The 242,500-nt window shown below is 43.5% G+C and overlaps 4 protein-coding genes and 1 long non-coding RNA gene across 6 annotated transcripts in view; 2 read left to right on the plus strand and 3 right to left on the minus strand.

Annotated features, from left to right (window-relative positions):
- tnfrsf21 (tumor necrosis factor receptor superfamily, member 21) overlaps window positions 1-608 on the minus strand; it is a 36,815-nt gene extending 36,207 nt beyond the window's left edge. The window contains exon 1 of the mRNA XM_079339424.1: window positions 163-608. Within this exon, the coding sequence (XP_079195550.1) occupies window positions 163-189 (27 nt within the window). The 5' untranslated portion in view covers window positions 190-608. The remainder of the gene's footprint in view (window positions 1-162) is intronic.
- Window positions 609-10,624: 10,016 nt separating this feature from the next.
- cd2ap (CD2-associated protein) lies at window positions 10,625-50,206 on the plus strand. Of its 2 annotated transcripts, none has more exons than XM_079339450.1 (20): window positions 10,625-10,825; window positions 21,599-21,756; window positions 27,700-27,877; window positions 31,690-31,790; window positions 31,999-32,134; window positions 32,391-32,569; window positions 34,296-34,383; window positions 35,141-35,235; window positions 35,903-36,001; window positions 37,222-37,275; window positions 37,775-37,811; window positions 39,296-39,358; window positions 39,461-39,611; window positions 39,819-39,928; window positions 41,636-41,751; window positions 43,603-43,686; window positions 46,140-46,336; window positions 46,721-46,784; window positions 48,186-49,390; window positions 49,427-50,206. In XM_079339450.1, the coding sequence occupies exons 1-19, from the start codon at window positions 10,822-10,824 to the stop codon at window positions 48,225-48,227; spliced, it is 1,956 nt and encodes a 651-aa protein (XP_079195576.1). In that variant the 5' UTR covers window positions 10,625-10,821; the 3' UTR covers window positions 48,228-49,390; window positions 49,427-50,206. The 2 variants fall into 2 exon arrangements, with proteins under 2 accessions (XP_079195576.1, XP_079195577.1); XM_079339451.1 differs by having other exon boundaries at window positions 32,391-32,563.
- Window positions 50,207-76,093: 25,887 nt separating this feature from the next.
- On the plus strand, window positions 76,094-180,668 carry opn5 (opsin 5). Its single transcript, XM_079339655.1, has 7 exons — window positions 76,094-76,323; window positions 110,382-110,527; window positions 150,206-150,325; window positions 169,279-169,449; window positions 170,747-171,081; window positions 171,196-171,440; window positions 179,839-180,668. The coding sequence occupies exons 2-7, from the start codon at window positions 110,404-110,406 to the stop codon at window positions 179,906-179,908; spliced, it is 1,065 nt and encodes a 354-aa protein (XP_079195781.1). The 5' UTR covers window positions 76,094-76,323; window positions 110,382-110,403; the 3' UTR covers window positions 179,909-180,668.
- LOC306838847 lies at window positions 87,354-88,209 on the minus strand. Its single transcript, XR_013781128.1, has 2 exons — window positions 88,139-88,209; window positions 87,354-87,593 (listed from the first exon to the last, which is right to left on the minus strand). It is a non-coding gene; the product is annotated as an uncharacterized lncRNA (long non-coding RNA).
- A 34,205-nt stretch (window positions 180,669-214,873) lies between the features above and the next one.
- Window positions 214,874-242,500, minus strand: part of ptchd4 (patched domain containing 4) — a 34,363-nt gene continuing 6,736 nt past the window's right edge. The window contains exons 2-3 of the mRNA XM_079339306.1: window positions 237,165-237,660; window positions 214,874-217,930 (exon numbers count right to left, since the gene is read on the minus strand). Of these exons, the coding sequence (XP_079195432.1) occupies window positions 216,249-217,930; window positions 237,165-237,660 (2,178 nt within the window). The 3' untranslated portion in view covers window positions 214,874-216,248. The remainder of the gene's footprint in view (window positions 217,931-237,164; window positions 237,661-242,500) is intronic.

Here is a 242,500-nt window from a genome sequence, read left to right on the forward strand (position 1 = left end):
GCTCTGGAGTTTAGTTAACAGTAAAAGTTGTGTAAGTTAGACTATATTGGATACTTGATTAGAAGTTCAGCCTTGGACGAAAAAAACAGACACTGTCCCTTTAAATTGAGTATGTGAGGAGACATAAAGCATAAAGAATAAAAAGAGGCTCAAACGACTCACCACTGCAGAGACACACAGAGCAGGCATGGTCCTGATCTAGAACCCGCAGATAAGGGTCAAGCAAACGTCCTTGAGCAAGTTGTTTCCTGGGGAGACACTTTTCATCTGGAGATGTGTCTAATCATCATCACCAGTATCCTCGTCATTTTCCCGGAGAGAAACTGAGCCGCCAGCGACACTCTCAACTGCAGTGTTTTGTAGTCCGTGTCTCTAGTTGGAACGGACTCCGATGGTGCGGGTTCAGGGCTTGGTTCCGAATGAAGGCTCTGGTAATTTCCATAGCGATGATGGATGAGTGATACGCCGGGATCAACGCCTCGCCCAGTCCTGGATCGCCCTGTGCAGTGCGGCTCTCCCACAGCGCTGCAGAGAGCCTCAGACACTGTCGCGGTGACGCGCAGACGGAGGGGCGGGGCCTAGCGGCGAGCCGCAGCCAATGGGAGCTCTTATATAGTCCCGCACGTGTTGAACCGAGCCCTGTTTGTGTGGTGATAGGGGAAGCACACGCAGGTGTGCCCGATGCCCCACGTCCAGCCTCCAGGCTGACTGACCCCTGGGGACTGAGTCAGTGTGAGACTCTGAGACTCTACAGGGGAAATACATTACGGGACTATGACGTCACACAGTGCCAGTAAAGAAGATGTGCAGCTTTGGACAAAAACAACCCCAATAGCCCTTGTCGGCTATTTGTAGTTATTTCATTGCAGTCTTAAAGGTTACATTTTAGCAAACTAAAATGATGAAAATAACATTCTTAAAAAACTTAGATTTAATAGAAAATGTATGAATTAATAGAGTAGGACTGGGATTAAATAAGTTTATACTTCTTCCCCCTCCATGTCTCTGTGTACACTACATTTAGAAAGTATTTGAGAGCTTGTTTTGTATGATCTCATTCGTTTTTCGTCCATATTACTTTTTTTTACATTTCGCTGTCTTCTGTCTTTTTTCTTATCTTTTAATTGCTACATTTTCGAAATAAAATAAAATCACTAAAAAACTTTTTTGTGTTTTTCAGTTTACGTATGCAAGCATTTTCTCTTCATGTAGTTTCATTGAAATTGATGGGAACAGTGAGATAAACCAAAGCAATACCATTTTTTCTTAAATGTTAAAGAGGACATATTATTTTAACATTTTCAAGCAGTCCTCTGTGCTCTAAATGAAACATCTGTGCCGTGCTTTGGTCCAAATATAAAATGAATCAAGCAGCAGAGGAGGTTTGTGACACTGTATAACGCTCCGTTTTGGTGTGTGCGACTCTTCAAATACAATGAGTCCCTCTTATATGTTCCTGGTAGACATCACTCTTTCACTAGTGGGAATAAAAATAGAGTTAATGGGTGGAGATACCCACGGAGAACAAGATCCACTCGGACCTGATGTCTCCAGCCTCCCCGGGGTCTGTGAGAAGCTCTCCTGGAGGTGGGAGTTGAAGACCTCACTAACAGGGTTCTGTCAGACGTTCTCAGTAGACGCCTGCCGAGTCTGACCGGCTTCCTCCCCTGCCAGCGCCTCCAACTCACCACCAGGTGGTGATCAGTTGACAGCTCAGCCCCTCTCTTCACCCGAGTGTCCGAGACACACGGCCGGAGGTCAAATGACACGACCACAAAGTCTCTCATCAACCTCCGGCCTCGGGAGTCCTGGTGCCACATGCACTTATGGACATCCCTGTGCTCGAACATGGACAAACTGTGACTGGCACAGAAGTCCAATAACAGAACACCACTCGGGTTGCCGAGGCCCCCGCCATCGACTGCTGCCCAATCCACACTGCACCCGACCCTTACGGTCTCCTCTGTGGGTGGTGGGCCCACAGGAGGACAGGCCTGCGTCGGCCATTTGGGCTGAGCCAGACCGAGTCCCATGGGCAAAAGCCAGTCCACCAGTCGCACTCTTACAGGCCCCAAACCCCAGGCCTGTCTCCAAGGTGGGGCCCCTGCTGCACCTTATGGGGCCAGTTTTTCTGGATGTCTTTATCATGTTTCTTTGAACTGCTTTTGGTCTCACCCATCACCCAGGACCTGTTTATTAATTTATTTAAAAAATAATAAAGCAACTTGGATAGAACGTATTTACAAAAGGACATGTGTATTAATCCAAGTGTAACATCACCTGTAATATCTGGACTGATCAAACCAGCCAGCGATTACAGGGCTTGGTGTGTTTGTTTGATCAGGGCTCAATGTCCCCATAATCACTGACGGGTTGGTGGTTGTCTTCATCAACTTGTCCACAGGCATCTTCGCCTGCCTCTTCTTCACTCAGCGTCACCTGTTTCCATCTCAAAATCACTTTCTCCTGTTTGGATGGCAGCAATCACATCCTTCACACAAACCCTCCGACCTCTGTTTGCTGGTGGCATTCTGAAATGGAAACAGTAATAAGTATATAAATATATACAGTATGAATAAATATGTATAAATAAACATATGCATTTTTTATTGTAAAATGCATATATTATATATTATTATATATTATGTATTATATTGGCTTAGCTTATTATCATACTGACAGGAATACATGCACCCCCACAGGCAGGTAAGCCAGTGTGACCAGCATCACTTAAGTCACACAATGCTGTCTGGCTATAAGGGCCAGACAGCATTATAATACTAAAAGGGAAACACCCAAGTGTCCCAAAACACTCCAGGTAAAAACAGTTTCTGTCAGACCCAGAGAACAGTTCACTGTATTTCTTAGACTAAGATACAGAAAGAGTTAAAGGCATTTTATCTTATAAATCCAGTCCAATAAAACAAAGAGATGTTGCTTGAGGAAGATTTGGAGGTTGTGTGAGTTGGTGGGTATGTATAGGGCGAGACACATTTACTACACAAAAACATTGTGCGGCTGAACAACAGGAGCCATTGACTATGTAAATGTGGACTTTTTAAAAAAGGTCATGCAAACTTTGGAAAAGCTAGGGGGTTTTTCTTGACCATAACATGTTGCTCTTCCCGACATGATTCATGGCAGACAGTGTGTGAATATGTTGTTTTTGGGGCAGTATAATGTCAACTCATTTAGCTGTATTTAGGGCCCGGAGCACTGACCAGTGTGAAGGACCCTATTGAAACCCAAATGATTATTTTTCTTCATCTCTTTTCTATATGTTGAATTCAATCTTATCCATCACTGCACCAGTCACAGACACTTTTCACCAGCCTGCTTTCTCTTTAGGATGATATCAAAACAAAATGTGGGCTGTCTGCTGTGTCAGTGGAGCAAACATGGAGGCTTGAGCCAGCTGCTCAGTCGCCTGTTCCTAGCTATAGACTTTTCATTTATCCAGGCAGGCCTTTAGTATACAGTCAGCATAAATGAGCTGGGATGCTCCCATCATACCTTAGTGTAAAGAAAAGCAGCCAATAAAAGACCGGAGCACCATCTGTCCAGCACGTGGATCTGAGGTCAGTGGACAAAGTAAGCAGCCCAGGAGAGAGAGGGGGAAGAGATAAAGGGATGAAACGTGCCTCTGGCCTCTGCTGGCGATGAAAGAACTAAGTAGGTCAATGACAGGAGAGGAAAAACCACGCAAAGTTCATACTTAAAGCAATCCTCTTTGATATTTGACAACGGAAGATGCCAGTGAAATGGCAAGAGAATGGAATAGTGGTTCCAGAAAGCAAGTTTGCAGAGGCTACACTGCAGCAGTATCTTGAGCAGCAATACTGCTCACTCATGCTGCAGAGACGAGCGGATGTTCAGCCTGCTTGGCCACACATCCTCAGACTGCAGCTACTGGGTGAAGCTGCCTTTATATAGAACTCAAGTAGACGATAGCTGCATACTGTGTGTGTGTGTGTGTGTGTGTGTGTGTGTGTGTGTGAGCGTGTGTGTGTATGTGTGTGCGTATGTGTGCGTGTGTGTGAGCATTTGTGTGTGCACGTGTGTGTGCGTGTGTGTGAGCGTGTGTGTGTGTGTGTGTGAGCATGTGTGTGTGAGTGTGTGTGTGCGTGCGTGTGCGATTGAGCGTGTGTGTGTGTGAGCGTGTGTGTTTGTGCGTGCGTGTGCGATTGAGCGTGTGTGTGTGTGTGAGCGTGTGTTTGTGCGTGTGTGTGTGTGAGCGTGTGTGTGTGAGCGTGTGTGTGTAAGCGTGTGTGTGTGTGTGTGTGAGCGTGAGTGTGTGTGTGTAAGCGTGTGTGTGTGTGTGTGTGAGTGTGTGTGTGTGTGAGTGTGTGTGTGTAAGCGTGTGTGTGAGCGTGTGTGTGTAAGCGTGTGTGTGAGCGTGAGTGTGTAAGCGTGTGTGTGAGCGTGTGTGTGTAAGCATGTGTGTGAGCGTGTGTGTGTGTAAGCGTGTGTGTGAGCGTGTGTGTGTAAGCGTGTGTGTGAGCGTGTGTGTGTGTGTGTGTGTGTGTGTGTGTGTGTGTGTAAGCGTGTGTGTGAGCGTGTGTGTGTAAGCGTGTGTGTGAGCGTGTGTGTGTAAGCGTGTGTGTGAGCGTGTGTGTGTGTAAGCGTGTGTGTGAGCGTGTGTGTGTAAGCGTGTGTGTGAGCGTGTGTGTGTGTGTGTTACATGCACACAGATCTGTTAGTGTGTTTGTGTTGAGAAAGATGGATGACCCTGATTATTTAAAGAAAACAAAAACATATAGACGGCCTATTAAAAGCTGTCAGTCTATTTACAGGAAGAATTTTAATTCACATCATTTGTTCTGTTTCTTTATTACATTCACAACTGTTCTCTCTCCCTGCTCTTATTTAACAGACCTTTGTATATTTCTGTATTTGTAGCCAATATATTGAATGCATTAAGTAATCAACCTCAGTCAAATGGAAGAGCTGGAGAATATCAAAGTAAAGGATCAAACTGTAAGACAGACAGACAGACAGACAGACAGAGAGACAGACAGACAGACAGACAGACAGACAGACAGACAGACAGACAGACAGACAGACAGACAGACAGACAGACAGACAGACAGACAGACAGACAGAGAGACAGATAGACAGATAGACAGATAGATAGATAGATAGATAGATAGATAGATAGATAGATAGATAGATAGATAGATAGATAGATAGATAGATAGATAGATAGATAGATAGATAGATAATGCCTATTCTGGTTTGTAATGGAAGAGTTTAAAGTGTGGAGTGTGTGAAGGATCTGACTTCATCTTCCCCAGCTGCTTGGATAGAAATAAAAGCTTTACTGGTCCCCTCAGACGATCCACTCTGTTTCATGTAACCAAAGCAGAAATCCTCAAAACAAGCATGTTGGCATTTTATTTTGGTGGATTTGATGACTTGAGACAACTACTGACAGACGTGGGTTATTTCATTTTTTAACTGAAAGAAGTATAAAATGACCACGAGTTGGTAACAATGATATCACATTGCTTTGGTATTTTTAGTGCAACAAGCTGATGCAACTGTTTGATTTAACCAATAAAAACAAAGTATTTGTAAGAATACTTCAACAGAGAAAGTCACTAAGATGACCCTGACCTCTACTGGACAATATTTGTAATTGCAACTTAAATCATACACCAGACTACTCATCACTTATAATGTCCCAAAAGTTTATTTTTTGTTTCTCTCATAATAGTCATGCATAGTGACTTCTGAACCCAGAGTGGACTTTATCAGCACCCCTGTTCACAACATAATGCAAAATGCTGAGGTTGGAGTCAAACCCACAACCCCTGTGACCAGAGGACAGCCTCCAGACATGGAGCACGCAGCCAGAGACGGGACTGATTCAATATTATGTCCTTATTGGTTACGATATTGAAGTAATTTATGTATCCAGTATCAGACTGACGGTGCTGAATAACGTCAGACTAAAAACATTCTCACCTCACTTTGAAGACGTTCAGATTAAACTGTAAGAAGGGTCACAAACCGTCTCCATGGCGATGTTCAGACGAGATGAAACTGACTGAGCCGTCTATATGATCGAAAGCACAACTCTGACACCTCCGTTTAACAGATTTCATTTAGAAACTAGACAATCCAATGCTGCGTTGACTCTGAGTCGCCTCACACATAACACCAACAACAATAAGACTATGTGTGGATTTTAAAGATGACATAGAGGGCACAGTCCTAACTGGTGATGTCAGACAGGCCGGGGAGGGGCTGAATACTCTAAAGGGGAGATCCAGTAAAAAGGATGACTCCCCTGTAATATTTAATCTGCTGATGACCTGAAGGATTTTGACAGATTTGACAAAGCAGATGTAAAAACCTTCTTTTGGAGACCTGAGCCCAAAGCAACAGTCTCAATCATTAGACCTGTGAGAGAGTAACAAAGGACTTATGGCCTATTGCTTTAACTTCTATACTATATAAAACTATGGAGCGGATTGTTGTTGGTGCTGTGCTGACTTTACTTTACACAGTAACAAAAGATTTCATGAACCCTAAAGAGTATGTCAGGGTCTTATTTGTGGACTTTAGTTTGGCCTTCAACACAGTGAAGACCAATGTTCTCCTTTAAAGGCTCATTGATCTAAATATCAACACAGGACGAGTTCTCTGGATCAGAGATGTTCTCTCCTGTTGTCCACAGAGGGTTCGTGTGAGGAGCAGCATGTCACATGTACTCACTGAGCGCTGCTCTGTCCCATGCATTATTTCCTCTATTTACTAATGAATTTAAGATCAATGACAAACATTTCTACTTGTTTAAATACGCAGATAATAGCGCAGATCTGCACTAAACAGGATCTAAAAATTGAGTCAGTTTCACTTGACGGCCAACTTGTTGAAACTGTGGAAATCTTCAAAGACCTTGGCACCAGCTGAGTATATGTTTAAGATGTGTCCACAGTGACCTTATTTCTTAACTAGAGCTGGTGTACACATCTATGGTTGAGTGTGTCTTAACTTTCCATCTTCCTCCTGGTACTGTCACTTGAGCTGTAGATTCAAAGGGCCTGTATGTAACTTTGTCCCGTGTTTAAATCATCAATAATCCATCAATAAGAGAGCGGATAACTGATGTTAAAAAGGAGACTGTCTATCTGTGCTGCCTGTAGAACTTCTTATTTCAGATCCTGATGCTTGTTGATGGCTCTTCTTCTACGTGTGTTCTTGACGTCCTCCTCACACAGCTCGACTTACCAGGAGCAACAGTTGTGCCTGACTGGATGGAGAAGGAAACTAAGATGGACTCTGGTCATAAAAATAACACAACACAGACTCCTTCGCAGACGCCACGTAAACACAAGAAACCAAAAAAAAGAAGCCTGTCGAGCCAATTAGACTCCGAGCGACCAGAGTGACCACAGGAGAGCTTTTCATTCATGGAGGAAGCTTCAGTTTGATTGAGGGAGAAAAGCTGACCCAGAGGTGGCTTCACTTCCAAACAAAAGGTCAAATCATTCCTCTAGACCCTCGAGGAGTTATCTTCACATGGTCTAGAGCAGGTGTCTCCAACCTTTCTTCATCCAAGAGCTACTTTGAAAAAATGGAAGTGGCCAAGGGCTCCTTGCATCACATGACTTCCATTTATTCACACAGCACACATCAGCTGAAGTAAGCCAGGCCTACTGTTTGTACACGTGTGACATTGCAATAAGCCAATGCTTATCAATAATCTTCAATTCACATCAAGGTCCAAGAAAAAAAAAACATGGATAATTTTGTGCAACACAGTGAGCTATGTTACTGAAAATTCACATCGAGGTCGAAGAAAACACAGCTCCTTTACAGGTGTTTTTATGAGCCATAGTTTAGGGTTAATAATACATTCTATTTATTTTTATTTATTTATGAGTGCCTTTCAAAAAAGCCAAGGACACCTTACAAGCAGGTTAGGGTTTCATGTTGAATGTGCTCAGAATATTTTCATGGTCAGATGATAAAATGATTTAGTTTAGAAGTGAAATGTCTTCGTCATCTATGATTTAGCTCTTTCCATAAAACCATACCAACCATCGAAGAATAATGTTTATGCTTGGAATGATTCAAGAAAGGCAACGAGCTATGAGTGTGCTACAAACTTTATTTGTATATGGAAATGACCATTGTTGTGGTTTCAGCTGATTTCCACTGCCTGTTATTCAAACTGGGCAACACTGAAATATGCTCTGAGTGTGTGTGTGCGTGTGTGTGTGCAGGCACGGCGCTCATGTGGTCAAACACATTTGCATAGAATTTGTGTTTATGTGTCTTTTGTAAAGCTGTTGACACACTGCTTTAATGGATCCTGTCAGGATGAATGTCCCTTCAACTACTTCCTTTTGAACCGTTCATTCTGTCAGAGATAAGCTGGGGAGTCGACACTGAGCTCCATGTCTGCTGCACAGGACAGAACTGATTTGATGGACTATCTCAGGAGACACATGTTCATCAAGTAAAGGATAAATGACTTGAGCTTGTTTATTTCTTTTCTAGTCTTCTGATCAGTCGAAGCAGTCTTACACTGCATGTCACACCCACACACTGACGGTCGAGGTGGCTGTGCAAAGTGACCATCAGAAGTCATTAATCCCATTCACACACATGCACAAGCTGCCGCAGAAGCAGCAGGAGAAACTTTGGACATGAGGCTGCAGGAGCTGCCCACAACTTCAAGAGATGGGGGGGGGGATCTTGAAAAGATGCATGAAAGACTTCATATTGACAGTTCTTCATGTTGAACACGTCGATATAGCATGAAGGACACCTGACACCAATGTGTATGGCACATCCCAATCCCTGTGTGTCAGAGTCATTGAGGACATAGACACTCTGTTTGGACATGTTCAAAGTTTCCCACGCTCTCGTCTGTGTGATTGTTTCATGTACATGTTTAATTTCCTTCCCCACAAAGGGGAAGGTGTGGTTAGCATGTTTCAAATAGCATAGTATCACTCAGCAGATGGGAAAGATCCTTTTGTGCCTTTAGATGCCAAACAAAGTCGTGACATTAAAAACAATTGAAACTACAAACACAGGGTATACAAAAGAAGACTGGAGGGGGGAAGAGACAACATGCTCAGATAGTTCCCTCTCTATAATACATACACAATGTCAGTCAATGGGGCAGCAGTTGCTGAGTTTGTAGGGACCAAGTCTCGATGATATGGAAGTTGTCTTGTAGCTGGAGAGGGGCCAGAGCACTTCCCGAGTAGCCTACTGCCGAGGTACCCTTGAGCAAGGCACTGAACCCCCAACTGCTTTGATGCGCTCCTACGTAGCAGTGCAAAGCTGCCCCACTCTGTCATCTCTCCTATAATGCATGTCCACAGGTCCTGTTTGTGCATGTGTGTGATTCAGGCCTGTGTGGGAGTGTAAAACCTGAATTTCCCTTAAATTGATAAAGTATAAAAATAAATCGATGGTTGGGTGAGAAGCTCTAAGTGGTTGTGAATGTGTCTGGAGATGTACTTTGACATATGTTTATATAGATGGTAGAACCTGATGCTCAGCTGTTTTTCTTATCCCCTTTGAATGAGTTATTATTAAGTTTTGGAATTTTCATTGTTTTTATTTATGTAATTTTTTTGAATTTAGTTTAAATGTGTTTTCCATTCATCTTAGTTATTTAAGTTTTTGTGAAGTGAAAGTCATGTGAAACTGAAAAAAAAAAAAAACTCCTAAAATGTTTTATAACAAACTGGAAAGTTTTAAATTCTACAGTGAGCAAGGTCATCTTAATTAAGTTCCTCAGACAAAAAGTAAAGATAGACTGAGCCACTCAGTCTTAGTTATTGTTAGTTAGTTATCTTAGTTATTTAAGTTTTTGTGAAGTGAAAGTCATGTGAAACTGAAAAAATCAGTGAGCAAGGTCATGTTAATGAAGTTCCTCAGACAAAAAGTAAGAATAGACTGAGCCACTCAGTGTGTTCGTTTCTCAGATGAGGACATTTCAACAATCATCTTATTTCATTTTAGTGAGTTTTGTAAACACACACAATGCAGTTTTAGTAAGTTAAACACAGTGTACACCAGAATCCCCCTCAAGTATTAACATTATTATTAATATTGAGTTCTTCATGTGAAACTGTTTTGCTAATGCCTCATTTTGTTTTAGTTTAAGAATGTATTTACAAGTTATACTGATTCTCTGGTTTTGTTTATATGCTTATTATTGATATTTTTTAAACTGTATGTTAATGGACATAAAGTGCTTACATGTAGTTAATATGTTACTAACTTGTAGTTTAAACATCACCAGGTGAGCAGGGGCAGTCATAACACCGTTTAATATAAAAGGTGCATTTATTTAAAATGTCCCTCTGCGTTAAGAGTCCTTAACACAATAAATAAATAAACAAATAAATAAAGCACTGCAGAAACTACTACAAATAGCACGTGTGTGTGCGCGCGCGCGCGTACTGTAGCTGCTGAGTGGGCTGATTTTTACAGGACTGATCAAGATACCGTTAAACATTCCTCTCGCGGGACTTTTCCTCCTGAAACATCGCGAAGTTTCCTGATATGTTGCAGCCTGTCTCGGTGGCAGCAGGCAGCCGTGAAAGGTGGAGACTCTCAGTGAACTTCCTGCATCATATCCTTGAAACAGCACCGAGCGGGGCAGCTGCTGCGGGGGCACACACGGATGGATGTACCGCTCTCTCGGCTTGTTTTTTCGCCTCTGAATCGACAGAACCGGTCGGTGGTTGGTTAAACTCGTCTACCTGGCTCGGAGCTAGCTCGCAGTGAGGCTGCAGGAGAGGAGAGAGACCAACATTTAAAAGCGAGTGTACAGACTGGACAGGAATGGGTGAGTTTTCCATGATGTGGCGCCTGTGAATGTGCGCACCCTCTGTGTAAACTGCTCCTTTATTTCCACTGAACATGGACGGGAAGTTTATCATAGGAACGACGTGGAATGAGTCCTGTCGTCCGTGGTAGTCCAAAGGGAGTGGAAGTTAGCAGGGCAGGAAGCTAGCTGGTTAGCCTAGCCCGCTGGATAAGTCCTGTTTGGATGTGTGTGCATGTAAACAGCCTCCTCCTCTCAGGTGCTGTCAACAAGGCCTCTGTCTGTCTGTCTCCTGGAGGAGCTCTACAGTCCTGCTTCCTTCTGCTCTTCACAAGTCCATCCCACAGACAGGAAACTCCTCACATCAGGGTTTTTTTTCTTCTTATTCTAGTCGAGGTTGGTTTCGCCTGTGTGAAGTGTGTTTAAGGCCTGTATCAATAAATACAGAGAGTCCTCCTGGGCCTGACAACTAATTATAGTTTTCCTCCAAATAATCCTAAAATCTTTTTAAAATGAAGTTTGAAACTGTAAACATTGTATTTCATGATGCGTTAGTTGAAGACGGTGATGTTGATCATGTAGAGGAAACACTGTGATCAGTGTGTTTATTTCTAAACCTGGATCATCATGTCTGAAGATGAGCAGCCTGAGGTGTGTGTGCTCAGGGACTTGTTTAAGACTTGTGTGCTATGCAGTAAAACAGGTTTGAAGCTCGGCCCTGCTTAGCAAGCAATGCTGCTGTGCATGAACCCTGCAGCTTCCACTTACTGTAACAAGGACTACAGTGATAGAACAATGTGAGACAACTTCTTATAATGTAAGAAGAATGATCTAAAGCATTAAACAGTACTTCTGTCAAAGTTGAAGAAGAGCTCTGTTTCTTCTGGACTTTGACATCTGAAAACCTCTCCAGGAAAAAACCCCAAAACTTCCAGAGTGTCTTCTTTCAACGTGCCGTATATGATAGGAGTCTTCCTATAGCTTTCCTCAGGCAGCTCGTTGTTGAGGAGGATATCTGTCAGATGTGTTTAAACATGTCCAAGGTGTGTGTGTGGTATGTGGTATGTGGTATGGGATTCGTGAGTGTGTGTGTGTTTTTTACATATCTGAGGCGACACACAGCCGACCTGGGCGACTGACTTGTAATGACGTGTTTTGAAGCTGAACAGAGTTTTGAATGCGGTCTCTTTGCTAGGGTTTGTTTTCCAGCAGCTACTCGTGAGTCTTTACGTTTGAGCGGGTCTTTCCTTGACTTTTGACAAGTGTAGGACAGACGAGAAGGACTGACGGGGAGGAAGCAGGAAAGGGAGCTGTGTAGGGGATGGACAGTCTCCATAGCCGTAGGCCTCGAGGACATTCCAGTTACTGTTTTATTTCTCTGGCCAACTTCCGTGAAGGACTTCATAGACGCACCTAAACAAAGGCTGGACATGTGCCAGAATGTGTGATTGAACGTTAACCTCTCCGGCCTGAACCAATATTTACCAGTATGTGGCTCCTGTTGATGTCCCACCCTGCTGTTAGCTTCCTTTATGCTGGACTCAGTGGATCACCCTCATTAAAGGAGAAGTCCTTTACCTCCTGTCTACATGATGAGCTCCCCACTAAAGCCCCGTTTCCACTCAGCAGTCCGGTGCGGATCGGTACAGTTTGGTACGCTTTGGTTCGATGAAGCCCGATCGCGTCTGTGTTTCCACAGCCACCCGTGTCCTATTTGGTAGGCTGCGTGTAAGCCAGATGACGATAGCCGCTATGTTAATATCATCATATGATAGCAGCTAACTGCTAACAGCTAGCCGCTAACTAATAAATTCAACAGAGGAGAAAAACACTCCACAAACAAACCAACGATGAAGACATCCAGCAGTTTATCTCCTCTGTCACTGTCATGTGACTCTTTATTACAAGAACTCATCCAGCTTTGTCTCAGAGAAGGCTGTGAGCGGCGAGGACAAATACAGACGTAAACAATCAGCTGTGTATTACAGTCAACGGTTTAAACACGGCGGAGTTTTGTTTACCGACGTAACAAGAAGTGAGGATTCTTTCAACCAATCAACGGGACGGTACAGATCGGTTATTTGGGAATCTTTCCCGGGATTAATCTATGGAAACGCTGCAAACTGCGTGCCGACCCGACCCGAGCCGGACCGCTCTGTGGAAACGGGGCTTATTTAACACTGTTGTTCCAGTGATGCTGCCTTTCTGTTGGGACACACTGAGACTTCAATCATTAACGTGTACGTTTGTAATAAATGTCATGACAGCAGGAGTCAACCGCTCGGCTTTCTTCCTCTAAGTCTTCTCTGTCATCTGTGAGTGCATGTACTGTTCTCACCATGACGCACGCACACGCACACACACACACACACACACACACACACACACACACACACACACACACACACACACACACACACACACACACACACACACACACACACACACACACACACACACACACACACACACACACACACACACACACACACACACACACACACACGGGCTGCTGTCTGGTCCCCTCTGTGCGGGCAGCAGCTTTGATCAGGTCTTCCTCAGTGAGAGGCAGCGTGTGGGGTTTGACCTCAGTGTGTGTCTTCAGCTTCAGCGCTCTGTGTCTATGAAGCGTGCAGGAGGACATCCTGTCCAGACTCGGTCTCCGTGACAATAAACTCTGTTTTTAATGGCGGTCAGACGGATGCTTGTGAACATGTGGGTCAGTGCTGGGTCTCCATCACACGCCGGTTGTCGGCGTTTAGCCGTGCTGCTAGCATCTTTTTCTGTGTTGGTCTTTCTTCATGAGGTACTGTAGCAGGTTCTGCTCCTCTCTGACTCCTCACTCTCACCTCCACGTCACATGACCAGAGTGTCAGCACAGGCCCCCCCCCCTTTAGATGACTGTTTCAGCTCCTGCTTCAGAGTAGTCTGCTTGACGGACTGACGGGATGTAAAGATGAATCATGAGGCTGTTTAAAAGAAGAAGGTGTCACATCCACACTTTAAACAATGACTGACAGTGACAGTTTGGAATCAGCACCAAGCACCAGATGAGACCTTCTGTTTGCTGAGTTCATTCAGAGCGCTCATTGAGTAAGGAGTACATGAAATGTGCACAGATGTTTCAGGATCAACAGATAAAACTGGAATCTGCAGTTTGTACTTTTCTCCTGGTTTGAAGCGTTTGACTCCGGGGAGGAGCGTCACAGTGCGGGTAAGTCTAGGACTGTCTCGTTGATTCAGGGACGACTTGTGAAGTTGGATAATCTGTTAATCCTTAATGATATGAGTTTAGTTCAGTAAGGACAGAAAGTTAGACTCCTCAAATCTTCATGAACGTCTCTCACTCAGCCAGCCTCCTTCATTGAAGCCAGCTCTCTGCTAGTGTTGCTCTCCTGTGGCAGGTTTTAGCTCAGCCTGTAGCTGTGTGTGCTGCCATGTAAGCGAGTACAGCAGACGAAGGTGTGGACTACAACATGAGTGGCCAGGGAAGTGAAAAGAGGAAGAAAGTGGAGGCGTCGTATGAGGAAAGGAAAGAGACGCTTCAAAGACGCTCATGCTGACGTTAAACATGGACGGGGCGCCACCGCACACAGAAACACTGATGGATACTGGCTCAGTAATAATAACAGTGTGGAGCTGTGCTGTCTGTGTTGAGGCGCTGCAGGCAGCTTGAATGATCATGATGGACACCTGTGCAGGTGTGAGTGGCTGCAGGGCGCGGCTCTCTGTTATCAGCCTGCTGTGGCTGCAGAAAGGTGACCTCTCACTCAGACAGGAATGTGTGTGTGTGTGTGTGACAGACCAGCACACTGAGCTTAGAAAGACACCCCCCTTCCTTCCTTCCTTCCTCCCTCCCTCCCTCTCTCTGCTTTACCTCTATCCCCTTCTCCTGTAAGATCCCGGCTGATAAGCACAATGCTTGAAAATCAGTTTTTTCAGAGTTTTGAGGACTTCCCTCCCAGTCAAGACCTTTTTCACATCTCCTGATGTTTTTACTTTCCTTCCTCCAAATGACCACAAACTCTGACATCACCATATGACATGCTTACTTGTTTTTGACTAACTAGGACGAGGTGATTCATTTCACTCAGTATCCATAATTATCACCATAAATGTCAAATCATTTCTTTCAAGTACATTTCTCTCTCTCTCTCTCTCTCTCTGTCTCTCTCTCTCTCTCTCTCTCTCTCCCCAAAACAAACAGGAGATATTCTCTCTGCTGTACACACATACACACATGCGTGGTGTGCCCATTTCAACTTTTAGTCAGCACACAGCTGATGGGTGATCCATACGGAGAGGGAGCACAGTGAGGGGGGTGTGGCTTTAGAGGGAGCACAGTGAGGGGGGCGTGGCTTTAGAGGGAGCACAGTGAGGGGGGCGTGGCTTTAGAGGGAGCACAGGGAGCAGGGGGCGTGGCTTTAGAGGGAGCACGGGGAGGGGGCGTGGCTTTAGAGGGAGCACAGGGAGGAGGGCGCGTGGCTTTAGAGGGAGCACGGGGAGGAGGGCGCGTGGCTTTAGAGGGAGCAGGGGGCGTGGCTTTAGAGGGAGCACAGGGAGGGGGCGTGGCTTTAGAGGGAGCACAGGGAGGAGGGCGCGTGGCTTTAGAGGGAGCACAGGGAGGGGGCGTGGCTTTAGAGGGAGCACAGGGAGGAGGGCGCGTGGCTTTAGAGGGAGCACAGGGAGGGGGCGTGGCTTTAGAGGGAGCACAGGGAGGAGGGCGCGTGGCTTTAGAGGGAGCACAGGGAGGGGGCGTGGCTTTAGAGGGAGCACAGAGAGGAGGGCGCGTGGCTTTAGAGGGAGCACAGGGAGGGGGCGTGGCTTTAGAGGGAGCACAGGGAGGGCGCGTGGCTTTAGAGGGAGCACAGGGAGGGGGCGTGGCTTTAGAGGGAGCACAGGGAGGAGGGCGCGTGGCTTTAGAGGGAGCACAGGGAGGAGGGGGCGTGGCTTTAGAGGGAGCACAGGGAGGAGGGCGCGTGGCTTTAGAGGGAGCACAGGGAGGAGGGGGCGTGGCTTTAGAGGGAGCACAGGGAGGAGGGGGCGTGGCTTTAGAGGGAGCACAGGGAGGAGGGGGCGTGGCTTTAGAGGGAGCACAGAGAGGAGGGCGCGTGGCTTTAGAGGGAGCACAGGGAGGAGGGGGCGTGGCTTTAGAGGGAGCACAGGGAGGAGGGGGCGTGGCTTTAGAGGGAGCACAGGGAGGAGGGGGCGTGGCTTTAGAGGGAGCACAGGGCGTGGCTTTAGAGGGAGCACAGGGAGGGGGCGTGGCTTTAGAGGGAGCACAGAGAAGAGGGGGCGGGGCTTTAGAGGGAGCACAGAGAGGGGGCGTGGCTTTAGAGGGAGCACAGGGAGGCTGCTACTTTTTTAAAATCCTGCTGGCTTTCTAAAATGACCCACCCTGCCTGTAAAGACCATGTGTCATAACAATCAACTCTTCTTTCAGTTACTGATCATTTAGACGTAACTCGATCACATCATCTATTTTACTTCAAAATGTGTTCAAACAGGAGCCTTTTTTTGTCATCATTGTCTGCATAAATTCAGTCACGTAGATCTGCAAACTATTATTTATCACTTCACTCCTGCAAAAAGTTGCATAACTTTATAATTGTCAACAACCGATGATCTATAATCCCAAACAATCAGCAGAGAGCGAGGAGAGTAACCATGGGTCACTACAGGGAGATTTAGCTGCTTTTCTACCCCCTCTCTCGTACGGCAGAACAACTCTGTCAGCTTGGTTGTAAAGCTGCGTGGTCCGGGTGCTGTGATGATGTGCTGGGACTGTAGTGGAATAAAAGGAGAAGGTGTGATAGATTTCACATGATGCTGCTGGACTGTTTCAATTTCAATCTTTCAATTTTCAACTTCATTTGTGAGGGACCGTGTGCAATAAAGACACAAATGTAACCATGTGATGCGTTGCACCAGAGTTAGCCTGAGGCAGTCCCTTTGGCAGCCGACAAGCTGTCAAATCTGCTTCCTTTGTTCCCATGGCAACAAGCTCATTAGACTCGACAGTGTTCTTTTCTTACTTTGTTGAAGAGGTGCCGACACCTGCTCACCATACTCAGTGCAATCAAATAGTTTCTGCTGATTTCTCTCTCTCTCTGTATTGTGATATTGCTAAACGGGCTCACCCAAGCTGCTCGCCACCTTCTGTTATTTTTACCGCTCGCACGTTGACTCTTCACATTTTCTCTCTTCTCCAGCGTTAGCTGCAAAGTTAGCTGTAGCTGTTTCACGCCGCTAGCTTCAACAAACTCTGTGAACTGGAATATCTCCACACCGTCTAGCTGCTTCACTTAATAGTGACGCACGGCAGATAAAGTCTATGATGATGATGATGATAATGTGTGTAACACAGTGTTTAACAGTGTGAGGGCTCAGGTGAGCCCTGCTGTGTGAGCAGGACTCAAAGGCTCCTTATCTGTATGCTGGGATCAAACCTCAGCTGTGACTCATCATTTCAAGAGTAGACGGTAACTTTGTAACCAGTCAGTCCTGCTGCTCCAGAAACTTCTCTCACTCTTTGTTGTTATCACACCTGACATGTTAGCATCATGCGTGTGCACAGGTCAGCCTCTCTGTGTAAAGGCTCTTTTCCATTGAATACTGAATTCTCCTTTTTTTTTTTATTTATCTCAGGTTTATTCAAATCCCCCCCCCCCCCCCCCCTGAACTTTGTCCTGTGGTGGATGACCTCTGACCTTTGTGAAGTGATGCGTGTGTGTTGGGATGGATGTGAGCATGATGAGGACACATGAAGAGAGGAGTGTGTGTGGCTCTCAGCCTGCTCACAGAATGAACACAGCTCTCATGACTTTTTGATTGAACATTAACCCGCACTGTGGCGCTCTGAGATTTACTCGCCAAACGGAAAATCTCCTCGTGTTGCACAGAGCTGTAAAGTCCTCGCACACACTCTCTCTCTGTCTCGTGCACGCAGTGAAAACCACAGGTGTAAATCTAGTTGAGTTCCTGGAGGTAACCAGGCCGGGGTATTTCCCACAACCTGACGATCTGATAGGTCAGATGCAGGTGAGTGATTTTTTTAGTTTGCGTCATCAAAACTACAAGTATAAAACGCATGTAATATAGTCTGACACACACACACACACACACACACGTCCTCTCACAGTCTCTGTAGTGTCAGTGTGTGAGCGTCTCCACTCAGACTCAGGTACAGAGCACGCTGAGTCTGACACACACACACACACACACACACACACACACGTCTAATAATCAACAGGCTGATTATATACTCAACAAAAATATAAACGCAACACTTTTGTTTTTGCTCCCATTTGTCATGAGATGGACTCAAAGATCTAAAATTCATTCCAGATACACAATATTACCATTTCTCTCAAACATTGTTCACAAATCTGTCTAAATGTGTGATAGTGAGCACTTTTGCTTTGCTGAGACAATCCATCCCACCTCACAGGTGTGCCACATCAAGATGCTCATCAGACACCATGATTAGTGCACAGGTGTACCTTAGACTGTCCACAATAAAAGGCCACTCTGAAATGTGCAGTTTTGTCTCACAGCAAAATGCCACAGATGGCGCAAGCATTGAGGGAGCGTGCAATTGGCATGCTGACAGCAGGAATGTCAACCAGATCTGTTGCTCGGGCATTGAATGTTCATTTCTCCACCATAAGCCGTCTCCAAAGGCGTTTCAGAGAATATGGCAGTACATCCAACCGGCCTCACAACCGCAGACCACGTGTAACCACACCAGCCCAGGACCTCCACATCCAGCAGGTTCACCTCCAAGATCGTCTGAGACCAGCTACTCAGACAGCTGCTGAAACAATTGGTTTGCATAACCAAAGAATTTCTGCACAAACTGTCAGAAACCGTCTCAGGGAAGCTCAACTGCATGCTCGTCGTCCTCATCGGGGTCTTAACCTGACTCCAGATCGTCGCCGTAACAGACTTGAGTGGGCAAATGCTCACATTCGATGGCGTCTGGCACGTTGGAGAGGTGTTCTCTTCACGGATGAATCTCGGTTTACATTGTTCAGGGCAGATGGCAGACAGCGTGTGTGGCGTCGTGTGGGTGAGCGCTTTGCTGATGTCAATGTTGTGGATCGAGTGGCCCATGGTGGTGGTGGGGTTATGGTATGGGCAGGCATCTGTTATGGACGAAGAACACAGGTGCATTTTATTGATGGCATTTTGAATGCACAGAGATACCGTGATGAGATCCTGAGGCCCATTGTTGTGCCATACATCCATGAACATCACCTCATGTTTCAGCAAGATAATGCACGGCCCCATGTTGCAAGGATCTGTACACAATTCTTGGAAGCTGAAAATGTCCCAGTTCTTGCATGGCCAGCATACTCACCGGACATGTCACCCATTGAGCATGTTTGGGATGTGCTTGACCGGCGTATACGACAGCGCGTACCAGTTCCCACTAATATCCAGCAACTTCGCACAGCCATTGAAGAGGAGTGGACCAACATTCCACAGGCCACAATTGACAATCTGATAAACTCTATGCGAAGAAGATGTGTTGCACTGCATGAGGCAAATGGTGGTCACACCAGATACTGACTGGTTCTGAGTCCCCAGACCCTCAATAAAGCAAAAACTGCACATTTCAGGGTGGCCTTTTATTGTGGACAGTCTAAGGTACACCTATGCACTAATCATGGTGTCTGATGAGCATCTTGATGTGGCACACCTGTGAGGTGGGATGGATTATCTCAGCAAAGCAAAAGTGCTCACTATCACACATTTAGACAGATTTGTGAACAATGTTTGAGAGAAATGGTAATATTGTGTATCTGGAATGAATTTTAGATCTTTGAGTCCATCTCATGACAAATGGGAGCAAAAACAAAAGTGTTGCGTTTATATTTTTGTTGAGTGTATGAAGAGTCTCATGTTGTCATGTAAATCATCATTTATTATTCTCTAATGGATTTTAGTTTTTAGTCTGTAATGTTAATGCAGTGGGGGAACAAGCAAATATATATTTTACATTTCTCATTTCCTGCTCTGACAGAATGATTGATTCTGTGATTGATTCAACAGAACATAATGCTTTCTCAGTTAAATGTACTGTAACACAAAAACACTATTTGTTATTTCAGCCATTAAAACATGTTTGGTCTGTATGTTTCATCTACCTGCCACCTTGACCAGTGAATCCAAAGGTCAGTTTGGGACCCTGTCAGTAATATGGTGAGTGTCAGCAGCTGTAGAGCACAGGTGGTTGGTTGTTACAAGCAGGCGTTACCATGGTAACTGCAAAGACCACAAGCAGGTTTGTAGGGACGACCCGAGACGAGTTAAACCTTAATGAAGCAAAAGTATGATTTATTCGATTACTCGATTCGGTCGGGATATTCGATAGAATACTCGATTACTAAAATATTCCTCCCTGTAGTGTGTGTGTGTGTGTGTGTGTGTGTGTGTGTGTGTGTGTGTGTGTGTGTGTGTGTGTGTGTGTGTGTGTGTGTGTGTGTGTGTGTGTGTGTGTGTGTGTGTGTGTGTGTGTGTGTGTGTGTGTGTGTGTGTGTGTGTGTGTGTGTGTGTGTGTGTGTGTGTGTGTGTGTGTGTGTGTGTGTGTGATAATGTGGTTTGACTTGACTCTGAGAAGAATGACATGTGTAAACTACTGAAGCAGTGTAGACAGTGAAGGAAGGAGCTCCACAGTGTGACTCAGTGATCAGCTGTCTGAAGCCTTCATGAGTCTTTCTAAAGTTCCTCTCATCTTCTGAGGCTCATGAAGCTGACGCTGTGTAGCCAGCCTAGCTGTTGTTGCTAACTTCCTGTCATATCTTCATGCTCATTGGTCGTGTTTGACCTCGTGTTTAGGACTCTTGGACGACTCGTGTCCAGCTCCAGACTGTCAGCTGTTTGTAAAAATACGACATGTTTCATTCATCTTTGCTTTTAGTTCAGCTCACGGAGTTTCTAACCATCTTTGTTTTGGAACGTGCATCATGTACTTCGCCTCTTTTGCCCCCTACTGGCTGTAATAGGAACTGCATCATGGGAAATGAGTCTTTCTGCATTGCTTTGCGGCTGTATTGACCACGTGATGATATACTGCCACGTGGAGCACAGACTGAGGTAACCGTGTAATATGAAGGCAGTTGATGCTGGAGCGGGACGTTAACCAGAGATCTCCTCTACTCTCAAGATAAATATTTATAAATAAGCTCGGGTTCGACCAACATGAGGTATTTGGGGCCAATAGTGATACTAGGGGGAGAAAAGATCTGATATCAATCTGTCGGCTGATCCATAGATAGATATAGAATGACATTCTGGAAGTTAGACTTGTGGAAAAGACGTTTAAGACGAGGTGGTCGGTCAGCGTGAGAGGAAGTGTCCGCATCGCTGCTCCACGCCCTGCAGAGAGCCAGGACGCTGGTTGGATATCATGGCACCCTCTACTGGTGAGAGTGTGACACAGTGGAAGTCGAATGACATGCTGTTTGACGGGTGAATTAGTGGAGATGCAAAGAGCGACAGATAATGTGAGCGGGCCGATGAATCAGACGCTCAAACAAAAGACAAGAATCTGCAGCCTCTTCACAAGTCAAGGATCTGATTTCTGTCTGAGCTCAGTTACTGCTGCACACTGTTTGAACTCACTCGGTCTCCTGTTCAATCTGTGTCATTGTTTGTTTCTCTCACTCCTTCATTTCTTTCCCTCGTCTCTCCTGATTTGTCTTCAGCCTGTCTTTGCTCCTTGCTGTTTGCCTGTGTCTCCCCTGATGTTCTCCTTCTTTCTCTCTTCTCCCGTCCGGGCCCGAGCAGAGGTTGTGGTGGAGTTTGAGTACGAAGCGCTCCATGAGGACGAGCTGACTCTGCGACCCGGGGACATCATCAAGAACGTGCGATATGTGGAGGAGGACGGATGGATGGAGGGAGAGCTCAGTGGGAGGCGGGGCCTCTTCCCTGACAACTTTGTCAAGGTGAGAGGACAAACTTTTACCTTCTTTGTCAAGGAAAGGAGAGCGAGACTAAGCAATCCCACTATTCTCTAAACCAGTGCTTCCCAAAGTGGGGGGGGGGGGGGGCACGGGAGAAATGAATAATTGAATCAATAGATTATTAACATGGACAAGTTTTTGACGGCGCTCCCACAGAAAGCGTTATGGATGAAGACAGTAGCAAAACAAAGCCAACTATTCCTTCCACGGCAAAGAAAATAAAATATGGTGAAACATTTCTGGCCTCAGGCTTCAGCTGTACTACGCTGCGTAATGAGGAGAGGCCGCAGTGTGCTGTCTGTGCTAGCTTCTGACAGCTTGAAGCCGTACAAGCTAAGACGCCACTTGGAGACAGACGGAGCACAAAGACAAGCCAGTTCAACAAATTGTTCAAACGCTCAACTCGCCTCTTATAAAGTTGCCTACCGACTAGCACAGTGTGAAACACCACACACAATAGCACAGGAATGAATTCTTCCCTGTGCTGTGGACATGGGTTCAACTATGTTGGATGACTCTGCAGACAGGAAACTAAGGGCAACTCCTCTGTCCAACAACAGCAGACATGTCAAAGGACATAGAGGTGCAGCTCAATGATGAGGTGCCACGGACTGCAACAAAGACTGTTTATTGATAACTTATGTCAGATGCATCGATGGACATGATATGAGGGAGGAATGGCTTGTCTGCAAACAAATGACTGGCAGAGCCACAGCAGAAGAACTGATTGAGTCTTACATGAAAGAGGCCAGTCTGCAAAGGGAGGACTGTGTGGATCTGCACGGATGGAGCGCAGGCTGTTGCTTGGAAACGGGGAGGGCTGCAAGCACTCTTCAATGTGCATGATACACCGCAAAGCTCTGGTATCTAAGGAGCTGAGCCCCGAGCTGAACGATGTTACTGTCAGCACCATTGCCACCGCCAATGACATAAAAACACGTCCTCTCAAAGCCCGGATTGTTTCGGCACTGTGCGAGGAAAGGGGCTCCGACCACACAGCTGTTGTGTTTCACAGATGCTGTCACGTGGGAAGGTGCTGTCCGGGGTCTTTGAACTACGAGAGGAAATCTGCATCTTTTTGAAGGAAGAGGGCAGAGATCCTGCCCACAATTTTGAGTGTAGCAACTTCCTCATGAAACTTGCTGACCTCAGTGACATGTTTCTGAAACTCAATGAAGTGAATTTACAATTGCAGGGAAAAAATAGACCGAGATAAAATCCCATCATTCATCAGAAAAGTTTCCAGAGAGTGAAAGGTGGAAATAACCTGCAGAACACAGTGGCCCCATGCATGGAAGCACACATCTCTGCCCTTCAAAATCATTTCCAGTGATACTTCCTGATGCAGGATTCCAAAGAACATGAGTGGATCCGTGACCCATTCAGTGCACCACTGTTCAGAGGAAGAACAGTTCATTGATGTCACCTCTGATTCAACATTGAGGCAGCAGTTTCAGTCAAAGACACTGGTTGCATTTTGGATTGGAGTGGAGAAAGATTACCCACTGGTAGGTGGCCATACTTCTTCCTTGTGTCACATCCTACCTATGTGAGTCTTTCTTCAGTGGCCTCAATCAAAACAAAATACAGATCAAAGCTGGACATTGAAAATGACCTCAGTGGCAATCTCAAAATTGCAACCCAGATTTGAGGAGCTCTGCAGCAGGCCCAATTTTTGCAGAGGCAATTTTTGAAAAACTAAAGTTTTATTTTATAGCAGTTTTTAAAAATGTTTTCAAAAGACTTTGTATAATTTACAATGTGTGCAGTAGCCTATGCAATAAACAAAATGTGTATATACATGTCTGTTTTTTGGGGGGAAAGGAGTTTTTTTTTTTGCTTGCCCTCTCTTATCAACTCCAACCTTGACTGCTCTACCTCCAATTTCATCCTAGAGCAACACCAACAGTTCCTTCTGCTGTTTAAAAGTTAGGCCTGCAGTCTGGTGCTTCTTTCAACAGCCCTGATCAATCAAAGCCAACAACACAGTTTTACAAAGATCCTTAAGATTCTTTCCAGAAACAACAATACCATAATGGTCAGCTATCTCCAATACCCGTTCCTTCTTACAGACATTTACAAATGTCACTGTGTGCCCTGAAAAACTCAAAAAGAAAAAGCCATGATCACAGAGCCAACACAGACCAGAGCTGCTTTTATATGCACTTGGGCATGCTTTGCCCTCGACAGAAAATTCCCCCTATCTGCCTAACAGAAAACTATCTGCAGCTCAACCCTAGTCTTCATGTGGTACTGATGGTAGGTACTTATGGACGACAACTCGGGAAAGCAGCCATTGATAGGGCGACATGAAAAAAAACACTCACAAAACAGTGTGTCAGCAGTACCAGTGACTTCCTGAATGGTAAAAAAAAACTCCCCTCTAGATCAACAAACAAAATGGCTTCCACTGAGCACATGGTGCATCTCCAAACAAAAAAAAAACAAAAACACACAACCAAACACCGATCTGGCAACAAAGCACAGAAAAGCAAGCTAAACCAACTGATCAAAACACCAACAAATAAAGTTTACCCAAGGCTATCAAACCACAACAAGAGATGGGAGACACACGAGAGTTAAAGTATAAATCATTCTTTTGTTAACCAAAAATAACCAAATCAAATTAAATGAACTCTTTATTTTCAAATGAAGACCAAAGTCTCAAACACCAAACTGCAGGGTACCTGTGGAGCAGAACAGGCAGAGCAGGTAGAACAGCAGGTGTGCTGAGGTTACTCCAATTAGTGTTCCAACCAGATCACATGGCTGAACACACCTTCAAGACAATCACTACAGAAGTCTCTGTCCTTCAGTTTGCTCGATCATCAGGAGCCCCTGTTCTGCTGCTGGCTGAAGTAAGACAACATGCGTGCATGCTAACAAACAGGGGCGGATCCAGACTGTTATGATCCGTGGTGGTATGAAGCTGTTGTGCATACAGAAAAGGGATCATTGACTCTCTGTCCTCACTTAGCATTTCTACTACTAACATGAAAGTATCTTAAATATGCTGCGTGTCCGCTCTGCTCCGCTACGGCTCCGTGCGCCCTCGTCCGTCAACCCCGCCCCTTTATGTCAGACCTGTGTTAAGAGAAGAAGGAATTCCTGCTTTTTACAGATTCACTCACCACAGGTCGTGATAACACAATGTGCATGATATGAAACCATTTGAAACACAAAAACAGGCAGTCATTGTTCTAAACCTTCAAAACAGAGTCATTTAATTATTCTTCTATTGATTTTTACATCAATCATAGACATTACACATTACACATGTTCATTAGCCATATTAGTACACAAGCATCCAACATAAGGCAGAAAAGAAAGTAGTGCCATGTGCATGAAGGGGAACAAATGCACGAGGGTCAGTTTAATTTGCGCTCAGCAGATTGGTACAATAATCCAGGAAGGCCATGTCTCACAGTACTGTTTTGGAGATCCCTCGTACTCCTCTAGTTTTATTGTGTCGTTACATCTCTGACCCTCCGAGCGTGTGAGGGTGGAGCAACACAGAGTCTTTTATCTTGAAAATAAACTGGATGTTTCAATGTTGTTTTGGTGTCTGACTTCCTCTCCTGCTCGATCATTTCTGTGCTACATTCATGCACATCCCAATTTCAAGGACAGCTTACTTTCACCTTGGTAATATCTCTAAGATCAGACAGATCCTGTCACAAAACCATGCAGAAAAACTGGCTCATGCATTTGTTACCTCCAGGTTGGATTACTGTAATTCTATTTTAGCAGGGTGCTATGGTAAATCTCTAAAGACCCTTCAACTCGTCCAAAACGCTGCAGCTCGTGTTCTGACTAGAACGAGGAAAAGGGACCACATTACTCCTGTATTGGCTTCTCTCCATTGGCTCCCTATAAAATCTAGAATAGAATTTAAAATCCTTCTGCTCACCTACAAAGCTCTAAACGGTCAGGCACCATCTTATCTTAAAGAGTTAATTGTACCGTACTATCTGACAAGAACATTACGTTCCCAGAATGCAGGCCTGCTTGTGGTGCCTATAGTCTCTAAAAGTACTACGGGAGGTAGAGCCTGCAGTTATCAGACCTGCTGGTACCTACAGTCTCTAAATGTACTACAGGAGGTAGAGTCTGCAGTTATCAGACCTGCTGGTACCTACAGTCTCTAAATGTACTACAGGAGGTAGAGTCTGCAGTTATCAGGCTCTTCTGGAATCGTCTACCAGTCGGGGTCCGGGAGGCAGACACACTAGACTTAAAACCTTTCTTTTTGATAAATCTTATAGTTAGGGCTGGCTTGGGTATGGACTCACAGCTCATAGTTATGCTGCTATAGGCCTAGATGACCGGGGGAACTGGCACCTTGAACTCCCCCCCCCCCCCCCCCCCCCCCAATTGTGTCATCTCCACCATCCCACTTCAAGCCCAGCTCAGTTTAGCAGATGGCTGTTCATCATGATCCGGGTCTGCTGAAGATTTCTGCCTGTTAAAGGGAAGTTTGTTCTTCTATGACGGATTAAGCTGGGCTCTTGTAATATAGCAATATATCAGTAAGGTCCTTTACCTGCGGTTTGTAAACATAATGATGAGCATGTTTGTAAAGTGTAAACAGATAACACCGGTTATGAATTGACGCTATACAAATAAAGATGGATTGATTGATTGATAAATGAATCACAGTGGTTGACTATTGGCTCTCCCGTTTGTCCCAGTCTATAATCTTCCGTAGTGAGATAGGTAATCTGCTAAGCAGCCTGGCCCAGTCACTGGGCTTTGACAGTTAATCCTTTAAGGAGCCTGCTGGTCTTTGTTTGTGAAAGCGTTAGTGTCTTTTGAGGTGTAGTCTTCGTCCCCTCTCCTGCTGTTGGGGGACATGAAGTCATTGTTAGTTTGAATGAATCCTTGTGTTTGTTGCACATACTGGATCACTTCAAGGTCCCTCCCTGTCATATCAGGAGCTTTTCATTTCTGTGTGAGTCTCTGGGTGACGCAGACTGTAAAAGCCAAACTGTTGGGGCTTGATGCACACTAAGTCCCGTCCTTAACAGTTACTGAAGCCATGCAAATCATAATTATGAATTTAAGCTCATTGTGTGCTCACCAAGTTTAAAAGTTTGTTGAATGATCCTAATACAACCTCTTCATCAGTGTTCATCATTTAAACCTGCACTGTTAAGGCCCTGACACACCAAGCAGACGGCAAAGAAATGGTGGTGACGAAGGCCGAAGGAGGCGTCTTGATTAAAAAGTTGCACATGAACACACCGCAAAGAATACAGCTGACCGCTAACCACCTGGTACGGTCTGACAATATGTGATATTAATAATATATAATATAATAATTAATAATATTCCAAAAAGTGCGTCAGGTGTCATAATCCAGGTAGATTTTGTGTGGTGAGTATATTTCAGAGAGCTATCTGCCACAGGGTAGGTAACTATCTCTATTCTCTATCCTATTCATCTCTATTCTCTCTATCTCTACTCTACTCATCTCTATTCTCTCTATCTCTACTCTATTATCTCTATTCTCTCTATCTCTAACCTATTCATCTCTATTCTCTCTATCTCTACCCTATTCATCTCTATCCTCTCTGAGTATGCTGGAAACTCTTGCAGTACTGGTTTGATGTCTTACCTCTTGGTATCTCTCCCTCTTTCCGTCATGTTGTTGTGTTTGGTTGTGGACTTGTGAATGCACTGTGAGAAAGTGCTGGAAGTGAACCCTCTCATGCTGGCTGCTGGCTCCTGTTGGTCGCTGTCTTAAAGTTGATGGTGAGGGTGGAGCAGCCACCATGTTAATGACATTAGGTGGGTGTCTGTAGTGTTTAGACAGACGGGTCGACATCATAACACGTGACTCTGGAAACAGCTGTGTGTCATGGTCTGATAATGTGACATTAGAAAAATGACTATAAACACTGTGTACTTTTTCTATCTTTTTAGGAGTTGAAGAAGGAATCAAAAGAGGTCAAAGAATCAAAGACTGAGCCAAAAGAGGAGACCTCTCAACCCAAGAGAAGAGAGAAGAGTGCTGGAAATGTGGCCAACCTGGTCCAGAGGATGAGCACTATTGGCATCCCGACAGGTGGCTTTCAGCCTCAGCCACCAGCAACTGCAAAGAGTAAGCTGCTTCAGCTCACCTTGAAGTGAGCGTCTGTCTGCTCGCTGTACAGACCAGGCGGCTTTGTAGCAACACTCGCGCTTAGTGGCAAACAAACCCCAGTTTTTTTCATTCTGGTCTTCAGAGTAATTTGCAAGTGGGTGACCTCATTGATTGACAGACGGTCACCATGGTTACTGATTCTCACCTGCCTGCAGCACATAGGAGAGAGAGCTGCTGACTGACATGACTTAAAGAGCATATTGCAGGTTAAAGACAAAACTTAACTAATCATAGGAAAATACGTTAACAATACTGTTTTTAAAGAAATTCTGAAATTAATAACCCACAGGGTCTCCTGGAGACGTTTTAGTACGTTTTCGCACGTCTTTGCTTTTTACTTCCGCATTCGGCTGTGACGTAACATAAGGGAGTCCCGCTGAATCCCCGTCTGTTTAACATAGAAAATCATGGATCCGAGTGTCACTCCCGTCAATAAAGAGGAAGAAGACATGTATTCCTTTACATATAATGGTCCACTGGTTTATTATTCTGAACCTGTTAAATGTGATAGAGAGCAGAAACAGGCAGGATTAAAGGAATAACGGCCTCAGGAGAGAAGTGAAGCTGTGGTGTGAGGAGAGACCCGGAGCAGGCGTCCTGCTGAGTGACAGGTGTCAGCTCGCCATATATGGGCGAGTGCTGTGTTCACATCAGCATATGTAAAGTTTGTAATCACATTCAATCAATTAAAAAACTATTTGTAGAAGGTGCAAGTGACGATCATTCACCTTTACATTGTATGGGAGCTGCTTGTAAAAACGGCAAATCTGTACAACGTATTACGGTGCCGCGCTGTGCGCGCGCGAGAGAGAGAGCGAGAGAGAGAGAGAGAGAGAGACAGACAGACAGACATAGAACCCGATTACACGGCCTGTGCAAATGCAGCACCATGTCTTAATTGTTTATTCCTCATGCAGCCCAGTGCTCACGTTGTTATAGAAAATACAGTGTATGGTGCAGGATCACGGCGCACGTAATCCACACAAACATGCACAACAGCGCACACACTCCACAGTTTAATGCGTGCACATATATTAGGCTACTACAAAAAGTTTAAAGTTTTAATTGGATAGAGGACCGACGTAAAGCTTGTGTTTCTGTTTGTTTCCAAACCGCGCGTTCCGTCTTTTCCCACTGCGCACACACAAACACACACACACACACACACACACACACACACACACACACACTCCACAGTTTAATGCGTGCACATATATTAGGCTACTACAAAAAGTTTAAAGTTTTAATGGGATAAAGGACCGACAGAAGTAAAGGTTGTGTTTCGTTTCGTTTCCAAACTGCGCGTTCCGTCTTTCCCCACTGCGCACACACACACACACACACACACACACACACACACACACACACACACACACACACACACACGCGCGCTCTCTTGTAACAGAGTTGGATTTATAATAAATAGTATGACTACATATATTAAAACAGACTGTCCGGTGTCTATTACGCTCACACTAGAGAATATAACAGAGGATTCCAGCAGATCAAATCATTAAACGCTTTCTGTCTGCGTATATAATATTTGATGTTAAACAGCCAGAGATTTAAATCATTAATAAGGAAACGCTTTTGTGTCTGATGCCGAAATATTCAATGTGTCTGTTCGATCGTTTCTGAGGTTGTGGGAATAATTCACCAAAAAACACTTTGAATAATCAGCCACTTACACTGTGCACCTGAATGTGCACCGCGCAAATTACAAACTATTGCAGGGAGGCATCCTGTCTATTCTCACTCACTACCACGTATCATCACACCTCTTTAATCATGTTTTAGCCTGTTTTTTGTGCTTTAATTCTTTTGTGCTGCCTTCTAAATGTTTGTTTGTAAAGTGTTTCATGCTCTCCGTGCAAGACAAGTTCCCCCAGGGGCAATAAAGGCTTCATTCATTCATTCATACACAGACGCATGAAGCCGATCAAAGCAGAGTCAGAGAACGGGAGTCCCTTATGTTACGTCATATGACGCGTTGTTGAAAAAAAAGCACGTTCTAAACGGCTATGCTAAAACAGCCACTTTCTCCTCTAAATTAGAGCACTTATGTGTTGTAGAACATATTAAAAAAATAACCTACTTATTTTACAGCCATTAACAGACTATATAAAATATTAATTACATTTTTTTTTTAACCTGCAATATGCTCTTTAAAACAGCATGAGTGGAAATCAATGTGTAGTAAGGCTGAACGATGTATCGTTTTGTGATCGAAATCGCGATTTCAAAAAACGCGATCACGTGATCGCCAAAGCTGCGTTTTTTTTTTGGCAGTGCTTCTCCCGACTGACCCAGGAGCTGTTGTGTCAATTTACACACGCCGTCTATTCTGTCCCTGCGTGTGTGCGTGACTTCTTTAGCCTGATACACAGCTCGACAGATAGCTAACAGTTTTCCTCCAATAAAGAAGCTGAAGTTTCTTTGTCCAGTCTTTAATAAAGGAAGCTGTAAAACTAAACAGACACCAAAACATTAGTTATTCATCTCATAATATGCCAAACAACCGAAAAGTCAGCTAGCTTGATGCTAACGTCTATGAGAATTTGAATAGGAATGCTAGCGGTTAGCATCGCGAATGTATCCATTTTTATCTCACGTTATAACCTTATTAAACATACTCAAAATAAACAATGCAAGACCTGAACATGAAATGTCGCTCACAGGCAAATGTTTCAGCCGTATAGATAGAAGAAAATATGGAGACATTGTTGGCTTCTCTTGTTGCATAACTTCTGTGAACTAAGTCACCTACGGCAACCCCAAAGGCCCAAAATATACCAACACTTATGACCAGATTTCTGTCAAACTGACACTAAAAACAAGAACATCACACCGTCTGTGTGTTTCTTCTTAATAAATAAATCTGAAATCAATTCTTAACTTTAGTTTTCATTCTATTAATTTAGAGTTCTGGCATTTAAAGTTATAACTGGTATGATGTCATTTCCTGTCATGTTTGTAAATGTTACTGTACATTGAGAACATTGCACAAGCTTGATTTGAAGAAAATCGTGATAAAAAAATCGAAATCGCAATTTTTGCCAGAAAAATCGCAATTCAATCTTTTCCTAAAATTGTTCAGCCTTAACAACAGCTAACAGAACAGTTTCTCACGCCGTATGGGTTTGAAAAATATCAAAAGAGTTGCATATGACCAGGGTGGACTTGTTTTTATGGACTCTTAAGTGTCCTTTTCACTGCTGTGGACCCACTGTCTGTGTCGAGCATAAACTGCAGTATTAATCCTGTTCTACCATCTCTCTGCGTTGGCAGATCGTCAACACGTTCAAATCCTTCACCGTCTCAGATTCATGTCGCACAGCTGTCATTAGTGGATGGGTCACAGGTCCAGCCATTATCATTTCTGCTTATCCACTTCGGGGTCATGGAGCTGCTGGAGCCTGACATAGACAATGAAGCTGAGCAGCTTGTACATACAGAACTCTGCGGGGAGTCGAACCAGGAACCTCCTCGCTAAGCACTACACCACCCTGCAGCCCTAAAAGACACATTTGATTATTGAATTAAACTGATGAAAAAGCTGCATAATGACACCATGTTTCAGAAAGGACACATGATAGAAATAGGGAGCAGTAGAGCGCGGTTACAGGCTGAAGGTTGTTTGGCGTGGTTCACTTCCTCTCACTCACGCTGCACAAACAGCTGACAGACGGCTTGTTATTGTGTCACATAAAGAGCAGGAGTCCACAGGGGCTTTGTTGATTCACTGGCTTTTTGTGAACTCACCTGTGCAGAGCCCAAGAAGAGGCAGTGCAAGGTGCTGTTTGACTACCAGCCTCAGAACGAAGACGAGCTGGAGCTGAAGGCCGGAGACGTGGTGGACATCATTGAAGAGGTATTTGAATGTCGGATGAAGGTTGGATTTGAATGCTTCACTTTGTTTTGTACTCTCAGTCAAGTTGGCGTTGTAAGGGGAGGACTTTGTGTTGTTTAATAAATGTAGAACGTTGGTATTTGTATCATGAGTGGAGTTTGGGTGGAAACGTTGAGCCTGTGGACACACAGAGACAGAAGAAAGAGTGAGTGTGTGCTTCTCTGTGCAGGTTGAAGAGGGCTGGTGGAATGGAAACTTGAACGGCAAGTCAGGACTGTTTCCCTCCAACTTTGTCAAAGAGCTGGACACTGCTGGAGAGGAGGCAGAGAGCAATGACAGCGGAGCAGCAGCAGCAGAGGAGACGGGTGAGACAAAAGGCCTTACTCATGTGAAGTGAGAGGGAAGCTGTCAGGTAGCTTTAAAACACGAGCAGCCTCAGGTGCGTGTGTGTAAGAATCTGTGTCTGAATCAATACATCTTTGAAATGAGACGTTCAGGGACTTGAAAATGTTGGTGTTCATTGGTGCATCAAACCAGAGTTCAGATGTGTGACAGCTCGTTCCATTGCTGCCTCAGCAACAGAACATTGATTCATTGGTTTTTTTTGTATCTCCTCCAAAGATGGAAATGGAATGGAAAGCGTCAGCACTCCCACATCGCCACAGCCCACTCCAGGAAACGGAGTTATTGCTCAGCCCAAGAAGATCCGAGGCATCGGCTTCGGAGATATTTTCAGAGAAGGCTCGGTGAAACTAAAAACCCGGCTGTCAAGTCCTGAATCAGAGGAGAGGAAGGTGAGAGTAAGTGTTAGGACAAGTGCTTGTTGATGTTGTAAATAATGAAAGGATATAGTCCTGACATATGTCCATGCAAACAACAGCAGCTGTTTTAAAAAGTGAAAGAGAGTATTTCAATTCAACATCGGGATGACTCCACATCACAACTACAGAAAGAACGTGGAACTTGAAGCAGACATATTGGCTTCCTCCTGTGTAGCTCAAATACGAGGGAGCAAAATGATGCATTGCACCCTAAGGTCAGTGTAGGGAGCAGACTCACGGCGGCGCTTCTTTACTCTTAGATTTCGTGGGTTGAGTCGTCTCTCAACCGGAAGGTTAAGGGTTCGATCCCAGCTCCCGCAGCGACATGTCAAACCTCGACTTGCTCCCTCAGCTTTGTCGGCGAAGTCTTCTGTCAAAGACGAGACAGTCTGACACAGATCCAGGAGATCTTTTTACCTGTAACATGCTTGTCAGAGCTTTGAGTAATATTGAACTGACTGAAGGTGTGTGCTGTTACTCCTCTGCTGAAGTATGAACGTTTCCCTCCCAGCATGGTGGGAAAAAAAGAGAAATATTGTAAAGCAGTTGGTGTGAAGCACGTGACTGAATCCTCCTGCAGGTTTCATGCTGCACACATTCCTGCTTTAGTGAAGTGTGATCTTTAGCAGCAGGCAGGTTTTACTCTCTCAAAGACAAACTAAAGATGCACTAACTAACAGGAGCTTGTTCAACTCTTCTCTCTCCTCTTCACCACTAACACAGCTTGTGTCACTTCCCTCCTCTCTTCACATCCTAGCACATGTTGCATGCCCTCTCACTCTCCACTTCACATGCAGGGCTGTATCCACCTGGAGCAGCCCTCGTCGCCCCCCTGCTGCTCTGCGTGACATCCTTCTATGAGCAGAGGGATCCAAACCCTCCCCTGCTAGTTCATCTTTAACATCATTGGTCTGGGGTGTGTCCTTTGGGGCCGCTGTGGCTCAGTGGGTATCGTCGTCGTCGTCGTCGTCTCTCAATCAGAGGGTCGAGGGTTCATCCCTCGGCTCCTGCGAGCAACATGTCCGACGTGTCCTTGGGCAAGATACTATACACCCCCCCAACCAGCCGAGGAGCACTGCCTCCCTCACTCTTAGTGTGAACACCTGATTAATAAAGTAAATCTTGTTCTTTGGATTTTGAATGTGATACTAAGCGTACATTTCTCTCTCTTTTTGACATAGTCTCATGCTGCACTCTCATACCGTGCTGAAGCATGTTTCTGCCACCCTCCTGTTCCCTCGCTGCTCCAGGACAAAGCGGGCCTGAGCACGGTTACCTCGTCATTAGAACACATGCATGGCTTTACGTGATCATAAAGCGCGCTGAGTTTACAAACCACACGGAGAGCAGGAGAGCTGCTTACTGTGATGTCAGTCAGATACAGACAGACCCACTGTGCTCCACGCGGCGTGTCCCCGTGCCTGAACTGCACCAGGCCGACGCACACCTGTCAATCACTCGCACTAGTCAACCGAACTGCACTTGAAGGGTGAAGCGTGCCTGGCGCCCCCCCCCCACTACAACAACTTGTAAAGCTCTCCATCCTGTATAGGCCTCAACGATGACCTTTAATAACCTTCCAGGATCACTTAAAGACGGACTCATGATCTAATTGGTTGGAAACAGCAGCTGTCATCGATGGGGAGTCGTGTACATAAAGCCACATTTCCACTCATGTCCATCTGTATGGTTTGCTTCATTGTAGCCAACCCCATCATTACCATCTGCTGCAAAGCCTGCCCATCCCAACACGAGCGACGTGCAGAGAGTAGACGCAGACAACAAAGCCAAAGGTAAAAACTTCCAAACAACTCAAAGACTTGCTCTGACATCACTGATTAGTCAACAGTAATAGTAGTTTTTCAGCTGTACTGTCCTATTAGACAAACCAGAGGTAATATTCAAATTCAATCAAAGCTTTCGCTGTGTTGACTGAACATTTATTTCTGCCTTGGAGTGAAGTGTAGGACTGTAAACCTTCTGAAGGTCTCGTCTCAGAATTGAAAAGGCATTTTTACACGGTCCTGTCTCGGTCTTGAACTGGGGGGGACTCTGGATTTGACATGAAGACCACCACTGATAGACTTGTTTCTCATGTCATTACACCAAGGAAAGGTCTCTTCCTAAAAGAACAAATAACCTCACTTCATGTATGGTTTGGTCACACCTGCAGCCTTCCTGCTCTTATGTTCTCTGTTAGAGACACCAAGACACAAGACCAGGATTTCTCAGTCTTGGTCTTGTCTGGGTCAAAGAGCACTCTGGGCTCGGTTAGTCTGGTCTTGACTACAACACTACCGAGAAGGTCAATTCTAGTTGTCTCATGCCGCTTCGTGCTGGAGCGAATATTCCAGTCTAATGTTGATCAGATAACTCGAGATAGGAACATCTCTTAACTTATGCCTGTCCTATTACACAATGCAACACTATTACATGTTAGCGTTATTAATAAAGGTTTCTTTCATGCCTTTCAACGTTACACTGTTGACATGCACGTCTGCTTGTCACGCTCATCTTTTCTGTTTGCCTCTCATCATTTCTGTTCTGCAGCGAAAGAGTGCTGTAAGGTCACGTTTGCTTTCGACTCTACAAACGAGGATGAGCTGAGCATCAAAGAGGGAGAGGTCATCCACATCCTAAGCAAGGTACGTTTCAGTGCTCTCGCCCTCAACATTTGGAGTGCCAGCGTGTCCTAACAGCATCGACAAACACTTGATTCTCTTCCTACGAGAGGGACCTGAGTGTGACAGGGCTCTACAGTGGAGTGATGGCTTCTTCAAGTTTGTGTGCATACACACAAGGGGATCATAATTAGCCTAGCATAATGTCCCCACTTCTCTGACCTCGTTCTAACATGGAAGTGTCTTCAACATGTTCGGACCTTATAAACCAAACACGTTGCTCACGAGGATCAAACCAACACAAGTCTGATATGCTGTTTAAAAAAGCAGACATGCCGATCCATCAGTCATTATATCGACCTCTTCTTTCCCACCTGTTCTGGAAGGCTGATGTTTCTCAGTGTTTTTTTTTGTTTTTTTTTCATCGCAGAGCGAGTGTGTGATTTTTAAAGCGTGAGAAGGTTGGTTGTATCCAGAGAAACAGACACTGCTGCCTCTGATGCCAGGCAGGAGCTGTGAACACCGTGACTCAGCACACAGCCTGCCTTTTTTTAGCAGTCCACCACCATCTAGTGGACACTGTTAAGAAGTGCTTCACGCACCTCCTCTGTTCTCCCTGAATCAGCTTCCTGCTGGGAGCATATTAGATGAACATATTCACAAATGAACGACTCCTTTCTTTTTGTAACAGGACACGGGAGAGCCTGGTTGGTGGCGAGGGGAAATCGACGGCAGAGAAGGCGTCTTCCCTGACAACTTTGTTGTCCTGCTGTCTGAAGCAGAGAAAGAGGTGAGTTGAAGACTTGGCACAGTCCGAACGCTGCAGTGTCTCACTTCTGAGGATTTCAAACAAGCAGTTTATCCATGACCCACCATACACCTTACTCAGGTGTGGCTCAGCAATGAGCAGTTTAAGGACAAACATTTAGTTTTCTTCTTGTTCAAAGGCAGGTTTGGTTCTCCACATCCACAAGTGTTTTTTAAGTCCTGACAGACATCAATAACGTTGCTCTGGACCGAAGAAAAACTGTGTCTGTTAAAAGGCTGTAAAAAACTTCAACCAATGTCTGCAGGAGTCTGTCTGGCCCGACCGTTTAGTGCTTACTTACCGCTGAATGACACAATGAATCTACACAATGTAAGAGATGAGCTGAGGTCTTTTGGAGCCACAGCGCTCGGGGCGTGGATTTGGAGGGAGCACTGAGAGGAGGGGGTGTGGCTTTAGAGGGAGCACAGAGAGGAGGGGGCGTGGCTTTGGAGGGAACACTGAGAGGAGGGGGCGTGGCTTTGGAGGGAGCACAGAGAGGAGGCGTGGCTTTAGAGGGAGCACAGAGAGGAGGGACGTGGCTTTAGAGGGAGCACAGGGAGGAGGGACATGGCTTTGGAGGGAGCACAGAGAGGAGGGGGTGTGTCTTTAGAGGGAGCACAGAGAGGAGGGGGTGTGTCTTTAGAGGGTGCACAGAGAGGAGGGGCGTGGCTTTAGAGGGAGCACAGAGAGGAGGGACATGGCTTTGGAGGGAGCACAGAGAGGAGGGGGTGTGTCTTTAGGGGGAGCACAGAGAGGAGGGGGTGTGTCTTTAGAGGGTGCACAGAGAGGAGGGACATGGCTTTGGAGGGAGCACTGAGAGGAGGGGGTGTGGCTTTAGAGGGAGCACAGAGAGGAGGGGGCGTGGCTTTAGAGGGAGCACAGAGAGGAGGGGGTGTGTCTTTAGGGGGTGCACAGAGAGGAGGGGGCGTGGCTTTATGGAAGCACAGAAAGGAGGGATGTGGCTTTGGAGGGAGCACTGAGAGGAGGGGTGTGGCTTTAGAGGGAGCACAGGGAGTAGGGGGCGTGGCTTTAGAGGGAGCACAGAGAGGAGGGGGCGTGGCTTTAGAGGGAGCACAGAGAAGAGGGGCGTGGCTTTAGAGGGAGCACTGAGGGAATGCTACTTTCAACATCATGCTAGTTTTCCATAATGACCAGTCCTGCCTTTATATCTTTGATTCTCTGTTTTTATCTTCATATTTTAGAGTGTAACGTCCAGAGGGTCGCTGAAATCTTCACCTAAGCAGGAGTCAGAAGAGGTAAAGCACTCTGGTTTCATGTCATGTTTTCAAAAGAGGTGGAAAATGTTTATTGTCCCAGAGGAGGGTTAGATTTGTGTCAGAGGTCATACAGACGTCCTAAAAACAGTACATAGACATAAATACATACTATGTAAAACATAACTGTCATGGGCATCCTGACAACGGATGTCAGTGAGACACAAAGACAAACAGTATATAGTGAAAGTATACAGGCAACAAGGCCAGCAGCTCCTTTAAAACCCAACTGAGGGACAAAGGAGCTGAGCTGTCTGTTACATCAGAGCCTCCTCTAAACTCTGCATGCAGACGGTGCAGAGGGTCTTCCTGGGTGGCCTTTGTCTTCTGATTGGCTCTCACTTGAGTTGAATGTTGGATTTTATCTGACTCGACTTGTTGAGCTCGATCATTGATGTGAAGATTGTGAAACACATCATCGTCCACTTTGATGTCACTGACCTGTTTTTTTTTTTACCTCCACCTTTTTCCTTCCTGTCAGAAACCCAAGAAGCCACCTCCACCTTCAAAAAGCATAGGTAAGGAACACACCACCTCATTAAGAGCTAACACCTCAGAGGAAAGGGTGAGAACTCTGTTGAGACCTTTTGATCATGCAAGAAAGGAAAAAGAAAAGAACATGGGTCTCATGTGTTTTATTAAAATAGAAACAACTTTAAGTTTCATTAATGCTCAAACACGTTATACTGTGTGCGCATGCGCAGCTGCGGTAAAACACTTTAATTAAATGACATCAGCAGCACATAGCCCGTTGGTATGCAACTGCTACTATTCACACTGCCCAATAAAGTCACTTATATGTGTGAGCACTGTACATCAATGTGTCGGTGTTAGCTGGCCGAGAGTAGCTTGTTAGCCTGTAGCTCGCGAGACGCGATCGCTCGGCGACGCGGAAGCTGTGTAGCATTAGGCTATCATTGTTAGCCACTGGCGGGAGTCTGGTTGTCTGCTGGTTTCTGGTGGCGGTTTGGTGATTCATGGTGTAGTGCCGCCTCGTTATGTTGCGTTTGTGCGTGTGTAAATCATTTGGGAGAGGCACGGGTTCTGTGACAGCGTCCATAACAACGGCGTCCATAGCAACCAGTGACATTAGAGTCACTGTGCGCATGCTCCTCCAGCGCTAGGAATTCTGGGTAATGCAGTACATATTGTTTATTACATTTTTGATGTCTTTACAGGCTTCTTTGATTTCATTATTATATTCTATTATTTGAATAATATTTTTGAATAATATTTTGTTATTTGTTAGTTGTATTTCAGGTTTATGACCTGTGGTTATTTAATTTAAAATAAAATTAAGGACAAAACGCGAGATATGACATTGTGTGCCTGATGAGCCTTTTCGGAGGGCTAAAAATGAAGAAGTCTGAACAAACACTATATTAAAAACAAGCTGTTCATCCTGCTTCCAAATGGCAGAGAGGCATTTCTGGTTGGTTTGAAACATAGCAACAGATTGTTTAATGAAGCATTCCTCTGTTTCCAGTCCCTTTTTGGAGAGCGAGGGTTAGTCAGGATTGAGTTAATCATACAGACTGACTGAAGTCCTGAAGAGTAAATCACTAACAGAAATGCCACCTGGACAAACGTCAGAGAGGAAACAAAGAAGTGTACGACAATGATGAATCCATCATAGACAGAGTCCACCAGACTCCCGGGTGGTGCTGGCTTCAAAGAAGAATAATAATAAAGATGCTGTGTGCTGGCTTCTGTTGGTAGAGCAGGCTACACATCTATAGAGGCCATCGTCCTCCACTTATCTGGCGTAGGTTCGAGTCCCAGCCTCAATCCTTCCATGTTTGTCTGTCCCGCTCTCCCTTCTGCTTAAGAAGAGTTCAAAAAGTTCCATTATATGGATAAACTTTCCATCACTTTGATGAACCTGACACCATGAATGCAGAACGGTGCTGTTCAGCTTTGAATGCAAACAGAACTACTGCCTCGTGAGTCTTTGTTTAGTTAGTCCGACAGACAACATGAGTATATTTCCTTCTCTTTCCAGCTCCTAAGCCGGAGGTGCCAAGTGCCGACAGGAAACCTCATCACCTCAGGTCAGAGGACAAAGGTAAGATCATATTTAAACCACCCTAAATACCACTAACCATTTGAGGTGGGTGTGACACAAAGGCTGGTTTATATTTTCAACTCTCTTCTCTCTCTGCTCCAGCCGACAGGCCAACAATAGATCATAAGCCATCCAAGCCTGCAGCACCTGTGGTTCCACCCAAGAAGCCAGTCCCCCCTCCTGGCAAAGGCAGACCAGGAAGCCTTCCACCAAAAAGGCCTGACAAGCCTCTGACCCCCTCGCCAAGTCTCAAGTCAGTCTCTTTTTGTTTCTTCATCCTTAACGTGTGCATGTTTTATTCTTCCACAGACACATTTTAAATGGTTAAAGGGAGTGTGAGAATAGCAGACAGTAATGAGTGAAGTCTTTGTAGTGCACACGTCGGAGACGTACACCTGCGTCCTGTTGTTTCTTTCTGTTATGTTCAACATGTCTTTTCCATTTTCCTTTAAATCTGCAGGCACAATGGAGAGGTGCCTTCTACACGACCAAAGTCTGACTTTGAGCCAGTGCTGGCCACCAAACCAAAACCATTGTCTGGAGAATGGGGGGAGAAGGCTACAGTTATGGGTATGTATGTTTCATAGAAGAACATGGTTGAAATGAAAAGGTCTGTCCTCTCTCTCATGAACCATGTCCGCTGTCGCATGTCGATTTAGCTTTCCACGCGTTAAACACAGTGAAAGCAACTTGTAAAACACTTCAAAGTGAAACTTACTTAGTTTCGTGGTGTCTGCTCTCGGGCTGTTCGTGAAGTGAGTTGTTTCTCAGCTGAAAGGTTGAGGGTTCGATCCTGAGCTTCTACAGCAACATGTTGTCGACGGCCCCTGGACTCTAACCCAGGGGCCGTGTGTGTGTGTGTGTGTGTGTGTGTGTGTGTGTGTGTGTGTGTGTGTGTGTGTGTGTGTGTGTGTGTGTGTGTGTGTGTGTGTGTGTGTGTGTGTGTGTGTGTGTGTGTGTGTGTGTGTGTGTGTGTGTGTGTGTGTGTGTGTGTGTGTGTGTGTGTGTGTGTGTGTGTGTGTGTGTGTGTGTGTGTGTGTGTGTGTGTGTGACCTGAGGTGTCAAAGAGCTTTGAGTCATCAGAAGACGAGAACAGAAGTAAACAAGCTCGACTCTATTGACCATTTATTACTCAGTTTCAAAATCAAAACAGAAGCTCTTAAATTCACTCTGTGATCATCAGTGAAATGCTGCGTTTGTGATGTCAGTTAGTGTTTTCACAATCGCGCTGGAAGCGTGCTGATAGGAGGAGCTGCATGTGTGAACGCAAACAGAAGGGAATTCTTCATTGGGACCTCCCTCTGAGTTTCTGCTGTCAGACCCCTCCTGTTTTTTACCTCCAGCCAATGAGAGGAGCGAGGGACTGCTGCACCATGCACGGAGTCTAAACACGTGACCACGACCATCTCTGTGTTCTCTGTTCTTCTGCACCCTTTAGTTCACGTGATTCTGTTGAACCACCTGCAGCTTTGACATAAAGACAAATATTCTCATGATAACATCGCACAGTGGACTCGTTGGGGGGGGGGATTAATAAAGTGATTAGTGAAGCATGTGAGAACATATCAGGAGCCAGAGAGTAAACGTGTTCTTCAAAGTGTTTGAGGGATCCGGCAGAATGAACCTGTTTGTCTTCCAATAGAGAGCACTCTGTGTAGGATGGATTTCCTGGAAAGGTGATAAAGAGCTGCTAAAACGTCACGCGGCCGTCTGGCACCAGTTTTCACCGAACATCAAAATTCAATCTGTCCTGCAATCAATGGCTCTGTGAGTGCAGAGACCTGGACACTGCAGCTTCCGGAAAGAACTTTTTCTTCACTCTTGGAAGTCTTAAACAAACATGACGTGACCTCCTGAAAGTTGTCTTTAATATAGACATTGTTTAAAACTCCAAAGTTCAGATGAAAAGCTGCCCTCGGTCTACTTGGTGTTTTCACATACAGAAATGATTTATTTTCCGGAGGAGTCGTATATGTGAACATAAACGGCTGAATTATTCGTTTGGATCTCCGTGCGCGTCATTAAACGGCTGCATGCTACTTCTGCGTCTTTTTTCACCTTTTACGTTATCGAGATACTTTCAGGAGAACACGTGTAAAAAAGCTTCGGTTTTAACAAGGCGAACATTTTAAGAGTTTTGTGTTTTGTTTTTTTTTTAGTTTTTTTTTTAGTTGCGTTGCATTGTGTTTCAAAGGAATGAAATGATATGAATTATTGTGTCAGCCAAAGTTTGACCTTCACGGTAAAGTTAACCCTTTCCTCCCATTCTCCCCACAGACCTGATGAGTTTTGATGACTTGTCGTCTACCTCGGAGAAGCTCTCTCACCCCACTGCTAACAGACCAAAGATGCCTGGCAGGAGGCTGCCTGCCCAGTTTGGAGGAGGACATTTGGTGAGTTTGTGGAGGGACGCTGAAGACACTTGTCTCTGATCAGCAGAGAAGAAATGCTTGTGCTTTGTTAAACTGTTATGGCAACTGCACATTTCAGCTTTTAGCTGGTTCTCCAAATAAAAAAAGCAGAACCAGCTGATTTAGACGATGGACTTTGAGAAATTTGCACCAAAAAGATCTGTGTGAAACAGGGAGACAGAGTCAAACAGAGACAGAGACAAATAGAAACAAAAAGAGACAGAGACAGACAGAGACAAACAGAGACAGAGCCAAATACAGACAAAAAGAGACAAATAGAGACGAACAGAGACGGAGACAAATAGAGACAGAGCCAAATACAGACAAAAAGAGACAAATAGAGACAAACAGAGACAGAGACAAATAGAGACAGGGACAGACAGAGAGAGAGAGACAGAGAAATATGCGGGGGACTCCTGTTGTTAAGAAAATAGAAACTTGATTTCCATCCCAATCATAGCACTAATGGGTCCAGGTAACTAAACATAGCACTAATGGGTCCAGGTAACTAATCATAGCACTAATGGGTCCAGGTAACTAAACATAGCACTAATGGGTCCAGGTAACTAAACATAGCACTAATGGGTCCAGGTAACTAAACATAGCACTAATGGGTCCAGGTAACTAAACATAGCACTAATGGGTCCAGGTAACTAAACATAGCACTAATGGGTCCAGGTAACTAAACATAGCACTAATGGGTCCAGGTAACTAATCATAGCACTAATGGGTCCAGGTAACTAAACATAGCACTAATGGGTCCAGGTAACTAATCATAGCACTAATGGGTCCAGGTAACTAATCATAGCACTAATGGGTCCAGGTAACTAATCATAGCACTAATGGGTCCAGGTAACTAATCATAGCACTAATGGGTCCAGGTAACTAATCATAGCACTAATGGGTCCAGGTAACTAAACATAGCACTAATGGGTCCAGGTAACTAATCATAGCACTAATGGGTCCAGGTAACTAATCATAGCACTAATGGGTCCAGGTAACTAATCATAGCACTAATGGGTCCAGGTAACTAAACATAGCACTAATGGGTCCAGGTAACTAATCATAGCACTAATGGGTCCAGGTAACTAAACATAGCACTAATGGGTCCAGGTAACTAATCATAGCACTAATGGGTCCAGGTAACTAAACATAGCACTAATGGGTCCAGGTAACTAATCATAGCACTAATGGGTCCAGGTAACTAATCATAGCACTAATGGGTCCAGGTAACTAATCATAGCACTAATGGGTCCAGGTAACTAAACATAGCACTAATGGGTCCAGGTATATTTTCTGAGCCCTGATGATCTAAATGAAGAAAGGTGGTGCTTTGATTCTGCAGGGCTCTCTTCACCCTGACCGCTCCAATCCCTCTCCTGTCTCTGTGACTGCTCACTCCATCTCTTAAAGCACTTAGCACTCTGTGAGCCGTCACCTCCCTTCACTCACTCACACCCTGTCAACTGTCCTCTGGTGTGAGGACGCAGCAGCTTTCTCATGTCCTTTTCTAACCTAAGTGCAAGTTTTATTGAAACATGGATCCACAATTTGCACTTTGACAGCCACTTCCTCGTCTCCATGGGAGACACTTCCACTTACCAGTAATTATTCCACCCAGGGACTTCCTCTGCTTCTGTCACTTTCTAGTGCAATCATCTGTGTCCGCATGTCAGCCTCTTGGTACTTTTCCAAATGTGTATTTAATTAACGCTCAGGTGAGGTTGAGTGTAGACCTGGATGTTTGGCACGTAGTAGTGCTGGACACCAAATAAGAATACTGATAACACTGGTCCCTTAAATCAAGGTGTTAATCAAAGTCTTGTCTTGCAGCCCAACAAGGACGTGAACATGGAGAAGTCTTTGAGGATGGACGAAGAGGATGCAGCCAAACCAAAGCTTACAGAAACCAGAAAGGTAAAGAGAAGAGTTAGAGAAGAGGCAGGATGAGCTTTTCACTGTGTCACTGGCCTTGGAACATACACTGTCAGTACATATGGCATTGTTGAATAACATCATGACTGCAGTTAGAAAGAGGAGCGTGTGTCTCTAAATTGTTTCCATTATATTCAAAAGACACCTCTACCTGTCTCCTTCAGTTTCCCAGTGACTGACGATGTGTCAAAGAGCAATGAGCAGCAGGAACAAAGTGTGTGCTCATACGTATCCCCTGTTTGACTGAATCTTTGGGACAGACTTGTTCCCGTGTCTGAATCCTCTCTCCATCTGTTTATCCGTGTGTGAGCAAGTCACTGATGTCAGCTGTAGTGCTGCCTGCTGTTCTCTTTTCACTTGTTGTTTTAATGAATTGCTTTCGATGCTGTCTCGTATGGATTGGTCATGGTAAGTAGCTGTTCCACTGGGGGCACGCAGCATCAGACCACCCTGTGTGTTTGTTCTAATGAAACACACCCTACACATGTACAGACGAGGAGGAGGAAGAAAGCCCTGCGGCACACACAGACATGAAATTGCTGGACATGGCCTACAATTGGTTTTATCTTTTCAAAATGAGATTCTGACCCTTGTAATATGTCTACCAGAGAAGGTTAAGAGCGAGAGCTGAGCAGAGTATTTGAGCCCTGCAGGGGACCAACACACACATCACATTCCTTGTTCAACCTGAAAGAGATTCAAATGATTGCCCCAGATTAGAGGAGCTGGAGAAGACGTGCATATTCAAAGAAAGGTGAAAGCAAAGCGTCTGATAAATCCACCTCCTGTCTCAGTTTTAAGGAGAGGTCTGCAAAGTTTCCTGGAAATTTCCGGAAACTTTTAGGTAAGCTTGAAAAAACCTTTCATGGGAGTTTATGAAATTAAGGGTCTTTTTTTTTTTTGTAACTGTATCATATCTATGCATGTGCACAGTGCATGTAGGGGGTGTGGCCTCAACAGCTGTGGGCAGTGTGCTCTGTGCATGTGTCAAGTGGACTTGCATGAAATCTGGTAGTTTTAATCAAGATTATGCAGAAACACACGACGATATTAAAGTTCCCTCAACAGTTTATTCCCCTTAATTCTCATGGACAGTTTCCAACTTTGAAAATTCACAGAATGTGTGCTTTCTTGTAATGTGGAGCTAAAGGGAGCTTGTTGGAGTGCAGGTCTTTGTTTGGTTAGTTTCACACATGAAGCGTGACATAAAGGCCACACGCCTTTAAAGCCAACGTGTCACCATGTTGTACTTTAAGTTTCACACTCAGTCTGGAACGTCGTGGAGGGCAGTAAACCCGTTTCAATACTGGCACCAGTTTTGCCATTTGCCCCACATGGATGTTTACTGTAATCAGCAGTGGAAACACACACACACACACACACACACACACTCCTGACGTGTTTTGTGGTTGAAAGAAGTGTGTAACAATCCTTCACAATAAAAGCCTCTTGTAATGATGCTGTCGAATGTATTTCACTGTAAAGAGTGGTGTCAGGACGCCACACATCAGTCAGAGGGGTCATGGCTGGTGTCGCAGGCTTGAGTGAGGAGGAGAAGGTTTGTTCAAGTGCATCGAGGTGTGTATTCCACTGAGCGATCCCTGTTAACCATTACTGCAGAAAGCAAAACAATCGAGTGAACTGAATCTGTGCTCATGCTGTCCGACCCGACAGTAACATGAAGTCATGTGACCTGATCTGACAGCATGGAAAGGTGTCTCGTGTGGTCAGAAGGGCCTCAGCTGTGTCTGACAGAAGAAGCCATGGGCCATGAAGAGCTAACAGAACATTGTTGTTGAAGGCTATCAGTCAGAAGAAGGAACCAAAGAATGACCTGAAATACAGTGAAGACAAGTGGAGCAAGCTTCGTCACCCTGAAGCATCCAGCATACGTCCAGCGTGTCAAAGCTGAACTGAACCGTCACCATACCTTTGAAGACAGCACAGTTTCAGAGGAAGGCCGAGCATTCAACCATGAATCAAATCCTGGAAGGATTCTCTACATGAGAGCTGAATAGTGAAACTAGCGAGTAGCTCAGATAAAACAGCTTTATTGTACCACGTCAGTGTGATGGGGCTCCAGTTCTAGGTCACGTTAATTATTATTTTTATATCACAGACACCTCACCTTAAATGTTTCCAGTTTTTACTCAACAGCAAAGAAGAATGCTTTCCAATGATGAATGTAGTCACAAAGTGAATGAAATAAAAGCTTTTAATTTAAGCTATCAGATGTTTATCAGTGAAAGCCCCCCCCCCCCTAAAGAAAGCTCAATGATCAGACAAACGTGCATGTTGTTTCTAATCAGCATCATTTATCCTGCAGACAGAGAAAAACATGCGGCACTTTGACTCCTCACAGAGAGACTTTAACAGCTGTGAAGTGGAGGAGGTCAGCATGTTTTACAAAGCTCTCCCTCTCTCTGTCTCCACAGCCTTCCCAGACACCCCTGCACAGTAAGAGCAGCGTGGAGCCCAGGGCCAGTCCTGCAGCGGGGCCCAGCTCGGACGGCGCTCCGCAGGGCAGCAGGGCCCAGCTGGATCCAGACTCCTCCCACTGCCAGCTGGAAGACCTGCAGAGCCAGATGAGGGAGCTGCTCATGACTGTGGACCTGCTCAAGGCCCAGCATATGTAAGGAAGCTCATCACGTGTTAGCATGCTTTAAACGTCTTACTCAAAGAATGCACTGCACTTCTTGAACTCAGAATCTGACAGAAGGTCCAAAGCTTCTTATGAGCCGAAGACGTGGAGAGTTCATGTGTTTGTACGTTTGTATAGATGCTGTGGGGCTGTTCATCAGTGTGTGTGTGTGTGTGTGTGTGTGTGTGTGTGTGTGTGTGTGTGTGTGTGTGTGTGTGTGTGTGTGTGTGTGTGTGTGTGTGTGTGTGTGTGTGTGTGTGTGTGTGTGTGTGTGTGTGTGTGTGTGTGTGTGTGTGTGTGTGTGTGTGTGTGTGTGTGTGTGTGTGTGTGTGTGTGTGTGTGTGTGTGTGTGTGTGTGTGTGTGTGTCTCTCCAGGAAAGAGATAACGGAGCTACGAGGGGAGCTGGACGAGGAGAAGCTAAAGCGCATGGCCCTGCAGGTAACATTGATCCCGTACATGCTGAGCTGTCGACAGTCATCCTCTTCATGTGGTTGGCTAAATTCACAACAACACTTGAATACACAATTTACACAATGCACAACATCCTCCTCCAACAGTGAGCTGTAGCATTGAAAGGATTCAAAAACACCAGATGACCTGGGGATTTATTTGCACATGTCATTGGTTAGTGAAGTTTAAGTGAACACAGCTTGTGACGGTTATTCGGAGTCCTGACCCTGTATGGCTGAGTCTCTAACCAGCACAGAACAGATCCTGGACTATGTGTCCCCCATGCTGCAGAGCAGCAGCACAGCAGATCAGAGCCTGCACATGTGAGGGCCCTTTATTATGGAGCGCTCGCTGTGGGCAGCCCCCTCACTCTGAGACCTCTCCATTAATGCATGTCACTAGAACCCTGTTTGTGCATGAGTGTGTATCTCGGCCTATGTGTGTGTTAGACAGAGTGTAAACCGAATTTCCCCTCGTGGGATTAATAAAGTATAAATTATTATTATTATTATTATTAGAACTTCCCGGCTCCTGAGTAAGCATCAGACTCTAAAAAGATATTTCATTGTGTCAGAAAGTTGACATTTCTTGGCTTTCATCTCCTGATCTGATGCAGGGTTTGACAGGATGGAAGAGTCAAGAATCGACTCTCCAAATGAACCAATCAGATTCATGTCAACAAAACTGCAAAAACTCTCATTTTCTCCTGCTTTGATCTCAGTATGAAATAGTCAGTCATAAAGCACTAAATCTCATATTCACTCTCTGATGAGAACAAAGATCCCAGCTCTAATAGTTGAGCACATTCACAGTGGAGAGATGTCAGACAGATACAAGGACAAAAAGGTGGTTCATTAATGAGGTCACAGATAAATGAATGGTGATTGATTAGAGGTCATATCAAACTCTTTTCTTTCATACATGGACTCACTGCAGTGGTTTCCCTACATGAGACACAGCAGAGGTCAGAGACACGGCAGAGGTCAGACACACGGCAGAGGTCAGACGCACAGCAGAGGTCAGACACACAGCAGAGGTCAGACACAGCAGCATTCAGCTGAACATTGTGGAGGTCCTAGGATGTTTCCCCTAAAGTGCTTAACAGTGAGGTTTCCATAGCAACATAACCCACAGTGTGAAAAGTGATTGGATGTAGTGTCTATCAAACATTTATCAAATGTTTGTATGAGCACTTAAAGCGCTGTTCTGTTAATGCTAAGGTTAACTTTGAAGAATGCTGGCCTTGTGGACGATCAGTGTTATGGATTTCTTCTGCACACTGGTTTATATTCTGCACGTCTGAAGGGTCGTCAGCTCAGATAATGTCGGCTGAAACATGGACCCACTCTGCCTGCTGCATTTTAAGAGATGCTTTTTGTGTCTTCGCAGATGGAGATAGAAAAACTAAAGAGGACCGTGCACTCAACGTGAGGCTCGCACACCAATCAGCAGCAAGCCTGGAGGTCAGCTGACCCATCAATCAGCCAGAGAGCAGGAAGGGGGTGCAGACGGAAAAGTGAATGGGTGGAGAGAAGGTGGCCAATGGGATGAACCACCTCAAGCACAATCCTTTTCAGTCATCTTCAAACTCTCCTCATATTTGTAAAATTTACATTTTGCACATATCATTTTTTTCAAGCTCGATGTAATTTAGTCACAGTTGTTTATGTTTCTCTTTAGTTGATTTTGCCAACACTCAAAAAAAAATGGAGGCCTTACTTCAAAGTGTGGTGCTGGACTGTGGCCCAGCTGCCGCCCCTTCACTCAGGCCTTCACTGAAGCCTGTACTACTGACTTTGGATCAAGCAGGGGACATTCACTCTGTCTTCATTTACATGATGCACAAATCTTTGATTTATTTTTTAAATTGAGAAATCATTTAATTTCATTTAACATCTTTTAAAAAATGTTCTTTTTGTGTGTGCTCTGCAGCTGCAGCAGCTTTTCTTTGTCTTCTCTATGGTTTCTTGCATTCCTATCCAGGGTAACACTACTGTGCCTGTTATAATCCTCGTGATAGAAGCTGTTTGTAATGGGAGATTACATATACCGTGATGGTGTCTGGAAATGCGGCAGCATGATGTTGTATATCTATATTTTTTAAGTCTACTGACATGCCTAGTCAAATACTAAACAGAGGGCCTCTTGGAGGCCGCTATATTCTATTTTGACAAAGTGTTTTACTCGCTGGGAAATGAAGCTCGATTTTTAATCTTCAGGTAATGCAGATGGAGTCCACATGCAGAAAACTGAGAGACGGAATAAGATCAAGGTTGCTGACCAACACATGGCTTGTTTAACTTGCTATGATCATCTCTGCAACCTGACTCTGCTTCTCTTGTTTCAGTCTTCATACCTATCTGAGCCCTTCCTACCTCTCCTCTCCTCTTTGATTTCAAATGTCTTATCTGATCTGCAGGGGGCCCGTGTAGTGAGTGCTCTGTGTTTGTCTTTGTGCTCTGATTCACTCCTGGAGCTAACTGATGAAATGAACTCCCAGTCCCCCCCCCCCCCCCCGTCCAGTTGTGCTCACAGTCAAGGTTGTTGAATGTGGGACAGTCCTGCGCTCTGTGTCATGAGTGGAGTCTGTAACTGTTAGCATTCATTGTTTTTGAAATGTATACGAGCAGGTTTATGTTGTCATTGGCCAGTGAAGCTGCTCCCAACACTGTGCAGGTTAATCTGCATGTCACCCTTTCCTCCAGTCCACTTTGTGTGTACGTCACTCTTCACCTGTACCTCATTCAAACTGTGTGAGTGACTCAAGAAAAGCATCAGCATCTTAAACACTGCAGCGTCACAAAGCTTGACACTAAAGATCAATGCTAACACTTTATGTTTCTGATCGGCCTCCCAGCATGCTCGGCATTTTATTGTTTGTCCAATGTACAAGTGTCCCGTGCCATTAGGAAAGCACATTAGCTGTTAGCTCAGCGTAAGCCTTACAGAGCTGTGTTTGGACCCCCCCTGGAGGTGATGGAAGCTCACACCGCGGGCCTCCAAAGGAGCTTGATGGGGCTTGCCTTACCGTTTCTCAGATGCATGTTGTTAATGAGCCCTTGTAATCCCCGGGTGGAGGGATTGGTCGTGCAGCCGGGGGAGCTTCAGGGATGCAGAGGCAGGGTGGAGGATCAGCTGGCCCCGAGCTCCGAGTGTACCGTGTGCTTCCTCGTACTTCAGAGAAACCAGTACAGTAAGATGTGTAACCTCTGTACGTTTCCAAGTTCTGAAACCGTGTAACATCTACTGCTGTGCGTTAGAACAAAACCTGCAGCAGTTTAGTCATCTCTTCCTACATATCTCACACCTGTCTTAAGTCTCAAGGAGTGTGTCTTTGATTTGAAATGGTCCTCAGGCTTCGTTGCATGTGCTCGACACGTGCATGCCTGTGTGTGTGTGTGTGTGTGTGTGTGTGTGTGTGTGTGTGTGTGTGTGTGTGTGTGTGTGTGTGTGTGTGTGTGTGTGTGTGTGTGTGTGTGTGTGTGTGTGTGTGTGTGTGTGTGTGTGTGTGTGTGTGTGTGTGTGTGTGTGTGTGTGTGTGTGTGTGTGTGTGTGTGAGAGAAAATGCTTTGGTGGCAAACGTTGAACTGAGTGTTGATGGGGATCATTCCTGGACTGCAGAGTTCATCCGGTCAGTGTGACCTTGACAGCTCATGGCGCTCATGCAATATTTTTGTAACTTCCTTTTTAGCGCAGCAGCTGGGAAACAGCTGGGCGATGATGTAATCACAGAGTGGGAGAGAGGGTCCCGGGGGTTTGGGTGACAGCTATTTATGTAATACCTGTAACATGGCTTTACTTCCATATTTTGTACATTCCAGAGTTTGGCACCAAGAAAACAATCTGTGCACATTTATAACAATTTTGTTTACAAGAGCTGTATCCTTGCATGAGCTGAGAATCTTCTAAAAAAAAAATAAATAAATAAATAAATATCTTTATCCAGTGTCAAAGACTCTGTTTGTTTTCTGCTGCTTTTCATGCATTCTTCGACTGAACGAGTGGAAATCTGGAGGTCAGCCTCTGCTGTTTTCTGTCACATTAGCTCTTGGAGACTTCTTCTATCATGTGGCTGGTTTGTATCCGCCCTGCATTATACTGAGCTCGCTGTTATAAAGCAGGAGGTAAAGCAGAAAGCAAAGCTCGATTAACTGGTCCATGTTTCAGTCCTTCAGGACGTGGACAGAAGATGGGTGAAGCAGGCGATTTCAAAGAGCTTGTGTCCGCAGGGCGGCTGTGCTCCAACATGAAAGAGAGCTCAGAGTGGAGCTGCTGCTGCTGCTCTTTACATGAACACACGGGGGGGGGGGGGCATGTGTGATTAGGAATATAACTGAGAGGAGACTGCAAGTATGATCCAGAAAGTCATGGAGAGATTATTTCAGATGTCACTGTGGAAAAGGATGTTTACATCACATCCACTGTCTCTCTTTGAGATCTTCATCTCCTTACATAGTGAGATCACATGGGACTTTACAGAACACCATTTAGCCCATGTCTTTACACGTCCCAGCACTGGAGGCTGCATGCAGAACTGCACATCACGGCCTCCTTTTCTATCAGCTTCTTTAACGGTATTTCAAAAGGAGGGGGGCTTCAGGTCAAAGGTCATGGTTAGATTCAACCTGAAAGCATTCATTCGTGGGAGATGGTGATAATGACCCATGTCTGGATCAGCGTTCTCACTGAAGGTCAGATCACAGCCAACGTGGGGAAGTCTGGATCAAAGTGAAGCAGAGGAGGTTCCAGCACGTGTTCCTCAGAAGAAATGAAAAAGCTGGTGAGTGGTTTAATTCTCCACTTCTGCTTCAAACGGCTGCATGTAAAAGGATAAAGGCGTTTACTCTCACACGCGTTCAGTCGACATTTCATTTTCTTTTATCTGCTGCAGGATTATCTAAGCTTTTCATGAACCTGCTCCTTTCTTTATTATGCAGCCTTTATAGCTGGAGACTTTCTGTGGGCACAGTCAGGTCAAGTACAGCTGAGTTGATGTATATTATAAACCAACACAGAAAGAAAGAGCAGCTATAATTAACCATGTATTAGATCATGAATACAGCAGTGAAGTATTGAAAGTGAAGACAAGTCTGGGGAGGGCTCTAATTTTCACAACATTTCAAAAACACTGTTTTTTTTAATAGATTATTATGGGACTGCTGTGGCTCAATTGATAGAGTCGGTCATCTCCTAACATGAAGGTGTGGGAATGTGTATCTGTGACCTGAGGAGTCAGAAGACCAGAAGAGAACGATACAAGCTCAAGTCCATTTATCTTTCGTTTTTTACTTTGGACTTGGACAGACAGCTGAAGACAGACAGATGGATCCTGATTCCTCCGCCTGGGAAGAACACTCAGTTAAACATACACTAAATGTTGTTTTTAAATTAGTATTGACCTTTTTCTGATTCTTGATTTACAGAAAATAAATAAAAGTTGAATATTCTGCAGAGTTCTTTTATGCAGAAACAGAAACTTATAATCTCCCTGTCCTCTGTTTCACATATCATGTTTGTGTTTTTTTTCCAGGGACGGGAAGAAACTTTTTCTGCTTATTTTTGGAAAAAAGGTTTGTAATGGCACACGCATCGTCGTCTTCCTCACTGATTGGGTTATGTTCTGTCTCTTGTTTTCTAATCATTCTGAAAAATCCAGTTTTTGCTATTAAATTCAAAGAAACTGCAGTAAAAATAAATGAAATATGTTTCATTTGTATTCAAGGACAAACATTAAAAAGTCTATTTCAATGAAGAGGCGGTTTCTGATGATGTGTTTTCATATATATATATATATATATATATATATATATATATATATATATATATATATATATTTATCTGTAAACTTGCGAAGTATCACCGACAATTAGGTAACAATCACAACGTTTGGGACTTGACAAAGATTCAGAGGGACTGAGAAAGTCCGACATGAAGAAAAAAGTGCAAGAATGTCTTTCACATTATTTTCACATTTCAGTGCATTTAAACAACAAGGTCATCATTTCACCGTCGATCAGAGAGTTCATGTTGAGGCTTTTCTTTTCCTGTACAGTTTTATGATGGCTCTCTGATTTCTCCACCTGAGCTTCAAAAAAAATCACACAATCTGAGATTTATTTCAGTGCTTGATGAGATTGTTTTTTTTTTTAACTCTAAACGGAGAAGAAGTTGAGATTCTGTGCGCCTCTCTTTCCTGGAGGAGCAGCTCAGATCTCCATGTTGTTGGAGAAAGCAGTGAAACATTAGATTTCCCACTGGGCTGTCATATTGTGATGAGACTTCCAACAGAACTGTTTTCTATTTTAACATCATAGATCTATGAAATCCTATCCGATGTTCCGGACAAAGAGCAGAAGCTCATCGATGAGAATCACAGCACTCAACCCTGCTGGCCCGTGTTTCAGGCCACAGCACATCGGTACCCAGCGATCATCAGACTCCTGCTGAGTGCTGCCCATCTCAAGATGGAATTATCAACCTTTTCAGCCCCACTGGTAATTCCAGAAGCTCAGCATGCAGCCTGCCGCGAGCTGTCCATCTCTCAGTCATTATTACACTTTGATGCACTCATTATTCAATGTCCTTTTAAAGTCCACAGCAGTAACAGATAACATGCAAGAAATTACATCACATACAACCTGCAGGAACAAACAGGGAGAATCTCATTGGACAGAAAATGTTATTTCAATCTATTTAAATCAACATGAATCTATTCTGGTAAGCTAAATGACTCAGCATTTTCTGCAAGTCTTGGTCTTGTATTTTTTATTACTATAAATATATTATTATTATTATTTATTACTATTACTTTATTTATCGATTAGAAATTTGTTTTCTATTTTTGCTTCACTCATTTTGCCTTTTGCTTTTGGAGGAATTTCAAATGTAAACTGAAGTTATTAATTTCCATGATAGTGTAAAGTTTATCTTGGTTTGTTACTTGTGGTGGCCAGAGGACGACACAGTTCCTCTTCACAATCAATGTTTGTGCCTCTGTAGCTTTGTCGGTTACTTTGACAAAGATTGGCTCACATAAGTGTTTCTGTGTGAGATCGACAAAGCCGGGCTTCACATGTGGCTCAGTATGTGACCTCGATCCCGAGCCCCAGAAACATGTCCCATGTGTCACCCTCCTCGTCTGTGGAGTCTGAATGTGTCTGAATGGATGAGTTAATACTGATGGACTCTTTACTCTGCAGCAGCCTCTACCATCAGTGTGTGAATGTGTATGAATGGATGAGTTCATACTGATGGACTCTTTACTCTGCAGCCTCTACCATCAGTGTGTGAATGTGTGTGAATGGATGAGTTCATACTGATGGACTCTTTACTCTGCAGCAGCCTCTACCATCAGTGTGTGAATGTGTGTGAATGGATGAGTTCATACTGATGGACTCTTTACTCTGCAGCAGCCTCTACCATCAGTGTGTGAATGTGTATGAATGCCCTGCAGAGTCAAAGTGCTTCGGGTAGTCGGGAAACTCGATAATAAACATTTACTTTATATGACATACTGTAGTATTGGTTATGAATGAATGTTAACAGTGCTCTCTCTTAACACAATATCAGTCAAAAACATAGTTTTTCCTCACTTTGTTCCAGCTCTCTTCCCCTTTAACACCAACACCTCAGTGAACACACTGCTTCACCGCCTCTCTGTTTCTTCCTCACTGAACATTTATTTGCTCTGTTGATTTGCCATCACAATATTTCTCCTAAAGTTTCCCAAAAAAGAGCATGTCGATGTCTTTAATCACTGACCTACTGTCATAACAGCTGGTGAGCCTGGTGCAGAGGAATCTCATTTTGTAAGAGGTACAGATCAGGGTGAACACAGGAGAGGTGTGCATGGAACAATCAGCTTCAGAAAGACACACTGATTTAACAAAGAACATCAGAAAGCAATTGTTTTTATTGCCAAGTACATTGACATATATGAGGAATTTGTCTTGGTGTATTGGTACAAGAAACAAACAAGGCTGAAATAAAATAACAAGTTAGCTGACAGCTGAGGGGAAGAATCTTCCCGTGGTGTGAGGTTTAAGTCCTGATGGAGCGCAGCCTCTTACCAGAGAGGAGACTCAAACAGTCCATGTGCAGAGTCTAAACTGAAAGGTCCTTCAAGTACAACTTAAAGTTTATTATTTGCCACTTCAATAATTAATTTGTTAGGAATTTGTCTTGGTGTGCTCACGCATACCACACTATTAATACATACTGTAGACAACACACAACACGATACGTTAAGATGTGTGTGAACGGGTTGTGTGAGCAGTCTCAGGCACATAGTGCAAATGACGAATGGAGTAGTAGGACAGTCACAAGTACAACAGGAGTCCACCGCTGTCATGGCGGCTTGTCACCTTCCATCTTTTCTCTGGATGGGTCTGTAGAGAGCGACGCTGACATCCTGAAATGCAACTGGAAGTAACTGGGATAATTCTGCAGCTCGCCATCAACACAAAGAACCTCCTTCACTGAAAGGTCAAACTCTTCTTTTCATGTGCACAGACCCCCTTATTATTCTTTTTTAAGGAGTGAAAGAAGCAGAACTAACACATCAGACACAGTGTGCAAAAAAAAAACAAAAAGAAACCTCAGTTTGCAAAGGCCTTCAGAGTATGTTGGCAGCTTCTTCTTTGGTCTTTGATTTTTGAAAGCAGAAATCTGGATCTCAAACACAGTGGTTAAAATGAATGACACTTTAGTTACAATGAACATTTATAGCTGTTGCACTTTTTAAAGTGTGAACAGTAATTGCTCTGACTTCTTGTATGCATCAGTGTCATACCGAGGCTCTGTTCTGCCCTTACATGTTAACATAACCTTCGAGGTTTGATTCCAAACATGAGTATAATGTTTCATTTACATTGTCATTTGTCACAGGCTCTTGGACAGTGACAAACACAAGGGTATACCGGTTAGTTTCATTAGTCTTCACAGCAATCAGGCAGTAAATGTCTGCATGAACAATATTTAACAGTCAGCTGTGTACGGTGTGGGTGTGTGGTAATAGGTGTAATAGCAAGTACCAACAATCACTGCAGAGGGGCGTCACAACATTGCAGCAGTTTGTTTTGGTTTATTGCTGGTGCTCAAGGGCGACATCTACTGGATAAGTCATACTTTCCTCCTTCTTCAGAAAAAACATCCAAATAGACCTCTGCAGACTATAAGACAACCTGTGATGCAATGCTTTGACAAAATGATTGCTTAACACAATATATGTCATCTCATTATCCTGAGTTCTGACAGTGCCTGAAGGACATCTGAAACCATAAACATGTTGTTACATTCAACAGGCCTTTTCATGTATTTACATCTTTCATTTCCAACCTTCATTTCTTCTCAAACCTCACTGAGGCTTCATTCATTTCCAATGCAGTCCAGATTACAAGCACAGTAAAAACAATCCATCATCTGTGGCCAGCTACTTTGACCCTCGGCTGTGTAGAGCTAATGACACATGGTAGAGATATGGATTATGTTAGACTTGGTATATCCGCTTGTCTCCGGTGTTGATTCTGTCTCTCTGCTCCAACCTTTTCATCTACATCCTGCATCTTTCAGGATGCAGATCAGTGAAGATGCAGCTCTCCAGCCTTCAAAAGCATCGTCTTCCAACAGCGTACACGTGTTAATGTGCCATGTCATGTAAAAAGACCTTTCAGAGCACAATAGTGACACATGGAAGCTAATCTGTCCTGGGACGTGGTGTGTCAGGTCTGAGTCCCTCTCCAGGATGCTTGAACCGTTCGAGTGATATTGTGAGCACTAACATGGTATCTAGATTATCATGTGAGTGCAGCAGCCCTTGCCTTATCCCATGATCACGAGCTGCTTGTGAAAAGGATGTTCTTATCAAAGTTACTGATCAGGTGGAAAAAGCTTCCTATCATCCGTCTCCAAGAATTCCCCTCCTGCAGAGTGTTTAAGTCAACAACATACCTTCTCCACTTGACCTGCTCTTTATACATGAGCGCACAAATATCTGTGTTTGAGCACAAGGTTTGACTCATTCAAGACCCAAGGTCAAATCATTGTGCTTCGTCTGCAACCTGCAACTCTCATACACTGAACTTTACACCTGACTAGTTTCATCCACACAATGAAAAGTCCATGTCTTATCCAACCACTGGGTAGGATAAGATGAATTAACGGAAGCTGTGGCTCAGTTGGTAGAGTCGGTCGTCTCTTAACTGAAAGGTTGGTGGTTCGATCCCCAGCTCCGTTTAGCATTTATCAGTACTGTCAAGGTCCCTCATCCTGTCAGTCACCACATCAGCCCATGACAAAGACACATCAGGTAACAATCCCGGGCCATAGCGAGCTGACCGACAGTCACGTCTGCTTCCTGTGCACAGCAAGACGCCATCAGAGATGTTCAAATGTCTCATCATATCCAGAGGAAGCTCCACATGCACAGAAGACAAAGAGATTCCTGAGGTCCAGGGCAAATGGCTCCATGATTGTCACCCACATTCCCCTCTCTCTCAATAAATTCCCCCCACCACCCCGTCTGTGTCTGACCCAATCCACTTTAAGCAGGAGGGAAACAGCTCTGTCATGAAGAATTGCTCGGCCCGTGTAGTCCTCACTGTGTCGTAAACAGTGCTGCTCTCACTCTGTACTTATGAAGGGTTGGCATGTTGAAGAACTGAAAAACACGTTATTTTACTCCTTGTTTACAAAGACCGTTCAGATAAAATGAAGAAGTACCGTCTGTGCAGCATGTCCCTCAACATGGTAGCAATGTGCTGACCCAGTCTGGAAATGGGTCTGGTACCTGGGGAGGTACCTGTTCACTTTATGTGGGAGCTGCTGCCTTGCTGTTATTTAGCCAATATGATCATCATGATTATTGTTTAAATGTTATGAAATGTGGAATCAGAGCCAGTGTGATTTCATCCACTTCATTTGGGGCGACTTTAACTAAACAATGAAGCTTTAGATTTCACAGTGCATGAGGCTTTAAAAACACCAACCTAGATGTCAGGAAGTCTGGTCACCAGGGTGAGCTGCTGATGTCAATAAGCTAATCCTGTGCAGACACACATGTTTTTGTCTCTTAAAATAAAAACATGAAAAGACTCGATGTGTCTGAATTAGGAGGCTGGGGATCACCCTGTCCGTGAGCCGGCCCCGTCCCTCAGCCGGCCCCGTCCTGAACCGGACCCTCCCATCAGCCAGCCCCGCCCGTGAGCAGGGCCCGTCCCTCAGCCGGCCCCGTCCTGAACCGGACCCTCCCATCAGCCAGCCCCGCCCGTGAGCAGGGCCCGTTCCTCACCCGGCCCCGCCCGTGAGCCGGGCTCGTCAGTCAGCCGCTGTGTTTTGATCGATCAGATCAGTGGGAACTTTATGATTTTTGACAAGGGTGTAAAATGTAGAAATGTAAAAGGCCACTGCAGTCAGAGCCAACCCTCCATCCATCCTTTTTCTTCTTCTTATCCCAGGTTGGGTTTTGCTGGCAGCATGTGCAGTAAGTCAACACAGATGTACTTTACCCAGCATTGTTTCCAGGTGTTTCCAGTAAACATCATCCCCTCAGCGAGCTCTGGGTTGACTCAGAGGTCGTCTCCTCGCTCGTCCAGGAGGCCTCCTAATCAGATGTCCAAACCACCTCAACTGGCTCCTTTTGATGTGAAGGAGTAGCAGCTCTACTCCGAGCTCCCCCTGAATGTCTGAGCTCCTCATCCTGAGGAAAGTCATTACGACCCTATCATCACATCTTAATGTACTTTTTTATCAGGGGAGGGAGCTTGTGGAGTTTGGATGCTGGTTGGGAGGAGAAGTGACTGATGAATGAGATACAGAGATGCTGGTGTTGGACAGTCACAGGTTTCTTACTTCATGAACACATAAAATACAAAGAATGCTCCTGTACTGTCTAGTTTTCATGACTGTAAATGTTTATCACCATCTGGAGGATTACAAGTTTTCATGACTTTCTTATTGGCTTGTTACAAGCAACACCAATGTGCTCATCATAACAAGTTTGGAGACAATTTTCCAACCCTGATGGAGCGTTTAGACCTGGTCATTTCCTGCTTTTTGGTTGGAGGTGAAAATGAGAAGGACTCAGGATAAGTCAGGGGATTCTTGGTGCGTGTGTTTCTCCACTACCTGTGAGGTTCTGCTCTCTGTGAGATTCATATCAAGGTTGGGTGGATTTTGAATGAGAGCTTGATCGGACATTTATTTTGGTCTTAACAAGAAGCAGTTCTGTCCCACAGTTCACGGAGCTGTTGAATGAACGCGCAGGCTCTGAGACGACCCACAGCTGAAGCTCATTAAAGGTGTTAAAGCGAGTGAGCTGGAGTGACTAAAGCGTGCAAAAAGGGACCCTGATGTAGAATAAAACCAAATGCTTCCATGCATGATGCTTCAGGTCTGTTGCAAATTCACCTGAGAAAATGAGACTTCTGTGAGCTGCTGCCTCCAAGAATTGGCACAGACACATTGATGTGACTAAAAAAATAAAAACCTGTTTACAAATGTTTTAGATTTTATAATTAATTATTTTATGATCCCCATCTTTCTTATTCCGTCTTGTATTTGCATAGTATCACTTGGTGAGGCTCAGTGGCTGTAAATTAGCCACAGCTAGAAACCTGTATGAGTGGAATCTACTAAATATTTTACACATGAAGCAGTGGTCATTGCTCCTGTAAAATGAAAATATTATGGCTTGGTACATTTTTAACGCCACTCACTATGTGAAGGCGTGTGGAGACAGTGAAAGTGAAATCTGTGTGAGTGGGTGTGTATGTGTGCAAGCCTGCTCACGACTGTTGATTTGTTTTTAACTCTCGTCATCACCTTACAAAAAATTACAAAAACAACTCATGCTAACTGAACAGCCTGTTGACATACAGCCTGCAAACATTACAGGCTGCTTACACGACGGCCTTTAACGGTTGTGTTTTCATCTGTCAGTGACACGTGTCAATTTGTGCAATCAGTTTTTGTTCTCCGTTTGCTTTCCCTGTCATTGAAGTCAAAAGTAAAACTTCCACATCACTGATTTTAAAGATGGCGGTGTTCCTTCATACTGCGGCCTCTCCTTGCTGCTCGCCATGTTAAGGCAATATGTGTAATCTGATGCCAGTGTTGCATAGTGACTGGATATTAACTCGACAAAGGGGGTTCCTCAGGCACACTGAAACAGAGCCAGTTCGAAGCTTGCACAACAGTGAGAACACAGGGTTGAAGATTGTATTTAGAATAGTTGCATTCCTGCCGTCTAGACTGTCCATAGACCTTCACTGCACAGAAAGGCAAAACAACACGCACAGTTTTGTTTCATTCTGCCTGCAGGAAAGCACATGTCACATGTCCGCTTCTGCCCTTCTCTGTGTAGCTGTTGACCCACTTTGAAACTAAGGACAATGTCCCAATTGTCTTTTCATTTAGTGAAATGAACGAGGAGACAAACATTCGAGGAAGCTTCGCCATGTCTACTACCAGGCTCAGGAAACCTCCTTCCTCCTTCTTCCTGACTTTATCAGCCAAGGCCTCAATAATGATTATCTTCTTCACAACTTATCAGGAAGTTCAGTGAAACATCCTCAGAATCCGCTTTGTTTCTGAGTGGCCACCTCTGCTGACATGGACCAACTTGACATACGAACAACCACTAACGGCTAACTATTGCTGACTTCTACACTCACTGAAGCGCCATCATTTATGTTCTGCGCCACACCAAGCTGACCGGTGTTTCGGCGTCACATGACCAATGGAGCGTAAGATGATTGGCTGGACGTTGGATGACTTGATACAGGGATCGATTGCTTCTCCTTGGTTGCTCGGATGTTGACTCTGAAAATCTTAACACAAAATTTTTTTAAACATCCAATATTTGTTTTTTTCATTAAAGGGATACTTCACCCATTTACATGAAGCTGTGTATCATTAGAAACATGGTAGTAGTGTTGAATGGTCGTGAGTCCAGCCCTCATTTTGTCCTGAGACGAGAAAAATGTGTTTTTCTTTGCTTGAAAGTTTTCTTCATGTGATGCAAAAAGTGTCATATTGCATCACATGAAGAAAACTTCCAGGCAAAGAAAAACATATTTTTCTAGTATTTTCTAGTATTTTCATTAATGGAAAACCCCTTACTTTGCTAGCTTTAGTGGATTCAGGCGCTGATTCCAACTTGATAATGAGTTAGTGAGTCAAGCTCAAATCCAGGTTCGACCCATTTCACAGCCTCTGTTAGTTGACGCTTTAAACGGCCAACGTCTCGCTCGTGTCGAAACTGAAACTGAAGCTTTATCGTTACTCCGAGATGGGAATCACCGTGAACAATTGGTATTTCATGTCATGCCTTCTTCCCATGCACCCATTGTTTTAGGTCTCCCATGGCTTCAACTCCACAATCCCCTCATTGATTCGGCAGCAGGAAAAGTAATTAGTTGGAGCAATTTCTGTCACGCCAACTGTCTTACTTCGGCGTCCCCTTCGTGTAAATCACCCTCGCGCCCACTCCCTGCTAAACCGCCCAACGTTTCTTCAGTCCCTTCAGTTTACCACGACCTCCGGGAAGTTTTCAGTAAAGAGAGAGCACTCTCTCTTCCACCTCACAGACCGCCTGGCTCCCCATTACCAACTAGTCACCTTTTTAACTTGTCTGCCCCTGAACGAGAAGCCATGGAGATATACATTACGGAGTCTCTTAATTCAGGCATTATTCCTCCTTCGTCGTCTCCACTAGATGCAGGGTTTTTCTTTGTCGGCAAAAAAGATAAATCCCTACGACCTCGCATCGACTATAGGGGTCTCAATCACATCACGATAAAGAACAACTATCCTTTACCCCTCATCAGCTCTGCTTTTGAACCCCTTCATGGGGCCACCATCTTCACGAAACTCGATCTCCGCAACGCCTATCACCTCGTACGCATCAGAGACGGGGATGAATGGAAAACGGCATTCAACACTCCTCTAGGCCACTTCGAGTATTTGGTCATGCCTTTCGGACTTACCAATGCCCCTGCAGTTTTCCAGGCACTTGTCGATGACATTCTTTTTCTCAAGAATATTTTTATTGAGTTTTTTCCACATTTCCACAAAGGGAGTACAACTATTCAGAGGTAGACAGCGGGTGTGTGTGAACTGTAAATCAGTAGAAATATACAGGTACACTTTTATCATTTGTCCTGTACATGTAGATACAAATGTACAGAGAGGATCCACATAGTTCGCATCACACATCTACAGTTACTGGTCATGTTATGATTTGGGTTGTTTTGGTGTTGTCCACGTGTGTTGTTAGTTTTCCCTGTCTGTCATCTCCTCCTGTGTGCTCCCTTTCCCCCTTGATTGTGAATGGTTTCAGGTGCGGCTCATCTCATCAGCTCATCAGCTCCTGTTCTTAAACCGGCTCTCTGCATGCAGCCGGCACCAGATTATTGTCAACTCACCGTGGTATCGTATTGTTTAAATCAGGCTCTCTAGTATTTTGATGTTCTCTGTGATCTCCTCGTGCTTACCCTCTTCGTGTTTTCTCCTCGTCAGCTCCCCGTCCAGACTTACCTGCCCTCTCGTGTCCTGTCGTCTCCTCGTTGTCACTTTGGATTCACCTCACCCGTGCTGGAATTGTTTTTTTGGATCGTCACCTGGATTGTTGTCTGCACTACTCACCACGGAGCTTGGACTCTCGCTCATTGTTCTCACTAGTGTCACTACCCCTTGTTATAATAAATTATTGTTGTTACTCTGTTCCCTGGTTGTGCATTTGGGTCTTATTCTGGATCGTAACAGGTCACTTTCTGTACCCCCACACATCCTCAATCTGTAGAAATAAGGCGTAAACAATTTTGAAAAAGAGCAAAGAAAGACACAAAACAAAACAAAACAAAACAAAAACAAAAAAAACACAGCACACTGTCTCTTGCCTGGAGCGAGTCGGAAAGTTACAGAGCTAGAAGCCAGGTTATTTGAATGTTAAAAGATAAACAAGTCTGCTTTTATTGTAAGATAACCAAGATCTGGGACAATTAAGTTTACTGATGATTCCTAAAGTATTCCAGAAAAGGCCCCCACAGCTTTTCAAACTTAATAGTTGAGTTGCAGACTGAATAGCGAATCTTTTCGAGCTTTAGACAGGCCATAAGGTCTCTAAGCCACTGGGTGTGGGTGGGCGGAGCAGCATCCCTCCACCTCAGTAAAATGGCCCGCCTGGCCAAAAGTGACGCAAATGAGATTGTGCGGCGCTTACTGGGAGTGAGATGGTTGTCATCGTCTCCTGTGGTGCCAAAAATAGCCAGCAGAGGATTAGGTTCCAAATTCAGATGAAGGACTGAAGACAATGTTTGAAAGACTTCTCTCCAGTATTTTTCCAGACTGGGACACGACCAGAACATGTGGAAAAGAGAAGCCTCAGCAGTCCTACATTTATCACAACAGGGATCAACATCTGGATAGTAGCGAGATGATTTAGCTTTTGATATGTGGGCCCTATGCACTACTTTGAACTGTAGCAGGCTATGACGAGCACAGAGGGAAGTTGAATTGACCAGTTTAAAAATTGAACTCCAAGTGTCATCCGAAATAGACAGGTTTAGCTCCTGTTCCCAGGAAGATTTGATTTTGTCAAGGGGGGCCTGTTTAATAGCTGCCAGTCTGTCATATATTATCGATATTAGCCCTTTTCGTGAGGGATGCAGGTTGAGGAGAGCATCAACATCAGTTGTCTCAGGGAAGTTTGGTAATTGTCAATGACATTCTAAGAGACTTGTTGAACCATTTGGTCTTTGTGTATTTGGACGATATTTTAATTTTTTCACGGACACTGGAGGAACATATTGTTCATGTTCGCAAAGTGCTGCAAAGACTCTTGGAGAACAGACTGTTTGTAAAAGCGGAAAAATGTGAATTTCATTCTCCATCTGTGTCATTTTTGGGATACATTTTAGAGAGCGGCCAGGTGAGGACCGATCCTGCTAAAATCAAGGCGGTGATGGACTGGGACACTCCTACTTCTCGCAAACAGCTGCAACGATTCCGAGGATTTGCAAACTTCTGCCGCGGTTCATAAGGAACTACAGTCAGGTGGTAGCTTCATTAACCAAACTCACTTCTCTCAATGTTCCTTTCATTTGGTCCTCTGCAGCTGAGGATGCTTTTCGGAATCTCAAGGGAAGGTTCTCATCAGCACCCATCCTTGTTCAACCTGACCCTAAGAGACAATTTATCGTGGAGGTCGACGCATTGGACATTGGCGTGGGTGCAGTTTTGTCTCAACAAGCACAAAAATCTATCTTACATTCAGACTGCCAAACGACTCAACTCACGACAAGCCCGTTGGGCCTTGTTTTTTTTGTTTTTTTACCAGGTTTCAGTTCTCAGTTACCTACAGACCAGGGAGTAAATATGTGAAACCTGATGCTTTGTCCAGACAATTTTCAAAAGACAATGAGACCCTGAATCATCCTGACACCATCTTACCTTCTTCGTGCCTGGTTGCTTCGGTCACATGGGAGATTGTGTCGGTGGTGAGGGATGCTCAGAGGTCACACCCTGATCCCGGTGGGGGTCCCCTTAACTGCTTGTTTGTACCTGAGTCTGTCCATTCCCAGGTTATCCAGTGGGGTCACTCATCTAAAATTGCTTGTCATCCTGGGCTGGGTCGGACTCTGGACCTTATTAAAAGACACTTCTGGTGGCCAACTATGAGCTCAGATGTAAAGGAGTTTGTGTTAGCCTGCTCCGTTTGCTCCCGGAATAAGGCTTCTCATCGACCCCCGATAGGTCTCCTCCATCCACTCCCAGTGCCTGGCCGTCCTTGGTCTCACATCGCTCTCGACTTCGTCACAGGGTTACCCTCCTCTGAAGGTAACACGGTAGTTCTCACCATTGTTGATCGCTTTTCTAAGTCTGCCCATTTTGTTGCTCTGCCCAAACTACCCTTTGCCACACAAACTGCTGACCTGCTGACTAGTCACGTATTCAGACTGCATGGGATTCCTGTGGGCATTGTTTCAGACCGTGGACATCAATTCACTTCACAGGTTTGTAAAGCTTTTTGTCAGGCGCTGGGAGGGATGGTCAGCCTCTCTTCAGGTTACCACCCCCAAGCCAATGGCCAAACGGAAAGGGCCAACCAGGATGTGGAGGCCTCTCTCTTATGCGTGTGTGCACAGAATCCTACCACCTGGAGTTAACGTCTGGCATGGGTGGAGTATGCCCATAACTCTCTCATGTCCTCAGCCACAGGTATGGCACCTTTTCAATGTGCTTTGGGATATTTACCTCCTCTGTTCCCCACCCAGGAACAAGACATTGCTGTTCCCTCAGTGCAAAATCATCTGCGACGGATCCGCAGAGTTTGGAGGGAGGCTCGGGCGGCTCTGCTGAGGTCTAGGGAGCGTAATCAGAGACTGGCAGACTGCCGCAGGATCCCTGCTCGCACATACACTCCCGGACAGAAGGTTTGGTTAAACTCTAAGGACATTCTCCTCAGTGTGGCTTCCAAGAAGCTGGCTCCCCGTTTTATTGGTCCTTATGAAATTGTTGAAATCCTTAACCCCTCTGCTGTCCGTCTCAGACTTCCTTCTGCCCTCAAGATCCACCCCACTTTCCATGTGTCACAACTCAAACTGGTGGTCACCAGTGAGTTGAGCCCTCCGGCCGTCGCCCCTCCACCCCCCCCAACTCATCGACGTCCATACAGCCTTTGATGTGAACCGGATTATAGACGTTCGTCGCAGGGGCCGTGGATTTCAGTTTTTGGTAGACTGGGTGGGTTACGGTCCGGAGGAACGTAGTTGGATCTCCAGAAAACTCATATTGACCAAATCTCTCATCAGGGATGTGTTGGTTTCACCCTTACACATGTCCTCACTTATATCCTGTTGATTTAATGAACATCTCCAGATGTAGATGTAAGTCGGGGGAGAGGCTTAATGATCGCTTTGCTTTCAATTAACTGTTTTGATCACCAGCCAACATGGCTAGTAGATTTTCAAAGTTACATTTTTATACAGTGATGCATTCATTTGAAAATGTATAGACTTCTGTTCTTGAGTTGTTGTTGACAGACAGTCACCATGGTTACTGACTCTCCCTTGCCTGCTGCACATTGAACAAGATAAGAAAGAGCAGCTGATTGAAAACACTTCAAGTGGCTTGCAAAAGAAGCAATGAAGCTGCGGCTGGCAGAGCTCTTCACCTCCCTCCGTTTCATCACGAAGCTTTGGCCTATAGTGGAATTCTTGTTTCAGTTATCACGACGGGTGGAGATGGACTTCTTTCTGCGCACTAATAACTCGGAAGTTTCGTTTTTAGCAAAGGAGCAAAAGGGGAAGCGCGTCTGTGGCAGCATGCCGAGTGATATGCCTGGAAATGTGGCTGTGGAACAAAACGGGACGGATATCTGTTATATCAGGCTAAATGGCTTGTAACTCAACCCGCCAAAGCACAATTTTCAATCAGGTGTTAATTTCAAGCCCTGGACTAAGGTGGGAACACTGCCCTCTGTTGGTAAATTGAGGTAGAGTTTCCCCCCTTTGTAAGGCCAGGGGAGGACAGTTAGTGCTCCTTGGCCTACATCCTGGTCGATGGCAGGTGTGACTGCTTGGTGTGGGCAGCTATGGGAGATTTGTTGAGAAACAGTGACTGTGTGCTTTAGTTTGAGACCTAATGTTCACTGAGATGAGCTGTGTCCTGTTTATCCTGACTGATGTGGCCTGTAGCCTCACGTTAAAGAGGAACTCTGCACACAACTGTTTTTGTAGGATTAATTGTAGGTATATCACAAACATGATTTCATTCTTATTCGGAAATTCAGCCTTTGAGTCCCTCTGTTTAAGCCAGTGTAGTCGGCCTGCTGATCTTCCAGGAGTCCCCTGTAATCAGGGCCTTTTTTCTGTCCATGGTATTTTATCTAAAATTTATATTAATGATGTTTACCAGGATTTCCTCATTGTAGAAAATTTGGTGCAAAACTGCTGCTTTGCCTGAATCTTCTCTACATGTCGTCTGACTGAGATTGTTTGTTAACCTGTTTCTGAAAGAGGGTTTAACAAACTCCCTCAGGTGAGAAACTCTCTGTTTGTGGTTCCAGATCAGCTGATTTGAGTTTGTTAACTCATCGCTGCACAGCAGGAGCAACACAGAAGCACATAATGTGTTTGCAACCAAGATACATAGTCTAGTTAAGGAGTTTATTAGAAAGTTCAAAAGAACAAAACAATGAACTCCATTGGCTCAAGCCTGAAATATTTAACCTGATGAAGACAAGAGATCTGCATTGAAAACATCATTGAAGACTAAATTAAATAGTGTTAGTCTTAGGTTCACCATCCATCCATCTATTTCCTGCCTCTTAAGCAGAGACACCCAGACTTCCCTCACCCCAGACACCTCCTCCAGCTCTTCCGGTGGGACCCCGAGGCATTCCCAAGCCAGCTGAGAGACATAGTCTCTCCAGCGTGTCCTCGGTCTACCCCGAGGCCTCCTCCCAGAGGGACATGCCCGGAACACCTCCCTAGGGAGGCGTCCAGGGGGCATCCAGACCAGATGACCGAGTCACCTCAACTGACTCCTCTTGATGTGAAGGAGTAACGGCTCTACTCCGAGCTCCTCCCTGGTGACCGAGCTCCTCACCCTATCTCTAAGGGTGCGCCCAGCCACCCTACGGAGGAAGCCCATTTCAGCCGCTTGTATCTGGGATCTCGTTCTTTCGGTCATTCCGCAGTCGACAGCGGTGACCTCGGCGACCTGATTCCCTGGCACAGTCTTAGGTTCACTTTACTCCATAAAAAAGTAATCAAAGTGATTAGAAAGGCTTAAGCCAATTTTGTTTCATAACAATTCTCAATGAGGCAAAGGGTAACACAACGTTAGTAATGTAGTTAGAGCTGAACTCAGATGGAAAATTAATGCAAGATCCAGCAACAAGTAGCCTTTAATGAATATTTGATCAATTCTGTAGCTGAAATCACACACAATTGTCCTCAAACAACTAAATAAAACAAAGTAGATGCAAGCAATCTTTCTTTTAGCATTCCCCCTATCTCTGAACTTCAAACTCAAACATTATTAATTTTCTTGAAACTGAATACGATTGAGTCTGATGACCCTCATATGTAACACAATGTAACTACTGCCTAATCAGTATTTTAACTGGATTTCCAAGGTTGCTGAAAAGTGGGTATCAGAGCAGCTTGTTTTTGTTTTTATTTTTTAGTACTGGACCATTTACCCATCACTTCATGCAGTTTGGCTTCAGGGCCCATCACTCTGCAGAAACAGCTAACTGTGACACGAGGACAGGCAAATGCAGACCCAGGAGGAGAGTTCAATAAGCAGTCCTTTAATGTAGCAGGTTCAGCACACTCTAATCAGATATGCAAACATATCCAGACGAGCAGGCGAAGGTCGGTAACAAAGATCAGGAACAAAGAAAAAGCGAGGTACAGGAGGGGAACACTACAAACTGGCAACATGAGGGAGGAAACACAGGGCTTAAATAGCACAGACAATCAGGGAGCAACGAGACACAGGTGTGGGTAATCAGGGGCGGAGCTTGACACACAAGGTGGAGACAAGAGGAGGCTCTGAAGCACAGATACAAGGGTCAGTAACACATAAAGAAAACATAAACCAGAACACATGAAAACAGAAAACATGACCTTTAACCAGGCTGACTCCTGAGAGCTTTAGACAACCTGACTGAGCTCTGCTTTGAACCTCTAATGGTTTCAGTCATATTTAACTGTTAGACGTCAATATGTTTCTGTAATCAACCAACCTTCATCTTAATCTACACACTGGGGTATGCTATGGAAAATTTTACTGCGCTATTTTACTTCCCAGTGTACACATGTCTCATATAATCTGTCATATAAAATGTGCACATGCACAGTATATAAGGATGTTTTGTCTTCCACCTCCTTCTTCAGCCTGGACAGATGTGGGAAGAGTCACCCAGGCTCTTTCTCACACGAGGGGGTAGACTGTGCCCTGCCAGGTGGGCAGAGCCTCTATGAGGCGTGATGGGAGAGTGTTCTGAAATTCAGACTGTCACTGAGTCTTTCACTGAAAAGTGTTCATGTTTGCCTTTTCTTCGAACGCTGATTCTGCCTTCGAATAAATGTTCATGGAGACCAGATCGATCTTGAGGTTCTTTACTGAATAGTTCTTCTCGCTCTTTATTCTCACTCTTTGGTTATAGAAAAATTCCACAACAGGTACCACAGGGATCCATACTTGGCCCGCTTTGTTTAGTTTATATATTAATGATCTGCCCTTGGTTTGCCAGATATCAAAACACAAATGTATGCGGATGACACTGTCGTATATGTGCCTGCAAAGACAAAACATCTGGCTGTTTCCAAACTCACCACAGCCGTGGATCAGAAAACCAACTGGCTAAAACATTCCTGCCTCCAACTTCATGTCAATAAAACTGTAGGAACGTTTTTCACAAAAGGAAAATGTAGCACTGTTTCAAATATAACTATTTGTGGTCAAAACACAAGTACTGTGCCACACTTTAAGTATCTGGACGTCATTATTGATTTATATTTATATTCATAACCCAACCTAACATCAGCAGTCAGATCACTAGAAGCACCACACGAGGTGACCTTCTCATACGCTCAACTATCGTTTTCTGTTAGAGCAATACAAAACTGGAATTCACTGCCCACCACTATGAAAGACGTACAGATACACACCTTCACAGCACAGCGTAAAACATGTTTTTCTGACAACTATAACTGCACACATGTATCTCTGTCAGATGTGACATGGTCATCTCTGCTGCCTGCCTCCATGTTCTGTCTTATATATACTTTAAATGGGGCTTCTCTGATTGCTTTATTCTCTCCCATGTCTCCCCTGTCTATTGCATTGCACAGTGTTTACATCTGTAAATACAGATGTAATATCATTTATTGTATTTTGATTGTTAATTATGAATTTCAGGTCGCAGACTTACATCTGGCTTCAGCAGGAAATTAGCCACAACGACTAAAGCTGCTGCTTTTATTGTGAAAGGGGACTGTCTACGAAATAATAAACACTTAAAAAAAAGCAAGTTCAACAGGTGACAAAAAAAATTCTCATACTTTAACCGTCTCCAAATATAACCCATCGTCATGAAGACATCCGGCGAATATGAACAGCTTTTCATGAGGAAGAAAAAGTAACACTGCTGCAGCGCAGAGAGAGGTGTGTGGGAGAAAACAGCTGCTCCCCACAGCGCATAACAAAGTCTATTCATTTAACAATTAATCAGAATTACAATATCACAACTCCACACTGGTGGAATGGTATTAAACCTCGAATGTATTTTCATTGAGATGTTATCCATTAGAAGAAGCTCATAATAAAACGTGAAGATGAGCGAACATGGCTCATAATGTTTTATTCATGTTTGACATATTAAACAAAGTAAAGTTCCTTCAGGGTCTCTTTCAGCGTGCATTATCTTTATCCCCGACATAAGGCTGCTGTCACACTCACCGACTGAACCACAGAAGGAGGAAATGAAACGGAGACGGGGAGAAACTCTGGGTTCATTGAAGAAAACCTGCTCCTGACCAGGTGAGGTTCACCGACTCCGTTACCATAGTAACTGACTCAGAGATGAAGGCTCGAGTTACTCCTCTTCCTCGGGTTTGAGTGACTTCCCAGAAGAAGACCCAGAGTTTCCCTCTTTCTGAAACAGGCCCTGGACTTAGCCATAGTTTTGTGTACCGGTGGATAAATTACTGTGTAACAACCCATATTTAATCCCATGATTTTTTTCTTTTTTATTTGACATTTATTTAACCAGGTTGGTCCCCTTGAGATAAAAAACCTCCATTCAAAGGGAGACCTTGAATGTTTGTGAACCTCATTGCTTGTCTTGCAGTGTGAATTGCTGTGAATTTGCAGTGTTAGTGATCACAGTGATCTCATGTGGTGGTATTTAGTAGGACCTGTGATAGTGTCTCCCTGCTATAAGTTCCCAGTCTAGTTATAGTTGATTATTGAAATCGGTAGCTATAATTTTAAGATATTTATTATTGTGAAACTAAAAAAAACTCAGCATCAAGTTCATCATGTTTAAATAACGAGGATTGGTGAAGTGGACACACGTCTCCTGCTGTCCTTGAACCTTTACATTTTTGTGTCAACACAATCTTTTGGAGAGTTTTGATCCCAGCGCTTTGTGAGCAGTTAGAGAGCGGAGAAAAATACTTTTCTGTCTGATCTTTCTGCGCAAAGGTGAAAACATTTAAGCACTGAAAGATGTTTTCCAATTAATTTTTTGTATCCATCCCATTCAGCTCTGTTCACTGCAGGGCTGACAAACACCTCCCCATCTCAGCGCACTCTCTCAGGTTGCACACTCAGCATCTCTCTTTGTTGCTCTGCAAAAAGTTTGTCAATGGAAGTAAGTGAAGGAGATGAAGGGTGATTATAGGATTCTGTTAGGTGCCGGTGTGTGTGTGTGTGTGTGTGTGTGTGTGTGTGTGTGTGTGTGTGTGTGTGTGTGGATTGTGATGGTGTCTCTCTGCAGGTCGGTGCTCTCTGTACTATGAGTGATGATTGAGCCTGATGTAGATGTGAAAAGCAGGAGAGAATAGTTAATAGTGTCTTTAATTAGGGTGTTGTTTCTGTGTTTTATTTTCATTATTTATATAAATTGATTATATTTATTTTGGATTCTCTTGTGTGTTTTGAAATAAGCTGGTTTTCAGTCCAGTTGTGTGTCCACTTAAAGTTGTGGACAAATAGTTTCAGAGTTTCCTTTTTATTATCATTGCAGGTTTTCAGTTGTTATTGTTAGTCCCCTCGTCCCCCAGCCATCTGAGGGAACCGAACACTTCTGATAATAAAGATGAATGCTTTGACTTGTTGCCTCTGAAATCAGCAGACGCAGCAGCTGAGATCTTTACCGTGCACTAAAGACACACAGGTGACATTCAGCACCTTTACGTCACCCTGACAGAGTTTAGAACTAAAAGGTCAAATGATTCAGTTCATTAGCATTCTCCACCTCTGCATTCAAACAGGAATAGAGTTGATAGTAGTCCAAAACTACAATGATCTGAAAGGAGGGAAGAACAGCAATGAGAGAAGTCACAGTTCGATCAAAAAGCTTAGAATGAAATGATTTGATCAGCTGGACTTTGAGGGTGAAATAAAAGGTTCATCTTCAAAGTGCTGAACAAGAACACAATATAAAAGATAAAGGAAGAAATTTGAATTTGCTGCAAGCCCTCAGTTGTCTGTGTGATCAAACAGCGGCTAGCTCTTAAGGAAGGAGATAGAAAACATGTCCAATTTAAATAGAAATAAGAAAGATTCTCGATTGAAGCACAGAGTCATGTGATGGGCGCTCAGAGACGCTCAGGAGGCGGACCGTGGGCTGCAGCTTCAGATGGAAGGAAGAAAGGTGAAGGAGAAAAAACGGTTTGAAAAGCTAAAGTGGGACTTTCAACAGAAGTGAAAACATCTGTCTGTGAATGCTGTGCATGCAGAGGTAGAGTACATACAAAAACCCTCTACAAGAATTCATGACAACCACTCTGAGGGTCTGCCTGCTGCAGTGCTCGATACAGTACATGCATACAAAGTGTTCTCTCTCATGCATGGAAATATTAGTGTACCCTAAGGGAGACAATGGGCCGTTTCTGTGCAAACACTGAGTCAGTTTATTCTGAAACGTGGGAAACTCTGGGTCTTCTGTTTCAGCAGGGGAGGACACTCAAACTCCAGAAAGAGGACTAACTCAGACCTCTGCTTAATCTCTGACTCCGTTACTATGGTAACACACTCCGTTACTATGGTAACGGAGTGTGTGAACCTCACCTGGTCAGGAGCAGGTTTTCTTTAATGAACCCCGAGTTTCTCCCCGTCTCCTCTTTCACAGTCAGAAATGTTGTTTCATTTCCTCTTCTGTCATTCAGCCCGTCTGAACACAAACCCAGGTCGCCTTCTACAGCATGTAAATGAACTATTCTGTCGCCTTGGACACACTGTTAAAAAGATGAGACTGAATGAAGTTCACTTTGTTTAACATGTCAAATCTGATTGAATGAGGCTACCACCATGAGCTGAGTTTGTTCTGATGTTTCATTTTGAGCTGCTTTAAAGACGCCTTTCTTCTGCTGAATAGCCTCTTAATAAATGACCTTTGAGTTTTGATACCATTCCACCAGTTTGGACCTGTACAGGCTCAGTCTGACTAAATATATATCAAATGAAACAGACTTCAGTACGCACTGACACGAGCACCTCTCTCTTTAGCGCTGCAGCAGTTTGACTTTTTTCCCTTATAAAAACATGTCTGTCCGCTTGAAGGTAGGTTATATCAATCTATCAATCAATCAATATTCTGTTGAATCTGGAGAGGGTTAAAGTACTGTTGTGTTGAACTTACTTTCTTTTAAGTTTATTATTTCGTGGACAATCCCCTTTCACAATAAAAGGAGCAGCTTCAGCCTGTTAGGATGGTGAGGGTAAATCATCTCAGAGCTCAGAGTTAGATTCAGAGTTTGTTCTGGGTCTGAACATGGAAGCAGGATTTCAGGTTATCGAGGTCCCTCCTGGCTTAACTCGGTGTTTTCTATCCATCGAAGGTCGTTCACTCCTTACCTGGGCATATCGCCACGGTAACCTATGCTGCACATTGTGATAGGTTAAATGAAGTGAACTCCGCCCTTTAATGTGACTGCACTCTTTCTGGGTTGATAAGCAGCTTCACAGGACTGTCGGGCCAGGGGCCTGTACTATGACCTGAGGGTCTCTTTCGGTTATCCTTACGAAGGCCGCTGTCAACCTGAGAGGTAAAGTCAGATCAAACTATGTTAACAAAATAAACAAGTTCAAGACAAACAGGCTCCAAAGACTAAAGTTACACAGCTGCAGCAACGAATGCAGGAAGGACAAAAAGGAAAATCGACGAGTATTGAGGTGAAATGTGCAGCTTATTTGTTCCATCGTTCATTTAACTCCTGTTTCTTCTCTGAACTGAATGTGTTGCTCTGACTCTTTAAAGTGGAGAGGAGAACAGTTTGAGAAGTTTTACAAACAGAGCAGCATGGAGACATTAAACAGAAGAAGATTTTCATATCGTACATCTTAAGAGAAACAACTCTCTTTTTCAGTCTCTGTTGAAGGATGTTAGTAAAAACGATAGCCCAATATGAACTCCCGTAGGACACATGAAGTGTCCTCCCTCCTCTCCATCAGCTCCAGGAGCTCCATCTAAAGATCTGATTGGTCAGTGGGCGGAGCTTTTCACAGTTTGATCTCTTCTCTCCAACAGAACCTGGTCCGGAGCAGGTTCCTATCCTACTCTTCTTTCTGCATCTTGTCCCATCTCCACCATCCCACTTCAAGCCCAGCTCAGTTTAGCAGATGGCTGTTCATCATGATCCGGGTCTGCTGAAGATTTCTGCCTGTTAAAGGGAAGTTTGTTCTTCTATGACGGATAAGTAAGGTCCTTTACCTGCTGTTTGTAAACATAACAATGAGCATGTTTACCTGCTCTTTCGTTAATGTTAACAGACAAACAGTAAGGTCCTTTACCTGCTGTTTGTAAAGTGTAAACAGATAACACCTGTTATGAATTGACGCTATACAACATCGATTGATTTACATGATCATGATGCTAAATTTACAGGACAGGCAGACTAAAAAAAAAAAAAAAAAAAAGGACGTCTCCTTAAAGTCCTCGTGTGTTAACTTGACCGTGCTAGAGTCCACCTCTTACAACCGTGCCATGGCCAAGGACGTGAATAGACTGGATGTTGTGAGTGAAGCGTGCATGGAACAGCTGTGTAACATTAAAGTATTTTATACACTGAACTTAAGTATCAAAAGTGTTAGATCATATTACTCTTCAGTATTGAAAATCAAAGCACTCATAGATCATATTCAGCTGGAAGTAGTTTGACTTTTCTGATGAAGCCATCAAACCTTCTGTAAACTCATCATCTGAAATCTCATCAATCTCTGCTTCAAGCAACAGCTGCTTGCACTGACAGCGTGTGGTCAAGTCTGACACATAACAACCCACATACAACAGGAAACAGCAAAGTAAGGTTGGCTTCTCACTGCAAGCTTTTTCCTTACTCACAAGTATACACATTGATTTTCTGGGAGCACTCCTCTGATTCGCCTCGAGGTTGTGATGATTTCAGATGAGCTCTATTGTTAAAGAACACATTGACACTGAAGAGTACACGTGTACTTAAATCACCACTATTGTAAAAACAGAATTCAAATTGACCCTTGAACCTTTCTAAAAGCCTCCCCTACATGCTGTAAGCTTTACATTCTTGAAAGCTTTAGTTAGGAGTACAGCATGTAAAATGAACAAATCGTGATGAAAGGGTCGTTTTCTGGTCCTGCTGATATTCACTTTACAGTATTAAGCCCCAGTTACAGGGTGGAGGACCTTTTTTTCTTTAGTTTTGTTTTACTGTTCATTAAACTATATCAGTACACCAAATGTGGGGCCTGGGGAAACATCAATCAATTATTGATCGTATAGCCCCAATCTATAACAAGTCTTATCTCAAGAAGCTTTATCGAAGAGCAGATGGGGTAATATTAGGAAGCATTCCTCGCGTTCCTGCGGTCCGCAGAGGTGGAGGTCAGAGCACATCGTGCATGAACGAGGACAACATGCTGTGATTTCAAAATAAACAGAAGGTAATGTAAGGGTTAATTCCTGAGAGCTCTATAAAGCACACTTCTGAACACCATTACAGCCACTTTACCGAGGACTTTGGCAGCGAGGTATAATGTTCACATTAGTAGATACTTTAAATGTTGCCTCTGCGTTCATCTTATCATAAATGAGAAAATACACTATGAGTACAGCTGCTGCAACTCTTCATGTGTTCAGTTTCCAACAAACAAGCAGAGAAACGCTGACATATACACATATACATTTTTTTATTCTTTATTTTATGGGCATAGTTTCGTTAATGTATTTCTTTATATCTTTATTTCATCCGTTGACTTTTTTGGTGTTAGGCTGAAGCCCATCATTTCTCCTCTCTGATGAACGCATTAAAAGCTGCTTTCATTGGCTTCATTTGTGCCGTTTTTTCCCCACAATAGGCACAAAGTGAAGTGTGACAGCGTGAGAAAAATCATTAAAATCATCGACTCCCAAAGACCTTGGCTTGCACAAGGTCTGAAATGCATCGATAACAGACCTCCTGCAGGAGTGTTGATATTTTCCAATCATGGTCACGACAGCAGCTGAGCACATTCAAGACTCACGGTGAAGAGGAGGAGGATGAGAGGGTTTTATTTTGAAAGACTTGAACGGGAAGTTGTGACTCCTGTTGCTTCGCTGGATCTCCGCTGACTGAAGACATGAGAGAGAAGGTGATGAAGTGGCTGTGATTGATTAGACAGCGCTGACGGCTGTGAGGAGACAAGTTGAAGCGCGCGCGCGCTGTCTCTGTTCATGAGCTCGAGCTCCGCGGACTCTCACGAGCGCTCTCATCAGTTTCCTTGTGGACAGTATAAACTCCGCTCGGGATGATTGACGACCGGTGAAGAAAAGGTGAGCACTGAACAGAAAACCTTCACTTCAAGCTCACGGAGGTGATTTGGCTTGTGTGTGTAGATTTGATAAAGACCTCAGCCTTCCTCACATGGATCCGTGTGCCTCCACTGAGGACTCGCACGGTTTCATTCTCACTTTTAAATCCAGTTGTTGATTATTATTCACCTCAGCTCACAGAAAGCGTCTTTAACTAAAGCTGGCTCTCCTTTCTTAATAATCCCCTCTGAGTTGTTTTGTCGTCCAGTGGCTGAAAGAAGGATGAAGAGACGATGTGATGAAGCAGTAACTTGGATGTCTAACTTCTTCAGCAGCAGCCAGTGAGGTTGGCTATTTTTGCTGTTCGTCTGTGGAAATGTTTTTATTATTCTGTTAATTTTCTAATCGACTTATATTTTCCTCTGATAATGCTCTTCTTAACTTCGTGCTTTTTGTGGTCATATTGTCTCCTGCTCCTATTAAAAGACAGTAGAAATGTTACGTACATATTGTTATACCACAGGCACGTGTATGATGAAGTGAAACACTGACATGACCACAAACAATCCTCCGTGTTTTAATGGTCACACATGAGAAGATAAATATATTAACATGAAGACGTGTTTTTCATCAAATCAGTGGGAGGTCATGAATAGATCCATTATTTCCATACAGGAAAATGTTTTCACAAACAAACTGCAAGAGTGTAAAATATATCCAAATATAAGTTATAGATAAAAGTATGAAGATCATGTGCAAAGAGATGGACTTGAGCCAAATAAAGACAGAGAGAGAGTAAGACTGGTCGAAGCAGGCTATGATTTAAAGTGTGACGTCAGCTCTGACTTTGAGATGATTTAATGACAAACATGCTGACACTAACAAGGGTTTAGTCCCCAGAGGAGCGAGGTGAGCGGTGCAGGTCTCCGTGTTGATGCTTTATTGAGGTGTAGTTTGATTCACAGGATGGACAAAGGTTTGAAGGTTCGGCGACAGCTGTGAAATCTGATGACTGCAGGAAGAAGAAACCTTCTGTTTAAGTTTCTTTTAGTAAGTCACATGTTGTTCTTCAGGTGTCACTGATGTCACTGTGAGGTCGAGCTGCAGGGAGCTTTACCGGGAGCTTTACTGGGAGCTTTACTGGGAGCTTTACTGGGAGCCGGTCATCTCTGATTAATCCTCAAAAACAGAAAATGATACCTTCAGTTTCTGATTCTGGTGATTCATAATGTGGACTCTGTGTTTCCTCCACATCAGGAGTTTCCTCATGCGTGGAGAGACAGAATGCTTTGTTTACTGCTCACTGTGAGCTGCCAGGCAGGTCTGAGGCTCCACCATGCGTCCATAGTTCAGTTCACGTCTGAAGCCGACCTGTGGATCTTTTACCTCGTTAATGCAGAACTGCTTCCCGAGTTTTCAGCTGTTTGAAGATCAGCAGCACGTGTTAGCGTAAACATGATCTAGAACTTATTAATAACAAATACCAACCCTGAGGTGAAAAAGTCATCAAGTTAGTGAAATACAAGAGATTTATAATGTTGCTCTAAAGACGTTATATTATCTACTTTTGCTCTTTGATGAAATGGTCAAACTCAGGAGAGAGTGCTCGAAGCCAGAACAAAGAAAAGAGCGGTTCTGAAGGTTTCTGAATGGAATGAAGATTAGAGCTTATTGGACCGGGACAATGCACTGAAGCTGCTCACTGATTGAACAAAAGTCATTATAAAGTGTGATTTAGTCCAGGTTATCTGTGCATGGCTCAAACTTTACGCAGTGTGTTTGACAAAGGTAGTGCTGATGAGTTGATTCCTTCCTCAGTGTGTTTTATACCACTGACACGTCTAAACTACTTTATCAGAGTTTAAACACACAGAAGAAAAGCAGAAAAGAGACGAGCTTTAATTTAAGCCCTGTGTTTTAAAGATGATAAAAACAACTTGTAAAATCAAAAGGTCACAGAGCAGGGTTGGAAACCTCTGAAATGTCTCCTGTCAAATATTTGTTGGCCTTTTAAAAGGCTGGTGCGTAAGGAGTTGTTTGTTATGGCTGCTTTTACACACGTAAACGGTCTGTCAGAGCGTCTCAGCATCATCTAGTGTTAAAAAGATCCAAACGAAGAAATGTGCACAAAAACATCATCCTGTTTACACATCTACTGAATGGAAAAAAGAAGCTTCAGTGTTCTTGTTCTGCTTGTTTGGTGTTAAAAGCAGCAGACAGAGAGACTGAGACACGTCGTTCTGATCATGTGTGACGCAGTGGGGGAAGGGAAAAGTGATCAACAAAAAGACGCTCTGTAATGATTGGATTCCTTCCACAGAGCAGGAGTGTGTTTGGAGCACTGCCACATGAAAACCACTTTATTCCAACTTTAAAAACTCACAGAAGAAATGTTTATGTTGTTTTGATTGAAGCGCAGCGTGGAACCAAAGACGAGCTTTCATTCAGGCGCTGTGTTTTGGATCATTCAGCGTGGTGCACAGAAAATCTTCACCCTAAAGAAATATTGTGTTTTTGTTGTCACACTGCAGGCTGCTAGGCTAACTGCACCAGCATCGCCTCGCTCATACATACACGAGCGAGCGCCTTCATTGACCGCAAAATTCACATCGTCGAGAGCAGTTATTTTAGCTTTTCAACAGAAGTGAAGCCCTCTCTGGGTCAGCTTTCATCCTGTAAACTGACTGAAGCCCCCTCCATGATTGAAAAGCTCTCCTGTGTTCACTCGAGAACAGAAATAATAACAATACATTTTATTTTTTTACCGTACCCGACCAGTACCAGTAGCAATTTGTCAGCCATTAAAAATCAGGCAGAGATAAAAACCTGAGCATAAAACAGGATCTAAAAGCAGTGGTTATAGGGACCGGGTTGCTGGATCCCGGTCGCTCCGAGGTGTTTCGTGCTGGTTTGTGGGGTGAGCAGCTCTTGAAGGTAAGGAGGGGCATCGTGCATTGATGAGTGAGAAGTATGGAATGACGTGATGTGAGGGTGAAGAGGGTACGGCCGAGGACTGAGCCTTGGGGGGCTCCACAGCTGACAGGGTGTGTGCTGGACTACGTGTCTGCACTTTCAATGTATTCAGTCTTTGCAGATAGGTCGGACTCAAACCAGCTTAGTGCGGTGTCAGGGAGTCCCATGGTACTGTGGAGTGGGTTCAGGAGGATGTAGTGGTCGATGGTATTGAAGGCTGCAGTCAGACTGAAGAGGATAAGCAGTGATTGAGAGCCGACATCAGCTGCCATCAACAGACCATTTGTGAGCCGAGCCAGGCCTGTGTCAGTGCTGTGAGCAGAAACCAGAGCAGGATTTGTCTGAGAGCTCATTAAGTTGAATGTGCTCGTGGAGCTGGGCGGAAACTGCTTCTTCCAGAACCTATGAAAGGTTGGAAATTGGCCTGCAGTTGGTGAATACTTCTGGGTCCAGGTTGGGTATTTTCAGCCGGGGTCTGATGACTGCAGTTTTTAATGGAGGTGTTACATGGGAGTAGGGAGTGGTTCATGACTGTGGTGATTAGGGGACTGTTTGATTTCACCAGGCCTGCGTGGTAAAGGGTGGTGGCTTTCATTGTGCGAGTGATGCTCTCAGTGTTTGTTGTTGTTTGATTCTGGGGGATCATGGGCGGAGGGCTGACAGTGAGGACTGTGAGAGAGCGAGGAGATGAAGGTGATGAAGTTATTGCAGTGCTCCTCTGTAGTGTTGGTGTGAGGAGATGGGTAATGGTGGAGAACTGTGACCTTCATCTCTGACTGTAGAGACAGAAAACACTGGGCTCACAGAGGAGAGCTGAGTGGAAGGGTTTGAGTGATGAGGAGGAAAAAAGATGCTCTATGATTAAACCCCACATGTTCAGATAGCAGATAGCACCAATACACATGTACAGCTAGTGGAGGATTAATTTTATGAGGGGTGTTGATACAGACTATTTCTCACAGAGGGAGAGACGTGCTCGACTGACACTAAAGTATGAAGTGCATCTGTTTCCTGTTTGCAGTGATCACTTCTCAATGCTCCTCCTGGTGGTTAGATGAAGATAAGGGGCGTGACAAGTCCGCCCGCGCTGACTACATTATTAACTATGTCACCGTGGGGGATCTCATTAGGGTCCTTGCAAGGACCCTGTGGGGTTCGGTCTTGGTCCCACCACAGAAAAGGGAAGCCTTTTTATTGGCTTCATCTGCATGTCGCTTTGCTAATCTTCTGACTTTTACATCCCAGGTCACACCTACACATTTAAACTCTGCTGCGTAGTGAGAAAATCAGAAGTAACTAATCGCATTCATACACATTTAAAGAGGGCTGAAACATAAGACATGTTGCTGCTGGAGCTGTGGAACAAAGCCCTGACCTTCCAGTTGACAGACGCCATGTCCCGTCCTCTTCCATGTCCACAGGAGTCACGACCGCCGAGGTTTTCATGGCCCTACCACCTTATTAAAAATAAAGTGCACGTCTGTCTGAAACACAAAGTTGTCAGATTGTCTTAAACTGTGTTACATACAATCTAAATCCCTTTGTCACCATGCATATGCAGGGTGGATTTATGAAAGGGCAGGCAGGGCGACGCAGCAGATCAGCACCCAACAGCACTTTTACTGCATCCTGGGTTAGAGAGTCACACCAGCCATATATCAACCTCCAGAACGAAAGGGCAGACAACATGTGAACAGCTGAACGCAGAATAGTGAAAGCTTCAGTGCACTCAGTGCAGAAAGCTCTCACCCTCCTGGACTTCTGTACTTTGAACTTTAAGTAGTGGCGAGTATGAAAGAAAGGTCAGGGTGAGGCTTTAAAGTGTGCGATACCAAAAGTAAAAAAAGATCAAATGTTATTTGGTTCATCTGCAGAAAATTGAAGGTAATGTATGTGTGAAGCTCTGGTGGATTTGATGAGCAATCAAGGACAAAGTGGGCGTCCTCTTCTCACTGAGGACTTTGATCCGTCTGCTTATATGTGTAGTGAGATGTACTTTGGCACATTTAAAAGAATGATCACAGAGGATGAGTTGAATATGATTCAAAGCTTTATTTACGAGAGGAGAATTTCCCGAAAAATGACTTCATAACAAAATTAGAAGTTTCTGGGAAAATAATCATGTGCTGGTCAGGTTAGATGCAAAAGCATGAAAAGTCGAATTTGTTTAAAGTTCGGAGACAGCGAAGACAACCATGTGAGGAGTACTTGTTTCTGAACAGAGACTGCACTGTCTAGGATGAATACCCAATATTGGAAGGATCCCACGACTTAAGGCCCAAAAAGTACGAGCACCCATGGACCAGATGTTTTGCAGGTCGAGCTGAGACGGGCTTAGATCCTTATCTGTTCTCATGCTAATCCATGTGAATGCTTATTTGAACTTTCATGTTGGAATTCTCCAAAACGTTTTTGTAGTTATTTGAATAGTACCCGTAATGAAATGTGTGTTTTGAACCGTTCATTTAAACATTGTGTTTGGTTGATTGTTTCTTTGTTGTAGCTTAGACTGTTGGAAAGTTCATGGTGCCACATTTGTAAATGCATGTTCCTTATAAACACTTCAACAGTAAACTTAATTTCAGCTTTAACTGATGCAGGGTGTTAACCCCCCCCCCCCCCCCTCCTCCTCCTCAGCGGGTGAGTCCATCCTGTCTGCACAGGACGATCGGGGAATGGATCCCCAGCTCCTGCAGCTACAGGCTGCTTTGTGCTCAGGGAAGACACTTCACCCCAGGTTGTTCCTGCTGCTTTATCTGAGACTTAAACATGGTTAGAAATGTCATATAAATGGATTGCCTCTTTCCAGAGAAGCCTCTACTATCAGGGTGGGAATGTGTAGCTTTGACCCGTAAAAGTGTTTTGAGGACTAATAACATTTACTGCTCCTGCTGTCTGTGTGTGCGTCCTGCGTCTTTGGGCAGGTTTGTGAGCCTGACGTTGCTGCTGGCTGTTTCATGCACGAGTGTGAATTTGTTTTGTAAAATCTCCAGAAGCTTCAGACATCTGTGAATGACTGTGTTTGTGTTCACGTGGTGAATGACATGCTATAAAGTGCTGTGAGTGTTTGGAAGATGGTAAGTACAGTGTGGTATTAACCAACTCAACTTACCTCAACACAACTATTAGCCCTTTAGGAAAACAAACTTGGGCTCAGTCCCATTTCACTGCTACCACCATACGCTTTGCTCATTTACATGGAAGGTGTCCTGATTCATGTTGTTGCTGTCATACAGTGATGCACACCTGCATAGCCACTTCTCCTCTTTGAGATCTGCAATGCAAAAGAATCTTCTTTGAGCACGTTTGCTCCTCGCCTCATCAACAAGCAATCTGATGATGACAGCATTCAAAAAAACTAAAAAAAAATAAATCTAATTTCATTTCAATTCTTTTATACATACAAAGAGACAGACTTAGATTTCTTCTCACGGATGAATCAGGCACAGAGAAAAACATTGAAGTCAGTAAAATCTATACCTGTTGTGACCTCTTCCATTCCACAGATGGAAAGTCGTGTCGGGATCATCCTGAACATGAGAGGATATTCGCTTCATGCACAGATTTATTGGCACTGTTGCAGCTATGAAATCTTCCTGGACTGTACTGCTGGCTGTAGGAGCATTATTGAATCAGAAAAAACATCTCTATTTAAGGCTGCCTGGTGGTGCAGTGGTTAGCGCTGTTGCCTCACAATAAGAAGGGTCCTTGTTTGAATCCATGGTGCATGTGGGGATTCTCTCCTGTACTCCGGCTGTCTTGCAGTCTGAAGACAAGCTTGTTAGCTTAATTGGTGACTCTAAGTTTTCCGTGTGTGTGTATGTGTGTTAGCCCTTTGATTGACCAGTTCAGTCCAGGGTTAAACCCCGCCTCCAGCTCCCCTGACCCCCGAACCTGAAATGTGCTAAAGATAATGGATGGATATCTTTATTCTGTATTTAGTTACACAGAGGAGATGTACCACAAATTTATACGTAGAGAGTGTTGACTTGAATCACGTTGACATTATTAGCAGACATCAACGTCAAACTCTTGGAAATACCAACATTTTTTGAAAGACGGACCTGTACGTATTAGTGCATCACTTTCACAACATGTTAGCAGAGAACAGCGACACACAAGGACTATCTAATACATTCTTTTATTGTCCACTAAAGATTGGCACAGGAATGAGTCCTAAAACCAGGAAGTGAGTTAGCATTTTAGCGCCATGGGTTCTAACCTCTAAAAGTCTAAATTTGTATTTTGAATGTGTTTGTGTTTAGACTGAAATAAGGTCTGTGGTTAACACAAGCTGAAGAGATGTTGATGTTTTGTTAGACGAGAAAAACTACGTTAGCTAAGACCCCACTTGTAAAATTTAAAGTTTTTACGCAAACTTAAGACGACAGTTGCTAACGAGTAGCTAACTGAAACTACAGTGGTTGTCATGGAGACATTAAACGTCATCACGCCTCTCTCACTAATCCTCCTTACAGCCTCTTGTCATGTTTTTCAGTATTCTTGTAAATATTAGGTTTACGAGCAACTGATTAAGCTAACGTTTAGCTAGCTTGTCAAAACCGCTGATTAGATCGATGAAGCATAACGGTCGTGGTGTCAAAATTAACTGACCGTGGTGTAGTTAGCTTGTAGCATAACGTTAGCTTTTTACTTCTCTTGGCTGCATTAACTCTTCAAACTTCATATAAATGATGTTCATCTGTAAAGATTATCCAGCTGAACTAAACAGCTACACATCAGAAACGTGTGTTTGACAGAGATTATTTTCTGCAATGATCCAAAATCCAATGCAAAAATCCTATAGGAGAATTCTTGTTCGAACCCATGGAGAACGTACTTCAGGGTTAGCCTACAATAACCCTTCATCACTTTTCCAGTCTATAGGGAGACCCTGTAAGAAGAGTATTTTTATTATTCTATATAGGGTGTACTCACACAGTCTGTAGCTTGTTAATACCAGTTATTGTGAGAGTTCAGCCTCTCTGTCGCTCTGCTTTACTAAAACACAAAAAAAGATCTTTAACAAACATTTATATTTATATCATCCATATCAGCTGAATCATGAAATGATGACCATCATTCATAAATTCAAAACACATTTTATATAAAACAAGAAGAAAATAATCAGCCATTATTTACCACTCAATCTATAGATGCCATCACTGGCTGCAGCTACATGTGCAGAAAGTCTTCAGTCTGATTAAAATCCTTCTGATTTCACTGTTTACATGGAGGCTAAATAACATGATCAGATTATGCTGTGCGTGTTCATGCATCAGCATTTAATCAGAATAAAACCCTTGTGACGTGTGCAGACTGGTCCTTCCTGTCGTATCTACTGGAAACATCAGACGAAGGAGTGACATCATCATTTCCAGCAGCATTGTTTAACTTTTTAACTTGTTATAGTTCATGTTCTCAAGGTCTAAACATGATCGTTAGATTATGGAATTAAACATTCTCACATTAATGATCAACTGTAAACATACATTAAATGAGTTGCTGCTTCTTTAAAATCAGGCTGTATTAGTTAATCTCAGTTCTGAGTTCACTTTTATTAACGCTGCATTATCCTTTGTCTCAGCTGACGGTAAAAATGTTGTATTTTAGGCAGAATCAGTTTTAATGCAAGTGCGACAACGTCTCGACATGATATATGAAGGAACAGTTTACAATGAATCCAAAGTGGATATTTTTTTTTTTTTACCGCAATGTAATATTTGTAGAAAATAAGGTTGTATGAAATCATATGAAAGGCTTTAATACGATACATTAAATATAAAACACAAATATGATCCAGATGAGACAGGTGAGAGAGAGTCGTCCTCATGGATCAAGAGTGGAGACTAAACTTTTAAATGACTCAGAGATCATTGATGATGTTGTGCTCTGATCACAGACTGTAAGCAGACTGATGGAAACACGTCCCTTTACTGGGGCAGACCATAGACTGTAAAAATAATGGACGGGACAAGGTCCCCTGTGAAGTGAAGCTTTTTTTTTTAGATCGCCCCCTACTGACTGGCTGCAGTATAGGTCTTAAACCCCGCCTCCTCAATGATAACAGACGGGACTTGGGTCAAACTGTTAAGTTAAAATACTCGTCACATAATTTTTTTCCAGACCTAAACTCTGCTGTGATCATTAGATATTATCACCCTACATGGTGTTCAAGTGCTCATTTTTCTGTGAAGTTTGTTTTAAATAAGTTATTTGAGGTTAAAAAACGGGATTTTACGTCATACATGGCGATGATTGACAGCCGTGGATCTTGCGTAGCGCTCTTGGTAAATAAGCAGTTACGTCGTGAAGTGAAGCCGGGACGACATGGAGCTTTTCTGTTCAGTTTTTTCGTCTTTTTTGAGCTGGTGAAAGCTGTTTTTTCTGCAGTAAACTAATGTCACGGACCTGTGGACTCTAAGGGAGCTTTGCAGTTTTTACAGTAAGTAATAAAGTTTGATTTATGTGTCATTGCTTAAAGCGCTATCGAGCGAGCTAACATATTAGCAGTCTAAGCTAGGTTACTTGTCAGGCATGATTTATGTTTTTATTTTACTTTTTAATATGAGCAAACCTAATAACTGACATGCTGTGTTTCTTGATATTGTTATATCGTTGTTGTGAGTGAAATTGTATTTAAAACCAAAACATCTTAATTAAAATCAGCTCATAGATGGCGTTCATTGACTGTACAGTTATGTTTCAGTAAATAATAAATAGGTCTGGTAAGGTTTTTAAAAAAGTATCAAGGACAAAAACAAAGCTAAATACTATAAATCTGTCCTGTATAATTACTGATGTGTACATGTTTACAGTCTGTGTAAAGAGTGTGTTATACAGAGATTAACATGTCACCATGCAGGCTGATATTTATAATACTGTATAATGAGGTAGAATATTTCTCTAGATATCAGGATAAAACTAAAGTAAGCTCTGATTTAATATAACTTCTGTCTGATTTAAGAGACTGACAGAAACGTGAACACAAACAATCAGCGGTGGTGTAATATAATATTAACCAAGCATCATACTGCTTAAATCTGTCAAATATTCAGCATGAGCTTACACACACATTACCAATCCAATAATCACAAATTGATCATGTTGTACATTTAATGACGCTTATTAATAAATTGTGTTACAACTTGACAAAACCTGACACAGACTACAAAACCGGCTGCTTGTGATGGTGGTTAGGAGGAGACAGACAGGCTCAATAAAAGAAGGCATAAAGATCACGTTTCTCACAAAATTATATATTAATGTTTTTTATTTTGCATATATAATCATTAATGAAGATTTTATGTCTTTTAATAGGTATTTCCCTGTTTTCACCAACATATTATACATTAAACTGAGGATTTCCTTTTTCTCATGTTGTCTCTGTCTCTCTCTCTCTCTCTCTCTCTCTCTTCCAGCTCGTCCTCGGAGGATTGCAGGACCTGACCACTGCTTCTCTTACCAGGGCGTTTGGTCTGATCTTACACTGGACGGCGGTCTGATGTGAAACAGTGGGCCGAGTGTCGCGCCTGAGCCACAGAGGACGCAGCTCGCACATCCTGAGCAATGTTTGACTATTCATTCAAAAGATGAACGGAAGAAAAGAGAGACTGTTTTTCTTATAAGCCACATTTTCTTTTTGTTATTTTTAGATTAATCTTCCATAACTTTAAAATACTGTGCATTCATTTGCCTCTTTCAAACCTGTATAACCCACAAAAACCTTAAATACTACATTCATCTAACTGAACAATCAAGTGAAAGAAAGTATCTTAAAATACCACACTATGTTTTTAAGCACAATCTGTATTTGTTCAAGTTACAAGACTAGTGTTACATTTCATGTGATTGAATAAAATATAATAATGTAATTGTTTTCTCAGTCGTGTCTGTATCATACCACTCTACTGTCTTTATGTGCATGCTGTCTTTAACACTAACCTGCATTAAATGTTAAATACTCGAGTGTTGAAGTACTTTTAAAGCTATTTGTTTCCCAGCTGTGACTTCTGTCATGACCCTACAAGAACATGAGACATTCTATGTTTTTACAGCTTAAAACAGGAGAGAAAAGGTTTAAATCAATAAACACTTTATTTTATTTATAACACATAGTCTGAACGGTGGTTCAGTTATAAAAGTGAGGAGGTTACTGGTTTGAATCCCTGTCTGACAGGAGTCTCTCTGTGAGGAGTTTGCATGCTCTCTTCCTTCCACAGTCCAAAGGTGTTCACCGAGAGGAGAACAAAGTAAGGGAGACCATCAGGTGAGCTGGCAGGGGTGTCTGTATCAGCCATCTTTCTTCTTCCTTGTGTCTAAAAAAACAATGAGATAAACATGTTAGACAAGGAAAAGAACCAGAGAAAAGGTCCATACAAACAGAAACCTTCATGAAACAGATTCATTTACCAACTCCACAGTTATGCACAGAAACACATATACTCTGTAAATGTACATAGACCTGAAGTAACTACTGACAGCAGATATAACTTTAGTACTATGTGCACCACTACTTTCTATCATATAACATATTTTCACCAGCATGTTAGATCTGTACACAGCTTATGTTGCTAACTTAGCTAAAAATAGTTTTAGTTCGTTTTTTCCAAAAATAAAAGGTTTAATAACCCACAGAGTTAAAGAAGATAGATAGACAGATAGACAGATAGATAGATAGATAGATAGATAGATAGATGGATCCTGAGGGAAATTCAAGGCATCCAGTAGCAATAAACAAGACATACAGGACACGAAAAAACGTTTAAATTCAATAATTAATATAAAAAGTGTGATTTTCTTAGTTTCTGAATGAACTACGTTTAGATATTTGATTTGAAATATATGGTGGTTTTGTACTCACCTCTATGGTCGGTAGATGAATTTCTCTCCGTAAAGATTCTTAAGTTCTTGGCGTAGTTGGGCTGCGTAAGCTATCAGAGCGGTACGCAAAGTGGGCGGGGCGTGTTGCCAGGGCTCCTCGCGCCGGACCCTACTGCGCAGACTCTGGTTGCAAAATTCCAAGATGACAGCGCCCATGAGGGCCGTAAAAAAGCTTCACGAACGTAGAACGGAAACAGCTACAGTCCACACCCACTGGGGCAGACATGCGCAGTCTGCCACCATCAGATCCAGTGTGTACATGGATCCTGATCCCGACAACCATCGGCATAAACCACCCCTCTCCATCAGAATGACATTTCTTTCGGAATGAGCCCGATCGGATCAGTCTGTTCTGATTGACATGTTTTTCAGGCTTTTATTCCGATTATTTGTGTCCATGTAAGCGTAGCCAGTGTCTGAACGTGTCGGTGTGACCTGCGTAGTAGTCAGAGGAGTAGAAAAGAAATAATCAACTCAAGTCCATTCACCATTTACCATTACTTCTGCCACATCCTGGGCCTGGAGTTTATCTTCATGTTGTGCAGTTCTTCGCCATCAACAGTTTATTTGTTGCTTCATTCGAGAGCCACAAGCCGTTACCTTTATTCTGCTTTATCAATCTCTTCAAGGTGCATGTGATGGTTGAAAGGTCTGTGATGGATCTCTCATTTCAAGCTGTTTTTGTCCCTCCTTTACTAATGCAGCCTGGCTATGTCTCCTCCTCCCTTGTTGGAGTTTTCTTCTTATTTACATCCAAATTGATTTTTTTTAAATCACATGATGTGTTCTTGGGTTTTTTTTTAGCGCCATGAGATTGGATGAGCGTTGATTTGATGTCTATGAATTGCTTTGATGCATACCAGGGTATCTCTGGTGTGAGGTCAACAATATAAATCTCCCCACATTGTCAAAATGAAAGATGAATGCTGCTGCTTGGTCCTCCTTCAGTCTTGGTCTTTGAATCAAGCGTGGAGGTAAAGTGGAAGAGGTCTTGGAGATACAGTCTGTCTAGAGACATCACAATCCTGTCTGAAGCTCATCTGGGAAATTACCATCACGCTGGAAATGCTTCTACAGTTTGTAATGGATTGTGGAAATAACAGAGACAGTGTTTTTTTTTTTTCATCACTCAGAGGTGCAGAGAGGAGATCAATTTGAAGACCTCTGTCATCAGTGTCACGTCATCCTTTGTCAGGCTGATCATCATTTCTCCCCTTTGTCGTCGTCGACAGCCGGCTGTTCATCAAGAGTACTTTTTCATCTCGTGGATGCATCATGGACAAGTCTTACATGTGTCTAACGTATGAGGGATAGAATGAAAATAAAAAATATTAAATGACTGTGTTGGTCACCTTCATAAATAAACACATATAACATTGCATCTTAAATGGATCCGATTTTACTGATGCAGCTCTTTAAAAGTTGATCCATTAAATGTGTATTAATGGAAATCTGTTCATGTTTTCATCACTAGTACATACAATGAGAAATGATGTGTACTGGTTGTCTTGAATTTAAAAGTGATGTCTTTAGGCTTGATACAGAACTCTCCGAATGAGGAAAACAACTCTTGGTCTTGAAAAAAGTTATTTGTTTAAAAATAAGTCTTAAAAGTTAAATAGACAAGGTGGACTGCTTTGGTGGAGTCATCTCTCAACCCGATGGGTGGCAGGTTCTCCTGCAGCTACAGTACATGTTTGTTGTGTCCCTGGGTAAGACCCTTAAGCCCAAGCTAAGTGTCCAGCAGCTGTGTGTTCATGTGTTTGGATGGATTGCTCTTGTTTTCAGGAGGGTTTAATTAGGTGAAAGAAGCATTAAATCATCTTCACTGCTTGATCGCACACTGATGAGACGTTTTGTCTCGCACGCACATTTTTGAATTGAATAGAAAAGTAAAGGCATCAGACTTGGTGTCCAAGGTGTTAGGGCGTAATGTTTTTTTTTTTTCTGGATTACAGATTAATAATCCTCACTGTGAAAAAGCCTGATATGTGTTCAGTCAATCATCAATCAATCTATTTATTAATCAATCTAATATTTGTACAGCGCCAATTCGTAACAAAGGTTGCCTTGAGGCACGTTTACAAAAGAGAAGGTAAGAGATCATACTCTTTGTTAAATGAAAGCCCAACGTTAATCCATCATGAGCACTAAGCAGCATTTAGTGAAGATACAGAGGAGAGGAAAACATCCTGTAAGAGGCAGAAAGCTGGAGCAGAACCAGAATCATGTTGAACAGGCGTTATCAGCGTTATATAAGGGAAACAAACTTCTTCTTTTTTTCTCACGTGTGCACCAACAGCTGCAGGGTTTGTGCTGTTGTTAGTCTCACCTGTGAAACATGCAATTTAGCATCACCTTTGTTCCTGATATCTTCGTACCCTAAGGCTGTTAATAATGAGTTTCTGTATAAAGTAGAACTATCATTCACAAGATTCAGACTCTTTCATAAAACAACTTGAAGCACAGAAACCTAATGATGAGTTCAAACCAATGGTGACTTCTTCTTCTAATTTAATATAGAAATACAACGATTTTTTTAAATGAAGACACAACTGTCTGAACTGGACAATAACTCATATCTTTCTTAGAAAGGCTGCTTCAGTTTTAACTTCCTGATGGACGGAGCTTCTTTGGATCCTGAGCATGCTAATGATTGAGGCAGACTCACATGGGAGTCGTTAGTTGAGCCGCTGACCGAGTTTGGCCTCCAGTCATTAACCCTCTCAGAGTCAGGGGTCACATGTTCCAAGGCAGGACTGGGGCTTCAGCTGTTTTGGCAGAGAATTCAAAACAGCATTGTAGGTTGGTGGTAAACCAGCACCTCAGTTAAGGGACTTTTTTTTTTTTTTTACTAAAATGTAGCCATAATGTTTTTTTTTCTTTTCCTTTTGGTGTTTATAGGAAGCCTTGACGAAGGCCCAGGTCCGGTAACCAAGTGCTTCCTTCAATTGTTTCTGTTCCTGGTCTCTTCCCTCTGAGCCTTGTAGGGACACGTGTGTCCCGTGGGCACTTAGCTTATGTTGTTGAGCAGGGGTCCTCAAACCTCTTTAGAACATGGACCTCTTTCAGATGAGACATTTTTCCAAGGACCCCTACATCATCGTAATGTTGATAACCACATATTAACACAATGTATTATGGAATACTTTACCATAATAGAATTAGGCTACATTTATCATTCTTGAATAATTCCTTTTATAAACTTCAAAAAAATGTTGGCTCCGAAGTATTTTTATTTTGGGGTTTTTAATTTTTTTTTAATCGTTGCGACTATGAAGTGACAAACATGTCAACATCATATTAGAGTTGGCACAAAATTAAAGTGGGCGGGACTATTAGTACAAAGTAACTGATTTTATTGGTTCAAGTTCCAGTTTGTGGTGTAAGTCACCATTTTTTGTAAATTATTCTGTGGACCCCCAAGCTATGGTCCGCGGACCCCTGGGGGTCCTGGGACCCCACTTTGAGAACCACAGTTGTAGAGGATGGAGGGACTCGGTTTCCTGAGGACTCCAATGTTGAGGCTTCTGTATTATTTAAAGCACACCTCAAAGTCCAAACTCAACATCCTTTCTGCTAATCCTGAGGTTACTTACTCTGTAGAGGTTTACTGTAAAGGTTTCAACTTCATCTAGACCTATTTTGACCCGTTGCCATCCATTTATCTAAACCCGAGGCCGGGGGTAGAGCCTGGTCTCTACCTCTTCCATGTAGAGCTCGGCCTCCGACACCGTGAGCCATGTTTCTGCATGTGAAAAGTGAGGCGACGTCATAGGAAAGCAGGGTTTCCTCAGGATGTCATTTCAGATCCCTCACACTGTTGGTAAAGTTGTAATTATAACAACCAATACGACAAGGAGTAGAGAGTCCGGCCTGTGCTTCAGCAGCCATGCAGCAGGTAGCGTTAGGAGAATAGACGCTCTAAATAATCTTATGTTATTATTTTTCTTAATCTTATCAGTGTTCTTTTATTTTTTTATTAATTTGTTTGGGACAGGGCATATTAATGAACAGCTGTTAACATTCCAGTTGTTAAAAAGTGCTATTTTCCATGTGTTGTACTTTGTCACATAGCCTCGTAGGGCTACAGCTGTCCTCAGCGGCTGCGTTGGAGCGGTTTATTTCCACAAACTTGATGTTGTTGTGATGTCCTTAGACGCTGTAAGTGCTTAGGGAGTCGTGTTTTTTCTATAGAAAGAGTCCTAGTATGTGTGCTCTTCCATCTTCCAAGCAAGTCGGGGTTGCCAGGTATGTGTGTTATTAGTAATAATAATGTATGTACATTTCAAAACAAGTTCAACATACATTTGGTTACCACCTAACACACTGTTGCTAACAGCCTTTTTGCGTATGCACGTGCATTAGAGCCTGTCCATTCAGCTTGGACTGTGTGTTTAAACAATGCACAAAGCTGTGTCGCTAAAACACGTGAACTTCCTTAGGTCTGAAGGTGTCAACATTTCCATGCCATTCAGCTTCAACATGTCCTTGAAGAAGATCTTTTTTCAATGTTATTACCCGACTAGACTCAGACAGGTTTCAGTAAAAACCTCTTCTACTAAAACCGAGATGAATAGTCATTGATAATGCACTGAGGTTCATGTGTGTAAGACACACAAACATCCTGTGGGGAAACAAGAAGGCTGAATGTCAGGCAACATTGATTGACATACAGTTGTCTGATGAGAAACAGGGAGCTTAGAAGGAAGAGAGGATTGGCACCTTGTAGTGCTCCCTGCAAAGTGCTGAAGAAATGTTGCTTTGCACATCACCATTGTTTCACAAATATTACCCTAAAGGTCTGTGCTTTACAGATCAAGAAAAAACAGACGTGTTTGCAAAGCTTATGAAGGGAGCGAAAAATTCACCCCCAACTCTATTAGCATAAAATTAATATGACCTGAGAACATATGGTGTTTCATGCTCAGCGGAGCAAATAAAGGCTTCATGTGATCTGTAAAGCAGCTTTTTCAAAGTGTTTGAACTCAAACACCTGCTTTTATTATTAAATCTGGAATAGTTACCTAATTTTAAGTCTTTGTCATGTCTTCTAATTCCCTAGATTATAAGTGCTCCTGTGCAGATTCTTGATTAATTCGATAAAAAGCTGTGTGCCTGCCGCATGAATACGTTAAAAGAATATTCACATCATGTGGTCTCTCGACTGCATGGGGCGAACGCAGGAGAAATGCAGTCAAGTCAAAGTCAGTGCTGTGTAGGGAAACAGAAACAGATCCAGTATTCAAAGAAAGTGAATTATATAGTTTAAACCACATGATGGAAGCTCTTAGAGTCCTTTATGTGAAAATGTTTAACATTGAGATGAGGAGATTAAAGAAGAGGTAACTTTAGATCATTCGAGTGATACATGGAATAACTTGAATCTTAGAGGTCACAGTGCTCTGGGCGTTGACTAATTGATGAACGATTGTATATATGTGGTATGACCGATTCAGGTCTGGAACTGAGCTGACATCTGTTAAATTAGCGGATCAAGTCGTGTTTTTCTCATAATGTCTTTATGAAAGCTTTAATCGACCTACTCGACCCTGGATGGAAGCTCTCAATTCCATGTTGTACAAAACACACGTTACCATGTTTCAGTCCATCCTCTCTGTCTTCTGCCTGCTCCACTTTTCAGAAAATGTGTGCTCAAACAGGCTGTTTGGAGATTTTCCCTTCATGCCATCACAAAGGGCAGTAGCCCCTCCCCCAGGTGGGTGACACTCCCACAGCTAGGTGTTTGTTCTGCCCTCTGAGTCTGCCTTCTCACCGTAAACAATAGGACATGGAGCCAGAAAGCAGCGAGTACACCCGAGCCCTTCCAGAGAGGGGGCGTGGTCAGACACAGCTCATTTACATATTTAAAGCTACAGACACAGAAACAGCCTGTTCTGAGCAGGGCTGAAATAGCAGAAGATTAAGGATTTGAAATTTTTCGCCCACTAAACCTGCAAGACCCCGTGTAATTCACATTCACTCAGGACTGAACACTCACAGTTTTGTATTTAACAACGTCATGGGGCGGCTGTGGAACAGTGGTAAAGTTGGCCGTGTCCTGCTTCTACATCAGTGGCGTGCGAATGTAACAATGGATTAGTTAATACCGATGGTCTGTTCACATAGCAACCTTCACCATCAGAGGTGTGGCCTGCGGTGTAAAAGTGCTTCAATCATGGTTTTTCATTGAAAATCCTGAGGCTTGACTGGCAGAAGGATTTCAACTTGAAGTCTGCTGTATCGACGTGTCCATTTGTTGTTGTTGTCTCTTACCTTTGTCAGCCCACCTTTACAGGGTTTGATTGTGTTAGTGTTGTGTTAACGCCACCATATGCTGGCCAATGAAATACCAATAATCCAGTGAAAAAACAAGATGAAAGTATTTTTAGATGTTTCTTTCATTTCCTTATTGTTCAATCTTAGTCTTAAATGTTATTACCGATATATGAAGTGTAGAATTTTTCATTAAACCCTTGTGACTAAGATCTTAAAGAAAATCTTCGACTGATTTGTTTAATGGCAAAATAAGCCTGTTCGTCCCATCGTTTGATTTAATCTCCTTGTTGTGAAAGTGGTGCAGCCTTAAGCACTGTTGCATCACAGCAACACGATTCGTGGATTACAGAGGCCTTTCACTGTGTGGCTTCTCTCTAAGTACTTCCACTCCTGCAGGAGTGTGATCCAGAGACGTGCTGGGTCGGCTCATTGGGGTCTCTGAACTGAACTTATCTTACTTATCTCATTCATAAGAGTACGTGTTTGTCTGTTTCTAAATGTCAGCCCTTTGATGCTGGTGACCTGTCATGGTTGTGTTAAGCCTCTCTCACCCAACGGCTGCTTCAATGGCCTCCAGTTCCCTCCCACCTCTCACCAGGGTAAACGGTAAGGCTGAACGATTTTAGGAAAAGATTGAATTGCGATTTATCTGGCAGAAATTGCTGATTTTTACCACGATTTTCTTCAAATCAAGCTTGTGCAATGTTCTCAATGTACAGTAACATTTACAAACATGACCGGAAATGACATCATACCAGTTAAAACTTTAAATGCCAGAACTCTAAATTAATAGAATGAAAACTAAAGTTAAGAATTGATTTCAGAAGAAGAAACACACAGACGGTGTGATGTTCTTGTTTTTAGTGTCAAGCTAGCGGATCAAGCTAGCTGACTTTTCGGTTGTTTGGCATATTATGAGATGAATAACTTCTGTTTTGGTGTTACAGCTTCCTTTATTAAAGACTGGACAAAGAAACTTAAGCTTCTTTATTGGAGGAAAACTGTTAGCTATCTGTCGAGCTGTGTATCAGGCTAAAGAAGTCACACAGGGACAGAATAGACGGCGTGTGTAAATTGACACAACAGCTCCTGGGTCAGTTGGGAGAAGCACTGCCAAACAAAACCGCAGCTTTGGCGATCACGTGATCGCGTTTTTTGAAATCGCGATTTCGATCAGAAAACGATAAATCGTTCAGCCTTAGTAAACGGTGTCCATCATTCATTCTTTGTCTTTTTTTAAGGGGCACATCATTGTCCTTATTTGTCTCACATGCCCTGAGTAACTGTATTCAGTTAAGCTAAGCTCAGGGGAGCTCCCTTGTCCAATGTATAGTAAATGATGTGCTATGAGGTATGTAAGGAAAAGTTTTTTCTTCATAAGTAATGTGATAAGAGTGCCACACATCACGTGATGTTGAGATATTGCTCGTCAAGCATCAGTCTTTGTAAGACTGGTCATGTCCGTGCTGGCATAGCTGAGCAATTTAGTTTGCCCTTTACGACTCTCAAGCACATGATTTACTGACTAATGGTCCATGCCAACCCAGAAAGAGGTTTGTCCTTTACTAAATGAAGAGACGAGCGTCTTGTCACAAGCCCCTTACAGACTGCTGTTTCCAGCCCCTTAATGTTTTGCCTATGACGTGAATGTGCCGCAGGCATAATTAGGTACGAAGTGATCCACCTCTGTAGCGTCTTCTGAAGTGGTAACTGAGGCGTTACAGAGGCGAGACCGTTACAGCAGAGCCAGTGAGGGAGGGCAGCGCTGTGTGTGCGCACATCTGACTCATACTGTGTATTGTAGCTCCTTCTGGTACACAATGTAAAGCTTGAGACGAGGACGCTAATATAACGCTGTTGCGGAATCAATTTTGAATATACAACAGGCGTGATGACCGCCGAGCTTAGAGACGTCACTTTTGTGGAACAGCAGTCGGAAAAGGGGTAGAGACCAGTGGGTGTGGACTGTAGCTGTTTCCGTTCTACGTTCGTGAAGCTTTTTTACGGCCCTCATGGGCGCTGTCATCTTGGAATTTTGCAACCAGAGTCTGCGCAGTAGGGTCCGGCGGGAGGAGCCCTGGCAACACGCCCCGCCCACTTTGCGTACCGCTCTGATAGCTTACGCAGCCCAGCTACGCCAAGAACTTAAGAATCTTTACGGAAAGAAATTCATCTACCGACCATAAACGTGAGTACAAAACCACCATATATTTCAAATCAAATATCTAAACGTAATTCATTCAGAAACTAAGAAAATCACACTTTTTATATTAATTATTGAATTTAAACGTTTTTTCGTGTCCTGTATGTCTTGTATATATTGCAACTGGATGCCTTGAATTTCCCTCAGGATCAATCAATCAATCTATCTATCTGTCTATCTATCTATCTATCGTCTTTAACTCTGTGGGTTATTAAACCTTTTATTTTTGGCAAAAAACGAACTATTTTAGCTAAGTTAGCAACATAAGCTGTGTACAGATCTAACATATGCTGGTGAAAATATGTTATATGATAGAAAGTAGTGGTGCACATAGTACTAAAGTTATATCTGCTGTCAGTAGTTACTTCAGGTCTATGTACATTTACAGAGTATATGTGTTTCTGTGCATAACTGTGGAGTTGGTAAATGAATCTGTTTCATGAAGGTTTCTGCTTGTATGGACCTTTTCTCTGGTTCTTTTCCTTGTCTAAGATGTTTATCTCATTGTTTTTTTAGACACAAGGAAGAAGAAAGATGGCTGATACAGACACCCCTGCCAGCTCACCTGATGGTCTCCCTTACTTTGTTCTCTTCTCGGTGAACACCTTTGGACTGTGGAAGAAAGAGAGCAAACTCCTCACAGAGAGACTCCTGTCAGACAGGGATTCAAACCAGTAACCTCCTCACTTTTATAACTGAACCACCGTTCAGACTATGTGTTATAAATCAAATAAAGTATTTATTGATTTAAACCTTTTCTCTCCTGTTTTAAGCTGTAAAAACATAGAATGTCTCATGTTCTTGTAGGGTCATGACAGAAGTCACAGCTGGGAAACAAATAGCTTTAAAAGTACTTCAACACTCGAGTATTTAACATTTAATGCAGGTTAGTGTTAAAGACAGCATGCACATAAAGACAGTAGAGTGGTATGATACAGACACGACTGAGAAGGCAATTACATTATTATATTTTATTCAATCACATGAAATGTAACACTAGTCTTGTAACTTGAACAAATACAGATTGTGCTTAAAAACATAGTGTGGTATTTTAAGCTACTTTCTTTCACTTGATTGTTCAGTTAGATGGAGGTAGTATTTAAGGTTTTTGTGGGTTATACAGGTTTGAAAGAGGCAAATGAATGCACAGTATTTTAAAGTTATGGAAGATTAATCTAAAAATAACAAAAAGAAACTGTGGCGTATAAGAAAAACAGCCTCTCTTTTCTTCCATTCATCTTTTGAATGAATAGTCAAACATTGCTCAGGACGTGCGAGCTGCGTCCTCTGTGGCTCAGGCGCGACAATCGGCCCACTGTTTCACATCAGACCGCCGTCCAGTGTAAGATCAGACCAAACGCCCTGGTAAGAGAAGCAGTGGTCAGGTCCTCCAATCCGTCTTACAGAGCAGCAGCAGCAGGCTTTGGAGGACGAGCTGAGAGAGAGAGAGAGAGAGAGAGAGAGAGAGAGAGAGAGAGAGGAAATCCTCAGTTTAATGTACCGTAAATTCCGTACTATTGAGCGCACCTGGATATAAGCCGCACCGGCTAAAAATAAGTAAATAAATGTATTTGTACATATATAAGCCGCACTTGATTATAAGCCGCAGGTGTCCACGCTATAACAAGAGCTATTTACACAGACGTAGGCTACCGGTAACATCCGCAAATACTGTAGCGTCCGTACGGACGTTAAAGGACGACGAGAGCGTTCAAATAATAACTTTTAATAACCCGATCACTGTCGGCCGTGACCACGCCGTTTACAGCAGAGAGCAACACATAACTTGCCGTAACAATCCAACTCTCTCCCCCAGCGTTCTCTCATACAGCCGCTCAACACGTTCTCGCTGGTGCATTCACTGACTCTCCACATAATCGGAATTATGAACACATTATCAACTACTGACTTTACAACATGAACCGTTACAATACGAAGCCTAGCCGACGGTGTCTGTAACACGGCTGATGAAAAAGATGACCGTAATATATTTCACAAGAAAAAGTCCATCCATTCACTGCCTCAGAATGACTTCATTACTCACTTCCTCAGTCTCTGTTGTCGCTGTCAGTGTCATCTTAACGTGCAGCAGCTCTGTTAGCTTCTTTGACAGCCAGGTCGATCGCCTTTAACTTGAAAGCTGCATCATATGTATTTCTCCGTGTGTTTTCCATGATGAGGGTGCGTGCATGAAGCGCAAAATGACTGATATTAAGATCCGACGTGACGAAGTCAAATGTTTTTGCGGCAGAAGCTCATTGTCCCCCATAAATCCATGCATTAGCCGCACCGGAGTAGAAGCCGCAGTGCTCGAAGTGTGAGAAAAAAGTAGCGGCTTATAGTCCGGAATTTACGGTATAATATGTTGGTGAAAACAGGGAAATACCTATTAAAAGACATAAAATCTTCATTAATGATTATAGATGCAAAATAAAAAACATTAATATATAATTTTGTGAGAAACGTGATCTTTATGCCTTCTTTTATTGAGCCTGTCTGTCTCCTCCTAACCACCATAACAAGCAGCCTGTTTTTGTAGTCTGTGTCAGGTTTTGTCAAGTTGTAACACAATTTATTAATAAGCGTCATTAAATGTACAACATGATCAATTTGTGATTATTGGATTGGTAATGTGTGTGTAAGCTCATGCTGAATATTTGACAGATTTAAGCAGTATGATGCTTGGTTAATATTATATTACACCACCGCTGATTGTTTGTGTTCACGTTTCTGTCAGTCTCTTAAATCAGACAGAAGTTAAATTAGATCAGAGCTTACTTTAGTTTTATCCTGATATCTAGAGAAATATTCTACCTCATTATACAGTATTATAAATATCAGGCTGCATGGTGACATGTTAATGTCTGTATAACACACTCTTTACACAGACTGTAAACATGTACACATCAGTAATTATACAGATTTATAGTATTTAGCTTTGTTTTTGTCCTTGATACTTTTTTAAAAACCTTACCAGACCTATTCATTATTTACTGAAACATAACTGTACAGTCAATGAACGGCATCTATGAGCTGATTTTAATTACAAAGTTTTGGCTTTAAATACAATTTCACTCACAAAAACGATATAACAATATCAAGAAACACAGCATGTCAGTTATTAGGTTTGCTCATATTAAAAAGTAAAATAAAAACATAAATCATGCCTGACAAGTAACCTAGCTTAGACTGCTAATATGTTAGCTCGCTCATAACACTTTAAGCAATGACAGATAAATCAAACTTTATTACTTACTGTAAAAACTGCAAAGCTCCCTTAGAGTCCACAGGTCCGTGACATTAGTTTACTGCAGATAATACAGCTTTCACCAGCTCAAAAAAGACGAAATAACTGAACAGAAAAGCTCCATGTCGTCTCAGCTTCACTTCACGACGTAACTGCTTATTTACCAAGAGCGCTACGCAAGATCATCGCCATGTATGACGTAAAATCCCGTTTTTTAACCTCAGATAACTTATTTAAAACAAACTTCACAGAAAAATGAGCACTTGAAAACCATGTAGGGTGATAATATCTAATGATCACAGCAGAGTTTAGGTCTGGAAAAAAATTATGTGACGAGTATTTTAACTTAACAGTTTGACCCAAGTCCCGTCTGTTATCATTGAGGAGGCGGGGTTTATGACCTATACTGCAGCCAGTCAGTAGGGGGCGATCTAAAAATAAAAGCTTCACTTCACAGGGGACCTTGTCCCGTCCATTATTTTTACAGTCTATGGTAGAGACTAAGAAAACCACTTTCACATAACGCAACACTGAAAATATCTGGATAATTTTGTCGGACTGCTCCTTGAATCCTGATCTGGTTGTTTACTTGTGCGTCTCACAGCGAGAGACTATCCTGGTCAGACGGGAGGGGGGCCGGAGCTGACATGATGGAAATAAACAACCTGAATGTGGTGGATGAAGCTAAATGACACCATAATGGAAACACTTGTCTTTATGGCAATGCTCCGTGGAGTTCAACAGAATCACAATGTCAAAGAGTGGAGAAGGACAGACTGGAGATCAGAGAACAAGCTGAAGCAGTTTCATGAAAGAGACTGTAGCTGCCACGATGGTCACAGAACATCAACGTCACCAACCTCTCCCCCTCAGGACATCTCCTGATTATATCATGCTGCCTTCTCAAATCACTCATTAATGTCTCCTTCTGGAAACATGACAGGATTTCCCCCCGAACCTTCATTAGTCTGACATTTACCATCCATGTATCAGGATGTAGACGCAAACAGAAAGCAGCAGCAAAACAAAAATTGTTTGATGTCCCATAGAATGACGCTGTGTTGGCTCCTTTTTAACCCCAAAGTGATGGATGGTAACTTGGGAACATGCTGTATGTATCCGAGTCTTTTTAGAAATCAGGAATAAAAACACTACACACTGTTTCATCAGAATCTTACAGTTATTATTACATTGTCATAGAACTTCTGTCATGACTTAGATAATGTGTAATGTTAGTTCACTGTTGCTGATGTCAGTCAGAGCTGATACAGTTGAGCTTTGTCTCGAGACCACGGACAGCTGGGAGCGAGTCAGCAGTGTGGAGTCAAGTCTTGATCGTTTCCTCGACACTCATCACGTTCAAACATTTAATAACTGTGATTGGATGTCTAATTACAAACATTACTGGTCTAACCATGACGCTCATTTTCAATTAAATTATTTCCCTGCTGTTTGTACATGTGAATCTGTTTCAGTTCTGCACCAAAAGTTTAAACCAGTAAACCACTTGACTTAGCTCGGTTGGTAGAGTATGTTGTCTCACACCAGAAGGTCGGGGGTTTGATCCCCACCTATGTAGTCACATGTCCTATGTATCCTTGGGCAAGACACTATAACGCCACATTGCTCCCACTACCACATTAGCTGCGTATCATTGTTTTATAATTTATTTAATTTATTGAACATGTTGAAATACAATAATACAAATAAGATATATGAACAATAAAGAAAATTGAGTATGAAAGGGAATAATTAACAGTGGTTTAGCCTCTACCATCAGTGTGTGAATGTTTCGTTTGAACTGCAGCGTAAAAACAAGTATAAAAGTCACCTATTACCAATTCATCTTTTACCTGAATGATAAAACAGACCTAAATAAAAGTGACGGCCCACACTCTCTCTCTCTGCTTGATCACTGTCCTATCGCTACGATAAAACAAGACATCTTTACAACAGTAAATAATGCTGGCATGTGATTGTAGTCGGGCTCTATAATAAATGCCTACATTAAAAAAACATTCAACTTGATCTTTGTTGTGTGATCTGATCAAATTTATGATCAAGTTTCCCAAAGGTCAGACGTGGAGGTCACTGCTGATCAAACAGTACATAGTGAACTCCGTTTGAAAGGTTGGCTTAATTTATTAAGGTTTAAGAGGATAACGTCCACATGGTGGAGTAATCACTTTTAATGTCCTGTCCTGTCTGCAGCTTTAATACAGTGCACGCTGGTTCAGCTACTGTTTGATGACTTTATCACTATTTCTGTTATGATGCCCATGACATCACACTTATCAATATTTATACGGCTGTGACCTCTGAAAGCAAAACAGGATTTGAAAGTGTAAAAATCTGAAGCTGAATCATAAACTCTGCAACTGAAAAAATAAGACTTTAAATTAAGGTTGAACGATTTATCGTTTTCTGATCGAAATCGCGATTTTAAAAAACGTGATCGCCAAAGCCGTGGTTTTTCGCGGTGCGTCTCCCGACTGACCCAGGAGCTGTTGTGTGAATTTACACACGCCGCCTATTCTGCCCCTGTGTGACTTCTTTAGCCTGATACACAGCTCGACAGATAGCTAACAGTTTTCCTCCAATAAAGAAGCTGAAGTTTCTTTGGCCAGTCTTTAATAAAGGAAGCTGTAAAACTAAACATAAGTTATTCATCTCATAATATGCTAACGTCTATGAGAATTTGAATAGGAATGCTAGCGGTTAGCATTGCGAATGTGTCAATTGTTGTTATCTCACGTTGTAACCTTATTAAACATACTCAAAAGAAACATGAAATGTCGCTCACAGGCAAATGTTTAAGCCGTATAGATAGAAGAAAATATGGAGACATTGTTGGCTTCTCTTCAGTGAACTAAGTCACCTACGGCAACCCCAAAGGCCCAAAATATACCAACACTTATGACCAGATTTCTGTCAAACTGACACTAAAAACAAGAACATCACACCGTCTGTGTTTCTTCTTAATAAATAAATCTGAAATTAATTCTTAACTTTTGTTTTCATTCTACAAGCAGGTTTGTAGGGACGACCCGAGACGAGGGTTGAATGTCTGATGATTTGAAGAAAATTGGGTTAAAAATCGCAATTTCTGCCAGAAAAATCGCAATTCAATCTTTTCCTAAAATTGTTCAGCCTTACTTTAAATATTAATACATGCAAGAGTGAAAAATGAAAATAAATAATTAATTCAAAGAATTCCAGAGTTTAACTTTTATACTTTTTGTGTACTTTATTTTTATTTTGAACACATCAAGCTCCAAACTTTAGCTTTCAGGGTTTTTTTTTTCTTAAATGATCAAAACTTTTGGCCTTGATGTAGCTCCATATATTTACCCAAGGAGAAATCTTAGAAGACAGCATTCCTCTCTTAATTAGATTTTTCTTGTTGGTCAGAGGCATGTTAGAGAACAGAGAAATGTGCTACACTGAACAATTCTTCTTGGAAGAAATTTTGTCCAAAAATGACCCTTTTTTCAAGTGTATTTTTAGTGAGCTACTTTATTAAGTCTTGTAGTTGTCTCGAGGGCCAGATCTTCGTCTACTGCTGCTCTGTTTACGGCTGACTTCCAGGACAGACATTTCCTTTGATTCACAGTGCTGTAGCAGATGTACGGGTCAACACAGGACACAGTGAAAACACAAAGACATGATCGCTCTTTGGCCTCAAACCCAATTTGGACCAAACTTGGCACAATGGCTCAGCCCAATAAAACATGGTGCTACTGTATTTGACTGGCTCATAAACAATCAACCACAAAAGCCAACATAGCATCCTTGAAGTCTGGAATGAAGATAAGATAAGATAATCCTTTAATCATCTAGCGAGCACAGAAATGTTCAGTGTTACAGCAGCAAAGCAGGATAGCAGGAGAAAATCACACAGTGCAAAAAATTAAAATAGATAAAAATATAAGTGTAGAAAAAAATATGCATTAAAACAATAATTAAAGAGCTCGTGAAATATGCATCAAAAAAAGTTGCAGCAGAATGTCAGAAAAGAGCTGAAAGTGTCCTCCTGCGTGATGTTTTCTGTGATCAGAGAAGAAAGGTGCTTCTCCCTGTTTGACTTTGTGAAGTTTGTCCTCCTTCCACGGACAGTTTGATAGTTGATCTCTCAGCCTGTGCTGAAAGTCGTGCTGCCTGCTTAATTGAACCTGCGAGCTTTATTTACTGAACTGTAAAACGCTGTTTGCTTTAAATGCCACATTATGACCTCACTGTGGAGGGAAGATGGTACACAGTGGCCCCGCCGGCGTCGTCAGCATGTCTTTGCTTCTCAGCTTTAAAGAGCATATTGCAGGTTAAAGACAAAACTTAACTAATCATAGGAAAATACGTTAACGATACTGTTTTTAAAGAAATTCGGAAATGAATAACCCACAGGGTCTCCTGGAGACGTTTTAGTCTTTGCCCTTTACTTTCACATTCGGCTGTGACGTAACATAAGGGAGTCCCACTGAATCCCCGTCTGTTTAACATTGAAAATCATGGATCCGAGTGTCACTCCCGTCAATAAAGAGGAAGAAAACATGTATTCCTTTACATATAATGGTGTGCTGGCTTATTATTCTGAACCTGTTAGATGTGATAGAGAGCAGAAACAGGCAGGATTAGAGGAATAACGGCCTCAGGAGAGAAGCTGTGGTGTGAGGAGAGACCCGGAGCAGGCGTCCTGCTGAGTGACAGGTGTCAGCTCGCCATATATGGGCGAGTGCTTTGTTCAGCTTATCAGCTTATGTAAAGTTTGTAATCACATTCAATCAATTAAAAAACTATTTGTAGAAGGTGCGAGTGCCGATCATTCACCTTTACATTGTATGGGAGCTGCTCGTAAAAACGGCAAATCTGTACAACGTATTACAGTGCCGTGCTGTGCGTGCGCGAGAGAGAGAGAGACAGACAGACAGACATAGAACCCGATTACACGGCCTGTGCAAATGCAGCACCATGTCTTTATTGTTTATTCCTCATGCAGCCCAGTGCTCACGTTGTTATAGAAAATACAGTGTATGCTGCAGGATTCTCCTGACGTGAGTTCACAGCGCACGTCCACTGAACGTAATCCACACAAACATGCACAACAGCGCACACACACTCCACACTTTAATACGCTTTTGCACATATATTAGGCTACTACAAAAAGTTTAACATTTTAATGGGATAGAGGACCGACAGACGTAAAGCTTGTGTTTCGTTTTGTTTCCAAACTGCGCGTTCCGTCTTTCCCCACGGCATACACACACACACACACACACACACACACACACACACACACACGCTCTCTTGCAGCAGAGTTGGATTTATAATAAATCGTATGACTACATATATTAATACAGACTGTCCGGTTTCTATTACGCGCAAACTAGAGAATATAACAGAGGATTCCAGCAGATCAAATCATTAAATGCTGCGTATATAATATTTAATGTTAAACAGCCATAGATTTAAATCATTAATAAGGAAACGCTTTTGTGTCTGATGCCGAAATATTCAACGTGTCTGTTCGATCGTTTCTGAGGTTGTGAGAATAATTCACCAAAACACACTATGAATAATCAAGCCACTTACACTGTGCACCCGAATGTGCGCCGCGCAAGTTACAAACTATTGCAGTGAAGAGAGTTTGCTGCAGGGAGGCATCCTGTCTATTCTCACTCACTACCACGTATCATTACTCCTCTTTAATCATGTTTTAGCCTGTTTTTTGTGCTTTAATTCTTTTGTGCTGCCTTCTAAATGTTTGTTTGTAAAGTGTTTGATGCTCTTGGTGCAAGACAAGTTCCCCCAGGGGCAAAAAAGGCTTCATTCATTCATTCATACACGGACGCATAAAGCCGATCAAAGCAGAGTGACAGAACACGACTCCCTTATGTTACGTCATATGACGCGTTGTTGAAAAAAAAGCGAGTTCTAAACAGCGATGCTAAAAACAGCCACTTTCTCCTTTAAATTAGAGCACTTATGTGTTGAAGAACATACAGAACATTGATGTACTTATTCTACAGCCCTTATCTGACAACATGAAGTGTTAATCTCAACTTTTTTTTAACCTGCAATATGCTCATTAACACACAGTATGTAAATGCCCAGAAGTGAACTTGAATTCTGTGTGTTTGAATAAACTACTACACACGTGTTGGAGAGAAAATCTGCGTCTCTACTTCACCAGCTGTCTGGTTTATTCAGAACGATTTTACTGCATACTAAACTTCGAGCTGTTTTTCTACTCTGTGGGAAGCAGACAGACGAAGTGCTTACAGAGTGGTGGGCACTACAGGAACACAGACCCTTTAACTCCAAGGTTTTAACAAGTTATTGATTATAAACTTTCATGGCACAGTCAGTAATTACTTTTTTAAGTTTGTCTTTTTCTCAGACTTAAAGACTTCACACAACAAAGAAATCCGATCACTCTATTCAATAAGAAAAGCATCCCCCCCATTTCAATTCATCCACTAATTTAGAAAATAAATCAACTGTCTAATGTGTGTAGATTTGAGATTATACGGTGTTCAGACTCTCGATGTGATACTAGCTCCACTGTGAAATGTCATTTCTAAGCATATGCATGACTGTGAGAGGTGGCTGTGGCTTAGTGGTAGAGTGCCAGCTCCTGCAGTCACACGTCGAATGCCTTTGGGCAAGAAACTGAGCCCCAAGTACTCGCTGCTGTGAGAGCACTGTGTCAATGTGTGTGAAAGGATTAGTTCAGACTGATGGTCACTTAACACAACAGCCTTGACAATCAGTGTGTGAGTGTGTGTGTGTGTGTGTGTGTGTCCGGTGGTGTCCTCATTTCAGACTAGAAATGAAAAATACAAGCTCAAGTCCATTTACCATTTTTAAGACACAGATCTGATAAAATGATCTAACTTGGTCCATGATCTATTTCATGTCCTTACATAGTTAAAAACTGTGATGGGACTGGTGGCGCCGATAGCGCAGCGGCAGCGCGAGCACCATGTTGCGAGGCTTTGCTCCTTGCGCGGGCGGCCCGGGTTCGCGTCCGGCCTGTGGCCACCTTCCCGCATGTCTCTCCCCACTCTCTCCCTGTTTCCGACTCTATCCACTGTCCTATCAATAAAGGCAAAAAGGCCAAAAATAAACCTTTAAAAAAAAAAAACTGTGATGGGACTTTAAAATATAATGTCATGTAAAAAATGAAGTGTCTGACGCATAGGGAAATCTTCCGTTGGTGAAGCCTCAAGAAAGTTCAGATTGATTTAAGTTTTTACATTGGGCCAAAAATCAGCTAAAAGACTGGAAGAGTGAAGACGTATTTTTGTAGGCCAACCCTGAAGTAGCTTCTCCAAGGGTTCAAATTTATGAATGATGGTCATCATTTCATATTTCAGCTGATATGGATGATATAAATATAAATGTTTGTTAAAGATCTTTTTTGTGTTTTAGTAAAGCAGAGCGACAGAGAGGCTGAACTCTCACAATAACTGGTATTAACAAGCTACAGACTGTGTGAGTACACCCTATATAGAATAATAAAAATACTCTTCTTACAGGGTCTCCCTATAGACTGGAAAAGTGATGACGGGTTATTGTAGGCTAACCCTAAAGTACGTTCTCCATGGGTTCGAATGAGAATTCTCCTATGGGATTTTTGCATTGGATTTTGGATCATTGCAGAAAATAATCTCTGTCAAACACACGTTTCTGATGTGTAGCTGTTTAGTTCAGCTGGTTTTGACAAGCTAGCTAAATGTTAGCTTAATACGTTTTTTGTTCACCTAATATTTAGAAGAGCTCTGAAAAACATGACTAGAGACTGTAAGGAGGATTAGTGAGAGAGTTCCTGGCGTGATGACGTTTAATGTCTCCATGACAACCACTGTAGTCTCATTTAGCCACTTGGTAGCAACCGCCATTTTAAGTTTGCGTAAAAACTTTAAAACTCACAAGTGGGATCTTAGCTAACGTAGTTTATCTTTTCTAACAAAACATCAACATCTCTTCAGCTTGTGTTAACCACAGACCTTATTTCAGGCGTCTAAACACAAACACATTCAAAATCCACATTGACTTTTAGAGTTAGGAACCCATGGAGCTAACATGCTAACTCACTTCCTGGTTTTAGGACTCATTCCTGTGCCAGTCTATATAATCGAGTAATCGAATAAATCATACTTTTGCTTCATTAAGGTTTAACTCGTCTCGGGTCGTCCCTACAAACCTGCTTGTGGTCTTTGCAGTTACCATGGTAACGCCTGCTTGCTACAACCAACCACCTGTGCTCTACAGCTGCTGACACTCACCATATTACTGACAGGGTCCCAAACTGACCTTTGGATTCACTGGTCAAGGTGGCAGGTAGATGAAACATACAGACCAAACATGTTTTAATGGCTGAAAGAACAAATAGTGTTTTTGTGTTACAGTACATTTAACTGAGAAAGCATTATGTTCTGTTGAATCAATCACAGAATCAATCATTCTGTCAGAGCAGGAAATTGAGAAACTTTAAATATATATTTGCTTGTTCCCCCACTGCATTAACATTACAGACTAAAAACTAAAATCCATCAGAGAATAATTATTCCATAAAACAAGTTCTCTCTTGATTTAGCTTTGACAAAATTAGACTCATCATATAATCAGCCTGTTTATTATAAGACGTGCATCTCTGTTTGCTCCTGCTGCGCGTGCATTCAGTGCACTTACAGACTGAGACTACAGAGACCATAGACATGTCTATGACAGAGACTGTGAGAGGACGCTGCTATCGTTACGTTAGCTGCAGACATGGAGAGAGTGAACAGAGAAAAGACGACAGTTTAACCAGATCACGTGTTCCCGACTCGGTCGTATGGATCACAGATCAACTGTGTGCTGACTAAAAGTTAAAAGAGGCGCGGCACACTCTTGTGTGCGTGTGTGTAGGTGCGTGTGCGTTAGCCTTGAAGTGTCTGTGTGTCAGACTCAGCGTGCAGCAGAGAGAGGAGCAGTTAGCTGCAGCTACATTAAATGTGTTTTATACTCATAGTATAGTTTTGATGACGCAAAAAATTCCTCGATGAACTTTTGTAATGGAATTATTCGAATTATTCAAGGAATCGTTTCAGCTCTAATATACACTGCAAATGTTCTTACATTTCTTTTCACTACTGTAACATTTCCTAAGGTTAAAGCAAAAACTCTCGACGGTAGAAGAGTTCTCTTTGTTTTGTTGGAGAGTTACAACTGAGAGAAGGTTAAAAATCTCTTTGTTCAGGAAAGTTACAAGATGATCTCTGGCCTTCCTTCCTCTGTTGGAGTGACCCAAGGTCTGATCAGTTTACACCTGCACTTTAGGTTTTCAATCCTGACTTCGTGGGCAGTCATGATTTAGGTCAGGGTTTCTTAACCATAGGGCCGCGGCCCGAGCGCCCCTTGGAAGGGCCGCGAGCGCCACCTGCAGGGCCGCAAGGGGATAATATGTTTGCATCTGTGGGCCGTAAGGGCCGTGATCGTTGGCCTGCAGTATACTCTCCGACCACCAGAGGCAGTATCATCAGTTAGAAGTAGTGGAACTTTACAACGCGACACTCAGCAGTATAACCACTTCCTCCACAACATCCTGTTTAGCGGCTAGCTCTCCCAGGTCTTACCTAAACGCTGCGTATGGTCGCCCTGTGCTCGGGTAAAGGTTGAACTATTTGCCGCAAGTATTCGTTGCTCTTTCGGCGGCGACACACGATGTCTCATATCAAGGTTCTGTTTTAAAAGACGATACAACGCCAATAGCTGCTGAAGCACATAGCCGCCGCCATTGTTGTTTGTTCTCGACTACTGCGCATGTCCAAATGTTTCGTCTTGCTGTCACAGCGTCTCCGTGTAAACGGGGCCTGAATCTGAATGGAAACATAATGGAGAGGTTCTTAAAACGAAAAAATAATGACAGCAACGGGGGCAGCGCTACACAAAACAGAATGCTCTTTTTAATTTCACCAAATCTACCTAACTTCATTGAGCACCTAATTTTATTGCTTGTGTTGCTAAGTTTATATTGGGTTACTTATTTGACAAACATGCACTTAAACATGGTTTTATATGAGCAAAATTAATTAAATGATCTTAACTTGTGCAAGGTTTTATGCATAATTAGCCTATGTATAGGTTATATATTGATTAAAAAACATACAAATGAAGAACAGGATTCATTATTACAACATAGTGACACAAATAGCTATTAAATAAAAATGACCGCAAAAGTTAAATCAGAACCATTCACTCGATTGGGCCCCAGACTACCTTGCCCTGAAAATGTTGGGCCCCAAGGTCAAAAAGGTTAAGAAACCCTGATTTAGGTGCTGCAGTGAGTTTGTAAATATAAACAGGATGTGTAGATATGAGTTCATGAATTATTCCACCCTTGCAGATATGTTACATATTTTGGCTCCCTGCAGTGCAGCTGTATTTATGCAGTTATGTGTCCTGTTTATGTGATGCAGCTTTACTGTTTTCGTCTTCTCCTCTGCTTCCCAGGACATTCCCACTGATTTCAGTGATGGAGAACGAGACATGGACACAACCGTCACATATCCCCCATTATCTCCTACGTGGTGACCCCTTTGCCTCCAGGCTCTCCAGAGAGGCGGATATTGTTGCAGCTTTTTACATCTGTATCATAGGTAAGTCTCTCATCAGAATCAGACATACTTTGTCAATCCCAGAGGGAATTTGGTTTGTTGACGTTGCTCGTCTTTACGTGGCCGGGATGACTCCATCAGTTGTTGACTTTATTCTTACGACTCTGGGTGGCGCAGACAGTCTGGAAGCCGTTCAGGGAGACATTGTTGTCGGGAACATCTTGATGCAGCCACGTCTCAGTGAATCACATCAGGCTGCACTTCTGCTAGCTCACCCATCTTATTCCCCAGGGACCTCACGTCACCTATGATGAGAGTTGGAAGACACGGCTTAAAACTCCTCTCCATAAGTCTCTCCAAGGTCCCACTCTCTTCTCTCGCCACTTCTTTCCTCCTCTGCATCCCCTGTGTCTCCAGAATTGTATTTCCATTTTTTTAGTGTGGGGCTCATTCTGTTCAGACTGGTGAGACAAACCCACTGATTAATTTTCTGTGTCCAGCTTTGGATCTGGATTTTGTTTTGATTGAAGCTCTCACACAGGTAGGCTCAGGGAAAAGGAAGTCATCGACCTGTTTTTTAACCACAGCTGACGGACATGTTCGTTCAGTGCATGTGTGAGAGGAAGTAACTCTCCATGCAAGCGGTGGTAGTCTTTTGTTATGATATGAGAAGACCGTCGCTCACCACTCGTAATATAGGTACTTCTCATCCAGAATAATTTCAGATAAAAAGAAAACAGCTCCTTGGTGTGTCAGGACCTTTAGTAGTTGTGACATCCTGTCAGGATTCTGTTCAGCTGAAAGTCCTCTCTCGAGATCTGCCATGCTTTTCTCACCTTGCGAAGCAGTGTGCATTGTTTTTATTCAGCCTTGCTGCTCCCCCCTGTTTTAACCCCAGGGGGGCCCCGCTTTGAGAATCACTGTTGTAAAGAACGTTTTCTCTTCATCTGTTCATAAACACCTCAGCTTGTCACTGTAAACTGAAATAGAGTGCAGCTGAATCAGAGGCAGCATCTTCTTTCACGTTGAGTTAAGCCCTGAAAAGGATTAAGGTACTTCAGTCCATCTCAGAGACACTTAAAACATGTGTTTTTATTTCAACTCATGCCTCTCATCAAGTGTTTAGTTATCTCTTTTACCAATAAAATAATAACAAGACATTGTATTTTTAATGCACTTTACATTTTTGAAAAAGAAAAAAAAATCGACAGAGATTTAAAATAAACAAAAACAAATAAGGAATAAATCATGGAACAGGAAACAGGAAATACACAAACATGACATAAAGAATCAATCTGCACCTGCCCTAAGCCCTTTTTCACATCTCCACTCCTGGAAATATGGAGATGATTACAGGAGGACTGCTCCGGATGGTCTCCTGACCCGGCTCTTCACATCCTCAATGTGGGAGATGACCCATGTCAGACCTGAGAGGAGGCAGGAGGTCTCGATCCAATGATGTCCCTGTGTGCTCCAGCTGATCAGAATCCCAATCTGAAATAAAGAGGAGAAGAACAAACATCATGAAGCCGTTACATGACGTGCACAGAGATCGTAGTGTGGATACACTTGCCCTCCCACGGGCTCGAGGTGAATTCTGATCATATCCTGCTGCGTTCTCACATCAGCTCACTCTGACTTGTTAGGCAGGGATCTGACAGGAGATTAAACTTCAGATGAAGTGAAACCGTCAGCTGTTAGCGTTCAGACATACAGCAGCTTGGACGTTTTCTGCATGTGTGAAAGCCCGACTAGGAAATATACCAAGGGATTCAGCCTGTACTTAAATAAGTGCTTTAAGCATCCCTAAAGATTTATTTGATTCAAAGAAACATGTTCCTGAAGTAACAATTACTGCTGTTCAACAGCAAATCATATTACTGACTTCTGCTTCTGCTACTGATCCCTGCAGGCAGGAGCACAAAGAGCTCCTTGTGGAGATCAGCTCACAGTACAAGGTCAGGACTGTTTGGCAGTCCTACAGTACGTTAAGTTGATCTTTTGATGCTCTGGTCAATTATGGAAGGGGAAGTACACATTCTATTTATGAAGGCAATTCAGAAGATATATGGCAAATGGCTATGACAGCAAAATAGTAAGAAGACATGCAAGAGAGTTGAAATAAAGGTGGCTGAAACCCTGAATCCACACACAGCACTGACCTGTGAATACAAGAGAGGCTCCCTCAGTACAACTTCAGCTACTTGCATTTCCAGCTCCTATGTTTCCCGGCTGCCCTTTATGAACGTCTTTATTCCAGTAAGGTTAGAGGAAGCTCTGTTTGTGCTGGTTGGTACTGCAGTAGATGATTCAGGTGTTGTCTTGTTTACAGTTCAGTTAACAGCGGGGCGATATGGTTGAGGGTTTTTCTGTTGCCTCTCAGTTCAGAAGTCGTCTGGTTCCCAAGAAAAGCTTGTGAGGTTCATCAGTGTCTCTAAAAGAACCTCACCTCTTGCTCAATTACAGATGGGATTAACTCCTACCCCCCACCCGGACCCCCTGCCTGTGGAGACGTGTATAACATGGTGATTTATTCCCTCAATGCAGAATAGACCATCCGCAGTGTTTTTCAGGAAAGCCGTGTTGAAGCTGAGCTCCCCCAAACACTGTCCACCGACGACTGTAACTTAACCACCAGTAAAACCATGCGCTTCAAAGAGCTAGTGATGAATGTCTTCAACTTGTTCTTGTCTCAGACTTACAGACCTATAAGTAAAGTATCCCCACAGTATCATACTCTATGTGATTTCCCTACAAAATTGGAAAATAAATGGAATGACAGATAACTTCACATGCACGTTACCTACAATGCCCTTTCCTTAAAGTTGAAGGTTTGACCATCACACTGAAGGTCAGTTCAGGGCACACTCACAACCAGTACGAAAGCACGCCTCAAAGTCCAGTTTGACTGACCAGTGTGCGTTCTCTGATCCGTGCTCAAACACTGTACTTTTCCTTGGCCCTGGCACACTCGGAACAGGTGTGTCAAAGATGAATATGAATATTCTGATGAGGCCTCGAAAAGCCTAAAAGGACATTTTAATCACTGCAATCCTCTGAGTTAACACAGATCCAACAGAATACTGAACTACTTCTTTCATCTCTCAATGAGCTGACGTGTCAGCATCCACATGTCTAGCACTCCAAGGCTTATGTATAGCTCTGCTCCTTCAGTTTCAGTTAGCGTCAGAGCTTACCTTGTTGATCTGACACCACAAGGGTTTTTTTTTTTTTTACATGATTTTCCAGGTTCATAGAGTCAATACACACATCATACTTCTCATTAAGCCATCTGCAATTGTAGCCCACTGTAAAATATCCCAGACTCAGTAAGTAGTACAAGAGAACCCAAGATGCCATTAGTCATCCACACACCCAGTAATTTTTTTATTTTACATTTTTTTAAATACAGAATACAAGAACTTAGTAAACAAACATGTTGGGCTAAACCTCAATGACACAGAAAGCCCTCGACAGAGGGAATATAAAAGCAAAAAAAAAAAGGACACACAAATCCACTTGACAGAACAAGGTTTAAAGTCAAAGCATCTTTAGTGATCCCCCATTAGGGGGAAATGACCATGTTTTGAAAGCTCTAAAGACAACAGCAATTAAAGTGTTATTACAAATAATAACAACAAGAGGAAAAGTCAACTACTTCTGAAATATGGCAATAATTTAAAAAATATATATATATATAATAAAGATAAATATGCAGTATGCATTTTATTTACACATCTTCACCCTGGTCCTTTGTTTTTCTGCCAGCATGGCACTTCATGATATCTGTGTGGAGGGGGCATGTGTGTGTGCCAGTTGTCCACCAGCTAATGTTGAACGTTGCTGTGGCTGCGGTCTTTAACCTTGAAACATGCACAGGCAAAAATTGCTGGGCAACCCTGCTGCCTGTAATGAGACGCAGGAAAGAGTCGAGCGGGAGGCTGAAAATAGAAACAGAGACGAGTTTGAATCAACAGTGAACAGAAGTCATACACACTGACGGGTTGTTGACGAGGAATGGAAAGGTTTGAGGCAATGAAGCTGTGTCCCATTAAGTAATGTTAACTATTGCGTTCCTAAAGACCAGTGGACAAACGCCTCCTCTGAAACAAACACATGGTTGGCTGTTCTCTTAATGGACAGGCTGGAAGGTGATCAGACTATTTTTGAGAACACTGATTCTGTGAACCATGTGGTCCGTGTCGATGGTCAGAAGGAACAAAAGCTTGGCCTCGTCTCAGAGTCCTGGCCACTCCACAGCATACTTAATGCTCCTGGACTCTCACATTTGGATACAATTATTGAGGGAGAGTTGACCTTTGAAAATGAATTACAACATGAAGCCCACACAGATGACTGGGAGGGTTAACAAGTCGCTGGGAAACTAGGTCAATAACTCGGTTAAGGACTCATGTGAGTCATCCTTGAATCTAAGCATGCTCATGAAGATCTGTCCATCAGGTAGTGTAGAACTGAAGAAGCTTTTTGGAGTCTTTAAGATCTTTAGCCCAGTCCAGGTACCTTTGGATCAAAACGATCACAGGGAAGCGATAAACTGAAGTAAACATTAAGCACTACAGAGGAGTTAAATAGAAAAAAATGCAGAGAAAATAGTCAAGCTATCCACGCAGATAACGGAGCTGAACTCAATTATAAGGGATAAAAGAAGAAACCTTTTATTTTCATTTAATGTATTCGTTGAAATAAGACAGTGTACATTAAAAATCATGAACATGTCAATATGCCAGATTATAGCCATAGGCGAGTTTCCATCTGTAGTCCCTTGGCAGGTTGGTGGTAAAAACATGTTAAACAAAATGAGGATGACAAGCCACACCAATACAAGCTGGTTCCTGGTCTTTGTATGTAGCTGGGTCCTGGTCTTTGATTGTAGCTGGTTCCTGGTCTTTGTATGTAGCTGGGTCCTGGTCTTTGATTGTAGCTGGTTCCTGGTCTTTGTATGTAGCTGGGTCCTGGTCTGTGTATGTAGCTGGTTCCTGGTCTTTGTATGTAGCTGGTTCCTGGTCTTTGTATGTAGCTGGGTCCTGGTCTTTGATTGTAGCTGGTTCCTGGTCTTTGTATGTAGCTGGGTCCTGGTCTGTGTATGTAGCTGATTCCTGGTCTTTGTATGTAGCTGGTTCCTGATCTGTGTATGTAGCTGGGTCCTGTTCTTTGTTTGTAGCTGGGTCCTGGTCTTTGTATGTAGCTGGGTCCTGGTCTTTGTATGTAGCTGGGTCCTGGTCTGTGTATGTAGCTGGGTCCTGGTCTTTGTATGTAGCTGGTTCCTGGTCTTTGTTTGTAGCTGGGTCCTGGTCTGTGTATGTAGCTGATTCCTGGTCTTTGTATGTAGCTGGTTCCTGGTCTGTGTATGTAGCTGGGTCCTGTTCTTTGTATGTAACTGGGTCCTGGTCTGTGTATGTCGCTTGGTCCTAGTCTTTAAATGTCGCTGGGTCCTGGTCTGTGTATGTAGCTGGTTCCTGATCTGTGTATGTAGCTGGGTCCTGTTCTTTGTTTGTAGCTGGGTCCTGGTCTTTGTATGTAGCTGGGTCCTGGTCTGTGTATGTAGCTGGGTCCTGGTCTTTGTATGTAGCTGGGTCCTGGTCTTTGTATGTAGCTGGTTCCTGGTCTGTGTATGTAGCTGGGTCCTGGTCTGTGTATGTAGCTGATTCCTGGTCTTTGTATGTAGCTGGGTCCTGGTCTGTGTATGTCGCTTGGTCCTAGTCTTTAAATGTCGCTGGGTCCTGGTCTGTGTATGTAGCTGGGTCCTGATCTGTGTATGTAGCTGGGTCCTGTTCTTTGTTTGTAGCTGGGTCCTGGTCTTTGTATGTAGCTGGGTCCTGGTCTGTGTATGTAGCTGGGTCCTGGTCTTTGTATGTAGCTGGGTCCTGGTCTTTGTTTGTAGCTGGGTCCTGGTCTGTGTATGTAGCTGGTTCCTGGTCTTTGTTTGTAACTGGGTCCTGGTCTTTGTTTGTAGCTGGGTCCTGGTCTTTGTATGTAGCTGGTTCCTGGTCTGTGTATGTAGCAGGTTCCCTTTCTGTGTATGTAGCTGGGTCCTGGTCTTTGTTTGTAGCTGGTTCCTGGTCTGTGTATGTAGCTGGTTCCTGTTCTTTGTTTGTAGCTGGGTCCTTGTCTTTGTATGTAGCTGGGTCCTGGTCTGTGTATGTAGCTGGGTCCTGGTCTTTGTATGTAGCTGGGTCCTGGTCTTTGTATGTAGCTGGTTCCTGGTCTGTGTTTGTAGCTGGGTCCTGGTCTGTGTATGTAGCTGGTTCCTGGTCTTTGTTTGTAACTGGGTCCTGGTCTTTGTTTGTAGCTGGGTCCTGGTCTTTGTATGTAGCTGGTTCCTGGTCTGTGTATGTAGCAGGTTCCCTTTCTGTGTATGTAGCTGGGTCCTGGTCTTTGTTTGTAGCTGGTTCCTGGTCTGTGTATGTAGCTGGTTCCTGTTCTTTGTAGCTGGGTCCTGGTCTTTGTTTGTAGCTGGGTCCTGGTCTGTGTATGTAGCTGGGTCCTGGTCTGTGTATGTAGCTGGGTCCTGGTCTGTGTATGTAGCTTGGTCCTGGTATTTAAATGTCGCTGGGTCCTGGTCTTTGTATGTAGCTGGGTCCTGGTCTTTGTATGTAGCTGGGTCCTGGTCTGTGTATGTAGCTGGTTCCTGGTCTGTGTTTGTAGCTGGGTCCTGGTCTGTGTATGTAGCTGGTTCCTGGTCTTTGTTTGTAACTGGGTCCTGGTCTTTGTTTGTAGCTGGGTCCTGGTCTTTGTATGTAGCTGGTTCCTGGTCTGTGTATGTAGCAGGTTCCCTTTCTGTGTATGTAGCTGGGTCCTGGTCTTTGTTTGTAGCTGGTTCCTGGTCTGTGTATGTAGCTGGTTCCTGTTCTTTGTAGCTGGGTCCTGGTCTTTGTATGTAGCTGGGTCCTGGTCTGTGTATGTAGCTGGGTCCTGGTCTGTGTATGTAGCTGGGTCCTGGTCTGTGTATGTAGCTTGGTCCTGGTATTTAAATGTCGCTGGGTCCTGGTCTTTGTATGTAGCTGGGTCCTGGTCTTTGTATGTAGCTGGGTCCTGGTCTGTGTATGTAGCTGGTTCCTGGTCTTTGTTTGTAACTGGGTCCTGGTCTTTGTTTGTAGCTGGGTCCTGGTCTTTGTATGTAGCTGGTTCCTGGTCTGTGTATGTAGCAGGTTCCCTTTCTGTGTATGTAGCTGGTTCCTGGTCTTTGTATGCAGCTGGGTCCTGTTCTTTGTATGTAGCTGGTTCCTGGTCTTTGTATGTAGCTGGGTCCTGTTCTTTGTATGTAGCTGGTTCCTGGTCTGTGTATGTAGCTGGTTCCTGGTCTTTGTATGTAGCTGGTTCCTGGTCTGTGTATGTAGCTGGTTCCTGTTCTTTGTTTGTAGCTGGGTCCTGGTCTTTGTTTGTAGCTGGGTCCTGGTCTGTGTATGTAGCTGGGTCCTGGTCTGTGTATGTAGCTGGGTCCTGGTCTGTGTATGTAGCTGGTCCCTGGTCTGTGTATGTCGCTGGGTCCTGGTCTGTGTATGTACCTGGGTCCTGGTCTGTGTATGTCGCTGGGTCCTCTGCTGCTGAGTCATGATTACTGTAATATAATTTGACCTGATATTTGAATGCCATATTTAGTCACATTAATTTCTTATCCATCCAAATCTTCTCATTCATACTGTGACTAACTTGGCCCTAAAACATTCTGATTCATTGCATGTCCTTTCATTTGTCAGCCCAGGCTACATTTACAGGTTACACTGTAGCACAGGGGTTTCCAACAGGGAGCTTGGGAGTTACTGGTAGCTCGTGGACAGGTTTAGGGTTTGGGTTTTGAATTTTGAATCCGTTTGAATTTTTACAAAGTAGCTCTCAGGTGAAGAAAGGCTGGAGACTCCTGGAGCATCTCTATTGTCTATCTGTTTCATCTGTTGGCTCGTTCACTGTTTATCCTTCTCTTAGTTTATCACAGTTCTCACCTTTCCTCCTCTTTGTCTGATCATCCCCTGACTTTTTTGCTGCAACAAATGAAAACTTGATTGATGCAGCCTCTTAACACTACACTGCATCTTTGCTCCGATACATTTAATTGATGTTCTAAAAATAGACCTACAGTCACGTCACGACTGTGTTTACTCTCAGTTTTAATGAAACAAAAATTACCAGAAAAAGAGGACATGACCGCGGTGTCCTCAATGCTCACTAGAAATTTAAGAGGACATACTGGCTTCTGCTAGTTGACAGAGAAGCCAGGACTTAAACACGGCATGTTTCCTTCATGTCTGATCAGATAGTAAGATCACTTGATCATTTCAGTCACCACAGGTCTAACAGATTGGACCTTTAAAAAAATCGGCGTTTCAGCTTTGCTGGCACAGCTGAATGTCTTACTGCCTCTCAAGCTTTGTGTGCTTGGTCAAAACTTTGGAAATTTGTGTTTTCTCATTCCTTCATTTTTCCCCCCTCTGTGCGTCACTTCCATTTCACTTCGTCAACATTGGTTTTACACAAGCTTTTTTAAACAATTGCTTGTATCTTTAACAAAGCTAACCTGGCCCACACATGCTAACAGATCATGATAGATTTAACAGTCTTGTTTTTATAGTGTGTGGAAAGCAAAAAGATAAAAATCCAGGACAACAAAAACTGACATTAATTTACCAACAACCACAATTTCCACTCTTGAAACTCTCATGTTGTCATACGTCATTTAAGAATAATCAAACCTGATGGCCAAACAAAATGTGGCTAGCTGTTAGCTGGTACATGCATCGGGGTAACAATTCTGGTCCAGCTCCTTTCCTCATCAGTTGGATTGTGTTTTGCAGACACATTTTAGAAACACCCGTGTTGTTGCCACAACGTTGGTCCTGAATTTCGGACTTTTTGGCTTTATCTGTTAGTTGAGCTTCCTGCTTGAGACATCTAGCTTCCTTCGTCCTCGGCGTTCTCCCCACAGGGCAGCCTCGGCTGTCCTCAGAGAAGGTAAAATCACTCTTAACACCACCGGAACATCTGGCAACATCGACTTTGACTTTGGTCAGAAGAGGGCAATCGAACCCGAAACCGGCCAGATTATTATTTACTCAACAGACTTTATTAATACCTCAGGGGAAATCCTGTTTTGTCTTTTACAGTGTAAAGTGGTAGCCAAAAAGTTTGATCAACAGCCTTATATCTGGAAGAAGAATGCTTGTCATGCATGAGCCGACATGTGGTTCAGATTGTAATCCAAGCTTCAGCCACTCCAAAACACAATTTACATACAAAATATGAAATAATGGAGAATCTAAATCAAATTGAGAGGGATGCACTGTTTGCCCTGTGAGATGTGCATTTCATATTCTGTTCATTCAAATTCTGTCCATGCTTTGTGTTTTTAAAATCAGTTTTCCCACACTGCACTGTGGGAACGCTCTGACAGCCATATCCTCGCTGATAGCCTCTGTTTTTTTCCTGCTGTAGTGAGTCATGAGAATGCATGGAAATGAGAAGAGAGACAGCACACTCATTGTGTCATTCATTATTTTGGTTTGCCATTTTATATTAAGTGCACTTGTAAATAAATGTAATGAATCAGGTTTATTCAGCACGGAAAAGGATCAAACATGGTTCAAGGAATCAGCTGACAGGAGCGCAGGCTTATGACTGGGAGGGTAATTGTAAAAAAGCGAGGGTTTTACAATTATGTAATGTAATAAACAATATATTCTTTAGTGCTTGTATTTAACTGAGAAAGATAAAATCTCTGTCTCTCAGAGAATACAAAGCTTGAGAATAAGGCTGCAGTTCTTCGGGGCCGTCAACTTCATTAAACAGAAAACCTGACATTTCAAGTGTATGGAGCTCTACTCCAGAGACTCCAACAACAGGATCACAGAGGGGGGAAGAATACAGAAAGTCCCAATAAACAGGCCGCCCTGATTTGAAAGCAGTAGACTTTTCCTTCTTCACATGCATGGACTGGTACAAGCCCTAAAACCTGGAAGTGAGTTAGCATTTTAGCGTCATGGGTTCTAAACTCTAAAACTCAATGGCGATTTTCTAAAGGGTCTGTGGTTAGACGCCTGAAGTAGGGTCTGTGGTTAACAAACAACTTCTTAAGCTACGGTTTCTCGAGCTTCTCAAAACCGCTGATTAGATTGATGAAGAGAAACGGTTGTGACGTCAAAATCAACCGACCGCGTTCAAACTTCATATAAATGATGGTCATCTGTAAAGAATATCCAGCTGAACTAAACAGCTACACATCAGAAACGTGTGTTTGACACAGAGATTATTTTCTGCAATGATCCAAAATCCAATGAAAAAACTTCCATAGGAGAATTCTCATTCGAAACCATAGAGAAGATACTTCCGGTTGACCTACAGAAATACGTGCTCACTTTTCCAGTTTATAAAGGAAAGGATGAGCAGCAGACGTCAATGTCTAGGGTTGGCATTGGTTTGGTTTTATCAGATACTGGTGCCGACTCTAATCAAATCAAAAAACAATACAAATATTGGATCTATTAGTCTTGTACACAGAATGTCTTCATGGTACAGAGGTATAACAGAGAAAGTCTATTTGTATATCATAACAAACATTTTCCCCTGAAAGACGGTGACTGTCCTGTACATTTGTGCCACCTTCTCTTTGGTTAGTGTAGCCTTCATGCTCGGGTGAAAGGGGTCACTGTGGAAACTGGAAAGAGAGATAAAAATATTACTTTGTTTAGAACTAACGCTTCAGGTCACTACTATAGTATCCTATTCTGCTCATAACAATCCTCCCCCACTTCTTTCAATAAATATGACTAAGTTCAACATTTTGTCTTCTCATAAATGACTTTTACTATAAGCAGAAATATCACTGATCAGAAATATCACTGATCAGAAATACGTTACACACAGTATAGCCGTGTATCGAGTGTAGCGCGCGTCATGTAACAGCTAGCCTATGCAGAATTGCGCCTTCTAAATCTGGTGTTAAAGCTGAAGTTCAACATTTTGTCTGCAGACAAAAACTTGCTTTGAGTTTAACATGAAGCAGAAAGTCAGTGAGTGGAAGTATAGGACATAGCTCATATGTTGTCAACAGTGTTTGCTATCTAGCCTACTTGATTTGCAATGTTTACGGTTGGCATTAAATTAGTAGACTCACTCAAAGAGGAAAGGCTGCTGTTAGCCTCTGTGATGTCCACCACACTGGCAGGGCAGGGAGCTGGACTCACTTCAGTTTGTCCTGCTGTTGACATGCTTGGCTCCGGGTCACGTAGGTTATCAAACACGGATGATTGTTTCTTTTAAGTAAACTCCATGTGACGCCAGACGTTTCATTAAATTCAAAGTGTTTGGCATCTTTGTTTTACCCTCTCACTGTCAGTTATTAACAAGTGTGCTGAGCAGCGGCGCTTACGTCCCGATAAACAACTGCAAGTTGATGCTGGAACAACAGGGGGTGGTAATGGTCAGGCACTGAAATGTTCATTTGTATTTGGTCCGGTTACTATCGTTTATGTTGGAACAGGTGCTGTATTGGTACCGCGTTTTGGTACCCAATACTATCAATGAGCTTGACATTGATTAAATCAGAATAACATAAAAGGAGGAGCTTGAATTGTGTTGATTTTATTAATATAATAAAAATATATACTTATTGTATGATTCAACATGTATGTTAATTGCGTGCGTTTTGTGGAGCCTACATAGTATTTTGGGGATGAAATATGGTACTTGTCATTTTTTTGATTGTGTATTTTTTTGGGGGGGAAAAAAAATGCCTCTTAAGCTTTCTGAAACTTGTGTATTTATGCTGTGAACTGAGAAGCTGATTTATATTTGTGTAAGATGATTCAGAGCTGACGTCATAATGATGATTGGTTGCAGGCTTGTGGACACTGACTGATGTCCCGCCCATTTTCACAAACGTTTTGCCTGATGAAGGTTTTTGTTTATGAGTTAGACAGTGTGCAGGAGTTTATCTGTTTTATGCACACATTGCTCTCCTCACCACTTGTCTTGTGAAGCGGATGTGCAAAGGTTTTTTCCAATCTGTTTATGTCTTAGACACAATAATAAATGCTTTCATTAAATACTTTTAGAAACAAGAGGACTGGGCAGTTGGCTTGGAACCATTTCAGGCAATTTTAGCCTCCTTTCATTGGTTGCATGTGCAATTTAGGATCCATTTTAAATTTCTTTTATTGTCTTTTTATTATAAAAGCCATCTAGTCACACAGCAGAGCACACAGCAGAGCACACAGCAGAGCGGGAGACTCCTGCTAGGATCCAGCCACCTGCCGCCTGCCTGGCCTGCCAGTTTCCAGCCACCTGCCGCCTGCCTGGCCTGCCAGTTTCCAGCCTCCAGCCGCCTGCCTGGCCTACCAGTATCCAGCCTCCGGCCACCTGCCTGGCCTGCTGGTATCCAGCCTCTGGTTCTAAAAAGCACCGCTTACCTACATTTAAAAGTTGGTCGTAGTTTTCGCTTTGTTGAGCTTGTACTAGAGTAGATGTAAAATGGCTCCACTTACCTCGCCTGGCTGTGACAGCTGCCACCGTCTTAGCCAGAGGATCGATGAGTTGGACAGGAGGATGTCCACGCTGTACCAGCTGAGGGATGAAGAGCACATCATGGACTCGATGGTTGTCGCTCTGGGTTCCGCTGCCAACTCAACATCAATGGGAGAACTTGACTCGACTATCCCACTCACGTCTCCAAAAAATCCTGCCATCGCGGGCACAGCTCACTGGTCCCGACTAGGCGCAAAACTCAAGGCGCTGATCAACTTCACTCCCGCTCTCGGATCCCGTCGGAAATCATGGAACTCTCTCCAGAAAAGCACACCAACACCTACAGCCCTCACATTGTCCAACAGGTTTTCCATCCTGGATGTGGAAAATTTCCCACATCCAGTTCAGGGCTCCTGAAAACGCCCGCACCCTGCCGCACTGGGACCCCCTCGAGCCCGAAGCCAGTGTCAGGGAGTCCCTCACATGTGTGGAGGATTCTCAGCCTCCACACCTGGTTACAGGCCACCTGTTCCACTCACAATATCAAATTCATGGACAATTTTAATCTCTTCTGGAACCGCTCCCAACTCTTCAAAACTGATGGCCTTCACCCAAACAGACACGGGAGCCGCATGCTAGCTGCTAATGTCCAACACGCTGTCCACACTGCTACTCGTGAGCCTGCATGACTGTTTACCTGCTACACCCCCCCCAATCACTCTTCTTCTCCTGCCAAAGCTCTACGGTCACCACTACACGCGGTCCCGCCCTCCAGCTCCCCTCCTCGGCCACAACAGTCATTACAACAACAACCTATCAGACATATCTTCACCATCATCAGTCACAGACGCCTCTGTCCACTCAACACAAGACATATTAATCCGGCAAATCTCCGTCCACTTCCCCGGTCATCACACCCTCTCCCAAAGCAACATCACCTGCAACTGGCCTTATTCAACACCCGCTCCCTTAATAACAACAGCCTCATTCTCAGTGAATTTATAACAGACAATAACCTGGATTTTCTCTGTCTCACTGAAACCTGGCAAAAACCTCTGGACTATTTTCCATTAAATCAAGTCACCCCCACAGGATTCACCTACATAGAAAAACCCCGCACAGAAGGCCGGGGAGGTGGCATTGCTGCCATCCACAGGAAAAACATCAATCAAAGACAACCACTATCTCCATTCCTCCTGCCCCCTCCTTTGAACACCTAGCGTACAAACTCTCTGGCCCCTGTCCTCTGGTCACAGCCATCATCTATCGCCCCCCGAAACCACTTCCCTCCTTCCTTTCCGATCTTGCAGACTTTCTAACACAGCTATCTGCCACTTCACCATCTGTTCTCCTCCTGGGTGACTTCAACCTTCACATTGACAATACAGACATAAACCGGCCACAGAATTTCTGGAACTGTTAAAATGTTTCAACTTCACCCAACACATCAACTTCCCAACACACAGCCGTGGTCACATTCTGGACTTGGTTTGCTCCACTAATCTCAACATCCTACAGTTAACAACCTGCACATTTCCGACCACCTGGCCATCACCATGGACATAGACATCCCTGTCCCCACCACTAAACAAAACCGGACCATAACTTTCAGAAATCTTAAATCCATCTCTCCCTCAGCTCTCTCAGCCTCACTCACCCATTGTCTGTCTGTCTCCCCTCCACCACCATCCGACGACCCCACAGACCTTGTTATCTATCACAACAACACACTCTCCTCCTGCCTAGATCAGTTAGCCCCTGTCAAAACCAAAACTGTCTCTTTCACACACTCTGCCCCCTGGTTCACCCTCACACTCCGCCAAATGAAGACCCGGAAAAGGCAACTTGAAAGACTGCACAAGAAAACCGGACTATCAGTTCATCTCTCAACATCCACCGATCACCTTCAACATTACAAAGAAGCACTTAATGCTACCCTGTCCACCCACTACTCCCACCTTATCCACTCTGGCTCCAACCCAAGGCTCTGTTCTCCACCATAAACTCCCTCCTCAAACCTCAACAACGTCTCGTCATCATTCACCACTGAAAAATGCCAATCATTCTTATCATTCTTCCAATCAAAAATCAACACCATCTACAGTAACCTCAACATCTCCAGGGTCCCTCCCATCTCCCAACCTGCATTCCCCACCTGCCATTGCTTCACCACCTGCCTCACTGCCCACCACTACCCATCGCCTGACCCATTTCTCTCCATTACTGCCAGCACAACTTACAACCATTATGACCGGAATAAAAAACCTCCACCTGTACCCTGGACCCCATACCCTCCAAACTCATCACGGACTGCCTCCCTGTCATCTCCCCACTCATCATCGACATCATTAACACCTCCCTCTGCACCGGCTCTGTTCCCCAAACCCATCAAAAAACCCGGTCTTGATCACGAAAACCCAAACAACTTCCGCCCCATCTCCAATCTCCCCTTCCTGTCAAAAATTCTGGAACTTGCTGTCGCCACACAACTCACAACCCACCTCACCTCCAATAACCTGTTTGAATCATTCCAGTCTGGTTTCCGTTCTAAGCACAGCACCGACACAGCTCTTTTAAAAGTCACCAATGACCTCCTCCTCTCAGCCAACTCCAGACACCTCACCATCCTCATCCTCCTTGACCTCACAGCTGCTTTCGACACCATAAACCACTCCATCCTGCTCTCCCGTCTGGAATCCTGTATCCACATCACCGGCACTGCACTCTCCTGGTTTCACTCCTACCTCACCAATCGACAGCAGTTCATTAGCATCAACAACTGCACCTCCCCCACCGCTCCCCTGTCACAAGGTGTCCCCCAGGGGTCGGTGCTTGGTCCCCTCCTCTTCATTCTTGGTCCCCTCCTCCCCCTTGGCCAGATCATCCGTCAACATGACCTTCAGTTCCACTGTTAAGCCGATGACATCCAACTATATATCTCCACCAAAGCCATCTCCAACACCACCCACTCCACACTCAGCAACTGCCTAACTGAAATTTAATCATGGATGCAAGCAAACTATCTTCAACTAAACAGTGACAAATCAGACATCATCATCATTGACCCCACATCCCGCTCCAAAACCAGTCACAACTTCTCCCTCACCTTTGATAACTGCACTCTATCCCCCTCACCGCACACTCGCAACCTAGGAATCATCTTCGACAATAACTTAAGGTTTGACCTCCTCATCAAACACATCACCTGGACCGCCTTCTTCCACCTCAAAAACATTGCCCGCCTCCGCCACTCACTCACCTTCCTTGCTGCAGAAAGTCTCATCCATGCATTTATCACATCCAGACTAGATTACTGCAACACACAAAGCACTAAATAACCTGGCCCCACCTTACCTCACAGACCTGCTTCACCACCACACCCCCTCCCGTGACCTCCGCTCATCTGAAGGAAACATCCTCTCCCCACCTACACGGACCAAGCACCGAACCTGGGGAGACAAAGCCTTCTCCATCGCTGCCCCCTCCCTCTGGAACTCACTCCCCAAACCCATCCATTCCTGCACTCACCTCCCAACTTTTAAGACCATGCTCAAAACTCACCTTTTTAAATGAGCTTTTAATACATAACTTTTTTTTTTCCTTTTTTTTTCTTTCTGTTTTTCTTTCTATTTTTCTGTCTTATACTGTCTTTTGCTGTTTTTAACTGTGCTTTGTGTGATTTTCACGTATAAAGTGCCTTTGAGCTCCTGTAAAAGCGCTTACAAATAAAATGTATTATTGTTATTATTATTTAGTGCTTCATACATTTATTGGTCTAGTTTTTAAAGAACTTACCACTGTTCTTAAAGCTGGTTATGGCCATGCTAGTACAGTGAAGGCTGTCACCCTGCAACGGCAACAGTGCACATTCCCTGTATACTCAAAGCACTCTCACAGTTTAGACTTTCCTTTCTGGTTTGGGAGCTAATTAGCTCACCTTGTGCTTCAGTACTTACAGGCCCTTGCCACAAGCCGCAACATTCAAACAATAACAGAGGGAGGTATGTGTGTGTAAGTATCGTGTGTGTCACTGTGCATGGTCTGATTGACAGCTTAGGAGTGATGGGGGGGGGGGGGGGGGGGTGTTGCTTAGACTTGGGTCAGTTGCTTCAGCACTAGCACAGACTTCAGAACAGCAAACACGCAAAAAAAAATGCAAGGAGCCCAACCCAATGCAAGTCCTGATTATGTATATTTTAAACAAAACCTGTTCCAAGCCTGAGGCCTCGGGTTGCGTAGGTCTCAGGTCAGTTGCAGACCTTGCACATCTAATGGGGCCATGCTTCACAAAATAAGCTTTACTCTGTAAATTGTGGCCAACAGGTCAAACAGATCACACTTGATACAGCATCAGCTGGTTCACCATCAGGCCTGGAGAGGTTAATCTGGAGAAACAAGAACGATCCTGATGTGTCAGGCTGGTGTAGAAAAAGAGTAAATAGATCAGGCTGCACACTCAGGATGAGTAAGAGCACGAATGATTCGAGTAAAGCTTCCCTATAGACAGTTTTGCGTCTGACAGTCAAACAGTAGGCTTAGTGTTGTTCTGGGTCCAACTAGAAACACAAGCAAGATCCAACAGCCTGCTTGGGGGAACAGTAGTGTCTTGGGGGGTTTTCTCATGATTGTTTACACATGTGATTCCTACCATACAAACCATTTCAAGTTCCAAACCTTACAGCAGCATCATATTAACAAGCAGTCAGACCATGACTGTTGTATCTAAACCAGCCAATGGCACCCGACTGGGCTGAAGAATGATATTTCTTATAGCCAATGAAATTCTGAACACAAATACGCAGCTTCAATCAAAATCTGGTAGTCGTTTTTCTAAGTTATTTTAGCACGTTTTAATGGTAAATGGACTTGAGCTTGTTTACTTATTTTCTTGTCTTCTAACTATTTAAGGTATTTTTACACTTACACATTCACTCACTGATGGTAGAGGTTAACAAGGTTAAAGAGAAAACTGTTTTGGACTGTTCTACTAGTGAGGCTACTTCTCTCTCTCTCTCTAGAAACTCCACGGCTGAAAATGAGATCACCACCAAGCAAGGCTTCTCATCAGCCGACTATTAAATGTAGCTCTATGTCTGTGTGGAGCAGTGATTTAGGCAGAAATGGGAAAACAGGGGGTGCAAAAAAAAATACAGGGGGTGCAAATTTTTTTCAGTGTCACTCACGCCGGCGCAGCATGGTGGAGCGGAGGTTATGTGCTCCCTAACACACTGGTTTTGAAGAAAACTGAATAAGTCTCTAAATGGTGCATTCTGTTCAATAAGATGCATTGTTACACATTTTAGTTTTCCCAAGCTTCATAATGTTGATTTACTGTACAGCCCCTGCCCTGACACACCCCTTCATCGTTTGACTGCAACTCACTTGGTTCATGTTGTCTAACCCCTTTGTTGGCCCACTACTTCTATCTGCACTTTCTTTAAAAAACCAACAACAAACAAATAAATTCATAATATTACATGTGTCATCCAGTAATAATAGATCCCTAGACCTTGATAAATCAATCATCTGTCAGCATATTCAAATGTGGAGCTGACCCAAAAAGGTGGAGCTAAACACTGCAGCCTGCTGATTGGTTGAAAGAATCGTCACTTCCTGTGTTACGTCGGTAAACAAAACTCCGCCGTGTTTAAACCGTTGACTGTAATACACAGCTGATTGTTTACGTCTGTATTTGTCCTCGCTGCACACAGCCTTCTCTGAGACAAAGCTGGATGAGTTCTTGTAATAAAGAGTCACATGACAGTGACAGAGGAGATGAACTGCTGGATGTCTTCTTCGTTGGTTTTGTTTATGTTGCGTTTTTCTCCTTTGTTGAATTCATTAGTTAGCGGTTAGCTGTTAGCGGTTAGATGCTATCATATGACGCTATTTACATAGCGGCTATCGTCATCCGGCTGACACGCCGTCTACCAAATAGGACACGGGTGGCTGTAGAAACGTAAACGGGATCGGGTTTAAGCTTTACAGTACCGGTATTCGGCAAACATTCTTTGCCAGAATTAGAATGTAGCCTAATCAGATATTTAGCGCACCGTATAGAAACCCGTGTAGTAAGTACGTCTATTAAATGTAGATATTTGCACGGCCTAGGTCAAGGCCGTGTTTTTTTTAAATAGGCCGTGCAAAAAGTGGTTTTGCGGCAGGCTACCTAAATCTATGACACACTAAACTCTCTGCATCATAGGATATAATATCCGGTGTTACACTCTTACATAGCACCGGATCTTGTAGAAGCACTTTCCAATGGACTTTCATCGATTGTAATTCAGCTCTTAATAACAACCACATTCATTTCAAACAACTTTATCGATCAATCTTAAGCAGCTTGTACACATTGTTTGAATGGATGAGTTAACACTGATGGACTCTTTACTCTGCAGCAGCCTCTACCATCAGTGTGTGAATGTGTATGAATGGATGAGTTAATACTGATGGACTCTTTACTCTGCAGCAGCCTCTACCATCAGTGTGTGAATGTGTATGAATGGATGAGTTAATACTGATGGACTCTTTACTCTGCAGCAGCCTCTACCATCAGTGTGTGAATGTGTATGAATGGATGAGTTAATACTGATGGACTCTTTACTCTGCAGCAGCCTCTACCATCAGTGTGTGAATGTGTATGAATGCCCTGCAGAGTCAAAGAGCTTTGAGCAGTCAGAAGACTAGAAAAGAAACATAGAAAAGTCAAGACAAGATTAAGTCCATGCACCATTTAAATCATACTTCATCTTCATCTTTTATTAGTTTTTGTGAAAGTATACTTATGACCTGACTGAAACTCAAAAGTTTAATTTTGTTTAAATAAAATCAATCCTTCAGTCCATGAAAAAAACTTACATTCATGTAAAGTAAAAATATTGTGGTAGAGACCATAATTCAATTTTTTTTGCTTTAGTAAAACATACATTTTTATGTTGGAAAAACCAACCAACCAACCTTTTTATGAAAGACCTTTTTTGTGACGTCATTCTTTGTTTAAGTCACATACTCTGTCCAAAAAACAAAACCCCAATTTTGTTAGCAGTTAGGCTAGCTGGTATGTACTTTACTCAATTCAGCACTTTTGGAAAAAGAAAAAAAAAAAAAAAATCATGGTCTTTGCAGTACTTCTTAAAAAAATCTCATTTAACCTTTCCTGAATATTAACCCCATTAATGTAAAATTGTTTTGTACAGCTCTCTAGTAAACCTTGAGGTATGTAATGTAATAACCATTAAGTCTAACAGTCTTAAAACTTACCATCCTTGGGACAAAATGACGAGCATGGATGAATGTTACTTTGAACCATGACACATACAATATTAACATTTCCGTATCTATGACCACATTAATGTGGTATGAAAAGCTTAAAGTAGTAGTAAAAAATAGCAAAATAGCGAAGTGTGCAAATACAGTGTTTAACTGTCATAAAACTTAGCTTTCCTCCTACAGAATGACCAGGATGTATGTAAACCTCCCAATCGGAAACTGATGGAAGAAAAACATATTTTTCAACTAAGGGGTATACCCCTAGTTACAGCTTGACACTCTAACTGTACACTGCGTGTTATTTTCTTGGCTTCTAGCTCCATGAATAGTTTCTGCAATGCATCAAATGTGATTTTGAGCTCATGTGGATAGCTCAAGTTAAGAGAACAACATGGCACAGGCATGTGGGACTGATGGCAACTCACTGAGGACATGCTCACCTTTAATAGCAATCCCAATGTCATGTGGTGGCTGCAGAGGATGCTCCTCTTCCTTGATGACATACACGGCCATTATACATCTCTCAAGCTCTGTTTCAGCTTCCTCCTTCTGAACAACCTGATAAACAAAAGAGACGAGATATTACTAAGTTATTTTGATAAAACCCATGTCTGATGTGACTATACGTGAACAACAGATTCTAAACTAAGAACAAGTCCAATCAGAGGTCTGGTGATAAGAAAAGTCCAGGAGGTACTAAATGTGGACTCTTCAAAATATTTCTCTCATAGCAACTTCAAACATTGGTACAAGTATATATTACACGTATCTTTTTCAAAGTAGCATGCTGTGACAAAAATGTGAAGGTACATAAAGTAGAATATGCATCATTTTAACCAAGATTAAAAAGATACAACTGCCATGTGTACCTATTTTTTTTATTAATTTCAGAAAAATAGACCCTAACACTTTACACAAAGCAACATTTGGAAGAGATTGACATTTTAATGACCAGTCTTATTACACGCTGCTCCATCTGTACTGCTGCTGCTCTGAATGACACATGTCAGGATGCAACTAAGATACAGTGTTCTACAAGCTATAACAAAACATGCACTTGTATTTTCATAGGATCTGAGATCATGTTTATGAGATTAAAAGTTAAAAAATATGCAACGCTTCATCTTGTCTCAAACTTAAGTGATTAATGCAAAACTGCTACTACATCTTCTCCAAGGTGCACAACGAAGCATCTCAGCAGATACTCCCTTTTCTGATTCACCTCGATGCTCGAGCTGATATCGCAAACACAAAAATAATGCATTACTCTCGTCATCACTCACTCATTACCTATGCAAACACTACACCCTTCACACACACTCGTGCTCAATAGTTAAACAACCATTTCTTATGTGATAGGAGTGACACCTTTTGATGCATTGAGAAAGTACATACCTGATGAAGAAGATTGAGTATACTACAGGATTTCTCTGTCAGCTTGTTGTGGTGCTCGTCCAAGGAAGACAGGAATCATGGTCCAAGTGGAAAAGTTGTAATTGTCCTAAATTCAGCATTGGTCTAATTAGAAGAATTGCAAAGGTGAATGTAAATACATTTAAACTATATGGTGTTTGTCTATCAGGTGCCAAACGTGCTTTTTGACTCAATGTTTAGGATAATGAATGACTTTACATGTCACTGACCTATTGCAATAAAAAAAGTAACTTGCTTCATCCGTTGTGAACAATGCAGGCCATCTCTCTTTCAACTCGTCCACCTCTGATTCCTTTGCCACAGTGTCCCGTCCTCACAGTGAAAAAGTCCTTTTTGACCTTTATCACTGCACGGTCGTCTCGCATCTTCACTTCAGTTTAAAGTGACAGTCTCTCATTTTCCAAATGGTTTGGGGTCTCTCCAGTTGGACTGTCAGGTATGTGGTTGGCCTGTCCTCTCTTTTTGCTGGGAGTCCATCCTCTGGAGCTTTAGACTTTAGTGACTTTCAGAACACCTCAGGCCCTTCAGCTGAGTTTGACAGTTACCCCTTTTTGTCCTTGGAAGCTTGTTCCACCCGTAGCATTTGTAGCATGATCCAGGTTCAGCGAGGCAGGAGTGTTTCTGGAGTAGTGCTTCAGCAACGTCACTGGAGTCAGCATCTATTGGGTAAGCTTTGAACTTGAACATCTCTTCTGCTAACTTTTTCAAAATATCTGACTTTGTTTTCTCACCTTTCAAATTAAGTTTCATGAATGTTGTTTTCACCAGTTATTTATGCCACCTACAGTCGGGAACATTTCAGTTGTCACTTCTTTAAACTGTGTCTGTGTAGTTTTTCTGTGTGTGCTCTGCATGCAGCCCCGTGTTTGTGTGTCTATGTGGGCGGAGCAGCACCACCTTCAGGAGTTCTACTGACCCAATGTACGGCTCTCATCACACACGGGCTCCGTCAGACGTTACACACAATCATTCTGACATTTTTTAACCTTCTCATAAACAGATACCTTGAATGTCTCGACGAGTTAATGCTGGCAAGAAAAGAAAAATAAAAGTTGATGGTTGCAGTTGGTTTCTAGAGCACATTCACTGAAGACACACGTGCATTATTACATGTACATTAAATAAAAGTAAAACAATATTAACAAACTTAACTTTCAATTGGTTTAGTTAGCTTTAGGCAACACGTGCAAAGAAACAGTTTCCTGAAGGAGCTTAGTTTATCACTTATCATAAACGTGAACGAAAAACACTTGTTCTTAAACCGTTTCCAAAAGCTTACCCTTTCCAAGAGGGATTTTGCTCCTCCTGGGCCACGGAGCGACGAGTCTTCACATTCAAAGCGAGGTAATGGCGGACGGTAACAACGCTAGCTGGCGCGAGCAGAGACATAGCAGATGTGATGTGGAGTGGTCACATGACATGAAAACTTCCTTTTTTTATAAAAATATGATTAAAGTAAATGTGTTTTTATTTTATTATCTGATTTAAGCCAAACAAGACAAAACAGGTTTGAAAGAGAAAGCATGATTTTCACTTAAGTCCAATATAAAAATGCACTTGAAATAAACGGCTGTTTCATGTTTTTGGGTGTAGCAAATGAACCATTACCAAGGAATATTCATGTGATTTTACACCTGTAATGTTTTGAGATGAACAACAATCTTGATAAAAAAAACCTTATTTATTCTTCTGTCATCACATCTCTCACCTGTGCATTCCACTGCACATTGAATAAAGAGAATAAAACAGTACATGTATTAAACCTGAAGTGGCAAAACAATTTCTAGAAGTACAACAGGAAATCATGCATTGCAGGCAGATGTGATTGATTGCACAGTATAGAGTAGGACAAGGAGTAGTGGATAATGTGCTGCATGTAACACAAGGTAAAGGATTTTTTAGTGTATTTTCAACAAACAGCACTTAGCTTTGTTAACAATTAACCTTACACTGATTGGTGTATTGACTCTGCTACACCTACAGGGCTGAATGCTTGTTAAATGAAAAGTGACATTCAGAAAGAAATCCGCAAATTATTTTGTGACTGTAAACAACGAATCACAATTATTCAGACCTTTTCAAATCAGATTTGGGCCACTACCACATGTGGATACACGTTGTATTTAAGTCAGGGGTCGCATTGATCAATTGTTGTGTGCCAAAAATAATTCAGATTTCTAAAACCCTGTGCACACACGCGTGTCATGTTTGATTTATAAATCACCACTGACCTGATAATGTGCACATGTTGATCCCCCTTCCCCCCCATTATCTACACAAACACATTCAACTATGAATGCAAAGTACATTGCAGTGTCTTCAAACAAGCAATCAGATCAAGGGTTCTGAGCGCTGGATTAAAGCGTCAACTGCAAGATGAAGAAAATAACCCTCCGAACCGGAAATAAAGGTGCTTGTGAATTAAGTGGTGGTTAGAGAGCATATATGTTGTTGTTTTTGCTGTTGTTTTTTTTGATGCAGCAGGAGGGACACAAACTACGTGAAAATTTGAGAATGACACCTCGATGCTGCTCCATTAACAAAACATCCACCATGTATCATTATGCACAAGTTTATCTGCAGTGTTTATCAGTACTCCCTCACTAATAATAATAATAATAATAATAATAATTATTATTATTATTATTATTATTATTATTGTTAATGTGTGAAACAGCTACCGAAGTATCGCAGCACAATATCCTGATCTTTATTCAAACTGAAAATCACACTTGATGATAAATGCACGATATTCCAAAGGAGGCTTAAAAACCATCTTAGCTCCAGCTCTCAGTCTGTTGCTAGGTCGACTAAAAGTTAGGGTGACTATCTGACTCGAGAAGTGCTGTACAAGCTCAAGTATATTTACCATTTACAAATGTAATGGAGGCTTCAAATCAAAATGATCTCAGACTGAACAGCAGGACGGACTGTATGAGACTTTGCTATCACTCTGGATGCACAGGAAGGAGAGGGGGGGCTTACATGACAAACCGGATTCAACTCACTGATGCTTTCATAGTCACTGACAAGTCTGATGTCAGCAGCTCAATTTTCAAAAGCTCAGAGTAAACTGTGGTATGTTAGTTAGTTAGTTAGTTACTTTATTGTCCCCGCGGGGAAATTCATTTTCACAAATGTACAGGCAGGGAGATGCCATACTCACACATATAACACACAAAAAATATTATAGTATATATGAGGACGTTAAACACATAATCCAAACTGAAATAACAGCTGCAGCAAGAGATTCAGGAAGAACTGAGAAACACATTAATTTGAAAATAACTGTGTCCCCCTTGAAAACATATTTTTTAGCATGTGATGTAAATGTGTATTGTTTCATGTTTAGTAACTGGATTTCACTATGACGCTCTGAAAGACTTGGCCCACGTAAATGTTTGTCTAACCAGAAGTAGCCCAGCAACGACTTCCATAAGAGATGGCATGCAAATGGTGAGTCAGCAGACTAATCAGTCCTGAGCACATATCGCTTAGGGCTCAGTATTGTTCCTGTTGTTGGATAAAAGTCGCTTATTCTATCCTTTTCCTAAATGTTGTTAATAGAAATCTGACTCCTCTAAATAATTACCTTGAATCTCTCTGCGCATTCTTTTGATGGGATGAGAGGAATGACTGGAGGTGTCTCTTTCAGGTTAACAGAGTTTATTGACCCAATGAATCAAGAATAGAAGTTACAGAGTCTCTGGGTTCAACACTACGTGTCCCTGACAACAGACAGATACCTGGTCAGTTCGCGAAGTCTGAGCCCCGACTATCTTTCCCTGAACCCTTTTATACATTAGACAGAGAATATTTAACCAAATTATGCATTTGAGAATGTGCGGTTTCCTTCGTCCAATTGGGCAGCTTTCCAAATGATGCGCCTCCTGATGATTGGTTCCCCTTCTCTCATTGGTGCATCAAACTCCTGAATCCTTTCTCCAATCTGTAGGGGAAGACACTTCCTACCTGTTTCTTATCACAACCTGACATCTCGTCTAGTAACTAATTCTTTTTAAGCAGAAAACCATTTAAGTGATTAAGTATTAAGGCTCATTGAACCTATATAAAAGTGGATGAGTGATTAAATGTTCAGGGCCTAAAACTAAACCTATGTTTGAGTTGGTGAGTGATTGACTGAAGGGTCATGTCAAACACACGTTGGAATGTGCACTCACTTCTGCAAGCCCTCTTCACACAAACTCCTTTATGTACTGAAAAGTCAGACAATTTTATTAACACACAAAAACCTGGAATAAAACATGATGAAATAACTGATATGATATTAACTCAAGCAAAAATCATTCATACTGTAAATATCAAACCTTTCCTTTGGACCGGGTGATGAAACCTTATCTGATTTATTCAACAACAATTGCAGTGAACACATTGCGTATAGGCAGAAAGTGGCCTATTATTCTATCACTGCCATAACAAAGGCTGTGAATGTCATTATGTAAATGGTAAATGGACTTGAGCTTGTATAGCGCTTTTCTAGTCTTCCGACTACTCAAAGCGCTTCTTACACCGCAGATCACACCTACCCATTCACACTGATGGGCTGGATATAGGCCCATCCAGTAACTATCCATTCATACACCCCAGACGCAGCAGGGGGAGCAATTTGGGGTTAAGTGTCTTGCCCAAGGACACAGCAGTTCAGTTGGAGGAAGTTGAGCTTCATCCACGCCTCTATCTCCTCCAGGCAGGTGGTCAATGTGGATGTTGGCAGGGGGGAGGAGGAAGTGAGGGTGGTTTTGATGTACAGCTGTGTGTCACCAGCATAGCAATGGTAGCTTAACCCATGCTTGCTGATGACATTGCCATGGGGGGGAGCATGTAGATGGAGAAAAGGGGGGGGCCCAACACCAAGCCCTGGGGGACACCGCAAGTCGCATGGTGGGTGTGAGATTTATCTTTTCCCAGGGCGACGTGCTCGGTTCTGCCAGTGAGGTAAGATGTGAACCAGTTTTGAGCGTTTTCTGTGAGTCCAGTGGTGTGTCTCAGGCGGTGAAGGAGGATGTCATGAGCGACTGTATCAAAGGCGGCTGTGAGATCCAAGAGGATGAGAAGTGATGGGGTACCGGTGTCTGCTGCCATCAAGAGGTCTTGGTGACTCTGACCAAAGCAGCTTCTGTGCTATGGCCAGGGCGGAAACCAGACTGAAAGTTGTCAAACAGATTATTGTGACTGAGGTGATCCTGAAGTTGTGTTGCAACAGTTTTCTCCAGAGCCTTAGAAAGAAACGGGAGATTGAGATGGGCCTGTAGTTTGAGAGAACTTCTGGATCCACGGTGGATTTTTTCAGTAGTGGTCTGATGACAGCAGTTTTGAATGCAGGTGGGATATGGCCAGCCAGGAGAGGTCACAGAGGTCGACAGGTCACTGAGAGAGGATGCTGGCGCTGTTTGTTAGCCGCTTCTCTGGCCGTGATTTTTCAATGTTTGTGACTGTTAGAATAGTCTTTCTGTGCTTCTACACTTTAAGCTATTAAACTACAGTTTTACGGGACATTTGATCCGATGTCTTAAAAGCGTTTTTAGCACCTACCTGCTTCAGAAGTCTTCCATCTTCACCCCACCCGGAAAAGGGCCCTCTGGTTCATACCACCTTGACTTACAACTTTTGTCCCTTGCATTCCCCTCGAGTACCTGAAGCTAACATCTGGCCAACAGTCTGCGAGGCGAGACAGCATCCCTCCTTGGCCAGCATGATGGTGTTTAGATATTCCAGCTAGCAACTCCACCAACTAAACTCTGCAACCACTCTTGGCTTTAACAACCCCATCATCAGCGAACTTGGACTTCTCCGCCGCCCTGAGACCTGCTCTGCAACAAACATCCCGTCTCTGTGGTCATCCATCGCACACCTGACACATCATCACAGTGCCGTTTTTCCAGCAAACGTCTACATCTACATCGACTGCTAACTGTCTCTCTGTAATTTGACTCAGTGGATTTTTTACAACCAGTCCCTGAGCAGTCTCTTAGACCTCCACTGTTGGGTTCAGCCAGGATGGCAAAGTTCAGGCTGTGTACGTTTGGAGAACTACGACAAAAGACTATATCCCAGCATGCCTTGCAGGTACTCCCAGAATGCTTTGCCACACCTAACACATAGGTGTGAAGTTTGGGAGGTATAAAACCGGCCATGCCCCTTCTCTCTTTCTCCTTCATACGTCGTCTGGCGACGTTCGACGATACTAACTCTGTTCCTGTTTCAACACGCTTCTCTTTGTGTAAAAGTTTTGGCGCGCAGCTCATCCAAAGGCCTTGAAGCATACCGACGCCCTGAATTCCGAGCTTAGATCATCCACTTGAACGCATCTCAAAGAAGAGCATCTTATTTCTCCCGTAGTAAAACGGTATTGAGAGAGATTGTAAGGATTACGTCTCGTTCCGTCCTTTAAAGAAAGGACATCCCACGGAGATCACCTCGCTCGACGGAGGACACCATGGCCCTGCTCAACACCTTGGACGCACCGCCATCTCCAAACAACTGCAGAAAGGCCGTTCCAGGACCTCTTTTCTTCCTTCATCAACCGCGGACAAATGGTTACAAGTGAGGCTTAGCTAGGTCTGGGCAGTTAGATATAGAGAGTGTGTTTAATAACTGAGTTATTATTGTGAAACGGTGATAATATTTGCTTGGTGTTTGACCACTGTGTCTTAGGTTTTATGAGAGTAAAACCTCTTTTGTTTTCTTTATTTGTGCCGCTGCGTCCCGTGTGTTTCTCTGTGAACTCTCGCGTCATAACCGGGTAATAGACTCATTATCAGAAAGACTGGTGTTAATGCCGTCTGATACAAATCCGGCCACTGGCTTCTGGTAGTGCAGTAAACTATGCTCTGAGTTGTACGTGAGCTCCAGGCTGAGATTGAGCTTTCGAGGTGCGTTGTTTTCTCTCTCGCTTTACACACACACGCACCTTTCGGTAGACGCACACACATAGAGATCTGTGGCTTTCCAGACGCTGCAGAAACGTAGATCACGTTCTGTGTCCGCCATCACGTGACCACGTGTGGTCCCTCTCTCTCCCTCTCTCTCTCACAGAAACACACACACACACACACACACACACACATGTGCCACGCTTGTTTGTTTTTGTTTGTTATAGTGTTTAGTTTATAATAGTTGTTTGTTTGATTGAGTTTCATTGATTAACTTGATGTTTCTTTGTTAAATAAATTCTGTTATAATTTAAAGAGCAGTTGTTTGTGATTACTGTGTATTTGCTTTGTGACTTAGGCTGGGTCAAAGGGCTTTGTGTTCGGATTTCACACCTTCAATTAAATACAGATTATTAATTATTAATGATATTTGTATTTAATTAAATAATTTGAGACTGATATTTGTAATATTTTGGTTGTTCCCTGTTTACAGGGTGGTGCCCCAAGGTTTATTAAACACAGTTTAATAATAATTATTGATTTATTTTAATAATTAAGTAAACTTAATTATTAAATTTAATTCAACAACTAAATGTTACATCCTAAAACCCCAACGTATTGTTGCCGCCGTGGAAGGTCCCTACATAATGCTGCCGCCGTGGAAAATCCCCAACACCACGCCCCCTTAACTTCCAGGTCAGTCTCTTTTTCACACACTGCATCATGGTACAACGGCGAGCTGTGACAGATGAAGGCAGCTGGACGGGTCCTTGAGTGGCAGATTAAGACCTCTGGACTGACTGTTCACAAGTAGGCATACAGGGACCACAAGGGGGCGTATGCAGAAGCTCTGAGGGTCGATCCAGGTTCTACTTCACTATCGTAAATAACAGCCCCGGTAACTCCAAACAACTATTTTCAACAATAAACCACCTTCTCAAACTCCCTTCACCCTGCCACTCTGAGGCCACATATTATTATCCTTATGTTCTGTAAGAGGGTGGTGGAGTATAAACTGACTTTGTAAAGCAATCATGAGGATTGGCTTAGTGTAATAATAATCAGGGATAATCAGTGTAGAACCTTACAGTAATTATTACTTTTTTGTCATATCATTCTTTGGACATATTATTGCAGATGAAGGTTAATTTTTTTCAAGTAATATTATTGTCATGATCACGGGTAGAAAACACAGGGAGGGAGGACCCAATCGCAGGAACACGAAAGATGAAGACGAAACACATAAATAAAACCAAACCATGACAATTATCTGCAATATTTTTCGTGAAGGAGGATGCGCTGTTTGCCGCACAGAATCTCAGTTGTTTACGTCATGTGCGGTTGCTTAGTTACAGTTTGTTTTCTGTGTGTGAGTGATCGTTGTCAGGACTGAGATGTCTTGTCGGTGAGTAACTGTTAAAACCCCAATACGAGAGGATAATACTGTATTTGATATTTAAGTTCAGTAGGTAATTCTTAGTTTATGTGTATGTTTAAATTTCAGGTTTACAACCTGCTTCTTGGTATTCTGCTGTTAGCGTACGATAGCCTACATGCTAGAAAACTACGAGGAGTGTAACTGCAGCAGGCAGGCTAACAAGTAGATGCTAACGTGTGCAAAGTTGTGCTCAATAAAACTTGAAGATAAGCCGAGTTGTTCCCGCTGTACTTTCCTGACAAACCCTTCCAGAGGGGAGTTTATTAAGCAGAGGAGATTGCTTAATGAATATCTGGACAATCAGGCAACAGGGAACCGGTGTGAGAGGGGGATGTGCAGAGTGGATTCTGCAAGCATAGCTTTACACCACTGACCCTCTGCATGTTACTGATGTATTCCTTTACATTACCATTTATACTGCAGAATTAACTGGTTAAATATTGTATATATACAGTGTATATCCTGAAGCCATAACACTGTTATGTGTATGTTATTTTCTCAAGCATGAAGTCGGTCTACAAGAACAATTTTACACTTCAGCTGTTTAAGGTCGGAACATCCTTTATGTGTCAGAGCACATTATATTCACTGACTGAAAACATCATATGTCCTGCTGCTGTGAATAGCAGACTGAGCTGTTTTTAACATGTAATCCAAGTGAATCAGAGTCATCCGAGTTATCACTGATTTTTACGTCATGACCGTTACGATTCATCGATCTCCTTAACAACCACTGTAGTCTCATTTAGCCACTTGGTAGCAACCGCCATTTTAAGTTTGCGTAAAAACTTTAAAATTCACAAGTGGGGTCTTAGTCAACGTAGTTTATCTCGTCTAACAAAACATCAACATCTCTTCAGCTTGTGTTAACCACAGACCTTATTTCAGGCGTCTAAACACAAACACATTCAAAATCCACATTGACTTTTAGAGGTTAGAACCCATGGTGCTAAAATGCTAACTCACTTCCTGGTTTTAGGACTCATTCCTGTGCCAGTCTATAAAATATGAATGTAATCGTCAGTCTGTAGTTATCAGTATTGGCTGTCTAGATGATGTGTGTTCAAGCAAAATGAAATATGAGCGAGGCATGCATTTTTATCTTTTGCTGTGCGTGGGAGCAGATGGTCAAAAAAATCACTGTCCTCGAAGTTCCCTGACAACTAGTGCTTACAACGATAAATTAACAACTGACGTGGAAAGACAGATTATAATTGTCAGTGAACTCTTTTTTAATAAAGCACCTCTCTCTGCTTGCACATGTTAAACATACCACAGAGACATGTCTCATACTTTACTGCAGAGACATCAGGACTTCAATATTCTTGCCATTTGTGAATTATTTGTGCAAGTGATGCTAATTAATGTTTGAATATACCGACTGTCTGCTCCACTGCAGCTAAGCTGTGTGATGCTTTGTAAAATCTAAATGCCTGATTCACAAAAGGATTTGGTTTGGTTTTTGGGCATGTCAAATGGACACTTTGGTGTCATGGTTCGGTCCCACATCTTAACCAAGTTGATAAATGTTCGAGTCAACTGATTGGTGACTCACAGCTCTACTCATCGACCTCATACATGAGACAGTTACAGCGCACAGCGAGCTCGATCTCAAATGATGATTTCTACCCTTTGCACAGTGACGTTCAGCTTCTCCCCTCCGGACAGAGGTTTCCAATTCTGCAGGAAGAAACGATGTAAAAATAGCTTTGTTGCTGCTGCTGTCTCTGAACTGGAAAAGCAGTAGCCATAATTGCACAATTATTTATCCTGGCTGAAGACATTTTTATTTATTTATCAATGTGTGTTTTATTTATAGGTTTAAGGCTTTATATTTAGGGACAGAACAATGGACAGAGTCACAAATCAAAGACAGTGAGAGAGCGGGGAAGAGCCACGGGTCAGATTTGCTGATGACTCAGTCATATATCTGTAAGAGGCAAGCTGCAGAAGAGTTATCAGCTACAACGGTCAATATTTTAAACTGATTAGCAACTTCATGTGTACACCTTAATGTCAATAAAACAGTATGCATGTGCTTCTCAAAACTTAAATCACAAGTTAAAAAAATAATGAATAGAATCAAATTTAATTGAGCGAATTTCAGATACATTAGGAATAATTTCATTAAGAAGGCCCCATGAATGCCATGATTCTATCACAGGTGAGTTACTGTATGACCAGTTGGACACAAAACCGTTGCATAAGAAGTCCAATTCACATCACTGTAAAACCAGCAGTGGCTCATGGAAGAGCAGGCCTCGGTAACTGCACAACATCTCACTAGAGCACGGCGCAGGGGAAGGACAGGAGATCACTGGTGCAGCATCAGAATAGGAGGAGTTGGCCAGCAACATGGTTTGAATGAAGCAGCAGGGAGCCTGGACAAGATGGGCTACAAAGTGTCATGGGCGGAGTTGTGGAAAGCATAACCTCATCAAACAATTCCTGATCCAGACTGTCCAGTGATATCTCTCATATCACTGTCTCTCCCTCTTCACCCTGCTCCTCCTCTCTCTCTCTCAAACGAACACATCTATCACAAAACACTGTTTGTTTTGTGATGCATAAAATAAAGTTTATTTTCATGTACATGTTGAACTTGTGCAACTGATTGTTAACATAAGACGTATCGATATTGAGTATCATCATTCAGTAAGGGGCTACTGCCCTTTTTCCTTTAAAGTGGATCAGGCAGAAGATGGAGAGGACAGACTGGGGGGTTGTAGACTTCAGACACACATCAGTGTTAGAAACACAGAATATTTTGACATTTAAATGACCTTCAAGTGAGGAATCTTTACGTTTACGCCAGTGTCACATATCAGACAGTGACTTCTGGTACCAGAGTCAGCAGGGTGGACGCAGAGTGGGGATGGGGGCTGAACAGTCAATTACCATGTTGTGATATTAACAACTCTCTCACTCATTGAGAGGATGAACTCCATTATCTGTAAGAAAATTATTTCTATTTCCCCCTGTCTCATGATGATTTAAGTGACACAAATGTGTCGCTCTCATTGGGTGTTTATTTCCTGATGAGTGATGTGGCCTGAAGCTTTGACTTGTCATGTTTCATTTTAAAAGAAGAGCTGCCGGAGTGTTCAGAGGAACCAGGAGATCAGACAGTGTGTCGTGATTTGATCTTTAGTTTTATCTTTTTGTGTTTTTCAGAGTTTAGGTTTCCATGTTTTTATTTGTGTGTTATCTTAATGTTTCCTAGCTTAATCTTTAGTGTTTTCTGTTTTATTTTGTAATCTGTTATTCTGGTGTTTAAAGTGTGTTTTAGTGTTACATTATTGTTCTGTGTGTCATCAGTGTTTCCTGATTTATATTGTCATTATCCACAGTGTTTCTTGTATTTTCTTCCTGCTGTGTTCTATTTCGTATAGGCTTCGCCCTCTAAGGCTATCGCTATTGGGTTTATCCCTCGCGCGTATGCGCAGCACTGAAGAGTTGTAGTCCACGCCCACCCACGAGGTGGGCCCCTCCCACAGTCAACCTGCCGGTATATAGCCGGAAGGGACCGTGTGTTCTGTTCCCTCTTTTCTTCAGCGTGTAAGTATGCACAAGCACCTGCAAGAGAAACAGAAATTAAGCATGTCTGCCTCCATCCGTGTGTGTCCAAAATGTCAGACCGGGTACATCTTGCCGGCTGATTCTCACCGTCTCTGTGAGGCCTGCCTTGGGTCGGAGCGTGCCAGCCTGGCATTAACTTCACGGGCGACGTGTAGCAGCTGCCTACGCCTTCCCCGTGATGACCTACAGCGGAGAGCGGAAGCCTTCGCTGTAGCTGCAGAGCCGGTGTGGCAGGTGGGGGAATACACAGGGGGACGGGAGATAGACATGCTGGACCATGGAGAGGAGTCTGGGGATTCACCGTACTCCATCCGTGGGTCGGTGTCAGGGTCTCCCATTCCTCCCCTCTCCCTGCCGGGAGGGCTGGAGGATGCACCTGACACCGTCACCGAGTCAGATTGCCCAGGCTCTCCTGGGAATCTGACTGAGAGCCGCTCGCTGCTTCAGGAGCTGCCGGGTATCATTAGAACGGCTGCAGCTCGACGGGGCCTCACTGTGCCGATGGCACGTGAGGAGGAGCCGATTGATGAGATGGCGGGGGATTTTCCACTTCTCCGGCCGGTCCGGCGGGACCCGGTGTGGCCGCGGTTCCCGGCTCTGATCCCCTATCAGGAGGGGGCAGCGGCGGATCCGAGGCTCCTGAGGGCCTCTGCTGCAGCTAATAATTTGTCCTTATTAGCCCATTCCATGTCGAGACTGGCGGTCCAGTCCACAACAATGGCACCAGAGGAGGCTTTGGAGATCAGAAAGGCATCCAGCGCTGCCCTTTCTCTGTGTGCCACCATTGCGGTTGCGTCGGCGAGGATTGCAACGTGGCAGACCCAGGTGCATCGGCACCTCTGGCTCCAGCGGTCACCCATCCCCGAAGCTGCCAGGAGGCAGCTTGTTGAGGCTCCGGTCAGCCATGAGGGGCTGTTCGGGCCACAATTCGGGGCCTTGGCGGATAGTTTGCGGGTGGCAGCAGAGGAGGCGGAGGGGCTCCGCCGCCATGCTGGTTGGAGCAGGCCGGGGCCACGTCAGCGCGGTGGCATACAGCGCGGCCGGCAGCAGACCAGACGGGCCGATAGATCAGGAGGACGTCCAGCTGCGGCGGCAGCTTCCCGTCCAGAGGAGTTTCCTCGGCGGCAGCCCCCACCAGCGCAGACACGCAGGGGGGCAAAACGCCCTGCCACCTCCTCTGCCGACCAGCCTGCGAGGCAGCAGTGGCGGCGCTGACATGAGGTGGGGGGTGTTGAGTGTATGAGCGGTATTAATAATAAAGCAGTTAATACTGGTTCCATGGGCTCCCGTTCTGAGTTTGTTCAGTCATGTTGCCCTGTCACCTCCGCACCTCCCACAATGAGCGTACAGCCAGCTCGTTTTTTTGCTAAAAAACCAGCTGGGCTGTATGAGTCAACTGCGACGTCTGTCGCGAGACACATGCCATCTCTTCAGTCCTCTCTTCATCGGAGTGTTTCCTCACGAGGTGAGCTCTTCGGTGGACAGGTGGGGGGCCACCATGAGCCCACGAGTGCTGGTTCGGTGCGTCGTGTGGACTTGTCTCTTCCGTCTCCATCCTCTGTGTGTGAGCCTCTTCGGGCTTCCCAACAGCCCTTTCGAGTCGGGCCCCCCTTGGGCTGCACGGGAGCTCGCTCCACGTGCAGCGGCGGTCGGGGCTCTGACGTGGCTGATGGACAGGGGGGCGGAGCCTCATCTACAGGTACGCCCGCTCTCGGAGCATTACTCCGTATGGCGGGACGTATGTTCCCTGGACAGCTGGCTGGACAGACTGCTTCAACGGGGTTACGCCCTGCAGTTTGCGTCTCCTCCTCCACGATTCAATGGGGTAGTGGAGACGATCATGCCATCCAGGGAGGGGCGCCTGGCTCTTCGGTCAGAGCTGCAGGAGCTCCTGACGAAGGGTGCCATCTCCAGAGTGGAGCGAGAGGAGGAGAGCCGGGGTTTTTACTCTCGCTATTTCCTTGTGCGGAAGAAGACAGGCGGGATGAGGCCCATCCTCGACCTGTCTCTTTTCAACAAATCGATTGTGGTCAGATCATTTCATATGCTGACAATCAAACGGGTGCTGGAGTGTGTTCACCAGGACGACTGGTTCACGTCCATCGACCTAAAGGACGCCTACTTCCATGTCCCCATCCTCCCGAAACACAGGCAGTACCTGCGCTTCGCGTTCGAGGGGACATCGTATCAATACAACCGTCTGCCGTTCGGTTATTCCCTGGCTCCGCGCACTTTCTCCAAGTGCATAGAAGCAGCTCTAACTCCGCTTCACCGGGCAGGGATGAGAGTGTTATTCTATCTGGACGACCTGTTGTTACTGGCGCGCTCCAGAGAGGAAGCAGCTCTCCAGACGAGGGCACTCGTGTCTCATCTGTCGAGATTGGGGTTCATTGTGAACTGGGCGAAAAGCTCCCCCATCCCATCCCGGTCCATAATGTACCTGGGGGTGATGTTGAACTCGGCCAACATGTCAGCGCGGCTCTCCCAGCAGAGGGTGGAGGCGCTGACAGAATTATTAAGCCGAGTGAAGCCACGCAACAAGGTGACAGCTCTCACTGTCATGCGGCTGTTGGGCATGATGGCGGCGGCTCATGTCGTTATTCCTCTGGGCCTGCTCCACATGAGACGTCTGCAGCGGTGGTTCATCCATCAATGCATTGATCCCCGGCTGCAGCGGAGACGTCTGCTCCACGTTCCTTTATCCGTTGCGTTGGACTTGGCCCACTGGGGGAATCCCCGCGTGACGTCGGCGGGGGTGCCCCTGGGAAGGGCTACGTCACGCATCTCGGTGTTCACAGACGCATCTCTCTCCAGGTGGGGAGGGACGTGTCTGTCCCGAGCAGTAGGAGGAGTGTGGCCGGCGCGCATGTCCCTCCACATAAACGGGTTGGAGCTGCTTGCGGTGTGGGAAGTGGTTCATCACTTCTTCCCCTTGCTAAAAGATCATCATGATCCGCACAGACAACAGGGCGACAGCCGCCTATATCAATCGCCAGGGCGGGGTGCGTTCAGCCCAGCTTCTCGGCATAGCCAGGAAGCTGCTGGTCTGGGCGAGCACACGGTTACTTTGTCTCTGTGCTCTGTATGTCCCCGGCGAACTGAACCGGGGAGCGGACATCATGTCAAGGGGGGGTCCTCGTCCGGGATCTTGGACCCTTCATGCAGACCTGGTTTCCCAGTTATGGGAAAGGTTCGGCAGAGCAGAGGTGGACATGTTCGCAGCACGCGAAAATGCACGGTGCCCCCTTTGGTTCTCCCTGAGCGCAAAGGACGACCCTCCTCTCGGGGTGGACGCCTTTTCGCACCGGATATGGCCGAGGACGCTCATTTATGCGTTTCCCCCTGTCCCGTTGATTTCGAGCTTCCTGGGCAGAGTGAGGAAGGAGAAGCTGTGCGCCATCTTGATCGCCCCGCTGCGCGAGCATGCGATGTGGTTCCCGTGTCTACATCAGATGACGTCAGGCGAGCCCTGGGAAATCCCTTGGAGGGGTGATGCCCTCTCGCAGGCAGGGGGCGTGTTCACGAGCTACCCGATCATCGGCCAGCGTCTCTGGGCTTGGCCGCTGAACGGACACATCTGGTAGGTATGGGGCTGGCTCAGATGTGGTGCGCACTATTCAAGGCGCTCGGGCTGCCTCCACAACGGCATCTTACGCCGCAAAGTGGGCTGCGTTTCAACGCTGGTGCGGAGAGAGAGAACTCTCCGCTACTGCGTGTCCTCTGCCTCAAGTGCTTTCTTTCCTCCAGCTCTTAGTGGACCGAAATCTGGCATTTAGCACTATCAAAACATACACGGCTGCAGTTTCATCATGCCACGAAGGTTTTGGTGACCGTTCGTTGTTTTGCCACCCGCTGGTGAAGCGGTTTTTGAAAGGGGTACAGAGGCTTCGGCCGGTGGTGCGCAGCCTGGCCCCGCAATGGGATTTGGCACTGGTGCTGCGCGCACTGATTGTGGCGCCGTTTGAGCCTTTGGATCAGATTCCCCTACGTTTTCTGTCGGCTAAAACGGTTTTGCTCTTAGCCCTGACGTCAGCAAAACGTGTCAGTGAGTTGTCAGCTCTCTCTGTGGCTCCGTCCTGCCTCAGGATCCGGGAGGACGGTAGTTCGGCTGTATTACGGCCAAACCCGGCGTTCATGCCAAAAGTCATCGCTAGCGGGTTGAAGTCGCGAGTGATCACGCGGGAGGGGTTTTTTCCTCCTCCCCATACATCTGGGGAGCAGGCGACCTCCCACCTGCTGTGCCCAGTGCTCTGGCATGCTATGTTGCGCGCACAGCTGCCATACGCTGTTCCCAGCAGCTGTTTGTACACTACAGGGCACATTCTGTGGGACAGCCCCTGTCAACACAGCGGCTGTCACACTGGCTGTGTGACGCCATCACACAGGCTTATATCGCCTCAGGAGCTGAGCCTCCGGCGGGTATTCGGGCGCACTCCACCAGGGGAGTGGCTTCCTCGGCTGCCCTGCACGGGGGCGTGACGGTGGACGACATCTGCACGGCAGCTTCGTGGTCCTCTCCGTGCTCTTTTGTGCGTTTTTATCTACGGGATGCCTCCCGTTTCTCAATGTCTCACTCAGTGCTCAGCACTCTGTCTGCGTAAGAGTGGGATGTTCCGTTTTTCCCCTGATACTGTCAGGCGAAAAATGGTTATTCGGGGTGTTGTTGTGCTTGTGGTACCTTCCGGACCCAGTGTGGCATTGACTACATCCTGCTTCGCCTCTAACCCAATAGCGATAGCCTTAGAGGGCGAAGCCTATACGAAATAGAACGTTAGTTACGTGCTGTAACTCCAGATTCTATGAGTATAGGCGCAGCCCTCTAAGCGGTGGGCCCCACTGACTCCATGAACGGCTGAAGAAAAGCCCTTTATTGGGGAACAGAACACACGGTCCCTTCCGGTTATATACCGGCAGGTTGACTGTGGGAGGGGCCCACCTCGTGGGTGGGCGTGGACTATAACTCTTCAGTGCTGCGCATACGCGCGAGGGATAAACCCAATAGCGATAGCCTTAGAGGGCTGCGCCTATACTCATAGAATCTGGAGTTACAGTATGTAACTAACGTTTCCCTCCTGTCTTGGTTGTCTTCACCTGTGTCTTATTGGTCTTACCTTGATTCTGCTGTCGAGTTAGTCTTTGGCCCAGTCTGAATAGCAACAGCTCAGTATACAGTGCAGACTTTTCAGTAGACTGAACTCTTGTTGTCATTCAGTGGGCATTTATTGGGTCCACCTCAGTCGACTGACCATTTTCGTATGAATACTAACTTCCGGGTTTTATGCAGTATGGATTGGATGCATACTTTCAGGAAACGAATCGTTTTATCCCTCCACAATGTTGTATAAAATAAACCATAAAACGTCACTTCACATGCGCCTCCAAAGCAAAGCAAAGGACCTGGATAATCTGGAGAAGTCCCCTCTAAAGACCCTTTTTAATGAACAAGGACAAATGTAACAGATGTCTGCATTATTATGCACCTTATAAACCTTTCCATGCGTCTTTATTGGTTTAGGTCTCTCTTACTTTATATTCTGTATATTACCTTTTGTCATGTAGGCTACTGTGTGTTATTTTATTATTTAATCAGTGTTTAACTTTGTTTACCTGACTCTAGGCCTCCATGTTCATTACTCTTCTTGAATAAAGTCAAACAAAACAAACAAAAAGAAAAACAAGGATGGAGGCAGAAATGAAATGAAATAGGAACGAAGATCTGCCTGCTGAATAGTGTGTACTAATAGTATACAGCATGGAGACAAGTACTGACTACTAATAGACTGAGTAGACACTGCCAATTTAGATGCACCCAGTAGACATTTCAGTATTCTGCCTGCCTGCCTTTCTGTCTGATTGTCTGACTGTCTGCCTGCCTGAGTGCCTGACTGACTGTCTGCCTTTTTTCCTTCCTTCCTTCCCTAATTTGTATTTCAACACCCACAATGCTGTGCGAAATTAAACATCACTTCACGTGCGCCTCCAAAACAAACCAGCATAGATTAATTTAATCAAATTTTAATGCAGAATTAAAGTCCTTTCTAAATCTTCTTTTAATGAACAACAAATGTAACAAACGTATACATTATTATAAAACACTTCCTCCTGTGTGTGTGTGCGCGGGCATGTGTGGCGCTCTCTATGTGCTGTGGTTCAGCAACACTGACACAATGTGATAGCATTGTTTGGTGAAAAATACTGGCCTTACTGTTTTACCAGCATTTTGCAATTAAACCAAAAAAGTAAAAAAAAAATTAACAGCAATTTGTAAAAATTCAGAATATATTATGAAAATCTCGTAAAATAATACAACTCAGGTGTAGTTGAGGGCTTTATTGGGGAAATTTCCATCATTCTCTTATATTGACAGTTAATCAAATCCTGTACATGTAACGTGAAATTACTGTTTTAAGGCCATCAAATGTGCTGCAACTGCTTTTACCTACTTCCAAATAGTTATCAGCAATAATAACACATTGTGTGGTAGATCATGTCAGAAAAGGTCCATTAACAGTTTTCCTTTTTGCTTTCCTTCATCAAGTAGGCTAATCTCACCCAATTAAAGAAACCCATTGTGACTGATGATTCAGAAACATACGTAGCACTGACCTCTGACCCTTCTCTCTCTTCCAGGGATCTTATCTGCAACAGGGAACGGCTATGTCATTTATATGACCGTCAAACGCAAGACCAAGCTGAAGCCTCCTGAGCTCATGACTGTTAATCTGGCCATCTTCGATTTTGGAATATCAGGTATTGGTTTTTGTAGCTATACAGTTGCATAGAGATGAAAAAAATATGTTTTGTTTAAACAAAAATCACAACTGACAAAAGCCTATCTTATTCCCCATCTTGATTGAAAGTTAAGACTACGGCTGTAATGACCTGTGTGGACTGATTTAATAGTTTTATAACACATCCTTGTCAAATGACCTCAGCTGGTCCATAATTGGTTTGTCAAGTTCATTGAAAGATCCAGGGATTATATACTTTACATAATAACATTAAATGTATGAGAGAGACCATCAAATTAGAATGGATGAGTCATCTAACTATTCATCCTATCATATTATTTTGACCACTTTTCCTGTTTTTGGGCTGGATCCAATCTCAGCTTTCAACCACACTCACATTCACACCTACGGCCAATTTAGAATCACTAATGGACCTAACCAGTGTGTCTTTGGACTGTGAGAGGAGTACAGGAGAGAACCTTCTCGCTATCGGGCAACAGCGCTAACCACTGCACTTAGCAGTCCTGAGTCATTTAGTAGAAGGAGAAAAAAGCCATAGTGCCAGATTCGGATGGATGGATGGATAGATTGATAGATGGATGGATGTGAGGTGCTAATATATATATATATATATATATATATATATATATATATATATATATATATATATATATGCTGGAACCTAAATTTCCTTGAGGGAGTCATCCCAAAAGGATCAATAGAGTTCAGTCTAAGTCTAATAACAGGTTTACTTCTCAGCCATGTATCAGCTTGTATATGTTTGCTTTGCCTTTGTCTGTGTGTGTATAAAGAGGGGTTTGTGCCAATACATGGGCACATATGCACATGCGTGTGATTACTTCAGAACCGTGTCAGAAATCAGACATCTTCTCACCCTATCAGTTATATATTCGGAGTAATCCATTTTCTGTTATATTCTATGATTTAAACCCAAAACCCACAGGAACCTGCAAAAGAGAAAACCAGTACAGATAAAGTGGGTCCTTCTCTCACTATCTGCTGCGTTCAAACCTTACACACCATTGCTAAGCTCAAATCAGAAGGAGAATATGTTCCTGCTACATCCCTGATTCATACGCTGCACAGGGCAACAGCATCACTGGCAGGTTGTCCTTCCACAGCCACAAACTCACATGTCAGTGGGATCATCATGAAAGAGTCACGCTTACGTGCAGCACAGATCCCATTGTGTGCTTGTGTGTCCGTCAGGCTAGCCTCTAGCTGCTATCTGAAGCTGTAAGAGCACTAGCTGCTAAATGGACTTTAGCTTCCAGTCATACATCCATTTTCTTCTGCTGATCAGACTTCGGGTCATGGTGGCAGCAAGCGCAGTGGACTTTTACACCGCGGGTCACACCTACACACACGCTGGTAGAAGCTGTTATATAAAGTGGCTATCAGTATTAGCTAGTCTCATTCATATGTATGCACATACTGCTGTCTCAATACAGAGGGAACATTTACTCAACCTTCTGTAATCTGCTTAAGCTTGGTAAGAGACAACTTTGTTTCAGAGCACTCAAAGGTCCCGTGTCCGCCTGGCGTCTTTTTTCAGTAGCTGGGTAGAGAGCGTTTTCAGCAGGAAGCAGCCGCCTGGATGAACAGCACAGCGCCCGGCCTCTTTTTTACGAGCGCCCTGCCGTTTTTGTGCAGCCGCTCCGACTGCTCAAGTTAAAAATCTTTCAACTTTTTAAAATGGCTCTGCTGACGCCACCAGCGCTTTTTTCAACGAACCAATCACAAGGTTGAATGGCCTGTAGTCGTTACCTTGGCAACCAAAAACAATGAAAGAGAAGTTGGTGTTGGTGGTTTCAGTTCATCCTAAACTGTACGACATGTCAGATAAAAATGTTCCGTTTGTGGGAGCTGATTGGACAGACACTTGATGTTGCTGCTGAGGGTTTTAGTAGCAACTCCTGGACAAGGCGGTGATATTCCCCGTGTTGTTGTCTACTACGGATCGTGTTGTAGTCGCAACTTGTTCCGTGTGATCGCAGCCGTGCTGGCGGGGCCGTCATTATTAGGCTCATCATCCAGACAAAGTACAAGGGCAAGAATATTCTGATTAATGCTTATAATAAAGGGAACAAAAAAATATATAATTTAGCCCCATGCCAACAGACTGTTGTCATGGAGACAGGGCTGACATGCAGCACTTTTACTTGTTAGCACTTTTGAGTGCCAAGCCAGCACTTCCGTGCCCATAAAAAACGTGGGGTGGAAACAGGGCCGGAGACAGTTGTGTCAGCTCTCGGTCTTAAGGGAGGAACGAATGTAATAAATCAACTGGAAGAAGTTCTGATTGCAACTAACTGTCAGACCTCAATCAATACATCGATTGTCTCCTGGGATCAGGACAGTAATACAGTTAAAGGGCGAATCAATCAATCTCTTTCTGTAAAAGGACTAAGAAACACTTAAAAAGCAAGTATAAAGACCAAACGCATTGTTTTGTTACAAAAAGCTGAAATATGATCTCACAGAGAGAGAGAGAGAGAGATAAGAGTTCAAAGTGTCAGTTCCCCTGCTAGTCTATAACTGTGCTTTTACACCACAGGTCACCCTGATAGCAGGTGCTGCTATGCAGTCCATCATTAACTAATTCATTCATCTGCTGTGCAGCCAAAGCAACCTGGGTTTAAGTTTTGCCCAGGAGCTGGGTATCAAACCACCAACCTTCCGGTTTAGAGATGACCAACTCTGCCACTGAGCCACAGTCGCCCTTTAAGTATCAGGAAACACACATTTTCTGGGTACCCATCTCTCACCTGTCATGATCTAACATGCTCACTTGCTAACTTTAACAGGAGATACAAAAGTCATCTCCATTTTCCTGAGAGGGAAATGAATCCTATTGGCACCTTGTCCAACATTTTATGTGATGCTTGCACACAAATAAGTCAAGGTTCTTGCATAGCTTAATGTGAGATAAGGTTGTCCTGTGCACCAAAACATCAATCAAGCAATCAACCAACCATTATTTGTATAGCACTAATTCATATCAAGTTTAATCTCGGATAAGCAGTCTAGGATTTCTCCTTTGTATTTTTGACTTGCTGTTGTCCTCACTTCCTTGCCGCTGAGATGAAGGTCGAAGCAGGTCGTACATTGATGAGGACGGTGGTGGTTGTGGGGACGACACAGTCCGATGGTAAATGGAAGTCGAGCTCTTTTCTAGTCTTCTTTTACACCTACACTTTCACACACTGATGGTAGAGGCTGCTGTGAAGAGGGACCATCAGATGTGTCGCCCCCTTCGCCTTCTGGTTGAGAGACGACGACTACCAACTGAGCCACAGCCGACCCACGATGGTGGTGGCTGTGCGTTAGGGACTTCAGGTGGAAGTAGACGGTCAGTAGAGCCAGAGCACCTCGGGGCTTCCATTCAGTAAAATACTGTATGAGGTATTTCAGTCTGCACAGCAGTGTTTATTTAACTGGCACTACTACACTCCAGTGTTTCAGTACCAGCGGACCTGTACAACGGTAGGTTTTATCCAAGTGGCTGAAGATTAGCCCATAAAATCACCCATCACTCAATCACTCCAGAAACAGGGAGGCAGATTGCAGACATCATTAATCGAGCTTCACATGGGATGTTGTTCTTTTATGTTGAGGTGTAACAACAGTCACTGCAGTAAATCAGTGTACGATCTGACCTACGCCTGCCCTGCTCAGCAGCTCCCACGTCTGTAAAGTGAAACAGTGTGTGGTCTATCAAACCATGTGTTTGCCCTGTAGCTGCTTCTTCAAATTCCTGGCTTGCAATTCGTGTCACTGTTTCCTCAAGTTTCTTTCCTGCAGCTTTGCTTAAGTGCAAAACCCACTTTTTTTTTTTTTTCAAGCTGATTAGGATGTGCCATGAAGAGAGAGGGAGTAGAGAACTTGTACCTAGATGTAGATTGTGAACACTATTAAATAAACACCTAGTTTATTACAGAACACAAAGCCTTTTAACAAAAAACACATAATGGCAATTTGACTGTCATCAATTCTGAGTTGTATTTACTAACACCCTTTCAATATAGACACTGATGCACAGAGCTTGGGAAATGTAAAATTCAAAGATTAGAGTTTTCTGTTGAAAGGTTTGCGATGCAATCCCCAGCCCAGGCACTATATGTATATATAGTATATATACATATATAATTAATAAAGTACATAGTCCTTGTGCAAGACACTCAGGGCCTCATTTACTAAGAGCCCAGATGAAGAGCACAACACATTGCATGTTTGGTTGGAGTGCGCTTTATGAGTGATCAATTAAGAGTTATTGCAAAGATTGTGGAGTGTGTAGTATGAAATAAGGCTTTTGCATGTTTTACTGGTTTACAAATCAAAATCAGACGTGTAAGAGGCAATTTTTTGGAGCTTAGCAGACAAAGCTGAATATTACCAAAAAGAAAGTCATTGCTGTTGGTACAAAAAACCCCACAAACAATTAATAATTAAACCTGTGCAAACACTCAGGTGGGGGGCCGCAGGAACGGATGCGTCTGATCAATATTGAGCAACACGTGCAGCCCACTTCCTGCGATAAGCAGGTGATTGGAGTGCAGCACTTAAAGATGGATTATAAGGTCATTGTCAGTCACACCAGTCAGCTGGTCAGCAGTGTATTTATTCTGACGATAGCCATGAATGCTCTGGAAGAGGGATCGTATACAGTATGTGGCACAAGCAGTGGTGAGGTCTCCCAATCCAACAGTCCAGCTGGTGTTCTTCTTCACTGAAGATTATTGAATGAGAGTACAAATGAACGCACACTCCAAACAGCTCATGAGAGTTCACCTTGAACCAGCAGCATCGGGTCGTGGCCAGTGTTCATTCTACGCCTCCATTTCCATGTCATCATGCTCCACCCAGTCATGTTTGGCAGTGTTGTGCAACATACAGCAGACAGCCACATTCTGTGCCTTAAAGTAGTGCTCCTCCAGAGCGGTCCAACCAAACCGGCCTTTCAGTATGCCAAAGGTGTGCTCCACAATATCATCTGAATATCTGTAGTCTCCACTGTGCTGGTCGGTTTATGTGCAGGAGAAAGAGGTGTATGGGGTATGTGCTGTCATCTTATTAACATAGAGTATGGATCATTCATACATGTGGATCCCCTGTGTACAACACAGTAAGTCGTTTTACCTCGGTGACAGCAGCAAACACCATCCTGACAGCAAATGAGAAGACTGGAGTTACATACTCAAGCAAACTGTACGTTCCACCAGCATGGCTTCATCAGGTTTGTGAAACAAGACAATGCAAACGGTGTTTTTGATCAAGGGGCAGGTACACTCAATCCAATCAGCAGCAGCAGAGTGCTGAGTTTCAATGCATGGTCATTTCTCCATGCCAGAAGACAACTTTATATCCATAAATCAAGAGGACGGTATAGTGAGAGGGGAGGCATACTCTTACTTCCTCCCGGTCTAATTACTAGAGTACGTGCCAGCCATCTCCGTACTCCAAACGTCTCGCCACTTGGAAAAAAGAACACTGTCCCTCTGCAGACGTGAGGCGGTACTGACCCAGGATCATTGGCCACAATGTTTGTTATGACACATTTGGATTCACAGGTGATCTGGACATTCAAAGACAGTGTGCTTGTGGTTCCTGAACACATTCTCAGGGTTTTTTTGGAGGGAGGACAAGTTGTACGAGGTCATTCAACTGCTCATTTTACTTATGGTAATGTTCAGCTGTGCATACATTTATTGAGCTTTAAGGTCAGAACATCTCGCTAGATTGAGCCAGGACAAATTAAGATGTCTTGATTAGTTTGAGATGCAGACAGGTCTTACCAGTTTGATCCACTACAGCTCTTAACATGTAAAAGACACTTTCTTCTGTTCTGTGAAATATCAGGCCGTGAACAGATTGTTCGATGCCTCCACTTATTTGAGCTGACAGTTTGATTACACTGCCTTGTGCACTGATTAAATCCCTTTATAGCAGTGGTCCATTTAAAGGCTGTGATCCTTGACGTAATCATGGCTGTTGTTTTTTTCTATGAGCCTATCCAGAGCCTTGTCCGGTTGCTTTTCCTAAGTGATAAACTTTTCATGGAAGCTTTTTTTTGGTTAAACCGTTGAATGACAATAACTAATATAATGAGTACAAATAATCAAATAAATAATATCTCCAGCTTATCCGTTTAAATCTTACTGAGTCGAGCTTTTGTCAGAGCCTCTTTTGTTGATTCTTCAAACATATTTAATGCTGAAGAATTTCTTTGAAATTGCACATGTTTTGTTAATTGCATGTGACTCAGTATTAAATGCATGTTTGAATACCGGTGTGTGATCTGTGTCTGTGATTGCCCTCATTGTATTTGGTTTTTTCTCTTTTTGAATCAGTAGATCTCAATCAATCAACCACTCAGGGCGAGCTTTCACATAACTTTAATCATAGCAACTAGAATAGTCTAGTTGCTTGGCAACACTCAAGTTCCAAACTGGCATCATACGGTATCTGTGTCACTTGTGTCAGCTTTTGTTGGGATTGATATTGATCCATTGATTGACATAAACCAGCAGCGACCTCTGGTTTTTAAAAAAATAAACCTCGAGTCTCCCCTCGAGGCTGGCTGCACAAACACAAAAACACAAAAAACCAACAGACATTACATTTCACTGCCTGGTTCAAAACACAACTACCATAAGCAAGTTCATTGAAGAAGACTCACTTTTAATACCATTTTTTCCTCTTAAAAGTTAGCGTATACACCCACCGGTGAAAAAGATACAGCAGTATAAAATGCTGACGAGGACGGTGTCATTACCGTGGGCGCAGCAGCCACCATTACTGCGTGTGACCTGATGTGATTAAAAATACATCCCCCTTCATAGAGTTTTGACAGCTAATTGCAGGCTGTGCAGGGAAAGACAGCGACACGGACCAGTCTGGTGACTTTTTCACATCTTGAAAACATGCTACAAATTCAGACAGAGTTCACATTCAAAAAACTTGGACAAGACAAAAGATGCAAATCTAAAAAATCTCCTAAAAATCTCTCAGGAGTGCACTCACTAATTTCACTCATTTACTCTTTATCATTTTTCCTTGCACTCATTTATTTTCAATCTCCTCATGGGGCTGACTAGGTGTGTGTGTGTTTGCAAGGGACATTTTTATGTACATATTGCTATTTATTCGGATTATTCAGATGCAAATTAGCCTCAGGCTGACTCTGGTGCAATGCATCAAATGGTTCAATTTATATTTTAATTGCATATGGTCCCTTAAAATAAAATTGAATTGAATTGGCTGATTTTATGATCGATAAAAGTTATTCACAACAAGGCGCGTCTGACTCGATTGACAGACGAGTGTGACTGTTTGTCAGGTTTGTCATTGTCCAATGAAGCAAAATGATTTCTGCGTCATCAGAGGCTCCTTTTCATGCAAAGCCAGAGTTTTCTCGTCTCAGGTCAAAATGAGGGCAGGATGCACGACCATTCAAAAATACTACCAGGTTTCTAATGATGCCCAGCTAAATGAAAGTGGGTGAAGTACCCCTTTAAAATATTGGCAAGAGTCCTCTTATTATCTTAATATCATTATTAAGAAATTCGACATTAGACTTTCTTTTTTCAAAACCCTGCAAAGAGATGCAGTTTGTTACAATGACTTACGATGTTACTTCTCAACATTTTTATTTTACAGACCTAATTAAGCTACATGATATTTGAGACTTTATGAAACTCAGGTCATACAATTACATTTAGTCCTTGCATAACACCTGCTGTCATCCTGGGAGCTGTAATCCTTACTAATCCTCCCTGGGTTGACCTTTCCTCGTTCTGTGAGGCTGACCAGGACACAGCTTCTTGATCCTCACCACACCTATAAAGAATAAAACTAAAGTACTTTCTCACATTTTCTTTAGCTGGCTAGTGGAGCTTAAATTGTGTTTTCAGCTCATTGGTCATTTTAAAATCGCCCTACAAGGGTGACAGTAACCCTGTCATGTTGGGAAATTTAGCAGGACCAGACACTCCAAGGATCAACAAAGGCCAAATACATTAACATTATGAATATCCTCTATTATTCAAATTGTTTCTGGCCTAAAGGTGATGAGGTTATTCGGCTGATTGATTCAATGTGTGTCCATCTAACACTTTGGTCTGGAGCAATCAATGTTGCTCTCTACTTCCTGGGTACTCTTAGTTTTAAACCACTTTTATTTTTCAAACTAAGTGGACACATTGAAATACAAAGAAACAATGCACTTGTACAGGGGCGGTTGTAGCTCAGTCGTCTAAGAGTTTGATCTCCAGCCTTGGGTAAGGTTTACAAAAACCTTTGAATTTGCTTCGAGTACTCTGGCTGAGGGCTCTCCACTGCCTTGATTCTGTCAGAATCAGATCTCACTTGCCCCCTCTCAGGAATGAAACCCAACATGTCTCAGCCTTGGAAGACAGCAGGTGCTGCTGTCTTCCAAGCTCTCATCAATGATGTCCTCCGTCACTTTTTGGTTTGTTTGTTAAACCAAAAAGTATTATGTAATATTGTTTGGCCCTCTAAAATCTTTGCATGGTCGAGAGAGGAGTCCTTTTTGGAAACAAAGAAATAACCTGCTTCTACTGGAGAGGAGGAAGGCCTGATAATACCTGCGGCAAGGGACTCCCTGATGTATTTCCCCATGGCCTCCCTCTCGGGTTTAGACAAGTTGTTTGGATAGCAGAGGTGCATCAGGGAGGATATTAATTACGCCCGTGTGAGGGCAGTGAGGAAGCTCTACTCTTGCTGAAGACTTCGCCCAAATCGTGATAACTCTCAAAGATGGTTGACAGATCTGGTGTTCCTGGTTGAGATGCTGACAAGGCTTTTACATTTCCTGGAGAAGATAAAGCAGATTGCATACACAGAGAATGACAGTCTGTGCTCCAGCTGATTATTCTTGCTAAAGACCAGTCTATCTGAGGGTTGTGTTTACCCAGCCACGGGTGACCAAGAAGCAGAGGTGTAGTCAGGGCAGTAATGACATCTAATCAGATTGTTTCCCAGTGGTTACAAGGCAGGATGAGTGTTGATAGTTCAGTGTAATGGGTTACCTAAGCAAGTAATCTGCCATCAATTGCTAAGGCCTCCAACGGTTCTGTCTTAATTCCAGACTGTAGTGCCACCTGCTTGTCCAAAAAATGATCCTCCGCCCCAGAATCAACTAAAGTACAGAAAGGAATTGAGAGTTGATTACAACAGAGGGTTTCAGGGGTCTGGAGTCGAGAGTTCTTACCAGGGGAGGGCTTGGGCTGACCCACCAGTACCCCCGCACTTACTGGTGGGCCCTGTCTTTTGGCCGAATGGGACAGGTGGAGAGAAAGTGTCCTATTTTGCGACAATAATGGAGCTCACCTGCCCTTCTGCGTCGAAGGTTCTACTCAGGATTAAGGAGAGCTCTGCATGAACTGCATGGGCTCCTCGGTTGCGGAGGGGACTACATGGGTTGGAGAGTTAGTGGTCAGAATTGGTTCTCTGCGAGGCAGAGAAACTGCAGGCTTTACCATGGGAGGAGCAGTGTGACTAGAGAATTTCTCACAACGATGGGTTCTTAGGTGGTGGTCAATGCAGTGGACTAAGGAGACCAGAGAATCAAGGTTAGAGGGTTTATCACGTATAGCCTGCTCATACTTAATTTGCTCACTTAGCCCCTTATTGAAGGCTGATGTGCTTCCTCAGTCCAATCCACATCAGCAGCCAAAGTCCAAAACTCAATAGAATAGTCTGAAACAGATCTGTCACCTTGGGACAGACTCATGAGACGGACAGAGGCATTTACTTGATTATCTGAATGATGAAACACGTTTGAACTAATTCACAAAATCCTTGTACATCAAATTTTTCATTGTCCGACTGGAAAACGCTAAAGCTCTCTCTCTTAGCAAGCCACAGACGTAGTGTATCTTAGCTATTAAAGTTGAGAAGGACAGAGGGCGCTGCCAAAACGCAGTGACACTTTGAAACAAATAACCTCAACAATAGCTGGAGTGACCTGTAAATGATTGTGGATACATAGCACAGGAATCCCGCAGAGGCTGCTGTGAAGCTTATGAAAAGAATTGAGATACCTGACGAGTGAGTTCAGAGACTTGACGGGTGAGGGACTGATTTGCTTCGAGAAGGCAGTGGATAGTTTGGTCATGGTGGCTAAGTAAAGTTCTTTGATTTGCAATTACTTGCTGAAGCTTAAATAGTTCAGCTTGTGTGTTTGTGTCTGTGGGGTCCATTGTGTCCAGATCGCTTTGTTGTAATGAACTCAGCTCGACCCACAATATGGACACCAACAGTCTTGGGTAAGGTTTACAAAAGCTATTTAGAGTTGTGCGTTGGATGCTGGCGGGAGGTCCAAGGTGCAGGTCAATGGTAATCTGTGAGCTAAATGTCTGAAGGTGGAGGAGGACGAGCTCAGAGACAGAAATGTGGCAAGGCACAGATCTGGCCAAGATTACAAAATAATTTCTGCTGCACTCAAGGTTCCTAAAAGCACAGTGGCCTCCATAATCCTTAAAGAAGTTTGGGACGACATGAAGTCTTCCTAGACCTGGCCGTTCAGCCAAACTGAGCAATCGTGGGAGAAGAGCCTCAGTGAGAGAGGAACCCAAAGAGCAGTGAGGCTGAGCTCCAGAGATGCAGGAAGGAGAAAGTTCCACAAAGTCAACTATCACTGCAGCCCTCCACCAGTCGGGGCTTTATGGCAGAGTGGCCCGACGGAAGCTTGTCCTCAGTGCAAGACATGAAAGCCTGCATAGAGTTTGACAAAAAACAGACGAAGGACTCCCAGACTATGACAAAGAAGATTCTCTGATCTGATGAGACCAAGACTGAACTTTTTGGTGTTAATTCCGAGCAGTATGTGTGGAGTAGACTAGGCACTGCTCATCAGCTGCCCAATACAATCCCAACAATGAAACATGGTGGTGGCAGCATCATGTTTTTCAACTGCACAGACAGGACTGGTTCCAATTGAAGGAAAGATTAATGCTGCCATGTACAGAGATATCCAGGAAGAAAACCTCTTCCAGAGTGTTCAGGACCTTTTTTCTGTCAAGACTGGGTACTGAGTGTACATTAATGAGAAATAAAATGAACTTTTTTGATTTCAGCAAATGGCTGCAATGAAACAAAGAGTGAGAAATTTAAAGGGGTCTGAATACTTACCCACTGTATTTCTCCTGTGATGTGTGTACAGCTGATCATGGCTGCACTCCGCTTCACTCACATTCATTAAAGGAATCCATTGGGGCGAAACCGCAGTGCAGCATGTCGAGTATGAAGCGATTGGGGTTAGAAACTGGGCTTGATTTACACAGAAAGAGAGAGACACAGAAGGGAAGGAGATTCTCAATTAATCATTATTTGTATAACCAATTCATAATAAGTGTTGTCTCGAGGCGCTTTCGAGAGGAGCAGGTAAAATACCTTACTTGGGATCAGGATGGAGGTTAGACTTTTCAGTAGGGGGCTTCAGTGGATTGAAGATGGATTTGGGTAACATGCCTCTAAAAGTTAAAAAGTTAATTTTTTTTGACATGCAATTTGAAGTTTTGTATTGTTTACTGAGCCATCCTGCATATCACAGCTGAGTTAGTGTCAATAACATGAGGCGGGCTAATGTTGCCACTTACACACTGAACGAACCAGACGAAGAAGGAACAAATACCGGCCTACTGTGCGCATGGATCAAAGGGACTGTGTGGATGGATGGATGGATGGATGGATGGATGGATGGATGGATGGATGGATGGATGGATGGATGGATGGATGGATGGATGGATGGATGGATGGATGGATGGATGGATGGATGGATGGATGGATGGATGGATGGATGGATGGATAGATAGATAGATAGATAGATAGATAGATAGATAGATAGATAGATAGATAGATAGATAGATAGATAGATAGATAGATAGATAGATAGATAGATTATATTGATTTTGGATCAGAATGATAAAAACAGCCAATCCAAAGGATTACATGCAAAAGTACAATACGTATTTCCAGCATGGTCCTTGGTGTTGCACACACTCAGCAACAGACTAAACAAAAAAAGAACAGAAAACTTCACAACATATAACACAAACACATGGGCTATCAGAACACTATCCAATTAATCAATTAGTATTTACCGTGTTCAATAAAAACTGCTTGACCTGTCTTTTAAAAATCCCTTTCGACAATAAGAGTTGAGTGGCAGTTGGCAAACTATTCCACGCAATGATGCCAGTGTAAACTAAAGCTTTCTTTGCTGCATTTTTAACCCTGGGAACAACACAATAGCGGATCATGCCCTGGTGTTATGACTATGCTGTGTGTGGACCATAGTTACATTATCACAGAGATAATTGGGGGCACGACTATTTATAATATTGAACATATGAGTCAGCTTAAAGAGCATATTGCAGGTTAAAAAAAAGTTGAGATTAACACTTCATGTTGTCAGATAAGGGCTGTAGAATAAGTACATCAATGTTCTGTATGTTCTTCAACACATAAGTGCTCTAATTTAGAGGAGAAAGTGGCTGTTTTTAGCGTAGCCGTTTAGAACGCGCTTTTTTTTCAACAACGCGTCATATGACGTAACATAAGGGAGTCGTGTTCTGTCACTCTGCTTTGATCGGCTTTATGCGTCCGTGTATGAATGAATGAATGAAGCCTTTTTTGCCCCTGGGGGAACTTGTCTTGCACCAAGAGCATCAAACACTTTACAAACAAACATTTAGAAAGCAGCACAAAAGAATTAAAGCACAAAAAACAGGCTAAAACATGATTAAAGAGGAGTAATGATACGTGGTAGTGAGTGAGAATAGACAGGATGCCTCCCTGCAATAGTTTGTAACTTGCGCGGCGCACATTCAGGTGCACAGTGTAAGTGGCTTGATTATTCATAGTGTGTTTTGGTGAATTATTCCCACAACCTCAGAAACGATCGAACAGACACGTTGAATATTTCGGCATCAGACACAAAAGCGTTTCCTTATTAATGATTTAAATCTATGGTTGTTTAACATTAAATATTATATACGCAGCATTTAATGATTTGATCTGCTGGAATCCTCTGTTATATTCTCTAGTTTGCGCGTAATAGACACCGGACAGTCTGTATTAATATATGTAGTCATACGATATTATAAATCCAACTCTGTTACAAGAGAGCGTGTGTGTGTGTGTGTGTGTGTGTGTGTGTGTATGCCGTGGGGAAAGACGGAACGCGCAGTTTGGAAACACAAGCTTTACGTCTGTCGGTCCTCTATCCCATTAAAATGTTAAACTTTTTGTAGTAGCCTAATATATGTGCAAAAGCGTATTAAAGTGTGGAGTGTGTGTGCGCTGTTGTGCATGTTTGTGTGGATTACGTTCAGTGGACGTGCGCTGTGAACTCACGTCAGGAGAATCCTGCAGCATACACTGTATTTTCTATAACAACGTGAGCACTGGGCTGCATGAGGAATAAACAATAAAGACATGGTGCTGCATTTGCACAGGCCGTGTAATCGGGTTCTATGTCTGTCTGTCTGTCTCTCTCTCTCTCTCTCTCTCTCTCTCTCTTGCGCGTGCGCGCACAGCGCGGCACCGTAATACGTTGTACAAATTTGCCGTTTTTACGAGCAGCTCCCATACAATGTAAAGGTGAATGATCGGCACTTGCACCTTCTACAAATAGTTTTTTAATTGATTGAATGTGATTACAAACTTTACATAAGCTGATGTGAACACAGCACTCGCCCATATATGGCGAGCTGACACCTGTCACTCGGCAGGACGCCTGCTCCGGGTCTCTCCTCACACCACAGCTTCTCTCCTGAGGCCGTTATTCCTCTAATCCTGCCTGTTTCTGCTCTCTATCACATCTAACAGGTTCATAATAATAAGCCATCGGACGATTACATGTAAAGGAATACATGTTTTCATCCTCTTTATTGACGGGAGTGACACTCAGATCCATGATTTTCAATGTTAAACAGATGGGGATTCAGCAGGACTCCCTTATGTTACGTCACAGCCGAATGTGAAAGTAAAGAGCAAAGACTAAAACGTCTCCAGGAGACCCTGTGGGTTATTAATTTCAGAATTTCTTTAAAAACAGTATTGTTAACGTATTTTCCTATGATTAGTTAAGTTTTGTCTTTAACCTGCAATATGCTCTTTAAGTTGTTCAACTCTAAGATGAGCAGGTAGCAGATCAGGTCTTACAAACTCCTCCTTGCCAATATGGGTTTGTGCGGGTGCTTTTAACAGGTACCGGATGGCATTGTTATGCAACACTTGCAATTTCTTTTTCACCTTCACCGTCTGACCAGAAAACCAAGCTGAGCAAGCAAAATCCATATGACATTGGATCAGAGACAAAACCAATAATTTCTTTACAGCAAAATCCTAAAGCTTTGTCTTATGATATATAAACTTGAACTTTTTGGCACAATTGGATAAAACTTTAGATGCTAGACATTCACCTGTGAGTGACTGATCCAATGTTAGACCCAAATATGTGACAGTTGACTTGGACACAATTTCAGATCCGTTACACATTACTTGAACTAGAACTAGATGAACTAGATTTTCTCAGTTTCCTTTTAGTGCCAAACAAAATTGACTCAGTCTTGCCCAGATGCATGGAGAGTTTATTATCTACGAGCCACTGACTCGATCTCTATACTCAATATCTTTTACGTTACTCCCTGGGACAAGCAAAGCAGAGTCATCAGCATATAAAAGCAGCTTGCACCTTACAGCAGCCGGCATATCATTAATATTAAAAATAACAGAGGGCCCAGGATCGAGCCTTGGGGCACCCCACAGGTTCTAGTTAGTGGATCAGAGAAGGTCCCCGCATCATCACATACTTGAGTCCTATCAGTCAAATAAGAAGTAAACCACAAGAGTGACAAATTATTAAAACCCATGCACCTGAGCTTAGAAATTAAAATATTGTGGTCAACGGTATCGAAAGCTTTTTGTAGATCAATTAAAAGCACACCAACGTAATTCCCCTTTTCTAAATTCTTACGCACATAATCAAAGAGGTGCATGAGACAGGTGTCAGTCGAATATGCAGCTCTAAAGCCAGACTGTAGATCATAGAGTAACTCATGTCTGATGACATACTCCTACACTTGTTCAGACACAAGTCGTTTAAAAATCTTTGAGATGGTTGATAGAATTGAAACAGGCCTGTAATTCCCAACATCTGCTCTACTGTTTTTCTTGAAAAGAGGAACTACCCTCGTTTGGGAAAATGCTCAGACCTTTGGACACATTTATGATGTAAGCGTCGTGCCAGGTTGTGTAGGCTCTCTGTAGCCAGCAGCCAGTGTATTTGTTGACATACAGTATTGCATACTTCGCTGCATACAGTACTTCCAGTATAGTGGGCGATTTAGAAAACATCCAGAGCATGGTGACATCTATATTACTTTCCAATTTTGACCTTGAAGTCATCCTTTGTTTGAATTGCTCTGAAAGCGATGACTTTAATGTAACATGTTGTTGAGATTCATGCACACAGTTATTCTTGGACCTGAGTGCAAACGGAGGGCACATCAAGCAGAGATCTAAAAACTTTGAGATTCTATCAGCAGCTGGCTAACATACATTAAGACATCCTGTCCGTGTATTCATGATGAAGCTACAGCATCACCATGTGGTATTCTCTGACTCAGAAAGGTCCTGAAGTACTGTTTTTGTAGCTTTCCATGTTCATGGACATGGACTCACAGTTACATGCACCGCCAGTTCCCTCAGGAACACTCCTGACCTCCAGTTTCCATAGACATCTCTCCTCTAGTGAGTCTCCAACTGCAATATGTTTTCCATGCTCTTGTATTCACAGTAAACAGCATGGAGCCATGATTTGTGTCAGGCTATTTCTCAGGTTTAACTTGCCTTCCAGCTCTCTGTCTGGCTGCTCAATAAAGTTGTTGTTAGGAGGAGGACATACTGGCTGCTGCATTGTTGTCAGAGAAGACAGCACTTCAACACAGCATGTTACTGTAATGTCTGATCATACAGTGAGGTTATTTTATTATTTCACTCACTACAGATCTTACTGATTAGTCCTTTAAGTTCAGCTCTCATCTTGTTTTGAGGAAAACACAGTTGAAGAGACAAGTTCAAACAGATTTAAAATGTCAACAACTCTTAAAATACTCCTTTCCACTTGAACTCATCATAGAGGAAGTCATTATTACCAGGCATTGCGAGCCAAGGGGAGAACCATAAAAAGTCGAGCTGAAAGCTGCTTTGGTGTTATTTTGGTGACTCAGAGTCTAGAAACACAATTAAGCCTCTGAACATGTGAGCAGCCAGATGGATTTGTGTTCACATGCCCTGCTGGGTTTTCCACGATTCCAAGAAAACATTTGGCTCATCCCGCCTTGAAGAATCTTGCCTTTAGAAATGGTGATATAAGTCATATGAAATCTGTCTGTTTCCTTTAGCAGGATTACTTGAATACCTTTGTCAATATCACCAATAAACAGTCCTTTCTGTTTCCTTTTTGTTGTTTTGTTCGGACGCCCTTGTCACAAGTTGTCACATGGGTTCCTGCCTTATATTCTCAGAGACATACTATGAATAGAGAAAGGGGCTTTTGTCATCAACACCACACAACACTCACATCAGGTTTTTCTGCAAACTGTGTTTTATTTCATTTGAAGGAGAGAAAAGCTTATTTTCAGGTTTTTTTTCTGTCACCTCAACAAACTGTGGTTCAATATCAACCTTCACTTTCACTTTCAAGAGAAATCGCTTTTTTCCAACTTATATTATTATAAGTCTGTAGAGTTTCTCCATTGTGCAGCAGAATGTTCCTCCATACAGAACGTCATTCCTGTTATTTGTCCCTGAAGAAAATATTTAAAGTCATTTTGTTGCATTGCATTGTTGTCTTGGTTTTGTTAGGTTTAGTTGTCACCTGGATATAAATCAAAACGTATGTAAAGTGACAATCAGATGGCTCCATGTTTGAAGGAAGGACGTGGGACTTTTTGGTCCACTAGAGGCCGCCCATCATGAAAACAAAACAAACTGCGGTTTGGCCACGCCTCCAGCGTACAGAAGCCTCCGCTCTCCTCCTGCAGCACATCACTAAACCCCTCCATAACCCACTGTTATTATACACTGTGACGTGCCTGTGTTAGCACGCTTTAGTTAGCTGGTACACATCACATTGAATGTAAAGTTATATCATCAGAAAACATGTACGTGACATCAAAATAAGTATGTTCTTCTTCTTCAACAGCAGCTTTTATACACAAGGGGAGGAGCCATGTAAACACAGCTCTGACAACAACACAGCCAGCAGGACTCCAGCTTCTCCCTCATTGTAGACAGTCAGGACTCACACACACATTCACACAGGACACACTGGATTTCTGCTTCATTTATGTCTCAAATATTTCTCCTTTTTCCTTTAACTTGAAATGTGACTTTGTGAAATATTTTCAAAACAATAACTAGAAGTTATTTCACAGAAGAAAGGAGACACAACTAAAAAGTCTGATTTGATGACTGATGGAGCTTGAGTTGAGTATTTTTCAACTGCAAATCTGGCATATAACATTTGCAAGTTAACAGATTCTACATGTAAATATGTTAACTGTGAGAGGGCTCTGTACATGCACAAACAAGTGTCCAAGTTGTTTGATGCTTCCCATTTCTAGGTACATGTGACAACAATGGATATTTTTGTGCCACAGTCGTGAAGTCGGCTCAATTAGAAGGGAGACACAGCAACACTAATAAACTTAAAAAAAATAATGAACTTCCTTGACGAAAAAAGTAAAAAAAAATCAATCAATCAATCAATCAATCTTTATTTGTATAGCGTCCATTCATAACAGGCGTTATCTCGAGACACTTTACAAAAGCAGGTAAAGGACCTTACTGTTTGTCTGTTAGCATTAACAAAAGAGCAGGTAACAGGACCATGCTCATTGTTATGTTTACAAAAAGCAGGTAAAGGACCTTACTTATGGCTATATTACAAGAGCCCAGCTTAATCCGTCATAGTGTGGCAAGAAAAAAATTCCTTTTAACAGGCAGAAATCTTCAGCAGACCCGGGCTCATAACGGAACAGCCATCTGCTAAACTGTGCTGGGCTTGAAGTGGGATGGGGAAGATGGGACAAGATGCAGAAAGAAGAATAGGATAATAAAGGCACAGATGTCACAGATACTCTGTTGTGACTCTTCAGGCAAATGATCAACTGCCGTTTAAAAAAAAAAGTGAACAGAATTTAGCAGTGCATTGTCCCAGTGCTTGTTTTTGCTTTGGCCACATGTACTTGAAGTTTGCTGTCGAGGTTGTTGGACAAAAAAAAATGGATCAGAGTCGGGATCTTAGGCGGCTGAGGGCAAGAAATCTGTGCAAGCAACATAATACTGAGCAAATGTAAGAGCATGCAGCATATCCAAGGACAAGCTGCAAACTACTTGTCTGTTGTTTTTATTGTTTGTATTTATTTGTATTGTGTTTTTAATCCAATGTAAAGTGTCCTTGAGTGCTTGGAAAGGCGTTGTGAAATAAAATGTAGTATCATTATTATTCTTCTTCTTCTTCTTCTTCTTCTTCTTCTTCTTCTTCTTCTTCTTCTTCTTCTTCTTCTTCTTCTTCTTCTTCTTCTTCTTCTTCTTCTTATTATTATTATTATTATTATTATTATTATTATAAGGAAGAGCTGCAAATCTAATACTTGACAGATTGTGACGTGGGAACTCCTATAAAACCCAAATTTGAAGAGGTCTAGTTAAGTCTTGCAATGCTGATTTGAACAGATTTTGTCCCTGTCGTTTCTCATCACTTCAACGTAATGTATAAAGTTGTATTTAAACTATTGTCTTAAAATGTGTTTTTTCTCTGTTTCCCTCTTTCCTCAACTCACTTCATAACCTGCCAGTTCCTTTTTTGAGTCGTTGTTTCTCTTCATCTCTTCTCTTTGCTTTGTGTCTTTGCAGTGACAGGAAAGCCCTTTTTCGTTGTGTCCAGTTTCTCCCACCGCTGGTTGTTTGGCTGGGAGGGCTGTCGTTTCTACGGCTGGGCAGGTTTCTTCTTCGGTTGCGGGAGCCTCATCACGATGACTGTGGTCAGTCTGGACAGATACCTCAAGATCTGCCATCTCAGCTACGGTATGTTCAAAGGTCTTCAAACAGTCTCACATGAACACCTGAGAAAACAAACGCATCATGTCCAAAAATATTCATCTTTTTATAATGTCATTTTTGCATGAAATGTGCCATGTTATGAAAAAGAAGCCCAGATAACTTCTACAATGATTGTAGGGCAGACATGTTTAAGCCCTGTTTCCACTGAGCGGCTTGGTTGTGTTCGTCTCAATACGGCACACAGCGGCGTTTCCATGGACTAAAAGAAAGATCCCCGTACTGTCCTACTTTTTGAGACCCTTCTGTTAGGGGGGCCATGTACATCGATCCGACCCTATAAGGTGGAGCCAAACACAGTTGACTGGTCCCGTACGACAGCACAACCCCGCTGTGTTTAAATCAAGATCATCTTCATTGTCCTTTTTTCAACATGTGCTGGACAGACATTTCTCTCTGAGCCACGGTGTAAACTAACAGTAACATATCAGTGACAGAGAGGGGATGCTGCTTCCTCCGTCCTGTGTCAAATACACTGGAACAGCTTTTAGGCACGTTCGGGGGGAACCACACACAAACACACACAGCAACACGGAGCGTTCAGAGAGAGGCTCACAAACCTCCTCTGCTGCTGGATTCATCTGACAGCACAGAAACACTGATGTTTCATGTAGAGCACAGGGGGCTGTCTGAAAAGGTGGAGAAGGGGGTCCTCTTTAATCCTGTTGGTGACTTTACCCAGCAGCCTCTGCCATCAGTGTGTGAACGTGTCCGTGTGACCAGCGGTGTGAAAGAGCTTTGACAACAACACAGAGAGCACAAGTGCAACTTTTCTGACTTTGAGTGATTTCAGTCAGATAGAGACAAAACACTCCAGGGTTTCTTCATCATGGAAACCCAGGGCTGATTATACTTCATGTTGGGTTTCCCTGCACATGCTCGTGCATGAGCATCTATTCAGAAGCCCACCTCTCCAATCAGTGCCAGGGCCAAGGAAGTGCTCTCACAGCAGTCCAACGACCTGCACTGTGGAGGTTAAATGTGCCTGTGCGTGGTACGGATAAGAAAGGAGCATCCTTCCTTCATCGAACAGATGGACACTTAAAGTCTTACAGCAGGACAGCAGAAGAAAAATCACAGTGCAAAATTAAATTAGATAAAAATTTACAAAAAATATTTATGTACATATAACACAATGTTGTCCTAGTGTGAGGGAAACTATTAGCCATTATAAATCCTCCTGATGAAGCAAAGACTATGTTTGATGTGAGCTGTCGTGTTGTGAAACCAGAAGAATGATTGTTTATTTTTTCTCCAATTTTAGGAACATGGCTGAAGCGCCAGCACGCCTTCCTGTGCCTTGCCTTTGTGTGGGCGTATGCAGCTTTCTGGGCCACCATGCCCCTGGTGGGGTGGGGGAACTATGCGCCAGAGCCCTTTGGGACCTCCTGCACATTGGACTGGTGGCTCGCACAGGCCTCTGTGTCCGGCCAGACCTTTGTGGTGGCCATCCTGTTCTTCTGTCTCATCCTCCCAGCAGGAATCATCGTCTTCTCATATGTTATGATCATCTTTAAGGTCAAGTCGTCAGCAAAGGAGATTTCAAACTTTGACGCTCGCATCAAAAACAGCCATAACCTTGAGATCAAACTGACAAAGGTGGGTAAAGAGAGGGAGGGCTTGAGCAGGGAAGCAAATCAACCAATTTGAAGGCTATATTTCAGAACTGGTCGGAGAGCAATCTGTAATCTGGATTTTCTTATCATCTCCCAGGTGGCAATGCTGATCTGTGCAGGCTTCTTGATAGCCTGGATCCCATATGCAGTGGTGTCAGTGGTGTCAGCGTTCGGGGAGCCAGACTCAGTTCCAATTTCTGTGTCTGTCATTCCCACGCTACTGGCAAAGTCCTCAGCCATGTACAATCCCATCATCTACCAGGTCGTGGACATGAAAAATTCCTGCGCAAAATCCTCCTGTGTCCAGGCCCTGAAGAAACGCAGGCACTTTAGAAATTCAAGGTAACATACAGCTTCATTTTTGTAATATTTTTGAATGAGTTTGTGCTGATTGGAATCCAATCTGTCATTCATGTTTCATAAACACTAGCCTTTGTCAGCAGGAGCTTAGCTAATGGCTAACGTGAAGCCTTTAAAACGTTCATTTAGCCAGAAAGACGTTTTCTCTTCACCATTCTCAGCCGAGCTCCAGTCTGATACCCCAAACATCTGCTGCTAACCCCTCATCCCCGGCATTCACCTTTACCACGACTACACACACACACACACACACACACACACACATTTCTGTCACGGCACCATCAAAAGTCCTTCTCCTGTAACGTTTGATGAACAGCTCTGAGCTGAGGTGAGGCCACAGCTTGCTCTTAAATTCCTTGATTTTAATGGCTCTCGCTGAATAATTATTAATGTGTTTAGATGAATGTAATCAACCATTCAACCATTTGGAAACATTTTATTTTCTCATCGTCAAAATAAGTGAAATTGTGAAAATGCCATAGCAACATGTGAGGCTGCGTTTCCAACTCAGCAGAATTGATGGCAGCCCTGCGGCCTGAAGGTCATTTTTGGGAACCTTGTTGTTGTGTGATACAGTAATATCGATTTAACCTCTAAATATGCATAGCTTCAGGACAGTTGGCTAAGATGTATCGTGGCAACCAGGCGGATGGTAGAGCAGCTCAGAATAAAACAGGAACCAAAAGACCAGAGATCATGAACATGAAGTGTTAATGTACAAGTGGAGGAAGCTGCATCATATAAATCACAGGCTTTCACCTGACCTGCGAGCAAAGCAGAGAGAGAGCCTGTGGATGCAGGGGAGAGGGAGTGAGCTCCTCTTACCAGCTGCTTGTTGGTTGTCAGCATGACATTTCTTGATCTTGCTGCATGAGCCTCTGATACCCTCACCATGCAGCTTATTAATTCATTAAAGCAGCTTTGAGGACCTTAGAGGCTGCAGGTGCATCAAATGTTATGTGCCTTGAGAAAACAGCACCTGCACTGGAAAGAACATCTGCCTCCTGTGCTGGATTGGATGGGCTGTTACCCCACAGTGTGGCACACCAATGCCCACCCTATATATTCCTAAATCAGCTTTGTCACTGGGCTGCTGGTGTTCCTTCACACTGACCTCTCAGCCTGCGATGATGTTGATAGTTTGGAAGTATGGAGTTGCAGAGCTTCCCTCCTCTTCAGCTCCCAGCTTGAAATTCAAAATGATTGGGGGCCATTTTTTCCAGTCGGTGGCAGAGGGTGATGTGAGCCCTAACCCTAACCCTCAGATCGGCACATTTCAACATTTTATACCAGGTTGCACCAGTCATGAAAACGTTTTTTATGTACGTCTGATACGAACATATTTACAGGATTGAAGCCACTATGTTTGGACTGCACTTATTCTTTGACTGAGGCGTCTGGATGAAGGCAGTGAGAAGCTCGCCGTGTCTTCTCCCAAACAATAGTTACCATTTGGCCATGACCTGGTAACCCTGGTTACGGAGCTGGCACCAGTACCTCCTGTGCAGTGGGAAATTGGGATCTACCTCAGTGCAAAAACAAACATTAGAGGCCTGATTTACTAAAGGTGTGTGTGTGTCTTAGAACGCGTGCAAACATGACACCAGCAAAAAAATGTGCTGTGATCTACTAACAGCATGCCGGGAGGATTGTGTTACGGGACGTATGGAGGCTCAAGTGCAGAACAGAGACACGGAGGACCGAAGTACAAAATAATAAATTTATTTACAAACAAAATAAACACCACAACTGAGGACGCTCAACCCTACAAAACAGGCGAGGAAAAACAAACTGACGAAAACAAAGAGTGACTAACAGCCGAATATAAACTAAAGCGTCGTGCTAACACGAGTTAAACTAAAGCTACAACAAAGCATAGGCAAGGCAACGGACTCAAAACGTGAGTCGAGTTGAAGGTCTAAAAACTAACACTTATCTGGACTTTAACTAAAGGAGGGGGAAGCAAGGCTGGTGGTGTCTGAACTGCCGATGATCCGTCGTGACGAATCCAGGGTGTATGCAGAGTAGAAGAGCTCCGTGGCTGCAGGGGATCCAACTGCACAAAGAACAAGTTATTAGAAGTTGAACAGCAAGACGTAGAAGCAAGGCATGTGCAGCGGTCAAAATACTAACTGTTACTGAACACGGTCCGGCACTGGATAGCAGGCTGGAGGCTCCTTAAAAGCAACTGCTGCAGCCACTAACTCCCGTCAGCTGCGTCTCATCCCCTGATCAGTAATTCGCCACACCTGATTGTCCTGACACCACCAGCCGAGTTCACGCCCTCCTAAGAGCAGAGAGAGAGAAAAAAGGAAAAGAGGGAGAGAGCTGCCACTACTCACTGGCAGAGGTGGAGGGCGTGACAGTACCCCCCCCCCTCTACGTGCACCTCCTGGAGCACGTGCGCAGCGGCCAGGATTCTCCCGATTGAAATCCCGGATGAGTGTAGCATCCACTATGTGGCGTCTTGGAACCCACATCCTCTCCTCCGGGCCATAACCCTCCCAGTCCACAAGATACTGGAATCCCCGCCCACGGCGCCGAGCATCCAGAATGCGACGGACGGTGTAAACAGGCCCGTTATCCACCATCCTAGGTGGAGGAGGGGGCTAGGGTACTTTCCTTCACAGGTCTTAGCTGCGAGACATGAAAGGTAGGGTGGATCCTCATGGTCGCTGGTAGCTTCAAACGCACCGCACTGGGATTGATGATCCGATCCACCTCGAAAGGTCCGACAAACCGTGGTGCCAATTTCCTTGACTCCACCCTTAAGGGCAAATCCTTGGCCTTGAGCCAGACCTTCTGACCTGGGATGTAGGCAGGGGCGGGAATCCTCAGAGAGGCTTTCGATAAAGATGCCCTGGCCCACATCCAAATCCGTTCACACCTCTTCATGAAGGAATTGAGCGAAGGAATGTTGATCTCCCGCTCCTGGGCTGGGAACATGGGTGGTTGGTATCCCAGGGAGCACTGGAAAGGGGATAATCCCGAAGATGAGTTAGGCAGAGAATTGTGCGCATACTCAACCCAAGGAAGCAGGCTACTCCAGGTGGTCTGGTTCTCCGCCGTCATGCACCAGAGGAAGGTCTCTAACGACTGGTTAGTCCGTTCAGTCTGACCATTCGATTGCGGATGAAACCCAGACGAGAGACTGACGGTGGCCCCCAAGGCTGTGCAAAACCCCTTCCAGACTGCCGAAGTGAACTGTGGTCCACGGTCCAAAATGATGTCCGTAGGGATGCCGTGGAGACGAAACACATGATTAGTAAATAATTCCGATGTTTCATGAGCAGAGGGCAGTTTGGGTAATGCCACAAAGTGTGCAGCCTTGGAAAACCGGTCCACAATGGTGAGTATAGTGGTTTTACCCTGAGATTTTGGAAATCCGGTGACGAAATCCACAGCAATGTGTGACCAAGGGCGATGAGGTACCGGCAGGGGTTGCAGGAGTCCGGAGCTGGGCTGAGAGGAGTTCTTGTTCCTGGCGCAGATGGTACACGCAGCCACAAACTCCCTAGTGTCTCTCTCCAGCGATGGCCACCAAAACCTCTGACGGATAACCTCCACCGTGCGTGCCACCCCAGGGTGACAGGAAACCTTGGAGGCATGGCCCCATGACAACACCTGAGGACGGACAGAGTCATGAACAAACAGATGATTCGGGGGCACGTTACCTGGAGCAGGATGTTGCTGGAGGGCCCGGATGACTTTGGCCTCAATGTCCCAAGTAACGGCGGCCACAACACGGTTCCTGGGAAGAATGGGCTCCAGTTCACCTGAGTCCTCCTGGACTGAAAACTGACGAGAGAGCGCGTCAGGCTTGACATTGCGGGACCCAGGGCGGTAAGTGAGGGCGAAGTTGAATCGTCCAAAGAATAACGTCCACCGAGCTTGGCGAGCGTTGAGTCTCCTGGCTGAGCGAACATACTCCAGGTTGCGATGGTCGGTCCAAACAATAAACGGCTTCTCCGTGCCCTCCAACCAATGTCGCCACTCTTCCAAAGCAAGCTTAACTGCCAATAGCTCCCGGTTTCCAACATCATAATTCCTCTCCGCAGGTGACAGGCGTCGAGAAAAGAAGGCACACGGATGTATCTTCTGGTCGGAGGTGGAACGCTGGGAGAGGACAGCTCCTACGCCAGAATCAGAGGCATCAACCTCAACGATGAACTGTAGGGCAGGGTCGGGCTGGACCAGGATGGGGCAGACACAAACCTCCGCTTGAGGTCCTGGAAGGCACGATCAGCTTCAGGGGTCCACTGGAAAACTAATTTGGTAGAGGTGAGTGATGTCAAGGGTGCCGCAACCTTGCTGTAGTTCCTGATGAAGCGTCTGTAGAAGTTAGCAAACCCGAGGAACCGTTGGAGCTGCTTGCGGTTTACAGGCACTGGCCAGTCCTGCACAGCGGATACCTTCTGGGGATCCATGCTCACCTCACCAGCAGAGATAATGTAACCCAGGAATCCCACAGTAGCAGCATGGAACTCGCATTTCTCCGCTTTAACGAAGAGGCGATTCTTCAAAAGACGTTCCAGCACCTGATGCACATTACGGGAATGTTCCACTGCATTCCGTGAGTAGATGAGGATGTCATCGAGGTAGACAAAGACGAACCGCCCAATCATGTCTCTGAGAACGTCATTTACGAGGTTTTGGAACACAGCGGGTGCATTGGTGAGCCCGAATGGCATCAGCAGATACTCGAAGTGACCCAGGGGGGTGTTAAACGCCGTCTTCCATTCGTCCCCTTGTCGGATGCGTATGAGGTGGTAGGCGTTGCGCAGGTCCAGTTTGGTGAAGATGGATGCACCGTGAAGGGGAGTGAAGGCGGAGTTAATGAGCGGCAGAGGATAAGAATTCTTCACCGTGATGTCATTAAGACCCCGGAAGTCAATGCAGGGGCGAAGAGTCTTGTCCTTCTTGGCCACGAAAAAGAAACCTGCCCCAGCTGGAGAAGATGACGGACGAATGATCCCAGCAGCGAGGGAGGTCCGGATGTACTCCTCCATAGCTGTGTGTTCTGGCTTAGACAGGTTATACAAGCGGCTGGTGGGCAGTGTGAACCCAGGAATGAGGTTGATGGCACAGTCATATGGTCGATGAGGCGGGAGTGAGAGAGCTTCCTCTTTGCTAAACACCGGTGCCAAGTCGTGGTACTCACGGGGAACCAAATCCAATTTGATGGTAGGTAAAACAGAGGTTGCAGAAGGCGTGGCAGGGGTTAGAGCTGACTGGAGACAGGAAGCGTGGCAGGCAGGATCCCAGGAGATGATCTCTTTTCTCTTCCAGTCTATGTGGGGGTTGTGACTCTGGAGCCAAGGAAATCCCAAAACCAACGGAGGGCAGGCATGCTCAATCACAAAAAACAAAATGGTTTCGCAGTGATTTCCGGCCAGCAGGAGAGAAACAGGACTGGTTTTCAGAGATATCTCAGAAAAGGGGAGGTCATTAAGGGCACGAACCTTGAGAGACTTGTCCAGGCGTTCCAGAGGAATCTTCAACCGAAGAGCGGTCTGATGATCCATAAGGTTCTCCTCTGCCCCGGAATCAATCAAGGCCAGAATCTCAGATGTGCGGGATTGTTGACAAATGGATGCGATTACCTGGAGACGTTGTGGGGAATGGGCAGAATAGGTGACTTGGCTCAACCATACCTCCCGGGTTACGGATGAGCCCGTTCTTTTCCCAACCGCTGGGTGCAGGTGGCCAGGAGATGTCCGATCTTTCCGCAGTATAGACAAGCATTAGTCTCCCGGCGGTGCTGTCTCTCCTGTGCCGATAACAATGCTCGTCCCAGCTGCATGGGTTCAGATTCGGCAGGTAGGAAGTGTGACGAGGCCTGGGACATGCGAGGAGTGAAGACTGCTGGATTGGCTTCGGCTCGTGACCCTCGTTCACGGCGTCGCTCCCGTATCCGGTTATCGATATCGATCGCCAGAGTCACAAACTGATTAAAGCTGGAGCTCTCCTCCAACGTGGCCAGTTTGTCCTTTAATTCATCGGAGAGTCCCATGTAGAACATGCTTTGGAGGGCCTTATCATTCCATCCACTTCCTGCAGCTAAGGTCCGGAACTCCACCGCGTAGGCAGCAACACTCCGTCCTCCTTGTTTTAGGCCTGCTAACCTGTGGCTAGCCTCCCGTCCCTTCACTGGATGATCGAACACTCGCTTCATTTCTGTGATGAAGGACGGGTAGGAGTTGCAGATGGGGTCTTGTTGCTCCCAAACCGAGGTTCCCCACTCCCTAGCCTCTCCAGACAATAACCCAATTAAAAAGGCGATCTTAGCACTATCGGAAGAGTAGAACTGTGGCTGAAGTGTAAAAACTAACGATACCTGGGTTAGGAACGCTTTGCAGGAACCTAAATCTCCACTATAACGTTCAGGTAATGAAGCTTTAGGTTCACGCGACGAAACATTACCCGGAACATTACCAAAAAAAACTACCCGAGCTAGACGGAGCTAACTGAGCTAGCGCATTGGTCAGTTGTGCTACCTGCGCAGATAACTGATTGCACTGCGTAGTTAACAGTGTGACCTGGTTATTAAGTGTAGCATTATTTTCAATTAGCCTGCGAATATCGGTGTCATGCTGACCTAAAAGCGTACCTTGATTCGACAATGCGTGTTGAATAGCGCTACTCTCACGGGCTGTGTCCGACCCGGAGTCTGCTGAGCTCATCTTGGCCGGACCGTACTGTTACGGGACGTATGGAGGCTCAAGTGCAGAACAGAGACACGGAGGACCGAAGTACAAAATAATAAATTTATTTACAAACAAAATAAACACCACAACTGAGGACGCTCAACCCTACAAAACAGGCGAGGAAAAACAAACTAACTGACGAAAACAAAGAGCGACTAACAGCCGAATATAAACTAAAGCGTCGTGCTAACACGAGTTAAACTAAAGCTACAACAAAGCATAGGCAAGGCAACGGACTCAAAACGTGAGTCGAGTTGAAGGTCTAAAAACTAACACTTATCTAGATAGATAGATAGATAGATAGATAGATAGATAGATAGATAGATAGATAGATAGATAGATAGATAGATAGATAGATAGATAGATAGATAGATAGATAGATAGATAGATAGATAGATAGATAGATAGATAGATAGATAGATAGATAGATAGATAGATAGATAGATAGATAGATAGATACTTTATTGATCCCGAAGGTCTGATCTGGACTTTAACTAAAGGAGGGGGAAGCAAGGCTGGTGGTGTCTGAACTGCCGATGATCCGTCGTGACGAATCCAGGGTGTATGCAGAGTAGAAGAGCTCCGTGGCTGCAGGGGATCCAACTGCACAAAGAACAAGTTATTAGAAGTTGAACAGCAAGACGTAGAAGCAAGGCATGTGCAGCGGTCAAAATACTAACTGTTACTGAACATGGTCCGGCACTGGATAGCAGGCTGGAGGCTCCTTAAAAGCAACTGCTGCAGCCACTAACTCCCCTCAGCTGCGTCTCATCCCCTGATCAGTAATTCGCCACACCTGATTGTCCTGACACCACCAGCCGAGTTCACGCCCTCCTAAGAGCAGAGAGAGAGAAAAAAGGAAAAGAGGGAGAGAGCTGCCACTACTCACTGGCAGAGGTGGAGGGCGTGACAGATTGCACCTGTCATATGAGCAAAACAACATGTGTCGTCCTTTTCCTATGTTACCAAGCCAGGTGTCTGAATTTAACACTGTTGCAGTTATTGTAGCTAGGAAGAGACACAGGAGGATTGGGGACCATGTCCGATCAGAAACAGCTCTGAGCACCGTGCTCCAGAGGACACCGCCCGCACCTCCTGCACAATGTTTGACAGTCCATTCAGAACCTGAAGGGAAGAAAAGAGAGGCCCTGTTTAATGCTGAAGTTTGCTGAAAAGCCAAATGTTCTTTTTGTATCATTCAGATTTATGTGCAATAACTCAAAAACACTGCACATTCTCTCATGCTCTCTCACTGCCTCTCTCACTATTACAGTACCTGTAACTATTTTGCACTTGCAGTCATCCAGCTTTCCGTCCAAACTCTCCATGATGTAAACCAGTAAAACACACAAAAGCCTCCTCAAGGTTTGCACCTGATGTCACCCGCTAAACGCCCACAAACCAAAATGTGCAATCTCTTTAATCAGGATCTTAGTAAATACGTCAAATTTGATCCCCAGCTCCTGCAGCTACGTGACCCATGTGTCCTTAAGAGCCTACTATCAGTGTGTGAATGTGGAGGTGTGAAAAGGCACTTAGTGACTGAGCTACTGGTGTCATATCTGTGTGTGTGTGTGTGTGTGTGTGTGTGTCAGTTTGTGTTTGAGCTTTTAAATATTTGATGCCATCTCTGCTCATCTCATTCATTGACTGCTCTGTGATTGCCTCTGCAGGTTTTACACCATCTCTGGTTCCTTGAAGGACTGTCCACCAGCCAAAGAAGCTCATATTGAGTTGAAATAGACCCTTTGAACTGACTGATCCCCTTTGCCACTTGGCCTTCTTGCCCGCCCTCCGTGCCCCTCACCTACCTGATCACACGCTGCCTCTCACCACCTACGACATCATTAACCTCTCATCCTTGTTGCCAGTGCTCCTGCAGCATGGCTGCTTGTTTTGCCCACCCACGCTGGACCTCTGTGTGCTTCCCGCAGCTGCCTGCTACCTCTTCACTGGGAGCACGTCTTCCCCAAGATGCTTTTCTTTAATCTGTGGAGTTGCATTGTCCTAGCAGTGGTTAAAACATACAAGTGATGTGATGTGTTAGCTTCTTGAAATCGTTTTTCATTATTTTGTACATGCTGTCTTTCATTATAATATACAAAGCAAAAAACACGTAGCTGACAAGCTATAAGCACAGTGAAGTTTTGGATATACGCCCGTTAACGTCACTCCTGCAGCTTGAAGTTCTTTCAATATGAGTCTCGCACTGAAATGGCTTCAGAAGTGTTAATTATTTCATATATTTTACAGTGTTTCTTAAACTGAACTGCAAAATGTGATCCAAAAAAAAAAATCAACCTGATCGGTCTGGTCGAATCAGGCTTGAGTAGAACTGTTGTATTTTTGTTGTTGTTGTTTTTTGTACTTCCCACCTGCGGTTCATAAACTGACAGTTTTAAAAAGTACAGATGTTCTGTGTACGCACGTAGACACAATGTGGAGCTTTTCTTTGGAGCGCTCCGCCTTTTTTCTGCGGCCGCTTTGACTTCTCAAATTGAGAATCGTTTGCAGCCGTTGTGGACAGCCCATTGTCATGGAGACAGGAAGGACATGCAGCGCTTTCCTTCACAAACACGTCAGGCAAAAAGGCCAGAGTGCACAGCCAGAGATTTTCTGACCAGAAAAACCTGTAGGTGGACACAAGGCTTGATTATCTGTTGACCTCTCCTGAGAGATGTTTTCTTTTTACTCAAATTGACAATCAAACATCCAATCAGACTTTCTCACACCTCCTTTAACTCTGAGTTAACACACGACACATAAGCTCATTCAATGTAAGATGTTGTATTGTTGTGACAGCTGATGACAAAAACAGAAACATTTCAAAATCACCAAAAATATGTTAAGCAGGTTAATCTTTTTATTATCTGCAAGACAGGGTTTATGAATTTACAAAATTACCTTAATATGTCAAATTTGAAACAATTTTAGTTACCAAACAAGAATGTTAAATTTTTTTTTTTTTTTTTACGAGAAGTTTGGTAATAAAACGTACTACATGTTTAGTGGCTGCATGCTGGCTTGAAAACATGAATCTTTAACATTGAGTTGAGTTGAAGAGGCTTGGAAGGATTGTGTTTAGTTGTCTCTTGAACTCAAATCTAGTAGCAGTAAACACCGTACCTCAAATAATATAGTTTGTCAAAGCAATCTGATATAGAAACAGTATTATACAACCAAAAGTGAAAAACATTCCTGTTTGTATTTTTAAAGGACCAATCTTTAAGGTCTGTGGTGACTGAAATAATAAAGTGACCTTACTATGTGATCAGTCATGAAGGAAACATGCTGTGTTGAAGCTTCTCTTCAACAATGCAGCAGCCAGTATGTCCTCCTTCTAACTTCAGATTCTGCTCCTGAATGCTCTGGATTTGATTGGACCAGAGAAGGTAGGCGGGGCTTTGAAGGCCGTTTTGGACGCCCCTGGGTTTGCCAGATATGAGAGCAGTTATCAGGTGAACAGGTGTTGCAGCGATGGAAGCGGGCAGTGGAACTGCTTCAGATAGAAGTGATTGTACCCGAGCTAAAAAGCCTCTGCATGTTTCTAATAAGCTCCAGCAGCAGAAAGCTGCTCAAACTAGGATCAATGTTGGAGATGCTTTTGAAACATGGAGAGAGGTTAGAACGCAGAAAGCTTTACAGACCCATGCAGAGCTGGCTAAACACTGAAGCTACAGTGTCCACCACATGGTGACCTGTGTGAGCATCCACTCTAGAGAGGAGAAGGTGGGGGAGCTCTTTCTAATGTTTTGAATTGGATTGTAGTACCCATTCTAAACACTAGGTATCAGAGTTACATCCTGCTCCAGTAAGGTATTCAGAATCTTCACCAATGACAGATATAGAACGTCGACTGGTTTTTGTTTTATAGGATATGCATTTGTTGAACATGTTTCAAATGAACTGTCTTTTTAAACACTGTCACTCAGCTGTGAATTTTGAGCACTGGACGCTAGTTGCATCTCTTGTGGTGAAGTAACGAGGTGATGCTATCTTGGCTACTGGAAAGTGTCAACTGCATGCTGAGTCTTTTGTGAACATGCCACACTGAGACCTCTTGTTTTCCTTCATGTGTCCAACAATTAGGCCATCAAGTGTTTGGACATGTCAGTGCCATGAACACCTGGCTGCTCTGTAACCAACCCAATGAGCTAAGACTCTTTTGTGGATTCTCCAACTCTTCAGTGTCACACAGGGTCTAAATTTATCTGAAGCTGTGACTCTGTAACTTTAACATGATTGCGTTGCTTTGCTAATAAATGCAAAAATCAAAACCAGCTGAATTTGATAAAATATGCAAAACCTGCTCTTTCTAGTTCTTGTTCTACAGAAGTGTCTCTTTGTCAATGTTTGTTACAAAAGAGCAATATTGTGTTTTCTGTTGCCATCAATACTCCATTTTGGATTTCATTACAAACAATTCTTTGTGTACCTTTATTGTACAGCCGTGTCAGACCCTTTGGAAAGACTCTCGGTCTATTCTTCTCAATCTGAGGCTAGTTCGGTGTCATTCGATGCAATGCTAGCCATGCAAAGTTCAATACTTTAACATCCACTATCATGTGGAGAATCTTGATTCTTTGACAAATGTTAACTCCTTGATGCTTCTAAGGTATAAATGTTGTGATGTTTTTCTGCACAGAAAGGTCCACTAATGTGAACACTTCTCACCAACTTCAAAGGAAAAACGTGTGACTTTTTGATCCAGTAGATGTTGCCCATGAGCACTGGCAATAAACCAAAACAAACTGCTGTTTAGCGACCCCTCTGCTATTCTGAAGCGTCTGCTTTCCCATCCAGAGACACACCTCCAACCTCTCCCCCCCCCCCTTGAGTTTTCACAGAAGGAGTTTTCACTTAGAATGCACTATAATTAAGCACAATTGAGCTCAAGTGGAGGACACAATTGTCCTTAGCTAGAGCTTTTTTGGTTACCTGTGTCCTGCATTGTTGTGTGAACGAACTGATAGCTTCATATTGACAAAAATTGATTGGAAATGAGAACTGAACATACTTACGTGACATCCAACTAAGCAGTTAGTAGGGAACGTTATTATTCTTGTCTCTAGTCCTGGAGTCCATGTAAACACTGCCCAACAATAATACAGCCAGCGGGACGAGCTCACTCAGTCATGACTCAGAGAGACATTTACAGAGGCTATACCTGATTTCTTCAGTATTTCTATCAAAAGTTGCACATTCTTCCTTTGGCTGTGTCTGAAACATCTCCTGCTTGCATCCAAACTCCCTGTCAACAAACGTAGATGTGCTGATTTCCAAAACATTCCTTTAAGAATATGATCCTGTTTATTCTTCACTATTTGAGTTGGTATAATTATGTCATGCGGTTTAAGTGATGTATGTGTGAGGCTGCACGTCAGTGTGGAAGTAATGAGGAAACTGCAGTTTAGTGTTGCAGTCAGCACATAAGTGCGCAGGTCGAGTCAGGACTGATATCACACCAAGGATTATGCACAATGACTGTGGTGCGTTTGCACCAAGTCCACAACTATTTACCAAAAGGCTTCATCAGTAATCATAAGTAAAGCAGTAGTAAAGCCTTAAACTTTACAGAAAAAGTAAATGTGAGTCCTGAATCGAGGGTGAGGCGCTGTAAGGAAACTACGAGGATGTCTTTAATAGGCATCAAGTTGAATCTCAGGTATTGATCGTTGGTTGTTTTTGTCTGGTTTCTAGTTTAATGGATGAGCAGATTTATTTGGTTGTTTGTACCAAGACTGTCTTGCACATAAATGGTGTTTTCTGAATTCATAATGTAATTCACGACTGTTTTTGTTTTCTGTTGACACATTTAATGAGTGCTGTTTATTCCTCTGACGTTGTGTATTTCTTTTCCCTGATGTTTGTCCATCACTCCTGTATACAATATTCATCTACAGCACCACTACAACATGTTTCGTTAATGTTTTGATAAGTCTACCATAATCCAATAACCCGTTGACATCAGAATAAACAGTTTAAATGTTTTGCTGGATTTGCTTTTTAATTATTCAAAGTACAATCGTTATAATAGAATGGATTCTGGTCATGCATTGATCTTGACTAAGGGTTGTTGAGGTTTCATTTCAGTCAAATTCAGAAAAGGATCTATACTGTCTCTCTTTCTATCTGTCTGATCTCTCTTCATACAGCCAAAAATCCTGTCATGTTCAGTAATGAGTTGGAACAATAGCTTTTCAGTCCTGGTTTTGAGCCGTCTTGATTTCAAATCTGGATTTGATCCAGTCCGAGACTGAGACAGGACAGAATACAAATGATTTCTGATTTCAAATGAGACGAGACCATCAAAAACTAGTATCAAGACCGATCTTTAGTCCAAGACTGATTTCAAGTACTACAACACTACATGACAAGGACAAAGTATTTTACCTCCTTTGACAAATACCAAGAAATGACAAAAACCAGGTCATCCAACCACTCTCCACAAGGAGAGTATATAATAAGATTTATTAAAGTAGTTTGCAATAGACTGAGTAACAAAATGTAGTTCTTGAGTGAAATATATACTCTGCAATAAAAGTGTAGGTATAAAATGTCCTAGGTGTTAAAACATGATTGCTGATGTGTTTCTAATGTTGGTCCCTGGAATCCAGTGCCTCAGATCTCCACTGACTCTTGGTATAACTTGTAGAGGTAGGAGCTCAGGAAAAGTGCTCCATGAATGCAATACACACCACCCCCCAAGTGACAGCAGCAGAGACATACAGGTAAGAGTGAGTCATGCAGTGTCACTGGATCAGAGCTACGAAGGGCCTGATTTACTAAGATCCCAATTAAAAAGCTTTAAATTGCATGTCCACTACTAAGAACATTTGCGTGAATGACGTCAGGTGCAAACCTTGTGGAGGCGGTAGTATTTCTGTCAGGCTTTAATGTGCTGTACTGTTTATGTCACAGAGAGTTTGGACGGAAACTCTGGACGACTGCAAGCGCAAAATAGGTATCAGTGAGAGAGACAAATGAGTGTATTATAGCATATTTCGAGTTATAGCAGATAAATCTGAATATAACAAAAATAACATGGGTTATCAGAAAACCGCAGAATAAAAAAATTTAATGATTTTTTTTATGAATTGTCAAACATTGCGCAGGAGGAAACGCTGTGGCACGGCGCTCAGACGCACGCCAGCGCTGTGTGTGATCGAACATTAATGCCTTTGCAATAGAAGCGCACCGGAGAGACGTGCAACCCGAGAAACAGGAAATGCTCAATTTAAAATGTTGACGAAAAGAGGGAAACAGGACGACATAAATGTCAGTGCTGGAGTTCTTCAGAAAGCAGAGGCTGTGAATGTTTAGTAATATTAGTTTAATCATGGTATTTCTCTTTGTTAAAAATTATTGAAGCAAAATCAAAAATGCATGCCATATATTTTTCTGTCATTGAAACACGTTAACGTGTGTGAGGGGAACAAACGCGATCTTTACTCTTCTCTTATTGAGCCTATGTCTGCTGCAGCCTGTAGTTACTCCTCCTTTGATGATGATGTGTAGATGATGAAGAAATCTCCGCTGACACTGACTTGCATGTAATATAAAACATTTATTTACAAAGACAAGAAACAGCAAACATCAGTCCAGGTTAGTCATGGTACCTGGGAGAGTCACCAGCCAATTGTGAACCCTCCTGAACAAAGAAAAGACCCTAGTATTTATACAGTATTGGTCAAAGCAACATCAGAACATTTACGACTCCATTTAGGCTTTGATCATTCAGGTGTGCATCTCCTACAGTCCTGCACCCCCTGTGGTTCCTCAAGACATATGACTTCAAAGGTTACACAGGTCACCATGGGGTGACTTCTTATCTCCCCCAATGTATCCTAAGAGTCTGTTCTCACTTCAATACCAAATTGTTTGTCTTTCACAGTCTTAAGGAAGGTCCCCATAAATAGACCCCTTCATTGTCTTTGATGTTAAACCAATCTCTAACCTTAAGAACACCATTTGTCCCACCAATAGTTCACATGTTACAACAGCACACGCACAATTCACATACTTGTTCATATTACATTGTGTCGCATGTAAAATACACTTCAAGCCTGTTGTGTGTCACACTGAGGTCTTGGATTAGCACCTTCCTTTCAAAGGTCTTACATTCAGACACCGTCACAATCACCACAATTTTTGCCTGGCTTGGTAAATCACACTGCGTGTACTAACTTTCACTTCTTTACATTTTATCCTCCCAGTATTTTGCACGCTGGGACAGAAACGCCTCATATTACATGCATTAAGACAAACGTACTGAAGAGACAACACGTGTTGTTTGACTCATATGAAAGACTCAATCCTCACTGCAAGCTGTTAGTACATAAGATAACATGTTTTTTGCTGCGGGTATCAAGTTTGCACACATTTTTTGAAGACATGCAAAGGTTTAGTAAATCAGGCCCTATGTGTCCCTAGTCTGTCTACAAACCCCTCAATGATGAAAAAAGAGCAGTAGCTCCTCCCCCAGGTGGGTGACCCTCCCACAGCTAGGTGTTTGTTCTGCCTTCTGAGTCTGCCTTCTCACCGTAAACAATAGGACATGGAGCCAGAAAGCAGCGAGTACACCCGAGCCCTTCCAGAGAGGGGGCGTGGTCAGACACAGACACACACACTCATTTACATATTTAAAGATACAGACACAGAAACAGCCTGTTCTGAGCAGGGCTGAAATAGAGGGGTTTATAGACATGATCAAATACAGGATCAGAGAGTTACAACCAGAAACTTCACAGGAGTGTTGGGGAGCTCTGAGACTTTAAACCGTGTGAAGAGGAGGAAAATATGTGACTTTTAAATGGTGTAAAGTAAACGGAGTCTTAATGTTGATATATAAATAGAAATCCAAGATAACACCCAGATTTCTGGCTTGACTGTGAACTATATGAGAGAAGGACATACAGTATGTGTGACTTATCTTGGCCTAAAGATGATTGTCACTTTTATGTCTTGTAAATTGGATTAAGTTTTCTTCCACCCAGTCATTCATTTGCTCTATGTGAATACAGTGACATTAAGATTGAACAGGTCCATGGTCTCCTCGGGTGAGGGGACATGAAACATCCACTTCTACAGTCTTTTTGAATGTTTATTTGGGTCAGGGTCACAAACTCTGCTGCTTGATTCATGTTATATTTGGACCAAAGCTCAGAAACACAGAGGTTTCATTCAGAGCACAGAGGGACTGTTTGAAAAGGTGAACATGGGGGATAATATGTCGTCTTTAAACAAAAACATGATGGATTTATCGATACTGCAAGTGCTGTCCTGGTGACCTCAAGATGCACCAGCCATGGTTGTTTAAAAGCTATAGAAATAAAGACTGATTGAGTGTGTGGAAATCACTGGAAATCAGACAGAAGTCGAATATATAAAGAAACAGAAAACAGCTGTTTGACACTGGACATGCCATATTTTGTCAAACTGTGAAAATATCATTACTCTATTTCAGTACAATTGTTTTTTGTTTTATTAATCTAGCTAAAGTTATTTGACTGAACTCCTTTCAGAATGAGTTGTTGGTTCATGTGACAGTCAGAAACCTCACTGAGACTAATCTGGGGCCAGTTATATGCTGGAACACATGATTTGGTAAACACAATCCAAACAAGGACGGGTAGTCAGGCAAGCTGGCACACACTCAAAAAAACCCCAAACCAGCAAAGAAAGGTTTACTGTGATTTTGGAAATTCATAATTCCTCACATCCATTTCAGCAGAGTGTGATCAGAATTTTTTGAAGTATTGTACTCACACACAGTTTTCTAAAGTATTGTACCGATTTTAAACATTAGTGAGAGATACTAAGTGATAAAGTTTCTCCAATGATCACAAACTATTCCATCCAGGCTGAACACATGCACACAAAGGATTGGGCCTGTTTTCTATGAAAAGCTTGATTAGAGTATTATCACAGGGTTAACAAAAGGTTTTAGAGGACTCATAGTCCCAGAAGCCTTTGCAATTCTTCACACCGACATATGAAAAGACGGGGGACCTAAAATCTCTCATTGGAGGGGACTGAAGGTGCACCCCTCCCATGAAGCCCAGGTTACAAAACTCCAAAACCCGGAGTGATCTTTCTCTTTCCACGCGTCGACCTCAGGCGTCCGGAGACACCCCTCTGCATCCTGCTTCACTTCCTCTCTGATTAAACGTTTTGGCACAAAGTTAACCTTAGGCCTCGCAGCAGACCGGCGCTCTGAATTCCGAGCTCAGATCACTTCAACACATCCCCACGAAGAGCGTCCAGTTTCTACCAAATGAAAACGGTGTTTAGAGATCGTAAAGAGTAGGTCTCGTTTCGTCCTGCAATGACAGGACATCCACGGAGATCACCTCGTCTTGCAACCCGGCCTTGCTCGCCCTCTGGGACCCGCCGCCATCTGGTGTTGAAGTAAAATGATTTCCGAGTTGTGCGTGAGTTTCAGCCTCTTCAGACGTGCGCTGTTTCTTTTCTCCTCTTCCTCTTGAACACACACGCGCACACATGCAAACACACACACACACACACACACACACACACACACACACACACGTAGAGGTCTGTAGCCATTCAGACGCTGCAGAAACATAGATCAGGTGGAGTCAGAGTTTAACTCTGTCTCTCGACAATAGACTAGGTTAGGAGACCTGTGTTCTGTGCCACGCTTGTTTGTTTTGTTTGTTACCTGTAGTTTGGTTTATAATAGTTGTTTGTTTGATTGAGTTTCATTGATTAACTTGATGTTGCTTTGTTAAATAAATTCTGTTATAATTTAAAGAGCAGTTGTTTGTGATTACTGAGTATTTGCATTGTGACTTAGGCTGGGTGAAAGGGCTTTGTGTTCGGATTTCACACCTTCAATTGAATACAGATTATTATTATTAATGATATTGGTATTTAATTAATTAATTTGAGACTGATATTGTAATCTTTGGATGTTCCCTGATTTCAGGGTGGTGCCCCAAGGTTTATTAAACTCAGTTTAAAAATAATTATTGATTTATATTAATAATTAAATAAATTCAATTATTAATGTTAATTTGATTTTACTTTATCAAACTCAACATGATTGCTGACTGTGAATTCGCTCCTGAAAACCCCAACACAGCCATAATGTAACATTATATAAAAAAGAGAAGAAAAGGGCTCCAATGAAAAAAGACGCCTCAGACCCAATCAGATTTCACCACTTGCATATTGCAAGTAAAGATTAATCAATTAATTTTCACTCTACATTAGTTTATTCAATATTTGATTAAGAACAGTCCTCATGTAATTTGGTTTAAGTTAAATTCTTGCAAAATGGCTAATTGCATCACGTTATTTTATTAATTGACTAGCTAGCTAGCGAGCTCTCTGTGTGCTAGCTCTCTTTAGCGAGCTAGCACACAGCTAGCGAGCTAAAGAGAAGTGTGTTCTCACAGCCTTGCACAGTTGAGACCCGGGTATAAACATAAGAACTCTAAGAGTTAAGAGTGACAGTTAGTTAAGTGCTTAACAAAGTATGAAGAACAGAGTGTTGTAAGAAGGCAGCTCTGACCACAAGCTGACAACATGGAAAGCTGATTGTGGGCATCACTCTGCTTACATCATGGCAGAAGAATAAAAACTTTAACCAAGTTAAGTTGCCTTGTGAATTGAACTTTGAATGACCTCGAGCTGGATGACTGGAACACAGAGTAAAGAGAAAAGAAGAAATGTTTTCCCTTTCAGTACGTTTAAAACATACAAGGTTTGTCACTTGTCATGCTGCAGCTTTAGTCGAGAGAAATCAGCCAGACGAGAAAATTTATTTCTCGCATTCCCAAAATTGTAACCTATTTGTAACCTACCGAGTTTATCATACTACATAGTCAGTGTGACATCATGTTTAGCATGAATCGTATGAGGTCTTGAAGTGAAAAATGGCCAAGATGAATGAGAAAAAGGAGTGTCTTAGTTAAAGCAGATCAATTAAAACATGTCAGGAATATCTTTGAAGAAACATCACATGAAACATTTTATACGTCTCCTCAGGTTTCAGTCTACATGTTTGTGCTTCTTCTCTTAGTATTTCAGTAACCCAAAGACTTGAGTTCAATAAGAAGTCGTCCTAAAACCAGACTTGAAGCTTGTTTATTTTATCAGATGGCCCCTTCATGACTACTACATTATAAATAGACCTGTAGGCCAGTGGAGAGGGACTCAGACGCCTCCTATTACCACCAGTCCCAAGACACCAATCAGGAGTTGGGTAAGGCTGCAGCCTGCACACCTCTCGTTTCATGCCTCACTTGTGAACAGGACTCCCCTCCTGAACTGCTACCTTATCGTGGTGGGGCAGTCTTAGGAGCTATGCTGTCAGGGGGCTTTATGCACCTAGTAGGGTCTCCCAAGGCAAACAGTTCCTGGGTAACGGGTCAGACCAGAAGCAGTTCAAAGAACCATGATGAAGACATCCAGGCCTGGGCCCGTCCTCCTGTGGACACACCACCCACACTAAGGGGTCAGGTGCAGTGTGGACATGGCTTCCAGCTGTTGGGACATGATCTGTCTTTGTTATATTTATTAAAATGTAATGTGAGCAGCTTCTAGTGTGCCGACTTCGTCTTGTCTAATGTTACTCTGCTGACAAACTTTCACTCTTTATTCAAACATTATAAAGGATAAATTGTTTCCTCACTCAGAATTCGGACACTAAATGGCATATTGGCTACAGAGCGATAAGCAAGAAATTTTAGGCACAGCCCAGATGTTTTGATTGATTGATTACATTTTATTTTAGACATATCAAAAAGATATCAAAGTATCAAAATTAAAGGCATGAAAATACAAGACACAAAAGACCATGTTCAAAGTATTTCATGAAAAAGAATATTTAATCCCACATCGATCTTTCATAGTTCAGCCATCAATATGTCAAACTCACTTCCTGTGTACCACTCATCTCTTTTTATTTACAATCCATCCATATACGATGTGGTATACTTGATACAATTCATTGATTTACTATAAAGATATACAAGCCCGGCACAATCCACACACACACACACACACACACACACACACACACACACACACACACACACACAAGCCTGCGTACTCCACCACCATACCTAACTCATTATTACCGTGATTTATTCCTTCCTTCGTCGTCCTTCTTACAGCTCTCCTTCATCCCTCTACCTTTTAGAAATCAGTGCTTTGTACATGTTTTTTAAACTGGATCATTCTTTAGCTCTGCGCTCCTACTATTCCACAGTTTTATACCAACGTTTGCTTGTTGCCATACATGAAGAGTTCTTCTCCATGGTCCTGCTCTGTCTTGATATGTCCTTAGTTTGTCCTGCTGCACAACCTAGTGGTGAATCAAAACATGTCTTTAAAAAAACTGAAAGCTTTACCAAGTCAGGATTACAGATAGTACTGAACATAGAGATATTAGTTTATGTGAAAAACAGAATAGAAGGGGGAATACACCCCCATCCAGCTCCCTGCTGGAGTGAGACAGAATCACAAGTCTGCTTTCTAAAGCTGCCCAAAGTGAGCGTTCACTTCCTGACTGTTCCTGCACAGATGTCAACTGCCAGAGGAAAAGATGACGTGGAGCTGCATGGATTGTTTTTGTTATAAGAGCCAGAGCCTATTATGTCTTTAGAAAGTGCAAAGACTTTCATAAATCTTCTTCAGCTACAATTGACTGCACTCTGATGTCACAGCCAGTTTCAGACTTGAAATTTAAAGGTAGTGAATAAGAGCTGCCTCTCAGATTGGCACGAGCTCAAAAAGCTGCACCCGACACATGGAGCGGTTCAGGAGCAGTCGCAGACCGCCATTATGCCATGGCACATGGCACCGCCGTGGCCTGCCAGCAGTGGGCCACCGCCATGTGCCGCCTAGATTTTACTCCAGAATCAGCAATCTTCCACTACCATGAGTCACATGTACATTATTACCAGTGGATTTCCTTTATGACCCTGAAAATGAATTTCTTTGTTGAGTGCGATGATTCAATGCATTTATATCGTCCTCTTTCACGTCGGCTATATAAAACCTTTGATTGTCTGGTATCTCCCGGATGACAGATAAGTAGTTTCATATTCTAACTGTAGAGTGGGGAATATATTCTTAGTCTGTCAGGCTCTCGAGTAGATGGAGCTCCCCCAACCTTCAGTGAGCTGATCTGGCACTTCTACCACCCAGCGTCCCTGACACTCACCATCCGACTGTGTCGTCCCACAGCCATCGTCGTCCTCGTCCATGCACGGCTTCCAGCCTCCAGCTCAGCACAAGGAAGTACTTTCATACACAATAATATATCGTTGATGAAGCCGTGGGAGCGATTTAGGGTTAAATGTTTTGCCCAAGGACAAATGGGACACATGGCTGCAGGAGCTGGGGGTCAAACCGCCAACCTTCTGGTTGAGACATGAGCGACGATATGACTTTGTACAGTATGTTTTAGAGGCAAGAAAGATCCAAGGGTGTGTTTCATCTCTTTGTCTGCCGCATACCTTCATACCCTGAGAAGAATTTGAAAGAGCTCATGTTCACAATTTAAACTTTAATTGCGGATAATTTAATCTATCTATAAACCCAGAAAATATGAAAAATTAAATCCTTCAGTTAATATTAAGTATAAAAAAAAATCCAATTTAATAAATGAGCCCAAAAAAGACTTTTTTCCCCCCAAGCCTTCACATTAGATCATTGAGAGAAGTAAGAGCACTGAATCTGAAATCTGTCCTCTAGGGGGAGCAATTGCTCTTCCTTTGAAGTTCCACTCGCTCATAAGGTTCAGCCTCAGCAGCATGAAGGGAAGCAGAGCGAGAGAGTTTTCAGGAGAATCAGGACAAAAGTTGATAACACAGGCATTAGATGATGTTTTCCCCCTGTGGTCTCTATACTGCATGAACCCCTGCAACCTCATTTATCACCATTACTTTTCACAGTTCTGTCTCTCTGTGGCTCTTCCTGCTATCTGCACCTAATAAGACAACCCCTCTCGTTTGTTTTCCATCCAAGGAAGTGATGCAGGCGCTCGTGTCCTCACTGCTGCTCTGGTGGCAACTCAAACAGCAGCAGCAGAGCAGGAGGCTGGTATGATGATAAACAGAAGATAAGACCCAGGGCTGACATGAATATTTCATAGCTTGAGAGACGCTCACAGGCAGGGGGGGTGAGAAGGAGCGGGGAAGAGTGCAGAAATCCAGACAGTATGTTTGAACACTGCAGGTTTTTATTAGTCTGTATTTCACATGTTCACAGAATTATCTGCACTCCAGCAACGTCACACCTAAACATAGCTGCTAATGCGCCTTTTGAAACAGCAGAGACATCTTCTTTCATAGGTTTCTACGTATTAACTCATCCATTCAGAAACAGTACATTCATACACTGCTGTTGAAGCAGTGATAGCATCGTGTTGCCCAAGGACACATCGGACACCGAGCTGCAGGAGGCTCGAATCCTGACCGTCCTGTTGAGACATGGCCAACTCTTCCACCTGAGCCACAGATGCCTTAAAGACGACGACGTCACTCTTAAACTCAGTGAAAACCTCGGACATGCGCGCTCAACACACTTAAAAAAAAAAAAAAGAGTATTGATTAAAAACAGCACAAGAGCAAAAACCTTCAAAGTTATGATGATTAACACATCGCGCAGCAGGAGCTCCCAGGAACATGTTGTTAGAAACTCAGATTTACAGATCAATCTAAATAGAGTCCAACCATCCTTCATGCAGGAACAAAACAAACCATCTGAAATAATCTATTTAAAGCACTTCTGTGTGCTGCTGCTGCTGCTGACATGTATCCCCACCAAGATCTATGTGATGATCATGAGGACAACAGAAAACAACGTGTGTTTGTATTTGTCGCCCTTCCTCTTAACACAACATGAAGTGATGTGAGATATTTGAGGTGACTCTACAGATCATGTGCTGATGCAGAGAGAGGGACATTATTTCATGCTTGAGCTTGTTGTTGCATCCTTCAGGCAGCAGGGGGAAGACCAAGTCCTCCTTTTCTCTCCTCCTTCCATCATTGCTCTTTTCAGTGTGTTTAAAGGGATACTTCACCCATTTACATGAAGCTGTGTATCATTAGAAACATGGTAGTAGTGTTGAATGGTCGTGAATCCAGCCCTCATTTTGTCCTGAGACGAGAACAATGTGTTTTTCTTTGTTTGAAAGTTTTCTTCATGTGATTCAATATGACGCTTTTTGCATCACATGAAGAAAACTTTCAGGCAACGAAAAACAAATGGGTGAAGTATCCCTTTAACATGTGATGACAAATAGTTCACATTATTACAGTCATCCTAATAACGGTAGAAGACCGGACAGTCCTCTTGGTTAAATATATAATATGATATGACAAGATCAGAAACTAGGATTATCAAAGTATAATTTAAAATATAGCTAGATTAACTTCTCCATAAACTTCAACTGGTCCAGAACTCAGCTGGCCGGATCCTGTCCAGAACCCCCTCCATAGACCACGTCACTCCACCGGCTCCCCTTCAAATACCACACTGATTTTAAAATTCTCCTTCACACCTGCACACCCTCCACGTTCCTCACCACACCTCCTCGCCACCTTTCACCAACGGGGTCTGGAGCCTTCAGCCGCACAGTATCTGGAACTCTCTCCCCACCTTCAGATCTCAGCTCCAAACACCTTTCAGATGCACTGCTGCTGTTTTCTTGGGATCCTGTTCATGTTTAACTGTCTGGTTTTGATTCTTCTGTAAGGTGCCCATAAACAACATGTATGTAATATTAACATAGTGTATAACGTTTCTCCTCGGACAATGGAAAGGACCATTTTGTCTGCTGCTTGGGTTTCATGCTGCTTAATTATGTTCTAATTCATAACTCCCTGGTGTGATTTCCCTAAACGCAGCACATGCGCTTGTGTCGTGCCTCATAATTAACGAGGGCTGGCATGTTTGTACATTTTTTTCAGATGTGTTTTTTCTCTTATGTGTCTGTCAACCTCGGACCAATCAAAGACGCCACCCCGGCAGGCGGAGTGAGAAGTGAAGAAGGGTGAATTAAAGGCATTTGGAGTTGGGAGTAATATTTTCAGTCTATGTTCAGGAGGCAGTAAGAGGGGGATAACACACGAAGAGACTTGTGCTCTACTTGAAAGTAGGTATGTTGAATATATTAGGGTCAATACTGAAATGTGTGACTAAGGCAGCACTTTACCAGGGCCCTTTACCTCAGTCACACAGCAGTCGGACAAGTCCAGACGCAGCATCCATTACCAGCATTGTCAAAGGTATTGTGACTTTGTCAAGGCTGCTGTTGATTTGTTGTTACAAATGAAAGTTTTTAAGTTTGAAAGACATCTTCTGATGGACATAACTCCATTAACTTTGTGTGTTTACACGTGGAGAACCTGCTGAACAAATGTTACTCCGGGCCTCACCCTGGCCAGGAGCAGTCCTTGAGGGTCATTACAAACATAAAGCTCTGACTCATTGGGAGAACAAATGAGTTGCTTTGGTGACCCACATGCTCATTCACCAGAACATCTTAATACATAGGGTGTTTCTTTGTCTAAGTAACAGACAGTAGTGTTTAGCACCTCGTAATGCTCTCTGTGTGTTCTGCCCCCTCAGCCTGGACTCTGCTGCAGAATGACTTGAAGCTCAGGGAGCTGATGTCCTGAAATGTATTTAAATCAGAAATGAAAGACCTGGAAGCAGATTCTACAAGATGTCAATGTTTTAAGCTTGACTGCTTGATACTTACTCAGATGTGACTCATAGATGGGTTTATTTATTATTTTTTTCCTTCTTTTCTTTCAATCTGAAACACAGACACAAACACATCTGGGTCGACTAGCTGCATGGCATCAAAGACCCCTGTGCTGCCCCAAAAGTGCCTGTCTGATACTTCTAGGATTTGACCCACAAATGTACCATCTCAAATATCACGGTGCCTTTGTACATGAATATCTAACCGTATGACTCGATGATCAAATAAAACATGAAAATCAGAAATGAGACTGTGGGAGTGTCCATGAACGTGCCTGATGATAATACAAGCCCCACATTCGCTTTGCGTCTTCGTCTGTGACTTTTTGTTTTTGCTGCCGACTTTCTCGGCCAGGCCTCTCGTGGAAGAGAGGAAAAAATACTATTTTAATATTTTAACCATCCACTCAGAAGATACAGCATGATCCTCCTGAAAAGAAGCAGCAGGTAACCCTTGACAACAGGTTTGGAGTTGATTTGTTTTCTGCTGTATCGCACTATGATGGTTTGTTATTCTCTTTACCCACTGTGGACGTGTGCATGTCTGTCACCTTGATTTATTCAGAGAAGCTTTGCTGAGTTCACACAACCTGTTCCAGTCTCATCCAACAACCCACTTTAATCATCTGACGCCTTCACACATTGAAGCTGCCCAGTACGACCTCAGCTTTTTTTTCCTTCCCAATTATCAAACAGCAGCACAACCGAGGCAGTTAGTTAATTTGATGGAGGACATTTTAATGGATGTAATTTGGTTAAATGGGAAGTCACAAGATGCTGTCAACACAAGGTTTTTTTTTTTAACCCACTTAAATGTTTTAAGACATCAAACCTCATCGACTGTATGTTCTGTCTCTCGTTGGCTGGATCAGCTGAGTTTAGAATAACAACAACCGACCCAAACTCCTCCCAGGCCCGAGTTTTTGCCTCCGTGACTGCCCGGGCTGCGGAATGCCTGGCCTGCCGGTACCCGTCAGCTGCCTCAGGAGTCCTATGCGCTAGCAACGCCCGATAGGACTCCTTCTTCAGCTTGACCCTTACTTCCGGTGTCCACCACCGGGTTCGGGGATTGCCGCCACAACAGGCACCAGAGACCCTGCGACCACAGCTCAGAGCAGCTGCTTTGACAATGGAGGTGGAGAACATGGTCCACTCGGACTCAATGCCCCCAGCCTCCCCTGGGATCTGTGAAAAGCTCGTCCGGAGGTGGGAGTTGAAGACCTCGCTAACAGAGGGTTTCAGCCAGACGTTCCCAGCAGACCCTCACTACACGTTTGGGCCTGCCGAGTCTGACCGGCTTCCTCCCCTGCCAGCGCATCCAACTCACCACCAGGTGGTGATCCGTTGACAGCTCAGCCCCTCTCTTCACCTGAGCGTCCGAGACACACGGCCGAAGGTCAGATGACACGACCACAAAGTCTATCATCGACCTCCGGCCTAGGGAGTCCTGGTGCCACATGCACTTATGGACATCCCCGTGCTCGAACATGGTGTTTGTTATGGACAAACTGTGATGAGCACAGAAGTCCAATAACAGAACACCACTCTGGTTCAGATCAGGGAGGCTGTTCATCCCAATCACCCCACTCCAGATCTCACTGTCGTTACCCACGTGAGCATTGAAGTCCCCCAGTAGAACAATGGAGTCCCCAGTCAGAGCACTGTCCAGCACCCCTCCCAGGGACTCCAAGAAGGCCGGGTACTCCACACTGCCGTTCGGGCTGTAGGCCGAGACGACAGTGAGAGACCTGTCCTCTACCCGAAGGCGCAGGGACACGACCCTCTCGTTCACCGGGGTGAACTCCAACACCTGGTGGCTGAGCTGTGGGGCTATGAGCAAGCCCACACCAGCCCACCGCCTCTCACCGCGGGCAACTCCAGAGAAGTAGAAAGTCCAGCCCCTCTCGAGGAGCTGGGTTCCAGAGCCCAAGCAGTGCGTGGAGGTGAGCCCGACTATATCGAGCCGGTACCTCTCAACCTCCTGCACAAGCTCAGGCTCCTTCCCCCCCAGTGAGGTGACGTTCCACGTCCCAAACGCCAGAAGCTGCGTCCGGGGATCGGGTCGCTGAGGCCCCCGCCGTCGACTGCCGCCCGATCCACATTGCACCCGACCCCTATGGCTTCCTCTGCGGGCAGTGAGTCCACAGGAGGACGGGCCCGCGTCATCCTTTCGGGCTGAGCCCGGCCGGGCCCCACGGGCAAAAGCCCGGCCACCAGGCGCTCTCCTGCGGGCCCCAACCCCAGGCCTGGCTCCAGGGTGGGGCCCCGGCTCCGCCATGCCGGGCGACGTCACGGTCCTTGGTCTTATTCCTGTCATAGGGGTGTTGTGAACTGCTTTTGGTCTGACCCGTCACCTAGGACCTGTTTGCCTTGGGTGACTGCTGGGGGCTCAAAGCCCCCGACAACATAGCTCCTGGGGTCATTCGGGTGCTCAAACTCCCCCACCACGATAAGGTAGCAGTTCAGGGGGGAGGTCACAGCAGACAGTTTAGATTTTTACAAAAGGCAGCAAACATCCTCCCAACCTGGAAAGGCCTGCCCAGGACTCTCAAGCCATCACTGTGCCACATTTTAACAGGGGGCAGACCCATCTCACCAAAAAGCGAAGCAGAGTAGGAGTCACCTGAGCAATGAGTGAAATGTGTTTTTTCACTGTGTTCCTCCTTTGGGTCTGCTGGATGCTGACATGAGGGGGAGAGGTTCTCATCTGTTTCTGGGAAACCAAGGAACGTCATCATGGTCAGTGTCTGAGAATAACCTGAGCCCAGACCGGGGGGGCCTCCTTTCTTTGACCTTCCTACGTTTGGCTGTCATGACGAAGCCATTCATGTAGTGGGAAGGTTTCTCCTGGTTTGCTGTGTTTATTGTGACTAGAAACAACCCTCACCTGGTTACAGCTGCAGTGTAACCAGGCACTACACCACACAGAGCTACCCCCGAGCAGCAGGTTTCAGCACAAATCATGCCTCACCTGCTCTTGATAACTGTCACAACATCTCTTCTTTCTCTGCACCATTTCAGCACGCCTTGCTGCTTCGAACCAAACAACTCCTGTTTCCAAACAGGGAGCCACACCGGCATCGGCCTACACCAAATTCATATTCACACGTACTTGGGGTCTGTCGACCCCAACAGTAGTGTTCAAGTAGAAAGGATTATCTTGTCTGGAACGCAGACGAACTGGACAGAGAAATGGGACAAAGCATCATGGGATGTGTGTTCAGCTGATCGTGGGTTTGCCTCGATGTGCTGACGTTCCAGAAACAGATCCAGTGTGAACGGACGCACGGAGTAGGCCTTTGTGTGAATGCACTTTTAGACTGTGATCAGTGGAGATTAACAATCTGACTCATTAAACACACATGTGCTTCATATGGAATCACTGGTGTGTCTTAAACTATCACCCTCACCATCTGTCAGGTAGACATTCCCCATACATTGACTGGAGCTATGTGCAGTTGAAAGGTTTTTCACTGTATGGTTGGGACTACATGGGACTACTGGGACCCAGTAAGGAAGCTGTGGCTGGTAGGTCCATTTCTACTTGGTGAACTCATGCCAACAGTATAGTATGTTGCTTCTTCTGAGTGGTTGCAGTGGATTCATTTCATTTCATTCATTTGATTGTGCTGAACCCGATTTCTAGAAGAAAAATGTGTTCTGTATTATATCAAGTTTTCTTCTCTCTTTAACTACAGACTTGTTTGTGTTTTTTTTTTCTACAAAGCTGGGAACTGACTTTTTAACTTTCCTCACAGAGCAACAGACTGAACATCCACACATGGATTATGTTTATGTGTTCAAACATGACGTCCAAAGTTTCTCTGGAAGTGAATAAAATAAAGATTGTTTGGCCATGGAACCACACAGGGGAAAATATTAGCATCAAAATCAGCGTGAAGGTTCCTAAACCAAGAAGATGTGAAGAACAAAATGTGTTTCTTTGTGATGTGCTATATGTGACATTCTCTTGTGACAAAAGCTAATTTCTCCTAAGGGAGATAGTGAAAGCAAATAACTAACTAAGGAGTCTCCTGGTATGACTGCACAGATCTGGGGGAGATCCGAGGCTATTCAGACATCCAACACACCTAGAAGTCAGGAAAGCAGAAGATTTAGGTTTTCTCTTGAGATGAGAGTTTGAAGAACCCTGAATATATTTTAATGACAAAGTCAATCAGTCAAGTCTCAGTAATCATTTGATTTATAACACAAGTCTGAAGCGTAAAACGCTCAGTGGTGCTCATGCATTGGAGTTTGGAGGATGGCTGTGGCTCAGTGGTAAAGTAGGTCACCTCTCAAATGGAAGGTCGAGGGTTCAATCCCCAGCTCCTGCAGTCACTCGTCCAATGTTTCCCTGAGTAAAACACTTAACTCCGAGTTCTTCAACAGCGTTTGAATGAATGAATGTGTCTGAATGGATGAGTTAATACTGATGGACTCTTTACTCTGCAGCCTCTACCATCAGTGTGTGAATGTGTATGAATGGATGAGTTAATACTGATGGACTCTTTACTCTGCAGCAGCCTCTACCATCAGTGTGTGAATGTGTGTGAATGGATGAGTTAATACTGATGGACTCTTTACTCTGCAGCAGCCCCTACCATCAGTGTGTGAATGTGTATGAATGGATGAGTTAATACTGATGGACTCTTTACTCTGCAGCCTCTACCATCAGTGTGTGAATGTGTATGAATGGATGAGTTAATACTGATGGACTCTTTATTCTGCAGCCTCTACCATCAGTGTGTGAATGTGTATGAATGGATGAGTTAATACTGATGGACTCTTTACTCTGCAGCCTCTACCATCAGTGTGTGAATGTGTATGAATGGATGAGTTAATACTGATGGACTCTTTATTCTGCAGCCTCTACCATCAGTGTGTGAATGTGTATGAATGGATGAGTTAATACTGATGGACTCTTTACTCTGCAGCAGCCTCTACCATCAGTGTGTGAATGTGTATGAATGGATGAGTTAATACTGATGGACTCTTTACTCTGCAGCCTCTACCATCAGTGTGTGAATGTGTATGAATGGATGAGTTAATACTGATGGACTCTTTACTCTGCAGCAGCCTCTACCATCAGTGTGTGAATGTGTATGAATGGATGAGTTAATACTGATGGACTCTTTACTCTGCAGCCTCTACCATCAGTGTGTGAATGTGTATGAATGGATGAGTTAATACTGATGGACTCTTTACTCTGCAGCAGCCTCTACCATCAGTGTGTGAATGTGTATGAATGGATGAGTTAATACTGATGGACTCTTTACTCTGCAGCAGCCTCTACCATCAGTGTGTGAATGTGTATGAATGGATGAGTTAATACTGATGGACTCTTTACTCTGCAGCAGCCTCTACCATCAGTGTGTGAATGTGTATGAATGGATGAGTTAATACTGATGGACTCTTTACTCTGCAGCAGCCTCTACCATCAGTGTGTGAATGTGTATGAATGGATGAGTTAATACTGATGGACTCTTTATTCTGCAGCCTCTACCATCAGTGTGTGAATGTGTATGAATGGATGAGTTAATACTGATGGACTCTTTACTCTGCAGCCTCTACCATCAGTGTGTGAATGTGTATGAATGGATGAGTTAATACTGATGGACTCTTTACTCTGCAGCAGCCTCTACCATCAGTGTGTGAATGTGTATGAATGGATGAGTTAATACTGATGGACTCTTTACTCTGCAGCCTCTACCATCAGTGTGTGAATGTGTATGAATGGATGAGTTAATACTGATGGACTCTTTACTCTGCAGCAGCCTCTACCATCAGTGTGTGAATGTGTATGAATGGATGAGTTAATACTGATGGACTCTTTACTCTGCAGCAGCCTCTACCATCAGTGTGTGAATGTGTATGAATGGATGAGTTAATACTGATGGACTCTTTACTCTGCAGCCTCTACCATCAGTGTGTGAATGTGTATGAATGGATGAGTTAATACTGTTGGACTCTTTATTCTGCAGCAGCCTCTACCATCAGTGTGTGAATGTGTATGAATGGATGAGTTAATACTGATGGACTCTTTACTCTGCAGCCTCTACCATCAGTGTGTGAATGTGTATGAATGGATGAGTTAATACTGATGGACTCTTTACTCTGCAGCAGCCTCTACCATCAGTGTGTGAATGTGTGTGAATGGATGAGTTAATACTGATGGACTCTTTACTCTGCAGGAGCCTCTACCATCAGTGTGTGAATGTGTATGAATGGATGAGTTAATACTGATGGACTCTTTACTCTGCAGCAGCCTCTACCATCAGTGTGTGAATGTGTATGAATGGATGAGTTAATACTGATGGACTCTTTACTCTGCAGCAGCCTCTACCATCAGTGTGTGAATGTGTATGAATGGATGAGTTAATACTGATGGACTCTTTACTCTGCAGCCTCTACCATCAGTGTGTGAATGTGTATGAATGGATGAGTTAATACTGATGGACTCTTTATTCTGCAGCCTCTACCATCAGTGTGTGAATGTGTATGAATGGATGAGTTAATACTGATGGACTCTTTACTCTGCAGCCTCTACCATCAGTGTGTGAATGTGTATGAATGGATGAGTTAATACTGATGGACTCTTTACTCTGCAGCAGCCTCTACCATCAGTGTGTGAATGTGTGTGAATGGATGAGTTAATACTGATGGACTCTTTACTCTGCAGCAGCCTCTACCATCAGTGTGTGAATGTGTATGAATGGATGAGTTAATACTGATGGACTCTTTATTCTGCAGCAGCCTCTACCATCAGTGTGTGAATGTGTATGAATGGATGAGTTAATACTGATGGACTCTTTACTCTGCAGCCTCTACCATCAGTGTGTGAATGTGTATGAATGGATGAGTTAATACTGATGGACTCTTTACTCTGCAGCAGCCTCTACCATCAGTGTGTGAATGTGTATGAATGGATGAGTTAATACTGATGGACTCTTTACTCTGCAGCCTCTACCATCAGTGTGTGAATGTGTATGAATGGATGAGTTAATACTGATGGACTCTTTACTCTGCAGCAGCCTCTACCATCAGTGTGTGAATGTGTATGAATGGATGAGTTAATACTGATGGACTCTTTACTCTGCAGCCTCTACCATCAGTGTGTGAATGTGTATGAATGGATGAGTTAATACTGATGGACTCTTTATTCTGCAGCCTCTACCATCAGTGTGTGAATGTGTATGAATGGATGAGTTAATACTGATGGACTCTTTACTCTGCAGCAGCCTCTACCATCAGTGTGTGAATGTGTATGAATGGATGAGTTAATACTGATGGACTCTTTACTCTGCAGCCTCTACCATCAGTGTGTGAATGTGTATGAATGGATGAGTTAATACTGATGGACTCTTTATTCTGCAGCCTCTACCATCAGTGTGTGAATGTGTATGAATGGATGAGTTAATACTGATGGACTCTTTACTCTGCAGCCTCTACCATCAGTGTGTGAATGTGTATGAATGGATGAGTTAATACTGATGGACTCTTTACTCTGCAGCAGCCTCTACCATCAGTGTGTGAATGTGTGTGAATGGATGAGTTAATACTGATGGACTCTTTACTCTGCAGCCTCTACCATCAGTGTGTGAATGTGTATGAATGGATGAGTTAATACTGATGGACTCTTTACTCTGCAGCAGCCTCTACCATCAGTGTGTGAATGAGTATGAATGGATGAGTTAATACTGATGGACTCTTTACTCTGCAGCAGCCTCTACCATCAGTGTGTGAATGTGTATGAATGGATGAGTTAATACTGATGGACTCTTTACTCTGCAGCAGCCTCTACCATCAGTGTGTGAATGTGTATGAATGGATGAGTTAATACTGATGGACTCTTTACTCTGCAGCCTCTACCATCAGTGTGTGAATGTGTATGAATGGATGAGTTAATACTGATGGACTCTTTATTCTGCAGCCTCTACCATCAGTGTGTGAATGTGTATGAATGGATGAGTTAATACTGATGGACTATTTACTCTGCAGCAGCCTCTACCATCAGTGTGTGAATGTGTATGAATGGATGAGTTAATACTGATGGACTCTTTACTCTGCAGCCTCTACCATCAGTGTGTGAATGTGTATGAATGGATGAGGTAATACTGATGGACTCTTTATTCTGCAGCCTCTACCATCAGTGTGTGAATGTGTATGAATGGATGAATTAATACTGATGGACTCTTTACTCTGCAGCAGCCTCTACCATCAGTGTGTGAATGTCTATGAATGGATGAGTTAATACTGATGGACTCTTTACTCTGCAGCAGCCTCTACCATCAGTGTGTGAATGTGTATGAATGGATGAGTTAATACTGATGGACTCTTTACTCTGCAGCCTCTACCATCAGTGTGTGAATGTGTATGAATGGATGAGTTAATACTGATGGACTCTTTACTCTGCAGCAGCCTCTACCATCAGTGTGTGAATGTGTATGAATGGATGAGTTAATACTGATGGACTCTTTACTCTGCAGCAGCCTCTACCATCAGTGTGTGAATGTGTTTGAATGGATGAGTTAATACTGATGGACTCTTTACTCTGCAGCCTCTACCATCAGTGTGTGAATGTGTATGAATGGATGAGTTAATACTGATGGACTCTTTATTCTGCAGCAGCCTCTACCATCAGTGTGTGAATGTGTATGAATGGATGAGTTAATACTGATGGACTCTTTACTCTGCAGCAGCCTCTACCATCAGTGTGTGCATGTGTGTGAATGGATGAGTTAATACTGATGGACTCTTTACTCTGCAGGAGCCTCTACCATCAGTGTGTGAATGTGTATGAATGGATGAGTTAATACTGATGGACTCTTTACTCTGCAGCAGCCTCTACCATCAGTGTGTGAATGTGTATGAATGGATGAGTTAATACTGATGGACTCTTTACTCTGCAGCAGCCTCTACCATCAGTGTGTGAATGTGTATGAATGGATGAGTTAATACTGATGGACTCTTTACTCTGCAGCCTCTACCATCAGTGTGTGAATGTGTATGAATGGATGAGTTAATACTGATGGACTCTTTATTCTGCAGCAGCCTCTACCATCAGTGTGTGAATGTGTATGAATGGATGAGTTAATACTGATGGACTCTTTACTCTGCAGCCTCTACCATCAGTGTGTGAATGTGTATGAATGGATGAGTTAATACTGATGGACTCTTTACTCTGCAGCAACCTCTACCATCAGTGTGTGAATGTGTGTGAATGGATGAGTTAATACTGATGGACTCTTTACTCTGCAGCAGCCTCTACCATCAGTGTGTGAATGTGTATGAATGGATGAGTTAATACTGATGGACTCTTTATTCTGCAGCAGCCTCTACCATCAGTGTGTGAATGTGTGTGAATGGATGAGTTAATACTGATGGACTCTTTACTCTGCAGCAGCCTCTACCATCAGTGTGTGAATGTGTAGGTGTGACCTAAACTGTGAATGAGCTTAAAGACAAGAAAGGAAATATACATGTGTTTTAAGCTGTAGAAACTGATATAAGGAGCAAAGTTAGGGTTAAAATTTAATTCTTTAAATATGTGACTTTACAAAAATTCAGTGTCCACATGGCCTTCAGGCGCTCGCTCTCCCTCGCGTGCTCGTCATACGTACTCATTCAGCATCACCACTGGATATTTACTGGCATAATGTCTCCAGAGGAGCTCAGTGATTATACACATGAGAGTCTGTGAAGGAGTCTGCGTGTCTCATTCTCCATCCCACAAACGTCTCTGCAGACACTGCCTGAGAGCAGCAGAGTGTGATGGGTTTTGTAGTTTTGGAAGTCAGGTGTGACTACAAAAGCCCACAAAGGAGGACAGAAATGAGTGGACAGCCTGTGTAAGTCACCATCTGACCTCAGCCCTTACTGAAGAATAACAAACTCATTCTGTCCACATCTCTACAAACAACATCTCTCTTTTAGAGCAAAAAAAAAAGTAACCTGTCGACACAAAGCAGTGTTGTCTCAAATCTAACCTCCGTTCCATTGTTCACGTCACGTGATGTGGTGCGTTCTTCCGCCGGGCACAAAAGACCAAATCAAATCCAGTAGCACGTGATGTGCTATGACTTCACAGCCTGTCAATAATATGAATGAAAGACCTCAGTGAACAAATGCCTCTGATCACCTGGTCTAGAAAATAATAGACTTTTCTTTAAGGACATTTTTATATTCATAAACATATCCACTCTATGTATGTATTTCATATAATGTCACATTTTAATTGTGGATGGAGACAGAGACCTCAACAAATAATTATCAGGCAATTCAGACTTCTTCAGTATGTTGTGGAGAAATGCAGTCTCAATGAGGGGATATATGAAGGTTGATTGATTTAGTGATATCTCTAATTCTAGCACAGAGAGAGAGAGAGAAAATAGGGAAACCTGCAGATATATAACTCAAAAGAAGAATCAATATCAGCAGAGACTGGTCAACAACCTGGCAGCAAACACTCAAAGGCTGGCAAGCTGTTGAGGCAATAAGGATATACAAAGAGACTGGTGTTAAAGGAAAAGCTTTAACACACGTCATCACATGGGGGGGGGGGGGGGGGGGGGGGGGGGGGGTGAGAGGGGAAGTCGCAAATATAAACAGGGGGAGGAGGGGACGTGAGGAGAGAGAGGAAGCATGAATAATCCATCGGAGAATCACGACAGGATTAAGACAAGGTGGGAGCCAAAAATATCCCCGGCCAAGGCAGCTTGGTGCAACACACTGCAACAGAGCACAACACGACAACAGCCACTCCTGCTGTCAGTCTCCGTCAGCTCAGGAAGTAAGACGTTAGAGGGATTATAAAAAGCCAACATGATATCGCTGTGTACAGTAAAACGTCCAGTGTAGAGCCAGACTCCTCTTTATCCCCTGCCTCTGCCTGCGTCCTCATTCTAAACTCTGAAGCAATGTTTCCATCTGGAAGTATATGAAATAAAAAGAGGGACACTCCAGTTTATATCCATTTCGTTGTTCTCGTTTTGTGAAACGATGACAAAGCAGAAAGTATAACGTTGTTGTTTTTGTTTTTGCCTCAGGAGGGAACGATCAAAACAAAATCCAAAATAATGGCAAGCAGCAACCTCTGATGTTGAAAAATAAAGTCAATGTGGAAGTCCAAATTTCTGCTTTTTTCTGAGGGTTCACTTGAGTCTGGCTCTAAGAGCCTCAGAAGTCACATACTGCACACACCCATTTAGAAAAGCCCCATTTTACAGCTGGATGGAGCCCCCTGCAGGGACAGAGGGGTGACGGCACTCAGGCTCCGTCCGTTCATATTTACAGTCTATGGTTCTTTTTTTTAAAGTTGATATGACTCCTTTCTCAAACAAATGAATTTTAAGTTGCAGACATAATTAAATTGCATGAATGGAGTCGCTATTTTTCCTGACACTAATATAAGTACATTATTTTACCATTCCTTTCAAAGATTTCTGTCCACATGCTTCTGAGGTCACTCGATCTTTTGTCAGGTTTGAAAGTCGATCTTCGCTGCTAAACTTCATCCTCCACATTATTCCTTATTAAAACGACCGAGTCATCGACTCTCTACCAGAAGGTCGAGGGTTCGATCCAGAGCTCCTTGACCCAGAACGACATGTGATGATGAGCAATGAGCAGTGGGTATTAGTTATTATTAGTTAGTTCTGATGGTCTATAGCGTCAGTGTGTGTGTGTGTGTGTGTGTGTGTGTGTGTGTGCGTGTGTGCTGTAAAAGTAGTCAGGACACTAGAAAAGAAATGTATCAGCTCAAGTCCATTGATGCACTTTTTGACCATATTACAGACATGGCAGCTGTAAACTATACTCTTATAATTTTACATTGTGTCAGAATCATCTTTATTAGAGTTTAACTTCTGTAGACGGTTTTCTCTCTGTATGTACAGTCACGCCCACTGACACACACACAGTCACGCCCACTGACACACATACAGTCACGCCCACTGACACACACACAGTCACGCCCACTGACACACATACAGTCACGCCCACTGACACACACACAGTCACGCCCACTGACACACACACAGTCACGCCCACTGACACACATACAGTCACGCCCACTGACGCACACACAGTCACGCCCACTGACACACACACAGTCACGCCCACTGACACACACACAGTCACGCCCACTGACACACACACAGTCACGCCCACTGACACACACACAGGCACGCCCACTGATACACACACAGCCACGCCCACTGATACACATACAGTCACGCCCACTGATCCACACACAGCCACACCCACTGATACACATACAGCCACACCCACTGATACACACACAGTCACGCCCACTGACACACACACAGTCACGCCCACTGACACACATACAGTCACGCCCACTGACACACACACAGTCACGCCCACTGACACACATACAGTCACGCCCACTGACACACACACAGTCACGCCCACTGACACACACACAGTCACGCCCACTGACACACACACAGTCACGCCCACTGACACACACACAGCCACGCCCACTGACACACACACAGCCACGCCCACTGATACACACACAGCCACGCCCACTGATACACATACAGTCACGCCCACTGATACACACACAGCCACGCCCACTGATACACATACAGTCACGCCCACTGATCCACACACAGCCACACCCACTGATACACATACAGCCACACCCACTGATACACACACAGTCACGCCCACTGACACACACACAGTCACGCCCGCTAACACATGTACAGACAAGACTCAGGGTCATAACAAGCTACCTCTGATGGTCACTTAGCAACCTCAGCCAATGAGTGAATGGGAAGGTGTGACGTGGTGTAAAAAGCGCCTTGAGAAGACAGAACACGAGAAAAGCACTTTATGAGCTCAAGTCCTTTTATGTTTTGCACCTTTTTGGATTCCGGTTCGATTTTGACTTTGATGCAGGACAACAGAAAATGAGTCAAATTCATAATTCTCTTATTGATTTGAAATCGACGATAAGGACGGTGGTGGTTGTGGGGACGACTCGGTTCGATGGTGGCGTCTGAGTGTCAGTGTCAGAAATATACAGCAAAATAAAACGTCTTTTATTAACGATGAACTTTTGAAGTGAGCGCTTGTACTCACTGATAACATTCCCAGTGTCATGTTTATGCTGGTAGATCAGTGTGCAGCTCTGAATCATCCACAGGCACATGTCCACACATCTTCTCAACCTCATCTTTTGTGCTTGAACTCTGTTTTGCTAATCGGCCTCTCACCATGCAGCAGTCAGACTGAACCTTGTTTGACTGAAGAGAAATAGATGAAGATGGGGGAAAGAACCAGAGTAAATGTGGGCAGATATGAGAGAAGTGTCAGGGAGAGTAAGGGCTCACCTTTGACTCTTAGTGGTTTGTTGTTTTCGGGCCTGTTGATTCTCTATAATGAATTGTTGTGTCTTTCATATGAAGTGAGCTGCTGCTGGTGCTTCTTGGGAGAGGGAAGAGAGGGGGCACTTATCATGTTGTATCTCAGTTCCCCTAGACGGGGGACATAACATAGCTGACCACACTCATGCAAACTCATATGCCACCACGAGCAGGGGCAATTCAAGGATAAGCACCTTGCCCAAGGACACATTGGACATGTGACTGATTGTCTCTCAACAATGGACTTTATCAGCTGAGCCTCAGCCGCCCGGTGACGCCCGTGTCCCTGAACACCCCGACTCTTTACTCCACACAGCATTCATTCATTCTGTTTCTCACTTTAAGTCGTTCATGTGGCAGGGCTCTGTGTAAAGAAGTGACAAAGCAAAGAATCATATCAGTGCATCATCTTTCAAAGTGAGCTTAGCTTGAAAGTATGAAAAGACAGACACATTGGAGGTTTTGGTCTTTTTCAAGGGATTTATTAACAAAAGGAAAAATGTTAAAGCCCATACTTTAAGAAGGGTTTGGGTCAACAGAAGAAGTATAAGGGAGTTGTTTTACATATCAGATATCACATGCTGTTTCAGTAACTCAGTGGTAAGACAATGTGTGTCGGTGTGAAGGATAAATTGATATTGGTAGATTCTATTGACGTACACAGCAGGTAGCCTAATCAGAGAGCATCCTGCCTCCAGAGGGATGCTGGCTGTAAAAAGCGGAGAAGTAGTTCATGTGGGTGGACGACAATAGCCTTCTCTGCAGCAATTACAGCTTGTTAAAGAGCTGGGCACACATCCGTTAATCTGTTAATCCGTTAATCGTCAATTATCTGCGCTCATTTTGTCAAATTAATTTTTAACACGGATCGGATAATCGAAATAATTATCGTAACTTTTAACTCCTGTTAAATCTGGTTTTGGTTCTGATGCAGACAACTTGAGCCCCACATACTCCACGCTCTCTGCTCCACTGGAGCTGTCTCAGGAACGTGAACGCCGCGGAGCGCCGCCACGGTCAGCTGCCCACGGATCACACGAGAATCCAGAGAGCGTGCCTTTATTGCAAAGTGCTGTTTAACCTGGACGAGTGGACTTCCAGAGCAGCACTCGAGTACAGACGATGTGATTTATCAAAAAGGTGACAAAGAAGTTTCTACGGGTGATTCACACTTGGGTCCCAGGCTCAGATCCAAGCACGCCCGATCAGGTCATTTGATCAGTGTGAACACAGACGTTAGTCGTACTGTACTGAGGTCCTGAAGAGGTGTTCCTGATCTCTTGAAATCACGCTGGGAAACGGTTCAAATGTGACCGTGCCTTTCTCAAAGTCATATCGGCCTCTGACGAACTTACACTTATTGAGATGTGTAACCGTTTGGCCTCTGTGTTATCGCTGTGCGCATCGGAGACAGTAAGTTAGCTGGAAGCACGCACGTCTGGGGTCAGCACAATGCTCAATGTCATTTATTACAAACCTTTACAAAGCCCAGCTGTACGGCAGCTATTTTATCTTACAGGAGCAACACGGCGTTCACACAGACCCTCCCGTCACTGCTGAGCCGAGAGACAAAAAGAAAGAAGAAGCTCGGATACAGAATGTGGTATATCGCACCAGTGCAGCTAGACTTCAAAGACGAAAATGAAACGCCGTCTTGCGATGTCGGATTTGCTCTTCGATAAACATCAACAGGTAAAGTAACCTTGATTAATTATCAACGTGATTCACTGATAATTTAACGGATTAACAAAGCTCGAGTTTGGATGAACTGTGCCGCTCTCTGATTTGATGATCCAGAGTTTACCATAAATGCTAAACATGAAGTCTTGACTGCTAAGTCCAACCTGTCGTACAGGAAACAGAGATTGAGATCATATTCAAGGTGTCATCTTTATTCTGGAAATTACTGACCGGCTGTTTCCAACAAAGCGTTGTCCAGGAAAGAGCCGATGAACGCTTCCTGTAAAAGTGAGGGGCCAAATACAGAATATAAAGGAGACAGAGACACAAAGAAAACAATCCGACGGTGGCCACAGCTGCCCATATAACGAGTGAATCATCAACGAACATCGGCACTGCAAGGTGCAAGGAATAAGATGTAGTATACTGGTCACATTCCACTGTTTATTACTGGCCTACTCTGTTCAACTTTTTTCCCTTTTATTCTTTTTTTAAGAAAATTCTGTCAATAAAAATCTTTCTATAGTATATTGTTTTTCTTAGAAAATATAGAAAAGAGTTATTTACAGGTATTTACACACACATGGGCTATCCTCTGGCTTTTGTTTTGGAACAGATATGACTCACTTCTCTGCTCTTTTGCAGCACGTGGTGTCACACAATATGCATCTGAACAACAGAAAAAGTCACAACAGCGTAGAAAAAGAATAAATCAAATCAAAGGAAACAAATGCCGGACCTCATTCAGTATAAATAAATACATGCATACATACAGTGCCATGCAAACACAGTCCAGTTTGGGAAGTAAATTATTGAAGATTTGCATTTCTTTCCTGTGTTTCAAACACTTCATGCCTTCTTGCTATACACACACAGCATGGCTTTTAGATAAGAAGCAGCTGCTGCAGGAAGTAGCTTTCCAAAGACAGGTCATTTCTAAGGAGGGCAATGATTGATAAATGCACATTATAAGGTTTGGTCTGTCTAAATTGCGCACCTAAGATATCTTTCTATCTCCACAAAAGCAGGATATACGTTTGCAGTATGACAGGAAACAAATGATTCTTCCTTACCTTTGATATTATTTATATATCTACTTTGCTCTTACACTCCTCTGTCCAACATGTTTGCGCCCTGATCACCTCAGCTGAATGGAAGCGGTCCTATCTCAGTGTCCGCACACAGAAACAAAACTGCATTGTTCCCACAATGACAGCGGCTGCAGAACCAGCGGCCCCTTTCGAAGGTATTGATCGGGTTTCAATCAGCCACATCTGCTCACATATTGCGGCTCCCTATCACATGCCAGCAGCAGCGATCTGCCTGCCAGAGGTCAGAGAGAGACTGCTATCTGCTGGAGCTGCTGACCTTGTGCATGCTTGTTTTAGGACTGAGATTCTTATCGTGTCTTCGCAGACGTTAATACTGTTTACCCTCTGAGCAAACGGCAGCCGTTTTGAATAACAAACACTTTGGATTTAAAACGGATATTTTCGAAGTCTGATTTGGATGCTGCAATGGGATTTGAAGAATTAAGACAAAATATATAATTGTAAGTTTCTAGATCAACATGATGAGCTTCAGGCCAACATGTTCCCAAAGATAGAGAGCTGAAGTCTCGAGATCACTTCCAGGTTAGTTCCTGTTCCTCTAGCTTCTACGTCTTCCATTGGTCTTTGTGGTTCTCTGTTCATGGTTTGAGTTTTAACAACACTCGACATTGAAGGATGAATTTGGAGGCATTTTAAAACTATGAGGACGTTTTCCTCACATAAGCTGTGTGGGGACATTTGACATTATTGTGCATCTGTTTCTTTCTTACACCACTGGATATCTTTAATGTAGAAGTTAGGATTCATCTTTCTTTAACCACCATTTACTTTGGAGACAGTGCAACATGCTCATTACACCTGTTGACTAGAGCGCTAACGATTAATCAACATGACGACAACATCGGCTGAGTGTAGCATGTGACGTGAGTATTGGCATCAGTTAATTTTATATCTGATATACACCAGTAAAACTTGATTTATTTACCAGTCAAAAAGCATTCATTTGGTGTTTCATTGTATTACACTAGCAGTTCTCTTTCACCAGCAGAGGGCGCTATGTAGATTACAACAAGCATCATCATTCTGCAGAGTAATGCACGTACATGTGCTGTTACTTTCCAGTGGAGTGTTTATTGTGTTTTTTTTCCCACAGATGTTTGATACATGCATTTCAGGGATCAATACAAGTGTATATTATCTAAATCTATCTCTGAGCAGGGCGGATCAATCTCTATCTGATTTATTCTTTCCTCAACATCGCTACCTGCCCTGAAAATCTCATACTGGTCGAGCTCTAATGTTGACTAATGTTAGAGTATAGGAAAAGGTAGGAATGTCTTATTTTCTAGATCTGGACTTCAAAAATACAATCATGCGTTCACAATAGTAGACGTGTTACTGATCTGTAAGTGAGCGCTGCTCGAGCTGAGGCCGATGGTCACTCACAGCTCCAGTGGCAGGACGAGACACGGTCAGAACTGAGTGGCTCAAAAGTATGTCAAGTTCTGTCAAAGCTACGGTGGAGTTGTGATGCCATGTCTAAGATAAAGGTTGTAGCAGTCATGCAGTAATGGAGCTATGCATGACTGCATCCAAGAAGCAACACAACCGTGAGTGAAACATTTTAAAACGGGAGTTGCCTTCTTTGGGCTTCTTGAAGGAGCGGGACTCTCAACTGTGTGTGAAAGACAGGAGGTGTGTGTGTGTGTGTGTGTGTGTGTGAGACAACTGCAAGGAAGCAAGGATGTTTCTAGGCAAACCAAGTTATACAATAAAACAACATCACCTTGATATATAACCTAACTTCATATGAATAGAATAACTTCTTCATGTGTCAGTCGATTAAAAATCATGGATTTTAAAGGCTTTGTGATAAAGTCATTGCAGCTACTCTGGAGGATTTCATTTTTGGTAGATTTATTGCATAACCCTGTTTCTAGTTAGTTCAACATTTTTATTTTGACTCTGGTCTTCACGTTATTCATTAAAAAATTAACGCTTCATTTTGACAGCTGTATTTTTTTCTCGACACATCACGTGTTATTCTCTGAGACAGAGTTTGTGTGAGCAGTGATGGTGAACATTACACGTTGGTTAAAGGCTGCAAAAAACATGGAGTGACCTGGAGAGCAGGTTAATAAATCCATGTGACATGCCACAAACCCCTTCTCTTCACTTGATGTCAACAGGAACGATTTGAGTCATGTAACTTTAAAGGAGCAGTATGTAACTCTGACCCCTAGTGTTTAAAATGGGAAATGCATTCAAAACAATACAGAGAGCTGTCTCCCCCCTCCTCTCACACAGCTCTGCATGTGGTGGACACTGTAGCTTCAGTGTTTAGCCAGCTCTGCATGTGGTGGACACTGAAGCTTCAGTGTTTAGCCAGCTCTGCATGGGTCTGTAAACCTTTCTGTGTTCTAACCTCTCTCCATGTTTCAAAATCATCTCCAACATTGATCCTAGTTTGAGCAGCTTTCTGCTGCTGGAGCTTATTAGAAACATGCAGAGGCTTTTTAGCTCGGGTACAATCACTTCTATCTGAAGCAGTTCCACTGCCCGCTTCCATCGCTGCAACACCTGTTCACCTGATAACTGCTCTCATATCTGACAAACCCAGGGGCGTCCAAAACGGCCTTCAAAGCCCCACCTACTTTCTCTGGTCCAATCAAATCCAGAGCATTCAGGAGCAGAATCTAAAGTTAGGAGGAGGACATACTGGCTGCTGCATTGTTGAAGAGAAGCTTCAACACAGCATGTTTCCTTCATGTCTGATCACAAAGGAAGGTCGTCATGTAATTCACTACAGAAATGACTGATTGGATCCTTAAAAGGCATGTAAAAGGAACAGTGGTCTTGCATGGATCTGTGGTTATATTAACAGATGTGTTGTTTGTAGGGCGGGAGTTTTAATGCTTTCTTTTTCATGACAAATGGCAATACAATTTTAGTTTTTTTACTTCAGGAACAAAACCTGGAAGTTCTTCAGCTCTTCCCTGCTTTTTTTTTTCAAGCCTGCTTCATGACCTGCTTAACAAACCTGAACATTAATAAGCAATCAATAAATCAGCTCAGATAAATCATGATTTAAGTTCGATTTTTATGAAAATTATAATTTACTTTTTTTGTAGTTTTTATAAAAAATATTCAAAAACATCTGTACACTATTTGGCACCCTGCAGGTTTTGGATAACATTCAGACCTTCCAGTAGTGGATGATGCAGCTTTCGTAAGAGGATCACAGAGACATTCATACTCTGACAGAAGCCTTGGTGTTAGCAATCTGCTGACAAGCAGAGTCACGCTTCAACACTGGGGACACTTTTCACTTTTGGTTTGACTGTTCCCGTGCACACACTGTTTGGGATTAATTTAGGAGATACTCAGGCAACAGCCATTTTAAAGACTTCTTAGCAACACTCGTAATTATTCCCTCTTCACCTGCAACGCCACCGCTGTTTCTTCTGCCTCACATTTAGGACCTGTGGAATAATGCAGTAGTAAGTGTTTGCCTCTCGCTAACATAAACCTTGACAGTCCTGCTCACAAGATGCAATGTGCAAGATAATTCTTCACAATGAATGCCATCTGCCCAGTTCAGCTGTTATTCTATTTATAATGTAACAGAAAAGCATGTGGTGTGCTCTCTTTCCAAGGCTGCTCTCTCTTTTGGTTTTGTTTCTTCTGCTGTCATGGAGGTGAGTGTAGCACGTGGAGAACACAGTTATCTCCTGCACAGTTTAGTTTAGTTTGTAACCCTTTTGTGTTGTACCTTCACAAACTTGTCTGAGTGTCCTTGGCTTTACAGACTGCTTTGCCCCTCACTCACTACACGTTTAAGATCAGGACTGCAGAAGATGAACTAAGAATTGCTAATAGTTAAATGGTTTTACATACTGTGTGTTCATAAGTTCGAGTAATTATTCATTCCAGAAACCAAACAGTGAGGGAACAATTTAGAACCGTGAACATGTTGCAGTTTGTGCAAATGAGATACACCGTCTAAACTGAATGACTGCTCAGTTGGGCTGCACTCTACTCTGGCAAGCTTAGCTGCTATCTGTTGGGAGTGACCAGAGCCCGTTCCTCTCGGGACATCTTGCACTACCCTGCAGCTCGAAAGGCATCTCACCATCGGGGAGACACCTGTATTCAACCGTTATGTGACTGATACCAGATCCACTACTCGTTGACGACATAATCTACTCAGACGTTTGTTACATGGTCAGGATTCTCCCTGACTTCAATGCACTCTATCTCCTCTCTTTCTCGCTCTCTCTCTCTTTCACGTTCCCTCTCCCGTTCCCGCTCTTTACGCTTGGCCCGTTTTTTTTTCTTGTGTCTCTTTTTGGACGGCGGGAAGAAGGTCAGGAAGACGGGCAGGATGACAAAGCAGTGCAGCACGGTGCAGCCCGCAGTGAGGAGGGAGCACTTGAACAGTGTGTAGGTCAGATTGGAAGGCACAAACACCAGAGGCATGATCCCTATCACGAAGCAGGATGTGTTCTGCAGGATGGCTGCCCCGTGCTCCTCCAGTGCCAACTTGATGCACTGCGTCCTCGTGTGCTCGCTGGCTAGCACAAAAGTGTATAGATGTGGTGCACAGTGATCCATGGCAAAGTTGAGGGTATAAATAAGGCACAGGATCGAGATGCTGTCCATGCCAACGTTCCACAGGGTCATCAAACCCAAGACGCCCAGCTCTACAGAGGTAACTGTGAGAATGAGCCAAAAGTTCCCCAAGGGATTAATAACAAGAAAAAAAGTGAGGATGAGGATTGTGAGAACGCTGAAGCCTGAGGTCAGGATGGGTGAGATGACAGAAGAGCTGTAGCGATCCATGAATACAAACGTAGGATTGAAGGCAATGAACTTGATGCTGTTGATAAGCATCAACGGTCGAAGCTTCTCCAGAAGCTCCACCACCTCTTCCCGCTTCTTCTCTGTTGTTCGTGCCACCAAGTACAACCTTGAGGCGATAATATCATACTCATCGGTCTCACGGTTCTTGGAGAAGATAATGTCCTCTGTGAAGTGCTGGTACTCTGGGCTGCGTAGAAAGGAGCCTTTGAGTATAGAGATGAAGTCGTTTTTTGTTGACGCACTCACATTCACCACCCTCAGGTAGTGGAAGAAATTGTCCATCCAGGAGATTTTGTTGAAGCCATGACTCAGAGTCTTCAGGTGCTCCTGGACCGTGGAGTTCCAGTACTCGATGGGCTCGTAAATGTAGAAGCCAATCACAGGACTGTAGTTGCTGAAGTATTTCTGCTGGGTCATAGCATACGTCACACTTGGAGAGTTACTAGCCAGCAGGTTAACTATGTTTGATCCGTCACTGATTTGTAAACATCCCATGAATGAGAAAGAGGCATAAATGAGGTACAGGATGACCACAAACGGTTTCACATAGGTGTTGGTAATCCACTCCGTGTAGTGCTCGCGCAGAAAGTGCTGGATGAAGTGATTTTGATAGGGAATGCTGTCATGGTGTGTGGACAAGTCATGGCCGTCACTCATCATGGTTTTGAACCAGGTGGGCTGGCGGTCCAGGTACTCCACTGAGGGGATTTTACAACAGAACACACTGTGGTAGCGGTTCTGCTCTAGCTGTCCAGCAAACACAAGGCAGGAGCCGTAGAAAGAGAAAACATAGAAGTAATTGACCAAGACGGCGACGCACATGCTCTGGCAGAAGATTTTCACAGACTCGATGTTGGTAAAAGGGCTCGCTCCCATGCCAAAGGTGATAATGTAGAGCGAGCTGGTCATGGTGTAGCACACCATCACGTCAGCGAAGGCGTCCGCCACGCGCTCCTTGAAGGGGAGGTTTTCCCTCGTTCTCCTCCAGCCTGCCAGCAGCTCAAACACTCCTTTAGTTCCATGGCCTGGAAGACAAGAGAGACAACTCAGTCAGTGCTTGATGTATTAACCCTGGGACACCAAACTAACAAGTTGTTCTATTTGCATTGATAGTGAAAAAGTGAAGGTGTCACAAAGACTACAAGCTGCAATCCAACAGAGGAATATCCTGAAATTACTCCTCGAGAATCCCTGCACTGAATTTTCATCGTTATTCACCAAATGTAAATTGCAAAACAGTTTAGTAAAGATTTGTTTTGGGCTTTTTTGCCTTTCCTTGACAGACAGGACAGTGGATAGAGACTGAAATCAGAGAGAGGAGAGAGAGAGGAATGACATGCAGAAAAGTAGCCACAGGGCGGATATGAACTCGGTCCACCTGTTTCAGGACGACAGCTTCTGTAAAGTAACCACTCGCCACCATCGCCCTCCAAAACATCCATTTTACATTGACCCAAAAACACAAACTATGGTTGTAAATCCACACTGATGGGAAATCTTGATTTTATCATAAGTAGATCTTATCTATACTGATCACAAGTAGCTTCAAAATGATATAATGCACACATTGGTACTCTGATTGTGAAGGCACATAGAGCATCCCTACAATGTCCCACATCACGTTAGCTAGCTTAGGCTTTGTCGCAGGTTCGGACCTGTTTAAACAAATACTGAAGAATCTAAATAAATGAGGATTAAATGCAAAAACTGCACAGATACACAAAGTAGGAATGATAATCTGGTGACCTTTAACCGCGGCTGTACAGAGAGGGGACGAGGGTTTCTAATATTTGTGGCCCAGTCACATATTTGTCACAGAGAATGAACCAAAGTCATATCAGTTCAAATGTGAACAGTCCAACACATCACATAAACACATCTCAGGTCACCCACTTATTGGACAAAGCCAGGCCACCACCATCTCACCTCATTCATACATGGCCTGCTCCGACAACAGGAACACTGCTGCTGCTGTGTAAATAAGGACTGATTGATTTAAAGTGGGCCTGTGAAACATGTACATACATGGACATTATCACAGCAATAAATAAAATAAAAGTGTTAATTAAGTTGATCTATATGACACTGTCTTGTTGAGTTATGCCAGCCTCTCTCAGTCATGCATCAGTAAGCAATGTGCAAAAAACTGGCTGCAGCCATCCATGTAGATACGCCTGCAACTGTGCAACACTGACATGATATAAACATGGATATACAATGTTTACAAAGGCATAGTGTAAAGCTGATGTGATGTTTAGGCTGCATTGTGATGGAGGGGTAAACTGAAGAGAGGCTATTTGAGAACTTTAATTTATTTAATGTGCCCTCCCTCCCTCAGTAAACATTTCAGTGCACACAGGAAGTCTGTATTGGGCCCGTCAGTACGTTCCTCTGCCAACATCAAACTCCAACACTGCTTTCAAATGTGGAGGCTGGACAGTGATGTGAGAGGGATAGCTAACCCTGGCAGGATTATAAATGTCTCCCTGTGTGACACACCGAGAAGAAGTCCGTCAACGATAAAGGATTAATCCTGATTCCATTTGATGTCTCTTCCTGCTTTTAGCTTTATTAAGCTTCGCTGCGAGTCAATTAAATTGTGTCAGCTGGTAAAGAAGGTGACAATACATCAGCTCGCCTTTAAGAGTTCTTTGAGACATGAAAAAAGGATTGATGGATTGATGAACGGCTGCTGCGAACGATTAAAACAACACACTTTGATCAAACCTCTCTCATCACAATGACGGATGTTTGAGAATCACACTTCCTGCCCAGTTTCTCCTCGTTATTGTCACAGCACAAAGCAGCTCCAGTTGTTGTCCTTACTTTGACCTGCTGTGGTGTGTTTGATACCTGACAGGCTCAGGATTAAAATCATGCTGTCCTTCACACACATATATATATAAATAAATCAAAACCTCCTCTTCACTGACAACAGTAGATCCATGTTTCTTAAATATTAAACACGACTGAAGTCAGCACGACAGGTCACAGCACAGGTCAAGTGTTGTTTGTCAGCATGTGAGATTTCATGACTTATAATATTAAGGTAATGTTTTTTAAAGCAACCAAGTGTGACCAAGCCCTTGAGCACCAGCATGAAACCAAAACAAGCTGCTGTTTGGAGACACCTCCAACCTGCACGCACCATGAGAACGCACTGAGCCCAAACTGTATCTGGAGCTGCTTTGTTGTGTTAGCAGGTGAATTTTAGCTCTTCAATTAGCTGCTAGCTTCATATTGCACTTCCACTCCCACAGAATGACCTTGATCTTTAACCCGTTTCCTCTCAAACAGCTCTTCTCCTCAAGAGGAGACGCCGGCGGGATTCCCAGGAGATGTTTTTTTGTGAATTTGAGTGAAATTGGTAATCTTTTCCTTGGATCTGATCCAACTTATTTTTAGGAAAAATATGAAACCAACAGTGAAACAAAAAAGTATGACATTAAGGTATTCTAGTCACTCATTGAATCAGTCCTCAGATTGTTTGTTGGTCCAACCTTCTCACTGAAAAATGCAAGAGAAACTCATCAAACATCCTCTAAGATCAGACCCAAGTGTCAGAACGTTAGACACGTGCAGCACAAAGCAAAGACGCTTCACTTCCTGTTCACCAGCTGCTCCTCTCAGGCAGGCGTTTAGAAACTCTTATGTTACCACTGCAATACTCATTTTGAACAAGGCCAGAAAAACACCACTTTCAAACATGCTCTGCAGATGTGCTTTGACTGTTTTCATGAAAGATTTTTCATATTTCGTGAGGTCGACTTTTTGACCAGTGACAAACTCACAGTATAAACTCGTAACTCATTGATGACGTGCTTTGAGTGTGTGCTGGAGCACTTACGAGGTAAAGTTCATCAGATTGGTACCTCGTGGCAGACATTGGTCGAAGTTATTAATGTCTGTCAGAATCTAAAGACAAAATATTATAAAGTGTATCTGGAGAAAATGACCAGCTCTGTCTTTAAGTCAAACCGAGCATCCACCTGCTGTGAGGCGATAATGAAACGTTTGTGTTTCTGCACCGATGCTACATTATTTTGTTCAACATATTATTGAAAGCTTTCTCCTTATATTTTATAAATCACTAGTTAGGGGTTAATCTAGTCACCTAAAACTAAGATCATGGCAAATGAATATTTATAGTGTGAGTAATAAACAGTAAGAAACAAGGAGCTCTGTCAGAGGGCCAAATCTGAAATCAATGACAAAGGGGAAAAAAGACGGCTGGAAGCACGAGTGCTGCTCGATGCTAATCAGCTTCCAAGGAAACCAACAATTCTCTAGATGTATAAGTGCTGAAAGATGTAAAAGTGAATGTCTTATTTGGGCCTCTCTGACTATTAGAGACATAATAAGATGCTGCAGGAGGAACAGGGCCGAGGTAACAAAGCAATAAAGGCAGGGAGAAACTATTCCTGATTATTGCTCTTATAAAACAGACCAGTGTCACTGTGATGTCACCTAAACAAGTGCTCTCTCTCTCTCTCTCTCTCACTCACACACACATACACACACACACACACACACTCTTATTTCCACTTTAGAGACATGACTACCAGTCTGCAGGGAAGACCAGACTCTCATTTGCTGTTTCTCTCTCCATCTTCGCCCACACAAAGACTCCCCCACACACACACTTTGGAACAGAAACACATACGGACAACAAATGAACAAGTCTGCCTTCATCGTCTCCTCTCTCCTTCCAGGAGACTGCAGGTGGTTAAAAAGCTGCAGTGAAGGCCTCTCACACTTGCTCCTCCATATCTGTGAAGACACTGACTGGGGATTGATTTGAAAAACAAAGGGCTGTTACCAGCATGTGAACCTATAAATACAATCAAAGTGTGCTTTTAAAGGTGCAGCAGCTGTGTCGGACAACAAGGTCAAGTTGTCCATTTTCAAAATGAACATCAGACTTGAGCATCTGTGGGGAGTAAGCACTGTGATTATCCTGTCTGTCTGTGTCTCTGTCTGTCTGTCTGTCCGTCCCTCTCTGTCTGTCTGTCTGTCTGTCTGTCCGTCCCTCTCTGTCTGTCTGTCTGTCTGTCCGTCCGTCTGTCTGTCTGTCTGTCTGTCTGTCCCTCTCTGTCTGTCTGTCTTTCTGTCTGTGTCTCTGTCTGTCTGTCTGTGTCTCTGTCTGTCTGTCCGTTTGTGTCTCTGTCTGTCTGTCTGTCCGTCCGTCCGTCCGTCTGTCTGTGTGTCTGTCTGTCTGTCCGTCCCTCTCTGTCTGTCTGTCTGTCTGTCTGTCCGTCCGTCCCTCTCTGTCTGTCTGTCTGTCTGTCTGTCTGTCTGTCTGTCTGTCTGTCTGTCTGTCTGTCTGTCTGTCTGTCTGTCTGTCCCCCCACACACATGTTACATAACGCTATATTAATTATACCTGCACAGCTCCTTGTTTTTACATTCTATTATATATTTGCTAATAGCTAGTATATTTGTATCTTATTCTATTTAAGCTGTTTTTATATTTCCTTGTTTATTATTTTGCACAAAAGCACCAAATCAAATTCTTTGTTCTTCACGACAATAAATACTGATTTATAAATGATTCTGATTTACTTCCATCGCTGCAACACCTGTTGACCTGATAACTGCTCTCATATCTGGCAAACCCAGGGGCGTCCAAAACGGCCTTCAAAGCCTCGCCTACCTTCTCTGGTCCAATCAGATCCAGAGCATTCAGGAGCAGAATCTAAAGTTAGAAGGAGGACATACTGGCTGCTGCATTGTTGAAGAGAAGCTTCAACACAGCAGGTTTCCTTCATGACCACACAGGAAGGTCACTTAAAGATTTAATTCAGTAGTTCTCTTTTGGGTCGTTTGTCTGCATTCTTGGGAGGAAAATGCAAGAAAACTGAAACAAAATTGGTGCATTAAGATAAAGGATCAACTGAATTTGTTCTTACAAAAAAAAGTAATGGAGAGGAAAACTACTTAAAAAGGAAAGCTATGAAATTCAGTTAAACTGTTTGTGTATATGTGATGTTTTATGTATGTGAAGTTTGAAGACTGAGGGACTGAGCTGCGTTGCTCGGCTCAGCTTAAGTACTCCCGTCTTGTTTTATTGGAGGCACATCACTAAGAACAGGTCACAACCTTCTCATTTACAGACCCAATCATACTTGCTTTTATCACCTACAGGCTGGAATACTGTAATGCACTTTATTTCAGCCTCAGCTCGCTTTGACTCATGAGCTCTGAAAATCCTCGCTTTGCACAAGTGTTTTTTTTACCTTCTTCTCTTAGTGTGTGGCCTGAGTTCTGCTCATTATCGGACCATAAAAAGAAATGTAGCAAGTATTTAACCTTTGCACTTTTTCCTCCAAAGCATTGGTGAACGTTTGCACTCTGAAAGCTATTTAAATGCACAACTCCACAGCTGCTGTTTACCCTCTGAAAGCTTTGACTGAATCCCCTGTTCACTTGGAGCAGTGGATCAACAGTAGGGACATAACAGTGTTGTGAATCATGTGACATGGCAGGAACTTAAGTGTCTGATACCATTGTGCTTCTGTGACGTTATGAAACAATAGTTCTGACGGGCAGAAAGTGTAGCTTAGTTTCAGCCGCAGAGTGGAGACGGAAGTTGGAACTACAGAGACCATCATCCTTTGTGCTCTAGTGTTCCACACTAGCGTTACTGAGGAGTGAGAAAAGACAGAGAACTTTGACCTTGTGGATGCTCAGTGAATGGGAGGTCTGCACAGGCTTACCTATCCCACTGAGACTGTCCAGATCCAGTTCTCCCCAAAACACAGCTAATCCATGATGACGTCCACATTTCAGTTCTGCTGTTAGCTAACTCAGCTAACTGGACACTGAGAACTTGTTTTGGTCTGTCGACCAATCAGAGGCTGTATATGGAATTAACTAACAGTGCAGCTCGAGACCGATGTCACGACCTGCTCGCAGCACAGAAATATGAACAATAGAACTGTTTTGAGTGGATCCATCCTGTACAGTATGTTTTAGTATCAGTAGATCTGCGCTCTATATAACATATAGATCATAAATAAGATAAATACTTACAGAGTCCCTGACCTTCCTGTACTCCCCGGATGGTCAGGAAGTGAACATATTAGATGTTACAGATCTTATAAAAAGGGCCTTTCAGGTCATTTGACCCTCATCTTATCCCCTCTTTCAGTGTCCAATCAATGTTTAACAAATGGCCTTTTCTTCCAACGATAAACGTCAGGTTGATCACAGGAGGGTCTGTAAACACTTTGTGTCTGTATGTATGCACGTCTGCATTTACAAGTAATTATTTCTTTCAGCTTGGGTTTTCCTGCAGAACTCACAAAGTCTCCATCAGTCAGATGACACAACTTTAAAATAGCGGTGAAAGCTTTATCATTTCCCTTCCAGGATGAGCTGAGTGTTTTCTGACGAGATCTGCAGCAACAAAACAGAAATCAAAAAGTTCAAAGAGAATAAAATAGTAAATTTTACATTTCGTCTGACTACTTAAATCACTTTTACACCGCATGGCACACCTCCACATTCACACGCAGGGGACACATCAAACATGTTGCTTGCAGGAGCTGGGGATCGAACCCTCGCCCTTCCCCGGTTGAGGGATGATGACTCTACCAAGTGAGCCACTGTAATATGTCGTAGATATAAACAGAAGAATACACAGAACTTAACAGGACGATGAAGAAATAATAAGGACAGGCTGAGAGCTGGAGCTGAGGCAGGTTTTAAGCATGTTGACAAACTGTTACACAATGCCCACCTGTCAATCAAGTCAGCTGCATGCCCAACTATAGATAGCACGTACCAGGCTGCCTCGTGTGTGTAGGTGACACACATACACACACGGTGTTCCTGGAGCCAGTGTCACGCCGAATGCAGGATTTGGTACTTTCACATTGGCTTCACTTTTTTCAGGCCGGAGGTTGCTGCTTGCTTACTTCCAAACAGGCTAACCGTGGAACAAGACGTTAAGTCACCACAGCTAGAAGCACTATGTTGCACTGAATGCACTTTAATTAGATGTAACAAGGCCTCATGTATCACTCCTGATAAATAAACTAATAAATAGATCAACACGGTTCTATTAAAAATCTCTTGATGAAAGCTTCATCGTGAAACAGGCTGCTTACAAATCTGAAGCATTGCATCCTAAAGTGTTTTGTTACATCCATGAAAAAAGAGCTTTAACAGAGGAAGGCTTTATGAAATGTCACTTCTAAAGATGAAAACAAATCTCAGCTCTTCTTGTGCCTCTTCTATATTTATGAATACCGCCTGACTATTGAACATTTATGTTCAAAAAACACACATGAGTCTAAAAATAACAAGAGACAAAACATGCAGTCAACTGCTCATCTTTGATGTGAAAGGCAGTGAGGGACAAAAATACCACAACAGACCAACATATCGAGTGACAGGAAGTATGATGCAGGGCACAGGCGCTCGCCCTTTCCTGTATTCACTCGATTCATTCAATATACATGACCTCAGCACTCTTTGATGCTATTTTAGTGCTGTTAAGAGGGGTCCTTCTGAGACCCCACTTCCTGCTGAATGCTCCATTAAAAATGGATTAGCCCCCAACACACATGCTCATTGACTCTCAGTTGTAAAAGTGACTCTCAATATTCAAACTGAAAAGCAGCAGGGACCGACTGTTCAGGTTCTTATTGGGAATGCTTTGGTTGTAGTTTTAAATCCCACACTGTGCACAGTCAAAGTGAATTGGTAACTTGGCTTTCAGGCTACTATGTTTTAACGTTTAAAAGAAGAATTGAAATGTTTTGCTTTGGCGGATTATTCATAAAGCTCATACATTATATTTGAATAAAGATCCCACAGAAGAATAAACCTATCTTGAAGCTCCACGTCTACGGGCCTGATTTACTAAGATCTCAATTAAAGAGTACTAAATTGCGTGCTCATTGCAGAAGTCTGCACGTTTGGCTTGTGGGCGTTTTGCGGTAGTATTTCTGTCAGGCTTTGACGTGTTCTACTGGTTTACGTCACAGAGAGTTTGGACGGAAAGCTGGACGACTGCAGGTACAAAATAGATATTAGTTAGAGGCAAATGAACGTCCAGTGTTTTCAGGTAATAGCAGATAAATGTGAATATAACAAAAGGAAACAGTGGCTTATAAGAAAACCGCAGTATTAAACACGGCCTCTCTTTTCTTCCCTCCCTCTTTTGAATGAATTGTAATACATTGCGAAAGGAGGTGCGAGTCCACTGTGGCACTGGTGCTCAGTGCGTCGTGCACCAGAAGCTGGTCAGCGCTGTGTCTGATCAGACATAACTCTCATGGCGACAGGTACTGAAGTTGGGGGTACAAGCATGGTGAGCCCCCCCGTTCAAGCGTCCCACAGCGCAGCAGCAGGGGGGGGGGGGGCTGTAGAGTGAAGAGACAAGCGCGCTCTGGAGAGACACGTAACCAGAGAAAATGAAATGCCCAGTTTAAAATGTAATGTTGGAGAGAAAAGGGAAATAGGCCGACATCATGTCAATGTGTAAATTCTTTAGAATGCAGACGCTGTGAATGTTCACAGTTTAATCATGGCGTTTCTTTTGAACTATTATTGAAGCAAGATACAAAATAAATGCATCCCATTTATGTTTCTGTCATTTAAACATGTGAACACGTCTTTTATTGAGCCTATGTCTCCTCCTACCTGCAGCCTGCAGTGCGTAACACTGGGGCTCTTGGATTAGTTCTTTTCAAAGGTGTTAAATTCAGACACCGTCACAACCACAGCAGTCTTTACCTGGCTTGGTAAATCACATTGTGTGTACTAACTTCACTTCTTTACATTTTCTCCTCCCAGTATTTTACACGCTGAGGCAGAAACGCCTCGTTTTACATATTCATTAAGACAAACGTACTATTTGGACAGTACGTGTTGTTTTGCTCATATGAAAGACTCAGTCCTCACTGCACGCTGTTAGTAGATCAGATAGCACATTTTTTGCTGGTGGTATCAAGTTTGCACACGTTTTAATACACGCAGACCTTTAGTAAATCTGGCCCTTAGTGTCCGTTAAAGTCAATGATTTATCGAGAATGTTAACAGACATGTTCCAGTAGATGTCGCCTTTGAGCACCAGCATGAAAGCAAATCCTGCTCCTGATGAAAAAGAAGTCTCAGGCTGTGATTGGGCGCCCATCATGTAAGAGTCATTGTAAAAACGTGGCAACATTTAAAGTCGTAGAACAACGATGCAAATCATACATTACAATTTAAGTAAAACAGTCTTCTTAAAAAACACCTCTCCTGAGTGTTGGAGAGTTCACAACTACACTTTCTGCTTTTTAGAATTTGAATGTTTTTTAAAGCAAGACTGTTAATCTTCCCAAGAATATGTTTTTGTTGACTGCAAAGGATCATGGAAAACTACTGTTCATCTTCTCTTTCAAAGATGTACAACAGTAATGGTCGAGCTGTGGTTCAGTGTAAAGTCCGTCATCTCCTACCAGAAAGATGGGGAAAGACGAGAAAAGTTGTCCCTGATTATTCTTGGGAAAATTATAGTTGAGAATCACCTCGAGGCAAAATCTACATTACCTGCCTTCTTATTTTCTGCATGCTTCTCACACTCATTTGACCTCACATCTGTCTGTGAACTATAAGAAAGCCATGAAGAAAGTTTGACTGCAGGAAGAATCCCTCGAAAGTCAGGTCCGTGCTCTGAAAGAGGGTGCTGCGTCCTCAGCTGTGGGACAACAACCTATAAAATGAACGCAAATATCCCATCAACCCATTTTTAGACCACTTTTCCCGTTCGGGGTCGCAGCAGAGCTGCAGACAATCCCAGCTGTCATTGGTTATTACACAGTGGGTCTCAGTGTTGATTCTTCGAGAGACCAGACTCTGGCCGGCTCGTGTCATTTCTCTCTTTCCAGTGTTTGCACAGAACACACACACATTGTAGTTATCATGTTCACTGAAGCATTCCCTCAACATCAGGCACATTCACATTAAGAGGGATGCTTTGTAAATGTAAATAAAGGATACGGTCATTGATTATTAAAACTTCTGCTCATTGGATATTTTGTTTCAGCTAATTTATTTGGGAGGCCAGAATCTCTATCCTCACAGCTCACACTACAGTAACATCAGATTATCAGACTATGAGATTATCGTGCCTTTACAGGCTCTGGTCAGAAGATGGGAATCGGGGCCCAAAATCGGCCCGATTATCTTGAAGTGGTTACCCCGCTTTAGCCTTCCATCCACTTGTAACGCTACTGTTTTATGTCAACCAGTGAGAGTGTTATTTTAGAAGGCCTCCTAATACAGTTTAAAGAAGAAAGTCGACTGTTTCTATTAAACCAAAGGCCAGAAGAGGAGGATGAATCAATGATATTTAGAGAAGAGCTTTAGTTCATTTAAGTAGGGATCAGGTAAGGTGAGGTAAGGAAAGGAAAGGAAAGAAAAGGAAAGGAAAGGTAAGATAAGGACAGATCAGTATGGACAGGAAAATAAGGAAAAGAGTAAGTAAGGTAAGGAAAAGTATGGGAAGTTAAGGTTAGGTAAGGGGATAAGGGGATTTGTACCTGGTAGATTTGGTTTACAGTGAGTGAGTCCTTTTATATTCTAACACCAGCACAGGAGAATACATGCTCCCCATCTCCTCCTGCTGCTGAGCCTGATCCAGCCCATCCTACTGTACTGTTCCACCTGCTTCTTCAACATTTTAAAACCGGGCCAGACTCACAAGCATCCCAACTACAGCTGCCAGAAGAACTGGTCTCTCCACACCCAACATAACAACCCAACAACAGGACCATCACACACATCACAACCTCAACAGAACAGGACATTATGAGTGGAAACTTTACTACGGGTTTGTTCGATACACTGCGTTTTTGTCAGTGGTGATTCTGATGGGGCCCTTGGCAAAAATCCATTGGGAGCCATCCAACCTACAATCATCACCATCATGTCTGCCCGTGTCTTTACGATTACTCCCGTTTCTTCTTGAGTTTCTTTTTATTGTTTTCTCTACATTGATAATTCATTTTCTCTTTTTTGAATTGGCAAACTCTGTTTTTCTCAGCAATAATGCAGGGCAACGAGAGTGAGTGCTGTCGGATTTGGGGCCCTTAGGGAGATTTTTCGCATGTCACAGTGACTCTGTTCTGCACATGGTTTCACATCTCATTGAGAACATTTCAGGTAAAAGAGAGTAATTGTTTTAGATTTGTGAAGCTGTAATACATACATGTGTAAGAGATCTCATTACAGCAGCAAAGTTATATTTGATCCAACTGGCTGTTGTGAGAGATTTTGCTGAACATAGATGTTTGACATTTGAGTCAAGGAGACGTGTTCTTCATGCCTTTTACAGAGGTAGTATTTGTGGGCTGTGACTGCAGAGTCCTGGTCCAGCGTGCCAGTGACTGCAGAGTCCTGGTCCAGCATGCCAGTGACTGCAGAGTCCTGGTCCAGCATGCCAGTGACTGCAGAGTCATAGTCCAGCATGCCAGTGACTGCAGAGTCCTGGTCCAGCATGCCAGTGACTGCAGAGTCATAGTCCAGCATGCCAGTGACTGCAGAGTCCTGGTCCAGCATGCCAGTGACTGCAGAGTCCTGGTCCAGCATGCCAGTGACTGCAGAGTCCTGGTCCAGCATGCCAGTGACTGCAGAGTCCTGGTCCAGCATGCCAGTGACTGCAAAGTCATGCTTCAGCGTGCCAGTGACTGCAGAGTCATAGTCCAGCATGCCAGTGACTGCAGAGTCCTGGTCCAGCATGCCAGTGACTTAAGAGTCCTGGTCCAGCATGCCAGTGACTGCAGAGTCCTGGTCCAGCATGCCAGTGACTGCAGAGTCCTGGTCATCAAGGATGTGGTCAATCATTGTGAGATCTTGGTCAAGCATGTTTCAGCCATTGTCTGTGGTATTATGTTGTTATTATATTACAATGGCGAAAAAATCTAAGATGATCCACAAGTTTACAATGTTCTCCTTGTTCATTTAACACAGACATAGAAACCCCACCTTACACCCGATGTCATTATTTTGCTTTAATCTTATTGACATGTTTTTTTCTTTGAAGGATGATGAAGTCTGATTCCGTTGAAATACTCCCTAGATTGGCAGAGGTAAATTATCCATCACCATAGTGGTGTTAGGAGGTATCAAAACTATTGGAGGTTACATAATCAGAGGCACTGCTTGTCAACAAACAAGGCAAGTGACTGCTTGGAGCCCAAGGCCAGCAAGGGGCTACAGCGGGCTGACAAACTGCAGCAGTAGCTCAAAATGTGACCCATCGTGTTCCACTACTTATCATGTAATTATTCCTGTGAAAACCAAAGTCTGTCAGTGAAACACACTGAAGGAAAATTAACAGGAATTATCACTATCTGGGGGTGAAAGAAGAAACCTAAGCACTTCGGGAAATGAGCAGACAGCAGGGCCCCTAATGAATTTTTGACAAGGGCTCCAAAAGAAGCATTTCCCTGGGTGGACTTCATTGTATAGACTCCAGATTTCTTAATCTTTCAAAAAGGTTTAATATTTAATCTTGGACCATATCACCACAGAACTATATTAAATGATGCATAGGCCTGTTTTATGGTTCCACTGTGCAACACTTATTGACAACCCTGAGGCTGTCATACCTCCATCATTCCAGAGCCATTCAAAGCAATAACATTCATATATCGATCATCTGTCACCCAGCTCCACTTATTGAAACAAGAATAATTCCCATGAGGCTTTTCACCGTTAGCCTCAGCCTGAAACTGGCTGCAAATATTGAGTGTCACTATCGATGCTGTCTTCACAGGAGAAAAAAAAGAAGATAAGTCAGAATAAAAAAGATCTAGAAAGAGTTAACCTCCAACAGGTTTTAAATCATACAACACATTGATAGGTTCATGTAGGAGTATATGTGCAGCTGCACTGTCGTAGGTTGAACAGTACTGTTGCCTCCCTTCATAGATGATCTTGACCAAAACAGAGACACCAAAGAATGTGACAAAAAATGATGACTCTCCAAGCGTCTTCAGCCTGTTGAAACCCATGTGAAGTACATGTTTGGAAATTGGATTTAAGAAGCACTTTTCTAGTCTAGCACTTTTACACCGCAGGTCAGACATACAAATTTACAATCATTCATTCACTGATGGCAGAAACATGAGACCAACAGGGTCCATCAGAAGGCTATAAACCCCTTCATTCACATTTATACGCCACCAACCAAAAAGTGGGTGCAAATTGGGTTTATGTGTCTTGCCCAAGGACACATCGGACATGGTTGCAGGAGCTCAACCAACTGAGCCACAGCCGCCCTATGAATGTGTAAACCATCAATGCCATTTTGTTGACAGTCGGTGATTAAATGGCCAGTTTCTCTCCCGGTGTCCACATGCTGCTGACAACACTGTTCTCACTGGGAGCAACTCTGCAAAGGTTGACTTACGTAACGTGCAAGCTAACCACAGCAACACTAGCATGAAAAAGCTAGGATGAATACACTGTCACTTCATTTTCTCTGCTACAAGTATTTCACTAATCTAAAACCATGGACTTGCTTCACTGGCTCATGATGGCGCAGATTCTCTCTTTAAGGTTGGCAGCTTTTTTGAGTTCTTTCCTGAAAAACTAAACTTTATATTACTTTAGATAGGCTAGCTTTCTTATTGGCAAACCAAGGTGAGAAAACTGCATTAAACTCTATACACACTCATTCCTCTGAGCACAAGTTGATTCTAATAATTATGACAGGACATCAGATGGCAACATTTCCCCATTGATTTGCTGCAGGGAGAGACTGACGGAGGATGGCACAGAGAGATAGTTTTAATAATTATCTTGAAGATTCACGGCTTTTGAGGAAACATGCAGGGCTCAAGTCCTATAAGCCAGCCCCTGGCTCCCCCATTGCTATGTGGGAAAACTAATCATACATTTGCCCCATTACTCCTCAAGGTATGCAATTCATCAATTATTTATGAAATCCATTGCCAGACGTGGTTTATGCAGTCCACGAAGGTCCCATAAGACATAACAGTATATAAACTGGCAGACAGCATGCTGTGTATAAATCCTGTAATTCAAATAAACACCTTGCCATTATTATTATTCCATTAATGCTGTAAAAAGGTCAGCTTCAACAGAAAACCAGTTTTTAATGTTGTTAAGTTTTTGGGACTCAGCACACCACTTCTGGGATTTATAGTATAAATGTAAATAATGTCAGTGTCACTGTGAGTCAAATGTGACAGACAGGACTACATGATTTTCTCCTTGGTGCAGAAGCTCCCTGTTGTGGAAAGTAAATAAACTACAGTTTGGGAAAATCAATAGTAAGCTGTTATAGGCCTGACAGAGCTGTCACCTCCTCTGTAATCTCACAGCATGTATGTTTCATGAGTCCTGCCTTCGCTTTTTCCCTTTCCATCTCTCCCTGCCTGTTTTTGCACTTCCTACATCCATCACATATCCAGAGAGTGAAGGAGGTGACAACCTCAGCTCAAGAGTAATTGGCCAGTTCACAGATGACACGGAAGATAGGCACAGGGGAGACCAACACCAGAATCAGCTGCTGAATATAAAGCACAGGTTTACTCACTGATGTTGGTATCTACCTCATGCAGAGCATATTCTCTACCGGAGTCAAAGGCCAGCAACAAAATGAGCTTGGTTGTTCAGAGACAAAAGTGGGATGTTGAAAGAGGCTTTGATAAAACAGATGAAGGGAAATGATATACTTAAACAAGCTACAGTCAGTCTCAGAGGGGAGAAACCGATCTTTTAAATACTTTGATTCCACTCTATCAAACTTTGTCAGCGTTGCAAAAATCTTTCTGTGTCCCCCTGGATGTACTTTAGTAAGAAGCACTTTAATGATACCAATGGAAAAATGCCTTCAACTGCTAACATACAGCCATCAGGTTAATGTGGTGTAATTAGTATTCGGCTGGCTATTACGAGATGTGAAGTGATTACTATGCAGGGTTTCAGCATTCACTAACTTCCTGACAGAGGCTAGTGATGCAGGCTAACATTAGCTGTCCTGGATCAGGGACCATTTCTCGAGCTGAGGTCTGAAATATCTTCTACATGACGGCAACAGAGCCATCAATACACAGATCAGAGTTATGTGCACAATCTGACGGTTACAGCGTCATCACTGTGGCTCAGTTGGTAGAGTCGCATCAACCTGAAGGTCGAGGGTTCAATGTCCTGTCCGATGTGTCCTTGGGCATGACACCTAACCCCGGATTGCCCCTTGCTTTGTCCACAGCGTATGAATGTGTCACAAACGGATTAGTTACTTCTGATGGTCTCACTGAATCCAGTAGCAGCCTCTGCCATCAGAGTGTGAACAGTTTGACATTCGGTGTAAAAGCGCTGTAAGCAGCCAAAAGACGATACAAGCTCTGGTCCATTTACCATCACTTAGAGCTAAAGACTGGATATTTAGTGTCTCTCTTTAAGACACTCAAAGCACCTTTTAACCGTGTTTAGTGACAACATTAACATACCAATTTCACCAGGACATCTTAACTGAAAAGTAGCCCAGCAACAGTTGCTAGGAGAGGGAGCTAAACCAATCAGAGAGCCAACATAGGGTCAATTGTATTTGTTGTTTTAACATAGAGAAAAACCTTGACAAGCAGGATAATGTACAAATGTTAACAGGAGAGTTCTGTGACTTTTAGATAGAACAGTTTGATCCCAAGTCTTCTTGTGGCCTCCACGCTGCAGACGGTCTCTGACAGATAGTTAGAATTCAAAGAAAGAAGCAGTGGGAGTGAGTAAGATATCTTCTCTGAGTTAAGATAATGAGGCCTTTGGTGTATATCACCAGGCCTGTGCAGAATACAGCCCTGAAGTGTTTTACTCATTGTGCTATAACCAAAGTGTTTGTTAGCATGTGGCCTCGGGCATCATTTTAGGATGAAAACAACTTCAAAGGTAAAATGAATGTTGAAAAAGTTCAAAACAAAAACAGCTCAATGAAAGCACATTAACAAAAAAAAGCATTGCAGATTTTTCTAATATTAGAAATGATCCGCAACACAAGTACAGAACTATTGACGTTTTCATTACAGGCACATCTTAAACCATGGTGGGGATGTTCTCTTGAAGGCGTGTGGTGAGGGTGCAGGGCGAGGTTTGAAGGTCTGAAAGGTGTCACTGCAGACTGGCACCTTGTTTCACTGGAGATCTCCTGCCTTGAGTCAATCAGCGTTTGTCTCACAACGTTTTCTTGACCTCTCTGACCTCAACTGTTCCTGATCATTTACATTTATGTACATGCACTGAGAAACCTGCTAACAGAAGTCACAGCAGCTTCTAATAGCCTCTTCCTGCAATGTGGGCAGCAGTATTTTAAAGGAAGGTCACGCTTGGTTGTGAAATCTAAAAACAGATCAGAGTATTTCTAAATCTTTGAAAGTTGCATCACTGTGAAGAAGCCAGAAAGCCCTCACAATCACATGAAGGTAAACATGCCTTTGATTACTCAAAGCTCTTTTACACCACAGGTCACGTCTACACATTCAGGCCCGGAGTATAGAGACCATCAGAAGTAAATCTGGAGCCATCTTTGATAACTTGCTGATCACAGATGATGTGAAGGAGGAACCCGAAAAGAAAATGAAACAGGAGCAAGATGACCTGAAAGGAAAAGAAGAAGACACATACACATTTATACACAGCTGATAAAGCAGCAAGAGTAGCTTGGGGTTGAGTGTCTTGCCCAAGGGCACATTGGACGTGTGGCTGCAGGAGCTGGGGATTGAACCCTCACCCTCCAGTAGAGAGAAGACCAACTCCACCAACTCAGCCACAGCTGCCCCCATTCTCTGAGACTTAACCTGTAAATAACAACTTAATGTGTGTGTGTATGTGTGTGTGTGTGTGTATGTGCGTATATGTGTGTGTGTGTGTGTGCTCATTAAGTAATTTATTAATGATCTATTTTGTCTGGTTTTCTGATAAATTGATGAAGGTTTTTAATTAGGTCTGTCCATGTTTGACCTTCTTTCACAGTGATGGAACATCATGAATGTAAAAAAAAACTCTGTTGAAGGTGTTGTCGTTGTTATGGATAGTTAACCAATAATTCATAAACATTTATTTACATTAATTACAATAGTAAAGTTGCCCCCCCCCCCAAAACTGCTCTTTCAATTGTGATCTCATCTCAACAGGGGGCGCCACACTGCCATTCCACATTGGGTATCAGTATCCATTTCAGTTCTCCGTGTCTGCCCTGATGTGGCATTGATTTAGTGATGGGGTGTGTCTCAGTTAGAACCTCCCGAGAGGAAGGTGGACATCTGCTCCCTCTGAGCTCCTGTCACATGAAATTACTTTAATCAAGTCCTCTCTATCTCCTTCACCCTCCTCCACCTCCTCCCTCTCCATGTGACTTTCCCCTCTGCCTCTGTCCCCTCCCCTTCTATACATCACATAGGTTTTTCCTCCTCTCTCTTCTCTCCTTGACATCCTTTTCTCCCCCCCCCCCCCCCCCCCCCCCCCCTGCCTCGAGGTCACAAGGAGCGATCCAGCCTCCTGTTCCTGAGTCTTACTTAAACTTCAGTTATGTCAGCCGGCCTGCAGCAGAGCCGTAGCAAAGCCCCGGGGATCCAGTGACCTTAAGAGTGTACATGGAGAAAAGACAAGGTAGGCAGTACAGTGTAAATGGACATCAGAGCGAGCTAAGAGAAGAGAGCAGGGAAGGAGGCAGAGGAAGACAAACTGAATCTTTTCAGTGCTCAAACAGGCTTCTATGTTTCTCAGACTGAATATGTGGGAATGAAAGAAGTTTTATTTTACACAAATAAGACCGGCCTCTCAGTGGAAATGGCTGGTTGTTTTGTTTTTACAGTGCATCACTTTTCATTGCAGTTCTGATCCTAAAGTTGCCTTAAAGAACAACACAGTATGATACTGCCAACCTTACCAACAACATTTATGACCCAAGTGACGCATTTAGCAAAGGATAAAAAAAGGCATCAGAAGTGATGTTTCAGGTTGGCTCTAGGTCAGTTGGTAGAGTCGGTCGTCTCTCAACAGGAAGTTTGAAGGACTGCCCTTGAAATCCTCCTGATTCTGTTGTTCACACGGAACTCACAGCGGGAGGCTATCCCTGTCAGACGAGGAGACGGGAGGATGGTCTCCTGAGGCAACACGTCATGTGGAAGTAGCAGACCAACACAGTGGTTCTCCACTCATCCGGCCTCAGGACCCTCGCCCCCACAAAATGCTTCTGTGACCCACCAGCTAACAAACACTGCTACGTGTAGTTCAGCAGACTCACAGTATGAAGAGCAGAGAAGAACCTTCTGGAGAACAAAGAGCATCATGCAGGTAAGGAGATGCAGAGGATAAAGGTGGTGTGAATGTGTAGCTGTGACCTGTGGTGTAAAAGCACCCTCAATAATCCCAGCTGATCACGTGACAAGAGCCAGACAAGCTAAAGTCCGTTAGCATTCAGACAGCACGTTAGCTCGGGATCCGAGCTCAAATCCACAACAACAAGATTTTCTTTTTCTGACAAAAGAAAGTGATTCTAAAATACAGCTGTAAGCTCCACACACACAGACACACACACGCACACACACACACAGACACACACACGCACACACAGACACACACACACAGACACACACACGCACACAGACACACACACACACAGACACACACACGCACACACAGACACACACACACACACAGACAAACCCAGACACACACACACACAGACACAAACACACACACACACACACACACACACACACACACACAGAAACACAAACACACACACACACACACACACAGAAACCCAAACACACACACAGACACACACACACAGAAACACACACACACACACACACACACAAACACACACACACACACAAACACACACACACACAAACACACACACACACAGAAACACACACACACAGAAACACACACACACACACACACAGAAACACACACACAGACACAACCACACACACACACACACACACACACAGAAACACACACACACACACACACACTCTTCTCCTTGTGTTGCAGCTACATGAGCTGTGGGCTTCCCCCGAGGAAAGCCCCTCACGATTCAGCTAATTCCTTTCCCAATCAACTCAGTGTCTAGCACTGATAAGGCCTGTAACCAACCACTACACACACACACACACACACACACACACACACACACACACACACACACACGCACACACACACACACACACACACACACACACACACACAAAGATGCAGTCAATCCCTTTGAAAACACGAGCTTCCACTCACCCATAGCAAAGAATGGGATTCCGAGCAGCGTGGAGTTGAACTTCCCATCTGATATAAAAAAGATTCCTGCAGCCGTGACGTTGGCGATGCAGATGGTCAGCACACCCAGGAGGCCCAGGAAGGGCTTCCCCCTCAGACAGTCCCGCATGGAGCTGGAGATGGTGGCGGCCAGGAGTACCAGCACAAGACTGACCAGCACTTCCCCCTTGGCCAGCACGCCGGTCTGGTGGAAATCCCGCCACAGGCTGAAGGAGGTGAGCGACTGGATGTGGAGCTGGTCCGCTGCATGCGGCGCCTCGGCCGTGGACAGCCGGTTGACCAGGGCGCAGAACTCGTTCTCCCAGCGCTCAGCGATGGCATCCTGCACCACGGGTCCGTGGTTGCGGAGGTAGTAGGTAATCTGGACAGCGCGGGCGAACTTGACCTGCTGGTCCCGGCTGTTGGGTGAGAAGGACACGCCGCCCAGCTGGTGGCCGATGAAGGACACACGACCATCCTGTGGGGGATTTACAGAGAAAGGAACAGTTAGGTTTTTAGTACCTCAATGAACAAGGAAACATATCAGTGTGCTGAAAACACAGCTGGTTCGTCCAACGTGACTGTGATGTCCATGTCAAATCCAAATCCATCTTTTACAGTCTCAGTTGTTTCCACAGCAGCGTCCGTCTGACGGGAAGTCACACAAGCAAGCTCAGCTTCAGATTAGGTGACGGAGCATCTAACATTTACAGCTGTGGACAGATAAGGCAGTGAAGGTTGATGCTGCTTTATGATCATTTAATAATATAGAGACGTTACAGGAAGAGATAATGTGATTGTGCTTGAGGAATAGTATGGAGCAGTGAAGGGTTTAAAGAGGCAGCTGGCAGACACAGATCTGTGTTACCTGTGTGGGACAGCAGCTGAAAACAATACAACGACAGATAATCATCATGTCAGCTCAAAGTGCAGCCGTGAGCGCCGCTGTGGACAACCTGTGTTTCAGGTCATTTAAAGGCCCCAGATTCTGGCCTTTTGGGGGTTCATAGATCTATTTTTATGTTCCTGCTAAAGGAGGTTCACAAACGCTAATGTGTGAACAAAGTGTCTGTTTTCATGCACTCTCTCATCTGCCTGTATTTCTAACACTCACACTCCCACACTAAGAGAAGAAAAAAAAAACACAAGCAAGGTCCCCACATGTGCCAAGTCTGATCTGATTGGTCACCGATCTGCCCTCTCGTTATTGGTCAGTCATTCTGCTTTGTTCTCAGATATGTCCCGCCCCTTTTACCATATTGGGGATGCTACAGTCAGTCAGAGGAGAGCTTGTGCTTGCTACTACGAGACAATGGGTTTGGATCAGTGACATCATGGGTTTGTGACGTCACACCCCACATTTTCATCGAGGGGGCTAAAGGCCGAGCGTTACACGCGGTTAACAGTACTGCTAACAGGAGGAGGTAGGAGACGCCACGTGTCTGAACATGAACAAGACACCTGCAAGCAAAACCAGACAAAGAAGAATATGGGAGCTTTAAGTTACCCAACATTCAGTGGTGCCATGTTCGGACTCTAAACATGTCTCAGATATAAAATAATCTGTTGTCCCTGCAGTCTAATCTAACATCAGGACAGTTCACTCCAGCGGACACATGTAAAGGTGCTGTCTTCTAACAAGTCATCAGACTTCTGTTCATGCGATTCAAAATGACGTGCGTCCTCTGTTTGGATGGCTCCTGTTACTTATTTTTATTTCATGTTGTGGCGTTTGATAGAGACAAATACAATATAAATACAAACTGAAAACAGAAATCCAATGCAAGTCTCGGTAGTGTTGATAGCGGCTGCTGGTTCTCAAGAAGAGCTTCTGTTGAAAAGGAAAGAAAGTACAAAGTGTGTGCAGCTGGATGCATTCAGACTCACCAGGGCTCTGACAGAGCGACACATGTTTAAACATGAGTACAGGTCTGCTGCTGAACTCACCAGGATTCAGTGTCTCTCTTAAAAGAAGTGAAGCTCGCAGTGATCAGGTCGTGAGTTTTACTCCTTTCACAGAAAAAGCTGTTTGAGCAAAACGAGACTGTACAGTCACCACTTGAAGCTGCGCTGCTGTCGTCTCTGTACGTGTCTGCACAGAGGCTGAGGAGCCAGTCTGTTTTAACTAGCTCTACATCATGGACGTCTAAAATCGCAGTTAAACCATACAGGACAGAGACAAAAGCAAATCCCATTTATCGGTCTGCAGGATGTTTGTCACTAACACTCTCACACAGATTTATCAGATAGTCAAGTTGGTGTTTTTGGAAAATCACCTTAAGAGGTGACTGAAGCTCAATCTACCGTCCGACGCCCCCAAAAGGTTTTTGATTGAGTTGCTATCATGACTGTTGTGCAGCGCTTGAAGTTGGCAGGCTGAATGCTCGCCAGCTTTAAGGCAGCTTTGGTCCTTCAGCACTTCTTATGTAACATGTTTCGTCTGAAGTAAGCAGTGTTTAAGATGATTAGCCAATCATCTTGTCTAACCCTTGTTTCATGAGTAACTTTTAATTAGTATGCAATGAAGCTCGACGAGTGTGTACTCGGCCAAGGTGAAGATGTCACCTCAGGGACCTAAAAGAAAAACCTTGATACAGTTCACTCTGGAGCTCACACACTCAACACGGTTAACTACGAGAAAACGTTGCTTTAATGATCTGTTTTAAAGCCCTCGGGTAGCAACGGACACCTGGGTGTACGAGCCCACTTCAAATTAAGTGTTTTTCTTAAATATATAAAGATTTATGCAGCAATGCATTATTAAAAGCTTTTTTCACAAGGCCGAACTGGAAATGAATCATAAAAACACAGACTAAATGTGATCAGGAGCACCGACAGAAAGCGTGATGACACCGGACTCTAAGCTCTTTCACACCTTACACTGCTGTGTAGAGAGACCATCAGACAGAACTAATCCCTGACGAAGCAGCAGGACCAACTTGGGGTTAAGTGTCTTGCCTAAGGACACATCGGCAGTGTTGCTTCAGGAGCTGGGGATCGAACCATCCAACCTTCCTGTTGAGAGACGACCGACTCTACCAACTGAGCCACAGCCGCACAATCACAGTCAACTCATGTGATTGCACCACTCATCCACAGTCATCAAGCAGGGTTAGAACCCAACCAATCACAGGGCAGCCATATCGAGACAGCCAAGCAGCCACACTCACATTCAGGTTCAACGGGCAATTTAGAGTCATCAAATAAGCGAGCTAGCATGTCTTAGACCTGTGAGAGGACAGAAGAAACTCCCCTCCTGGGATTCAAACCAGCAACCTCCTCGCTGTAAGGTAACAGCGCTAACCAATGCACCATTGATCCCTCTGACCACAGTAACACAAACAGATGTAAATCTCACCATTAACTGCAGTGAACACATTATTGGTGGTGTATCTTGAAATCCCATAATTGAAAACAATCATTGTTCACAACCAGGTTTGCTGAGAGAGTCAGACATTTTTAATGACAAATATTTCAGTTCATAATACAAGACCTGCTGCATTTATCATCTTCATCCAGCTTTAGTCACGTCCACGCCGTGTGTCTACGTCACGTCATCCCTCACTTACTGCTGATGAAGCTATGAAAGCTAGTTTAACTCGACTCAAGCACAAGCGGCCTTGTCTCGAGCTGCAGTCACCTGTTACCTGTATTGTTATGTTCACATACTTTAGTTAGCTCGTAGCTTCACATTGCATATCATGCAAACTGAAACAGAAATGCTGAAAAGTTAGTCCCACATTTAATGATGATTTTGCTCTATTGTTATTGATTAATTAAAAAAATAAAATAAATATATATATATATATATATATATATATATAGCATAGCAAAAAGTTGCTTTTCTTGTGGACATTTTTTTATTATTGAGTTGACAGCATATACTGTATGTGTGTGTATATATATATATATATATATATATATATATATATGTGTGTGTGTGTGTGTATATATATGTATATATATACATATATATATATATACACGTGTATATTCTCAAAATAATTAAACAGAAATGTCAGAGTTGAACATAGTAATAATATTAACAGACAATTTGTCAAAAATAAAATCACTTGCAAATGTGAAAGTAGTGTTCAGATTCTTATTCTGCATAGACAATTTAAATACGTCATATATGTTGTGTGTTTATATCTACAAGTAGATAAAAAAGACAAAAGTTGTGTTTTAAGTAAATAAGCAAAAGGACCTGTATTTGACCTCTTTGTAACATAACAATGAGAAAGGTCTTTAACCTGCCTTTACAAATGTTTCAGTTTCTTAAACCAAACAGGCGTGTGTGTGTGTGTGTGTGTGTGTGTGTGTGTGTGTGTGTGTGTGTGTGTGTGTGTGAAATGCTCACACTACAGGAGTTTTATCATCCTACAAGACACAATGTGGTCGAATCATTAGCAGAATATGTGCTGGTGTGAAGTTATCAGGTCGCTGCAGACTTGACCTTTAACCCCTCACATCTGCTGTTAATCTGTGCAGAACGTCACAGCACACACCAAATGTCTCTCCTGATGGGGGACGCTGACTTTAAGAGTTATTAGATTCCATAATTGTTCCTTCTGTTCCTACTGACCACAGAGACAACTTAAAACAGAAGACATGGAGGACAAAATGTAAAAGGCATTAGGATGAATTTGATTGGCTCATTAGCTTCCATAAAGCTCTTTAATTGGTGGGGAAATAATGAAACACTCCTGAGAGCAGGATGAGTCATCAGACATTTGAGCCGTTTTACAGGAAGTGAATGTACGGGTTTTAGATGTGGAAGTACTCAGATGGTGCGTCATTGAAATATATTTAATGGACACGTAAGACAAACTGAACGGACCTTACAACAGTTTGAGGAGGACAGAGTCCGCATGAGAAGAGTTGGGATTACTAAAAAAGGAAGAAACAAAAAATTTAGCATAATGTTCATAAAGTCCAGTTTTACATTTGATCCAAAGAATCCTTAACGAGCTCCTCATTAAAAATATTCATTTTTTTGGTCATTTATTTCCTCTGTGTCACTTTATTATAACGCAAGTGTGAGTCTGTAATTTGCTTTCATCACCATGGTAACAAAGTTTCATATAATGCATTGATGCTTTAACCATTGATGCATAGGGTTCGGATATTGATCATTGATTTCTTCCAACTCCTGAAATTTAATTTAATAATCCTGATTATTAAAACCAGCAACCTGAATAATTGATGTTCCTGAGACATCAACAAGTGTTTTGTTCAGACTGAAATGATGAATGAATAATAAATGTGATAAAGCAATGTGCTGGTAGAAATAAGACAACAACAGGCCGCATGTGTTC

The sequence above is a fragment of the Symphodus melops genome, assembly GCF_947650265.1.
Source record: "Symphodus melops genome assembly, chromosome: 1".
Taxonomy (NCBI): Eukaryota; Metazoa; Chordata; class Actinopteri; order Labriformes; family Labridae; genus Symphodus; species Symphodus melops.

Coding starts and splice junctions, on each gene's coding strand:
- cd2ap (XM_079339450.1), top strand. Junction 21,757..27,699: donor TCCCTGACAACTTTGTCAAG/GTGAGAGGACAA, acceptor CTATCTTTTTAG/GAGTTGAAGAAGGAATCAAA. Junction 31,791..31,998: donor TGGTGGACATCATTGAAGAG/GTATTTGAATGT, acceptor TTCTCTGTGCAG/GTTGAAGAGGGCTGGTGGAA.
- opn5 (XM_079339655.1), top strand. CDS start 110,404: ATGGAGAACGAGACATGGACACAACCGTCACATATCCCCCATTATCTC. Junction 171,082..171,195: donor TTGAGATCAAACTGACAAAG/GTGGGTAAAGAG, acceptor ATCATCTCCCAG/GTGGCAATGCTGATCTGTGC. Junction 171,441..179,838: donor AGGCACTTTAGAAATTCAAG/GTAACATACAGC, acceptor TTGCCTCTGCAG/GTTTTACACCATCTCTGGTT.